At 48.9% G+C, this 273,143-nt stretch overlaps 9 protein-coding genes across 20 annotated transcripts; 4 read left to right on the top strand and 5 right to left on the bottom strand.

Annotated features, from left to right (window-relative positions):
* Positions 1–31,596: 31,596 nt before the first annotated feature.
* Arhgef19 (Rho guanine nucleotide exchange factor 19) lies at positions 31,597–42,055 on the bottom strand. Its single transcript, XM_090333895.1, has 16 exons — positions 42,039–42,055; positions 40,674–41,120; positions 40,120–40,395; positions 39,849–39,960; positions 39,711–39,775; positions 39,139–39,401; positions 38,557–38,717; positions 38,300–38,452; positions 37,914–38,043; positions 37,518–37,592; positions 37,273–37,362; positions 36,936–37,096; positions 34,917–35,075; positions 34,491–34,570; positions 32,683–32,787; positions 31,597–32,355 (listed from the first exon to the last, which is right to left on the bottom strand). The coding sequence occupies exons 2-16, from the start codon at positions 41,089–41,091 to the stop codon at positions 32,198–32,200; spliced, it is 2,406 nt and encodes an 801-aa protein (XP_090190021.1). The 5' UTR covers positions 41,092–41,120; positions 42,039–42,055; the 3' UTR covers positions 31,597–32,197.
* Positions 42,056–51,437: 9,382 nt separating this feature from the next.
* On the bottom strand, positions 51,438–56,973 carry Cplane2 (ciliogenesis and planar polarity effector complex subunit 2). 3 transcript variants are annotated; one of them, XM_090335739.1, is made up of 6 exons: positions 56,888–56,973; positions 56,538–56,695; positions 54,380–54,532; positions 53,263–53,387; positions 52,787–52,923; positions 51,438–52,076 (listed from the first exon to the last, which is right to left on the bottom strand). In XM_090335739.1, the coding sequence occupies exons 2-6, from the start codon at positions 56,647–56,649 to the stop codon at positions 51,827–51,829; spliced, it is 777 nt and encodes a 258-aa protein (XP_090191865.1). In that variant the 5' UTR covers positions 56,650–56,695; positions 56,888–56,973; the 3' UTR covers positions 51,438–51,826. The 3 variants fall into 3 exon arrangements, with proteins under 3 accessions (XP_090191865.1, XP_090191864.1, XP_090191866.1); XM_090335738.1 differs by lacking the exon at positions 56,888–56,973 and having other exon boundaries at positions 56,538–56,759; XM_090335740.1 differs by lacking the exons at positions 56,538–56,695; positions 56,888–56,973 and adding an exon at positions 56,203–56,296.
* A 12,683-nt stretch (positions 56,974–69,656) lies between these two features.
* On the bottom strand, positions 69,657–127,502 carry Fbxo42 (F-box protein 42). Its single transcript, XM_090335741.1, has 11 exons — positions 127,387–127,502; positions 115,189–115,247; positions 107,387–107,653; positions 105,823–105,939; positions 95,779–95,913; positions 77,582–77,735; positions 75,738–75,848; positions 73,942–74,038; positions 73,408–73,464; positions 72,331–72,447; positions 69,657–71,618 (listed from the first exon to the last, which is right to left on the bottom strand). Exons 3-11 carry the CDS (start codon positions 107,634–107,636, stop codon positions 70,503–70,505), a joined length of 2,154 nt encoding a protein of 717 aa, XP_090191867.1. The 5' UTR covers positions 107,637–107,653; positions 115,189–115,247; positions 127,387–127,502; the 3' UTR covers positions 69,657–70,502.
* Positions 127,503–135,241: 7,739 nt separating this feature from the next.
* Positions 135,242–160,911, top strand: Szrd1 (SUZ RNA binding domain containing 1). Of its 4 annotated transcripts, none has more exons than XM_090335735.1 (4): positions 135,242–135,316; positions 156,727–156,776; positions 158,409–158,660; positions 160,349–160,911. In XM_090335735.1, the coding sequence occupies exons 1-4, from the start codon at positions 135,266–135,268 to the stop codon at positions 160,449–160,451; spliced, it is 456 nt and encodes a 151-aa protein (XP_090191861.1). In that variant the 5' UTR covers positions 135,242–135,265; the 3' UTR covers positions 160,452–160,911. The 4 variants fall into 4 exon arrangements, with proteins under 4 accessions (XP_090191861.1, XP_090191860.1, XP_090191862.1 ...); XM_090335734.1 differs by having other exon boundaries at positions 158,406–158,660; XM_090335736.1 differs by lacking the exon at positions 156,727–156,776 and having other exon boundaries at positions 135,243–135,316; positions 158,406–158,660.
* A 2,343-nt stretch (positions 160,912–163,254) lies between these two features.
* Spata21 (spermatogenesis associated 21) lies at positions 163,255–188,972 on the bottom strand. 5 transcript variants are annotated; one of them, XM_090335726.1, is made up of 15 exons: positions 188,891–188,972; positions 187,899–187,992; positions 184,587–184,687; positions 180,903–181,048; positions 177,636–177,771; positions 175,940–176,067; positions 175,575–175,620; positions 171,710–172,155; positions 171,260–171,345; positions 170,072–170,209; positions 168,885–168,956; positions 168,651–168,768; positions 165,374–165,549; positions 164,350–164,527; positions 163,772–163,881 (listed from the first exon to the last, which is right to left on the bottom strand). In XM_090335726.1, the coding sequence occupies exons 4-15, from the start codon at positions 181,046–181,048 to the stop codon at positions 163,788–163,790; spliced, it is 1,764 nt and encodes a 587-aa protein (XP_090191852.1). In that variant the 5' UTR covers positions 184,587–184,687; positions 187,899–187,992; positions 188,891–188,972; the 3' UTR covers positions 163,772–163,787. The 5 variants fall into 5 exon arrangements, with proteins under 5 accessions (XP_090191855.1, XP_090191852.1, XP_090191853.1 ...); XM_090335727.1 differs by having other exon boundaries at positions 188,895–188,955; XM_090335729.1 differs by lacking the exons at positions 163,772–163,881; positions 187,899–187,992; positions 188,891–188,972 and adding an exon at positions 163,255–163,356 and having other exon boundaries at positions 184,587–184,845.
* Positions 188,973–189,097: 125 nt separating this feature from the next.
* Positions 189,098–205,268, top strand: Necap2 (NECAP endocytosis associated 2). The gene is made up of 8 exons (XM_090335733.1): positions 189,098–189,207; positions 191,655–191,755; positions 194,489–194,593; positions 194,676–194,757; positions 195,662–195,770; positions 201,183–201,360; positions 203,385–203,475; positions 204,158–205,268. Exons 1-8 carry the CDS (start codon positions 189,116–189,118, stop codon positions 204,204–204,206), a joined length of 807 nt encoding a protein of 268 aa, XP_090191859.1. The 5' UTR covers positions 189,098–189,115; the 3' UTR covers positions 204,207–205,268.
* A 7,866-nt stretch (positions 205,269–213,134) lies between these two features.
* Crocc (ciliary rootlet coiled-coil, rootletin) lies at positions 213,135–264,713 on the top strand. Its single transcript, XM_090335725.1, has 37 exons — positions 213,135–213,177; positions 224,117–224,258; positions 225,525–225,679; positions 230,834–231,019; positions 231,117–231,200; positions 231,281–231,342; positions 231,432–231,597; positions 232,109–232,215; positions 233,875–234,111; positions 235,012–235,108; positions 235,574–235,639; positions 236,056–236,289; positions 236,808–237,007; positions 239,356–239,538; positions 240,020–240,164; positions 240,672–240,818; positions 241,096–241,326; positions 242,047–242,240; positions 242,526–242,653; positions 243,605–243,774; positions 245,863–246,042; positions 247,287–247,421; positions 247,747–247,890; positions 248,263–248,501; positions 248,846–249,005; positions 252,169–252,336; positions 253,513–253,885; positions 256,247–256,416; positions 256,515–256,635; positions 256,899–257,062; positions 258,261–258,476; positions 261,405–261,629; positions 262,218–262,367; positions 262,518–262,718; positions 262,817–262,948; positions 263,453–263,632; positions 264,241–264,713. Exons 3-37 carry the CDS (start codon positions 225,545–225,547, stop codon positions 264,325–264,327), a joined length of 5,817 nt encoding a protein of 1,938 aa, XP_090191851.1. The 5' UTR covers positions 213,135–213,177; positions 224,117–224,258; positions 225,525–225,544; the 3' UTR covers positions 264,328–264,713.
* Positions 218,001–221,173, top strand: LOC150062429 (Fanconi anemia group B protein-like). The gene has a single exon (XM_090335724.1). The coding sequence runs from the start codon at positions 218,592–218,594 to the stop codon at positions 221,127–221,129; it is 2,538 nt and encodes an 845-aa protein (XP_090191850.1). The 5' UTR covers positions 218,001–218,591; the 3' UTR covers positions 221,130–221,173.
* A 935-nt stretch (positions 264,714–265,648) lies between the features above and the next one.
* On the bottom strand, positions 265,649–271,273 carry Mfap2 (microfibril associated protein 2). Of its 3 annotated transcripts, none has more exons than XM_090333891.1 (9): positions 271,170–271,273; positions 268,544–268,620; positions 267,671–267,760; positions 267,494–267,520; positions 267,303–267,410; positions 267,134–267,187; positions 266,436–266,523; positions 266,193–266,266; positions 265,649–266,068 (listed from the first exon to the last, which is right to left on the bottom strand). In XM_090333891.1, the coding sequence occupies exons 2-9, from the start codon at positions 268,584–268,586 to the stop codon at positions 265,965–265,967; spliced, it is 588 nt and encodes a 195-aa protein (XP_090190017.1). In that variant the 5' UTR covers positions 268,587–268,620; positions 271,170–271,273; the 3' UTR covers positions 265,649–265,964. The 3 variants fall into 3 exon arrangements, with proteins under 3 accessions (XP_090190017.1, XP_090190018.1, XP_090190019.1); XM_090333892.1 differs by having other exon boundaries at positions 267,671–267,757; XM_090333893.1 differs by lacking the exon at positions 267,494–267,520 and having other exon boundaries at positions 267,303–267,389.
* Between the last annotated feature and the right edge of the window lie 1,870 nt (positions 271,274–273,143).

Below are 273,143 nucleotides of genomic sequence, written 5' to 3'. Positions count from 1 at the left end.
TGTCCCTGCCCTTGGCCAAGAGCCAGACATGATCAGAAAGGATCATGAGGCCAGCACCTGTGATACAGTGAGTGCCTGCTCTTTGGCGGGCCCAATCCTAAGTGCTTTGCCACACTGACCCTTCTGCTTCCATCGGGCTTTCCTAGGCCTTTGAACTGTCTCCCCAACTAAACAGTCAAACTCCCCGAGGCGAGGGATGAATCTAACGCCCTCTGCATACAGCAAAGGTGCCCTGTATACAGCAGTCACCCGCTAAATGATGGCATGCCGCAATCATTTCCTGTTTAATCCACATTTCACCAAAGTCTGCCCTATAGATAAGCCACCTTCATCTATGCAAATTCATTCAATTCTTCTAGCAGCCCTGCAAAGAAAAAATGAATTTTTGTCCCCATTTTTGTAGATGAAGAAATTGGGCCCCAGAGGGGAATCGGCTTCATTTGAAGTTAGCCGCCAATTGCACGCAGATGCGGAACTAAAAATCTAAGTGTGTCCCTGCCCCAGAGCCCGGTCTGCCTGCCCCCCTCTTAAACATACCATGTGCTTCCATGCCTAACTGCTGGGTCCTCTCCCTGCAAACCTCTCCATCTAGGCAGTGCCTACACATTCCTCTCTACTTACTCTGGAGAAGCACAAGACAGGGAAGTATAGGTGAGTGCCTGATCTCCAGAGAACACACAAGACAGGTCTAGTGAATGGACGATGGAAAAGGGAAGAAGAAAGGGAAGGAAATAGTTCCTGTATCCGGCCCTGTCTGGGTCTTCCCATGTCTGGATACTGTGGCCTCAGATGTATGATCTGTAAGATGGGTGTGAGTGTTTAGCCTCCAGGGTGGCTGCTGGGATTAAATGAAGTCCTTGGTTCAGTGCCCAGCATGCCGAGAAACGCTCTCCCTTCTCAAAAGCTGCATGGGCTCCCCCAGTTCCACCTTGGAATGAACTCTGCCCTCAAAGTGTTCTAGAACTCCCTCTCCTTCAGGCGGGAGCTGTTCCTGGACAGAGGTCCAGTTTACTCCATCTTGCCCATTCCAGTGGCACCCCACATCCACAGCTGGTTGGCATACCTTTGTGGGATGCATCCACAAGCAGTTACTGGGACCCCATCTTTTCCAAAAGAATATGTTGCCATGGTGCTGACGGCTCACGTCTGGAATCCTAGCTACTCAAGAGGCTGAGACCCGAAGATCCTGGTTGGATACCAGTCCAGGCAGCAAAAGCCATCAGACTCTTAAATTAACAATCAAAAGCCAGAAGCAGAGCAGTGGCTCAAGTGCAGAGTGGCAGCCTTGAGCAAAATATCCCAGGGACAATGCCCGGCCCCCAATTCAAGCCCCAGTACCGGCACTAAATAAATTAATCAATAAAAAGAATAATTTTCCCACTTACAGCTTCAAAGTGAGACTGGCTCTTCAGCTGTTTGGGGGACCAACTTGACTTAATACATTTACTGAATATCACAGTCCCCGCCTCCAATAAGGTGGTTTGAGGTGAGAATGGGGTAACTCAAATGTGGGCTCCTAGGTTTTGAGGGGGGTGGCCCAGGAGGAAACGCCACAGTAATTGCGGGGCTTCCCCCACCCCCAGAGCAGGATTAGAGGCTGCGCCGCTTCCTCTGGGGCTGGCTCGCACTTCCTGGGACCCTTTGAAGTGGGTTTTAGGCAAATCCTGCCTGCAGGGCCTGGGGGCGTGGCCTTCGAGAGGGGCGTGGCTTCGACGGCCAGGCCCCTCCCCCAGGGGCGCTGCGAGCTCCTTCCGCCCCCTCCCGCCTCCTCCCTAAATTCTCATCCTGCGGCCTCCGGTCAGGCCCGGGCTCCTGCTGGGCGCCCCACATTCCAATAGGCCTTCCCTCCCCCAGCTGCCCCCTCCTCCCACCTTCCAACTACAGTTAGAGCTCCTCTGGTCCACCCGAAGGCCTGTCGGTGGCCTCTGACTGCTTAGTCTGCCAAGTGTTTTTAAATCAGCAAAACTAAGTTCGAGGCCACCCTGAACTTGCTTAAAAAAAAAGAAAAAAAGCAAGCAAGCAATCAGTGCTCACTTACTGAGTCCAGAGTCCAGGACAGGGAGCCTGTGTGAGTGAAACTTGGATCCTCATTTAAAAACCAGACTCGGGACAATCACCCATGACTCACACCGGTAATCCTAGCTACCAAAGAGGCTGAGACCTGAGGATCGTGGTTTGAAGCCAATCCGGGCAGCAAAGTCTGTCTGCAAGCCTCTGATCTCCAGTCAACCAGAAAAAGGCTGGGAGTGGAACTATGGCTCAAGTGTAGAATGCAGGCCTTGAGCAAAAAACCCGAGCCAGAGTTGAAGGCCCAGAGTTCAAGCCTCGTACTTGTGAACCTGTGTGCATGTGGGTGGGCACACACACACACACACACACACACACACACACACCAAGATTTCAAAAAATTGGAGTCACTTGCTCAATCAAGGTCAGGAGTTTGAAAAGTCAACCGTGTCTCCAAAGGCTGGCCGGAAGCCCACCTTCCAGGCTCCCACTGACCCTAACCAGGTGTGAAGTTTTAGGAAATGAAATCCAAATTCTGTGCTTTACACAGAGGAGAGCTAACACCACAAAAGGGAAGGGACCCGCAGGCGGTCACCCAGCCAGGATGAACACTGGAATTCTGATCTCCCAGCTTCTAGCCCAGTGCCCTTACATTCTCGGTTAATCATTTCTCTGTCCCCATTGCAGCACCCAAAGGCCACCAGCCCCATCGCAACCTTTGGAATGGCAAATTTGGAACAGCAACAGCAACAAACAATAGGGAGATTCTGCCTCAGGACTCCTGCTTCTGAGCCCTGTACCTCCCCACACTTCATTATCAGAGTGCATTCCCCTACTTCCCTTTCCCCTTCAGATGCCTGTTTGAAGTGCAGAGCACCTGTGACACTTTGTCACCCCAGCCCATCCAATCCTGCACTCCCCTCCTCCTTCCTTTCTGGATTAGTTTTTTCCACTCCTCCACTACCACTTTCCATATCTGTGCCTTAAGGGGATAGCAGTAGCTCACCCTCTCAGAGGTGAGAGGATGGCACTAATCACCATGTGCCAAGCAAAAGCCTGGCATCAGGCCTAGAGGCCCAGGCTAAGCTTCTGAGATAAATATTAATGGGGGATTCTGGCTTCTGCAGAAGTGGGGTGGCCAGCACCCAGTGTCTCCAGAAATTAGCCTTACCTGACTCCCAGAATCCTCCACTCTGGCCCTTACACCTTCTATTTAACATGCCAGATGCTTTTCCTACATGATCTGTGTGCATGTTGTATGCGTATACACAATAGTGTTGGAGCTTGAACTTAGGGTCTTGGGCTGGGAATGTGACTTAGTGGTAGCGTGCTTGCCTAGTGTGCATGAAGCCCTTGGTTTGATTCCTCACTATCACATAAGCAGAAAAAAGCCAGAAGTGGCACTGTGGCTCAAGGGGCAGAGTGTTAACCTTTAGCAAAAGAAGCTCACAGATAGTGTCTACACCCTGAGTTCAAAGCCCAGGCCTGGCAAAAAAAAAAAAAAAGAACTTAGGGCCCCCACTCTTACTCAGCTTTTTGTTCAGGGCAGGCACTCTACCACTTGAGCCACACTTCTACTCCTGGCTTTGCTGGTTCACTGGAGATGAAAGTCTCATGGCCTTTGCTGCCTGGGCTGACTTCAAACCCTGATCCTCAGCTCTCAGCTTCTTGAATAGCTTGGATTGCAGATGTGAGCCACCTGGTACCAGCCTACACATTCTCTTTTCATCTTCCTCACAGCCTTGGTGAGCAACACATCTGCCCACTTTTCAGATGAGAAGACTGAGACTCACACATGAGAAGCCACCTGCGCCAAGTGGCACACATCCATGGCAAAGCCAGGATCTTATGGGAAACTTGGGATCTATGGCCACAGTTGCACCCACACGGTCTCCCTGGCTCACCAGCCCGGTCCCCCCTGTCAGTAAGGGCCCCAGACAGGATAGGTGGGAGCTTCCATTTCTGGCCAGCAGGGCTGAGCTGCACCTCTGGCTTCCTCCAGTGAGAAGAAAGAAGCACTTCCCAGCTTTGAGATCCTTTCCTCCTGGGTCAAGCAGGGATAAAAATAATACCCACCTTGTGAGGGGAGACATGAAAGTGTGAAAAACCTGGCACGAGGCCTAGCACATGGCAGGTACTCCGTAAATGTCAGCGGGTGATTATTTTTATCACTGACACTGTTTGGGGCCCCCAGGCTGGCATAGTACCTGCCAGGTGCCACCCCCTTCCTGACTCCTGACAGTTTGGCTGCTGGCCTGGGTAGAGGCCGAGGAAGAGAGGAAGAGGGGGTAGGGGATGCTGCCCTATTTGTTTTCTACCTCTGAGAACCTTCAAACCTACTGCTAGCTCCCCCATGCTGCCTGCACTAGCTAACCAGGTCCCATTCCCCAGGCCTTCTTCCTAGACAAAGCCACCACAACCCATCTAGCCTAAAAGGGAAGACCCCCCATGCTGTAGGCCCCATCCTCACACTTTGTGCACACACACACATCTCCACATACCCTTACATACACTCCCCTTGTGCCACAAGCAACAACCCTGAAACGCATACTTTAGGCTAGCATCAGGGCTCCTCCCCCACCCCACTGGTTCCTGCTTCCAGTCCTGTTTCCCTCCATCCGTCCATCCATCTCCACTGGTCAGTCCTTCTCAGCCCCCTCACCCCATCTGTCTTCTGCTGCAGTCAGCCCATCAGCTAGCAGTCCTCCTGCACCCGGCCTTGCCACACCCTCCCCACGGAGAGCCTGTCCCCTCTATCAACAGGGCCTGTCATCACTCAGACCCTCACCCATCCATCCCCTACCCTCTCATCTGTCAGTCCATCTGTCCATCCATCCATCTCCCCATCCTTCCTTCCTTCCTTCCCCACTGGGCCTCATCCCTCTCAGCTTCCTCTGTGGCTCATCCATCACTTCCCAGACAGCTGCGCCCTACCAGGTAGTCACCTCCTGACTGTCCTCAGATCCATCCATCCATCTGTCTACCAACCCATCCATCCATCCATCCATCTGCTAGTCTGTCCATCGTGCCTCAAGTCACTTGTCTGTTCTTGCCATCATTCACAGGGTTTCCCCTCAGCCGGCAGTGGGGAGGGGAGGAGGGAAGGGGGGAGGTGGGCCTTGTGGCCCAGTGTGTATAGAAACTCCTTCCTCTGGATAAGGCTCTCTGTGACCTCCAACACCCGCTGTGCTGAATCCACACTGAGGCTGGAGGACCAGAGCCTGGCAGGCCCTGTCCTGCAGGAGTGTGAGTGTGTGTGTGAGCGTGTGTGTGCTGTTTTACTATGGGTCTTCCTGTGTACTGTTTGCACTTCTCACCATCAATGGCCTCTTCAAAAGTACACACATCATTCGAGAAGATACCCAGACCGGTTCTTATTTCCTGATTTCTTAAGTGCGGCCTGGCCAATTCCCAGGACGGTAGGGGTCAGCTCCACCCTGGAAACCTGAGCATAGGGCCACCAGTGCTCCCCAGAGAGTCACTCCCCACCCACCCCCTCCTCCTGGCGCTGAGAGACAAGAGCCAGGCAGAGGGAAAGAGACAGAGCAGATGCATGCAAGTGGGACAGAGGAAGAAAAATGCTGGGCTCCAGAAAAGTCCAGGATGGAGCCCAGAGTCCATGGAGCAGGCAGGTGGGCGACCGGGGAGGGGCCCCATTTCCCCCCTTTTTCTGCCCCTCCCCAGTCTCACACCCCGCCGCCGCCCCAGCTTCCGACCCCACAGGTGCTGCCTTTGAGGGTTGCCGAGAGCCTGCTGTTTATGGCGGGGCTGAGCCCTCTTCCCGTGGCGAGGAAGCCGCATTGCGCCTCGTAAAAAGGGGGTCAAGGCCCACAGAGGGGTACTTCCGTTGCCATGGGAATGGGGGTGATGAGGGGTAGTGTGACCAGGATCCAAGATCCAGGGGGTGGGTGAGGGGCTAGCACGATTCCGGGCTCCTCCCCATAGCCCCTGCCCCTGTAGGGCTGACTCCTGGTGCTTCCTAACCATGAAAATAAAACCACCACCGAAGCCTCGACACACAGAGAGCTTGGTCGGTGTCAGGCCTCTGGTTGTGTTATACACTCATCTTCCATCTTTATTCCAACCCTGTATGAGGCCCCAGGTCTTGCAGCTAGAAAAGAAAAAAAAAAAACAACTAAAAAACTCACCTGGCCTCAGTTTCCCCACCTGTAAAAAGGATGTAGTATCAGTGTCTTGCAACAGGCCAGGCAGGAAGGAGACCCCCCAGTTCTGGCTGGTTTGGTGGACTGGGCCTGAGGCTCCCGACTTGTTTGTTTGTTGTCAGTCCTGGGGCTTGAACTCTGGGCCTAGGTGCTATCCCTAAGCTCCTTTTGCTCAAGGCTAGCGCTCTATCACCAGATCCACAGCTCTACTTCCAGCATTATCTGTGACTAATTGGAGATAAGAGTCTCTTGGACTTCCTCGTCCAGGCTGGCTTCTAATTGTCATCCTCAGATCTCAGCCTCCTGAGTAGCTAGAACGACAGGTTTGAGCCACAGGCACCCGACAGGCTCTGACTTTGAAGGCCTGTCACTTCTGTGCTGCCTTCTCCTTTCTGGGCACTCACTCCCTATGGCTGGAGGGAGCCAAGGCACCCTGCCACAGCCCTCTGTCTTTGTCATCTCAGAGCAAGGACGCACGGGCATGCTGCCTGTGGAAGCAAGAAGCTCCAGAGCCAGGTTCACGGGCTAGAGGGAGCCCAGGTGAGCTGCACACCTGCCCTTGTTTGGTGCCACCGTGCAATGGCATGATGCGGGCAAGGAAGGGTTGGTACATGCATAGGATGCAAAAATATGCTATTTTCCTCTCCCTTCCCTCCTCTTTCCTTTCCTTCCCTCCCCTTCCTCCTTTCCCCTCCCCTCCCCTCCCTTCCCTTCCCTTCCTTCCATAACAGTACTAAGACTTGAACTCAGGGCCTGAGTGCTGTCCCTTAGTTTGTTCACAAGGACTTTTCTGCCCAGGCTGGCTTCAAACTGTGATCCTCAACTCTCAGCCAGGAGACTGAGGGTACTACACAGGAGAGTAGCTGGGATTCCAGACAAGAGCCACCAGCACCTAGTTTGCTGTCATCCTTCTTACTAGAGGAAGGAACGGAAGTGCAGGGGTGCAGGAGGTGAAGAGATCTGCTTGAAATCCTACCACCAGTATGTCTGCTGGTGTGCGTGTGCTTGTGCGCATGTGTGTGTATGTGGTGTGTGGGGTGTGTGTGTGTGTGTGTGTGTGTGTGTGTGTCCTGAAGTGTGTGTTCAGGGCAGTGGGAAGGCTGCCTGCAGCACCAACCCAGTAATAGACCCTCCCTGTCTCGCCGCCTGGGGAGAGACACTAATAACTGTTTTGAACAGTCCATCCATGGTCATGTCCCTGCCTGAACATGTGCTTCGGGCTGGCCTGAGAGACCCCTTCTCCAGGCATCTTCGTCACCCACGCCTGACCCGGGTCCCAGCCGTGCTGCTGATCAGGGTTGTGCCTGCCTTTGTCCTCGGATGGTGAGTCCCCAAGGGCAGGGGCGCCCTCCCCAGCAGGGGGGGCTCTTCCTCTGTGGAGTTAGATGGAGGTATGCCACCCTCCTAGGACCAGCATGGGATGAAGCATCTGAGTAACATCAGCACAAACAGACGCATCTACTTTGATGCCCGAATTCCTGTCACCAGTTCTGGAGTGCAGCAGGGCCTCAAAACTGGGCTGGGCACTAGGGTAAAAGGCACTTGGCTCCCCCAATGGAGCCATGTTGTCTGACCCACCATTTTGCCCTCCCTGCCCTCCTCATCTCCCATGGACTCTGCCCGCCCCTCAGTTCTCTTATCAAAACCACCAAAACCAGCCACTGAAACTCCCAGCCTCTTCACACAACCCCTCCCCGTCCGCCCCACCCTGGCACCCAGCACCTGTGCCCAGCCAAATCTGTTCTCAGGAGCCACCAAGGGAAGTAGACCTGGCCTGGGAAAGCCCACTTCCCAGACCCTCCTCCCCAGTCCAGGCTCCTGTGGCCCTAGACGCGCCCACTTCAGGAATGTTTCTGCTTGTCTTCTGGATGCCAGCCTGGGGTGCGGTGGGTAGCAGGGCCTGGCACTGCCCATAAAGATAAAAGGATCTGAGGCTGAAGGCCTGTATTGGGACATGAAAGGCGGCACGGGGAAGTCACTTTTCTCCTGGGAAGAAAAAATCATACTGACCGGAAAGCGGAAGTGGTGGCCATCGGCCTCCCTCTCCCTCTCCTTCCCGGCTTAGACCCCTAGCTGATCCAAGCCAGTGCAGGGAAATGGAGACCCCCAAGGGGGATACAAGTTAGGCCAGGCACCCCTGGCTAGCTGTGGGCATGCTGTACCTCAGTTTCCCTGCGAGTGAAATGGAGGATAAGGAGTGAGTCAACTTTATTACCTGTGATAAGAAGACAGGACCCAGCAGCCAGTCTGGCGCCTGGCACACGGCAGGTGTGCTCCTTCCTATCACCAATCCTCACTTGACCCCCCTAAAACACACTGCCCCCCACTATCCAGGAGGGATGGCTTGTATCTCTCATTCAGATCTCTGGGCCCCATTTCCCAGCCTGCTCTTCCTAGCTGGTGAGCCCCAAAGTGCCCCTTCCTTCTCCTGCCCCTCTGCTGCCACCTTCCCTGGCCTGGTTTGCAGGGATGAGGTCTGGGTGCCCAGCCTGCTGACTCAGCTGCCGGGAGTGAGAGCTCCCTTAGCAACGGCCAGGCCCCAGGCAAACAGAGCCGGAGCAGCCGCACCCCCACCACAGGAATGCAGCAACATTCCTGGGGGGGGCCTGGACACTGAGCCTGTGGCTTGGGGTGAGAGGGGGCCGTCTTTCTTCTGCTACCTTAGCCCGGGAGCAGGAGAGAGCCTTGCACCAGGGCTCTGTAGCTGCTTTAACCCCAGAGCCAGTCTGGGGGGCCCAGTAGAGAGAAGAGAGCTAGAGGAAGCTCATGAGACTCAGAAATCTTTCCCTTGGACAAGGCCTCTCTGCCTCAACTTCCTCACATGCAGCGGGACCTTGCTGAGAGTTCTGCACTAGGGAAGGCGAGCCCAGAGTTTAGACATGCCTCTCCCCTGGGGAGCAGCTCAGCAAAGGGGACCTCAGTTATAGAGCCCCAAATCCCCAGGATGGAATAAGGAGAGTGGTGAGAACCAGAGAGAGACTTACCCCTCCCTGAGGCCACACAGCGGGGCAGGGTTGGTCTGCCCTCCCCCAGGATCCCTGAGCCTCCACACCCACGCATGGCCTCTTCTCTGTGCGGCGGCCCCCTCCTCCCTCTGGGCAAGTCTGACCCCTGACTCCTCTGCACCTAGGTTGCTGGGGGCATGGGTGAGAGGCTTAATCTTCCATCTCCCCTCTTCTAAGAACTCCATCCTGCCCTTCCAGACTCCTCCACCAGACCAGGCACTGGCTGAAGGTGGGGACCTTTAACACCTCAGCCCTGGCCCCCAACCATCCCCTCAAGGTGAGAGCAGTGACATTGCCCTGGAAACTCCCCCCCCTTCCTCCTTGTCCTCTCCTTCCCCCTTCTTCCCCTCAATCCCCCCCCCACCCCGCGCAGCTCTTCCCTCCAGCTTCCTGCTCTGTCTTTCTCAAGATGGTGTGTGACATTCAGAGGCAGCTCTGTCATGGAAAAGACTTCTACTCCAGGACCTGGTCTTGTACTATGATTCTGGCTCTGGCTTGCTGAGTGACCTTGGGTGAATCCCCTCCCCGCTCTGATCTTCCATTTCCTATTATAGGTTGTGTGAGTCTTCTTCAAAAGACTTGGGATCCGATATATTTCAGATGTTGGCATTTTTGGCTTTTTGGACGATTTCCATAGACTATCATTTGAGCACCCCCAATATGAAAATCCAAAATGCTCCAAAATTTGAAGATCATTGGCATCAAACTCAGATTTTGGATTTCCAGATGAAAGGAGACTCAAGCGGTATGGTCTGTTCTGCACATGATTTGCCCAGCACACAGTAGGTCCTTGGAAAGTGAGTCTCAGATGCATAGTCCAGCCCCTCACAGTCTCCGTTAATTCTTCCAGGCTGGAGACCTCCCACGTCCCCATGGGTGGCTGTGTGGGGTTCTGAATGGGAGGCTGAGAAGCAGGGAGGGACAGGGCCTGGCCAGCCTGCCAGGGGATGGGGGCCAGGGGCTACCATTCACCACTAAGCCTGGATCTGTTGCCTTTGTGCCAAGAACAAAACCCGGGGATCAGCTGTTCTCTGACCCATCCTTTCCGGAAGGGATGGAAGCCCAGGCCTCAGGGATAAGGCGAACCCATTTGGGCCCTGAATGGGGTCACACGCTGGGGTTCTGCACTGCCTGGTGGCAAGCCAGTGAGCACAGCCCCATTAATTACCAGCCACCATGCATCCTCTAAGTTTCCCTATCTAAAGGGCAATAAACACGGCCCCCAATCGGAGGGGTTCAGGAGATGCAGTGGGTGCAGTCACAGTTAATCAGCTAGAGAGTCTCATGTGGGCGTGCTCAGGCTAGAGCCCAGTGCTGAGACAGAGCACAAGCTATCTATGTGTGCCCCGTGACAGGGCTCTGAGATGCCAGGCCAGCTCTCTGCCTCCCCCAACCCCTTTACAGTTCCCATGGGCCGATGTCTCATTCCCAGCTAAACACTAGGTGAGGAGGGAGATGCAGGGTGTATGTAGGGAGTGAGGTCCAAGCTGCCAGGGACTGGGAGAGAAGCTGGACCGTTGTTGAGGAGGCCCTAGTGTGTAAGCTCATGCTGAGCTGTCCCCTCTCAGGCTCTCCTATTGGCCGCAGTCCCTGACCTGGCTCTCAGCCCTAGGCCTCAGGGGCCCTGAGGGCTTGGGGTTCCCTCCTGGGATGCTCAGACCTGAGCCAGCATATGGGAGAAGGCCCTGAGGCCAGGCAGTGGTGGCCAAGAGTTGGCCCACAGGCCTGATCTGAGTTTCCAAGCAGGGGGCCAGGAGGCCTGAGGCGGTCATACTCCGCCTGGGGCCTGGGCTCTGGGCCCAGCGTCAGCAGCAGGGATGGTAGGGTTGGTTGTATTTTAAACAAAAATCTTTGAGTGGAAACATGTGTTTTCTTTTTTTTTTTTCTTCCCTCCCTCCCTCCCTCCCCTCCCACCTCAATCTCTAAACTATTTTTGTGCCTCCCATTCTTGTCTTCTCTGTTCCTCCCTGTTAGGTGTCTGTCTGTCTGCCTGTCTTCTTGCCTCTGTCTCTTGATTCTCTCTTACCCCAGCTCTTCCTTCCAGCTTTTAGGGGTTAAATGGGTGCTTGAGATTCTTGCCTTAAAACTCCCAGTAGAGCTGGGTGTCTGTGGCTCACGCCTGTCATCCTAGCTACTCGGGAGACTGTGATCTGAGGATCATGGTGTTCCTAGCCTGGGCACTGAAGTCCTGGAGTCTCTTATCTCCAATGAACTACCAGAAAACCGGAAGTAGAGCTGTGACTCAAAGTGGTAGAACATTAGCTTTGAGCTAAATAACTCAGGCCCAGAGTTCAAGCCCCATGACTGATCAACCAACCAACCAACCATCTAGCCAAAGGACAATCTTTCAGTAGGTGCCTCTGGCCTTAAGATAGAGAGTCATGCTTTTCCCCAGAGTGGAGATAGAGAAGATGAGGGAGCTGCTGGAACCCCACTTTGCTTCACTTTCTGGCCTGTTCCTGAACACACCCTGATCTGCTCCTTCATGTCTTTTTTCTAAACTAGGCATCTCGAAAGAAGTTCTGTAGCCAAAAAAAAAGAGGGTGCTTAGTGGTAAGAGCACTGCTTAGCATGTGTGTGTATGAATTCCTGGGTTAGAGCCCTAGAATTCCCCCCGATGAAACAAAACAAACACCAGTGTGGTGCTAACCTCCTATTCTGCAACCAAAGATGGCTGGGTCAGGGGATCCAGATCCACTCAAGGCTGTAACAAGAAGCTCAGGCAAAGCTGGGCAGAGCCCGGCCCGCATCAGGCTACTTAGCATCTCACCATGGAGAGCTGCCTTTCTACCTGCGCTCAGTCACAGCCTGTACACTTCTCAGGTCCTGGCTCTTCCAGTGTGGGGGTCTAGGGCCCCTCCCTTGCAGCACAAGGGAGTCCCCCCCTCCGGCCATCTCTGAGGATGACCAGGTATTCCACGGTCAAAGCTGGGCCCCTGCACGTTCCAGGTCATGCTAGGGCTCGGGTAGGGTGGCAGAGGGGAATTCCTTCCCCTCCCACAGTGCCAGGAGTTAAGTTCAGGTAAGTGGGGGGATTAGCAAGATGGGCAGGTTAGCTTGTCTTTCTAGGCGTGGGCAAACTGTGGGCAAACTTGTCATAGCACCTGGCCGCTCTGCCCAGCTCATTCTGAAAACAGCCAAGAAGGAAGTACCAGGGGGCTATGTGGGCATCTCTGTGGTCCCCAAAGAAGGAAGGCTGGCCAGGTTCCCTGGGCTTGGAGGGGTTGAGGTACCCCCCATAAGGTACTCCATGGGGGGTGCTTCCCCCCATGCCCGTAGTGAAAAAGCTGGGGAGAGATGCTGAGAGAGGGAAGCTCTCCCCGCTCCCCCCAGCTCAGGTACAGGAAGTGGGGTGATGCTGACTGGCTCTGGGAGACAAGGTTACAGGCAGGCAGGAGCTGCTCTGTGGGCCTACAAAGTAAGCATCAACCAGGGGCCAGGAGTATAGCCTAATGGTAGAGTGTTTGCCTCGAATGCACAAAGCCCTGGGTTCGATTCCTCAGTACCACATACACAGAAAAAGCTAGAAGTGATGCTTTGATTCAAGGGGCAGAGTGCTAGCCTTGAGCAAAAAGTGTCCAAGGACAGTACGCAGGTCCTGAGTTCAAGCCCCATGACTGCCCCCCCCAAAAAAGAGCATCAACCGGCAAATGGCATAAACAGGGGTTTCTCCCCAACCATCATGTGCGCACACACACGAGAGTGTGTTCTTAGCTCTTTTGCTCAAGGCTGGCATGCTACCACTTGAGCCACAGCTTTACTTCTGGCTTTTTGCTAGTTGATTGGCAATAAGAGTCTCTTGGATATTTCTGCCCAGTTGCTGACTTTGAATGTGATCTAGATGTGAGCCACCGATACCCCTCTCCCTCCCTCTCTCTCCCCCCCCCCCAGGTTGTTTGTTGAACATTACTGACTCCCTTTGTCTGAAGGACACCAATTTTACCCTTCTCCTCTCAGAAAGGGTCCTCACTTAGAAAGCTAAGATGCATCCCTTGTCTCACACCCTGTGGCAGAGCAGAGCCTGTCTGACTCCAAAGCCAAAGAAATTCCTTCCTCCGTTTCCCTGAGTTTCCTTCAAGAGACCCGGGGCTAGGAGCTGGGAACATGACCTGGTGTAGAGTGCTTGCCTAGCATGCCCAAAGCCCTGGGGTCAATTCCTCGGTACCACATACACAGAAAAAGCCAGAAGTGGTGCGAAAGCCCAAGGACAGTGCTCAGACCCATGAGTTCAAGCCCTAAAACTGGCCCAAAAAAAAGAGAGGGAGAGAGAGAGAAAGAGACAGAGACAGAGAGACCCGGGACCTCCCTGTGAACTGAGCTTCTCTGTCAACTCCATGGTGACAACTTCCTGTCCCAGGCAAAGAGCCATGCTGATGCCCCGTGGGGCAAGGATTAAAGGCCCTGCAGGTTCGGAGTCCCTGACCTTGGATGCTGAGCCATTAATGGCATACACATTTACCAGATGCCTCGTTTCATCTCCTTACTGTTTTTTTCATCTATAAAACAGGGCTTGTCCACCTTGCATCTGCCTGATGACTCATTCATTCATTCTTTCCATCAATCAATCACTCATCTACGTGCTCACTTTCACTCATTCACTTATTCACACACATTCACTGCTCATCTACACACTAACTCATTCATTCTTTCACTCCCTCATTTATTCACCCACCCTTTCCTCCAGTCACTCATTTTCCAGTCAGTTCTCTGGGCCTGGTAGTGTCTAGAAAGATGGGAGAGTCAGGATTTCCCCTGGAGCTTCCGGCTCTGCTGTGGACTTCCGGTGCTACCCTGGGCTTCGCCATTCTGTGTGCACAGTGATATCATGAGAGGGCTGCTCCCCACTTCTCTCCCCAGGAAGGGGGTGTCCCAAGGCGGCCACTAGTTATTGGGGGGCTAGCCTGCTCAGGACCCAAAGGACTGGCATGAACTCATGCCCCAGTGCTGAAACCCCTGTGTGATGACGTCCTTGGAGTCCCTTGTCTCTGCAGAGCTCAGAGGGCAGGGAGGCAAAAGGGTCCTGGGGGCCTCGCGGCCTGGCAGAGAAGCCATGTGTTCTTGCTCACTGGAAGAGCACCAAAGGACCAGCTGGGGGCTGTGCTATGCAGACAGTGGTAGCTTGGAAAGACAGAGAAATTCTGCAGGTATGTAGATATAATGGTGATGGCCGCCCTACCATGCAAGCATACTTAATGGCACCAAACTACTCACTTAAAAATGGTCCCAAAGCACCAGTGTCAGTGGCTCATCCTAGTGACTGTCACCCTCCCTATTCAGGAGGCTGAGGTGTGAAGACGGGGGTTGGAAGCCAGAAGGAAAAGTCTTTGAGTCTCTTATCTCCAATGAACTACCAAGAAGCCAGAAATGGAGCTGTGGCTCAAGTGGTAGAGTACAAGCCTTGAGTTAAAAAAAAAAAAGCTAAGGGACAACACCTAGGCCCTGGATTCAAGTTAAGAATACCAACTTATGTGTGTGTGTACACATACAAACCATGCCAGGCACAGTGGCTCGAGCTTGTGATTCTAGCTATATGGGGAGGCTGAGATCTGAGAATCAAGGTTTGAGGCCAGCAGGGGCCAGAAAAGAAGTTCACAAAACTCCCTCTTTACCAATGGCTGGGCACAGTGGCTCCCATCTATTATCCCCGGTGATGCGGGGAAAGCTGAGTAGGTCTGAGTATAAAGTGAGATGGCACTGTGAATCTATCCAAAACAGAAAATGGGCTGGAGCTCAAATAGTAGAGCGAGCACAAGGCTCTGAGTTCAATAACTAGTACAGCCCCAGAGTAAAAAGTGCTGGGAACATGGCTTAAGTAGTAAAGAGCCTGATAACTACAAACAAACAACGTAAGAAGCATGTATTGACCAGGTGCTGGTGGCTTGTTCCTGTAACCTGAGCTACTGGAGGCTAAGGTTTGGAGGATCATAGCTGAAAGACAGCCCAGATGGAAAAAATATGAGGCTCTATCTTCCCAGCAAACATCAAAAAGCTGAGCTGGAGGCCTGGCTCAAGTGTTAGAATACCTGATTAGCAAGTTCAAACCCCAGAACTGGCAAATAAAAGAGAAATAGTAGTTAACCTCTAGCACTGTTTCCATCTCTCTACTGGCTGCTACAAGGCCACAATGAGCAAAACAGACCAATACCTCTGCCTTTATGGAGCTGACATTCTAGAACTTTCTGAAGCTGGAATGACAGAGGGATGGACCTGTTCTGTATCTGCTGTGCACAATGGGGAGGCCGTGACTATGCCGCCGTTGAATGGCAGTTAAAGCAAATGACTTCATTTCTGTTTAATTGATTCCAGCCTAGTGCCCACTGAACTGCACCATGCAGTCCAGGTCAGAGCTGCCCTTAGAGCCCCAAGGGTCCCTGACCTGGCTATGTCTCCCTGGGGTTTCAGGGCATTGTCTCTCCAGGCGTGGGACACTTTATTTTAGAAAGCATGGGAGAATGCTAAACACCAGGATCTATTCAGACCCTCAGATGAGAGTCTCTGAGCATGAGGCCCGGGAACCTGTGTTTTGATGAAATTCCAGAGGTCATTCCGACTCACAAGGTCAACTTTGAGACCAACCAACCTGCTTGTTCAAGACTCAGCTGGCCTGGAGGCTGGTGGCTCACGTGTGCAATCCTAGTTACTCAAGAAGCTTAACTCTAAGGATCACAGTTCAAAGCCAGCCCTGGGAGGAAAAGCCCATACAAATCTCAGCCCCAATTCACCACCAAAAAGCTGGAAGCAGAGCTGTGGCTCAAGTAATAGAATGCCAGCTTTGAGTGGAAAAGCCAAAGCATATTTGCCCAGGACCTGAGTTCAAGTCCCAGTACTGACACACACACAAAGACTCCAGCTAGTAAGCGTTGAGTTGGCACGAAGGGGCAGCCAGGAAGGTCTGCCTAGGGAGGTGCCACTTCGGGGCTTCCCCAGCCCGGTTCCCCCAATTCAAGGAGAACTAGTTCTGGCTTCTAGCCTGGGACTCCTCTGCCAGGGACGTTGCTCCTCTACGAACAAGCAGGCTGATTCGCAGCCCTCGCTAGAGGAGTGGGAGGACTCCGGAGGACCCCTCTCCATGCTCAGCAGTCTCTGAGGCAACCTGCATCACCAGCTCAGAGCTGTGGCTCTAGCTGGTGGGCAGTGGGAAAGAAAGGCTTGGCTTAGTGCCCCACCCTGCAGACCAGCCTGGTCAAGCAAGGGAAGGAAGGAAGTGAAGGCAGGCCCGGCCCAGGGCCAGCGGACACAGCACCGGGTGACACAGGCCTCAGGAATTCAAAAACAAACACTCAGCCAGGGAAGGAAGAGGCTGCTTCTGGATGCTGGGCCAGCCCTCCTCTGGGGCAGGGGTGAATCCCACCTCCACTCACCATGGCAGTGGGCTGGAGCCTGGGTAATTTCCATTCTGCTAGTGGGGTAGCACAGCCAGTATGAGGTGGGGTTCCCCTGATAGCAACCCCAGCTTAGCCAGTCCTGGGATAACCTGGCTTGTGCTAGGACAGGAAGGTGCAGAGAGAGTCAGGAGAGCTAAGAGTAGGCTGGCTGCCCACTAAGGACTAACTGAGCACCTATTGTGTTCCAAGAACTCAAGACTAAGGCATTGCCACCTGGTTGGAGGGGGGGGAAGGAGATATGGGAGAAGAATAGTAAATAACCAGAGGGACTTGAGGAAGTCAGCCAAGGCTCCCTGAAGAAGCCCACCAGAACAGAGCAGAAGAGAATCTCTATTAATGTCACTCTGACTGCTAAGCCAGCTCCTAGCACATGGATGAGTGAACAAGAGCCCAGAGATCTGTAGAATGGATGGATGGGTGATTAATAAGTATGATGTCTCTTGGCCGGGTTACAAGAGTCTATCTTCTGTGTGTGTGTGCTGCCTCTGGGGCTTGAACTCAGGCCTGGGCACTGTCCATAGCTTTTTCATTAAGCTCGTCTCACAGACTTTCACCTAGGCTGGCTTCAAATTCGATCCTCAGATCTCAGCCTCCTAAGCAGCTGGGGTTACAGGAAGAGCCACAGGTGCTCGACTAAGAGGAACCTATCTACATCTCCCTCTATGGTCCTGAAGCTTGCATGCCATCTGGCACCAGGAGGCCTGTTGGTCTGGGTTGTGGTCCCAACTCAGTCCCTTTGGGTGGCTCTCCCCCTCCCCTGGTCCTGGGGGGCTTGAACTAAAGGTCTGGGCTTTGTCCCTGGGCCTTTCTGTGCTCAGGGCTAATGCTCTATCACTTAAGCCACAGCATCACTTCCAGCTTTTCCTGTTTATGTGGTACTGAGGAATTGAACCCAGGGCTTCATGCGTGCTAGGCAAGCACTCTACCACTAAGCCACATTCCCAGCCCATGCTGGATGGCTTTGGACAAGTTACTTAAATTCTCTGTGCCACCTACCCGCTCTCTGTGTAAAACAGAAGTGATAACCCTGCCTCCTTCAGAGGGCCTTTGTGTGGTCTCAGTGAGTTCACACGAGGGTTCGGAACAAGGTGAGGTGTGGGGTGACAACTTCCTAAGCTTGTGCTGACGTTATTGCTCAAGTGTTTGCCTTACACATTCATTAATTCGCTCATGCACTCACTTATTCATTCACTGATTCACTCGCTTATTTAAGCCACCACTCACTCCCACACTCCTTCCTTCTCACCAACCATTTGTTGGGCAATTCCCATGTGCCAGCCACTCCTTCTGCCTCCCCAGTCCCTCTACCAGCCCCAGATGGTGCCACGGAGCTGTTAATGGCTGTACTGATTTCCTGAATTCCTCCAAACCCCAAACAAACAAGAAGCTGTCTGGAGCACGGGCGAATCATGCCAAGCCTAGAAGAGGGTGGGCACTCAGCCTCTAGGATGGGCTTCCAGGTCAGGGGCCAGCACTAGAGACCCAGAGATGGTTAATGCCCTTGGCTGGGCAACCTTGCCTGTTCCACTCTTTTCCCCTTAAGGGAACAGAGGTTCTGGGATTCCAGTGTTCTACCACTTAATCATGTCCTTTGCCCTTTCTGTTTGAGCTAATTATTTTGTGTGTGCTGGTCCCGAGGCCTGAACTCAGGGCCTGCTTGCCAGAGCTCTACCACTTGAGCCACAGTTCCACTTCTGGCTTTTTGGTGGCTCCTTGGAGAGAAGAGTCTCAGACTTTGCTGCTTCAAACTGCACTCCTCAGACCTCGGCCTCAAGAGTAGCTAGGCTCATAGGTGTGAGTCACCGACATCTGTCCAGTTCTTTATTTTTTGCCAGATAAGTTCTTGAGGTTCTGCCTGGACCAGCCTGGACTATGATCTTCCTCCCTCTGCCTCCCGAGTGGCCAGGATGACAGGCCTGTGTATTGGACCCTCCCGTGCCCTGACCCCTCCCCTCACACCTTAGGCTTCCTGAATACAGGGGACCCACACACATACCTGGTACCTAGGCCAATCTGACTGAGCCAGGGGCTGTGAGCCAGCTGAAGGGGAGCCCCAGAACTCTGGAGCTGTGAATAGAGCATGGTGACTGCATGTTGAGTCAGTGCAGACAACTGAGCAGAAGAGCCACTGCTTCCTTCTTCCTTCTAAGCTCTGGGAGAGTAAATTACGTTAATGTATAAAGCCACTTCCAGAACCCCTTTTTACCCTAGGCACTAGTGCTGGCCAGTGGTTGTGGGTAGGGTGACCCTTGCATTGCATTCATGAAGAAACCTCCATTCAGAGAAGTTAAGGGACTTGCCCAAGGACACATAGCCAGGAAATGGGTTCTACATTCAAATGCAGGCTTCTGATGCCCCATCCAGTCACAGGAACAAGTAGGGTTGGCCTGTGTGGAATTGGGCAGAGGCTGGGCTGGGCATAGGGTGATGTTTGGGCCATAGGGTGGGGCAGAGGGGAGAGTGAGAGAGACAGTGCCAAGCAGGAGCCATGGTGCAGGGCGGGTAACGGGAGCCAAGCCAGGCCCAGGCCCCTAGAAGCAGCAGGCTGGTCCTGCAGAGCCACCTGGGCGATACCAGCCTCGATACGCTGACTCAGCAGCTGCCCGGGCCTTTTCCTGGAAATGCAGCCACGCTGGGGTGCTGAGGAGGGAGGCACCTGGGAGGGAAGAGGGGGTGCAGCCCGCTTTCCTTGTCCTGCAGTTCCTCTGCCAGCCAGTCTGCCTGGATCACCTTTGAGGGGCCAGCAGCTCTCATAAGGGTCCCGACATAAAGGCAGAGCTGGTGTGGGAGCCATGGTGGGGCCAGGCAAGGATGCCAGCGGGGCTCAAGTGTCAGCTTCGCCACTCAGCACTGCCTCTGGGGCATGTCCCCACCTGCCTTTGGCACGGCCTGCCCAGCTCTACCCTGAAGGGGACAGGTGTAGTCAGCGTCTGGATGATACGGTTCCAAGCCTCCTTTCTGGGCCCTCAGAACCACTGAACCTTGAGACCCTGCCACCAGGGCTCTGAGGTGAGGGCAGGCAGCCATGCCCAGCTGGGATGGAGAAGAGCAGCCAGGATCCGGATGAGTCCTTCCACACCAGGCCTGGACATGGGCACCTGTCACACCCCAGAGGGGCTAATGAGATTAGGGGCTCTCTGCTGCCACCATCACCCCGATCCTGAGAGGGCAGAGGGCACCCCCTCACCCCAAGCTGAAACCTGGTAGGGAAGCAGGCAAGGCTTGAATGTCGTCACTTCCCCTCCCCTGCCCTGGGCCTCCGGGGTGGCCGTGCCCCTGCTAGGGCAGCAGTGGTTAATGGGGGGCACTGGAGGGGGGGGGCCTGGGGCAGCTGACATGTGGGGAAACTGATCTCTGTGGTGTATGATTCCCGCCACTAGCAATTCCTCACCCCACCATGATGCTGGGAAGAACTAATTTTGAAATTAGCTTTTGTCTTCTTCTTTGGTGCCAGTCCTGGAACTTGAACACAGGGCCTTGCACTCTTACTTGGCTTCTTCACTCAAGGCTAGCATTACAACCATGTCATTACTAGCCATGTTAGTTGGAAATCAGAGTCTTATAGAGGATCCTCAGATCTCAGCCTCCTGAGTAGCTAGGATTACAGGCGTGCACCACGGGTGCCTGGCTAGTATTGGCATTTAAGTGAGCTAGCTGTACCCAAGGGGTTTCAGTGTGACATTTCCACAGAAATGTACAATGTATCCTGCTCAACATCTCCCCCTGGGAAGAACTGTAACTTTTTTTTTTTTTTGCTAGTCCCAGGCCTGAACTCAGGGCCTGAGCACTGTCCTTAGGCTTTCTCAAGGCTAGAGCTCTACCACTTGAGCCACAGCACCACTTCCGGCTTTTTTTTTCTATGTATGTGATACCAAGGAATTGAACCCAGGTCTTTATGCATGCTAGGTAAGCACTCTTACCAAACTCCTGGCTGGTTTCCTCCTTTGTAAAATCTGGTAGGTATAAACAGAACCTGTTCATAGGGCTGTTAGAAGGATTAAGGGAAATAGTCACTACTGGTATTGATTTTTTTGGGGGGAGCGTAGTACTGGAATTCAGTACCACGCTTTCGCATTCATAGGTGGTACTCTATCACTTGAGCTATGCCTCTGGTTCTGCCTTTTTGCTGGTTAATGAGATAGAAGCTCATGGACTTTTCTGACCAGGCTGTCTTTGAATAGTGATTCTCTAGAGGGACCTCCGTCTCTTGACTCATGAGCCAATGGCACCCAGCTATTTTTGTGAAATATATTTTGTTATTGTCTCACCGTTATGGTAAGGCATTAGATAAAGGCCTGAGGTAACAGAGGCCAAAGCTCTGTAGTTAAGAATCTTCCAGTCTTGGAAACCTGGAGGCCAGGGCTGGAATCTGTTCCTGCCCTCGCCAGCACACTGATCCACAGACACAAAGCTACTCAGAAAGACTTAGTACACAGAAAACCTGAGGACCAGGTGGAGCGAGCGCAGCTCCCAGGACCCCTCCATTCCAGCTTGGGGCTCTGCTGCCCCCTCATGGCTGGACAGGGGAGGGCTGTTGCTTCTCCTAGGGGAAACCAAAGAACAGTAATTACCATAAAAAGACCAAGGTACTGCTAATCACAACATGATTTGCAAAGTACTGCCTTAGCCAGTCTTAGAATGCACAGAACAGGGTGGAGGGTCTGGACTGAAGTTAGACGGGGGCTTAAGTCCTGGGTCAATGGTTATAGGACCTTGGGCAAATCACTTCTCTGAGCCCCAGACTCCTTATCTGTAACAATGGGGTAATAAAGATAAGTTTGGGGCCAGATGTGGTGGCACACTCCTATAATCCCCCACTTGGGAGATTGAAGCCGGAGAATCAAGAGCTCAAGGCCAGCTGGAGCTTCATAGCAGGAGACTTCCTTGCTTAGTTGTTGGAGAGACTGTTATATAACACCTGCTCAGAGATGGAATGGAAGTCAGAAATAGCCACAATTACCAAAGGACATTTGTCTGTCTGTCCAAGAGACAAGCCGCCTCTGCAAAGTCCTTTACAAGATGTCTTCTCTAGGGCCAGGAGTTTGGCCTAGTGGTAGAGTGCTTGCCTAGCATGCACGAAGACTGGGGTTCAATTCCTCTGTACCACATAACATAGAAAAAAAGCTGGAAGTGGTGCCGAGGCTCAAGTGGTAGAGCTCTAGCCTTGAGAAAGTCCAAGGTCAGTGCTCAGATCCTGAGCTCAAGGCCCAGGACTGGCAAGAAAAAAAAAAATGTCTTCTCTATTTGTTTAGACAGGGTTTCTCCTTGAAGCCTGGCTGGCCTCAAAACTCCAGCCTATCCCATCTCAAAGCCTCTGAAGAATGGAATTATGCAGGAACCACCTCACCAGCCTGACCAGCTTGTTTCCTCTTGTAGTTTACACTGCTTTCCCCATTTAACAGATGAGGAAACTGAGGCCCTAACTTGCCTGAGCCTCAGCTCTTGTAAGCTGAAGCAGGACTCCAGGGAATCTGCCGACTCCAATTCCAGCTCCCTTTCACCCTTCACTCGGGCCTTGAGCTCTTTTGCTCAAGGCTAGTACTCTAGCACTTTGAGCCACAGGTCCATTTCTGGTTTTCTCATGGACTTTCCTTCCAGGGTTGACTTGGAACTGAAATCCTCAAATCTCAGCTTCTTGAGTAGCTAGGATCACAGGCATGAGCCACCAGCACCCGGCCCAACCTCATTTCAATGAAGTCCCCATCTGAGCCCCTGTCCACCCTCCTCCTATCTTCTCTAGCAGCTAACCCTGTGCCTCTTCTAGAGCCCTCAGCCCTCAGGGGCTCTGGAGCCAGGATCTTGCAGTGCGCCTTTGTCCAGCCTCCATTTCTCCCAAGAACGTAGCTATTGGTCCTGTTCATGACAGCAGGGTGTTGACTCCAGGACTGGCGAGTTTCCACAGCCAGCAACCTCTACCCACATCTAACCACAATCCCTCCTGCTTTTGGCTCAACCCATTTCCTTTTGTTCTTCCAGTAGGGTCAGAAACATGATCTGGGAGGACACCTGAGACTGGGACCCTAGGACAGGAAAGGGCCATTCAGGGACAGGAAATGAGAGCTGAGCCCAAGTTCAAGCTCAAGTGTAAGGGGCAATAGTGCCCAGGGCAGTTCAGCCCAAGGTGGGCAGTCTTACTTGCCCACAGCCCGAGGACTCCAGGCCACAGTGGTACCGTAGGGCTCATGGGGAAGGGGAATTTATGTGGGAACTGGGGAGCAGAGTGGTGGTGAGGGGCAATGAAGAGCTCAGGACTCAGGTTGACGTGGGTTCAAATCAGTTCTGCTACCACTTGACACCAAGCCCACAGCCAGGCATCTGCCCTCCCGGCTTCACAGGATGCAGGGAAGTCACAGGAAGGAGGAAATCCATAGGCGACCAAGCAAGAGGGAGTCTGGAGGACATGTCCATGAGAGTGATAGAGGTGTCCTGAGCAGGGCATTTGACATGGGGTCTGAATTACCTGAGAGAGAAAGATGTGGGGCTGGATCTGCAGGGAGAAAACACCTGAAAGAATGAACTTCCCAGAACAAAGTATGAGTATGCTTACATTGCACATTTTCTCAGAGGGAGGGAGGTAAGGGGAGAAGGAAGGATATGAAGGAATTGGGGAGAAAGCGGTATAGTGGACTGAAGAAACATCCAGAGTCTCCAGGTAACGGCATTTATCTGGGGGCAGCAGAGCATTGTGGAAGAGCCTGTCTACCACCATGAATTCAGAGCATATTTGAGGAGGAGACAGCAAAGGGGAGCATTCTATTTTTTATTTTCTGTTTTCTTCCTGTGGTGCTGGGGAAACGGAACCCAGAGCCCAACAAGCTAGGCAAGCTGCATCCCTAGCCCAAGGGGGATTTTTAAATTTTGAGACATACAGGAGAAAGGTTACATCAAAATTTTTAGAAATGATCATTTGGGGACTCAAAGGGTCACCACTAAGGGTGGTCTCAGTCTAAAAATCAAACAGATGGCTGCCAGGGAGAGATCTCTGCCTGCAGACAAAGCTTGAGAAAGACTCCTTTGGTCCTGTGCCAGGCTGTGGTCCTGGCAGACTTCTGCAGGCCGCTCCTCACCAAGCACACAGCAGGTGAGCCCTTCTATTTGCCTTGTCTAGTATCTCTTTATCTTGTATTAGTACTTCTATCTATCTACTCATCTATCCATCTATCCCATTTATTTATTATTTATTTTTGTTGATCCTGGTGCTTGAATTCAGGTCTGGGTGCTATCCCTCAGCTTTTTCACTCCAGGGTAGTACTCTACAACTTGAGCCACAACACCACTGCTGGTTTTCTCTGAGTAATTAATTGGAGGAAAGAGTCTTACAGACTTTCCTGCCCTGGCTGGCTTCGATCCACGATCCTTGGATCCCAGCTTCCTGAGTAGCTAGGATTACAGGGGTGAATCACCAGTGCCTGGCTGCTTACTTATTTATTATTTGTTCATTCATAGGACTTGACAGAAGCCACCCCATTTTGATTCTGAGAATCTGCACAATCTCTCTTAGTTCATCATTGGTCTAATAAATGCATCCACATCATTCTCCAGCTTTAATTTCAACACTGTTCCCTTCCCAGAAAACCATCCACATCCTACGCACAAGACTTCCTCAACCTCAGTGAGTGAGCCAGATCACTGTGACAAAATGCTCGGCCACAGTTCCTGGGTTCATGGGACCTGTGGCTCGGGGCCTAAGAGAAGCTGAAGACCGTGGTAGGAGCACAGAGTGGAACAACGCTCCTAGAGCCAGGAAGCAAGAAAGAAGGAGAACCTGGTGCCAGAAGCTCACACCTGTGATCCTGTCCACTCCAGAGGCTGAGACCTGAGGATCGAGGTTCAAAGCCAGCCCAGGAAGGAAAGTGTGGAAGGCTCTTATCTCCAGTAAACCACCAGAAAACTGGAAGTGCTTGGCTCTGTGGCTCAAAGTGGTAAAGAGCTAGCTAGCAGAGAGAGAGAGAGAGAGAGAGAGAGAGAGAGAGAGAGGAGAGAGAGAGAGAGAGAGAGAGAGAGAGAGAGAGAGAGAGAGAGAGAGAGAGAGAGAGAGAGAGAGCGCGAGAACGCTGTTAAGTAACATCTTTGGGCTTTCCACCCCGCCCCCTCCCTGGAAGCAGGCTATGGTCAAGGTCAGGTCGATGGGGCAAACCCATTCTCTCTCCCTAACCAGACCGGTTCTTCTCCCTGAGCTGCTCCTCAGCTCAGCACAGCTCAGCACCACTGCTATCCAGTCACTGCCATTTCCACTCTCAGGATGCCTGTCCTGACTTCCAGTCGGGGCTGGCTGCTTCCTTGCTTGCACCGTGAAGGTCCTGAGCAAGTGCATAAAGAATGTCTCCAACGGCCAGGAGTTTGGCCTGGTGGTTAAAGTGCTCGCCTAGCATGCATGAAGACCCGGGTTCGATTCCTCGGTACCACATACATAGAAAAAAAGCCGGAAGTGGTGCTGAGGCTCAAGTGGCAGAGCTCTAGCCTTGAGAAAGTCCAAGGACAGTGTTCAGGCCCTGAGCTCAAGCCCAGGACTGGCAGAAAAAGGAAAAAAGAAAAAAAAAAAAAAAAGAATGTCTCCAAGCTTCTCAGGAATCCCAGGATCATGGATTGAAACCAGCCAGGGTAGGGAAGTCTGTAAGAAAGACTCTTCCTCCAATGAACTATTCAGCAAATGCCAGCAGTGGCATTGTGGCTCAAGTTGTAGAGTACTACCCTGGAGTGAAAAAGCTGAAGGACAGCACCCAGGTCTGAGTTCAAGCCCCATGACCTACCAAAAAAAAAAAAAAAAAAAAAGAATGTGTCCAAGCCTGTCTCCTTGGGAATAGCATGGTGCAGCCACCTTCTGCCAGCCTCACCCAGGGTTGGTGCCCCAGCCCCAGGGAATCCCCACCCCAACCTTTCCAGGCAGTTGGTCCTGTCTGGTCTTTTTTGAGAGGCCAGCTTTCTCCTCTGGCCTCTCTCATCCATGTGCTATTATGCAGGCATCTTATTCTCCTCACTGCAACGTTGTTCCCTCGGCCCTTTAGTCACCAGCATTGGGGTAGCTTCTTTTTTGTTGTTGTAATTCCAGTCCTGGGACTTGAACTCAGGGCCTGAGCACTGCCCCTTAGCCTTTTTTGCTCAAGGCTGGCACTCTACTATTTGAGCCACAGTGGACTTTGCTGCTGGGGCTGGCCTCAAATCATGATCCTCAGATCTCAGCCTCCTGAGGAGCTAGGAATATAGCTGCAAGTGAGATTCAGAGGAGCACAGTTGAAAGCCAAACCTAGGACTACTGCTATATCCAAGTAACTAGGGAAAAGCCAGATGAAGGTATGGTTCAAGTAGGAGAGCCTGGGTCCCTGAATTCAAACTTGAACACACACACACACACACACACACACACACACACACACACACACACACACACACACACACCCCAAGCACCACCACGTTGCCTCTGGAGGAAATGTGTGCCCTCTCATCGGGTATGGGAAGGAAGGCTGTGGGACAGGGCTGCTGGTTCATGGAGGGAGCTGAGGTGGATGAAGCCAAGCTGCTTTTCCAAAGCAGTTGTGCTAGTGTAGCTAAGAGGCAGGCACCTCCCTGCTGGGGCCAGGCAGGCATTGGCCTCAGAGAAAACTAGGGGATGGGGAAGAGGGAGGGAGGGACTGAGGGAAGCCTACAAAATAAACAAGTGCTCTGTCCTTTGCTCTGCTCCCCTGCAGCTAGAGTCCAGCTGAAGCTGAAATGGGGTTCCATGACTCACACAGAAAGCAGTGGCTCTCCTGAGCTCTGGAAGTAAACAAGTGATGAAGGCAAAAGCAAGGGTCTGGGTGAGGAAGGAGGGCAGGAAGCCTCGAGGCTGGCTCCTAAGGGCTCTGGGCCAGAGGTCTGGAGGTCAGATGGCAGACAGCCCAGTAGCTGGAGTTCCTACCCTGCCCAGGCATGCTCACCTGTCCATCTCCTATACAGCTGATGCTCCCCCCACCCGCCTCTTCCTGCAGCAGGCTGGGATGGGGCCCTGTGTTCTTGGCCCAGGTGGGATGCAAGAGAGGGGTGCCCCCTCGTCCCCTGAGCTGGCCTGGGTCTACCCTGCCCTTCCTTGGCAGCGCACCCCAGTGCTAGCCCTCAGGCTCCTAATCTTCCATCCCAGACCTGGCGCCAGCCAGTGGCCAGATGTGCCAGGGCAGGTCTGGTGCCTGTTGCCAACTACGGCACTCTTCCAGCAGACTCCAGCGTGGAGGCAGATGAGAGGCCTTTGTTGCCACTTGGGCCTCCATTCTCAGACTGTCCAAGTGCCTGACATTCACACAAAGGGGTGTTGCCAAACATCTGCCTGGGCTGTCCTTGAGGCCACAGTCCTCCTGATCTCTACCTCTGAGCAGCTGGGATTGCCGGCATGAGCCACCATGCCTGGTGAGCTGGAGCGATTGAAGCAATGAAATAAACACCATAGTACTAGGTTATAATGCCAAGTATAAAATGAATAGATATGTGAGTCCATGTTGACAAAAATAAAGCACTGACTAAATGACTGAGGGAAAGGGATAAATCTTCCTTACAGAATTAAAAATACACATGGGGACACACCCTCCTGTAATGGAGCCCACTCTACCCCTTTCTCCAATGTGGACTCTGTTTGAAATGGCTGGAGTGCAGCTTAGTGGTAGAGTGTGTGCCTGGCATAGGCAGGGTCCTGGTTCAACCCAGCACAGAGGGGGTAAAAAAAGTAACTATCCCTCAGACCCCGAAAGAAATTTTAAAAGGCAAAGTCAGCTAGGTGCTGGTGACACACACCTGTAATCTTACCTGCCCCCAAGAAGCTGAGATCTAAGGATCTAAGTTCAAAGCCAGCCTGGGTAGGAAAATCTGTGACTCTTATCTTCAATAAATGACTAAAAAAGACAGAAGTAGAGCTGTGGCTCAAGCTGTAGAATGCTTGATCCAAAAAGCTCAGCACCCAGGCCCTGCGTTCAAACCCCAGGACTAGTACACACACAGAGAAAAGGTCACCCGCAGTGGCAAGTCACACGGCCATCTCAGGTGTCTCACTGGCATGTGATCATGTGAGGAGTCTGTTTACCTCTGTGGTATTCTTGGTATTCTTCCCCAAAGTGCAGCAACTCCTGTCTAGTCATGAGAAAAACATTAGCTACGCCCAAATTGAAGGCTACGCTACAAAGTACTGACCAGAATGTCTCAAAACCATCCAAATCATGAAAACCAAGGAAAGACTGAGCAGCAGCCACAGACCAGAGACCACAAAGATGGCGTGACCCAACGCGACGTTGGGATCCAGCACCAGACGCAGACCTGGGTGGGAAAATGGCTCTAACTCAAAGGGCATGTGCAGTTCAGCTGGTGGTCATGTGTGTACTCCAGGCATGCGTGGTCTTCATGATCACCCCAGTCACCAAAGAGGACACCCACGGGAACCGGGGCGGGAGTGAAGGGGTGCACAGCCCTGTACTGGTTTGAAGTCTAAAGTTACTCAAAAGTAAAAAGCTTGTGGGGGGAGGGAAATGGAGACAAAAACATGAGAAGGGGTATCAGTGTGTGAGAAGTAATGCACCTACTACCTGGCGAATGTAACTGTAACCCCTCTATACATTACCCCGACAATTAAAAAAAGTAAAAAGCTTCAGGAGGTGGAGACAAGAGGATGATATGATCAAGGCCAACCTAGTGAGACCCTATCTCAAACAAAACCAAACAAAAATAAAAAGCATGGCTGCTCTCCGTACCCTAGCTACTCAGGAAGCCAAGATCTGAGGATCAGGATCGGAAGCCAGCCTGAGCAGACAAATCTGGGAGACTCTTACCTCCACTCAATCAGCAAAAAGCCAGAAGTGAAGCTGTGGCTCAAGTGGTAGAGTGCTAGTCTTGAGCAAAAAAGCCCAGGGACAGGCCTAGGCCCTGAGTTCAAGCCCCAGGAGCCACACACACACACAGACACACACAATCAATAAATAAAAATTTGCATCTAGACACGGACTTAACTGTAATTCCAGCATTTGGTAGGCTGAGGCAGAAATATCTCAGGTCTGAGGCCAGACTGGGCTACACACCGAGTTCAAGACCAGTGAGATTACCTAGCGATTACATAGTGAGATTCTACCTCAAAACAATGAAAACAAAATAGAACAATCAAATAAGCATCAAATGAAAGTTTATTCAGGGTCTGGCACCAGTGTCTCATGCCTATAATCCTGGCTACTCAAATGGCTGAGATCTGAGAATCAAGTTCAAAGCTAGCTCAGGCAGGAAAGCCTGTAAAAGTCTTACCTCCAAGAAAGCACAAAAAAGCCAGAAGTGGAGCTGTGGCTCAAGTGGTAAAGTGCTAACCTTAAGCTTGAAAGCTCAGGGACTGTGCACAGGTCTTGAGTTGAGGCTTCAGGACTGGTGTGTGTGTGTGTGTGTGTGTGTGTGTGTGTGTGTGTGTGTGTGTGTGTGTGTGTGTGTGTGTGTGAGAGAGAGAGAGAGAGAGAGAGAGAGAGAGAGAGCGCATACGTGCACATATACATGTATATACATGCACACACACAGTTATTTATTTGAGCATGTAGCATATGCCAGCTGCATCGGAGATGGAGGTAGGATAGAAATATCAAGGCCAGAGGCCGGGAGTTTGGCCTAGTGGTTAAAGTGCTTGCCTAGCATGCATGCATGAAGACCGGGGTTCGATTCCTCGGTACCACATTCATAGGAAAAAGCCGGAAGTAGTGCTGAGGCTCAAGTGGTAGAGCTCTAGCCTTGAGAAAGTCCAAGGACAGTGCTCAGGCCCTGAGCTCAAGCCCAGGACTGGCAAAAAAAAAAAAAAAAAAACACTTGGGGGGGTGGGAATTAGGATTCAGATCCAGAGGCATCACCTCTCCCTCATCTATGTCTTGTTAGAACGGCATTTCAAGGGCCTAGGGGTGTGGCTCAGTGTAGAGATGTGGGTTCTATCCCCAGCACTGCCAAAAAGGAAAGGTAAAGCATCATTCTTGTGGCTACCTCCAGTATCCACTCTCCACCCCTGCCCCATGGCCACACTTGCTTCATCTGTCCACACCCCCGTCTCCTTGTGAGGACCAAGGGATTCTAGTCCCAGCTCCGCCCACCCTTCTGGACCTGGGGTCCCAAGAACAGAGCTAGTCGGCAGTTTGTGTCTTGATGACCTCAAGGCCAGTGTGTGAGGGATTGTGGGAGCTGGTGGAACATTCAGCAGCTAGGAATAGGCGTGAGGAGGTTAGGTCTTTGGGGCATGCAATGAAAGGCATCTTGGAGCCCTGGCTACTTCCCATCTCTTCTCTGAATACTCCCACCTCTATGTGCTGTGCCACCACCAGCCCAAAGCACCAGGGTCAAGTGGCCATGAACTGAAATCTCCAAACCTCTCCATGAGTCAAAATCATTCTTTTTTGCTGGTACCAGAGTTTGAATTTAAGGCTTTGCACTAGTATGCTTAGTTTTCTTGTGGCTAATGCTCTACCACTTTAGCCACACCTCCAGCTCTACTTTTGCTGGTTATTTCAGAGATGGAGTCTCATGTATTTCTCTGCCTGGGCTGGCTTAGAACCATGATCCTCTAGTGTCAGTCACTAGAATTACAGGTGTGAACCACCAGTGCCTTGCTGTATTTTGTTTCTTTTCAAGTTAATTATCTCAGGTATTTTGTCCCAGTAACAGAAAGCCAACTAATACTTAATAGACTCAAGAAGAGCTGGGAATTAATGGCTCATGCCTGAAATCCTATCCAACAAGTTGAGACCTGAGGATCACAATTCAGAGCCAGCCTGGCCAGTATATGAGACTCTTATCTCCAATTAACAACTAGAAAACTAGTAAGTGGCACTATGGCTCAAAGTGGTAGAGTGCTAGCCTTGAGTAAAAAGAGCTCAGGGATAGCACCCAGGCCCTGAGTTCATGCCCCACAATAGATAAGAAAGAAAGAAAGAAAGAAAGAAAGAAAGAAAGAAAGAAAGAAAGAAAGAAAGAAAGAGAGAAAGAGAGAGAAAGAAAGAAAGGAAAGAAGGAACGGTGGGCTTTAGCTGGATGGCATATAAATACAATCATAAATTCATAAAAGGGAGGCAGAGGGGCCAGGAGTTTGGCCTAGTGGTAGAGCGTTTGCCTAGCTTGCACAAAGACCGGGTTCAATTCCTCGGTACCACATACATAGAAAAAAAAAGCCAGAAATGGTGCTGTGGCTCAAGTAGTAGAGCTCTAGCTTTGAGAAAACCCAAAGACAGTGCCCAGGCCCTGAGTTCAAGGCCCAGGACTGGCAAAAAAAAAAGGGAGGGGGGAAGCAGAGATGTGACACTGACATGCATTAGAGGCCATGGGACCACAGAAACAGACCTGGAACAAAGTGGCTACAATCCAAGGAGGAAAAAGTGCCCAGAAAACACATAGAAATTGTGAAAGGGTATCAATGTATGTAAATTAATGCACCTTCTATCTGGCAAATATCATGTAACCCTTTTATTAATTACAATAAAAAAACACATAGAGATTGATGGAGCCCAACCCAGTGATGCTGATTATTTATTTACTTCTCTATCTCTTAATTTAATATATTTAGTTTAACTTAGTTACTTTTCCTTACTGTGCTAGAGAGGGAACTCACAGATGGTAAAGCCCTCTGCCCACTTGAGCCATACCTTTTTTTTGGTTCGTCCTGGGGCTTGAACTCTGGGCCTGGACGCTGCCCCTGAGCTCTTCAGCTCAAGGCTACCACCTTACCCCGTGAGCCACAGTGCCACTTCCAGTTTTCTGATGATTAACTGGGGATAAGAGTCTCAGAGTATTTAGTGCCCGAGCTGGCTTTGGACACAATCCTCAGATTTCAGCCTCCTGAGTAGCTAGGATTACAGGCCTGAGCTATTGTGCCCCCAGCTTGTCCTTTTAGTTTGTTTTTCAGACACACTCTCATACTAATTTGCCTAAGCTAATTTTGAACTCATAATTGCCCCATCTCTGCCCTCTGCCTAACTGGAATGACAGGCGTGTACCACCCTACCCAGTTCATTTCCCTGGTTTTATGTCACCCAGTGGTAAACTGTTACAGAACCCAGAGGCAACAAACACAAGAACCAAAAACATCTCTTTAATATTTAAGCCTGCTTGAATCTGCTATCACATTACTTGTAGCCCAAAGCAGCCTAACTGATACACAGAATGACCCCCGCCCCTGGGGACCCTCCTGGTTGAAGAGAATTTTGGAAAAAGGCCACCCCCACAGGAAGACAGCAAGCCCTTTGCAATCTGAGGCAGAGGGACATGCAGGTAGCATAGGATCAGAGCTTTGATGCCTGGCAAAGGTGCCAGTCTATTTACAGAATGACCACACTCCAGCCCTGCACCCTGTGGGCTTTGGCTGTGGAGATGGCAGAGAAAGTGGCAGCTCCCCAGAGGTACCAGCATCCACCAACCCTACAGCGTCCACCCACTGCCTGCATAGGGGACACGAGTCAGGTGTGTCGAAGGCACAGCCTTTGCCAGGGGTCAGTAGCCACCTTGTGTTGCCCCTCAGCCCTTAAGTATGGGTACCAGAGAGAGTAAAGACAGGGAAGACCCCTTAGAGACCCACAACACCAGTGCCCTGCCACCATCTGGGGCATGGTGCCCAGTGGGCCCTCTAGACTGATGGAGGGCTGAGCCCAGCGTGCCTGCGGCAGGCCAGGGCCTCCCTTCACACAGGGGGCTCCTCCAGCTTGCTGCTGGCACTGGTGACCCGCTTACTCTCCCGGAGATTGCGGAGGCGGGCGCTGAGACTGCCGATCTCCTCCACGTAGGCCTGGGGCACCCAGCCCCTCTCGCCATCTGCCAAGCGCACCCCCTCCAGCCAGCCTAGGGACACATGGGAGCTATCAGGGACAGGGACGTGAGGCCTGACATGTCCCCAGGGCCCAGGGGATATCTGCTGCTAACCACCCAGCTCTAGAAAGCATCCTTCCTGTAGCCACTCATGGATGACCTTCTGGCCTGATTTTTCTGGTACCATCTGAGGTCATTTTCCTCCCCATCGGCTGACCACTGAAGTTTCTCTTCTTATCTAACCTGACTCACATGCTGTGACGGATCACCTTTCAAATCTTTCTTTGTGATGTTTAGCCAACTAGCTGCCTCCACACCAGCCCGGTCCCGCCACGGGATGCAGGTCAGGAGATGGCTTACCATCATTTGTCCGGGTCTTTACTGCCAGGATGTCGGTCTTCTCCAGGGTCAGCTCATCCGGCTGCAGAGCCTTGTAGGTTCTCACGCACTGGACCTGAGGGCGGTCTGACAGCCAGGGAGGGTCAGGATGGGTGGGGCAAGGCAGTAAAGGTAGGAAAGTGGGCAAAGGGCTTGCTGCCCCTCCCACACGCCATATAGTCCTCCTCTGCCCATGCTGAGCCAGAAGCACAAACCCTGGGTGAAACTAGCCCCTCCTACTTTGACTACTGCCCTGGCAAAGGACTCTCAACCATCTCAGCTCAGTTCAGCTCCTTGGCCTCCAGATCCCCATGTCCAACCACCCTAGATAGCCTGATATCCTGGGGCCCTCCGACCCTCATTCTCAGCTGCCATGTAAGCTATATGATTCCCATTGGAAATGTGCTGCATTTTGCATTCCTCTCTGTATAACATCCAGAATCCTTGCAGGCCCCAGGAGGCTTTGGTCATCTGGCATGGAGCCCTTACTAACTTCACCTCCGTCTTTATCCTCCTCCTGTTCATGTAACTCTAGCCACTTTCTAGTGACTTTCTGCCTCAGAGCATTTTACATGGGCTGTTCCTTCTGCTAGGAAGGTCAAGTGTTATTTGCCAAGAGCCTTTGCAGACCACCTGTCTGGAGTAAGGTTATTAGACCCAGTTCTTGTGGGACCCCTGCCCAAGCTAGAGGACCTGCCTCATTTGCAGACCCTTCCTCCCTAACCTAGCTGGGCCTGGAGCATCAAAAAGCACAGCTTTAGGGACCAGATCTAACTGAATCACAACTGCCACCTATTGGCTATGTGACGCTGTCCCAATCACTTAACTTTATGCTGTGTGTGTGTGTGTGCGTGAGTGTGCGTGTATGTGTGTGTGTGTGTGTGTGTGTGTGTGTGTGTGTGTGTGTGTGTGTGTGTATCCTGGAGCTTGAACTCAGTGCCTGGGCACTATCCCTAAAGTTTTTTGCTAGCACTCTACCACTTGAGCCACAGCTCTTCTTTTGGCTTTTGGTGGTAAATTGGCAATAAGAATCTGTGATCCTCAGACTCTTGAGTAGCTGAGATTATAGGTGTGAGCCACTAGTACCAGCCTGCTTCACTTTTCTGAGTTTTGGTTTTCCTGATATGAAAAATGAAGAAAATAAGTCTAGGAGAGGGTCATGAGGACGCAATAAAATGAATACCGGGACAAAGGAGCTGGCTTTGGATCTGGCACACAGTAGGTGCTCACTGGGAATAAGCTCCACCCCCTGCCACTACAGAGGTGTTCATGCTGACACTGCCACCCGGCTCACCACCTCCATATCATACCTGAGCCACCGCCCCTCACCCCCTGGTCACTCTGCTGGTCCTCTTTTAGCTGATAGCCTGACAGAGACAGGCCTAGTGGTGGAATGCTTGCTAGCATGCACGAAGCCCAGGGTTCCATTCCTCAGTGTCACATACACAGAAAAAGCCAGAAGTGGTACTGTGGCTCAAGTGGTAGAGTGCTAGCCTTGAGAAAGCCTAAGGACAGAGTCCAGGCTCTGAGTTCAAGCCCCAGGACTGGAGAAAAAAAAAAAAAAGACACATGCTTGCTGCACAACAGTCCTGCCACTTAGCTAGCCAGAGATCTTGGGCAGGTCATCCCTTAGCAGATATCTGTGCCCATGGCCACCATGTCCAACCCCCAAGGGCCCTCAGGGCCATTCTGGATGCTTCAGGATGCTGGCTCCGCCTTCCTGAGGCCCTGAGCCACACAGGACTCAGTGAGCCCAGGGCACGCAGGAGGTGCAGGGTGGCAGAGAATACCTTCTCCCTCGCTGATGGCCTCCTTGTCCTCCTGGGTGCTGGAGGGACACAAGGCTGAGATCCACCGCTGCTTCTCACTCCTAGGGAAGGGAGGGAAGTGGCTGTTACTCCATGCAAAGGACAGTTGCCAGGACAACTGTAGGAGCAGCAATGAGGTCCGGGCCCGGGACCCAAGCTGAGTGCACTTCACTCAGCAGACTGATTTTCAAGACTGTGTCTTTCACCTCTGGATGCCAGCTCTAATGCCAGCTTGGCCCATATCCTAGCTCATGCCACTGTCCTGAAGCCAGAGACAGTGGCTGACACCAAGATGTCCAGATCCTAGGAGAAGCCTTTGTCTGTCCACCCAATCCTGTTCTGGGCCCATGTGTGCTGTTCTCAATCAGGAGAGCTGGGTACTTGGGTCCCCTTTCCCAGCTCACTCACTCAGTGCGGGCCCTCAGCAGGAGTTGGTGCTTGGCACGCTGCCCGTGCAGAAGCCGCAGGAGGAACACATGGCCAGGGATGCCCTGGAGCTTCAGGCTCAGGTCCCGCACTTGCAGCTCCGCCATCCGGGCATGGACGAAGACGGCAAACTTCCCCAGCCTACAGGATGGACAGGGTCAGCCTGGCCTGGACCCCTAGCAGCCTGGGCAGGAGCAGTGTGTTGATGGGAAGGAAAAGAAAGGGTTCTGTCCTTCCAGCCACCCTTCCAGTGAGATCAGGGTGCCACCCTCCCACCAGAGGATGTTTGCTCCTGCTGGTCCACCAGGAGAGGTTAAAGGTGGTGGAGGCCAGTCCTCAACTCCAGGTGTGCTTGCCACTTTTCTCTGTACCCCCTACCCAGCTTCTCTTCCAAAGGGCCAACCGGACACTTCAGGCCCTGCCTGGCCCCCAAGGGAAGGAGGATGAGAAGCTAGGCAGAGCCCCATAGCTTGTTTATCTTAGCTCCTCCGAACAGGACCCAACATTTCCGGCTCCCAGCCTGGCCCCTTCTCTTCCAGCACTCCAGGGGCCCATCCTACCACTAGGCCTCCTGGAGCTCAGCAACCATGCTTGCCCCTCCCTCCCCCAACTCCACTCCCAAGGGAGCCACGCCCTTGCCTCCCTCTTTCTGGTCTGGGACAAATACCTTCTGAAACATCTGCCACCTGTGGAGGGTCCAAGCTCACCTGGGCCTCCAAAAGACCCCAACGACTTCTAAACTGGCCAGGAGCACAGCGACCCTCTTCTTCCACCCATCAAGCTTCTAAGTGTCCCCAAAACAGGTCTAACAATTCTCCTGCCCTGTTCCTCAAATCTAGACAGTCGGGCCAGGTGCAGATGGCTCTCGCCTGTAATCCTAGCTAATCCTAGCTACTTAGGAGACTGAGATCTAAGTATTGCAATTCAAAGCTATCCCAGGCAGAGAAACTCCTGAGATTCTTATCTGCAATTCATCACCAGAAAACTGGAAGTGATAGTGTGGCTTAAAGTGGTAGAGAGCTAAGTCTTGAGCAAAAAAAAGCTCAGTGACCCTGAGTTCAAGCCCTACAACTAAAAATAAACAACCCCTCCCCCCAAAACTGATAATGGTTATCAATGTGTATTTTCACTAGATTGGGGAGGGTGGGTGTCTGTGAGAATAGAACAGGTCTCAGTCATGTATTTATATCCACAGCATCTGGCAGACAGCATGGTACAGAGCAGGGATCCAGTGACAATTTACTAAGTGAACGATCAAATCAGGAATGAACACTTTGCTTCTGTGCCTGCTTTTTGTCCCACTTAGCTTTATGACTACCTTCATCCCCACTCTTCTCCTGCCTTCTTCCCTCTTCCCTCAGGAAGACAAAGCACTGTGGGAACTCTGTTCCTGTGCTCTTACTACCCCTGTATTGCGGGTGATAAGATGGTATAGTGAGTGAGAGCCTGGAGTGTGGTGTCAGACAGAGCTGGCCATCTTTTGGCTAGCTCCGGGATTTTAGTCCTAGGGCTTGAACTCAGGGCTTGAGCACTGTCCTTGGACACTTTTTGCTCAAGGCTACTACTCTGACACTTGAGCCACAGCACCACTTTTGGCTTTTTTATGTATGTGGTACTGAGGAATTGTGCATGCTAGGCAAGCACTCTACCACTAGGCCAGGCTCCTGGCCCAGTACCTAGATCTTGATACAACCAAGGGAGCCTGAGTCCCAGGGAAGCTACAGGGCACACTGGGTGCCAAGCAGCAATAGGAAAAGGCCACTGTTCTAGCTCTGACAGACTGAGCAAGACTGGGCCACTCATCTGCTCTCACAGAGCAGCTTCCAGTCCTCCACACAGTCCAGCCCCTGCCTTTCCATCTGAAGAGTCATCATCTTGCTTTTCCAAGAGCCCACAAGACACCAGTGGGACTACCACATCTAGAGAGAGATCCTGGATGGTGAGTCCAGGGGAAGGGAAGAAGGAAGCATGGTTCTAATCAACATACACACACATACTCACTCCTTCCTCCGGGAGAGCAGAAGGCAGTCATTAAAGAGGTGCAAGTAGACTGCCTTGCTGGACAGCTTCAGCTTGGCAGGTGGCGCTGCGGGCAGTGGTGCCAGTTCCACTAGCTCCCCATGCCGAACCAGCCAACGGGCCTGTGAGATTAGCGGGAAGATCTAGAGGACAAAGTAACCAGAGAGATTGAGAGAGAGAGCCTCAGAGGCATTGGCATAACACAGGATGGGGGATGGGAGGCCGTGGGACAGCGATCAATGGGCCTGAAGTGGGGGGCAGGCAGGGAGGGAACCAGAGCTGCCCCCATGGGCTCCATTCCACCAAATTCAGTCCACACCTTGCCCTCAAAGTGGATCTTCTTGCTCAGGTGGATGAGCTCCTCTGTCCTCTTCATGGACTGCACACTGGCATTGCATTCCTGAACCAGCTGGGGAGGCCATAGAATGTCACTGCAGCCCCCCACAACCTGGGCTCCCAGGCCCCTACTTCTGACCAGAGATTCTGTGGCTGAGGGGTCCTTTAGCAGCATACTGAGTCCAAGCAAGACTGTTGGGCACCCCAGCCCAGCCCTGCCCAGCTCACCTCTTTGAGGGCATTAAAGGCCTTGGTAGCCATGTCTTCATCTTGGGAGCCCTGTGCCGTTCGCTTCAAGATGTTCTAGAGGGTGACATTAGTTTACTGAAGCAGGTCGCCCTCCCCCCTTGACCTGCCCACTTTTTTTTTTTTTTTTTTGCCAGTCCCAGAGCCTGAACTCAGGGCTTAAGTGCTGTCCCTGGGCTTTCTCAAAGCTAGAGCTCTACCACTTGAGCCACAGCATCATTTCCAGCCCTTTCTGTGTGTGGTACCAAGGAATTGAACCAAGGTCTTCATGCATGCTAGGCAAGCACTCTACCACTAGGCCAAACTCCCGGCCCACCTGTCCACTTTGACAGGGGAATCTCCACCAGCCCTCCTGTACAGAGGCTGCATCCTCAGTACCTCCACCAGCATCTTGAGGCGTGTGATCCTCTGGAAGGGCAGGATGAGGAAGGAGGCGAGGGGAAGCCGCTGGCATGCTGGAGACTCCTCCAGACGGGCCAAAATGCTGGGGAACTTGGGGTTCTCCAAGCTATGACAAGACAATGGGATGGGGGTCTGGAGTCACAGGTGGACCTAAAACTCTGGGATCTATCACCCCCTCCACCCCATTAGTCTTCAGGTACCTTCTTAACAACTGCTTCAGCCCTGTAGGGTCAGGTCACACTTTAGTTGCTCAGAACTCCTTTCAGGGAGCCTTCCCTCCCAGCCACCCAGCCGGGTCCTGTTCTCTCTGCCTTACACCTGCCTGAGCCCCCTCTGTCCCCTCTTTCAGACCCCCTCCATACAGTAGGCGCTGGTAGGTGCGTTCTTGGTAGGCCTGGTTGGTGACGTAGGGCAGGTAGACACGGCGGAAGGCAGGGCAGTGCTGCAACACCACATCACACACACTGAACCGCAGCACATCTGCCTCTAGACGCTGCTCCAAGTCCTGTAGGAACCTGAGGGGTGAGCCAGGGGTCAGGGCCAGGTTAGTGACCCAGCCAGAGGTTCAGGCCAGACCCCTCCTTCCCCTCCACCCTCTCCCTCTCCTCCCCTCCCTCACCTCTCACTGGTGCTCTTCACCTCAGGCAGCTTGGAAAATAGCCACTGCTTGTCCTGAGCTCCCAGACATTCGCTTAGCTCAACAGAGCCCAAGAAGTGTCCCACGGCCACAGACAGGCTGTGGATGTATGAGGCCTCAGAGGTGATCAGCTCAAACTTGGCCTACACGAGGGTGGACGCACCTCAAATCATCGGCATAGACACCTTGTCTCTGCCCCTTCTCCAGGCTAACCAGGCACCAGGTAGGCCCAGAGTTCCTGCCTCCAGCTACAGTCCTAGACCCCCCTTTCCTGCAGCCTGTCCACACATCCTGCCCCACCCTCACTGCCCTCCCTCTCGGCCCTGCCCTAGTCCTAAGCTCGGTAGGATACCACCCCTCACTAAGCAATTACTCTCCCATGACCCCGCCCCATCTGGCGCAACCCTAGGCTCCGCCCCTTGCGCACCCCTCTCAGCCTCGGGCACCTCCTGGGCCCAAGCCCAGCCTCCCGCCAGCCCCACCTGCTCAGGTCTGAGTGCCACCTGTCGCCCCGCCCCCTTGTGCGCGCGCCTTCGGGCCTAGGCCCCGCCCCCGGCCGCCCACCTCCTGTAGCTTGCAGTCGCGCAGGCTCAGGGTGGCCAGGACTCCGCTGCCGCGCACGTCGGGGATGTCCTGCCACAGAGAGAAGGTGGAGCCTCGCGCCGATCGCTGGGCCCGGAAGGAGCTGCTGGGAGAGAGGTTGGCCCGGGGCGGCCCGGGCCCCTCCTCCGCGCCCTCCGCCTCGTCCCCGGGGCCCTCCTCCTCGCGCTGCTGCCGGCGCAGCTCGCGGGCGCTGGCCACGTCGCTGTATTCCTGGTAGAGGACAGCTGGGCGGAGAGAGGGGCGGGGAGGGCCATGGGAGGGCCGAGAGGTGCTGCCTGCCGGAGCCGGCTCCACCGGGGGCCCCCACTTAATCCCTTACAGTGACTCCCATATCGGGACAGGGTGCACGTATTCATTCACTCATTCACCCATTTAGTCACTCTGTAAACCCGAAGCGAGCACCAGCTGCGTGCTAGCCCACCTGCTAGACGCTGAGCAAGATCCCTACCTCCCGGTTCTCCAAATGCAGCTCCCCGTTTCCACGCCCCAGCCCCTTCCTCCATGACTTGCTCTCAAAGCCCCTTTACACGTACAGTTTAGGAGAAACCGTGACTGGCGCCGCTCCTGGGGACCCGGAGCTTCTTCCTGCCTGTCCAGCCTAGGGAAAAAGTGTCAGTACACTTCTTTGCAGCCCACTCACCCCAAACCTGAGTCCAGAAAGAGGTGGATACCTGGGTTCCAGCGGGCTGCCCAGGCCCTCGCTTGGGTCACTAATGGGTGCAGGCAGTGATGCATTGTCCCCCCTCATCTCTACACTTTGAGCCTCCCTTCCAGATGCTTTCCCTAGAGAAGGCAAGAAGTACAGGTGGATCAGAGAGTGGCCCTGGCCCCACACCCCAGCTGACCAGCATCCAGTGCAGATGTTCAGTGAGTAGGTTATACCTCACCCTGCATCTGGCTGCTAGGCTGTTCTAGGGGACTGGGGCTGTTTACAACTGGTACCTGCTCCGGCACCTGACCCTGAGGTCAGTGCCCGGGCTGCTGAACTCCGCCCCAGGCGCAGAGAGGAGTGCAGCCGGGTCATCAGCTCCGAGGCTGAGAAGCGTCTTCGTTCTGGACCCTCCAAGGCTCCTCGGGTGGTTCCAGATAGTTCCAGCACCCTCGGCTCCTCTGTGCTCACAGCGTGCTGCTGCACTGTGTGGCCAGGCTCCAGGAAGCCAGGGTGGGATTCAGGCCTGCCAGTGGCCTCTTCACACTGGTATACTCGCATTTTACGCCCTGTGAGAGCACAGGCTGGCATGTACAAGGGTTCCTTGCAACCTCTTCCCTGCTCCTGCCCTGTGGCCCTGGGCACCCCAGGGAGGCTCAGGCATCATGCCCAGGGAACGGGATCCACGAGAGGGGTTAAGAGAGATGGCTAAACTTCCTGTGTAATCCTAGCAAGGCACTCTCTAAAATCTACCACTTGTCCTGAATTTAGGAAAACTCTGGGTTTGAAAAGGAGCCACTCCGCCCCTCCTGTCTGCCCCGTGGGCACCCCCAGCAGGGTGACTCACAGGCTGACTTCTTCTCTGAGCCGCCATGGCTGGCCCTGCGCTGCGGCTGGGAGCGCTGAGGACTCCAGGGTCTCTCCAGAGTTGTGGGTGGGGCACCAGGACAGTGGGGCCAGCTGCCAGCCCTGCTAGGCCGCATCCCTCCACTGGTGGAGATGTCTGTATCTGGACCTTCTGGGGACAGTGGCCATAGCAGACCTTGGAGAGGAGCAGGGGTCCCCAGGGACCAGCGGCTACCAGGAGCCTGTAGCTCCTCCGAGCTGACGGGGAAAAGGTCCAGACATACAGGGCTCAGGGGCTGCAGGGTAGGCAGCTCAGTAAAGGACAGACTCTCCTGCTGGCATACAGCTACTGGACGTCGAGCTGTATCTGGTGGCCCAACCAGGTGAGGCTGGAGGGTTGCTGGTGGCTCACAGTCCATCCCTCCTCTGCTCTGCCACCCACCTGGGCCTGCAAGGGAGAAAGTATCCGATGGAGATACGCGACAGCAGTAAGTCCCCACGTCCTGGAGGCCTGGAGAAACCCTGTGTACACAAGTCTGCACATACATGCTACACACCTAATTTAATAGCCGATACTTACTTGGCATTGCTGAACGGCAGGCGACTGCTTGCCACATATCATCTCACTTAATCCTTGCTGTTAGGCCCCACTTATGGGTGAGGAATGAGCACAGAAAGGCTGTTGTGTGGACATGGCAGAGCCAGCGTCTCCCACAGGCCTCCCAGCTGTAGCCACCTCACACATTCTCTAACACACAGATGTGTAAGCAGACATTTGGATACAGGCATTAACACAAAAATCCCTGTTCCCATATGTTCAGTCATACACATTTTCCCCATGTACACACATACTGTCACACATGTATACAGACAAACTCAGGCTCACAGGCCACGGAGATTTTTTTTTTGCACACTGTTACACAGGCATTTTCTTCCAAGCATACACACTGATCAGTAGATGTTTACACATACACCAGAACCTTGACACACTCAGTTACATGCACATGCCAGGATACAGACACAAACATGGGCCCATATGTCCTTGCTGCAGCGCAGCCTGTCCCCTTCCAGACCCAGAGCTGTGTGATGCCCACACCCATGCCAAGCTGGCTGGGAGGGTCACAGACTGGCACATAGGCCACCACCCAGATCAGGCTAGGCCCTCCCAAGGAAGGGCAGGAGGTGACCCAGCCCCCCAGCTTGTGGAAAGAGAGGGGTCTCTCCCCATCCCAACTCCCAGCCTCTGGGCCAGGCCAGGCTAAAATCATCCTTTTTTAGGCAATACGTCATTCTGCCAGAGCTTGCCGGGTCTCAGCCCCCAAGGCCTTTGCTCTATGGTGGCCTGCCTGTCCCCTTTGCCCCTCACCTCTCCAGCCAGGACTCGATGCTGATGCTGTTATGATATTCGGCTGCTCCCGGCAGGGGAAGCCCTCTCTCTGCCCAGCTGGCTGGGGGAGATCCCACCCAGACAAAGAGTTTGATTCATCAAACCCTGTGGTGTGGCAAGCAGGAGGGAGGGAGGGAGGAAAGGAGGGAGGGAGTAGGCAGCAGGCTGGGCGGGGGCCTACCCTAGCCTGGCCTCGTTGTGGGCAGGCTGGGCAGCAAAGACCCCCCCCACCTCAGGCCAAAGGGGCAGTGCCCAGCCTGGCAGGGCCAGGAGACAGAGACAGAGAGAAATCCAAAGATGGAGACAGAGTCAGTGATATTGCAAACATTAGACAGTCTAGATATGCAAAGACAGACATCAAGCCCACAAAAACCCAGGGAGACAGATGGACAAACAATTCATGCCCTGTGGGGTTGCCAGTCTGGTGGGAGAGCCAAAAAACAAAAGTAGTTATAATCTCAGTTGGCAAGAGCCATGCCAGAAGCTACCATGTGAGAAGGGTGCTGGGCCCAAATTACCCTGGATGTACCCAGAAGGCTTCCTGGAGGAAGTAATAATAGCTAACTTTTACATGGCTAAAATTTCCAGAGACCCACGAATAAGGGGGGACCTCTGGCCTGAAAACAGTTGTGACAGTGGGAGGTTGGCTGGTCTCTGCACAATCCCCTCTTCCAGTGTCCTGGACTGGAAGGATTCTTCTGCTGGTCCTGGGGCTTGAACTCAGGGCCTAAGTACTGTTCCTGAGCTTTTCTGCTCTAGGCTAGCATGGTACTACTTGAGCCACAGCTCCACTACTGGCTTTCTGGTGGTTAACTGGAGATGAGTCTCATGGACTTTCCTGTCCAAGCTGGCCTCTAAGTGTGATCCTCAGATCTCAGCATCTTGAGTAGTTAGGATTACAGGTAGGAGCCATCAGGACCCAGCCAGGAATCGTACTTTCAAACCTCCATCCTCCAAGCCTCCCTGAAACTCAATATCCTCATCTAGTCTGCAGGACAGTTACAGCAAGTTCATACTTAATCTGAGAATTAACAGTGTGAGCAGAAAGCACCTGGGGCAGGCCAGGGGCTGGTGGCACTTGTCTCTAATTCTAGCTCAGCTCAGGAGGCTGAGATCACAGAATGGAGTTTCAAAGCAGCCAGCCTGGACAGACAAATCTGACCCATTTCTCCATTTTAACCAATCAAAATACCAGAAATGGAGGTATGACTCAAGTGGTAGAGTACCAGCTTGAGCAAATAAGCTCAAGCAGCATACAAGGCCCTAAATTCATGCTCCAGAACTGGCAAAAGGAAACAGACAAACTCTGGGGCACAGTGAAACCTATTCGTCAATGGCCATCCTCTGGACTGAAATGTTATCACTGCTCTCCCTCCATCTGGATGTTGGCTTGGGCCATTACCCTGATAAGGAAAATGAGGACACCGGACATGGTAAGAATGTGTGAGGGAACACACCCCCTGTCTGTCTAAAAGAAGTCACATGTATATGTACAGTGCCCCTGCTCCCTTCTATTCTGAAAGAGTCTCTAGACTTGGGTTCTGGAAGCCTATTATACAAGGGTAAATTAGCAAACTATTGAGCTCCTAGGAGAAGCAGTACCCCAAGTAAGGCTTCAGAGAAGGTTGAAGGGCAGGAGAGAGGATGGAAGTAGGGGTCAGGAAGGAGAGTACCCCTACCCTTGCCCAGGTCACAAAGCCGTGGAAATGAGCCGCTCAGCTGAGAGGCCAAGTCCTGTGGCCTTCCAGGAATGTAGCCCACCTGGCCTCTTTGTTGGGAAGCTAGGAAGCCCAGAGCTGGATTTACATTGTGTTCAGCTCATTTCTGTTCTAGGGAGGAAAAGAAAGTATAGAGGGGAGGCACAAAAACCTCAGGAAGAGTTTGGCTCCTGGCAGCAGAGTCATTACCTGCCCAGGACATGATCACAGAACCGTAGTGCCCATTTGGCAAGGGGCACTCTAGACCGCAAAAGTATAAGTTCTGCCAAGGTTCAAGGACCAGTGTTGACACTGACTAGCTCTGTGTGGCCTTAGGCAAGTTACAGCTCATGCCTGAGCCTCAGGATCCCCATCTTGTAAAATGAATACCACCATCACCCCCAAAGCCCCTAGATGCTCCTTGTAAGAAATCTGTGTGAACAAACCTATGTCTTTGCAGGCCCAGGAGACTAAGGAGAGTCCTGTCCAGTGGGCACTGCTAAGTCTAGTGACCAATGGATCCACTGGTAAGCCTAGCAGAGCCCATCCCTGGATACTCCATGCTCCAGAGAAAGCATCTCGGGCCCCTGCACCCAGCTTTTCCCTCACCCGTGCCCAGTAACCCTTGTTTTGCTGCCCAGAGGAACAGGGTGCCTATCAGAGCCTGTTTGCCCCATTTGAGCCAAAACCAAGTAGGAAATGGTGGCTGGCAAGAGGCCCCAGGTCAAGGAATGTCTGTAGATCCCAAGAGGCGAGAAGAGAGTCAGGGACAGAAGCAGCAGCCAGGCAGGCAGCACAAAGGCCTCACTTGGGGAAGGCCAGCGGGAGGATGGGCTGGCACCGGTCTGTCAGGCCCTACCTCAGCCAGGGAGCTTGGTCCAGCTGTGGATACAGTCCAGGACTCCAGGCCACCCTGGGGGCTCTGGAGCTGCAGGCAAGTCCTCAGGGGGCGATGTCAGCATGGCCTCTGAGCCAGGCAATGCAAGCTGCTGGGCATTGTGTGGGGTAGGGAGGGGGGAGACGCAGGCGGAGGGAACCTCAGAGAGGCAGGCGGTTGTCTCAACGTGCCCTGCTCCCCGCCCCCCTTCCCCAGAACCGGTTTGGCTGGTCTAGGGTAAAAGAGGGGGCTGGAACAATGGGAGTCTTATGCATGGGAGAGGCAAGGAAAGACCCCAGACAGACATCTGAAAGATGCAGAAGGCCCTGTTCTGTTCTGGCCATCCCTCTTCGGGAGCTCCCCAAAATGTGAAACTTGTTCAGGGGACTTTTGGGGGGCTGGAGAGCCTCCTGGTAACTTCATGGAGACCCTCCTAAACCTTAGGATTCCTCAGGAACTTTGAGACCTCAGCTCACCCGCTCTGAACCTGTTACTACATCTGTAAATTGGGATGGCTCAGCGGGATGTTTCGGAGACCGAAATCAGTCCTGAAAATGGCAGTATACAATGTGGTATAACCCTAGATAGCTCTCCCAGCATGGACACTCCTTCCAAATGACCCACCCTTCTCATGCCAGGAATGACCTGATAGCTCCAACAGCCTCCACCTTGAAGCCTCCACAGACCTCAAGTGCATATTGACTGAGTCCTCAATAAAACAACTTAAAAAGACCAAGTCAGAGTTGGAGGTATGGCTCAGGTGGTAGAGCACCAGACATTGAGCAAAAGCAAGTGCCAGATAGCAAGTTCCAATCCTGATTTCAGACAAAACAACAACAACAACAAACTAAAGTTAAATCAACCCTACAAAAAAGGGTCTGGCATGCAATTATTTTTATTACTTATTTAGTCCAGTGCTAGGAATTAAATCCAGGACTTAGATTTATGAGGAAAATGCTCTACTACTTGAGGTATACCCCCCAGTTTCTGGCATGTAACCTTTACATATCTGTGGGAGAAGTTGTTTTTCCATAATACAATTGCCTTTTATTTAGGCATTCTACGGTTTTCCAGGTTTGCCCTAATAATGAGTATTTTGCAAATGCGAATATTTATGCTGTTCCTATGTGTCAATGTCGACCTGAGTACATGCACTTCCTCACTCAGTCTCTACCAATCTACAGGGGTAGATCCTGTGGCTGCTTCACCTAGCAGGTAAATCCATGAGGTTTGTACAAATCAGTCATGCATATTATCCTACTTGAATTTATCATTAGTTCTATCTTACAGATGAAGTGGAGATTCAGAGATATTAAATAACTTGTACAAGGTTACTCAGTTGATGAAGAGAAGATCACTGGTAGATATTACCATCCTAGCTACTCAGGAAGCTGAGATCTGGGTCAGGAGTGTGGCCTAGTTGGTAGAGTGCTTGCCTGGCATGCATGAAGTCCTGGGTTCGATTCCTCAATACTACATACACAGAAAAAGCTGGAAGTGGTGCTGTGGCTCAAGTAGTAGAGCACTAGCCTCAAGAATGCTGAAGGCCAGGTGCAGACGCGATGGCTCACACCTGTAATCCTAGCTACTCAGGAGGCTGAGATCTGAGGATCAAGATTCAAAGCCAGCTTGGGCACAAAAGGACCTAAGACTCTTATCTCCAATTAACCGCAAGAAAACTTGAAGTGAGGCTTGACTCGAGGGTAGAGTGGTAGCTGAAGAGCTCAGGGACAGCACCCAGGGGGAGTTCAAAGCCCCATGACCCACAAAAAAAGAAAGAAAGAAAGAAAGAAAGAAGGAAGGAAGGAAGGAAGGAAGGAAGGAAGGAAGGAAGGAAGGAAGGAAGGCAGGCAGGCAGGCAGGCAGGCAAGCAAGCATTGCTCAAGACAGTATGCAGGCCCTGAGTTCAAACCCTAGGACTGGCAAAGAAGAAAATGCCGAGATCTGCGGACTATAATTCAAAGCCAGCCTGGGCAGAAAAGTCTATGAGAATTTTATTTTCAATTAACCAGCAAAAAAGCCAGAAGTGGAGGCATGGATCAAGTGGCAAAGTAACCCTCAACACAAATACACAGAAAAAGCTGGAAGTGGTGTTGTGGCTCAAGTGGTAGAGCTCTAACCTTGAGAAAGCTCAAGGACAGTGCTTAGGCCCTGAGTTCAAGTCCTAGGACTGGCCAAAAAACAAAACAAAACAAAAAAAGTAGTGGTAAAGTATCAGATTTGATGGAAAAAAGCCAAGCAAAAGCTTGAGGCCTTGAAAATAAGGAGAACTGGCACTGAGACCAGGTGTGTCCCTACCACTAACCTATGCCTTTAAGCACTGCCTGATGGCCTCACTGAGCCTTTGGTAAGTCAAGTCTGCTAGGAGGTATCTAACTGGCCTAACAAAACCCTTTTACTGCTGTTCATACAGGACAGTGGGTAGTGGGAGTCATGGCATCTACTCTGCCACAGTACATATAATAGGGGGACACCACTGCTGTGACAGGTAGCACCCAAAGATAGATAGCACACAGAGATAGATTTATTGCTAGCAAAGAGAACAGGAGGCAAAGAACTCCCATCTGTTCCTCGGCAAAAATTACTGCCCAGAGCCCTAGCTAGAAACTGGAGGAAACCCAGTCAAAAGTGCATCCTGAGGGCCCTGAAGTTTTCATTTGCCCCAGCACCCAATAACAGCAATTGAAAGTCAACTTTAGGAAGTTGACACTCTATAGGACCCCTGGCCCCAAGCCTCAAGATTAGGACAGTGAGAAGTGGGTGGGGGGAGTAAGTGAATTTAGGAGATTGGGCAGAAACTGTAGAGAATCTAACCAATCCTTTTTTCTGGACCAGGAGGGTGGGCAAGAATACTGAGCTAACGCATGGGGGCGGGCCAAGGGCATGGACAGATGGTGAGACACAGGGAGAGAGTCTGCAGCTTTGCAGAGGAAAGGCTCATCTCCTGGTAAGGACCTTGAAAATGAAGGCATCCTCTTGGGGAGTCTGGATTCTGTGTACCTGTGCACAAAGGGCAGAGTATCCAACCCATCATCCTTTAAAGCCAACCATATGCCCTGACCACCAAGGCTGGAGCGGAAGGGAGCTCTGCCTCAGGCTTCCGGTTGCCATCTGACATAGATAGCCTACAACCCACAGTTTCACTCACGTCTTCACAACCCCACCTCTACTCCCATTGCTCAGCCAGTGAGGTGTGGATCCAGTCCAAGGGCAGTATCAGGTTGTCAGCCTCGGCAGAGTGACAGGCCATGGCTGTCCTCTCTCACATGGGAGGAACCTGAGCAAGCCCACACTGGGTCTAGAGCTGAAAACAGGGTGCCTACGCCCCTGGGATCCCTCACTTCGGGGGAACACTTCAGTGTGGAACATGGAGTGCCATGGTGAATTATGAGACTCCCCAGGGAGATCATCCCCAGCCAGAGCTGTGACTTGGGAGGCTGTGTGTTGTGAGCAGGAGGGGACCATCGGGGTTCCAGCATAGCTTGGAGAAGCCAGTCTTCCCAGAACAAGGGTCTTTGGGCCCTGGTAAGGATGATGATGACTGCAAAGCGTATAAGTAGATGGGAAAGCCAGGTGCTGTGTGGAAGAATGGGGGAAAGGGAGAGGAAGTAGGGTCCTTCAGGGACATTGCTGGCTTCTGGGCCATCTGTGAGGCCAGGAATATACTCTACAGCTCTGCAGCTGGTGTCTCAACAAAGAGCTCTGCAAGTGCAGGAATGAGGCTTGATTCATTTTACACTTGTAGGGCCTTTCCTTCAGGACTGCTCAAGACTCTAGGAGTGGGGAGTGGTTGGACAGATGGACATATGGATGGATGGATTGATGGAGGGACAGGTGAGAGGAGGGCAGATGAATGAATAGGTGAGTAAACAAATGGATGGATACATGAAAAAGGCTTCATAGAATGACAAATGGATGGCAGGAGGCAGGAAATAGGTGGTTACACAAGACAAGCAACCTATTATAAAATCACTATAAGTGGGCCCCCAGTGGATAGGTAGAAGGCAGATGCATGAAGGATAGATGCATGGATGGATGGCTAGGTGGCTAGCAGATAGAAATCTGTTTCATGGTTGATAGGACAGATGAATGCTGGACAAGTAAATGGATAAGTTTACTAGTTTAGCCAGTAACTATGAACTGACTGCATGCTACTCTGTAGTAGGTATTCCACCAGACAAGATTTGTGTCTTAATGGAGTTTGCAGACTAGCAATTAAATAAATGAACACAGTCATATAACAGTGAAGAAGTCTGGTGAAGGAAAACCTTTCCAGGAGAATCGTTCTGAGATGACATTTTAGCTGAGACCTAAAAGATAAAAAGATGTGAATTTCATGAAGAGGTTTGTTGGGCCCTTGGTATTGTAGAGGTTTGGACAGCCACGGGGCCACTCCCTAGAGATCTGGGTGCTGGTTGTTCTCAGCTTGGAATGACAGGGGCAAGGTTACCAGTGTCCCTGGAGGCCCCACCCTTAGGCTGACCAACCCACTTTTTCCACCTGCAGTGGTGCAAGGCTCAGTTCCCAGAGTGTGCTCAGCTTGGGACATGTTGTATAAACTGGTCTTTCCCACTTATTAGACACCTCTAATGTGCCAGGTCCTGTACCCATCTTATCACAGCCCTTTCATAGGGGACACTAGGAGCAAACCCACTTTACAGAAGAGGGCTAAAATCACTTGCAAAGGTCACAGAGCTGATTAGGACAGTCCACACACTGCCTTGATGACCTGAGCAACGGAGCTACCCCGCATGCACACTTCCTAGCAGAGCAGCCCATGCACAGGCTACAGGTCTGTCCCACCACAGAGGGGAGAGGTAGGAATGCCAAGGCAAGCGCACAGTAACCACCTCCTCCACATCCCTCGCTTGCTTCCAGCTCTACAGCAGGACCCTGGGAGGGACTGGAGGAGCCAAGCAGCCCCAAGATGGCGATGCTCTAGGAGGGAACTGCTCCCCTCTGGGTTTGGGGTGTAAGTGGCTAAGGGATTTACACTCTAACCAAAGCTAATTATGAGAAATCTAAAAATTAGTTGGCTTTAAGGTAGGTAGACCTGGGTTATTCCTCTGACCAGCTTCTGGCTCTTGCCTGCATTGGTACCTAGGACAGTGGTAAACCCAGGAATATCTGAGGAGACACAAGCTAGCTGGTGCTCAAAACTGGCAGCCACAGCTGGGCCCGGTGGCTCACACCTGTAATCCTAGCTACTCAGGAGGCTGAGATCTGAGGATCAAGGTTCAAAGCCAGCCCGGGTGAAAAAGGAACTGAGACTTTTATCTCTGGTTAACCTTAAAAAAATAGGAAGTGGGGCTTGGCTCAAGGGTAGATCGGTAGCTTTGAGCTGAAGAGTTCATGGAAAACACCCAGGCCCTGGGGTAGGGTGGTAGCCTTGAGCTGAAAAGCTCAGGAATAGCACCCACGCCCCTGTGTGATTTTTTTTTTTTTTTGCCAGTTGTGGGCCTTGAACTCAGGGCCTGAGCACTGTCCTTGGACTTTTCTCAAGGCTAGAGCTCTACCACTTGAGCCACAGCACCACTTCTGGCTTTTTTCTATTTATGTGGTAGCGAAGAACCAAACCTAGGTCTTCGTGCATACTAGGCAAGCACTCTACCACTAGGCCAAACCTTCGGCTCCCCACCCCTCTGCCCTGCCCCCCATGCAATTCTTATCTCCAATTAACTACTCAGAAGTCAGAAGTGGCACTGTGGCTCAAAGTGGTAGAACACTAGCCTTAAGTGAAAGAGCTCAGGGACAGAGCTCAGGCCTTGAGTTCAAGTCCCACAATGAAACAAAAGAACAACAAAACAATCCTGGGCTGGGAGTTTGGCCTAGTGGTAGAGTGCATGCCCAGCATGCACAAAGACCCTGGTTCAATTCCTCAGTACCACATACATAGAAAAAGCCGGAAGTGGTGCTGTGTCTCCAGTGGAAGGGTGCTAGCCCAGCTACTCAGGAGGTTGAGATCTGAAGATCAAGGTTCAAAGCTAGCCCAGGCAAGAAAGTCCATGAGATTCGTACCTCTAAGAACCCCCCCCCCAAAAAAAAAGCACCAGAAGCTGTTGCTCAAATGGTAGAGCACCAGCCTTAAGGCTGGTGCTAAGGGACAATGCTTAGACCCTGAGTTCAAGCCCTAGTACCAGCACAAAAAGAGTGAGAGGGAAAAAGATATCAACAACAACAAATACCCACAAGTGCCTGCAGTAGCCGGAGGTTCAGTTTCCCCAGGGCTGCCGTCACTGGCTCCTGTCCACACACTGCTGCCACCCAAGTGGCATAGGGTTACTTACTGTGTTACAGACATAGGGGAATGGGTTTAGCCTGCTGGGAAGCAGCAGGATTAAGGGTGGAGTGCTGTCCATGGTCCAGGAGTGGGCCCTGGTCGACAGGCTGAGGCTCAGGGTCCCAGGCACGGTCCTCCTTGGGGTATAGGTAAGCTCAAGGTCTGAGCTCTGAGACTCAGGTAGGTGTACTGCTCCTGTCCTTACTGGCCTCCCACAGTACAGGGCTGCCTGTCAGGCCAGCTAGCACCAGGCCCCATCCAGTAGGGTCCTTAGTCCTGTGCAGTGGTGCTGGCTTATGGACCGTCACAGATGTAAAGCTGGGCCTGGCAATGGAAGGACAGCATCCCCAGCCTCGGCTGCAGCAACAGGTGAGCACATGGCTGGTATTGGCCCACAGGAAGCATCCGCAGAAACCTCCACCAGACCTTACACGTCCCCAGTCTACGCACTGACTCTGATGCCTGGGACAAACTAGGTTAATCTCGGGACCTGGGTCTCTGTGGAGCAGGACCCACTCCCTCCCCACATCCAGAAAACATATTGCTACAGAGTTACTGTGATTTTAGAGTTTTATCTGTTAAGGAAGATGATGTTACCTCATCCAGTGAGGCTTCTGGTTGAAGTCACCTCCTGGTAAGGTCCAGGACCCTGTGGATTCCCTCATCCCCATCACCTCCCGTGCTGCAGAAGGGCAGTGGAAGGCTGGGGGAGGGACTGGAGCTTTGGGCCCTGACTGGAGCCTTATGCTACCCCTTCCTCATTTCCTAATTCAGGAAAGAATGTCCTCCCCCTACCCTCTCCACCCAGTCTCAAGATAGCAGCAGCCTTAGGCTCTAGGTCCTGCCCTTGGTTCTGGGTTCCTGGGGGCTTCGAGTGGGGAGTCACAGGTGTCCACTCATGAGGCCATCCCCCTCAGCCAGGAGCATTCTTGGAGGGGCTGGGAAGCAGGCCGGCTGTCACCTGGTCCTGGTACCATAGCTGTTCAGCAAGGCCATTGAGTACATGGGCAACATCAGCCAACCCTGCTCGCCCATCCAATGTGCGCCCATCAGCAAGCCGCCTCCCTGGCACACTTTTCACCCGCAGCAAGGGCAGCCCCCAGGTCTGCCTGAAGGCTGTCAGGTCTCTCTCAGGCACGTCTGTGTGCATGTATTGGTCAAATCTGGAGGACATGTCAAGGAGCCTGACCAGGTGCCTCTGCTTATTGCCGACCACACATAGCCTTGCTTCCTCCCCAGAGTCCCGCTCTCAGGTGCTACAGTAGATTCAGCAGCATCCCTTAAGATAAAGAAACAATGGGGCCAGGAGCTTGGCCTAGAGGTAGAGTGCTTGCTTAGCATGCACCAAGACCCAGGTTCGATTCCTTGATACCACATACATAGAAAAAGCTGAAAGTGGTGCTATGGCTCAAGTGGTAAGGTTCTAGTCTTGAGAAAGCCCAAGGACAGTGCTCAGGCCCTGAGTTCAAGCCCCAGGACTAGCAAAAAAACCCAAAACAAAACAAAAAGCCATGGGCTGGACCTCACAGCTTGGCAGAGGCAGGTCTCCTGACCCCTCCCTCTGGGCCTTATCAAAAATGGCTTCCAGCTGGACATGATGGCTCATGCCTGTAATCCTAGCTACTCAGGAGGCTGGGATCTGAGGATGGAGGTTCAAAGTCAGTTCAGGCACTAAAGAACCTGAGATTCTTATCTTTAAATATCCACTAGAAAATGGGAAGTGAGGCTGTGGCTCCAGGGGTAGGGCTGCAGCCTTGAGCTGAAGAGCTCAGGGACAGCGCCCAGGCCTGGAGTTCAAGCCCCATGACCACCCCCCACACACACACAAAAAATATATGGCTTCCAGCAGTCCCAAGGGCCATCCAAAGGATACTTGGTGCCAATAACCATCTTGACTATACTAGGCACCTCACTTGCCATGCAGGCCAGCTGTTCAGGCAAGTCTTCAAAAGAGGCACGATCCGTGAAGGAGAAAAGGAACAGGAAGGCATCTGTGTTCTCTTTGCAAGCCTGAGGATGGAGAGGCTGGTTCAGAGCATCTGACATTGACCATATAATTACACACCCATGGGACCCTCTCGTCATCTGAGAAGAATCTGTAACCGTTCCTTCTTTCTCAAATGGGGAAACTGAGGCCCAGAGCATGGACCGGCAGATCCAAGGGCAGAGCTCCAGCTAGAACTGGTCCCAGTGCCAGTTCAGAGTTCTACTGCTCAGCACTCTGCCCTCAGCTCATTCATGGCTAACCCAGATCCTACCGAGCTGGGCCTGGCTCACACATTGGTACTCAGAACTCACCACAGATAGCCCTCCACTCCCAAGCTCACCTAGGCCTACCAGCCTGCTCACCGGTAGCATGTGATCAAACTTCTTGAGGGCAGACTCTCCACAATCCCAGAACTCGAACCGGAACATGACAACACGGTCACTGGACTGCAGCTTGGCTGGCCAAAATACCACGGTGGTCTGGATGCCTGAGGAGGGCCAGAGGTCAGCCTTTCAGCATGGAAGAAATGGAGGGGGAAGAGACGGGGCCCCAAAAAGGCATAGCAAGAAGAGTTATATCCTTTTCCTCATGGGTCATCAGGCTTGGAAGGCACAGTCTTTGATCTGGGGAATTCTGACTTATGGGGGAGGCAGACTTGCCCTGAAGGAGCCCTGAAGCTACTCACATGTCAGCAGCTTAACTGCTTTATAGGGAACCAGAGGTCTTGGGATATGGGGTACTGGTGGCTCATACCTACTCAGGAGGCTGAGGTCGGAGAATCATGGCTTAAAACCTGCCTAAGGCTGGGCACCAGTGGCTCACGCCTGTAATTCTAGCTACTCAGAAGGCTAAGATCTGAGGATTGCTGAGACTCTTATCTCCAATTAATCACCAGAATAGTGGAAGTACAGATGTGGCTCAAGGGAAAGAGCACTAGCCTTGAGCTGAAGAGCTCAGGGGACAGTGCCCAGTCCCAGAATTTAAGCTCCACAACTGACAAAACAAAAACAAATGAATAAAAAAACAGCTGAGGCAAGAAAGTCCATGAGACTCATCTCCTCCAATTAAACACACACACACACACACACACACACACACACACACACACACACACACGCACACACGATGGAAAAGCAGTGCAGTTGTGGCTCAAATGATAGTGGTGATAGTGCTAGTCGAGCAAAAAAAAAGCTCAGGGACAGTACCCAGGCCCTGAGTTCAAGCTCCAGGACAACACAAACAAACAAATAAAGGGATTAATCAACCCAGCAATAAGAAACAAATACCTACCTGAGCTAGTGGGTGTTACCACCACTGACTCCAGTACCAATCCCAGGACATCTTCATGGGACAGGAGAGTGAATGGGGCTCATTTTCCAAAGTCACAGAGGAAGTGGTGAAGTTGGGTAAAACCCCACCTTATGTGGCTGAAGACCATGGTAGGCCGCCAAGGAGAGATGGAGGGGGAAACCCACTCACCAGTGGTTTCATGGTGTACCACGGGCACCTCCAGGCCAGCCAGCTTGGCCACCAGCGCTGTCTTGCCCACACCACTCTTCCCAGACACAAAGATCTTGTAGCTGGCAGTGTCAATGGCCACAGGTGGGGGAAGTACTGGCCGCTCAAGCAGTCCTAGAGCAAAGAGGAAGCCATGAAGAGTGAGGGTGTGGACCCCACACTAGTTACATCAGACCCTTGGAGGACAGCCTGTCTTATGCCTAAGAGAATCATCAGAGCAAACTCAATACAGTGATCCCTCACCCACCACAGGAGTTACATTCTAGAAACCCCTGAAACAGGTGAAAAATCTGTGAAGTAGCAAGAAGTGAACCATGATATAGTGAGGGACAACTGCATTCATTTCAGTTCTGTGAAGGCCTGGGATAACAGATAGCCTAAGTCTTTATAGTTAATATTTATCAGCTTACAAGGCTGATTGATACTGGATGTAATTCCCTAGAAAGTCTACCCTGCCTACACAGTCCCTAAGCACTTTCAGTTCAAAGCTAGCACTCTACCCCTTTAAGCCACAGCATCACTTCTAGTTCTAGTGGTTAATTGGAGATACAATCTCATAGACTTTCTTGCCCAGTTATCTTTGAACCGTCATCCTCAGATCTCAGCCTCTTGAGTACCTAGAATTACAGGTCTGGGTTCCCAGCACCCAGTTCCCAAATCCTTTTCTACTCAACACAACTGATATATGGGAATCATATGAGAGCTGACCCTCAGTGAACCACCACGGCTCAGTATGCGACACATATGGTCCTTACTTATTTCCCCAGTACCTCAATGGGTCGAAGAATGATTGTCTCATTTCATAGAGGATGATTGCGAAATTAGAGCCACTTATTTATGGTTACATGGTGAGGCTGGGTCAAGCTTGGCTCTGTGTAAGCCCAAACCTAACATTCCCAGCCACCACAGGATGGGAACATGCGGTGATCATACTACAGTCATACTTTGCATCTGTTCTAATTTCTTGGGGTTAAAAATGTTTGGAAGAGGGGCCGGGAGTGAGTTTGGCCTAGTAGTAGAGTGCATGCCTAGCATGCACAAAGACTCTGGTTCGATTCCTCGGTACCACATACATAGAAAAAGCCAGAAGCAGCAGAGGGCTAGTCTTGAGAAAGCTCAAGGACAGTGCTGAGGCCCTGTGTCCAAACTCTAGGACTGGGGGGGTGGGGGGGAGGAGTGATTTACAAACCTAATTTGAATCTGGTAACAAATGACTAGCCTCGGGGCTGGGAGTTTGGCCTAGTGGTAGAGTGCTTGCCTAGCATGCACGAAGACCGGGGTTCGATTCCTCGGTACCACATATATAGAAAAAAGCCAGAAGTGGTGCTGAGGCTCAAATGGTAGAGCTCTGGCCTTGAGAAAGTCCAAGGACAGTGCTCAGATCATGAGCTCAAGCCCAAGACTGGCAAAAAAAAAAAAAAAAAAAAAATGACTAGCCTCGTCTTTTACATATGCAGAAGATGGCAAAAAAAAAAAAAATCCCTGAGATTCTGAAAGATGCTAACCATATCCTCCATGTCTTGTTTGGCAATACTATGAATGTAGACTACAAATCTCAGGCCGGACACAGGTGGCTCACACCTGTAATCCTAACTACTCAGGAGGCTGAGATCTGAGGATCTTGATTCAAAGACAGCCAGTGGCCAAAAGCCTGTGAGACTCTGATCTCCAATTAACCACAGGAAAAACTGGCAGTGGCACTGTGGCTGAAGGGGTAGAGCAGTGGCTTTGAACTGAAGAGCTCAGGGACAATGCCCAGCCCAAGTTCAAGTTCCAAGACCCACCAAAAAAAAAGGTTACTAGTAGTTCATCCTGTAAAGTGCCCAGCAGAGGGCTTGGCACCAAGTGAGGGCTCCATTGGGAGTGTCTCTGGGGAAAGTGGCTGTTGGCAAGGTTTCTGTTGTTTCCATGGTGCAGGTTCTGATGGTGGAACTAGCTCTAGACAGATTTGGAGGTGAAGGCCTTAGGGACAGGGCTTCCAGAAGTTCCCCAGATGAAGTGAGGAGTGCAGTGCAACAAAGTGGCACTGTCCTGCCTCTGTTAGCCCACCCCACCTAAAGCCACAGGTGACACTGTCCTCCCTAAGAGTTTACAAGCTGGGGAGTGGTAGGGCACTTACCAAACACCCGCCGGCGATTCTTACGCAGGATGCAGGTCAAGTACTCCTTGCCCTCCGCAGTCTCGTGCCAGTCTGGGACAATCACCGAACCATGCGCGGGAGATCTGGCCATGACTGATCACGCCAAGAGGGTAAAGGGGGCAGAACCCGGAGAGGAGCTGGGAGAGAGGAGAGTAACTATCTCGAGGCGCATCTGTGATTCCTTAAGTCCTCCCCTCTACTTCCCCGTGGACCCCCAGCTCCCCAGCCCCAGCCCCAGCTTCTCCATAACGCTCTTAGGTGAACGAGCAATCTCCAGGCATCCCTGCTTTCCCTCTACCCCTCCATCCTGACTCCCGGGGCCACACAACCTGCAGGGCCAGCAGTGCCCACGTTGGGTATCTTTGGGTAGAAACGGTCCCTTTAAAAGTCCGCGGTGTGCTCCCTCAGCCCCGCCCCTTCCGCCCGGCCTGCCTTTGGCTTCAGGGTGATGCTTGATGTGGGGCTCAGGAACTGGTACCCGAAGCGCATGTGCGCTCTGTTGCCGTGGAGACGTGGGGGTGTGGTCGGGCCTCTGGGTTCAAGAGGTGTTGGCCCCTCCCACATAGTCTGCGGTTGGCAGTGCAGTAACTTGCGGGCAGATCCTCTACTTCAGTGGTACCCTTTCTCCACTATTCCCTCTGAGCCCAGACAACTCCCAAACTTGATCACACACGCCCTTCTCTGGGAGCCTTCCACACCTTTCTGTGCCTCAGTGTTCTCTTTGCTATAAATGAAAAACTTTTTTTGTTCATAGAGACCTTTATAACAGTACCTGGTCCATAGCAGTGCTTATAAACTTAGTATTGTTGCTATCAATACTATTATGCTTTCATTCCCATTTATTCCCCGTCTGCCGGACCTGCCTCCAGGGAGTTAAATATCTCTGGCTTCACTAATGTAGAAACAACTGCTCAGAGAGGTCAGGGGGCTTGCAAGAGACTACGAAAATGAGTCAGAGGCCGCCTGGGTTGTCATCACATAACAGATGGTTTATTCACTCAGCAAATAATCACCAAACCTCAATTGCGTGCCTAAATCATGGTAAGTACTGGTAATACACAGCAGGCCAGGTGGCTTCTCAATAAATGCCTATGAGGTGGACATGGTTCAGGTGGCCATTACTACACTTAATTGACACAGCATTTTGGTGCTATATCTTCAAGAAGGCCAGCAACTCACTTCATAGGGAGGGAGTTAACGGCCAGACAGTAGGGTTTTTCAGTGGTTACTGCACTAAATTCCATAAACATTAAATTCCATGTCAGTAGATCATCCCTCTTCTCTTACAGAGGAATAAATTCAGAGACAGCACATGACTTGTCTGAGGCCCCACCACACAGCTGGTAAATGGAAAACTACACTCTGAACCCAGAATTACCTGGGTACTTATCTCAAGTACTTATCTGTACTATCAGATTGCGTTTTGTGTCCTTAAAACTCATCCACAGTCCCTAGGAGAGCTGTTCCCAGGGAAGCAAAAAAGCAGCTAGAGAGCCACAAACCCACAAATGGTTGAGTGAGGTTCATTTTGTCAGTAGGAATGGGTAGGGAAGAGATGTGGTATACAAGACAGCTTTTCTATAACTTGCTTACACTGCACTAGGCAGGAACACAAGACAACCACCATTCCTACAGAAGTTGCATCTAGAAACCTTTACTGCAGCTCCTGGGTCACATGGTTCCTCTTTCTGAAAACTTCACTGCCTCTACCTTTACTCAGGGTCATTCACAGCTGTACAGAACTCCCACTGTAGGTCAAGTTTGCTCAGTGGCAAGGTTCAGATCTGAATTATCTTTGGGTTTCCCAGTTTTACTTCTAGTGCTGTCTTGGCTCAGAGAGGGGCGGGAAAATGAATCACCTTGGCACAGTAAGCTTGGAATAAGATGTCAGATGCTTCTGGGAGCTGGACAGTGGTGGCTCACACCTGTAATAATGGTTATTGATGGGGCTAAGATATGATGACCAAGGTTTAAAGCCAGCCTAGGCAGCAAAGTCTGTGAGATTCATCTCCAGTTAACCAGAAAAACAAAACAAAAAAAACCAGAAGTGGAGCTATGGCACAAGTAGCAGAGGACCAGGACTAAGTGAAAAAGCCAAACAAGAAGCAAGAGCTCAGTCAGGTGCCAGGCTCACATCCATAATCCTAGCTACTCAAGGGCTGGGATCTGAAGATGGTGGTTCAAAGCTAACAAGGTCAGAAAAGTCCCTGTGAGATACTTATCTCCAATTAACTTGACTCAAAAACCAGAAGTGGAGCTGTGCCACTCAAAGTGGCAGAGTGCTAGCCTTTAACAAAAGAGCTCAGGAACAGTACTCAGGCCTGAGTTCAAGCCGCACAACCAAGGGAAAAAGAACAAGAGACTCTTATCTCCAATTAACCACTAGAAAACTGGAAGTGGCTCTGTGGCTCCAGGGGTAGGGTGGTAGCCTTGAGCTGAAGAGCTCAGGGACAGCGCTCAGGCCCAGAGTTCAAGCCCCAAGACTGACAAAAAAAAAAAGAAAGAAAGAAAGAAAGAAAGGAAGGAAGGAAGGAAGGAAGGAAGGAAGGAAGGAAGGAAAGAAAGAAAAAGAAACAAGAGCTCGGGCCAGGAGTTTGGCCTAGTGGTAGAGTGCTTGCCTAGCATGCACAAAGACCCGGGTTCTATTCCTTGGTACCACATACTTAGAAAAAGTCAGAAGTGGTGCTGAGGCTCAAGTGGTTGAGTTCTAGCCTTGAGAAATCCAAGGACAATGCTCAGGCCCTGAGCTCAAGCCCAGGACTGGCAAAAAAAAAAAAAAAAAAAAAAAGAAACAAGAGATCAAGATTCTGAGTTCAAGCCCCACTATGGGCATAAAGAACAAAAATCCATGGGGCCGGGAGTTTGGCCTAGTGGTAGAGTGCTTGCCTAGCACGCACGAAGACCCTGGTTCGATTCCTTGGTACCACATACTTAGAAAAAAAAGCCAGAAGTGGTGCTGAGTCTCAAGTGGTAGAGTTCTAGCCTTGAGAAAAATCCAAGGACAGTGCTCAGGCCCTGAGCTTAAAAAAAACCTAGGACTGGCAAAAAAAAAAAAGAACAAAAATCCTGGGTGGAGTGGAAGGGCTGGGAGTGTGGCCTAGCTGTAGAGTGCTTGCCTATCATGCATGAAAACTGGGGTTCAGTTCCACTGTACCACATACATAGAAAAAGCTGCAAGTGGTGCTGTGGCTCAAGTGGTCGACCTCTAGCCTTAGAAGGCCCAAGGACAGTGCTCAGGCCCTGAGTTCAAGCCCCAGGACTGGAAAAAAAAATCTGTCGGGCACAGAGAGTGAAGCTGACATGAAGGGAGCTAGTATCCTCGCTGATCTCGGGGAAGTAATGTTGACGGCCTCAGCCTTCCCCGGGAGCCCCTTCAAATCTGGATCTAGACTTCACATCCCCTGCTTCAGGGCTGGGGAGCATCTGCACACCTGCCTGGCTGCTGAGACCATAACCTGGGGCCTTCAATAACAGAAATGCATTTTCTCACAGTTCTAAAGGCCAGAAGTTCAACATTAAGGACTGGAAGGGGTGGGTGACTGTGAGGCTAGCTTCTTGTTGTGTCCTTACATGGCTTTTCTATGCTTGCTGTCCTGCTGTCTCCTTAACATTTTTTTTTTTTTTTTAAATGGGTCATGGGGCTTGAACCGAGCCTGGGCACTGTCCATGAATTTTTTTTTTTTTTTTTTTTGCCAGTCCTGGGCTTGAGCTCAGGGTCTGAGCACTGTCCTTGGACTTTCTCAAGACTAGAGCTCTACCACTTGAGCCTCAACACCACTTCCGGCTTTTTTCTATGTATGTGGTACCAAGGAATCGAACCTGGGTCTTCACGCATGCTAGGCAAGCACTTTAACCACTAGGCCAAACTCCCGGCCCTGTCCATGAATTTTTCAGCTCAAGGCTACCACCCTACTCTTGAGCCAAGCCCCACTTCCTGTTTTCTAGGGGTTAACTGGAGATAAGAGTCTCAGGTTCTTTTGTGCCTGGGCTGGCTTTGAACCTTGATCCTCAGATCTCAGCCTCCTGAGTAGCTAGGATTACAGGCATGAGCCACCATGCCAGGCTAATTTTACTTTATTATTTACTTATTGCTACTCCGGGGCTTGAGGTCAGGGCTTGAACACTGTCCTTGGACTTTCTCAAGGCTAGAGCTCTACCACTTAAGCCTCAACACCACTTCTGGCTTTTTCTATGTATGTGGTACTGAGGAATTGAACCTCAGCCTTCACGCATGTCAGACAAGCATTCTACCACTAGGCCAAACTCCTAGCCCCTAATTTTATTTTTTTGACTCAGGGCCTGGCACTGTCCTTTAGTTCTTGTTTTTTTTTATTGTTTTTTTGTCATGGGGCCTGAACTCTGGGCCTAGGCACAGTCCCTGAGCTTTCAGCTCAAGGCTACCACCCTACCCTTGGGCCTGGGCATTGTCCCTGAGCTCTCCAGCTACCACCGTATCCCATAAGCCACTAGCCACACTTTCCCTTTTCTAGTGTTTAATTAGAGGTAAGAGTCTCACTGTCTTTAGTGCTGGGCTGGCTTTGAATAGGGATCCTCAGATCTCAGCCTTCTGATAGCTAGGATTACAGGGGTGAGACACCATGCCTGGCTAAACAATAGCATAGCGGCTTTTTGGCCAGTCCTGGGGCTTTAACTCAGGACTTGAGCACTGGCCTTGGGCTTTCTCAAGCCTAGAGCTCTATCACTTGAACCACAGCACTTTCAGCTTTCTTTTTATGTATATGGTACGGAGGAATCAAACACTGGTCTTCATGCATGCTAGGAAAGCACGCTTCCACTAGGCCAAACTTTCTGCCCCTCTTTGTTTTGCTCAAGGCTAACACTATCACTTGAGCACCACTGCCAGCTTTTTCTCTTCATGTGGTACTGAGAAATCGTACCCAGAATTTCATGCATGTTAGGCAAGCACTATACTGCTAAGCCCCATTCCCAGCCCCCCATCTCCTTTGTTTCGTTTTGTGATGTTGGGGATGAACCAGGGCCTTGGGCACATGGGAGAAGTATTACACTGAGCTACTTCTCCAGCCTATGTTCCTCTTGATGTGAGGACACTAGTCCTATTGGCCCACAACTGCCATCTCATTTAAGCTAATTTCCTCCTTAAAGGACAGGTCTTCAAATATAGTACCTGGGGTTAGAGCTTCAACATAGGGATTTTGAGGGGTCACAATTCAGACCTCAGTTAAAACAGTGCTGCTGGGGATGGGGCCAGCCAATGGCTAGGAGTTGTAAAGTTAGAATAGTAGACAATTCTCATAGGCCATCTTAGTCTAGTGGGTCCCACTCTTCCATGTCATTTGACTACTAAATTTGTGTGTGTGTGTGTGTGTGTGTGTGTGTGTCTGTCCCTAAACAAGCTGCTTTTCCTCAGGGCCTCAGTCAAAGCAAGATTATCTTCCTAAGGGAAAAGAGAGCCCTCAGGTTAATCCAATAATATTTTTTTAATCTCCCGACAAATTTGTTCTGAGAAACTCTAGACAAGGTCCCTACAAGACCCTTTCTTTTGCATGGGGGAAGGGGGGCGGGGGGAGAGATTGGAGCTTGAGTTCAGGGTCTCAGAGTTGGAATACTGTCCCTTAGATTTTATTTTGTATTTTGTTCAAGGCTAATAATGCTTGAGCCACAGGCTACGGCTTAAGCCACAGCTCCACTACTTCTGGATTTTTGCTGGTTAATTGGATATGAGTCCCATGGACTTCTATACCCACGCTGGCTTTGAACATCTCAGCCTCTTGTGTAGCCATGGTTACAATCATGAGCCACCAGTACCCAGCTAGCATTTTTTGTTTTTTATGTGTGTGGGTTTTGTTTGTTTGTTTTGAGGAATTGAGGATGGAGCCCAGAGCCTGGCACATGCTAGTCAAGCACTCTACACCCCCACTCCTCCCAACACATTCATAATGCCCTGTTCTTGTGGACAGTGCCCTGCTCCACTCTCTTTAACTCCCCCAGCTCACTCTCCAGATCTGTTCTGTCCACTGCCAGCTATCCTCCTTGAGGTCTAAAAGGGCCTGTCACTAGGCCTAGGTTGTGCTTTGCATCCAAAGTCCAGTCCAGGCTCCTCTGGGACCTGCCATGCCCCAGACACCCTGACTTCCTCCTAACTGGAACAAACACTTTTCCCCTATATCACCAATGCAGAAGTTTAAGGGCAGAAATTCAATATACATTTAAAGTAAACCAATAAAAATTAAAGGAATCTTAATTACAAAAAAAAAGTAGAACTTCAGGGCATGGGATGTAGCTCAGTGACAGAACATGCACTAGGCATGCACAAAGACTATTCTTCCTTAGGGCCACAAAGAAACAACAAAAACTTCATTTCCTCTGACTCAACTTAATCTGTCTCTGAGTCTCTATTTTCTCTGATGCAGACATTTTCTGTGGTTTCCTGGTAAACTTAAGTACTTCTACTTCCTATTTCTCTACCTTTTCAAGACTCTCATGTTTCTTTTCCTCCCCCTCACCCCTAGCCCTGGAGTTCAAGTTCAGTGTAGGGGGAGGCTTACCCAAATGCCAGAGAAGCATGGCTAGGGAGGGTCACTGACTCCTCACGGCTGCCTCTTAGGCTTTCTGCTTTAGGAAGAACACTCCACCTGAGCCCATCTCTGTTGGTCACTGTAAAGGGATCTTTTCTTCTCCTGTGATCATGAGATTCTTACCCCATCATATGTGAGGGTATGACATCTGGCCATTGACTCCACAGGATATGCCTTGGTCCTTAATCCACCACCAGTATGCTGACACCCCCCACATACCCCAGCTCCTTGGCATCCTATCTGACATACAAGGAGTCTATCCTTCTTGCCTGGCAGGCCTGTCAGCATCTTATATCACTAACTGCACAGTGAGGTGGTGTTCTGTACATCTGGGATATGGAGAAGGGCTCCATACTCATCTTCCCCATGCCATAGGATAGGAAGACAAGGCTAAGTACCATGGCATGAAAGCCCTTCCAAATCAGTTTTAAAACTTCATTGCTGGCCAAGCACCAGTGTCTTACATCTGTAATCCTAGTTGACATCTGAGGATCCCAGTTTGAGGACAGCATGGGCAGAAAAATCCTCCAAGACTTTATCTCTAATTCACCAGCAAAAATTGGTAGTGGAGATGTGGCTCAAGCGGTACAGCACTTACCTATTAAGTGCAAAGCCCTGAGTTGAAACTAGTACTTCCCAAAATAAAACATAGTTCACAGCCTATGGTACTTTGCCACGGTAGAAAAATGGGCTAAGACACTGAGAGCAAAGGGAAGAATAACTTCCAAGATTTCTGGCTTCCCCCACAACTTCTGCCTAACTGGCTGCATAGGTTGCAGATGGTCTGACTCCATCTCCTTTGGAGGGTATTCTTGGGACTTAAACTCAGGGCCTGGGTGTTGTCCCTGGGCTTTCGTACTCAAGGATTTTGAGCCACAGCTCCATTTTCTGGCTTTTTGGTAGTTAACTGGAGGTAAGAGTCTCATGTACTTTTCTACTCTGGCTGGCTTTGAACTGTGATTCTCTGATCTCAGCCTGAGCAGCTAGGACTTCAGGTCAGTACTTGGATCCCTTTACATCTTTTTGGTGTGATTTCTCTATCTTTTTACCTTAGAGAATCAGTCAAGGTGACACTTCCCTGGTTGGTGATGAGACTGGAGCTCAGAGTGGGACTGGGTGGGGGCAGGCGCTCCCTGCCTGCCTCCCCCACTTTGAGTCAGTGTAAGCTAGTTTTGGGGGCAGTATAGGCTTAGGGAACACTTGCCAAGTGAATGATCCCTTGGTTATTCCAAGCTTTCTTTGGATCACAACCCAAGTTGATTTTTCTTTTCTTTTCTTTCTTTCCTTCCTTCCTTCCTTCCTTCCTCCCTCCCTTCCTCCCTCCCTCCCTCCCTTCCCTGGTTTCAGTTTGTAAGACAGCAGAAGCAGTTTCCAGCTTCTATTATCTCTGATGTAGCCAACCTAGTTCCGCAATTTCCTGGTAAACTTAAGTCCATGTATTTCTCATTTTGTTAGTTTCCTGAAGTGGGTGGGCAGAGGAGAAAGAGAAATAATCAGCATCTACTTGAGATTTTAGCTTAGCTTTGTGCATGCTGACAATGTCTGGGCCCAGAGCCCAGGCTCCTGTGGAAGATACTTCCTCACAGCTGGAGGCTGGGGGCTGAAGAAATGCTGTTCTGGGCTTGCAAAGGCCAGTCTGGTGAGGAAGGGAAACAAAAGAGCAAGCAATTTTGTCATCCTGCCCTTCTCCACTGCCTCTGACTGAGCACGTAGGTGCATACAAAGCTTTACAAGGGTGCGCCCTAGTGGAATTTTGGGGAAATGCATCAATGCAAGGAATTAAGGACTCAGGCCTGGTTGCTACAGAATTGCCATTTCACTGATAAAGTTGAGGCCCAAAGATGATTTGTTCCAGCTCAAAGCAGTAGTGACATCTTTGGGATCTAAATACAACTTTGTCCTTGTCTTGCTGAGTCTACAGAACCATGTCTGAGTTGAAAGCACATGTGGATTCTTCTTGATCTCCTTCTATGTGGTATGAACACTTGCACTCTGCACACAGCATCCACAAGTGTGCCAGCCTGCTTTTGTATTGTAGGAAGTAGAAATGCATCTCCCTCCTCCCCCTTTCCCCTGAAGATTGAACCCAGAGCCTAGCACATGCCAGGCAAGCATATTATATCTTGAGCTATTCCTTTAGACTGTCCGGTTTTTTATTTTGATCAAAATCTTGTTGCTATCTTTGTCAGATATAGCTTCACACATTTTTTTTTTTTTTGCTGGTACTGGGGTTTGGACTTGGGGACCTTGCATTCGCTCCACTTGCTTGCACACGACTAGTGCTTTATCATTTGAGCCATGCTTGACTTTTCTGGCTGACTGGAGATGGACGCTCAGTTCTCCAAGTCTCAGCCTCCTAAATACTAGGATGACAGTTGTATGCCCACTGGTATCCAGCTGATTCTTGAACTTTTTTTGGGGGGAGGGGCAGTCCTGGGCCTTTAACTCAGGGCCCAGATACTGTCCCTGGGATTTTCTGCTCAAGGTTAGCACTCTACCACTTGAGTCACAGTTCTATTTCCTGCTTTTTTTGGTGCTTAACTGGAGATAAAGGTCTCATGGACTTTCCTGCCTGGTTTGAATCATGATCCTCTTATCTGCCTCCTGAGTAGCTAGGATTACAGGCATAAGCCAGTAGTATGTCCAGCTTTTTTTTGGGGGGGTTGCATGTGTGCGCCAGTCCTGGAGCTTAAACTCTGGGCCTGGGCACTGTCCTTTACACAAGGCTAGCACTATATCACTTGAGCCACAGCACCACTTAGCCTTTTCTGTGTATGTAGTATCAAGGAACTGAACACAGGGCTTAACGCATGTCTTGCAAGCATTGTACCACTAGGCCATACTCCTGGCGCTGATTCTTGAACTCTGGATCCTCCTCCTACTCCCATATTCTAAGCAGCTGGGATTATAGGCACACACCACTGTTTTTGTTTTTATAGTATAGGAGATTGAAACCAGAACTGCATATTAGGCAGGGTCTCTACCACTGAGCAACTAGCTCAACACTGAACCACTAGCTCAACAATGGCAACCAACAGAAGCCAGGCCCTAGCTAGGGATAATGGTCCCTTGCACGGAGGAAGACATTCAGACCAAGGCCAGCCTGTAGGGTTTGGATGTGAAGTTTCCCATCCTATCTAGAGTCCAAGGGATAATGACAGTGATTCCAGGTTGGTATCCTCTGCTCCTTAAGTATCTGAAGTATCCATCAAATCAGAACCCTGGCTGGGCCTGCACAGGTAGGCTGTGACCACTAATTTATGATGTCTGACATATTTCATACACAAAACCAGTCTTCCTGGTCCTGCATGGTAGCAGCATCTACATGTATAGAGGACACTGCTTTGTGATCCTGTGTCTTGTGTCTTCACCTTTGCTTAGGGAGCAAATAATGGTACAGCTGTTGTCCTGGCCCTTGGGCCTCTGCCTTCTCAGGTCCCTCACAGGTCGTATGGAGGATCTGGTCCAACAAGTCCTTCAGACACGATGGACATAGCTGCTTAGTAAATGGTGCTGTCCCAAGGAACAGGCAATTCTCCCTCTCCCCACAGCTCAGCCCTCCAAGAGGAGAGGAACATCTTTCCCAATGTTCCCTAATGTCCCCTCCAACCTTAACAGTTCCTCTTCCCGGTGATTCTTCTCTTCTTTCCTGGACTAATAAGAAAGTTGAGACAAGTCAGTCCATTTTCTTTTATTTGTTAAATTGCTAAAAAGTCATCAGGGGGGAAAACATTAACAAAAAACAAGATTGACCAGAGATTTAAATATGCATGGAACCCATGTTCACTCCTACACTGTTATGTGCCTAAAATGACTATCTCAGGGCAAGCCGCCTGGCACCCCGAGCTGTATGGGAAACATCACTCACAGCACCAACTTTGCCAGGGCACAAGGAGTGTGCACTGACACGAGCCCTGGTTGGTGGGAAGGGGGTAGAGTGAGTAGAGAGTAGAAACAGCAAACACCCTAGTCTGCTCCGACTCACAAGGAATGTGGCAAGAGGGTACAGCTTACCAGTGATGGGCAGAACATGCTCCCAGGGGGAGTCACACAGAGCACAGCTTCCTTGCCCTTGGCATGGTAGACCCTCCCATCTGACTTCTGTGCTGGTGAGAGACCACAGATAATGCAAAGCAACGCACATTTCCATGCCAGGATCACCACAAGGACAAGGACAAACAGGTAAACCAACCAAATATACCACTTTGAAGGGGAAGGAAAAAAGCGAAGCAGAAGGAAACCTAGAAAGGTAAAGTGAAGTGAAAGGAACTATCCCCTTGTTCTCCATTGACGGGTGACTTTCTGTCCTCCAAAGTCAAGATGACTCAGTAATTTTCCTTCTTCTTCTTTATTTGGGAGTCCCGACACAGTTCCTAATAGTTCATGGTTTCAGCATCAAATCATGGTTTTATCAAATAAACTCACAGAGGACCAGGAGGAGAGTAAGCCCGAGATTGCCTCAAAACACAATTGAAGTTTCTTTCAACAATTAATGCTCCCAAGATGTGGGATGGTGGGGTGTGGAGCCCCCACCCCACTGTGAAAGGAGGATGGAAATAAGTAAAAATATAGACAGCTCTCTGCTGCACGATGTGTGAAATGAGAGAACCAGGTAGCACTGTCCAAAAAGGGTAGAAGAGACTCAAATTCTTCCATGGCAGTCAACCAGTGACCAGTGAAGTCAATATGACGCAGGGGCTCTCAAAGGCACACTTGCAGGAACGGAAGGGATTAAAGCTTCAAGTAGAAACAAGATGTATTTAAATACTTAAATACTGATAAATATTTGCTTTATGTGCTCCTGAGGGTTTAAAAAAAATATGTTGTCTCATGTCTTTCAGTGAATCTTAAGACAAAGTTGGTATCACGTCAGAGCAGGGCTGTGGTCAAATCTGATCTGGCGGAGCTTTGGGAACGCTCACCTTAGGGAGAACACAGGAAGGACAAATTGCACCTGTCCCCCACGAGAGCCTGAGGAAGACAATCACCTTGACTGTGTTGAGTCACTTTCCCACAGTACAGGCCCACAGTGCCCAGGAGCCAACACACCACTGAGACCCATGCTACTGGATGCAGATGAGGCCCGTCCTTCTCTCCAAGGGCTGTAAACGAATGGCCTGGTTAACTAGCAGCATGGGTAATATTGGATACTATGGAGTTACAGGAACTACTTCTTTCTCTAAGAGAATCAATATTCCTGTCACCTGCCTACTTGGAAGAAAAAAGAAGTACAAAGAACCAACAGGTTAACAGCCAGCTTAGGAAGGCCACAGGACAAAAGGAAAGATTGAAGTAGAGATTCAGAACTTTCAGAGTATTTAGTAGGAAGTGAGTCTGGAGGCACTGTCCACACACACACACAAGGTTCAGCACAGCAATGCCAGAATCACACACTGGCTGGCTTCACTCTGTGAAGACCCCGTGGGACTCAACAGTCTTGGCTAAGGAAGGACTGGCCACAGCTGCAGATCAGAGAGCTTGGGAAGCTAAGTGTGCAGTTTTAAGTAGTAGGACGCCATGGGAAGTAGGCACATGGTTGTTTCCACATCTGAGGGAGCATGAAGAGACATTTCCAGAACACATACCCCTCCCCATGAATGGGTTGGGTTTGGCACGGGGAGGTGGGGTGGGGGAAAAGCTTCTCCATCAAGACCAAATGGCTCATGGCTAGGGGAAGGATGTAGTGTGATATAATAGGAAAACACATGCTTATTGGACAGACTGCAAAGTGCTGGCTGAGAGCCAGTACCCCAGGGCCAGCAGCAGGGGGATTGTGCCTGGGAGATGCTTCTAAGAAAAACTGTGTGGGGCTGGAGACATGAGGTTTTGGTATTTAACAACGGCAAAATAAAAAATCTATCCTCTGATGAGTGTTTATTAAATGGTGCTGCTTAAACTTAAGACATTTCTATTCAAACCACAGTTTAGAGACTAAGACTAGTACCTTGTAACTTTCTGTATTAACCAAAGGAGGTTTTACTTGGTGGCACTTTTAAGAACCCAAGCCCTGTTTGGTGACATATGAACAAGACAAGCATAAAGGATGGAGCTGTTCTCTAGTCAGACACGTTATCAGGGTCAATCAAGTACCTAACACTCAAGCCAGTCACATGGCATCAACAAGGCAGAGAAGACATGTCACAAGAGGATAAAGTGTTATTAGGATTCCTTTCTAGGGTCAATTTCAACCTTCTGCATTGAGTATATCCAATGACATTTGGAAATAAGGAGTGCACAGATGTAAGAAATAAAGCAAGTACAGAAGTGAATGCTGGGGAGGCAGGGGAGGCAGGGGTCACACAGGGACAGTGTCTCTCGAGGCTTCAAGGATTTTTTTTCACAATACTGAAATTTTAGAATTCCCTACTAGCCTCTAGTGACATCAAAGAAAGGGTTCTAAAAATATTTTTGAAGAAACATTTGATTTCTGCAAGCACCTGAGCTTTGTAAAGGAAACATAGTGAGAAAAAAAAATTAGGGCAACAAGACAAAACAAAACAAAACAAAATGTACGCAACACCAAACCAACCTAAACACCAACCCAAACACCAAGGTGGGTGGGGGACACGGGGGAAGAAGCAGTCTACAAGTGGAAAAAATAGCCTCTGAGGACCCAATTCTAAAAGGAAAAGGAGAACAACTATGGTTTTTGGCAACTTGCAACCAATAGGTTTGTCAGAAAGTTCCACAGCCAGATACCAAATGTGTTCTGAGACATGGAGGGAGCGCTCAAAGACCAGTGGCATGGCAGACATGTCAGCTGTGCGAACATTTCTTTTCTCCATGATCCTGGTATGTGTGGACAAATCTCTCATTGGATGATTTCTGTCAGTCATACGGGATAGAAGAGACCAGGCACTCCTGCAGCGCTGTCACAGGTCCTCTGTGGTTTTGAGAGAAGAGGAGGGAGGACAGTTTGTTTACTTTCACCCTGCAGCATGGGGTCTGGTGCCTCCTCCTGTGTGTCCTATCTAAGCCTGTCTGTTGTTGTTTTTAAATTCTGAGAAGGCCACATAAAGATTTACAAGGGTTCTTCAGTTCCTTTTGGAAGGTAATGCTGTTCCGTCTGTGCCCTAACTTCTTGGTCTAGTTATCAGCAAAGTAGAAAAAGGCAGCACAGCCTCTACTAAAACAGCAACAATTTTATCTGAACCAGGACGGAGGTCTCTCTTTTTGTGTAAACAGAGTTGGCTATATAATATAATATATATATATTTATATTTATATATAATTTTTTCTTATTAATGGAGTGAGGGAGGCTGGGAGCTGGAGTTGAGTTTTGGCTATGGGACAAATGCTGTTGTTTTCCCAGGTCTCGGTCCAAATGCTTGCACACTGGAAAATTCCAAATTAAAAGCCACAGAAAGGGAAAAGGGCTCTGCACACATTATCTCTTTGCACGCACGAAGTACAAGGCGTTTGTTTTAGGATAGTACTTCACGTTCTGCTTTTTGTCCATGAGTCCTCCAAATATGATGAGCTCACCCCTCCCCTGTACCACCGTGTGCAGGCTGGTTTCAGGAGGTCCAACCACAGAACTGCTATTAAATACTTTCCACTTCACACGGCCCCGTTCCTTCGTATCTTTAATGTCCAGCACGTACATCTGCATGGGCTTGCAGTTCATGCTCTGGTACAGGGGTTTGCCAACATTGAGGGACTGTGGAGGGTGGTGCCCCAGGCGGCGCGCAATGGGAGGTAGGGAATGCCCATCGCCTTGGGCTGGCCCTGGCCGAGGGACGGGCACTGTTTCTCCACTGCTCAGGTTCTGGCTCCCAGGGGAGCCTGGAGAAGACCCAAGAGGGGGACTTAGCGCTGCAGAGGCGGAGGCACCTTTGGATGACATTGCTTTGATGGCTTCCAGACTCCGCCGCAGGGCACCAGGGGAGACGGCCCCTGCCAGGGCACTGGCCACATGGGGCGGGGTATGCACGCCATTGGTCTGCTCCACAGGGTGCCTCATACTCCCCCCAAGTGTCCTGCTATCCACGCCATCCATGTGATTGCTGCTGGAAGTAGGTTTCAGGTCCCAATTCACATCGATTGACCCTAATCTCAGATCCTTCTGATCTGGTAGCGACCCTCTCCGTGGGGCCAGAGGAAGTCCCATCTTCAGATCATATCCTTCAGAGGCAGATGGGGTGCCTGGAGATATGGCCTGCACAGGACTGTCCAAAGAAGTCCCACCGACAGCTGCTGCTCCTGGAGACAAACTCCCACCGTTGAGAATGGGAGAGCCATCTCCTCTGGCAGGGGAGAGGCTCCCTTCCCGAGAACCCGAGGGCGTCTGCCTTTGAGCCCTGGGCCTCAGTGTACCCCAGCGGCCGTTAACACACGGCACTTCATCCATACTCCTTACTGGAGACTGAGAGCGGTACTCTCTCGTTTCAGGGACCAGGGCTGGAGGAGTGGCACTGATAGGTGATGGGCGAGAGTTCAAACTGGGGCTGAGGGGAGCTCTCCCACTAGGAGCCTGGCTGAAGACCACCACACACTGTCCCACCTGGAAGACAAAGGACCTGTGCTCATGGCCTCTTCTACAATTTGATCATTCAACTCTAAAACATCTCAGCTCCATCAGCAGGAATGTGCTAGGGTTTTGCAGGATACAGATATGAAATGACATCTCTTTAGGCTCTGTGCTCTATGCTAGAAGGGTGACAGACATGGGAACATTGGTGCTAGAGTATGACGTATGCAGTCATTGGCCATACCCAAAGACCGGGGGGAGAGTGGAGGGAGGGTCAGTTTTTGTTTGAGGGACTGTAGGGAACATTTCATAGACAAAGAGCTGCTCAAACTTGGGACTTAAGGTTAGTGGAGCCCACTTATGTCTCCCATTTAGTGGTTCATTTATGTAAGACATGCCAAAGGAGCCAGAACAAACACCTACCTCTTTTGTGATACCAGAGTTCTCTATTTCTACACAAATTTACTTTGAAAAAAGAAAAAAATTTTCTCCCAATCCTGGGGCTTGAACTGAGGGACTGGGCACTGCCCCTGAGCTTCTTTTCCTTAAGGCTAGCACTCTACTACTTGAGCCACAGTGTCACTTTAGGCTTTTTCTGTTTATGTGTTACTAAGGAATTGAACCCAGAGCTTCATGAATCCTAGGCAAGTATTCTACCACTAAGCCACATTCCCAGCTCTTTCCTTTGAAGTTTGATGAATTTTGTTTAGGACCTTCCCTGCTGGCATGTCAGTTCTTCACTTACCCGGCAGGCTGGATGGCACCACAGTTCAGGGGCTCCATGATCTTCATTTTCTACTTTGAGTGGCTGCCAGGACCAAGGACCTGGGTGCATATGCAACAACCAAGCATCCTTGAATAGCTATAGAGAAAGGAGTGACAATAGGGCTTAGATGTGATACATGCTACAACATATACACAGAGCTGTAGTCTTAAAGCTGTATAGCCTGGGGTTCTTCTGAGAGGCTAGCATGGTATTCAGTTATTCATTCAATTGTGCCTGACATTACCACTTAGAGTCCTGACATGGAATTGTGCTTGTGACCCTCAAGTCAACTGCGACGGGGCTTCCTGTGTTCGGGAGGAGGACGGAAATTGCAGGGAGAAGGGAAATAGTATCTATAACTCTGTAGGAGGCAATTATTTTTGGTGGTACTGAGGTTTGAACCTATGTGTTTGCTAGACAGGCACTCCATCACTTGAGTCATACTCCCAGCTCCCTAATTTTCTGAATATTAAACACAATCCATGTGGACTTTGACAATTATTACTGTGTTTTTCTGTTCTACTGTCCTCTCCCTTTTGGACAAAGATGATAGCAACAAACCTCATTGCTTAAAGAAACAGAAAGAATAATGACATAACTATTCAGCAGGATGCCAGTGGCTCACACCTATAATCCTAGCTACTCAGGAGGCTGAGATCTGAGGATCACAGTTCGAAGATAGCCTGAGCAGAAAGCCCCCATGAGACTCTTACCTCCAAATTAACCACTCAGAAACCAGAAATCGAGCTGTGGCTCAAAGTAGCAGAGTGCTAGCATACAGCAAAAGAGCTCAGGGACAGTGCCCAGACCCTAAGTGCAAACCCCATGACTGACCAGATAGAAGATACAACAATTCCAGGAACAAGTGTCTTTCTACACTCCTAAAACAAGTATAGAAAAGGACAGCAAATGCAAAGGTTATATACCCAAAGTAGAAAGGTATTCTCTAGATGAACATGGCACACAAACAGCTTTTCATATGCTCACAAAGTAAGAAGGTGGGCAATTCTGACCACTGCGGCGCAGGAGTTAGAATATGCCACAAATGATACTCACAGCATTGGGACCGCCACACCCGCCGAGGATTAAGATTGTTGCATCATCTATGACAATCTGAGGAGGGGGAGAAGTTCAAAATAAACCACAAAACAAAAGAATCTGATACATAAAAACAGAATATCCAGCTTCCAGGTGAGAGTATTCCAGTTACCATAATCTTTCCTCCCCAAACCATGTCAATTCTGATCCCTTTGAACAAATTACTGATGATTCATGGATACAGTCATACTCTTTTGAGTGAATATGTTCTTATTTGATCGAATAGTAACAGGAGAGTACCAACCCCCAACCCAAAAAAAAGTAAAATTCTCTTAAGAAATGAAATAGCAAATATTTTGGGGGAGAGGCATGGTAAAAGCCATTACAAATACTGTGACCCATTTAAAGGTCAAAAAAAAAGGAGCAAAAAAGAATGATAAATTATCTTCGCCTTAGTGCAAACTGGCATCTTACCTGGCTCCCTCCTCCCTCTCCCGTCCTAACTGAAAGATGCTACAGTGTTTGCTGAATAGTTATTTAATTCCTGAGCACCTGAGATTGGCCACCTCGGGGATGAGGACTGGGGCCGGAGATGTTCGGCTTGGACCATGCCCATTGCTCGAGGTCAAGAACCCAGACATCATTGCTCCTGTGAGGTAAGAACAGAAAGATGAAGAAGCTGGAGCTGAAGGACCACACTTGACAGGGGGTTCCATATACCTGTGGCCAGCCATTGAACTTGTACCATTTTCACATACACAAGCTATTTGGGCTGGAGGTAGCTTTGGAGATAGATTCCCTAGAGTTCAGTTGCTTTAGAACCAGGAACACTGGCTCTATAGCTTCAACCAGAAACTTCATTTTCTTTACTTCTGAGTTCTTTAACAAACAGAAGCACTGCTGATTTCTACGGCTGATTTCAGGCCTCATTTGAACTGTGCCTCACACACTAGCCATACACTAGTATCCAAAGAATAAATTAATTGGCCGGGTGCAGTGGCTTATGCCTGTAATCCTAGCTACTCAGGAGGCTGAGATCTGAGGACTGCAGTTCAAAGCCAGCCTGGGCACTAAAGTCCACTAAAGTCCGTAAGACTATTATCTCCAGTTAACCACCAGAAAATGGGAAGTGGCGCTGTAGCTTAAAGGGTAGAGTGGAAGCCTTGTGCTGAAGAGCTCAGGCCCAGAGTCCAAGCCCTATGACCACCAAAAAACAATAGATTAATTGGTGCTAGCTGGAGATAGCTATTGGTCACATTATCATCATTCAAAAATAAAAGCCAAAGCCAGACATAGTGGCTCACTCCTCTAGTCCTAGCTAATCAAGATCTGAGATCGTGGTTCAAAGCCAGCCCAGGTACTAAAATCTGAGGGACTCTTATCTCCAATTAACCACTAGAAAACCAGAAGTGGGGCTGTGGCTCAAGGGGTAGAGTGGAAGCCTTAAGCTGAAGAGTTCAGGGACAGCACTCAGGCCTAGAGTTCAAGCCCCTGACCAACCAACCAACCAAACAAACAAATAAATAAATAAATAAAAGCTATAAGGAAGAATGGGGGGAAAAGTAATTCAAAAGGCAGCTTAGGCATTATCCAGGGAGTTAAAAGATCTTTTGCTTCTGTCTGCCAAAAATGATTTCATGACAGCCAACAAGAGCCGAAGTTTTATCAATGACTAGCTGGCTTCTCCACTTCTCAAGACCGCTTTAAGGTCTCCTGTTCTCACACTGGACATGGACATGAGAGCACCCAAAGCTAAACCCTAGTCCTCTCATCTAGAGGGCAGTACCTCTCATCTTTCTGTACTGAAAATGTGATGTGAAGAGTTCCATGTTAGAGAAGACAGGCTTAGGTCTGCAAGGATTTTGCTATTGACAGCGAAATACCTCCAGAGCGAGGGACAAACAAGAACTCCCAAGGCTGCTGCTGCTGCTAACCACATACAGTCAAGGCCGACTCTGGCCAATTGTAGCCAATTATGGTTAAAGATGGAGAACCTGATGGTTCACTAGCTTTTACCCCCTGTCCCAACCTATGCCATATGGATTTCCACCCATCCTATCAATGAAGCACCTTGCTTCTTAGAATGTAGACGACTTCTGGCACAGTACAGCTCGTAAAATGGAGGCTCCATTTCAACTAGATCCAATCATACGTCAAACAGAATGAGATTCTGCATAACCTGGTCTGTGATTTGAGGACCAAAGAAGTTAATGGTAGAGTAAAATAATTCATTGAGTTAATTAGAATCATGCTCAAGAACATCAGTCCTGACTAGTTCACATTTCTGACCTGTTATGTCTGAAAGTATTTACCTTCAAGTCAGTGTGGAGCAAACCATATATACTTACATTTGTCTGGATCCTAAGGAACCACCAAAGACAATCATTTTATCATCTATCACACAGGATGAGTGGCCAGCCATGGGAGGGGGCCCATGTGTAGTTACAATGCAATTCCACCTAGTATAAACAGACAAGAAGGAGCCCAGGAGTCACTATCATCTGCCTCTGACTTTACAGGCTTAAGGCAAAAAAATGGTTAAACAGGAATCCATTAGAAATGACATCCCAGGGCCAGGAGTTTGGCCTGTGGTTGAGTGCTTGTGTAGCATGAACGAACAAGACCCAGGTTCCATTCCTTGGTACCGCATACGTAGAAAAAGCCAGAAGTGGTGCTGTGGCTCAAGTGGTAGAGCTCTAGCCTTGAGAAAGCCCAAGGACAGTGCTCAGGTTCCGAGTTCAAGCCCGAGGACTGACAAAAAAAATAAAAAATGACATCCCAAGATATGCCTGAAAAATAACTGAGTCTTGCAGATGTGGCAGAGTAAATGAATCAACTAGATCTACACTAATTACAGGACAGTTCAACACCTGCCACAGCTGTCATTAATTTTCTTATTTTTGTTATGAGGTGGGTACATGCGTGTGTCTGCGTGTGTATGCGCATACAAATGTGTATTCCAGTACTAGAGGCCAAGTACTAGTACTTGAACGCAGGGTCTCAAGTTCCTGCTTGGCTTTTTTACTCAAATTTAACTTTTTCTACTCATGGCTAGTGCCCTTCTGCTTGAGCCATTCCATTTATTGCTTTTTGTTAGTTGGAGATAAGAGTCTTACAGATTTGTTGCTTAGGCTAGCTCTGAACTGAGATCTTCAGATCTCAGATTTTTGAGTGGTCACAATTATAGGCAAGAATCATTAGAGGCTGGCTCCTTTTCTCTTGGAAGATGAAGAAATCTATCTTTTCTCTTTAAAATGCTTTGAAACTATAAACAAGATCTGGGTATACCTTCCTCCACAACAAAAAAAGTCCACAGCTACCATCAAATTCTAAAAGGAATTCTGAAGATTAAAAAAACCTTAAGCAGGGCCGGGAGTTTGGCCTAGTGGTTAAAGTGCTTGCCTAGCATGCATGAAGACCCAGGTTCGATTCCTCGGTACCACATATATAGAAAAAAGCCGGAAGTGGTGCTGAGGCCCAAGTGGTAGAGCTCTAGCCTTGAGAAAGTCCAAGGACTGTGCTCAGGCCCTGAGCTCAAGCCCAGGACTGGCAAAAAAAAAAACAAAACAAAACAAAAAAAAACAACAACCTTAAGCATAGGGCCAGAAATTTGGCCTAGTGGTAGAGTGCTTGCCTAGCATGCACAAAGACCTGGATTCAATTCCTCAGGTCTAGCCAGAAGTGGTGCTGAGGCTCAAGAGGTAGAGCTCTAGCCTTGAGAAAGTTCAAGATAGTGCTCAGGCCCTGAGCTCAAGCCTAGGACTTGCAAGCAAATAAATAAATACATACATACATACATACATACATAAATAAATAAAGTAAATAAATAGGCTCATGCCTATGATCCCAGATACACAGGAGGCTGAGATCTGAGGGTCACAGTTCAAAGCCAGCCCAAGCAGTAAAGTCCATGAGACTCTTATCTCCAATTAACCACCAGAAAACCAGAAGTAGCACTGTAGCCCAAATGGTAGAGCACTAGCCTTGACCTGAAGAACACAGGGACAGTGGTCAGGCCCAGAGTTCAAGCCCCACGACAAGTCAAAAAAAAAAAAAAAAGTAGAGCACTAGCTTTGAGTGAGCACAAAACTCAGGGATAGTACCCCAGCCAAGTTTAAGCGCTAGGACCAGCAAAAGCCAAAAATCTTCCACCCACAATCCAGATTTAAATGTGCTTATCTCTGCAACTTACCAGTTTTTAGATGGAGAGTAAGTGTGTATTTCATCAAAAAATCTCTCTGGTTGATGTAGGGGATAAGGACTTGGCCTCGTCCAGCCTCCAAAGAGCACTAGCAAGTCTTTGTACACAACCAGGGTTGCTCCAGCTTTGGGAGAAGGATAGGACCCTGGGAGAAGTCAATTATAAGTGGGTTAGAATTTAGGACTTCATAACAATCCAGGAAGAGGCTATCTGCTGTTCTTCTTCCAACTGAAGAAAGATAAAATAGGAAGCAATCTACAAAACACAAGGGATAGGCAGAGACAAAGCAGTGTTTGCTGGTCTGAGAGGAAATTATCTGATTTATACATGTTTATAATTAACACAAAGAAAACTGAGTTAAAAGTGCTTAGCTTGTCTCAGCTTTAATGTGCTCACCTGAAGTCAGAGATGAAGGTTCCTATCCCCTAAGGCTACTTTGACTATTAAATATAACAGTCTCCAACTTACCTTGGTTTGTTCTTGGTATGGTTTGAGTTAGGTATCTTTCAAAGGTTCATGTGCTAGGGGCTTGTCTGGCAAGTAACTAGATCATGAGGGCCCTGACTTAATGTCTACTAAGGAGACAGGGATGGGGACTAGTGGGAGGAAGTAGGTCACTGGAGGTATGTCCTGGTGACTGTTTCTTGTTCTCTGCTTCTTGGCTGTCATGAGACAAGTAGCTTTTGCCATAGACTCCCTACAGCCATGATGGCCCAAAGCTTCTCCTCAGTCCTGAAGTAACAGGGCCAAGGGATGATGACTGAAATTATAAGCCAAAGTAAACCTTTCTTCCTATTGTTCTCTTTCACACATTTGTCACAACAGTAAAGAGACAAGAAACTTGTCTCCCCCAGAGGGACACTTCTTAAGATGTTACTCTCATTCTGAAATACTTAACTACCCCAAACTTGGACTCATACATGCTATGGGAAAGAAAAAAAATGTAACAGGTTTTAGAACAGTAAATCTCATTCTCTCATACTGATCTGTGATGCTGGCAATCAAGTGTGTAAGGGAAGCAGCAGACCAAGCATCTCCCAAAGCCATCAAACATGGAAACAAACCAAACGACTGTTTCTAATGCATTCTAGACAATCCGCATTTTTTTTAATTTTTAATTTATTTATGTGGTACTGAGGAATTGAACTCAGGGCCTCACACTCCCAGCTCCTAGGATAATTTTTTTTGCCTTGTTCTCAGGGCCTGAACACTGCCTTTGGGCTTTCTCAAAGCTAGAGCTCTATCACTTGAGCCACAGCACCATTTCTGGCTTTTTTCTATGTATGTGGTACTAAGGAATCAAACCCGGGTCTTCGTGCATGCTAGACAAGCACTCTACCACTAGGCCAAACTCCTGGCCCCTAGGATAATTTTTTTAAAATGGCATTTTAAAATCATTCTCAGTGATTGTTTGCTAGAGATTAATACAATAACTGGACAAACAAAAATGAAATGGAGATGGCTGCAGTGGCTCATGACTGTAATCCTAGCTACTCAGGAGGCTGAGATCATGGTTCAAAGCCAGCCTGGGCACTGAAGACCGTGAGAATCTAATCTTCAATTAATCACTAGAAAACAGGAAGTGGAGCAGTGGCTCAAGGGGTAAGGCAGTAGCCTTGAGCAGAAGAGCTCAGGGACAACACCCAGGCCCAGAGTTCAACTCCCATATCCCAGAAAAAAATAAATAAATAAAAAATGAAAATAGTAATAACAATCCTACCTACTCAGGAGGCTGAGATCTGAGGTTCGAGGTTCAAAGCCAGCCCAGGTCCTTAAGTCTATGAGACTCTTTTTGTTTTGTTTTGTGTATGGGTCATGAGGCTTGATTCTGGCCTGGCCATAGACCCCTGAGCTCTTCAGCTCAAGGCTACTGCCCTACCCTTGAGCTACAGCCCCACTTCTGTTTTCTGGTGATTAATTGGAGATTAGAGTCTCTAGGCTTTTTATTGCCCAGGCTGGCAACAGGGTGGTAGCCTTGAGCTGAAGAGCTCAGGGATAACTCCCAGGACCAGAGTTCAGGCCCCATGACTGACCGGAAAAAAAGAGAAAAAAATAGATACCTCAATTATTAAAAATTACAATTATGTGCCTTGCTGGTCACTAGTGGCTCTGCCTAATCCTAGCTATTCAGGAGGCCGAGATCTGAGGATCATTCTTATCTCTAGTTAACTAGCAATGATCCAAAAGTAGAGCTGTGGCTCAAGTGGTAAAGTACTAGCCGTAAGCAAAAAAAGGAAAGAAAAAAAATAAGAGCTCAAGGTCATGAGTTCAAGTTCCAGTACTGGAGCACACACGCGCGCACACACACACACACACATGCACACACACACACACACAATGTAGGCTGAGCTCATACCTATAATCCTAGCTACTCAGGAGTCTGAGATCTGAGTTGATATGGCTGAATCACTTAAGGGGAGTGAACAAATCACCCTAGTTTTAGATGGTAGTCTGTCTACCACTCTAGGCTGTTCTCTTTCTTTTATTACAAGAAGACATTGCCAATCTAAGGGAAGTCTGCCTTCTGTCCTAAGGATGTTATCATTAAGTCCTTCATCCTTCCTGGCCCAAAGGACACAGACTCAAAATGGACTCAAAATGGATGCCTAACTGCTATCCTGTCTTTGGTTTATTTGTGGGTCCAAGTACACAGACACTGCTTTTCAGCAAAAAAGTTTTAAGTACCTCTTACACCATAATTTATAGTTTAATAATTCATGATAAGCCTATTAAGACAGTGCTCCAATACAACATTACAAGGGCATGTTATTATCCTTTTGCCTTATTTCCAAGTTCTGGGTAATATTTCTTAACACAGAACATATCTGTTCCTGAATGAGTGTATGTGTGGCCCCTTCATTTTGACTAAGGACAAAGGTCCATGGGTTTCCCTTCGTAAAAACATTGATTAAAGGAGTGCTGAAAGGAACAGCTTTGACATTTTTAAATACAAATATTTCATCATCTATAAGTCATTGCAAAATAAAAGAAGGAAAAATGATTTCTAACTACTGGCTTCAAGCAAATCACTTTAGAATTTATAACAACCTATGTGATTTATTAATAGTTCTCCATGGAATCTGAAAATAGATCTAGAGTTAGAAATGAGGGACTCACAAGGAGTAAAATTTGAAAACAATAGATCTAGGAATGTGAAAATTTAGCCTTGGGACTCTCTGACATGCCAGTGAATTGAGAAAAAAAGCACTGGGGCAAGGTCTCCACTAAGTTTTCAGTCTATGATGTTCTGCTATGTGATTTGCTTTTTTAAGAGGGCATGTTCTGACAGCTTTTAAACTGTGTGGAAAAATTTTCCCTATATACTTTCCATTTATTTTATGTTGCAGTTAATAATGTCAAAAAAGACAGTAAAGAATTGATAATGGCATTCATACAGCTCCATGGCAGGGTCTTGGCCTAGTATGTGGTGGGATGAGGCCCTGGTCTGTAGCTCAAGGAGGCAGAATGCACACATTTCTCATGTCCCTCCAGACAAAACTGATCTACAATGCCAAGTGAGACCACATATATCAGGTTAACAATGCCTCACATTTTTATTCTGTGTGTGTGTGTGTGTGTGTGTGTGTGTGTGTGTGTGTGTGTGTGTGTGTGTGTGTTTGCCAGTCCTGGGCTTGACCTCAGGGCTTGAGCACTGTCCTTGTATTTTTCTCAAGGCTAGAGCTCTACCGCTTGAGCCTCAGCACCACTTCCGGCTTTTCGCTACGTATGTGGGGTACCGAGGAATCGAACCCGGGTCTTCATGCATGCTAGGGAAGCACTCTACCACTAGGCCAAACTCCCAGCCCGTGTATATGTGTGGTTTTTTTTTTTTTTTTGTGTGTGTGTGTGTGTGTGTGTGTGTGTGTGTGTGTGTGTGTGTGTGTGTGTGTATGTGTGTGTGGTTTTTGATAGGAGCCTCTAGTTGGCTTGTATGTGGATGGTTTTACTAACAGGAACAAAACTGGGTTATAGAAAGCCCTGACCAAGACTTTGGCTTGTTATAGTTGTTATCAGGTCAGTATGTTAAGCACCATTCTGCCAGTGAAGAATAGTTTGGAGGGCTGGGAGTTTGGCCTAGTGGTGGCTGGGGTTACAGGTGTGAGCCACTGGCACCCAGCTGACAGCTAATACTTTTAAGTCTCCTTAAAGAAAAACTACTAAAACTGTGTGCTAGGGGCTCACATCTATAATCCTAGTCAGGAGGCTGAGATCTGAGAATCAAGAATGGAAGCCAGCCCAGGCAAGAATGGTCATGAGACTTTTACCTCCAAGTAATCACCAAAAAAGCCAAAAGTGGAGCTGTAGTTCAAGTGGTAGAACACTAGTCTTGAGCACAAAGCTTAAGAACAGCATCCAGGTGCTGAGTTCAATCCTCAAGACCAAAGCAAAACCAAACCAAACCAACAACAACCCTCCTGCCCCAAATTACAATTTTTAAAGTGTTTTGATTTTACTTTTGTGACAGGAAAAAAAATAAGGTCATGTTTGAGGAGAGAGGAGACAAAATAAGTGAGAAAAACACTCCAAAATTCATGAGCATAAAGTCTGTCTTCATTACAAACACCTTCAAGATCATTCAGAAAAATCATCTCCAGCCAGCCCAACACAAAGTCCAGAGACTCTTATCTCCAATTAACTATCAGAAAAAAGGAAGTGGTGCTATGGCTCCAGGGGTAGGGCGGTAGCCTTGAGCTGAAGAGTGTAGAGACAACACCCAGGCCCAGAGTTCAAGTCCCAGGACCCAGAAAACAATCTCCAAAGTATACAGCCCAGGGTATCTATGGAAGACAGGTATCCATTTCTTTCTCCTTAGGCAGTAAGAATATTTCCAATTTACTATCAATGTGGTAGATAATAGTTATAATAAACATTTATATATTTACATACCGAAACATAATGCTCTAGGGGAAAAAAAAAAACAAAGTAGAGCTGGGCACTGGTGGCTCTCGCCTGTAATTCTAGCTACACACAGGAGGCTGAGATCTTAGGATCATGGTTCAAAGTCAGCCTAGGCAGGAAAGTCTGTGAAACTCTTGTCTCCAATTAATGGCCAGACTACTGGAAGTGGTGCTGCAGCTTAAAGTGGTAGAGTGCTAGCCTTGAGCAAAAAGAGCTTAGGGACGTGCCCAGGCCCCTAATTCAAGCCTTTTAACAACAACAACAACAAAAGAATGACAAATGATGGCTCATGCCTACAATCCTAGTTACTCAGGAGACTGAGATTTGAGGGCAGCAGTTCAAAGCCAGCCTGACTCCAGCTAATCACAACAGGCCTTGAATGCACCATGATAAATCAAATATTTCATAGGGTATTTCCTTCTCCCCATTCCATTTTTCTGGGGGAAGGGAAAGGGTTCCTTTTTCTGTTTTATTCCTTTTGCAACAAGACTAAACAAGTTGGTAGTTTGGCCTAGTGGTAAGAGTGCTTGCCTAGCATGCATGAAGGCCAGGGTTTAATTCCTTGGTACCACATACTTAGGAAAAGATGGAAGTAATGCTGTGGCTCAAGTGGTAGAGCACTAGGCCTTGAGAAAGGCCCACGGACAGTGCTCAGGTCCTGAGTTCAAGCCCTAGGATTGCTCATCTGCGACATCTGCCTTCTGGGGGATACATTTTATTATTACAACTGGTACATATCTTTAAAAACATCCAGTCATTTACATAATAGTCATACAAGAGAACTCTTACAGTGGCCATAGAAATTTTTAGGTCCTACTTAACTATGTATGTCACAGGAATGAAAAAAAAAATTCTCCACTGATTGACTGTACCAGTAAACAATCCACATGAAAGATTACTTGATGAAAAGAGCAACACTTATCAGCTAAAAATTAACAGCATGAACACCAGTAATAGTTCCCTGGTACCATTTCAAATAGTCTTTGATTCCATTTCCAGGGAGAAGAGGAGGTCCAGATTCTTTCATTTAATCTGATAACTTGTTAATTGCAGTTCTAATGGGTGAGGGTGCCTTTCAAGTGACTCTATTTGGGAGTGAAAACAATGCTGTTAGTCATAAAGTTCCTGGCCTGGTGTTGAAACAGGAAAGTCCTAGTTACCTGGGGAGAGAGCCAACTGAAATGTGGTAGAATTGTGTTTATGTTCTCGCCTGGGGACCAAAGGTTCCTTCAGGTCTGTGCAATGCACAATTTCCCACTGTTCTCTCCAACGAAACAGAGTGGCTGTAATTCCTTGACTAGGAAGGACACGGAAACTAGATTTTTCTAGAAAAGTCATGTATTCTAGAAAATCTAGGATCTGAACTTTAAAAATAACAGGAAAGGACTGGGAGTTTGGCCTAGTGGTAGAGTGCTTGCCTAGCATGCACAAAGACCGGGGTTCGATACCTCAGTACCACATACACAGAAAAAAGCCAAAAGTGGTGCTGTCACTCAAGTGGTAGAGCTCTAGCCTTGAGAAAAGCCCAAGGACAGTGCTTAGGCCTTGAGTTCAATACTTTGATCTAGGTGATTATCACAAGGCTACTATGACAAGAGGAACACAGTCTGGTGTGCTGTCCACAGTTCCTGGTTTATAACTTTTTGACTAGGAAAGCATGGAAACTAGATTTTTCTCTCCTACTAAGTGGGTCACAGGATTCTTTTATGTTTTAGGGCTAGCCATAAAGTAATTATCTGACCTATCTTGTCTAATAGTAGATAAGATTTCTTAGTGTATGTGTGTGTATGTGCTTATGCGTGCGCACATGTGCGTGTACACACATACACACAGGTACCAGAGCTTAAACTCAGGGGCTATAACCACTTGGCTTGCTTGACTAGCTGCCACTCTACCACTTGAACCACATCACCAGTTGAAATTCCTCTTTCTAAAGGGTTCATGCCCCATTCCTGGGAGGCAGGAATGCCACAGAGAACAAGAAGAATCTACAGATGAACCTTGCTGGGCTTCCCTACCCAGCCTATTGGCTTAGATACATAAAAAGTCTTCATAAAACTTCGAAGGCAAAGTTCTGGAGCATCTAGATATCTAACTCTGCACATGGAGGTCCCTGCAGGGCCTCAGTCCATATGTGCATTTTTTTTTCCCAGTCTTGGGGCTTGAACTCAGGGCCTGAGCACTGTCCTTGGGCTTTCTCAAGGCAAGAGCTCTACCACTAGAGCCGCAGCACCACTTCTGGCTTTCTTCTATGTATGTGGTTCTGAGGAATTGAACCTGGGTCTTTGTGCATGCTAGGTAAGCACTCTATCACTAGGCCAAACTTCTGGCCCTGTGCATTTCTTTATCTATATGCTTCATAGTAAGCTGCTTCATGTGTTGGGGTTTTTTGTTCTTTCAATTTGTTTTTGTTGGTCACGGGGCTTGAACCTGTGGCCTGGGCACTGTCTCTGAGCTCTTTTGCTCAAAGCTTATGCCCTACCACTTGAGTCACAGAGCCACTTCGTTTTTTGTTTTGTTTTGAGGGGGGTTGTTTTGTTTTGGATCGGGGGCTTGAACTCTGGGCCTGGGCATTGTCTCTGAGCTCTTCAGCTCAAGGCTACCACACACTACCCCTTGAGCCACAGCACCACTTCCACCACACTTCCTATTTTCTAGTGGTTAACTGGTCTCTGGGTCTCCACTGCCAGGACTGGCTTTGTACCATGATCCTCAGATCTCAGCCTCCTGAGTAGGTAGGACTACAGACATGAGCCACCAGCACCCAGTACTACATGTGTTTTGTTTTGTGAGTCACTTGAACCTAAATAGGGGTTTTGGGGAGCCATAGTTCAGAGCTTGTCAGTCAGAAGCACAGGGGCTTGGGGTTAATATCTGAGGCAAGAATAGGCTTGCAACCCAGCCCTGAACATGTGGAACCTGACAACTGTCCCCATATAGAAAGTATTAGAACTCACTTGAGGGCCATGAGTTTGGCCTAGTGGTAGAGTGCTTGCCTAGCATGCACGAAAACCTGGATTCGATTACTTCATACCCCATACATAGAAAAAAACTGAAAGTGGTGCTGTGGCTCAAGTGGTAGAGCTTTAGCCTTGGGAAAGTCCAAGGACAGTGCTCGGGCCCAGAGTTCAAGCCCCATGACTGGCAAAAACACAATGACTGGCAAAGAACTGAATTGAATTACAGGCCACTCAGTAGTGACCCTACTCGCAAAACTGACGCCTGCTTGCTAGTAAGGAGAAATCTCTATACCTTTTAAGAACACTGAAGTGCCCTGTGTTGCCCAGCAGTGTGAGAGTATAGAGGAAAACATTATCTTCCCTACACACAGCTGTGTACATCCATAAAAACCTGCCAGGTGTACATTTAAAAGAGTTGTGCATTTTACCAAATGCATAATATTATTAAATACAATTTTGTGGGGAAAAATGAATAACATATCAAAGCTAGTAAACTAAAAGCCAAGCTCCCACTATTCTCACATGACATGGATTACTTTAGCCAGGAAACACCAAAACAAATACTCATAAAATTTAAATTCCTTCACCTGCTTACCAGACATGAGGCCCCAAGTTCAAACCCCAGTTCAACATTCCTCAGAAAACTTCTGTGTGAGGTAAACAGGATCTATTATAAGAATAGGAACTTAGGGCTGGGAGTTTGGCCTAGTGGTTAAAGTGCTTGCCTAGCATGCATGAAGACGCGGGTTCGATTCCTCGGTACCACATACATAGAAAAAAGCCGGAAGTGGTGCTGAGGCTCAAGTGGTAGAGCTCTAGCCTTGAGAAAAACCCAAGGACAGTGCTCAGGCCCTGAGCGCAAGCCCAGGACTGGCGGGGAAAAAAAAAAAAAAAAAAAAAAAAAGAATAGGAACTTAGCCAGGCGTGGTGGCTCACTCCTATAATCCTTGCTACTCAGGAGGCTGAGATCTGAAGCTCAAGGTTCAAAACCAGCCCAGGCACAAAATGACCTGAGACTCTTATCTCCAATTAACCGCCAGAAAAAAAGAGTGGAGCTTGGCTGAAGGGTAGGTTGGTAGTCTTGAGCTGAAGAGCTCAGGGATATGGCCCAGGCCGAGTTCAAGCCCCATGACCCACAAAAAAAAAAAAAAAGAATAGGAAGAACTTATTCCTCAACAAAAATGCAAGTACTTTATATTGTATGTATATAAACAGAATAGCAAGTTACATTTTAATATTATGCAATTGGATTTGAGAATGATGATTAAAGCCAATTCAAACACAAAATCACCACCAGAAAGAATTATGGAATTGAGGACATTATCAGAGACATGTGGAAAAAAAAATCAAGGCACTGTTCAAAAAGCTCAAGGAGGCATGGCTTAGCTATAGAATATGTGCCTAGAAAATGTGAGTTCCTGTGCTCAAATGCTAGTACTGAAAAAAGAGGGGAGGGGAGGGAAGGAGTTCATTTCTGAAATAATCAGTAAGATGCTAGCTTTCAAGTTTATTGAAAGGACAAATGGCTCCCAAGGTGGGTGCTACTGACTCACACCTGTAATCCTAGCTAGTCAAGGGGCTGAGATCTGAGGATCATAGTTTGAAATCAGTCTAAGCAGGAAAATCTGTGAGACTTCTTTTTTTCTATGAGACTCTTATCTCGAATTAACCACCAAAAAACTGGAAGTGGAGCTGCGATTCAAGTAGAGAGTATTAACCTTGCATACAAAAGCTCAGGGACAGTACCTAGGCCCTGAGTTCAAGTCCCAGGACTGGCGTGAGAAAAAAAAAATGTAGTCTCCTAAAATTCAAGTTGATATCTATAAATCAAGAAATGATCTATCATCATCTGCCAGAACACCCTGTAGATTCTTTACAAAACCCCTCAAAGTGACAAGAGCTAGAAAGCCTGAGAAACTGGCTGGATCCTAATTATAAACAACTACAAGATGAACCAGCAGGAGTTATTCCCTAGTACTATTAATTGTATTAGAATCTAATAGTCATTCAGGGGAACAAGCAGAAAACTTGGGGATAAAGTTCTTTGTTTTCTCCTTTTAGGATTATCTGCCAAATTTCACTTAGTACATAAAATAAAGTCAAGAGATCTAGATAACATTGGAGATATGCAGAGATAAGGTATCATGGAAAAGAAAGTATATTATGATCGTAAAAAAGTACTGTTAAAAGGTGGTAATATAACCTGACAATGGACAGAAACAATTCTGAGTGATTGAAGAGGGTTACTGCATAGAGAACTAAGAACATCCAAAGACTGCTTGTTAAAAAGGTAGGCAGGCAGGGTCACCATGTGGAGATCCAAAAGTTAAAGGTTCCAAGAAAAGTAACTGCTTATTCTCAAAGGCACAATGGCTTCTTCCTCAAGAAGTTTTGACGAGTTTAAGAATAAGTGACTGAGGGCCGGGAGTTTGGCCTAGTGGTAGAGTGCTTGCTTAGCAGGTTCGATTCCTTGGTACCACATACACAGAAAAAAGCCGGAAGTGGTGCTTTGGCTCAAGTGATAGAGTTCTAGCCTTGAGAAACCCCAAGGATAGTGCTCAGGCAAGGCCAAGGACTGGCAAAAAAAAAAAAAATGCCAGTGATTGTAAGAGGACTCCTGTCCCAAAGACTTGCAGCCCAAATGCAGCTAGCATAAAGCTTATAGAAGCCAAAACCACATATAGTGTGAGGACTAAACCTAACTGAAGTGTAAGTATAGCAAGCCAGGTGAGGAACTAAACCTAACAAAGGTGTTATACGTAAGAAAAGCAAACCAGAAGAGGGCATTTAAACCTAACAAATTAGCTAATATATTTGTTATTAATGCATTTGATAGCCAAGGAAAAAAATCCAAGAGGGACACAGGTAGTTCAGGAGAGGTGTGATTTGACAATTAAGATTAGGAGCCAGCCTGGATACACAAATCCCAGAAATTCTAATCACTAAGTAACCAAATAAAGCTGGAAGTAGAACTGTGGCTCCAGCATCAGCCTAAGGGAAAAGGCTGGGCAAAGTTCAAACCAAAAGGAAGAAAAGCATGTCACTTAGCTTTTTGGGAAGCAGGTTTTCACAAAAAACAGGGAAACACTCAGTAGATCACATAATGATTTAAATATAACAAAACAAATCTGACTGGGCACTTCTCTACATCAACTGAGTTGCATAATAAATGTGTAGAATTTTTTCTATTAATTTTTGATGTGCTTGGTCAAAACTGAATGTAATAAGTCCATGAATAATGTCAGTTTATCATATCAATATTGGTTTAGTAACTGTCACTGTATACTATACTAATCCAAATTGTCAACAATATAAAAATGATAAAGAATATATGGCAGTTATAAAAATCTATTTGAGCTGAGTGCTGGTGGCTCATGCTTGTAATCCTAGCTACTCAGGAGGCTGAGATCTGAGGATCGAACTTCCAAGCCAGCCTGGGCAGAAAAGTCTCTATGAGACTCTTATCTCTAATTAATCACTCAAAAATTGGAGTGGTGTTGTGGCTTAAGTGGTACAGCACTAGTCTTGAGCACAAAGAGGCTCAGAGTCAGTGCACAGGCCCTGAGTTCAAGCAACTGACAAATAAATTTTTTAAAAAATCTAATTTGAAGCTGGGCACCGTGGCTCATGCCTGTAATCCTAGCTACCCAGGAGGCTGAGATCTGAAAATAACTGTTCAAAGCCAGCCCGGGCAATAAAGAATTTGAGACTCTTATCTCCAATTAACCTCTAGAAAAGAGAAGGGGGGCAGAGGCTCAAGGGGTAGGGCAACAGCCTTGAGCTGAAGAGCTCAGGGATAGCGCCTAGGCCCAGAGTTCAAGACCCACGCATGACCCACCAAAAAAAAAAAATCTATTTGAGCTGGGAACAGGTGGCTCAAATCTGTAAATCCTAGCTGCTCAAGAGGCTGAGATCACAGTTCAAAGCCAACATGGACAAGGAAGTCCACAAGACTCTTACCTCCAAATGACCACCAAAATGCTCAACTGTGACTCAAGGGGTAGAGCACTAACCTTGAGTACAAAAGCTCAGAGACAGTGGCCAGACCCTGAGGACTGGCATGCACACACGTGCGCTCACCCACCCACAGTCTATTTGAAAAATTAAAAACCTGATCATATAAAGCTGACTATGATATGTCATACCTGTAATCTCATCAAGAGCGAGGCTGAGGCACGTGGATATCTCTCAATTTTGAGGACTGTCTAGGCTAAACAAATAACAAAACCTTGCCAGCACTGCCTCCCCTCCTAAAAAGGAAAATAGTCATAGAAAGACTAAAACTATTCACAGCATAAATTGGGAGAAAGAAAAACTTCAGAGACAAAATCTTGGGTTTCAGTCCTTGCTCTATTTTAATGGCCATGTGATTTTGTGACTCACTAGGCAGTTTTGAGTATCAGTTTCCTCATCTGTAAACAGGATAGCTTTAGTACGATCCTAATGAGGAAGATTAGATGGTATAAATATGAAGAGCCAACACTCACTTTTACAGCCCTCTCAAAGTCCATATGTACTGTCTAGAACACAGGCCCCTCTGACTGAGGAATAAGGTGGCTGCTAAGAGAGCACACTGATAAAGGAGAGTTACGATTTGAGCACATCATATGCCCACCTGGTACACTGTGCTAATACTGATAAAGCACAGATGGCATAACAAGAAAGCAAGTAGACAATCATGATTTCCTAATTTAGCTATATTTAGACTACACTAGGACATTTTTTCTTTCAAAATGCAGAGCCAACATCATATTCCCAAGCCTTAGATTAGTTTGCTAGGAGACCAAGGAATCTACCACCTAAGTAACTTCCTGATGATGACCTGTTTTCTAGAGAATTGTGACCTTATCTCTTTCTCATTTTTATAGAAAAGGAAATTGAGACCTAGAGATTACAGAAGTGAAGTTCAGAGGCAAGTAGCTGAGTGGCAGGGCCAAGAGTAGAATAGGCTATATATCCCTGTCTTTGAGCACATTCTTCTAAATAAAACAAAGGGCTTGAATCCATAAGCCATCACTTAGAACTCTATATGAAAGACCATAAACTGGAAAGAAAACAAAAACACGAGAAGGGGTATCAATGTATGAGAAGTAATGCACCTATTACCTGGTAAATGTAACTGTAACCCCTCTATACATTATCCCAGTAATAAAAAATCAAATCAATAGAAAGAAAGAAAGGAAGGAAGGAAGGAAGGAAGGAAGGAAGGAAGGAAGGAAGGAAGGAGGGAAGGAAGGAAGGAAGGAGAAAGTAAAAACAGAATCATTGGGAAATAAGATTCTAAAGGAAGAATGTGGTGGAAAGATCAACTGAGATTAAAAATGACAAATGTATGGGCTGGGAGTTTGGCCTACTGGTAGAGTGCTTGTCTAGACCTGGCTTCGATTCCTTGGTACCACATACATAGAAAAGGCTGGAAATGGTGATGTGGCTCAGTATCAACCTACAAGTAGAATGTGTCTTAGTCAAGGTTACTTTCTTGATCATTCTCCTCCAATCTCTCCTAACCCCACTCATTAATTCACGTGGCGGTCACAAAATTACCTTGAATATTATGATGCATATGCTTTCCCTTCCTCTCTCCATTATCTACAGCTCCCCCTGGGCCTCATTCCCCCACAAATATGTTCCATCCTCCCCCTTGCTCATTATGCTGCATCCACAAAAGTCTGTTTTCAGCTTCTCTCATTTGCCCTTGTTGCCCAGGGTCTTTGCGCAAGCTCTTCTCACTCACTCCACTCCACTCCTTATCTGTTAGGCCTCAGGAGGGGTAAAAAGTCTGTAGCTCTCATTCCTTTGTACAACTACTTAATGACTTTTTAAGAGAAGAAAAAAACAGCTCTGCCTTATATATTTCATTCCTCATTTATTGCCCTTGTAATTTCTAATGTTTGCTTGTTTTTCCTTTTACAATAAGCTCCTTATCTCTGGAAATTTTTCAGAAATACTAACTGTAGCTCTCCATCATCCATCACCACTTCACCCCAGAGGGAGCACTTCTAACACTCCATACTGCTAATCAGAGCCTGACCTTGTAGGATCCCAACTCAGACCTGCCGTAAAAAGCAATGTCCAAACCAGGCACCAGTGACTTACAGCTGTAATCCTAACTACTCAGGGGACCAAGATTAGGATGATCAAAGTGTTAAGCCAGCCCAGACAAAAAAAAAAAAAACTGGCTCAAAAATAACCATCAAGGGCTGGGAGTTTGGCCTAGTGGTAGAGTGCTTGCCTAGCATGCACAAAGACCCAGGTTCAATTCCAGGGTACCACATACATAGAAAAAAACGGAAGTGGTGCTGAGGCCCAAGTGGTAGAGCTCTAGCTTTGAGAAAGTACAAGGACAATGCTCAGGCCCTGAGCTCAAGCCCAGGACTGGCAAATAAAATAAAAAATAAAATAACCAGCAAAACAACAATAACAAACCAGGCTGGAGGTATGACTCAAGTAGTAGAGTACCTGCTAGAGCAAGAAAGCTAAGCAAGAGCAAGAGCACAAAGCCAGTGGCAGAAAAAAAAAAGAGGGTGGAGGTAGAGGGAGTAGAGAGGAGAGAGAAACAGGGCTTTGACTGTAAGTGCTCAGGCCCTGAGCTCAAGCCCAGGACTGGCAAAAAAAAAAAAAAAAAAAAAAGAAATATATTTCTTAGACAAGTGCTCATGGCTATAACTCCTAGCTACTCAGAAGACTGCGATCTATCAATATAGTTCAAAGCCAGCCTGGGCAGAAAAGTCCATGAGATTCTTGTCTTTAATCAACCACTAAAATCTGAAAGTAGAGCTGTGGCTCAAGTGGGTAGCATAACAACCTTGAGCAAAAAAAGTTCAGAGACAGGTGCATATGTGTGCATGTGTGTGTACAAGCATATATTGTTTAAGTCACCTAGTCTATGATATTTTGTTATGGCAGCTTAAGCTAAAGTACCATCCAAAACTAAGATGCTCCAGGCCCCTTGACAGATAAAACCAAACACACAAGTAAAAAAGATATCTACTATACAACATTCTCTACCAAGACCCCAATCCCAACCCCACTGCCTGCCTGCCTTACTACCTGCCCCAGCCTCTTATGTCTCCCATTGGATCTCTTTTTTTTGTTTCCTTCCGTGAGGTGCTAGAGACTAAACCCAAGGCCCTCTTTGTGCTAGGCAAGGGCTCTACCAGGGTGCACATTCCTAGTCCAAAAGCCGTATCTTTTTTTTTTTTAGAGGAGGGAAGTCTTGAGACTTGAACTCAAGAGACTGGGTACTTCTCCTGAGCTTCATTTGCTCAGGACTAGTACTCTACCACTTGAGCTATAGCATAACTTCTGGCTTTTTCTGTTTATGTGGTACTGAGGAATCAAACTCAGGGCTTCAGGCATGCTAGGCAAGCATTCTACCACTAAGCCACCTTCCCAGCCCAACAGCGACACTTTTGAAGACTAAACTAATTTGAAAAATTCTAAACCCCAGAGTGTCCATACAAGAAAGTCATGCCCAGTTGCTGAGGGTGAAAAGTGCTTGGCTGTTACAAAACAGTGCTAGTATTTTGTGACCAAAATAATCAAGGCTGCTTCAAATGGAGCCACTGCTTGCACATGCTCACCTGCTACAAGACTGTCTCAAAGGAGAAGGTGCACCCTCCTCTATGCTACCACCCAACCCACCTAGTTCCAAGAACTAAAATGAGCGGGTGACTCAGACACACCAACACCCACAAACAACTGAGTTTTGTTCGAAAACTCACTGGTGTTTCATTTAGGAAGTGATTTTGGTCAGGATTCATGACAGTACACAGAAACAATCCCTCAGGGAATCTTCCCACGGGATTACTGCTTGAAGCAGACTCTCACAGGATTCTTTATTAGACTATTGTTATGTTTTGGTTTTTTTTTTTTTTTGAGCTGACATTTAGAAAAGCTCAGTTTCCCCTCCTCTAGAACTAGGCTCTAATTGTAGAGTAGGGTTTGACATAAACTAGATTCTTTTTGAGAAAATCTGTTAGAAAATTACTTACAAGGTTCGAGTGCATGGCTCAAGTTCTACAATATCTGCTTGACTGCCTATCTAGCAAGTCTAACATCCTAAGTTCAAACTATAGGACTCACACAAAAATATAGAAAAATAAAATGAATAAGTAACTGAAGGGCCAGGAGTTTGGCCTAGTGGTAGAGTGCTTGCCTAGCATGCACGAAGACCCAGGTTCGATTCCCCAGTACCACATACATAGAAAAAAAAAAAAGCCGGAAGTGGTGCTGAGGCTCAAATGGTAGAGCTCTAGCCTTGAGAAAGTCCAAGGACAGTGCTCAGGCCCTGAGCTCAAGCCCAGGACTGGCAAAATAAGTAAATAAATAAATAAAAAGTAACCAAAGTAGTTGGTGGCAGGCCATAAAAGTCCCCAAGCCAGAGCTCTATTTGTGACCCTATGCACAATTACCAGTGAGGCTATGAGACAGAAAGGCAGTAGTACAGGTGCCACAGAATGCTGAGACAGATGCTCGTGCTGAGAAAATGTTCACATTGTATGACATTTGACTCCAGATATGAAGCAACATGCATTAAGTGTAGTAGAGACAAAGTGCCCAAAAGGGAGACTACCCAAAGTACAAAATACTGAGGCTCTAAAATAGTACTACCCTTCAAACTTTCTATAAGATTATAATTTTTTGGCCAGGGGCAATGGCTCATTCAATCCAAGCCACCCTGGGGTAAAAATCTGAATGATCATAGTTCAAGGCCATCCCCAAGCAAAAATTCAATGAGATTCCCATCTCAATAAATAAGCCAAGTATGGTGATTTGTAACTGTAATTCTAGCTTCTAGGGAGATACAGGTAGGAAGACCACAGTGCAAGGCAGCCCAAGTTAAAAGTATAAGCCTCTACTTAAAAAGGGGCTAGAGGTGTGGCTCAAATGGTAGAGTACTTGTCTAGAAAGCACACAACCCTGTTCAAATCCTAGCATACGCATGTACACATGTACACACACACACACACACACACACACACACACACACACACGGCCACATACAGGCACACACACATACACAAACACATTCTTTCATACTTTTAGTGGGTTTTGTTTTGTTTTGTTTTTTTGGGAGGGCGTGCAGGTCCTGGGGCTTGCACTCAGTGCCTGGGCACTGTCCTTGAGCTTTTTTGCTCAAGGCTAATGATTACTCTACCACTAAAATCACAGCTCCACTCTGGCTTTTTTTTTCTTAGCGAAGACATTTCTAAAAGGCCAGTGCTCCTAGTCATCAAAGCAGAATCAATGCCTAAACAAACAAGAAATGGCCTCCAAGGAAAACCAGTTCTCCCTAATCCCACAACTGAGTTTCAGTCTTCACAGGCCAAAAGCAGAATGTTTGGGGAAAGCTTGCCAGCAAGGAGAGCACAACACTTAAAACTTTAAAGGACTCAATTCCTCCCTTGTACTAGCTACTCCACTTTTACAGTGTTGTTTCAAACTGTCCTGTCTTGTGAGGGGAAAAAAGCAAAAACAAAAACAAAACCCTGTGCTTTAACTTAAAACCTACTCCTAAAAGGTTAAATCATAAAGAAAAAGAGAGTCTAGTTTTCTTTAGCCAGAACTCTGACACAGTGGGACAGAGCAGGAGTGTACCTCCTATGGAATCTTCCCACACTTCTGAGTTGTTAAGAGTGACTAGCAGAGGCATGTCTCAAATATCTGAGCTGGCAAGAACAAAAGATATTCAGCGACCTTAACCCTGGGATAACAGCAACTGTCAGTCAACTACAGTTCTCACGACTCTGTGTTCTGCTGTTACCTCAACTTCATTCCAAAATAGCACGTCATACCTGTAGAACTTGAGAAAGCCATACAGATGAATTCACATTGTAATACAGTGGTTTAGCACATCAGCAATATTAATGGTAAAGTACATATTTTCTTTAATGCAAAAAAATTAGACAAAGCTGGGCGCTGGTAGCTCACACCTGTAATCCTAGCTACTCAGGATGCTGAGATCTGAGGACTGAGGTTCAAAGCCAGCCCAGACAGGAAAGTCTGTGAGACTCTTATCTCCAAACAACCAAAAAACCAGAAGTGGCTCTGTGGCTCAAGTGGTAGAGTAATATCCTTGAGCTGAAGAGCTCAGGAACAGCACCCAGGCCAAGTTCAAGACCCAGGACCGACTGACCAAAAAAACAAAACAAAACAAAAAAACACAAAGATTTAGACACGCATACTATTTATAGCATTTACAAAGACTTGAAAGGATCTGGGGCAACAGTAACCAACACTTGAAACCAAGAGCAAAAAATACAAAAGTAGTTTCCATGTCATGTGAGTTACCTGGTAAAAAGGCAAGATGAGCATTTCTCCTCTTACCTGAAGCCAAAGGTCGAATCCACTCTTTGCTATTTAGGTCGAGTCTCCAGAGGTCATTGAAGGCAGCATTGCAGCTGCTCTGGGTACAGCCTCCAAACACATACATAGACTGATTTGCATCATAATAGCATGCACCTAGGAAAAAACAGTAAATATGTAACTGCACTTTAATTCTGAAATACTTTAGTCAGCCCATGTTTCTCAAAGCTACAATATTCTGCACATTTTAGTGTGTATGCCAGTGCTGGGGCTGACCTCAGGGCCTAGACACTGTCCTTGAGCTTCTTTTGCTCAAGGCTAGCACTCTTGTCATTTGAGTCACAGCTCCACTTGCAGCTTTTTGTGTGATTAAGAGTCTCATGGATGTTTCTGCCTGGGCTGGCTTCAAACACCAATCCTCAGACCACAACCTTCCAAGTAGCCAGGCTTACAGGCATGAATCACCAACACCTGACTATTCTAAACATTGTGTTTGTTGTCAGGTACTGAACAATTTTTTTTATAATCAGCCTCGTATCTTCAGATTGATTGATACCATATTACTCATTAATACAAAGCCCAGAGAAAAGTTACAAAAATTTTTATTTCTGAGCACACTAAGTAAACTGGTAATATGTCATTAAGCAACATAGACAAAATCCAGCAACAGATCAAGGGGTGTTCAATGAGTGAAATTCCAGTGCAACTGCACGATTAATCTAAATCTCTATCATCACCCTGTAAGGCAAGACAGATTATGCTAGCAGCTGTCCTCTATTCTCCATTCTTCTCCTCTAAGTCTCACATTTTTGTATTTTAAAATGAAACCTGAAGTACATTCAAATGTTGACATGAAACACAATGAAACTATGAAAACAATTTTAAGTACAACCAGAATTCATTCATATGGTCCCAAAATGCTCCAAAGCGATGGAAAGAAAAAGCATGAAAGGTATTACGTCACAAGGCATATCCACAACTACAAACACGTGCTGGCTGGTACTAACTGGACAATCAACACAGTGAGAAACATTTTGTGTGTGTGTATGTGTGTGTGTCATGGGGCTTGAACTTGGCCTGGGCACTGTCTCTGTGCTCTTCAGCTCAAGGCTACTGCCTTATCCCTGGGCTTAGGTGTTGTCCCAGAGCTCTTCAGCTCAAGGCTACTGTCCTACCCTTGAGCCACAGCCCCTCTTCCCCTTTTCTAGTGATAAGAGTCTCATGGTCTTCAGTGCATGGGCAGGCTTTGAATCAAGATCCTCAGATCTCAGCTTCCTGAGTAGATAGGATTACAGGCCTGAGCCACTGTGCCTGGCAAGAAACATTTACCCAAACACCAATGAAGTCTTCGAGAAGAAAATGCTTCCTTAATTGATGACTACATATATCATCACTGAGAAAGAGATGCCAAGAGACAAACTATTCATTTCCCTTAAACCAGAAAGACAGAAGCCACAATCTAGCTGACATGCCTGGGTGCTAAGCTCTGCCATCCAGCCACTTAATGAGAGGCTCATTGGAAAAGATGACCAAACTCCCTACAGACTCGCATTCACTGGCTTAGATTTCAGGAAAAGGCTCCAACAAAGCCTTATTTTCATTCCACTTCATCATGCGTGCCCAGGGGAGAAAGTTCTCTCCATTTTTACTGGAATTAACAGGTAGGACTTCATACAATAGGAAGGAGAAAGGGAGAAGCAATTGAGGGTGTGCTGCACTAATGCTTGGCTTCAGTGATTACTTAGCTATTTGTGGGTTCAGTTCAGTTTCACACACACAATTATTTTTAAGATATCTTCTGAACTATGACACCACTTATTCAAGTACAGGAAAAGGGAAATACTACTACTTTTGACTCATCTGGTGGCAGTACTCTCTCTTAGGACAAGCCCTGGTGAGGCCCAAGAAGGAATCTCTACATTAGAAGCTCAAGTCAATTAAAGCAGGGTTTCTTCAGTTAAATCCAATAGTTTCAGTCAGTGGAAATAAATTCAAATTACCTGATTGCTGACACTATGTAATACTAAAGCTGAAGGCTTTTCATCAACAGAGAAAATACAGATAGAATAGAACCCGGGTCTTCATGCATGCTAGGCAAACACTACCACTAGGCCCCTATTGTTGTCCCCCCCCCCCCCCATCACTGGACTTGAACTATGGGCCTGGGCGCTGTCCCTGAGCTCTTCAGCTCAAGGCTACTGTCCTACCCATGAGCCACAGCACCACTTCTGGTTTTCTGGTGCTTAGCTGGAGATAAAGAGTCTCATGGACTTTAGGGCCCGGGCTGGCTTTGAACTGCGATCCTCAGATCTCAGTCTCCTGAGTAACTAGGATTACAGACATGACCTACTGGCTCCCTACTGTTGCTTTTAAACATAGCTTCAAGGGCCGGGAGTTTGGCCTAGTGGTTAAAGTGCTTGCCTAGCATGCATGAAGACCCGGGTTCGATTCCTCGGTACCACATACATAGAAAAAAGCCGGAAGTGGTGCTGAGGCCCAAATGGTAGAGCTCTAGCCTTGAGAAAGTCCAAGGACAGTGCTCAGGCCCTGAGCTCAAGCCCAGGACTGGCAAAAAAAAATAGCTTCAAGTCACCTTTCTTTCTTTCTTTCTTTCTTTCTTTCTTTCTTTCTTTCTTTCTTTCTTTCTTTCTTCTTTTTCCTTTTTATTTTTGGTCTTGAGGCTTGAACTCTGGGCCTGAGCACTGTTCCTGAGCTCTTGAGCTCAAGGTTATCACTCTACCTCTTGAGCCATAGCACCACTTCTGTTTTTCTGGTGGTTAATTGGAGGTAAGAGTCTCACAGACTCTCCTGCCCAGGCTGGTTTTAAATCGTGATTCTCAGATCTCAGCATCCTGAGTAGCTAGGATTATAGGCATGAGCCATCAGTGCCCAGCTCTTCCAGTCTATTTCTAAATGAGGCTTTTGGGGGGGCGGGGCAGGGGTGCTAGTCATGGGGCTTGAACTCAGGGCCTGAGCACTATCCTTGGACTTTCTCAAGGATAAGGCTCTACCACTTGAGCCACAGAACCACTTTCAGCTTTTTTTTTTTTTTTTAAACGTATGTAGTACCAAGGAATCAAACCTGGGTCTTCATGCATGCTAGGCAGGCACTTTATTACTAGTCCCAACTCCTGGCCCCTCTAAATGAGTTTTTAAGTCCATATCCCATTTCTATTAAGAAGTACAGTCCCGGGGCTAGGAATGTGGCTTAATGGTAGAATGCTTACCTAGCATTCATGAAGCCATGGGTTTGATTCCTCAGTACCACATAAACAGAAAAAGCCAGAAGTGGAGCTTTGGTTCACATAGTAGAGTGCTAGCTTTGACCAAAAGAAGTTCAGGGTCGGTGCCTAAGTTCAAGCTCCAGGACTGGAAAAGAAAGAAAGCAAGAAAGAAAGCAAGGAAGAAAGGAAGGAAGGAAGGAAGGAAGGAAGGAAGGAAGGAAGGAAGGAAGGAAGGACAGAAATGGGGAGGGGGAAGAAGGGAGGGAGGAAGGAAGGAAAGAAGAAAGGAGAGCCCCAGCCAGAACTGGAGACATGGCATATGGCTCAAGTGATAGAACACCAATCCTAAGCAAAAACGCTGAGAGGTCCTAGTTCACGTCCTAGTATTAACATAGGCAGAGCTTACAGCTGTAATCCTAGCTCCTCACAAGAGACTGATATCTGGAGGCTTAATTAGTGGAGCCACATTTCCATCTCCACTAAAAGAGTTCAACTCCAGATATCTTGGTTCCTTCAGACTTATTTAGAACTAGCTACCCCAACAAATGTGGAAATTTTGAACTAAACTGTACTAGGCGTAAAATATTCTTCCTTTTGATAATCCAGGGCTTGAACTCAGGAGCTAAAACTCTGCTTTGCTTGCTCAGCTGGTATTCTACCAGCTACACCTCAGGTCTGGCATTTTTCTAGTTAACTGGAGATGGAGTTGTGCAGACTTTTCTGCCTGAGCTGGCTTTGAACCATGATCCTTCTCTGACTTTAGCCTCCTGAATAATAATTATAATAATAATATAGTTGTTATTGTACTATGACAATCCAGATCTTTAGAGAACAGAAAACGGTAATGTTCTATAGCTTCCAAAATCCTAAATGGTGCTCAGTAATGATGGCTAATTAGACAAATCAATATCGTAACTACAGAGTCAAAGGCTAATTTTTGTCCCTCTGTCCCTCATAGACAATCTTAGCAGCTGCTCCCTCCTTGTAGCAAAGGAGCACAGTGCCTTTATTTCTCAAAGAGATAGCAAACATTCTTCTTCTCTATTTGGATTGAAAACCAAGTCAGCAGCTGGGCCCCAGGAGGCCCTTACCACATGTATTTTAATCCTATACTAAATTAGGGCAATCCGCATTTTTCTGTTTCACTTTAAGCAAACCAAGTTTTCTGAAAGAGGAAAGGACAGCATCAAGTATGTAAAGCAAGTAAGACTAAGATTGAAATGGCAAGTTTTATACACAACTACATTCTCTCTTTTTTTGAGGGGGTGTCAAAGAACTTAAACTCAGAACCTGGGCAGTGTCCCTGAGTTTTCTGCTCAAGGCTAGGACTCTACTACTTGGCGACACAGCTCTACTTCCATTTTATAATAGTGGATAATTGGAGATGTGAGTCTCACAGATTTTTCTATACTCTTAAGAGCTACTCTGAGTACCTAAGATTACAAGTATAGGCCATTAGTACTCAGCATGCATGCGCTCTCTTTTCTCCTCTCCCTCTCCCTCTCCCCCCCCCCCCCCCCCCGCTTTCTCTCTCTCGTTGGTAGTGGGACTTGAACTCTGGGCCTGGGCATTGTCCCTGAGCTCTTCAGCTCAAGGCTACTGCCCTACCCCTTGAGCCAAGCACCACTTCTGGTTTTCTCTCACATTCTTGGGTCGGGAGTTTGGATCTCAGCCTCCTGAGTACCTAGGATTACAAGCATGCACACAGCTCAACTATCTTAAGCATCCTGCTCAATTGCTTATTGCTTATTTTTATTTAAGATACCTAGATGCTGAACTTCAGTGTAAAAACTGAAGTTCCAATGGGACTTTTAGAAAAAAATAAGAATCTTAGCACCTCCAGTTTTCAAATAGTTTGAGCTGAAGAGCTTAGGGACAGTGCACAGGCCCAGAGTTCAAGCCCCAAGACAAACCAAAAAAAAAACAAAAAAAAAAAGTTATGGCTGGGGGCTGGAGATATGACTCAAGTAGAGCTAGCTCTTTCCTGGCAAGCAAGTGGCTCTGAATTCAAAGCACAGTACAACTAAACAAAGATAAAGTGAAATAAAATTGAATTTAAATTTCAGGAGACTGAGATCTGAGGATTAAGGTTCTAAGCCAACCCAGGCAGAAAAACCTCTGAGATTCTTATCTCCAACCAGCAAAAAGAAGTAGAAGTTCAAGGGGCCGGGAGTTTGGCCTAGTGGTTAAAGTGCTTGCCTAGCATGCATGAAGACCCGGGTTCAATTCCTCGGTACCACATACATAGAAAAAAGCCGGAAGTGGTGCTGAGGCTCAAGTGGTAGAGCTCTAACCTTGAGAAAGTCCAAGGACAGTGCTCAGGCCCTGAGCTCAAGCCCAGGACTGGCAAAAAAAAAAAAAAAAAAAAAAAAAAGAAGTAGAAGTTCAAATGGTAGGTTGACAGCATCGAGGGAAAAGGCCAAGGAAAAGTAAAAGGCCCTGAGTTCATGTCCCAGTATAAGCACACCTAATCCCAGCTACTCAGAATGTTAAGAACTAATGATGGAACTTTGAAGCTAACACAGACATACAAATTCATGAGACTCTCATCTCCAATTACCTGAAGAAAGCTAAAATTGGAAGAATGGTCATTTTAGTCATGAACCAAAAACCTAAGTGAGAGCTTGAAGCCCTAAGTTCAAGCTCTAGTATCAGCACACATACCAATACAAATATCAAAACAATGTAAAGAATATTATGACTGTGGATTCCAGTTGAAGTGGGGTTTGATTGTGACATGAGTTATTATTAGAAGGTATATATCTCAAATTACTATCTAACAACCCATATTCAAAGACAAATCAACATTCATGATTTAATTATATCACATCAAGAAAATAGCTCTTCATAGTTCAAAATACTTTTCTTTTTTTTTCTTTTATTTTTGTTTTTCCTGTCATAAGACTTGAACTCAAGGCCTGGCTGCTATCTTTGAGCTTCTTTTTGCTCAAGGCTCTAATACTACCACTTGAACCACAGCTCTTCTTCCAGTTGTTTTTTGTTTGTTTGTTTGTTTTTTCTTTTAGTGATGGCCATCAGAGTAACATGGACTTTCTTGCCTGGGGACTTTGGACCACATTCCTCAGATCTTAGCCTCCTAAGTAGATAGGATTACAGGTGTGAGCTCTCAGTACTGGCTTCAAAATACTTCACTACTGCACCACAAGCAGTTCAAATGCATGTTTTCCAATAATTTCCATTTCCATGGTTCATGGGGTATTCCCTATAGGCTACTAGAGCAAATGGCACATTCCCAATTTTTTAACTTTCAGATATTAAATACTCTTTTGTTTGCCTACTTGTCTCCAGGGAAAGGGCCTGAGGCATTTATCCCAAGCTTAAAGAGAATATGCTGTCCTGCATTTCACTTCTACAAGCCAGAACATATTTGATAAAGTTTTATTATGTAACTCAGGAACAGTCAAGAATGGTTCTCCAGTCTGGGCCTGCTGGCTCCTGCAGGAGCAGGGCTGGCAGTTTGTGGAACTCCTTAACTGCAATAAAAGCCTGAACACTAAAAGCTTTCCAAAGTATGATGCTGAGAACTCAATAAACCTGAAAAGGATATCTCATTCAAGGCTCACACGATTAGCCACACGCAAATTCACAAAAACTAGAAGAAATCTTTTCACATTGCCTAGTTTTGTTTTGCCTGGGCTTGAACTTAAGGCCTGGGCACTGTACCTAAGCCTTTGTGGCTCAAAGCTAGTACTCTACCACTTGAAACACAGCACCACTTGCAGCTTTTTCTCAGTAATTTTTTTTTTTTTTTTTATGGGTCATGCGGCTTGAACTCGGCCTGAGCGCTGTCCCTGATCTCTTCAGCTCAAGGATACCAACCTGACCTTGAGCCAAGTCCCACTTCCATTTTCTAGAGGTCAATTGGAGATAGGAGTCTCTGGTTCTTTTGTTCCTGGGCTGGCTTTGAACCTTGAACCCCAGATCTCAACCTCTTGAGTAGCTAGGATTACAGGCGTGAGCCACTGGTGCCTAGTTTTGCCTGCCCCCCACCCTTGCTTTTTTATAAACTTCAACTCAGGACCTGGGCGCTGTCCTTGAGCTTCTTTTGCTCAAGGCTAGTACTCTTTTTTTTTTTTTTTTTTTTTTTTTTTTTGCCAGTCCTGGGCTTGAGCTAAGGGCCTGAGCACTGTCCTTGGACTTTCTCAAGGCTAGAGCTCTACCACTTGAGCCTCAGCACCACTTCTGGCTTTTTTTTCTTTCTATGTATGTGGTGCCGAGAAATCGAATCGGGGTCTTCGTGCAGGCTAGGCAAGCACTTTAACCACTAGGCCAAACTCCCGGCCTAGGCTAGTACTCTTATCAATTGAGCCATAGTACTACTTCCAGCTTTTTCTGTTTCTATGGTACTGAGGAATCAAACAGAGGTGTTTCATGAATGCTTGGCAAGTACTCTATCACAAAACCACATCCCCAGCCCCTTTGCCTGCTTTTTTGTCCTAGGCTTCTATCTAGGAAAATCTGTATTGCATACTTATTTGTTATGGACTAACTATTGTTGACATTTACTGTTCTTATAATCACAGAGTCCTTCACTGTCATTCACTCACAGTTTAGAACTAGCAGAGTACCTCAATGACACTTAAGTCCCCTGGTCCCCAGAAGTCCAGGAATCACACTTGAAGATCCACTGCTTTAGGCACTTTATATCACCACAAGTACAAATAGATCCTTGAGAGAACTAAAAAACACAATAGTTTGGCCTGTTTCTTCAACCTATTTAGATCCAACTCAAAGACAATGAGTTATAATTATTTATTGAACATCTGAATATGAAAGACTAAAACATATGGAGTACCTAGATGCTAAAATGATCCTGTATGCTTATCTTGTTATTTATTTTTTAAATTTTATTTATTTATTTATTATTTATTTATTTTTTTAGCAGTCCTGGGCTTGAGCTCAGGGCCTGAGCACTGTCCTTGGACTTTCTCAAGGCAAGAGCTCTACCACTTGAGCCTCTGCACCACTTCTGGCTTTTTTTTCTTTCTATGTATGTGGTGCCGAGGAATCAAACCCGGGTCTTCGTGCATGCTAGGCAAGCACTCTACCACTAGGCCAAACTCCCGGCCCCTAATCTTATTTATATCCCTAGTCAATCCAGTGTGACTAAGAGAACAGAAAGATATATTTTCTTCTGAGATTATATTGCAAAAACTAAGTGTCTGTCTACCTGTCCCCACCCCCCCCCCCAGATCATTTGTTCAATGGGAAGCTACAGCTGCAATGTTTGAACAACTCTATGGAGAGGTCTGTGTATAAATAATTGGAATCTCCTGTCCACAGCTCCTTGAACAAATTTGGAAGCAGTTCTTGATTCCTAGTTAAGTCTTTAGGTGACCATGACCTTGGCCAAGAGATTGATGGCCGCCTCATAAAACACCCTGAGACAGAATTCCCAAATAAGCCACTCCCAAATACCTGACCTCAAAACTCTGAAATAAGAAATGTATTAAGCTTTATTTCTGAGCAGCCACTTTTACCACACTGGTCTAACATAGACCACATACTTCTCACTTCTATGAAAGGAAATGAGTTATTAATGGATTAGAACAGTGTCTACAAAAATTAATTAAAATAAAGACTTAGGGTGCAGAGTTTGGCCTAGTGGTAGAGTGCATGCCTAGCATGCACAAAGACCAGGGTTCGATTCCTCGGTACCACATACATAGAAAAAAGCCAGATGTGGTGCTAAGGCTCAAATGGTAGAGCTCTAGCCTTGAGAAAGTACAAGGACAGTGCTCAGGCACTGAGCTCACGCCCAGGACTGGCAAATAAATAAATAAATAAAAATAAAAATAAAGACTTAAAGAGTGAGAGGCATGACTTAAGAGACAATGTCTACTTAGCAAGTGTAAGGTCTAAGTTCAAACCACACTACTGCCCTAAATAAATAAGTTAATTGTAGATTAAAAGATCTGAATTACATATATTTATTAGAATGTTTCCTTTTTCTTTTCTTTTTTTTTTTTTTTTTTTTTGGTGGTTCATGGGGATTGAACTCTGGGCCTGTGTGCTGTCCCTGAGCTCTTCAGCTCAAGGCTACCCTACCCCTTGAGTCACAACCCCACTTCCCATTTTCTAGTGATTAATTGGAGATAAGTATCAGGGGTCTTTAGTGCCCAAGGTAGCTTTGAACTGAGATCCTCAGATCTCAGCCTCCTGAGTATCTAGGATTACAGGCATGAGACACTAGCACCTGGCTCAGAATGTTTTCTCTATAATTTTATTATTAAAACTTGTTTTAGGGCCAGGAGTTAGTGGTAGCACTCTAGTGGTAGAATGCTTGCCTAGCATGCCCAAAGACCCAGGTTCAATTCCTCAGTACCACATAGAAAAAAAAAAAAAAAAAAAGCCAAAAGTGATATTGAGGCTCAAGTGGTAGAGCTCTAGTCTTGAGAAAGTCCAAGGACAGTGCTCAGGCTCTGAGCTCAAGCCCAGGACTGGCAATTAAAAAAAAAAAAAAGATTTAGTGCCATGCCCTGGCTACTCCTGAGGTCTCATGAATACCCTCACCCTTGGTCCTATTTCCCCTCACATGATGTTGCATGTTTAAAACACATAGAACTCTTTGGGATGCAGAAAAAGATGAATATAAAATTATTCACAAAGTATCAATTATTCATTTTTGTCACTGATTTACATCTCCAGCCCTTACAAAAAGACAAAAGGCTCACTTTTTCCTAATTCTGATTATAAACTTAATATAAATTCGCATTTTATATTTCTTGCATTAAAAAGCAGGACAAAATTAATGCATCCAAAACAGTCTCTAGAAACCTGGCACAGCAGAGATCTATCTGCTCTTACAGCAGACACTTACTATGTGAGAACCGTTGAGTGATGGGGGTCCCAGGATAAGGGTAGGTTCGGCTTTCCCACTGAATGTTTCCTTCCTGGATAGCCTTCATGAAGCCATGGTAACACTGGTGTGCTACACCTAAAGACAAAAGGAACAAATGCCTTAGCCTGGACATGTAGCTTGCAGATGAAATTATATAAACAGTCTCTTAACTACTTTATATTTATTTGTTTGTTTTTGCCAGTTCTGAGGCTTGAACTCTAGGCCTGGGTACTGTCCCTGTGCTCAAGGCAAGCACTCTACCATTTGAGCCACAGCACCACTTCCAGTTTTTTCTGTGCATATTGTACTGAGAACACAGGACTTCATGCATGCATTCTCAGCCTTCTGTATAAGTTTTTTGAGAAAATCCAATTTATTATTTTTCTTTTGGTGTGGGGAGGTCAGTCATGGGGCTTGAACTCTGAGCCTGGGTACTGTCCCTGAGCTCTTCAGCTCAATGCTAGTGCTCTACCATTTGAGCCACAGTGCCATTTCCAGCTTTCTGGTGATTAATGGAGATAAGAGTATCACAGACTTTTTGTGTATGGGCTGGCTTTGAATCACGATCCTCAGATCTCAGGCTCCTAAGAAACTAGAATTATAGGTGTGAGCCACCAGCATGTAGCTATTTTCTTTCATTTTTGTTGAGTCATGGAATTCAAAAATTTCAGGATTACATATTTTCAAATCAGAATTATAGAACTTTAAAAATTCGAAGATCCACCGGACACAGTGGCTCACACCTATAATCATAACTACTCAGGAGGCTAAGATCTGAGGATCAAGGTTCAAAGCTATAAAGTCCATGAGATTCTTATCTCCAATTAACCACCAGAAAACCGGAAGTGGCCCCATGGCTCAAGTGAACTGAAGAGCTCAGGGACAACACTCAGGCCCAGAGTTCAAGTTCCCCCGAAAAAAGCTAGCCTAGGCAGGAAAGCCCATGAAACTCTTAGCCCCAATTAACCAACAAAAGCTGAAAGTGGAGTTATGGCTTAAGTGGTAGAGAGCTAGCCTTGAGCAAAAAGCACAAAGACAGTGCCTAGTCCCTGAATTCAAGATACAGGACTGGCCCTTAATAAATGAATAGTAAATAATAAAGTAAGAAGAGAAGAAAAGTGTGTTACCAGCTGGGTGTAGTGGCTCATGCCTATAATCCTCCAATTAGCCTCTAGAATTAATCTCCAATTAACCTCTAGAAAATCATGAAGTGGGACTTGGCTCAAGGGTAGGGCGCTAGCCTTGAGCTGAAGAGATCAGGGACAATGCCCAGGCCCAGAGGTAGAGCAATAACCTTACGCTGAAGAGCTCAGGGACAGTGCTCAGGCCGAGTTCAAGCCCTATGACAGACACACAGACACACACACACACACACACACCACACACACACACACACACACACACACACACACACACACACACACACACAGTGCATTTCCTACTAACTTCCAAAATCACAACGCGTTTAAAGGCAAAGAAAGGAAATAGGGAGTTTAAAAATAAATCACTCAATAAATTGTAAGAACTTCTATTTTCACAGTACCTTTGATAAGTCGATACCACTGTTTACAGACAAGAGCAGCAGTTTTGTGTTCCTGATATGGTGAGAGGAAGGACAAGATGTACTCCAAAACCTCTTCTGGCAGCTCAGACATAGACCTATTATGCCTAGCCTGTTCAACCTCCAGTACAGGCTGGGGGTCCTCATCTTGCTCCATTGTTCCTTCCAGCACAGTTTCTTCTTGGTCCACAGCCATGAAACTGTCATCTTCACTGTCTGAGGAGCTGGCCATGACATCCCACTCCACAGCTACAGGTAAAAAAAAACAACACTAGCATATGACTGTCACAAACTCAGAAATGACTCTGCAAACAAATAAAAAAAAAAATCCCTTTCCACACTTGGTAGGAAATCATTCCAGAACTTCCCTACACTAGTTAGGAGCCATCTTCATTTCCTAGGTAGCAATCAAGCACACCTACCTGTTGACAAAAGTTTTTAATTATACATTTTCTTCTCTCAACTAAAAATTAGAATGAAGTCAGGCACTGGTGGCTTATACCTCTAACCCTAGCAACTCAGTACACTGAGATCTGAGGATTTTGGTTCTAAGTCAGGCCAGGCAGGAAAGTCTGTTACTCTTATCTCCAATTAATCATCAGAAAATCAGAAATGACACTGTGGATCAAAGTGGTAGAATACTAGCCTTGAGCAAAAAGAGCTCAAGGCCAGCATCCAGGCCCTGAGTTCAAGCTTCAATGAACCCACCAAAAAACAAAAACAAAACACAAAAATCAACAACAAAACAAATCTAAAATGATATCCAAGATTCTGATATAACTTTTTTTTGTGTGTGTGGGTTATAGGGCTTAAACTCAGCCTGGGCATTGCCCCTGAGCTCTTCAGCTCAAGACTACGGCCCTACCCTTGAGCCAAACCCCACTTCCCATTTTCTAGAGGTTAAATGGAGGTAAGAGTCTCAGATCCTTTTATGCCTGGACTGGCTTTTTGAACCTTGATCCTCAGATCTCAGCCTCCTGAGTAGTTAGGATTACAGGCATGAGCCACTGCACCGGCTCTGTATGACTTTAAAACAGAAAAATTCCTCTTCCATCATTCTTATAACTGTAAGGTCTAACTGACAGATGGCAAATGAAATAAGGTAGCCTCCTTGGGCCAGTAACAATGATACAAGACTTCAAACTTGGTTAGGAAACTTAACTCTGGAGTTAAAAAAAAATAACAGGAGGGGCCGGGAGTTTGGCCTAGTGGTTAAAGTGCTTGCCTAGCATGCATGAAGACCCGGGTTCCATTCCTCCGTACCGCATACATAGAAAAAAAGCCAGAAGTGGTGCTGAGGCTCAAGTGGTAGAGCTCTAGCCTTGAGAAAGTCCAAGGACAGTGCTCAGGCCCTGAGCTCAAGCCCAGGACTGGCAAAAAAATAATAATAATAATAATAACAACAACAGGAGGGGTTAAGAGTTTGGCCTAGTGGTAGAGTGCTTGCTTAGCATGCATGAAGACCTGGGTTCAATTCCTCAGTACCACATATATAGAAAAACCAGAAGTGGGGCTGTGGCTCATGTTGGTAGAACGCTAGCCTTGAGCTGAAGAGCTCAGGGACAGTGCCCTGGCACAGAGTTCAAGACCATGACCAACAAAATTAATTAATTAATTAATTAAAAAAAAAAAAAAACCCGGAATCCTAAACTGGTATGACAGCTCACACCTATCATCTCAGAACTTAGGCTGAGGCAGGAGGGCTGTGAGTATGGCCTAGTGATAGTATTTGTCCAGCATGCATGAAGTCCTGGTTTCAATTCCTGGGTACCACACACACAGAAAAAGCTGGAATTGGTGCTTGGCTCAAGTGGTAGAGCACCAGTCTTGAGAAAGCTCAAGGACAATGCCCAGGCCCAGAACTGGCAGCAGCAAAAAATAAGGAGGAGGAGGAGGAGGAGAAGGAAAAGGAGAAAGAAAGAAGAAGAGGATACAGGTGCTTGTGGCTCACACCTATAATCCTAGTTACTCAGGAGGCTGAAATCTGAAGATCACATTCAAAGCCAGCTGGGGTAAGAAAGTCCATGAGACTCTTACCTCCAACTAACTCCAATGGTAGAGTGCTAGCTATACGCAAAAAAGGGCAAGCCAGGTGTCAGTGGCTCATGCCTGTAATCGTAGCTACTCAGGAGGCTGAGATCTGAGTATGGTAGTTCAACGCCAACATAAGCACAAAAATCTGACTCTGATTTCCAATTAACCACTAGAAAACAAGAAAGGGAGCTGTGGTTTAAAGTTGTAGAGCACTAGCCTTGAGCTGAAGAGCCCAGGCCCAGAGTTCAAGCCCCATGACCGACTGACTCCCCCGCCCCCCAAAAAAGAGGCCAGTACCTACTCTGAGTACAATCCCCAAGACTGGTATATCCAGCTGATGTGTGTGCTCATGCATGCAAGTGTGTGCAACACACACACACACACACACACACATATGCACTCATACTGCAGACTATAGAAGATCATTTATATTACTATTTTCCCCAAGCAGACTAAATTCCTTTGATTCAATAAAACAACTTACTCCCTTTTCAAATCTTCTAAAAGTACAATTAGCAAGCGCAAAGGCGCCTGCACTGTTGTAAAACCAGTCTCACTATCCACGAAAACACCAGGCCTTGTTCCCAAGGGCATGTTTGCAAGCTTGGCCCTGGACAAAGATGTCAGGAACACACAGGAGTGGGCTCAGATACAATTTCTTGGTAATGACATGCTCTGTACCAATTTACACAGCGCTTCATTTTCACTTCCATGAATAGGTAATGAAATCATCATCACAGTCCCTAAGGATATAGGGGCATTTTGAAGCTCTGAGTTTTGTTTTCATGCCAAACAGAAGCCCTACAAAACATTTCATATGTAGTACATTAATTCAATCAGTGGTTTTCTAAAACTATTTAAAAGAAATCTTCCTTGAATAAGGAAACTCACTGAAAGCAATTGAATAAGAGAGTAAGAGAGACAAGGAAAAAAGCAATAGATGGGGCTAATCTGCCTCAACTATATCTGCATGTGTGAATTGCCATGATGAAATTCCTTTATAGAATACAGGCTAAAAAATGTTTTTAAAGTTGGGTACTGTGGATCAAGCCTGTAATTCCAGCTACTTGGGAGATGAAGATCAGAAGAACGCAGTTTGAGGCCAACCCAAGACTCCATCTAGATTAATGGCTGAATGCAAAGGAGTATACTTGTTATCCTACCTGAGAGGCAGAGGGAGTGGGAGGGGGGGCGGAGAGTGGAGGGAGGAGGTTGATGACAAAATGGTTGGGGGCTGTGGCACATACTTGTCATCCCAACACAGGGAGCACAAGTAGATTAGAACCATCACAGCCTAGCCAGACAGGGCATAAAACAACACCCTACTTCGAAAATAACCAATGCAAAAGGGACTAGAGGTATAACTCAAGTGTTAACAGTTCTACCAAGAAGAAGGAGAAGGAAAAGGAGAAAAAGGAGGAGGAGGAGGAGGAGGAGGAGACGACAACATCATCTTGATGGTGCCTGCAATCACTGTGGCAGGAAGTTATCAGGGGCTAGCACTGACCTCAGCCTTAGTTGCATATCCATCATATCCATTGAGAATGCAACAAGAAATTAAGAAATAAAGATTTTCAAATTTCTATTTTTTTTCTTTTTTTGCCAGTCCTGGGGCTTAAACTCAGGGCCTGACCACTGACCTTGGGCTAGAGCTCTACCACTTTAGCCACAGCACTATTTCCAGCTTTTTCTATGTATGTGGTACCAAAGAATCAAACCTAGGTCTTCGTGCATACTAAGGCAAGCACTCTATCACTAGGCCAAACTCCTGGACCTCAAGTTACTACTTCTTAAATTAATGTTCTTTGCCACTTACAGAATTATCTTTTGGGACAAAAGAGTAAAAACCATTTTATATTTAAATGTATGTTTTGACTATACTCATATACTAGCAGGCACTTAGCTGGATATTCCTTAGTTGTTTGAACAACAACAACAAAGTCTAGGAATAGAGTAATTTGGCATAACTAATGTTGCTATTAGCAAACTGTGAGCTATTCTCACATGCAAATTCAGAGCTGGTTCCATAAAGCGTTCCAAATTTAACAACAGATGTCAGCTAGAGTTGAGTCAGTTTCTTTTTAATGGCTACCAAACTGACATTACCCAATCAAGATTTCCTTTAATGAAACGAAAAAAATAAAACATTTCCCCAATACTCCGCAGTACATTTTTTTTTACCATTTCTGGCAATGGCTGACAGTAAATAAAAGCACCTAGTAACTTACAAAGTAGTCATCAGAAAGGACAGTTTCATGTCCACTCTCCTCACCCTTGCACAGCCAAGGATGCATTATTACTAAATATAAATGGCAAGAAATAGCCCTATTCATCAACAGAAATAATATGTTCTAAAACTTTCTTATGAGAATCATACATCCCACATCCTAGTTCGTTCTTTTTTTTTTTTTTTTTTTTTGGTGGGTCATGGGATTTGAACTCCACCTGAGCATTGTCCCTGAGCTGTTCAGCTCTAGACTACCGCCCTACCCTTGAGCCAAGCCCTACTTCTATTCTAGAGGTTAACTAGAGATAAGAGTCTCAGGTTCTTTTGTGCCCGTGCTGGCTTTGAACCTTGATTCTCAGATCTCAGCCTCCTGAGTAGCTAGGATTATAGGCATGACCCACCACACCCTGCTTGTAATGCATACACTTGTAATGCACAAACTTTGTGCATTACAGTTCCATTTATTTGTGGGCTGGCCATTTTATTTAGTGGATCATGGGGCTTGAACTCGGCCTGGGCACTGTCCCTGAGCTATTCGGCTCAAGGCTACTGCCCTACCCGAGCCACAGTCCCATTTCTCATTTTCTAGTGATTAATTGGACTTAAACAGTCTCTTGTCCAAAGCCCTGGCAGGCTTTCAACTGCGATACTCAGATCTCAGACTCCTGAGTAACTGGGATTACAGGCGTGAAATACCATGCCCAGCTGAACTTTTAAGGGATGGCTTTAGTTTCTTTTTTAATGTGTTCTATATTTTGCCATCTGTTTGAAATTACTATCACATGTAACATTTATTATAACCAGAATTATTCTATACTTTGCAGATTCCCCCCCCCCCCATGCCAATCCCAGAGCTAGAAGTCTGAGCCCTGTCCTTGGGTTTTCTCAAGGCTAGAGCTCTACAACTTGAACCATAGCACTACTTCTGGATTTTTCTATATTTGTGGTATCAAGGATTAGAACTTGAATCTTCATGCATGCTAGGCAAGCACTCTGCTAGCCCATCTCTTAAAAAAAAAAAAAGTGGTTTCTATACTTGGAAATAAGATGGTTTCTGTACTTGGATCAATTCTAAAGGTACAATGGTTATCTGCATTTGTTTTCTGCCTGTTTCTTAAGTGAATTTTTTGTTGTTATGGTTGCTCTTCTTCTTCTTCTTTTTTTAAATTAGATATGGGGTTTGAACTCTGGGCCTGGGCACTGTCCTTGAGCTCTTCAGCTCAAGGCTACCACCCTACACCTTGAGCTACAGTGACAATTCCAGTTTTCTAGTAGTTAAGAGTCTCACAATCTTTAGTGCCCTGGTTGGCTTTGAACTTTGATCCTCAGATCTCAGCCAAAAACCACATCTTATTTCTTCCTTTCACTCACTCAGCGCCAAACTCTTGCCTGAATAGTAAGTTACGGAACTGTAGCTGTATACCTGCCTTCCCCCTTTTTCCCATTAAGGCACAAGTGAAAATAATACTGTTCCCTGGGACCAGGGATGTAGCTTATTGGGAGATCCAGCACAGATAGGCCCAAAGATCAATCCCCAATACAGTTACTAAAAAAACAAAGACAAAAACAACAATTATTTCTCAACACAGAATAGTCAGAATAGTCGAAGCACAAAGTAAACTTTGCTGAATGAGTAAAGAAGCACAGCTTCATAAAAGAACTTTGAAGTAAATATAACCCAAATCTTAATTCCTAAATATCTGATGGAAAAGCTTTATCAAAATGTTCCCTAGACTATTGAATTTTACTGAACAGTAAATTGCAGGGAGTGAGTGGGAGGGTGTGTGTGAGGGAACTGACATAGCATAGATAACTTTATTTTTCCAAAGTAAAATATACAAGAAAAAAAAAAGCCAATTATACACAAAGTTCTATCATCTACTATCACCATAGTTTTCATAAAAGAATGTTCAAAAGTCAGGCACCAGTAGTTTACACCTGTAATCCTAGCTACTTAAAAGGCTGAGAGTTGAGGCAGGAAAGTCCATGAGATTCTCTCTCTCTCTCTTTTTTTGTGTGTCATGGGTCTTGAACTTGGCCTAGGCCGTTGTCCCTGAACTCTTCAGCTCAAGGCTACCACCCTACCCCTTGAGCCTCTCTAGTGGTTAACTGGAGATAAGAATCTCAAATTCTTTAGTGCCCGGGCTGGCTTTGAACTGTGATCATCAGATCTCAGCCTCCTGAGTAGCTAGGATTACAGGCCTGAGCCACCACACCAGTCTGTTCCATGAGATTCTTATCCTCAATTAACCACTAAAAAGTCAGATGATGAGCTTATTTGGCATGTTGTGAGCCTTTGGGTTAAATGTCCAGCATTGCAAAAATCCAAACAAATTGGAAAATCACTATCTCTAAGAAAGAATACCTTCTATGGAAGGCCTAGAGATGAAATTTAGTGGGTGAGTGCCTGTTTAGTAGGCACAACGCAACTAAACAGGGTTCAATCCCCCATACCACTGAATTACACAGATCTATATCTCAAGAGAATATAAACTTACGGTAGTATTTTTGCAAATCATTTTTGTGTTACATCACATTTTGTTATTTACTTAGTTTGTTAAAAAAAAAAAAGAGGGGCCGGGAGTTTGGCCTAGTGGTTAAAGTGCTTGTCTAGCATGCACAAAGACCCGGGTTCGATTCCTTGGTACCACATATAGAAAAAAGCCAGAAGTGGTGCTGAGGCTCAAGTGGTAGAGCTCTAGCCTTGAGAAAATCCAAGGACAGTGCTCAGGCCCTGAGCTTAAGCCCAGGACTGGCAAAAATAAATAAATAAAGCATATTTAAAAAAAAAAAATGAAACCCACCAAAAAAAAAATAAGATATAACCTGGCCAGGCCCTGGTAGCTGTTGCCAATAAGGCTGAAATCTGAGATTCATGGTTCGAAGCCAGCCCAAGCAAGAAGAAAGTCTGTGAAATTCTTATCTCTAATTAACCAACAAAAAGGCAGAAGTAGAGTTGTGGCTCAAGTGTGTAACACCAGCATTAAGCAAAAAAGCTCAGGGGTTAGTGTCTAGGCCTTAAGTTTAAGCCCCAGGACCAAGACACACAAACACATACACACACACACACACACACACACACACACACACGGAGGGTTGTAGGTATGTATGGCTCAGGTGGTAGAGTGCTAGCCAATAAGCAAAAGCATCAGATACTAAGTTTGAGTCCCAGACCAGAAAGAGAGAGAAAGAGAGGGAGGGAGAGGGGAAGAGGGAGAGAAGGGAAGAGGGAGAGAGGGGAAGAGGGAGAGAGGGGAAGAGAGACGGGGGAGAGGGGGAGAGGGAGAGAGAATATGAGGAAGGGAGGGAGGGAGGGAGGTAAAATAGAAGGAAAGAGGAAGGGAGGGAGGGAAGGAAGGAAGGGAAAGAAGGAAAGAGGGAGGGAGGGAGCGAGGGAGGGAGGAAAGGAAAGAGGGAGGGAGGGAGGGAGGGAGGGAGGGAGGGAGGGAGGGAATAGAGAGGAAGGAAAAGAGAGAAGGGAGTAAAAACTTTCCCCTGGGTTAAAAATGACTAAAACAATCACCATTTCATGGCTTCAGTTTTAAGAAGGGCATCTTTCTGGTTCACTCGTCCACTGCAGATCTGTTTTAATAAAAGGAATATGTTTATTAATTTAATGCAATGCACTTTGTACAATCAGTTCTTCTCATAAAAAAATCAGAAGTAACCTCTGGACTCTATTCATTTCTTTCAATTTTCCATATCCTATGCAAATACTTCTGTCACTGCACAGTCAGAATGCAGAGGAAGCAAAAGTTAAAATATATACTGGATTTGGTAATATTTAATGACTCAAAAGTATTCAAATTAGAGGTAGTGGGTTAACTCAGCAAGGTAATTACCAAGTATCTTTTCAACACAAACATTCACAAATATAAAGAACAATGTGGGCTGGGAGTTAGGGCTACTGTTAAGAGTGCTTGCCTAGAATGCAGAGACCCAGGTCTGACTCTTTGGTACCACAAACATAGAAAAAGCCAGAAGTGGCTCAAGTGATAGAGCTCTAAGCTTGAGAAAGCCCAAGGACAGTGTTAAAGCCCTGAGTTCAAGTCCCGGGACTGGCAAAAAAAGAAAGAAAGAAAGAAAGAAAGAAAGAAAGAAAGAAAGAAAGAAAGAAAGAAAGAAAGACAGACAGACAGACAGACAGACAGACATTAAAGCTCTGAGCATCATCTGGCCAGGTACAGTGCACCTACATCTTGATATCTGATACCATTCTTCAACTAAAAGAAACAGGGTAGGGGCCGGGAGTTTGGCCTAGTGGTTAAAGTGCTTGCCTAGCATGCATGAAGACCCAGGTTCGATTCCTCGGTACCACATATATAGAAAAAAGCCGGAAGTGGTGCTGAGGCTCAAGTGGTAGAGCTCTAGCCTTGAGAAAGTCCAAGGACAGTGCTCAGGCCCTGAGCTCAAGCCCAGGACTGGCAAAAAAAAAAAAAAAAAAGAAACAGGGTAGCCAGGCACCAGTAGTTCATACCTGTAACCCTAGCTTCCTAGAAAGTTGAGATCTGAGGGTCATGTTTCAAAGCTAGCAGGGGCAGAAAAGTCAATGAGATTCATGTCCAATTAACCCCTAAAATGCCAAAAATTGAGCTGTGGTTCGAGCAGAATGCCACTATTGAGCACAAAAGCTCAAGGAACAGAGCTCAGGCCCTAAAAAAGCCCCAGGACCATAAAAAAGAAACCAGGGCTTTGGGTGTGGCCTAATGGTAGAGAGCCTGCCTAATATGCTTTAAGACCCTAGTTTGATCCCTCGGTACCACATGCATAGAAAAAGTGGAAAGTGGTGCTGTGGCTCAAGTGGTAGAGCTCTAGCCTTGAGGAATGCCCAAGGACAGTGCTCAGGCCCTGAGTTCAAGCTGAAGGACTGGCCAAGAAAGAAAGAAACAAACAAACAAACCAGGGTACCTTGATGAAATGGTATAATCTAGGACTGGGAAAGGAAATATACAAGATGAGACTTAAACCAGGCATGGTAGAATATACCCATAATCTCAGCTACTCCGGAGATCAAAGCAGCAGAACAGAGAATGGTCTCCATCTCCAAAAAGGAAAAGGAAAAAAGTGGGGGAAGGCAGGAGATGAGCCTAGAGAACCCAAGACTACCAGAAAGTAAGGATACACTTAAAAAAAAAAAAAAAAAAGGGTGGGGGGGAGTGGGAGTGTGGCCTAGAGGTAGAGTGCTTGCCTAGCATGCACGAAGACCCTGGTTTGATTTCTTGGTACCACATACATAGAAAAAAGCTGGAAGTGGTGCTGAGACTCAAGTGGTAGAGCTCTAGCCTTGAGAAAGTTCAAGGACAGTGCTCAGGCCCTGGAGCTCAAACCCAGGACTGGCAAAAAAAAAAAAAAAAAAAAAAAATCAGAAGTGGTGCTGTGGCTCAAGTGGTAGAGCTCTGGTCTTGAGAAAGCCCAAGGACAGTGCTCAAGCCCTGAGTACAAGCTCCACGATTGGGGGGGGGGGGAGGGGAAGGAAAGGAGGGAGGGAAGGAGGGAATAGAGACAATACTGTATAAACAGGTATAAGAAACAGATAAAAGAGAAGGTCAGAAGTTTGGTCTAGTGGTAGAGTGTTTGCCTAGCATCCACAAAAATCCAGGTTTGATTCCTCCGTACCACATATATAGAAAAAAGTCGGAAATGGTGCTGTGGCTGCAGTGGCAGAGCTCTCACCTTGAGAAAGCCCAAGGACAGTCAGTGCTCAGGCCCCGAGTTCAAGGCCCAGGACAGACAGAAAAGGAAAGGAAAGGATAAAGGAGATCCTATGGCCCAAACTGAAGAACTCTGAGGACATAATAAAGTAGCATTGAACTACAACCCCAAATAAAATTACACATGAACCCCAGTATCGGTGCCTCACGCCTGTAATTTTAGCTACTCGGGAGATTGAGGATCATGGCTCAGAGCCAGCCTAGGCAAGAGATCCATGAGACTCCTATCTCCAATTAATCACCAGCCCCCGCCCCCCAAAAAAAGCCAGAAATGGAGCTAGAAGACTAGAGTCTAGCATCAGAAAACTACTAACAATGAACAGAAAACTACAGAAGTCTACAACCAAGACTACACTACAGTCTTCAACCAGATTACTGGCAACCATCAGAAGACTATTCTAATCAGAAAACTACTGCCCACAATCAGAAGGTTACTGCCAACCATCAGAAGATTACTATCTATAATTAGAAGACTAGTTACTTTTAGAACAAGGTCTTTTTTCCTAAGCCAGCTAAGGCAGAGGTCTCACAATACTTCTGCATGGGCCCTGGGCCACTATCCTCCAATTTCAACCTTCCCTTCCAAGTAGCTGGGGCTGCATGAGCCACCAGGCAGGGGTTTTTTTTGTTGTTGTTGTTTTTTTGTGGTATGAAGTCAAAGTCAAACTCATTCGGCTCACTAGCTGACATTCTACAACCTGAGTCATGCCTCCATCCCTTCTGCTTAATTTTTGATGATTACATATGTCACTTGGTCTCTACTCATTCTCTGGTTATCTGAACCCTCATCTTGTTTTCTTTTCTCCTTTCCTAAATTCGGAGGTGTCCCCTAAGATTCCACATTTTTGCCTTCCTTCCTTGCTACGTTTTTAATCAAGTATAGTCTTATATACACTTACACACAAATATAATGTATAATATAAAATACTTGTAACTATTATGGATATCAATTACAGAATTTTTATCATCCCAATTCTACACTCATGTGTAGTCTCAAATGTAATCTGTGAGCACTAGATTATGATATCCATGAAGTTAGGGATTGATATAGTCTAGTCATGTGATGCCAGGCCACCGGTACAGAATCATTTAACTATTTGGTTAGATGGATGGCTGGATGGATAGGTGGGCCCAAAATCCATCTCCAGGCATGATTCTCTGAACCTCATTCTCTCATTTTCATATTTCCATTTCCCTCTAGCACCTGATAACAAATTCATACTGAAGATTTTCAGCATCAGGGCTTATCTTCCTATTTTCCTCTCTCAAAATATAGGAATTATATTTCCTACCTTCTGCCCACAACTAATAAGCTGTCTAATTTCTCTCACATTCACTCTTACTTCCAATTTCCTCCACAGCTGCTGTACATCATCCATACCTTCCTAATTACTGCCAGAAAAGATATCCTCTCTCTCTCCTTCCACTCCAATTTACCTCTCAAATGGTAAAACATCAAACACAAGTAAAAATACTTAGCTCCAGACCAAGCTCAATCCTCAGTACCACTATAAAATTAACTAATTATAAAACACCTTAACTTTCAAGCCCCACAACCAACAAAAACACCTTACCTAGTGTGTGTGTGTGTGTGTGTGTGTGTGTGTGTGTGTGTGTGTGTGTGTGTGTGTGTGTGTGTGTGTAGGGGGATGCGCCAGACCTGGAGCTTAAACTCAGAGCCTGGCCCCTGACTTTTTGCTCAAGGCTAGTGTTCTACCAATTGAGCCACAGCTTTACTTCCAACTTTTCTGGTGGTTAACTGAGAGTCTCACAGACTTTTGTGCCTGGGCTGGCTTTGAATCATGATCTCAGCCTTCTGAGTTGCTAGGATTACAGGCGTGAACCACCAGCGCGCGGCTTTAACTACTTTTAAGTTATAGGTTAGTGGCATTACTTGTTGTGTAGCTATTATGGATATCCATTACAGAATTTTTATCATCCCAACTCTACACTCATCATCAGTATTAACTCCCCATTCTCCCCTAACCCCAGATTCTGGCCATCATTTGTCTCTATGAATTTGACTATCTCATGTAAGCAACAAATCAACTCTTTCTCCCCTGTATATATCTTTATTTTACCCATAAGTGCTAAAATCTTGAATTTCATCTGTCAGTATTTTAAATACATATATCATTAAATGATCCATGATTTTGCATTTTTTTTTCTGCCTACACGGGGGCTTGAAGTCAGGGCCTGGAGCACTGTCCCTCAGCATCTGTGTACTCAAGGCTACATTTGGGTCACACAACATCACTACCCCCTTTTTCTGAATAGTTTATTAGAGATAGAGTCTCTTGGGCTGGGCACAGTGGCTCACACCAGTAATCCTAGCTACTCAGGAGGCTAAGATCTGAGCATCAAGGTTCAAAGCCAGCATAGGCACAAAAAGACCTGAGACTCTAATCTCCAATTAACCTCTAGGAAAAAATGAGAAGTGGGGCTTGGCTCAAGGGTAGGGCGGTACCCTTGAGCTGAAGAGCCCAGGGACTGCAGTCAGGCCGAGCCCCATGACCGAGAGAGAGAGAGAGAGAGAGAGAGAGAGAGAGAGAGAGAGAGAGAGAGAGAGAGAGAGAGAGAGAGAGAGAGAGAGAGAGAGAGAGAGAGAGAGAGAGAGAGAGGGGGGGGGGGGGTGTCTTGGACTTTCCTGCCCTTGGCTAGCTTCAAACCACGAACCTCAGATCTCAGCCTCCTGAGTAGCTAGGGTTATAGATGTGAACCACCAGTGCCTAGCCCTTGATTTTACTTCTAAGAATGTCTTATTTAAACACTGACAAAGTTGGAAGGTGGTGTTTACTCCTGTGATCCTAGCTACTCAGGAGGATGAGGGATAGAAGAACAAAGTTTGAAGCCAGTAGGGACAGAAAAGTCTGTAAGAAGGCTGGGAGTTTAGACTAGTCATAGGGTGCTTGCCTGGCAATGTGGCTCAAGGGGTAAGGCGGTAGCCTTGAGCTGAAGAGCTCAGGGACAGTGCCCAGGCCCAGAGTTAAAGCCCCACAACCAACAAAAAAAAAAAAGAAGAAAAATTCTGTGAGACTAGTACCTCCAATTAACTAGCCATAGCAAATCAACTTACCCTAGGTGTTCTCCAAAAAGAACTAGACATCAACCTTTAATATAGTAATTATGCTGTTTAAGACTTATCAGATTTTATTACTTTACTTTTTTTTTTTCTCCCATCCTGGGGCTTAAACTCAGGGCCTGGGCCTGGGCACTGTCCTTGGATACTTTTTGCTCAAGGGTAGTGCACTGTCACTTAAGCCACAGCACCACTTTCAGCTTTTTCCTGTGTATGTGGTACTGAAGAATTGAACCCAGCAGGGCTTTGTGTATGCTAGGCAAGCACTCTACCACTAGGCTATGCTCCCCGCCCACTTTACTATTTAAAAAACAACAATAACAATAACCTGGAATCCTGGGTTCTAGTGATCCTACTAAGACTTAAAGACCACAGCTCCAAGCTAAGCTCGAGCAGGAAAGTCCATGAGGGTGTGTGTGCTGGTTCTAGGGCTTAACTCAGGGACTATACAGTGTCTTGGACAGGAAAGTCCATGACAGGGTACAGGTATGGGTATGGGTGTGTGTGTGTGTGTGGTGTGTGTGTGTGTGTGTGTGTGTAAGTTCTAGGGCTTGAATTCAGCCACTGTGTGTGTGTGTGTGTGTGTGTGTAAGTTCTGGGGCTTGAATTCAGCCAGTGTGTGTGTGTGTGTGTGTGTGTGTGTGTGTGTGTGTGTGTGTGTGTGTGTGTGTGTGTGTGTGTGTGTGTGTGTGTGTGTGTGTGTGTGTGTGTGTGTGTGTGTGTGTGTGTGTGTGTATGTAAGTTCTGGGGCTTGAATTCAGCCACTGTGTGTGTGTGTGTGTGTGTGTGTAAGTTCTGGGGCTTGAATTCAGCCAGTGTGTGTGTGTGTGTGTGTGTGTGTGTGTGTGTGTGTGTAAGTTCTGGGGCTTGAATTCAGCCACTGGGCAGTATCCCTCAGGCAGGAAAGTCCATGACTGGGCAGTGTCCCTGAGTTTTTGTGCTCAAGGCTAGTGCTCTACCATTTGAGTCACAGCTCCACTTCTGGGTTTTTGGTATTGAATTAGAAATTAAAGTCTCACAGGCTTTTCTGCCTAGTCTGGCTTCAAACCTCCATCCTATCCTCTGATCTCAACTTCCTGCATAGTTAGAATTACAGGCATGAGCCACCAGTGTCCAGTGTCCAGTGTCCAATTACCATCCAAAAGCTAGAAGTGTTTAGGAGGCTGAGATCTGAGGATTTCGGTTCAAAGCCAGCCCGGGTACCAAAGTCTGTGAGACTCTTATCTCCAATTAACCACCAGAAACCAGAAGTGGCACTGTGGCTCAAGAAGCAGGGTGGTAGCCCTGAACTGAAGAGCTCAGGGACAGCATTCAGGCCCCTAAGTTCAAGCCCCATCATGTGCACAAAACAAATAAACAAACCCTTAGGGGCAGGGCTGGGTATAATATGATAAGTGGTAGAGCATTTGCCTTGTACAAGGCTCTGGATCAGATCTCCAGGGTCTCTCATGCTAGTCCACATAAAAAATACTAAATAAGGGGCCGGGAGTTTGGCCTAGTGGTAGAGTGCTTGCCTAGCATGCACGAAGACCCGGGTTCGATTCCTCAGTACCACATACATAGAAAAAAGCCGGAAGTGGTGCTGAGGCTCAAGTGGTAGAGCTCTAGCCTTGAGAAAGTCCAAGGACAGTGCTCAGGCCCTGAGCTCGAGCCCAGGACTGGCAATAATAATAATAATAATAATAATAATAACAATACAAAATAAAAACAGGGGCCAGGAGTGTAGCCTAGTGGTAGAGTGCTTGCCTACCATGTACAAAGCCCTAGGTTTGATTCCTCGGAACCACATACACAAGGTGAGAAGTGGTACTGTGGCTCAAGTGGCAGAGCACTAGCCTTGGGCAAAAAGTGTCCAAGGACAGTGCCTAGGCTCTGAGTTCAAGGTCCAGGACTGGCCAAAAAAATAAATAATAATAAAAAAGAAAATAAAAATCAAAACAAGCAAGCACGACTCCAAAGTTGTCACCATCGAGTAATCTAAGCAACTTTAATTACAGCAGCAATGTTTGTGTTTGTTGCCTGGGTCTATGACTAAAACTGTTGGATTTCTGACAACAGAAATCATCGCTGGAGCCTGCCATGTGGGAAGGGAAGTGTCATGACACATAGTGAATGAATGAATAAAAGGGGAAAGAAAGCTGGGAGCCAGTGGCTCATGCCTGCAATCCTAGCTACTCAACTGACTGAGTTCTGAGGATCCCAGCTGAAAGTCAATCTGGGCAGGAACATCTGTGAAGCTCTTACCTCCAGTTAACCAGCAAAAAGCCAGAAGTGGAGGTGAGGCTCAAGTGGTAAAGCACTAGCCTTGAGTGAAAAAACTAGAAGACTGCACTCGGGCCCAGAGTTCAAGTCTCAATACTGGCTAGCACGCACATACCACACACAAAGGGGGAGGGGAGAAACTCATGACAATTTATTTTTTTGTGTGCCTAGCATTTAAACTCAGGCTTGTTTGCCTGATGCTCTACCATTTGAGCCACATCTCTAGCCCAGATTTTTGCTAATTGGAAATGGAGTCTCACAGATTTCTCTGCCTAAGCTGGCTTTAAATTTACATTCTCCAGACCTCAGCCCCTTGAGTAGCTAGGACTGCAAGTGTGAATCACCAGGGTCCCATTTCACGACATCATTTTTTTTTTTGGGGGGCCAGTCCTGGGCTTGAGCTCAGGGCCTGAGCACTGTCCTTGGACTTTCTCAAGGCTAGAACTCTACCACTTGAGCCTCAGCACCACTTCTGGCTTTTTCTAAGTATGTGGTACTAAGGAATTGAACCCGGGTCTTCATGCATGCTAGGCAAGCACTCTACCACTAGGCCAAACTCCCGGCCCCTATGACATCATTTTTAAGTTGGTTTTGTTTCCCCCCTAGTCCTGGGGCTTGATTGAACTCAGGGCCTGAGCACTATCCCTGAACTTCTTTTCCCTCAAAGCTAGCACTCCATCATTTGAGTTATAGCATCACTTCTGGTTTTTTCTTTTTCTTTTTTTCCAGATCTGGGCTTGAGCTCAGGGCCTGAGCCTTAGCACCATTTCCGGCTTTTTTCTATGTATGTGGTACTGAGGAATCGAACCCGGGTCTTTGTGCATGCTAGGCAAGCACTCTACCACTAGGCTAAACTCCTGGCCCATTTATGGCTTTTTCTATGTATGTGGTACTGAGGAATAGAACTCAGGGCTTCATGAATGTTAAGCACTGAGCCACATTCCCCATTTTTAAAAAGTTTTTATAAGCCAGGCATAATGATATAACTCTGGGCTAAGTGTATTCCAGCACTCAAGAGACTGAGGCAGGTATACCCAGGGTTCAAGACCATCCTTGGCTACATTAAAAAAAAAAAATTAGGGGCCAGGAGTTTGGCCTAGTGGTAGAGTGCTTACATAGCATGCACAAAGACTCAGGTTGGATTCCTCAGTACCACATACATATTTAAAAAAAAAAAAAAAAAAGCCAAAGTCAGGCACTGTGACTCATTCCTGTGTAATCCTAGCTACTCAGGAGGCTGAGATCTGAGAATCAAGGCTCAAAGCAGCCTGGGCACAAAAGGACCTGAGACTCTTATCTCCAATTAACCTCTAGAAAACAGGAAGAGGGGCTTGACTCAAGGGTAGGGCGCTAGCCTTGAGATGAAGAGATCAGGGACAGCACCCTGGCCCAGTGCAAGCCCAAAGCCGGAAGTGGTGCTGTGGATCAAGTGGTAGAGCTCTAGCCTTGAGAAAAGGCCTAGGACAGTGCTCACCTGAGTTCAAGCCTTAGGACTAGAAAATAAGGAAAGAAATAATAATTAAAGTTTCTGTAAAAAGCAAGTCACTGACTAGGTGCTGGTAGCTCAGGCCAGTAATCCTAACTACTCAGAAGACTGGGATTTGAGGATCATGGTTTGAAGCCAGCCAGCGCAGGAAAATCTGTGAAACTCTAATCTCTTACAAACTGAAAAGAAGTGGAGCTGTACCTCCACTGTAGAGCACTAAGCCCGGAGGGGGGTGGGGGAGAGGAATCTGAGGAACACAGACCAGGCTCTGAATTCAAGGCCCAGAACCAACAACAACAAAAAGCCAATCAATCACAAAAGGCAGACTATCTGCAAAATACGAAAGGCTAACAAGTGCTCTCAGCAAGACTTCCTTCACTCCACTGGTTGGATTCAGTGACCTTCTTATATATATTACAACAAGCATAGGGGTCACCTTGTCTGGCTCCTAACCAGACCCTGGACACCTTCCGAACAAAATTGTCTTACCCCAGCATCTCAAACAGGGGCCTTTCAAAGCATACTGCACAGGCTAGATATAGTCAACCTTATGTTTACCTTCTATTTTACATCTACAAAGCTTCTTTTTTTACATCTACAAACACTAGTTCTTGTGAAGTAGGAATATCATCACTGAACCAAATGGCTTTCAGTTTTATAGAGTTGCCAAGCTAATTCTAGCTATTCAGGAAGCTGAGATCTGAGGATTGCAGTTCAAAGCCAGGTGAGGCAGGAAAGTCCATGAGACGCTTATTCCATTTAACCACCAGAAAATCAGAAGTAGAGCTATGGTTTAAAGTGGTAGAGCACTAGCCTTGAGCAAAGGAGCTCAAGGATGGCGTCCAGGCCCTGAATTCAAGACCCATGGATAAGGGGAGAAAAAAAAAAAATTTGTCAATGTACAAAAATAAACAGTTAACCTATTTGTACTTTTTTTTCTTTTTTGTGTGGGGGGAAGGGGCGTGTGCTTGAAGTCAAGTTCTGGGTGCTGTCCCTAACTTATTTTTGCTCAAGGCTAGCTCCACTTTGGCATTTTGTATTATTAATTGGTGATAAGGGTATCACACAGTGATCCTCAGATGTGGGCCTCCTGAGTAGCAAGGATTACAGATGTGAGCCACTGGCATCTTGGCTCATGATCCTTTATTAGTGACTTAATATACAGAATAGTTCCAATTCTCTACTGCTGGTTCAAGTTTACATCTTTAGCCAAGGCACTGAAATTTTATTTAATAGATTTAATCTAATAGGAAAGTAGAATAAATGAAATATCAATTAATATTAAATATTATTATTAAATGAAATAGTTGTCATTTAACTTACTGTCATTAAAAGCTTTCTTTTTTTTTTTGCCAGTCCTGGGCTTGAGCTCGGGGCCTGAGCACTGTCCTTGGGCTTTCTCAAGGCTAGAGCTCTACCACTTGAGCCTCAGCACCACTTCTGGCTTTTTTCTATGTATGTGGTACTGAAGAATTGAATCCGGGTCCAAGCACTCTACCCCTAGGCTCCGCTTTTTTCTGTTTCTTTTCCTTTTTTGCTAATGCTGGTGTTTGAATTGAGAGCCTGGGCATTGTCCTTTAGCTGGTGCCTACCACTTGGGCCATACTTCTACTTTTGGCTTTTTGGTGGTTAGCTAGAGATAAGAGTCTCCTGGACTTTCCTGCGGAGGCTGGCTTAAAACTGGGATTCTCAGGGTAGGGAGTGTAGCCTAGTGGAGTGCTTGCCTATCATGCACAAAGCCCTGGGTTTGACTCCTTGGAACCCATATACACAGGGAAAAAAAAGCAAAAAGTGTCCAAGAACAGTGCCCAAGGATTGAGTTTGAGCCCCAGGACTGGCAAAAAATAAAATAAAATTTAGAACTGGGATTTTCAGATCTCAGCCTCATTTGTAGCTAGGATTACAGACATTCAAGAGCCAATGATGCCATCTTTAAAAGCCTTCAGAAGTGCATAACACACCCATGCACAGTGTAGACTATTAACATATTTGTACTGAATAAGTGAACAGTGAAGAACACAAAATGATAATATACACAACAGAAAAACCACTGGATCTGATCATATGAATGAATAAACTCAAAACTAGGATTCACACACACATTACTCTTCAAGGTAAGTGCTCCAGACTGAATTCTAAATAATGAGATCGCTTCTCCAATCTTCTTTGTCCCTTTAAATACATGATGTCATCATTCTTAAGCACAGTAAAACCAATTTGTTACAAAAAGATAGTTGATGTATCTGAGCAAAGACAATGACCCCGAGTCCCCTAAAGCATAACTTCACCCTTCTTCAAAGATCAGACCACCTTTCCTGAGAGAAACCCACGCCAGTCTCTCAAGTAGCACCAGAACAACTGCTACAGAAAGTTGTGCTCAGAAATGAGTGCAGCACAGTCCATGTCACTCCCAGCAAGGGAAAACGGGCCGTGTGTCTCATCTTCATCTAGAACGATCGGGATCCCACCACAGAAAAGTGCAATTGAGAAATGAAGCTTTTCGTTCCCTGCGTACATGCGGGGAGACTCAACAGACAAAGCCACCCGTGGTCGGGAAGCTTCCCGAGGCGAAGAGAGGTCCCTGGGCGCTCAAGTTCCCGGGCAGCGCACTGCCCGGACCTTGCGGCTGTGCGTTCTCCGTGCGCCAAGTCGTTCCCACCTCCACAGTTCCGCGGGGTGCGGACACAACGCTCCCCTCTCGGGTCCCCTCGAAGATGGCTATCTCCACGCGGGGGAGAGCAACGCTCCAAAGCTAGGGGCTTTATTCTCTCGTTTCTTTCTTTTTTGTGTGACTCAGTTCCGCGTTCAGCCCTTCAGCGAGGTGCGGCCGCCTCCCCCCACCCCGTCCCGCCCCAGGGGCCGCACCCCCGATTCCGGAGCCCACCCTTCCCCCGAAGGCCCTGGGGGGCGGCGTGAGGCGACGCGACACCCCGAAGGCCGCACACACACCCCGTTTCGAGGGGCCGAGGACGTGGGGACGGGTCCGCGTCTGTCCCCAGAGCGGGCTGAAAAGGGGGCTCCACCCCCTGCCCGGCCTCACCCCGGGGACCGAGGAGGACGACCGCAGGCTCCCAGCCCCCCGAGCCCTCGAGGCCGACCCCGCCCCGCGCAGGACGCCGGGCCAGCGCCGCTCCCGGGAGCCCCACCGTCTCCCGCCGGGGCCCGGAGGGGGAGAGGCCTCACCTGCCCGCCCGCTCCACGCCCTCGGGCTCGCCTCGCCGGCGACAGTGACGGGAGCACCAGCGACAGGACCGCAGCAGAGGCGCCCTGCCTCAGACTGCGTTAGCCGTGCTCGGGGGGGGGGGGGGCAGCGTGGGGGGACCCTCACAGCTGGCGGGACCCTGGGCCACCAAGAGCCGCCATCTTCCTCCACTCCAACGCCGCCGCCGCCGCCGCCGCCGCCGTCGCCACCGTCACCGCCACAGCCGCCGCCGCCGCCGCCGCCGCTCTGGCCGGAGGCAGACAGACGTGAGTGCGCATGCGTCGGACCACGCCGCGGAGGAGACGCGCGCGCACTCACGTCAGCGCGGCGGGACGGCGCGGGGCGGCCGCTGGGCGGCGCCATGTTAGCAAGGCCCTCCGCGGACGGACCTGCGCCCAGCCTCGGCTTGCGCCGTCGGGCACCCGAGCGGGGTTCCCCCCTCCCCCCCCCCCCCCCGACACACCACACACAGAGTGAGAGATTGACACCAACGCGACAGCCAAGGGATGCGCTCACTCGTCACCCCGGCCGCCCGGGGAGCACCGAAGAGGGCCGTGGCCGATGGAAGAGCCCTCGGAGGCGGTCGTCTGAGATCGCATGGCTTCAGCTGTGCACACGACGCCTCTGAAAGCGGCAGCGACAAGCAGGACGCCGGTGGCTCGCGCCTCTCTGGCTAACTCGGGAAGCTTAGGTCTGTGGATCGTGCTTCGAAGCCAGCCTGAGCGGAAAAGTCTGTGAGACTCCTCGGCCAGTGACCCACCGAAAAGCCGCAAGGGAGGCTGTGGCTGGAGCGGTGGGGCGCCGGCGGCCGTGAGCCGGGGCTCCAGACACCCCTCCAAGTCCGCCGCACCACCGACCGCAGGTCCTCCTTCTGTGCATCGGATGGGCGGTTTTCTTGTGAGCTTGGCACTGGCATTCCTCTGGGACGCGCCAGCGCCGTATTTGCGTGTGTGTGAGCCGGTCCTGGGGCTGGGACTCAGGGCCCCAGCACCGTCCCTGGGCTTCCTCAAGGCCAGCGCGCCAACACTTGAGCCTCAGCACCACTTCCAGCTTTTTTCTATGTATGTGGTACCGAGGAACAGAGCCCAGGCCTTCGTGCTTCTAGGCAAGCACTCTACCACTAGGCCAAACTCCTGGCCCCCAGAGGCGGTACCTAATTAACAATTGACATAACCACCTCCTTCTCAGACCATACTTCACAAGAAACCAAAGTTCACATGATAAGACTCTCCTGTACCCGGATGTCATCACTACCTACAGTTTTTTTTTGGGGGGAGGGAGGGGGGAGAGGGAGTGAAATTGTACTGGAGTTTGAATTCCGGGCCTGCTTGCTTAGCAAATACACTACCACGCCTCCAGCTTTGACTGTGCCAACTTTTTGAACTTTCACCTGGAGGATAAAACTGCAAGATACACTCAATTTTAGAGTTCCATTGATCCCATCGTCCCACAGGTGCACAAACAGACCAAAGAGGAAAACCTTTGGCAAAGGTCTCAAAGAGATCTCTACGATTAACTAGGGCTGGTCTTCTGGTTGCCTGTTTAATGAAAAGCTATTTCCTTTGCAGCATCTTCAAATGATAATCAAGATTTAGTTATTTTTGGTCTCCTTTCCAACTCAGTCTCAAGGAAAAACAAAACAAAATCAATCCCAGGAATGCCGGATTCTTTTTGTTTAGGCTCATAAATTATAGGGAACTCTCTCCCTCTGCTGGTGGCATGGTATAACTACAATGGGTAAAACTATAGGGGGAATTTAGGAAAAACTAAAGAGTTTCAAGACTCTCTGAGTTTCATCCATCTTGCCATAACAAGACTCAGGAGAATTCACCTTAAAGTATGAGGGCACACTGGTTGCCAGTGGCTCAGGCCTGTAATCCTAGCTACTCAGGAGGCTAAGATCTGATCATGGTGGTTCTAAGCCAGCTCAGTCAGGAAAGTTCATGCTACATTTATATACAATTAATCACCAATAAGCCAGAAGTGGAGATGTGAATCAAGTAGTAGAGCTCTAACTTTGAGCACCAAAGCTCAGGAACAGCAACCAGGCCCTGAAATCAAGCCCTAGAACTGACACAAAAAGTGGGGAAGGATTCACAAGAGAACATATTCCAAATAATAATCCCAGAGAATAGACAAGACAAAACCTTTTATCCTTGAAGATGGTGAAGCAGTTAGGAAAATTACTTGGGTTTCTAACGATTTGGATGGGGTTTTTTGGTCAGTTATGGGGCTTGAAGTCAGCCCAGGATCTGGCCCCTGAGCTCTTCACCCAAGGCTACTGCCCTACCCCTTGAGCCACAGTGCCACTTCCGGTTTTCTGGTGGCTAACTGAAGATAAGAATCTCACAGAATTTCCTGCCCAAGTTATGAACCGCGATCCTCAAATCTCAGCCTCCTGAGTAGCTAGGATTACAGGTGTGAGCTGTGGTGTCCAGCAAACTTGTATGTTTTAATGTATGTTAGACTGCTCTATCACTTGAGCCATCAGCCCTTTAGGTTTTATTCTTTTTTTTTTTTTTTTTGGCCAGTCCTTGGCTTGGGCTCAGGGCCTGGGCACGGTCCCTGCATTTTTTCTCAAGGCTAGAGCTCTACCACTTGAGCCACAGCACCACCTCTGGCTTTTTGCTACATATGTGGTACCGAGGAATCGAACCCGGGTCTTCGTGCATGCTAGGCAAACACTCTACCACTAGGCCAAATTCCCGGCCCTCTTTTTTTTTTTTTAATTGGCTTACACTCTCCCATACCACTTCCTCTCCTCTTCTAAGAAACAGTATCACCAATTTTTTTTTCCTGTTTCATAGTTGTAGATAGTGCATGTTGACAGAATTCAATCTTTCTGTCCCCCAGTACTGGGTCTTGAATTTAGGACCTGGGCTCTGTCCTTTAACTTTTTCCATTTAAGACTGGTGCTCTACCATTTGAGTCACATCTCCACTTCTGGCTTTTGGCAATCATTTGGACTTTACTTCACTGGCTAGCTTTGAATCTCAATGCTTAGATGTCAGCCTCCTCAGTGGGCAGGATTACCGGTGTGAGCCACCAACACTAGTCTCGATCTTCTTTCTTCTTCTCCCAGATATGCATCCTCTTCCTAGTCCCTACCGGTCCACAGAGTCTATTTCTTTTTCTCTCATTCTCCTACTGATTATCAACTTCACTGAGTTTCTCTGTGCTGCTCTCATATAGACCTGCAGTGTGTTACACTTCTTTACTCTTTTTCTTTTTTCAGCCCCCCCCACCACATTTATTCTGGGTAGTCTCTTAGCTTGAGTCACATTGTGTACTCTGTGTTTCACCATGTAAATCATTATATGTATGAATATTGTATTTATGTACATGTCCATGACTATGAATGCTTTTTAGGTCTAACTTTCACATAGAAATGAAAATGTATATGTGTGTGTGTGTGTGTGTGTGTGTGTGTGTGTGTGTGTGTGTGTGTGTGAGTTCTGGGGCTTGAACTCAGAGCCTGGGTACTGCTTTATTTTGTTTTGCCAGTCCTGGGGCTTGAACTCAGGGTGTGGACACTGTCCTTGGGCTTCCTCAAGTCTAGAGGTCTACCACTTGAGCCACAGCACGACTTCCGGCTTTTTCCGTGTATGTGGTACTGAGAAATTGAACCCAGGGCTTCATGCATGCTAGGCATGCACTTTACCACTATGTGCCATGCTCCCAACCCAGCTCAAAGCTACTGCCCTAACCATTGAGTCACAGTTCCACTTCCCCTTTTCTAATGGTTAATTGGAGATAAGAATCTCCCAGTCTTTAATGCCCTGGCTGGCTTTGAGCGGTGATCCTCAGCTCTCAGCCTCCTGAATAGCTAGGATAACAGGTGTGAGCCACTACGCCTGGCTTTAAGCTTTTTTGCTTAAGGCTAACACTGTTATCACTTGAGTGACAGCTCTACTTCTGGCTTTATGGTGATTAATTAGAAATAAAAGTCTCATAGACTTCACTGCCTGAGCTGGCTTCGAATGGAGATCTGTGGAACTCAGCCTCCTGAGTAGCTAAGATTGCAGGTATAAGCTATGGGTACCTAGCTTGAGACTATGCACGTAGAGATGACAATAAGGGGCCTAACTATAAGAAGTGGAGCCAGGTGCTAACGGCGTAATCCAGGTGCGTAATCCTAGAATGCAGAAGGCTGAGATCTGAGGACTGTGGTTTGAAGCCAACCAGGAAGAAGAGTTCACTTGAGACTCTTATGGTCAATTAACTACTCAAAAACCAGAAGTGGAATTGTGACTCAAATGGTAGCCCACTAGACTAGCTTTGAGCACAAAGTCAAGAGTAATATTCAACAACATGATTACAATTCAGAATAATCACTAAGAATACAAATAGCAAAATTTCACAATAGGAAGTGGGTTACTTTATAAAGATTAATGGTGTACTAAAAATCTAAGGGAAACCAGATGCTAAGACACTCAGCCTGGTTCTAGCAGTCTAATGACACACTACCACAAATCACATCTTTCTTTCTTTCTTTCTTTCTTTCTTTCTTTCTTTTTTTTTGTGGGTCATAGGGCTTCAACTTGGCCTGGGCACTGTCCCTGAACTCTATAGCTCAAGGCTACCACCCTACCCTTCAGCCAAGCCTCACTTACTCTTTTCTAGAGGTTAATTGGAGATAAGAGTCTCAAGTCCTTTTGTGCCTGGGTTGGCTTTGCACCTTGATCCTCAGATCTCAGCCTTCTGAGTAGCTAGGATAACAGGTGTGAGCCACCACACCCAGCTCAGGGAACTCTTTTTTTTTTTTTTTTTTTTTTGCCAGTCCTGGGCTTGAGCTCAGGGCCTGAGCACTGTCCTTGGACTTTCTCAAGGCTAGAGCTCTACCACTTGAGCCTCAGCACCACTTCTGGCTTTTTTCTATGTATGTGGTACCGAGGAATCGAACCCGGGTCTTCATGCATGCTAGGCAAGCACTTTAACCACTAGGCCAAACTCCCGGCCCCCCAGGGAACTCTTATATGCAGTTAACCACTAGAAAGCTGGAAGTGGCCCTGTGGCTCAAGTAGTGAAGTGCTAGCCTTGAGCAAATAAGTTCAAAGACAGTGCCCAGCACTACATTCAAACCCCAAGACCAAAAATAAATAAATAAGTAAATGTACTGCTAGATGGTGGGAGTACTGTGATCAGTCCAGTTCCTGTGGCTCATACCTGTAATCCTACTCAGGAGGCTAAGATCTGAAGATATAACTCAAAGCTAGCCCAGGCAGGAAACTCTCCAATTAACTGCCAGAGATCACAAGTGGTACTATAGCTTAAAGTAGTAGAGTGCGCTAGCCTTGAATAAACTATCTAAGGAACAGGGACCAAGCCTCAAGTTCAAGTCTCACGACTGGCAACCAAAAATAGGAGGCAGGGCCAGGTGCCATGGCTCACGCTTGTAATCCTAGCTACTCAGGAGATCTGAGGATCACAGTTCAAAGCCAGCCAAGGCATTGAAGACTGGGAGCCTTTTATCTCCAATTAATCATTAGGAAATGAGAAGTGGGGCTGTGGCTCAAGAGTTAGGGTGGTAGCTTTGAGCTGAAGAGCTCAGGAACAGTGCCCAGGCCCAGAGTTCAAGCCCCATAACCCACCAAAAAAAAAAAAATAGGATCATGGAATTTTTGTTTTGTGTTGTGTTATTTTTTGTTTTGCCAGTCCTGGAGCTTGAAGTTTGGACCTGGGTGTTGTCTCTGAGCTCTTTTTTCTCTAGGCCTTGAGGCTAGCACTCTACCACTAGAGTCACAGCACCACTTGTGGAGTTTTCTGTAATTGATTGGAGATAAGAGTCTCGTAAATTGGCCGGGAGTTTGGCCTAGTGGTTAAAGTGCTTGCCTAGCATGCATGAAGACCCGGGTTCGATTCCTCGGTACCACATACATAGAAAAAAGCTGGAAGTGGTGCTGAGGCTCAAGTGGTAGAGCTCTAGCCTTGAGAAAGTCCAAGGACAGTGCTCAGGCCCTGAGCCCAAGCCCAGGACTGGCAAAAAAAAAAAAGAGTCTCATAAATTTTGCTACCTGATCTGACTTTGAACCACGATCCTCAGATCTCAGCCTCCAGAGTAGTTAGGATTACAGACAAGAGCAACCAGCACTTAGCCAGAAGATTATGGTTTGAAATCCCATCTCAATTAATAAGCAGGATATTGGTGGATTACAAGGATGGATGATCCTTGTTGCCAAACAGCTGTTATTTGGAACAGGGACGAGGCTCCCAAAAGGAAGGCAGCCTCTATGTGGTCCCTTGAGTACTAAGTTCCTAATGCTGCAAAAAATAATTCGAAGACCAAAAAAGTTTATTGGTAAAGCCAAGTAAAGGAAACATGAGTGTAGGCATGTCTGATAACTGGTGCAATAAACGTTCTAACATCATAGGTATTTATGGTAGGAAAGGTTGGGGTTTGGTTCATGTTTACCTTGGAATGTGAGCACATTCCCCTTTGAACTGATACCTGGTATGTTTAATCATTCTCGCTGTTACACTGTTTATCAGTGGGGCCCAGAGATTTTAGGATTGAAGTTATTATGACATAGATGTTTGAGCATCCATTTGAACTTGGGCTGGGGAACAGCCAGTCCAAGGGCCCCCCAAAAAAGCCCTCAAAATCACTTGGTACAGAGTGTGACAGACATGACACATTTGCTTTCTGGTTAGTGGGTCTCCTTCTGTTTCCTATAAAGATGTGTCACCAATTCAGCACCCTGTCCTAATTTCTAATTTCTTCATTCTTTTTATTGTTGTTGGTAGTGGGACTAGAACTCTGGGCCTGAGCACTGTCCCTGAGCTCTTCAGCTCAAGGTTAGCACTCTACCAGTTTGAGCCACAGCACCACTTCCCGTTTTCTGGTGGTTAATTGTAGATAACAGCAGTCTCACACCTTTTGTGCCCACGCTGGTTTTGAACCAAGATCCTCAGTTCTCAGCCTCCTGCGTAGCTGGGATTACAGGTGTGAGCCACTGGGGCCTGGCTTCTTCGTTTTACTTCTTTATTTTGTCGGTCATGGGGCTTGACCTCTGGGCCTGGGTGTTGTCCCTGAGCTCTTCAGCTCAAGGCTACCACAGTGCCACTTCTGATTTTCTAGCAGTTGGGTGTAGATGAGAGTCTCGCAGCCCTTAAGTGCCCCGGCTGGCTTTGAACCGGTATCCTCAGATCTTACTCTCCTAAGAAGCTGGGATTGCAGGCGTGAGTCACTGGGCTTGGCACGTTATTTGTTTTCCTTGCCCGCCTGACCTCCATCAGACTAAGGGCCTCCCTGCAGCGTGGTGTTCTACCCCCTGAGACACACCTCTACTCCAGGTTTGTGCTGGCTAACGGGACAAAAGGGTCTTTGAGATTTTCCTGCTCAGGAGAGCTCGGATTACAAGCGAAGCCACCAGTGGGGGCTCGTTTATTAATTTACTTTTTTAAATATCGATCGATCGAGTTAAAGCCTCACTAGTTCTGCCAGTGCGGGCCTTGAACTCGTGGTCTTGCTCCCGCCCTCGAGGCGGGATTCCAGGAGGGACGGAATCGCAGGCCTGAGCCACCGCGCCCCAAGAAACTCATCAGAAGCCGCAGGGAAAGGCAGGAAGAGAACCGCCCTTAGCAAAGATGGTTCCGAAGGGCTCGCTTTCCCGGACGCCAGCCGGGGCGGCGCACGGTGACCTCAGGAAAGATGGCGGCCGTCGGGCTTCCCTGCCCTCTTCCAGCATGGCGGCGCAGGCTGCCGGGGCCCGGGCCGGAAGCGCCTTCCGGGCGGGCGGGCGGGCGGGGGGCGGGGTTCATTGAGGAAAGCCTTGCGTGGCCCCGCCCGCGACGGCGCGCTGCAGGGCGCAGGCGCAGGCGCAGGGAGCGGGTGGGGGAGGAGGGAGAGCGGCGAGTAAGATGGAAGATGAGGAGGTCGCTGAGAGCTGGGAGGAGGCGGCAGACAGCGGGGTAAGGAGGAGCCGCCGCCCCGGGGCAGGGCCGGGCGGGAGCTGGCGAGCGGGAAGCCTCCGGGGAGCGGGTCTGAGGATGGTTTTCCCAGAGGACGGGCTCCCCGACACCGGGGCTGTGGAGGAGGAGAGCCCCCCCGCCCCCGGTCCCGGAGCGCCGCGAAGGCCTCTTAAAGGGACAGCGTTCCATTTCTCTCTACCTTAGCCCGGGGCGCCTCCCTCCGCACCCCTCCCCACCACGGGGGCGCGCGTCACCCGGGGCGCCCACTCGTCACCCTCAGCCTCTTTCCAGGTCCCCACGCTCGAGGGACCTTCTTAAAACTCATGTGGCCAAGGAGGAGGAGGAGCGACTCACCATGCCATGGCGGGCGGGGAGGAAGGCTCTGCGGGGCCGGGGCGGCGTGCGGGGCTCCGGAGAGGACGGCGAGGAGTGGGCTGCGGGGGGGCGGGCGGGGCCGCTCCGCGCCTTGGCCGCCCCGGCGCGGCCTCCGCTCCTTCCGCCGCGGTGGAAGCCCCTGGCAGGCGGGGCTCCCCCCAAAGTCCCCGGGGACTCCCGCAGCCCCCGCGGTCCGCGGGGAGGAGAGGGTCTCGGGGGTGCCGGTCGGGGTGGAGGGGGACCTGGGCGGCGGAGGTTGATTTCGGAAGCCTTTTCTCGCCGTGGCGTCGCTCGTGCCTCCGGCGGCAGCACAAGGAAAACAGACGATCCCTCGGCCGTCCTGCTAGGCGCGCGGTGGGCGTGGGCTCGTCGAGTGACCCCCGTGGTGACCCCGTGCGCACCGCCTGGTGCCATTTTTGGTGCTTGGGTGTTGGTGTCCGTGCGGCGCTGGCTGGGTGACGTCCGCCCACATGGCGTCCCTCCGTGTGCCTGGGGGGCCGGGACCAGGTGGAAGAGGAGAGAGAGGTCTGGGTTCCCCTCGTGCCTCTGCGGCCAGCGTGCTCTGGGACAGGCGTGAAGCCACCCCACGCCGCATGGTGGACATCCATGGGAACGTGGAACCTGGGCCTCAAAGATTGTGTAAGTGCGTGTGGCCGCTGCTTCCATGTGTGGTGTTTTGCACGATTTTCTTTTCTTTTTTTTCTCATTTAGCAAAGTTGAGTGTCTCATTACTTGGTTTCCAGGATAAATAGTAGAGCTCTTCGTTGCCTGCTTAGCTTATGTGGATGTTGACTTGAGTCAGGAGAGCAAGTTACAGATTTTATAGGGAGCAGCAGGTGTCATTTGGGTGTTTATTCAATGAGCCATTATTTTGGAATATGTTTGAGTGTGTCCTAGGGAGGGGGGGGGTTGTGCCACAGAATGCAGTTACCGCCAGAGACGTTTATTTTCTGCTACTAATAGTGATTCATCCAGATACCCCTCATGTCAGCCCCTGCAAAAAAGTGGGGGGGGGGAGAAAAAGGGCTCATATTTGAATGTGACTCACATAAAAAAGTTTCTAGGGGAAAAAAAAAGTTTCTAGGGGGCTGGGAGTGTAGCCTAGTGGTAGAGTGCTCACCTCCCATGCATGAAGCTCTGGGTTCAATTCCTCCGTACCACATACTCAGAAAAAGCTGGAAGTGGCACTGTGGCTCAAGTGGCACTAGCCTTGAGCAAATTGTGTCCAAGAATGGCACCCAAACACTGAGTTCAAACCCCAGGACTGGCCAAAAAAAAAGATATGGGGCCCGGAGTTTGGCCTAGTGGTAGAGTGCTTGCCTAGCATGCACAAAGACCCGGGTTCAATTCCTCGGTACCACATACATTGAAAGAAGCTGGAAGTGGTGCTGAGGCTCAAGTGGTAGAGTGCTAAGCCTTGAGAAAGTCCAAGGATAGTGCTCAGGCCCTGAGCCCAAGCCCAGGACTGGCAAAAAAAAAAAAAAAAAGGTAATATTTCAGCTGTGTGCAGTGGCTCACACCTGTAATCCTAACTGCTCAGGAGGTTGAGATCTGAGGATCGTGGTTCAAAGCCAACCCTGGCACTAAAGACCTGGAGACTTTTTTTTTTTTTTTTTTGCCTGTCCTGGGCTTGAGTTCAGGGTCTGAGCACTGTCCTTGGACTTTCTCAAGGCTAGAGCTCTACCACTTGAGCCTCAGCACCTCTTCCAGCTTTTTTTTATATATGTGGTACCAAGGAATAGAAAGAACCCGGGTCTTCGTGCATGCTAGGCAAGCACTTTAACCACTAGGCCGAACTCCCTGCCCCAGACCTGGAGACTTTTATCTCCAATTAACTTGTAGAAAATGGCAAATGGGTCTGTGGCTTCAGGGAAGCCTTGAGCTGATGAGCTCAGGGATAGTGCCTCTGCCCAGAGTTCAAGCCCCATGACCCACCAAAAAAAAAAGTTTCTGGGACACCCATGTCTTTGGCTTCTTACTGTGTGTGTGTGTGTGTGTGTGTGTGTGTGTGTGTGTGTGCCAGTCAGTACTGAGGCTTGAACTCAGGTACTTGGGCTGCTGTCAGCTTTTTTTCTCTCCCCTCTCCCACCCCCATCAGTCATAGGCTTTAACTTGGGGACTGGATGCTGTCCCTGAGCTTCTTTTGCACAAAGCTAGCACTCTTATCACTGAAGCTACACTGCCTCTTCTGTTTTTTTCTGAGTATTTGGCACTGAGAAATTGAACCCAGGGCTTCATACATGCTAGGCAAGCACTCTACCAGTAAGCCACATTCCCAGCCTCCTAAACTTTTTTCATGGAAGGTTGTCAGTCTACCACTTTGAGCCACAGTGCCACTTGTTTTCTGATAGTTAACTGGAGATAAGACATTCAGATTTTTTTTGTGGGGCAGGGGGAGAGACAGTCCTGGGCTTGAGCTCAGGGCCTGAGCACTGTCCTTGGGCTTTCTCAAGGCTAGAGCTCTACCACTTGAGCCACACCACCACTTCTGGCTTTTACTATGTATGTGGTACCGAGGAATCAAACCTGGGTCTTCATGCATGCTAGGCTAGGCCAAACTCCCCGCCCAAGACCATCAGATTTTCCTGCCTGGGCTAGCTTCCAGCCTTGTTCCTCAGATCGCAGCCTCTTGAATAGCTAGAATTAATAGGTGTGAGCTACCAAGGCCCAGTTTTGAACCATGATCCTCAGATCTCAGCTTCCAGAATAGCTAAGATTACAGGTGTGAGTCACCAGTGCCTAGCTTTAATTCTGTTTTGTTTTTGTTTATGTTTTTTGTTTTGTTTTGTTTTTTTGCTGATTAATTGGAGATAAGATTCTCCAGGATTTGTCTGCCTTGGGCAGACTTCCAACAGAGGCCCTCAGATGTCAAGCTCCTGAGCAGTTAGGATTACAGGGATGGTCTAGCCCTCCTTATTAAAGAGCTGTTTGTTTTTGGTCTCAAAGAACTGGGAAGAAAGGGCTAGCGATGTAGCTAAGTGGTAAAGCACTTGCCCAATACATGCTATAAGGCCCTGGGTTCAGTCCTCAACAACCACAGCAATAACGACCTTTCTATTATAAAGTGGAAATAGGGGAAGTAGGACTCAGCAGTATTGGATATTTCCCCAGGTGGTTTTCTTTTTGCACTTTTTTGTGTTTTGGAATGTGGAAATAGCTTAGATATCAGTTAATCCATTCCCTCATTTTATTGCTGAATAAGGTGTAAGTAGCTTAAATCTTTCAGATGCTAGTGTAGTTTATTTCTCCTTTCTTCCTTTCTTTAAGGAAACTGTTTGAAACTACCAGGTAGAAGTGGAACCCATACCTTACCTCATTTATATGAATATTTTTGTCTCATATTTAAAAACATTTTTTGTCGGGGTAATATATAGAGGGGTTACAGTTACATTTGCAAGGTAGTAGGTGCATTACTTCTCACACATTGATACCCCTTCTCATGTTTTTATCCCCATTTCCCCCTCTGTCTCTTACTTTTTTGGTGGGCTGGGGTGGGAGGGGTCATGGGGCTTGAACTAGGCCTGGGCGTTGTCCCTGAACTCTTCAGCTCAAGGCTACCACCCTACCCTTTGAGCCAAGCCCCACTTCCTGTTTTCTAGAAGTTAACTGGAGTCTCAGGTCCTTTTGTGTATGGGCTGGCTTTGAACCTTTATCCTCAGATCTCAGCCTCCTGAGTAGCTAGGATTACAGGTGTGAGCCACCAGCACCCAGCTGTCTCTTAAATTTCTAAAAATGTGTGTGTGCGCGTGCGTGCGTGTGTGTGCGCGTGCGTGCGCGCATGGAGCTTGAACTCAGGACTGAGCTATGTCCCTGAGATTTTTTCCCTCCCTCCCTCCTCTTCCTTTCCCCTTCCCTCCCCTTCCCCTCCCTCCCTTCCTCCCTCCCTCCTCTTCCCCTTCCTCCCTCCCTCTCCTTCCCCTCCTCCCTTCCTCCCTCCCTCCCTTCTTTCTCTGTCTCTCTCTGTCTGTCTCTCTCTGTCTGTCTCTCTCTCTCTCTCTCTCTCTCTCTCTTTCTTTCTTTCTTTCTTTCTTTCTTTCTTTCTTTCTTTCTTTCTTTCTTTCTTTCTTTCTTTCTTTCTTTCTTTCGTGTCCCCATCTGACCTGTGGCTTCAACTTAGGGCCTGGACTATGTCCCTGAACTTTCTTGCTCAAAATTAGTGCTACACCACCTTGAGCCCCAGATTACATGCCTGTAATGGCATGAACTACAGGGGCCTAGCAGGCTCTTTTGTTGTTGTTGTAGCCTGGCAACTCATCACTTAAGCCACAGCTCCACTGCCACCTTTTTTTTTTTTTTTTTTTTTTTTTTTTGCTAGTCCTGGGAGCTGTCCCTGAGCTGCTTTTTGTTCAAGGCTAGCACTCTCCTAGTTGAGCTATAATGCCACTTCTGGCCTTTTCTGTGTTTGTGACACTGAGGAATTGAACCCAGGACTTCATGCATGCTAGGCATGCACTCTACCACTAAGCCACATTCCCATCCCTTATTGCTACTTTTTTTTTTTTTTGGTTGGTCATAGGGCTTGAATTGGCCTGTGTGCTGTCCCCAAGCTCTTCAGCTCAAGCCTACTGCCCTACCCTTGAGCCAAGCTCTACTTCCTGTTTTCTACAGGTTTATTGGACATTAGAGTCTCAGGTTCTTTAATGCTTGGGCTGGCTTTGAACTGTGATCCTTAGATCTCAGCCTCTAAGGACAGTGCCCTGAGTCAAGCCCCAGGACTAGTTAAAAAACAAAAGTGGGAGTGGTGTTGTGGCTCACGTTGTAGAGTGCAAGAGGCACAAGGGCATCTCCCAAGCCCTGAGTTCAAGCCCCATGACCACCAAACAAAACTGATCTCCTGAATTAAAAATTCATATTAGTTAAAATATGATGTAAAAATCAACATTAATAAATTCTTTAATAAAAAATTCATATTCGTGAGTTTTGTTTGGGGGTCTTCTTTTCTTTTCTTTTTTGCCAGTCCTGGGACTTGAATTCAGGGCCTGGGCACTGTCCTTGGGTTTTTGTTTTGTTTGTTTTTCTCAAGGCTAATGCAATACAGCTTGAGACACAGCACCACTTCTGGCTTTTTTCTGTGTATGTGATACTGAGTAACTGAACCCGGGGCTTCATGCATACTAGGCAAGCACTCTACCACTAGGCTACACTCATGGCTCCAAACTTGAGCTAACTTTTTTTTTGTTGTTTATGTTTATTTTATACCCATATGGGTCGGCCAGCTAGACATTGGCCATTAGTAATGTTGGAGGTGTATGTCAGTCTGTAGGAAGATGTTTGTCAACACTGAACACAGGAATCCACAGCACTGTAACACTTCCTGTAGATGTGGACTAAACTCTGGCTACTGTAGCTGGAATGAGAGGTCTCCTAGAGGAGATGATGCTTCATAAAGTTTGGAAGAGCAGGAACTAAGACCAGTAATCCTGGCTATTCTAGGCTGAGGCAGGAAGATCATTAGTTAAAGAAAGGCCAGTCTGGGTTACACAATGGGACTGTCTGAGAAAAAGAGAGGAGTAGGGGAGAGATTTGAAGAAACAGCTGAATTAGTCTGTGTTAAGTCTAGTAGTGCAAGTGGTAGAACATAAAGCCATGCTTGGATGAGGCTGTGAATGGAGAGTGGTGTTAGGAGAGCTAGAAGTATTTCCTTCTGGCTGGAGGCATGAAGGTTGGCAGAGCTGAGTGGAAAGAGATGAGGCAGGCCGGAGAGGGCCTGGTTGGGAAGGACCTCCTTGTACTTGATTTTGAGAGCTTAGAGATTTTTGTTGTTTCGCTATTACTGAAATAACAGCTTAAGAGCTTTGATTTCCCTCTCTTTGGAGATGAGGCCATAGTCCCTCAAGTATGACAGTTGCTTCCTGCTGGCCTCTTCCTGTGGGTGGCCATCATTGGAGGTATACAGTTGGCTGTGGACAATGAGCAAAAATCAGATGTGTTAGATTGCCACCTACCTGATTCTGTTCTGACTTCAAAGACCCGGGTACCCTGAGCCTAAGGTGTTTGTAGGAAGGCTGAATCCTAGAGACCACCATGTTTTTCATGGGAATTTTGCAAAGCAGTTGGCCACTGTAGGCACCACCATACTGATGTCTGTTCCTGGACTCTGGTTTCAAAGAATGGAGGATAATGAGTTTCCCAGCCTTGTTCTGTGGCTGCCTGAGGGGCTTGTTTCCAGCATGCTCTGGGCTTGTGAAACAGCTGCCATGGTTTCCCAACACCTGGGCTAAAAACTGGGTACCCAGGCAGTCACAGGACTTTTTGCTTTTACTTCTACTGCAGGAACAGTTTTGTGTTTCCAAAGCTGTTGGGGAAAAAAACTTTTTTTTTTTTTTTTTTTTTTTTTTTTGGTGCCAGTGCTGGGCTTGAGCTCAAGGCCTGAGCACTGCCCTTGGACTTTCTCAAGGCTCTACCACTTGAGCCTCAGCACCACTTCAAGCTTTTTTCTATGTATATGGGTACCGAGGAATCGAACCTGGATCTTCATGCATGTTAGGTAAGCACTCTACCACTAGGCCAAACGCCCAGCCCCAGCTGTTGGAAAATTTTACATGACAATGTCACTGTTGTCTACATCAGAGGACACAGGTTCCTAGGGCCAGTCCTCACTTCTGTGCTATGGGGTCACCAGCAATGATCAGTATTCTCTGGCTGTATCCACAATGTACAGCAACTTTTTTTTTGGCCAATCCTGGGTCTTGAACTCAGGGCCTGAGCACTGTCCTTGGCCTTTCCTCAAGGTTAGAACTCTTATCACTTGAGCCACAGTACCACTTCTGGCTTTTTTTTTTTTTTTTTTATGTATGCAGTACCAAGGAATTGAACCTTGGTCTTCGTGCATGCTAGGCAAACACTCTACCCCTAGGCCAAACTCCTGGCCTTACTGGTTCCTTTGAAGTAGTACTTCTGTTCTCACTTAGGATTGACTTATTTCTATAACTAGATAAGCTAGGTGTTTGTTTGTGTCCCAGAAACTTTATCTTAGTGCTGAAAAGTTTAATGATCAGTGTTGCTGCTGGTTATAGTACTAAAAACAGAAATGTAAGACATATGTTGTTTGAAATTTTGGTTATAAAGGGGAAGTAATGTTTGTTTGTTTTTGCCAGTCCTGGGATTGACCTCAGGGCCTGAACTTGGACTCTCAAAGCTAGAGCTCTACCACTTGAGTCTCAGCACCATTTCCAGCTTTTTTTCTATGTATGTGGTACCGAGGAATTGAACCCAGGTCTTCGTGCGTGCTAGGCAAGCACTGTACCACTAGGCCAAACTCCCAGCCCCTGGGCTTTTTTTTTTTTTTTTTTAAGACAATCTCCCTATATAATCCATACTGGCCTCAAACTCCTGCTGCCTCAGTCTCCCAGAATTACATTCCTATTTCACCAAGCAAGCCTGAAATAACTTTTAATATTTGACCTAATGGAAAAAGGTAGGGCAAGTTAATTTTTCTGGGGATTTTTAGTATAGTGCTTAGTGAGTACCACTGCTGCATTTCTTCATTGTTTGTCTCTTCATTTCTGAGCTTGCCCTGACCCTCCCCCAAACAAAAAGATCAAACAATATAAAAAGAAAAGAAAGCCGGGAGTGGTGGCTCACACCTGTAATCCTAGCTACTTAAGAGGCAAAAATCTGAGGATCAAGGTTCAAAGCCAGTCCAGGTACAAAAGGACCTGAGACTCTTATCCCCAATTAACCTCTAAAAAACGGAAAAGTGTGGTAGTAGCCTTGAACCAAGAGCTTAGAAGAGTGCCCATGCCCAGAGTTCAAGCCTCACCACCAACTTCCTCCCCCTCCCCCTGAAAAAAAAAATCAGTCCTCAGATCTTAGCCTCCTGAGTAGTTAGGACTACAGACATGAGCCACTGGCAGGCACCTGGTTATGGAGTTTATTTCAATAAATATTATTTTATGTGATCTGATACACACAGACATTGTGCCTTTGTGTTACTCCCCAAGAGTATTCTCCTTTGGTTTCACTGTGTGTGAATGCCTAGAGTCTTGTATAATTTATCATGTCCCTGTGTGTTTTGGATCTTAGCTGGGCATTTTTTAGTATTGAATTATTTAATTATTGAATATCTTTGCCTGAGTCCTTCTTTTTCTCTCTGAGGTCAGCCCCCTATCATGTCACCTACTGTGTTTTGCTCTGCCTGCTTAGCCACTTGCCTTGGAGATGCTGAGTTTGCCTTCTCTGCTGAGTAACTAATTCTAACTGGCCTTTGATGAGAGCACCCTTGGGTGTTAGAAGAAAATCAGAGTGGGAGGTGATGGGGACCCTCCCTATAAATTGGAGAAGAGCCCGGAGGCTTGCTGTCCTCATTAGAAGTATAGGCCCCCTCTGCCAGTCAGTGTTCTTCCTTTTCTCCATCTGTGGCCATACAAGTCAAATTCGGATTTAAATGCCAGGTCTGATTCTGGAACAAGTCACTTCCCATCCGCTCTACTTCCTTTGCCTCATTGTGAAGCTAAAGTGACAGTCTTTTTTCTACATAGTAGAGTTAAATACAGCATTCAGAAAAGCCATCTCCCAGTGGACATTGGGGCAGAGTGCCGTTTCTCAGCACTTCAGCCTCCATTCAGTTAAGTCTCAGAGGTCCTAACACTGGCTGAGCGGTCTCTTTTTTGATGTGCCTAAGGAATACTGTGCTATTTTTTCCAAGAGTTGTATTGCTTAGTGTGAGAAATCAAAAGGGAGAAGCAATGGCGGCGGCGGTGGGGGGAACCAGGGGACCTACAGAGAAAGTGGGAGCCCTACTAGACTTTGGCTTTCCATTTTATTTCATGGCAGGCTTCCCCCCCCCTCCTTTAAATTAAGGTAAAGAGCTGAGTGGATTCCCAGTTCCTTTCCACCTGCAAAGCCTTTGAAGAAGCACCTAAGGCCAAAACATATAATTGTTCTCAGGGTGGCAATCTACATGTTTGTTTCTGAGCATTGCCTGAGATCCATCTGTGTCTCCTTTCTGTTGAATGGCTGTTTCTTTTATGGCTCTTGGTAGGTTGAAAGTCTGGGCCCTAGAAGTAGGTTCTTCCTTAGGAAACCTGGTTTTATATGAACCTAGCATGGGTGGTGTGACCTGTCAGTCCTTTATTTTGCCCCCAGAACCTTTGTGTTTCCCTTTGAGGTTTGGGGTTGGTACTGTCACTCACTGGTTGTGTCTTTTTCTTTTTTTTTTTTTTTTTTAACCAATCCAGGGTCTTAGACTCAGGGTCTAAGCACTGTCCTTGGGCTTTCCTCAACGCTAGCACTCTACCACTTGAGCCACAGCACCACTGCTGGCTTTTTCTATGTATGTGGTATGTAGGAATTGAACCTGGGTCTTCATGCATGCTAGGCAAGCACTCTACCACTAGGCCACACTCCCAGCTGTCCCTGAGCTTTTGTGCTCAAGATTAGTGCTCTAGGGCCGGGAGTTTGGCCTAGTGGTTAAAGTGATTGCCTAGCATGCATGAAGACCCGGGTTCGATTCCTCGGTACCCCACATACATAGAAAAAAGCCAGAAGTGGTGCTGAGGCTCAAGTGGTAGAGCTCTAGCCTTGAGAAAGTCCAAGGACAGTGCTCAGGCCCTGAGCTCAAGCCCAGGACTGGCAAAAAAAAAAAAAAAATAGTGCTCTATCACTTTGGACCAGCTCTATTTCTTTTTTCTTTTCTTTCTCTCTTTCTTTTTTAGTTAATTGGAGATCAGAGTGTTACAGACTTTTCTTTCCTTCCTGCACTGACTGAACTTCTATTCTCAGATCTCAGCCTCCTGAGTAACTAGGATTACAGGTGTGAGTCACTGATGCCTGGCTCTATTTTTTTTTTTTTTTTGACCAGTTTTGGGGCCTGAACTCAGGGCCTGAACTCCATTCTTGGGCTTTCCTCAAAGCTAGTGCTCTACCACTTGAGCCACAAACACTACTTCCAGCTTTTCTGTTTATTTGGTACCAAGGAATTGAACCTGGGTCTTTGTGCATGTTAGGCTAGCACTCTACCACTAAGCCAAACTCCAGGCCCCCCCCCCCTTTTTTTTTCTTTTAATTGGTATTGGGATTCAAACTTAGAGTCTGGGTGCTGTCCCTTAGATTTTTTTTTTTTCCTCAAGGCTAATGCTCTACCACTTGAGTCACCGCTCTACTTCCAGTTTTTTTATGGTTATTGGAAATAAGAATCTCTTGAATTTTCCTGCCTAGGCTGGCTTCAAACCACGATCCTCAGATCTTAGCTTCCTGAGTATCTAGGATTACACTGGTACCTGGAGTGCTCCATCCTTCCCTCCCCCCCACCTTTCTCTTTCTCTCTCTCTACTGGTACTGGGACTTCCAAACTCAGGGTCTTGAGCTCTGGTATAGCTTTTGCACTCAAAGCTGGCATTCTACCATTTTAGCCTCACTTCCACTTCCTGAAGTTTGCTAGTTAATTAGAAATAGAATCTCTGCCCAGGGGCTGGGAATGTGGCTTAGTGCTAGAGTGCTTATGAATGAAGCCCTGGGTTTGATTCCTCGGTATCATATAAACAGAAAAGGCCAGAGTGGGTGGTGCTGTGGCTCAAGTGGTAGAATGTTAGCCTTGAGCAAAAGAAGCTCAGGGACAGCTCTCAGGCCCTGAGTTCAAGTCCCAGAACTGGCAAACAACAACAACAAAAACTACCACTTTGCCCAGACTAGCTTCCAGTTGTGATTCTCAAATCTTAGCCTCCTGAGTGCAGAAGCAAGCCACTGGCTCCCTGACTTGAATACATGAGAGACCAAAAGGAAAAAAAAAAGGCAAAGACTATTATATAAAAAAGTAGTCTGACAAGGCCCCTTAAGGCTAAGACTTAAGTGAGAGCCAGGCGCCAGTGATCCATGCCTGTAATCCTAGCTACTTTTGGAGCATGAGATCTGAGAATCCTAGTCAAAGCAAGTGAGACCTTTTATCATCCAATAAAATACCAAAAAGCTGGAAAGTGGAATTGTGACTCAAGTAAGTGCTAGCTTTGAGCACTAAAAAAAAGTCAGGGGGGGCGGGAGTTTAGCCTAGTGTAGAGTGCTTGCCTAGCATGCACAAAGATCCAGGTTCAATTCCTCAGTACCACATACATAGAAAAAAGCCAGAAATGGTGCTGTCGCTCAAGTGGCAGAGCTTTAGCCTTGAGAAAGCCCAAGGACAATGCCCAGGCCCTGAGTTCAGGCCCCAAGACTGGCATCACACCTGTTCCCCCCCCAAAAAAAAAAGTCATGAAGAAACAAAAAGCCTATGGAAATGAATCACCAGCAGAGGAGGGGGGAGGGAGAGAGAGAGCTCGTGCAATGCAATAGAACACAAAGACAGGACAGCAGGGAGCCAGATTTGGTATACATGGTGGCTTCAGCTTGCCGTGGAGCCACTTGAGCCTCAGCACCACTTCCAGCTTTTTTTCTATATATGTGGTACCAAGGAATTGAACCTGGGTCTTCATGCATGCTAGGCAAGCACTCTACCACTAGGCCAAACTCCTGGCCCCTACTCTGGCTGTTTTGTGCAGGGGAAGAGGAAGTATGGAAGCTGGAAACTGGAGAAAGCTATTCCTGCCAATGTCCATTCATGGGCTGCTGGTAATTCTGACTATGATGGTAGCAATAGGAACATTCATTGAGTGGGATTGGGAGGTGTTCTCAAAGTAGAACCTACAATAACTACTGAAGTGTATGGGGCCTAAGATATCCTAAGCCTTTGGTCTGAGTCACCAGAAGACCAGAATTGCAGGTAGGTGGAGAGGGAGTGATAGGAGGCTGGCTTAGGTGATTGTGAAACTGAGTTTGGTTTGGGGAGTGAATTGGGTGCCTTTTGAAATCCAAGTAGGAAAGCAAGTTGACAATATATGTCAATGTTTGTAAAGTTATGTGCATTTTGATGAGATTCCCCACAAAGCCAGTGTAGCCAGGGTGGTGACAGTATGGATAATCTCTTCCCTGCCTCCCTCCCAGGCTAGGGCCAAAAGACTATAATCCTATCTCAAGAAGAAAAATGAAGTGTTAATATAGGTCTAAACTCAGAAAGAGGCCCAGTTTGAGATCAGGAGTATAAGATTTGTTTATCCTTAGTGGGAAGACTCATCCACAGAGAGTCTACCATCGAAGTACACAGGATCCAGTGAGGTAGTAGATGGAAGGCCAAGAAAAGAAAATGGCCAAGCATCTGTGACTCACCCCTGTAATCCTTACTACTCAGGAGACTGAGAAATAAGGATAGAAATTCAAAGCTAGCCCAGGCAAGAAAGACCATGAGAGCTGAGCACAGTGCTCACACCTGTAATCCTAGCTACTCAGGAGGCTGAGATCTGAGGACTAAGGTTCAAAGTCTGCTTGGACACAAAAGGGCCTGAGACTCTTATCTCCAATTAACCTCTAGAAAAACAGGAAGTGAGACTTGGCTCAAAGGTAGGGCACTAGCCTTGAGCTGAAGAGCTCAGGAACGAGTTCAAGTCCCATGACTCACCAAGAAAGGAGGGAGGGAGGGAGAGAGGGAAGGAAGGAAGGAAGGAAGGAAGGAAGGAAGGAAGGAAGGAAGGAAGGAAGGAAGGAAGGAAGGAAAAGAAAACCGACCATGAAATTCATCTTCAGTTAATGATTAAAAAGCCAGAAGTAGAAATGTGGCTCAATTGGTAGATTGCTAACCTTGAGCAAAAAAAGCTCAAGGAAGGGGCGGGACCATAGCCAGCCTAGTGGTAGAGTGCTTGCCTAAGCCCTGGGTTCAATTCCTCAGTACCACAGACTCAGAAAAAGCTAAGTGGTGCTGTGACTCAAGTGACAGATCACTAGTCTTGAGCAAAAAATGCCCAAAGACAGTGTCCAGGCCCTGAGGTCAAGCCTCAGGACCACTAGCACATACACATAAACATACACATACACACAGGTACGCATGTGCGTGTGCGCGCTACCAGAAGAAGCTTTGAGCATGAGCAGGTACTGCTGAGAAACTGAAGAAAATGAGGATTTGAAATTTTCCACTGATTGGCAGCGTAGAACTCCTTGGTGGGTTTGACTAGGCCTGCGGAAGTCATGATGGGGCTTAGATAGCTGGACTAGAGGGAGGTAGGACACGTTTGGGGCAGGGCTTGAGCCAACATTGGACACTAGGTAACTGCCAGTTACTGTCATGCCATAACTTACTCCAAGATTAGACCCTGTGCCATGCTGTCTAGCAGAAGATACTTTCAAATGCTACTTTTTTTTTTTTTTTTTTGCCAGTCCTGGACTTGAGCTCAGGGCCTGAGCACTGTCTTTGGACTTACTCAAAGCTAGAGCTCTACCACTTGAGCCTCAGCACCACTTCCAACCCGGTTCTTCATGCATGCTAGGCAAGCACTCTACCACTAGGTCAAACTCCTGGCCCCTAGCTGCTACATTTTAGAAGCACAAAGAAATTGGGCACATTTCACTAAACATGGTGAGATTCTTATCTCCAATTAACTACTAGAAAACTGGAAGTGGCACTGTGGCTCAAGGGGTAGGGTAGTAGCCTTGAGCTGAAGAGTCAGGGACAGCGTCCAGGCCCAGAATCCAAGCCCCACAACTGACCAAAAAAAAAAGAGAGAGAGAGAGAGAGAGAGAAGAAGCAGGTGGCTCACACCTGAAATCCTAGCTACTCAGGAGGCTGAGATCTAAGTATCAGCGTTCAAAGCCAGCCTGGGCACAAAAGGACCTGAGACTCTTTATCTCCAATTAACCTCTATAAAATGGGAAGTTGGGCTTTGCTCAAGGGCAGGGCAGGCTGTAGCCTTGAGCTGAAGAGCTCCAGACAATGCCCAGGTCCTGGGGTAAGGCAGTATCCTTGAGCTGAAGGGCTCAGGGACAGTGCCCAGGCCCAGAGTTCAAGCCCCATGACCCACCAAAAAAAATAAAAAGAAGTAGTGCTTCGGCTCAAGTGTTAGAGTGCTAGCCCTGAGAAAGCTCAAGGACAATGCCCAGGCCCTGGGCAAGGACTGGCAAGAAAAAATATATGTGTGTGTAGAAAGAGATACATTATACACTTTAGTGTATACACATATACTGACAGTTTAATGCATCTCAGGTTGGATGGACCATATGTGAGCCGTGTTCATGGCCATATGGTATGGCTACTATCTTGGGTAGCACTGCTGGAGCTGGTGTAACGATTACCCCACCTCAGCTGCTCCCTGTACCTGCCAGCTCAGAAATCCTGAGGGCTGAATGTGCTTAAGAAAAGCTGGGGCAGCTTGCCCTGACAGGCAACTACAAATGGCTCTGCGCACTTCTCTGCATTACTTAAGGTTCTTTGTCTGCTGATCCTGAGAGTCACAGTGTTCTGCAGATAAAAGAATCTCAGGTGGTTTTCTAGGTCTGAATTAAAAGAGCCAGAATTAAAACTTTCCAGTCTAGGTGATAGCTTTGTTTCCTCCTACTACTTCCTTGGCTGTTACTCTACAGTTTGATAAGCAGGCCTCCAGTCCTGCTTATTGCTTATTATTTTGGAGATGAAATCCAGCAAGCTTTTATGCTCAGACTGACCTGGAATTGCCATCCTCCAGATATTAGCTTCTCAGCAGCTAGAATTACAGATGTTAGATGTTAGCTCCTTGCTTGCCTTTTTTTTTTCCAATCAATCCTTGGCCACAGTTGAGATAATTTCTAAATCTGGAGTGATAGGACTTTGGGTGCTTTCCTCTCTGGACAGTCCTGCTAGGCAGGCTGTCACTACTACTTGATAACAAAAATCAGCGTAGGAGCTGGGTGCTGATGGCTCACACCTATAATCCTCGCCACTCAGGGAGCTGAGATCTGAGGATCAGGGTTCAAAACCAGCCCAGGCACGAAAGTCTGTGAGACTCTTATCTCCAATTAACCATCAGAAAACTGGAAGTGGCGCTGTGGTAGAGCGCTAGCCTGGAGTGGAAGAGCTCAGGGACAGTGCCCAGGTCCAGAGTTCAAGCCAGGCATGGTGGCTCACTCCTGTAATCCTAGTTATTCAGGAGGCTGAGATCTGACGATCGTGATTTAAAGCCAGCCTAGGCACTAAAGGGCACTAAAGAACATGAAACCTGGCTGGGAGTTTAGCCTAGTGGAAGAGTGCTTGCCTAGCATGCATGAAGGCCCGGGTTTGATTCCTCAGCACCACATACATAGAAAAAACCTGGAAGTGGTAATGTGGCTCAAGTGGTAGAGAAAAGTCCAAAGACAGTACTCAGGCCCTGAGTTCAAGCCCCACCACAGGCCAAAAAAAAAAAAAAAATGAGACTCTTATCTCTAACCACTAGAAAGCTGGACGTGGCACTGTGGCTCAAGGTGTAGGGTGGTAGCCTTGAACTGAAGAGCTCAGGAACAATGCCCAGGCCAAGAGGTAGGGCAATAGCCTTGAGCTGAAGGGCTTAGGGACGATGGTCAGGCCCAGAGTTCAAGCCCCATGACCGCCAAAAAACCTCCCCCACCCCCCAAAAATAATAATGCCCGGGGACAGTGCCCATGCCAAATTCAAGCCTTACTACCAAAGGGGGGGGCAAAAGTGAAGGTGTGGCCTAAGTGGTAGACCACCAGCATTGAGTGAAAAATCCAAGTGAGAGCATGAGGCCCTGAGTTCAAGTCCCAGTACCAGTATGAAATAAATACAATAAACCCCTTGGGTCCACTTGATACCTCCTATTCAAGGTAGCGTGAACCCTGTGGATCATACTGACTCACAGGGAACCCAAGACAAACTGTCATTCCTTGAGCATGAGGGAAAAACCACAAATAAGCAAATTATTCCAGGAAAGTTACTTATAAGGTCTTTCATGCCGTAATTCCTACGTGGACACTGATGGCTCTTTCCTCAAATCATAGCTCTCAATCAGGTCTCAAACTGAGATCTGAATGTCACTGTTTGAAGCCAGCCCGGGCAGAAAAGTCCCCACAAGAATCCAGTTAACTGCTCAAAACCAGAAGTAGAGCTGTGGCGCAAAGTAGTAGATCACTAGCCTTGAACAAAATAGCTTAGGAACAGCACTCTGAGTTCAAGCCGTACAACTGACAAAAAAAAAAAAAAAGGTACTTCTTAATCTAGGCCAGAAACTAGACTCATTCACTTTCTAAACCTTCCTTTAATACAAGACTCTTTCACTTAGGAGTTGCTGAGTTGTGTTGGTTGCACTGGTAACCAGGGGAGTCTAGTTGAGAGAGAGATTTTGTGATGAAGCCGGACATGTGATATCTTAGGCCAGGTCTTGTGGCAACTGGCAGGAATGAGGAATATGTCCCTGGGGGAGTAGGCAGCACGAGATCAGACACCAGCAAGGCAGAGTAATGGAGTATTTTGTTTTGTTCTGTCTCTTGTGAGCTTGGCTACAGTGAATGTCTCCCCAGTGCCATCACCTCACCCCAAGTTGAGCTGATATGTCTGTTTCCTGTATGTCTGAGGAAGTGCAGTTCCAGTGATGCTATACTGACCACACTGTACAACTGCCCAGAATAGCCCATGTTTCTCTTCTCACTTCCTCACTTTTCTGGTTTTCTTTCATCCACCTTTTAACAGGTATAGGAGAAACCTGCCTCTCTTTTGTTCCCTGTTTCACAGATTAGGCCATTTGAGGGGCCCATCCCCCACTCTCCTCTGGAGGGATGCTATCTCATCCTACTCCTATGCTCCTGTCCTCTTTCCTATAGAGGCTCACACAAACATGTTCATTGCAAGGTTAAGGGCATCAGCAGCCAGGAAAGCTGTGCTTTGCCCTCAGGTGAGTTGAACCTGTAGATGTTGACATCTGTCTTTATTCACCTTATGATTATGGACTTTCCTTTACCTCCCCTATATGATGGGCCTGGCTAGAACACCCACCTCTTCCATGTTTCTCCATACATCCTGGCTGCTTGCTTTCCTTGGGCTTTTCTTACCAAGATATGTTTTAATGCAGTGGCACGGCCTGATGGGGCAGACAGGCAACAACAGATTTCGTTTTAGGATTCCAATAAGAGAAAGGAAGTCACCCCACTGAGATCCTGCTTGGTGCTGTTTGGCAGGAGAAACTCGGCTTGAGCACTGTCCTTGGGCTTTCCTCAAGGCTAGTGCTCTACCACTTGAGCCACAGCACTACTTCCAGCTTTTTCTATGTATGTGGTACCAAGGAATCAGAACCTGGGTCTTCGTATATGCTAGGCAAGCATTGTACCACTAGGCCAAACTCCTGGCCCCACACCTAACTTCTTTTAACCCCCTGTTGGTGGGTGTTTAATGTCTTTACTTGCCTCTTGCCACTCAGTAGTATCCTAATGTAGCTTATGTTCCTCCTCTCCCCTCCCCTCCCCTCTTCGTTTCTTTTCTTTTCTTTTGCCAGTCCTGGGGTTTAAACTCAGGGTCTGAGCACTGTCCTTAGGCTCTCCTCAAGGCTAGAGTTCTACCACTTGAGCCACAAACCACTTCCGTCTTTTCTATGTGTGTGGTACCAAGAATTGAAACTGAGACTTCATGCATGCCTGGCAAGCACTCTACCACTAGGCCAAATCCTGGCCTATCTTATGTTTTTTGCATCATTGTGGAGCTCAACCATGCAAGAGCCTTGACTAAACATGGACAGTATTGTTAAAAAGTAACTTGATTCCATTGCCCATGCTGTCTCTGGTAGAGACACTGTTTCTTCTTGTAAAGTTCTCTGTAGGAAAGCTGTAACTTGATCCAGCTTTCCAGAGCACAAGTCTAGTAACAGATGGATTGCAAGGCCTTTTCTAAGCAAAGTGTGGACTGACTCATGATACCTGGACAGATTCCAGGGGCTAAGTGCAGAGCCCTGTCCAGTGGCTGGCAGAGCATTCCCACGTCTGCTTGGATTCCTCTGAGCAGTGTCTGGCTGGCCATCTGGATATGACTGGGATCTGATCCACTTTCTGCCAAAGGTGATTGTGTTAATATCCCAGTTTGTGATCTGATGGAAGAATCCCTCTCCATCTCCGATAAAGCTGTCCTACCTGATGCCATGGGTTGGATGGGAGTTTTAGTTATCAAATACCAGAGAGCCATGTAGAATAAGGGGGGGATGATGAAGAGGAACAGTTATCCAATAGTTTTACCAGTGGCTTATCTTGGTGTTGAACATTATTTTAAAGTCTGATGATAATACATACCAAGTGTGCTGATCATATTGTGGTTTGGGGGCAAACACATTTACTTAGACATGCCTACAATGTCATTGAAGGGCTCTTAGAACCCAGGTCCATGTGCTAGATAGGTCTGTATCTTCCCTACAGCCTGCAGAAGAAAAAAATGCTCAGGCCCAGCTCATGTTTGAGCCCCATTTGCCCTCAGTGAAAGGAAATGAAACTTAAAAATTCAGAGCTTTCCCATAAACATCTTGAATTCAGGGTCTCCTAAAATAGCCAATGTGGCCCTGTCAGCCAAGACTTGGCAGAAGCTTATCTCACTTTTAGGCAGAGCCGGTGCTCTGTGAAACCCATATCCCCCCTCCTCCATGTGTCTCTGAGTGTGGAGTGTGGCTACTTGCCTGGCCTATACAGGCATTTGGTTTCAATCCTGTTTGAATATATTTACATCCCGCAGGTGTAAAACCTTGTGTTTATGAAGGGTAAACTTAAGTGGGCAAAGTGATACAGTATGAAACCTTAGTAAAACAATAAATTATTTGTGAAAAACCCTTGCCCTGGGCCAGGAGTGTAGCCTAGTGGTAGAGTGCTCGCCTAGCATGCACAAAGCCCTGGGTTGGACTCCTCGGAACCACATACACAGAAAAAGTCAGAAGTGGCGCTGTGGCTCAAGTGTCAGAGTACTAGCCTTGAGCAAAATATGTCCAATGATAGTGGCTAAGTGCCAGGACTGGCAAAAAAAAAAAAACAAAAAAAAAAAAACAACCTTGCCCTAGTGAAGAGGCTGAGATCTGAGGTTATCACAGTTCAAAGCCAGACCATGAAACTCTATCTCCAGTTGACCAACAAAAAGCCACAAGTAGAGGTGTGGCTCAAGTGGTAGAGCACCAGCCTTGAGCAAAAAAAAGCTAAAGGAAGAGACCTGGAGTTCAAGCTTCAGTACTGGCGCCAAAGGGGGAGGTACAATAGGCTTTATTAAACTAACATCAGATATTATATTCACTCAGGAAATAGCACTAATTGTTATAGAACTATACAGTTTGGACAGAAATTATGCAGCAGACATAGATTCTGTAAGTCTGTGTTAGTTTGCAGAAAAATCTGGGCTAGTCTCTTCTTAAGGGTGTAGTTTTTCTACTCAGCTATTGAGTTTCATTGAGCATAACTTTGTTCCAAGATGGAATGAAAGTTTTCCTACCTTTCTGGCCCTTTCAGAGTTTGTGGCTTCCTTAAAATACAATGTTGTTCTTGCCCAAATGAATCTTAAACACATACCTGGGCACCAATTACAGTCAGTGAGTGTCAGCATTAGACTGAATTTAATCTACCTTCCTGTTTAACTTTGTGTTGTTTTTAAGACACACAAATAAGGACATGAAAAGTGACAAACATTTTAGGAAAAGGACCAAAAATCCCACTTCACGATGATAAACTGTTCTGTTTGCTAGACATATTACATTATCAGTAGTTCAAATGAATCAGTGAACACTTAGATTTGAATAGAGCTGGCCAGTTTGAACTGGTCCATCATCTATAAAGTACAACCACTTTCTGGGCCACACCCTGGTTTGGGAGCTGAGCCTTCTTCCTCTAGCTGTGCTTAGAATGCTCTATGGAGACAAACACCTTTAAAAATCTGTACTGTGTCAGTCGAAACTTCAGCCTTGACACTACGGACTTCATTGTGGGGGCTGACCTATGCCTTATGGGATGTTTAGCAGCTCTTCTGCCTCCCCAGTAGCATCTTCCCCTAATAGTGATAACCAAAAATCTTCAGACCTTGACAGCTGACCTGATGGAGGCAACAGTTTTATGCCTCGTTTCTCCCTCCAATAGCTAAGTGGTCTGAGATGTTTTCTTTTCTTTTTTCCTTTGGTGGTACTGGGATTTGTAAGCATTAGGCACAAAGGACCTAATGCTTAGTGCTCTACCACTAGAGTCAGGTCTTCTGTCCTTGAACTTGTGATTTTCCTGCCTCAGGTTCTTATTCTACCACATCCGGTTGAGGGTGACCACAAAGTTGCCGGGGAGGGGGGTAGGGGGCATATGTGTTTATGTGTGCATGCATTCTAACACCCAGTATAGAAAGGTATCCAGAGTTCCTGGTGCTGGAATCAGTTAGATCCTGTCCATGGCTGGAGTTAGTCTCAACCTTTCTTTGCCCTGCTGTGGTGAGAGTTCAGGCCATAATGTGTTGAATATTTCTCAGCAAGTCTCCGTTTTGCTTTTGTCTCAAATGGTGGCTTTGTGTTAAGACCTGCCAAGCTCTTGTTCCCAGAGAAATTCCCTTGTCCTCTCTTCTTCAGTTCCCTGGGAACTTCAGTTCCATAAATATCACACTTCTGTTTTACTCTAAGCCTTTTGCTAGGTGAGGGTCATCTGAGAAATAGATTGTGAAGTTGTTGATACACTAGCCCTGATGGGATGCACTGGGAGTTTCCCTTTGAGGGGCGGTTGATGGCTTGTGCCTCAGAAGCAGAGAAGACCTCATAGGGAGGAAGCATTTGACTTGAACAGGTCAGGTGGGAATTTAGGGGGGCAAAGCCACAGCAGGCAGAACCCAACATACTGGGTTCTGGGGCCTGGTAGATAGCTAGTACTGTATTGTCAAAGAGAAGCAGAAGAAAGGAGTAAGTACGGGTGGCATGCTTATAGCTGAGACATGGCCCTTTGAGCAGGTAAAGGGGTTTAAGTGTGGAAGTGATGTAGTCTCATTTATATTGAGAGAAGTATTTGGAGTGTCTTTGTAAAGGACAGGCCAAGACACAGGCTAGAGACTGTACACAGAAAGAATCCACCTGAGCAGTGAGATCTAGAGCTCTTGGCTGTGGCCATGGGGCTAAAGGGAGATGGACCGCAGAGGGAAGGTCCACGAACCCCTGTCTAGTCCTATCCATCACCCCAAAGGACACAGTCATGTCCTTGGCTGAAGAGAGCATACTCCCCTTAGCTTTAAAAATACGTAAAGTTTTTATTTGAGAGAGATTTTTTTTCCACTTTTTATATACATTTTTTTCCTCTAGGAAATAGACAGACGGTTGGAAAAAAAACTGAAGATCACACAAAAGGAGAGGTAAGGCTGCTGTCTGGTATGAGGGCTTGAGCTCTCTGCTGCTGGAAAGCTGGCCAGTCGGTGCTCTCCAGCTGGTGCTCTCCAGGGTTAGCAGGTCAGAGTCTGGGGCAGCCAGCCTGCCTTTCCCTCCAGCTGGAGACCAGGACATGGTGACTTGAGGCTTTGGGATAAGATGGGGGTGTTGTGACTGCCTCACCTTGTGGGCCCCCTGTATGAGCCCACCTGATGGCAGGTGGGAGGTGACAAAGTTGCACTAGTGGTTTTGGTTGTGCCCAGTTGCTGAGATGGGGCAGTTGTTCCCCGTTTGGACGTCAGTCTCTTCCTCCGTGACAGAGAGACTTTGGACAACTAATATACTTGGGCCTCGCTGATTTGGAGGTTTAGAATATAGAGGTGTTCTAGAAGAAAAGATTGTAATAAGTTCTGAGAAGACTTTAAGGGATAGCTTTGTTTCCCACCAGTGCACCTGAGGAAGTGGGTTTTTGAGTAGGTCAAGGTTGTCTTTGGGCTTAGGTTCCTGTCATTTTCCTCGGGGACAAGAGGCAGGATGGAAAATAGAACTTTGGATTTGCTTAACCAGGCTGCACAGTCAGTCCCTGGGGACTCTTGGGTGCTACTTCCCATTGGCCTCCTGTTTCCCTGCCCTCGAGGTCAGATTGCTGGTTTCTTGTCTGTTCTTCTCAGGAACTTCATTCTCTTGGTCACAGGCCCCTTTCCATTTGGTTTCAGTCCTGCTACTACTTCCAGTTCATCCTAGAAACAGTTTGCTTCTTCCATCACCTCTGCTCCATCACCTGGGCTCTGGAAAAGGCCCCCACTGGCCTTCTTGTTTCTAAAGAGAAGCTGTTTGGCTGTTCTGGGAGGGTCCTGGTGGCTGGTGTGGGTGGTCATTTCTGCCTCAGTCCCTTTCTCTTCCTGTGGCTTTTGTTCTGTTCTCTCACTGTGTTGATTTCCCTCTTTGTGTTTATGAGTTATGCTTCTCCTACTCCTAACGCGTGGCCTTGGTAAGTCCACCTATCAGCCTTTTTTTTTTTTTTTTTTTTTTTTTGAGGCAAAAGAAAAGCATTGCTTCTAGGGTCAGCTTTCACTACCCAGCCCCGCCGCTGTCCAGCAGACCCCAGAGCCCTGGTAAAAGAGGCTTCTCTTCCAGGAGCCCTTAGGAAGTGGTGACTGCATTGTCTGCTGTGGCTTGTCTCTGGGAGACATAGGGCATGTGCCAGAAGTCACAGGCAGTTTGGTAAAAGCCTGTCTTGGTGCCAGAGATGATGTAATAGATTCCTGTGTAGTGTTTGGCTTGAGTACATGTGGAGGAAGGCCTGGCTGAGGCCTCACCTCTCACACTCTGGTCTGTGTAGGGAAGATACTAGAGCTGGACATGGAATTATTGTCTGTTATGCCCATGGGGAGGAAATCCTAGGACATGGTGGTGAGCTGACCCTGCCAGGGATTAGGTCTGTGGGGAAGCTACTATGCATTGCAGAGCTGATGGCGAGGCTTCTTTATGGAGGGACATTTATGAGGAGTGGTTATTTGGGTGTCTGGTCAGCAGCCCAATGAGGGAGGGAGAGAACAGAGAGGGTGGTATGGGATATGGAGGTGGGATTTGTGAAGCTGTTTGCTCTTTGTTAGCAGGAAATCCAAGTCTCCTCCCAAAGTGCCCATTGTGATTCAAGACGATAGCCTTCCTACGGGGCCCCCTCCACAGATCCGCATCCTCAAGAGGCCCACCAGCAACGGCGTGGTCAGCAGCCCCAACTCCACCAGCAGGCCTGCCCTTCCAGTCAAATCCTTAGCACAGAGGGAGGCTGAGTACGCCGAGGCCCGGAAGCGGATCCTGGGCAGCGCCAGCCCTGAGGAGGAGCAAGAGAAACCTATCCTCGACAGGTAAGTGCAGCAGGCCCTCAGAAGGAGAAGCACCTGCCAGATTTTTGGCCTGCTGGAGCTTGCTCCACTTGCTCCATGTGTACAATGGTGGCTGGGATTTGGTTTGCTGGCCGGCTGCCTACTAAGTCTCCAGGCAGAGGCAGTGCTACATGGAGGGCTTTGAATCATGTCTGCCACTTCTTAAAAGGACTGCCTGATACTAGTGGTATCCTGCCTGATACTAGTGTCTGGGTAAGTGCCGCTGCTTTATCTGCTGTTCCTAGGATGGGTTTTTGTTTTGGTTTTTTTTTTTTTTTGTGGGTCATGGGACTTGAAATCCGGGCCCGGGTACTGTCCCTGAGCGCTTCAGCTCAAGGCTACCATTCTACTCCTGGAGCCACAGCCCACACTTCCTGTTTTCTAGTGATTGATTGGAAATAAGAGTTTCAAGGTCTTTTCTGCCCAAGGCTGGCTTTGAATCTTGATCCTCAGATGTCAGCCTCCTGAGTAGCTAGGATTACAGGTGTGAGCCACCAGGCCTGGTCTTTTTTTTCTTTTTTTGAACTCAGAGCCTGGGCACTGTCCTTAGATACTTTTTTTACTCAAGGCTAGTGCTCTGCCACTTGAGCCATAGCACCACTTCTGGCTTTGTGTACATGGTATTGAGGAATCAAACCCAGGGCTTTTGTTCATGCTAGGCAAGCACTCTACCACTGGGCTATGCTCCCAGCCCAGTCTTTTTTTTTTTTTTTTTTTTTTTGGCGCCAATCCTGGTGCTTGAGCTCAGGGCCTGGGCACTGTCCTTGGACACTTTTTGCTAATGGCTAGTGCTCTGCCACTTGAGCCACAGCGTCACTTTTCTGTGTATGTGGTGCCGGGAAATCAAACCCAGGGCTTTGTGCATGCTAGGTGAGCACTCTAAAACTAGGCCACACTCCCAGCCTATGGTTTGGCCTTCTAGGGCTTGAATTATCCATGTGCTTTCTGTGCCTTCCTTGTTTTTTTGTTTTGTTTTGTTTGCCGGTCCTGGGACTTGAACTCTGGGCCTGGGCGCTGGTCCTGAGCTCTTTAGCTCAAGGCTACCTCCCTACTCCTTGAGCCATAGCGCCACTTCTGGTGTTCTGGTGGTTAATTGGAAATAAGAGTCTCACGGACATTAGTGCCCCATTTTAGCACCCGGGCTGGCTTTGGCTTTGAATCATGATCCTCAGATCTCAGCCTCTTGAGTAGCTAGGATTACAGGTGTGAGCCATTGTGCCCTGCCCTTCTTTGTTTTAAATTCATTGTTTTCTTCTCAGAGCAGAAAGAGACTGCCTTTTTCCTTTAGTCTTCTCTAGGAATAGGGTTCAGTCAGTAGCCAAATGGTTTGGAAAGAACCAGGAAACAGAATGGAGGGTTATGGGTCTTCTGAGCTTGGGCCCCCCCGAGCTTGGGGCTGGGGGCCCTGAACAAGATGGGCCCTGAGCAAACTGCCTATAAATTGAGTAATGGCAAGCCAAATGGGGGAAGGATACTGTAGCTGCTAGAGGCCAATGTGGGCAACATGAGCTACCAACCACCTGCTAATTTGGAGATGCCTGGAGTCTGCTTACCACAGAAGCAAGCTAGCTGGCAGCCACTGTGGTTTCTTACAAGCATGGTGGATTTTTTTGATTTGGGGGGTCTCTCTTCTGTCTTTCTATAGACTATCCCTCTGTTCCTTTCTTTAGGCCAACCAGGATCTCCCAACCCGAAGACAGCAGGCAACCCAGTAATGTGATCAGACAGCCTTTGGGTCCTGATGGGTCACAAGGCTTTAAGCAGCGAAGATAAATGCAGGCGAGAAAGGATGCCGCCATTGCCACCATCACCGCCTCCTGGGTCTTCTGCCATGAGTCGCACTGTCATGGCAGACAGCTGGACTTGAGCAGAGGGAACGACCTAACTTACTTGCACTGTGATCCCCCTTGCTCCGCCCACTGTGACCTTGAACCCCATGCACTGTGACTTCCTTCTCCCTCCCTTCCCACTGTGATTGGCATGTCGACAAGGGCTGTCCTAAGTCAATGGAAGGGGAAAGGGTGGAAGCTAGGGGAGGGTTGGGGGACCCACCAAGGACTCAGAGTAGAGAGTCAGACAGTGCCACGTGGCCACTTGGGGCAAAGCCAGTGCCAGCAATAACAGTTTATCATGCTCATTAATTTGGGATCTCAAAACACAAATGAGAACTCCTGCCCACCCACCCCCAAGTGCGTGTCTTCATCGCTTTAAAAAGTAAGTTCCATTTGAAAATATCCTTTCCTTTTTATTTTTCTTCCTATTTTTGTTTGTTTTTACAAATACCTGATTTGCAGGAAAAAGTGCATGGGAGGGGTTTTAGCAGTTTAATGAATTTTTAATTGAGAAGGGTAGTTTGATAGTCTACTTTAAAAATGTTTCTGGAAAATTTACTAGAAACATTAACCCAATAGGATTTTGGTGAGCTTAGCTTCTATACTCCTACTGCCGCCCAGAAAAGAGGTGGGGCTAAGTAGCCCCAGGATAGATGAGCACCCCATGCCTATATTCCCTCCTCCAGCTAAGCCCTGGGCAGCTTGGTCCTGCCTGGGAAGAGACTAGCTCTCCAGGCTCCAAGAGCCTGGAAAAGGTGCAGCCCCCTTTCTGCCTAGTATTTTGGGAGATGAGGAAAGTGATCGACTTACCCTCCCCCAGTCCCCTCAGGGTGGCTCCCTATCAGCCAGACCTGCTACTTGTAGAGAGGGCTCTGGGAAGTGAGCAGCACTCCTGGGCTGAGAAGGAAGAGGTGTGAAGTTGTTCAGTGTTTGCCATCAGCGTAAGACCAGGAGAAAGTCTGGCTCCAAGACTCCAGGCCTTCAGCCTAGTGTGACAGAAGATAGAGCTGTCCAGCAACGCTGGAACTTGTGGGGTTTTGTGATACTCCATCTGTTGATGGCACCAAGTTGGTAACTAAACCTGATAGTGTCCTGTGTGAAATCAGTACCATGAGAGAGGACCAGGCTGAGGAAAGTTGCATTGCAAAGATGGATAGCCAACTGGTTCTGCAGAAGAGGCCTAGACTGCCCTCATCCCTTTTTCCAGAGCTTGGGCCTGGAATGAAGGCAGTGTCTGTCTCCTGTCTCTGGAACCTGTTTGTTTGGCTCTTTGTGCAGAGGCAGCTGTCCAGGGACAGTTCTGTGTGGACGTCCTGGATCTTCATAGGTCCGCTGGTCTCCCAATGCAATATGCCATCCAGACAGCCCCTCCGCTCCACCCGCAAAAGGGATTTGGAGTGGCTGGGGTGGTTTTGGATTAGGGCAGATGAAATGGCCAGGTTTTGCAGATTCAGTCTGCCTTGGGTTCACCTGGGTACCAGCCTAGCTCTGTGGCAGTGGTAGACAGGGTCCTGTTCTGTCCCTTGACATCTTTCCCTTAGGAGGAATTGAGTCCCAGCACAGCCTAGAACTGTCTGTGTGTGCACCAGAAGGAGCCTCCATCTGTAAGAGGAGCCATCACCCACAGGAGTGGCTGCTAGCTCAGAGTCCACTGCCCTATCAAGTGTTCGCCCCTCCCTGCAGTAAGAGTAGTTTCTGACGGAGGTGAGACTGTCCACTGAGGTGGAGATGTGTGCAGAAGTGGCCCAGGTGGGATGGCTCAGCTTGTGGGGCTACTGGTGCCTGCAGACACCCCTGGTGGGAGCCAAGGGCACGTAGGCTGGCTGGTGGTTGTCTGCAGGGATGGCGCCTCCCTCCCTCAGCCAAAGATAGGGCTTTGCCCGCAATGTGCCTGTCCCCACCAACCAGCTGCCATGCCTTTGGCTTCCTAGACAGAGAGGTGGCAGGCAAAATGAGAGAAAGGGAAAACAGGAAACAGTTGTGTTGGGGGAGGTGGAGAGGAAATGGAGAATGGTTGTGTTCTCTGTGTGTGTGTATGTGTGTGTGGAGGGTTTTTTTTGGGGGGGGGTAGTTGTCTGTAATTTTCCTTTTTTTTTTTTTTTTTTTTAAGCAAGTTGCAGGCTTTGGCTTGGAAATCCCCAGGGGGTAAGGGGCAGGAACCTGAGGCTGCTGCCCCTTGATCTGCCTTCATGGTACTGTCCCTTCCTCTAGCTCCTCTGGACCCCATGAGCCAGGCCTCAACCCTTTCAGCTAATCACTTCCCATGAGCCACTACTCTGATGTCAGCCTATAACCAAAGGAGCTGGGGGTCCGGGCCTGGTTACCAGCCTTCTCAGCCCCCTCACTCAGGGTGCTCCCCACCTGCAGGCAGGAGGCAACACCCTATCTGCTGCCATCAGCCCCTTCCAGAGCCCACCTGCCCCACCCCTGGCCTGCCATACCTGCTCTACCCCATCTGGGGTCGCTGTGCTCAGGGAGGGACTGGCAGGGCTACACCAAGCCTCCCTGGTAAGCAGAGACTCAAGAAACCTTCAGGGCCCTATTTCTGGTTGTGTGACTCCAAGGGTACACATGGGCCCCTTGAGTGTCTGAACTGATGGGGGTAGATGGGAGGGCTGCACCCTGGCGGTCCTGCTCTGCTGTTGTAGTGGGCAGCTGCCCCCACCCCCACCCCACCCCCAGCCCTGCCCCGCGGGCTCCTGAGTCGGCAGATTAAGCATTTTATAAATTGTATTTTAAATACATGTTTTAAACTTGTCAGATCCTTGTCCTTATTTCTATTGCTGGCTTTCCACTTCTTGCTATGGCTGCTTGTTGAACCCTGAGGAGCCGTAGCTCCTTAAATCCTGTGAGAAAAATGTGTAGATGGGTAGGGAATGGCTGGGTGATATGCGGGTTGCAGGACAAGTGCTCGGGGGAAGGTGGACCCTTGGTCCCTGGGCTCTGTTGAGAGGACTGGCTGAGGTGCACCCCACACCTCAAGCCCACACCTGCAGGCCTTTTCCTTTCCAAGGTCAAGGGGCTTGACTTCTTAGGTACCAACTGGACTTATGTATAGGCTGCCTCTGTGGTACCCCAACCCCAAGTGTGGGGCAACACACTGATCTGAGGAGGGACCCAGCTTTGCTTTGAGTGTGCACACAGATTTTGTTCCAAAGGCTGGCTGCACAGGAAGCCCAGCCCTGGGTAGGTCACTGAAGCCAGTGCCCTTAGGGACTGAGCAGTGAAACTGGGGGCCTTCTTGGCACCAGGCATAGAGACTTGAGATTCTTGATGTTTATTGGCTTACAACGCCATAAAAGCAAATTCCAGCAGCAGGCTCTGTCTGGTGACCCAGCTGTCCCAGGGCTTGAACTGCCCAGGGTGAAGACCTGAAAGGGTCAGAGGGTTCGGGCTGGCACAGAGCTGAGCCACTTTCTGCTGTCAGAGCTGTGTTCCCTGCAGAGAAGGGTGGGAGATGCTGGGTCCCTTTCTCAGCCCCGCTGGGCCATGAGCTATCCTGGTACACCTGGGGATGGGAGGGAATTCATAGGGGAGACTCCTCTCTGCCCAGTTGCTAAAGCCTGGTGCTCAATAATAAAAGACTTGGACTTGGCAGGAGTTCAGTTCCCTGTATATGAAGGAAGAGCCAACACCAGCCTGAAATATGGTAGGTGTCAGGCACCGAGTTCTGGGCCCAGGAAAGCTTAAGTACTCTCAGCTTCAGTGAAACAGACCCTGGTACACAGGCAAGGCCTTCTCACAGGTGTTTCTTCCTCTTGATCCTTTTTCCCATTTTTCCCCAGCCTGATGTCTTAGAAGGATGTAAGCCAGGGGCTTATGGGGCCCTCAGCACCCACCTGCTTCCTTGGGGTCCCGACTGGAATAAGAAGCTACGGAGGTCGGGGCTTAGGCTGGTAGGGACACATTGGCTCAGCATGAAGTGGTTACTCAGCTTCCGACGGACCGTCTTCTTGTCCATTCGAGGGCAGAGCGGGATGCAAGGGACCTGGGCATAGGGGCTCTGCAGGTTAGCAGCTGGTGATAGGAGACAGGAAAAGGAATGCTTCAAAACACAGCCACTCTTGGGAGTCCAAGCTTTGCCAGCATAATGGGTAAGCCCCGAAGTGGGCAGTGGTTGCTAGAGGTACCTGTCTCACAAAGTGGGATGATGAGAATTTAGGGGGTGATTTGTGCAAAGCACTTAAATGAGCATAGCTTAAAAAGATTTTTCAAGCCAGGCATCAGTGGCTCACCCCACCTACTCAGGAGGCTAAGATAGGAGGTTCAAGATTCGAAGCCAATCTGGGCAGATAATAAAGAAAATCTATCTGCGGGGTCCTGGCCAAGTCTGGCAGGCACATTTGAGAAAGACTGCACCATGCATAGCTCATCACTTGGCATACAGTTGAAGCCTGATCACTGGTACCTGGGCAAGAAAGTCACCTAGTAGAACATTTGAATTCCTCTATCCAGCAAACAGGCTAGGGGGAAATGGGCAGCAGGTTGACTTCTGTTTTTCTGTCTGAGGTACAAGGTAGGTTTGTGATCTAGAAGAAATACATGCAAAGAGCCAGCCGGCCCTGTGGCCGACTGGTGAGTTCTCCATCAGTGATGGGCTGCCATTGTTAATTCTTCCATAGCTGCTCCCTTTTCAGTCCTGGCCTGTGAGACCAGCCTTTGCTCAGCTCTAAGGCAAGAGGAGAAGGGCCCAGTGAGGAGCCTGTAGTCAGGGCTACATGTTCAGATAGTGGTTATGAGCTCATTTAGTAAAAGCTATGTCTGAGGTAGGAACTGCTCCTTAGGACTGTGTGTGGGGACCCAGGGAAAGCAGGCCAGGTGGGTGGGCAGCTGCTCTTTCAGCCCAGCCCACTGGGTCCTCACCATAGTTTTGCTGCTTTAGCCGGCTCAAGATCCTGAGTACCCTTCGTTCAGGAACTTCAAAGTTGTCTGCCTGCTGGGGACTGTACAAGAGCTTCTTCTTCGACCGAACCCGGCTAGTGGTTGAATCCATCACTCGACCCTTGCCGGTGCCTTCCTGCAGCTTCTTCTTATAGTAGCTGGGGAAGCAGTGTCCACCAGCTCAAACCAGCTGTGCCTACATTTACCCCTCCTCCTGATCCCCTGTCCTGAACCCCTGGCTAGGGGTGGCAGGATCACAAGCCCACAAGTCCCAGCTGTGTCCTGTTCTGGGCCTCTGTCCCCCTGTGTCAAATGCAGGAAGGATCTCCCCTGTCACATGGCCTCTGGTCTGCAGGACTCCCTCAAGACAAGATGCAATGGTACCCATCAAGTACTCGGCCCTCTCCACACACACATTTAGTCATGAACTTTTTGTTTCTGTGCTGGGTCTAGGGCTTGACCTCAAGGCTTGAGCACTGTCTATGAGTATTTTTGCTCAAGGCTAGCATGCTATCACTTGAGCCACAGCTTCACTTCCACCTTTTACTAGGATCATTGGAGATAAGAGTCTCACAGACTTCTCTGCCCAGGCTGGCTTTTGAACTGTGATCTTCAGATCTTAGCTTCCTGGGTAGCTAGAATTACAATGTGAACCACCAGCATGCTGCTGTTACCGAACTTTTTACTTAGATGAGCAACTTTTCTCTGAACCAGCCATCTACAGAAAATCTACCTTCTGCTCCTATAGACAGATCTGGCCCGACAGCCTGCTCTTGACCATCAGAACCTACAACCAACTTGATTTTCTTTGCTCACTACCACCTGCTACTCAACCCTCCCTCATGAGCCTGCCTCAAGTTCACTCAGCAAACTCAGTGCTGTTCTCTGCTCCCTGGGGAAGATTGGGAGCAGTTTCCCCACAGGGGCATCATGATCTCAGCCCTACCTGAGTGCCAGAGCAACTGCTACTTCAGGGTTCCACCACCTTTGCTCAGGTCATCCACAGGACCTACCTAGGGTCTGTTCCAGGTTGACACCGGTGCTTCTCACAGTTGTCACTCAGGAAGCATTAGTGGGTCAAAGGGAAGAGGTGGCCAGAGGAAAGGAAAGGCTTTTTCCTTTCAAGCCACTACTCAGCATTCCTCAGAAGGTCCTGGGGACCATGACTCAGCAACAGCCCATCATCACCAGTCTCCTTCACTGCTGACACGCTCCTGCTGCTCTCAGCAGCCCTCCCCAGACCACATCACCTCCACCCCCCACCCACCGGAGGGGAGAGCCACATCATGAACAGCAAAGTGCATGTCAATGGGACTGCTGGGGCCACACCATACACAAACAAACACCATGTCCGGGCTGACAGCTATGGGAACTGAGAGGTTAAACTTGGAAACTAAAACTGGAAGAATCCTACAAGAATTACACATGACCAAAACTGACTCAGAAGTAGAAAGCCTGAATAGTGAAGAAATAAATTGAATTGGCAATCTTAAACCCTCTTCCTGGGGCTCTGGTTAACTGGTTACAGGCTGACCTCTCTGGTCTGAAGGTTTGCCATGGGGCTGTTTGAAGGAAGGGCCTGTGAGAGGCTCCACCCTCATCTAATTGGTGCATACCAGAAGGCAGATCCTTACTGCCTTATTCCTGGGAATGAAGACACACCAGGGTAACCTTTGATCACCCTGGCTGCATTCCCAGCTGATACAGTAGGAGGCTATAGGTTTAGGCTTAACCCAGTTAGAGGCAGCTCAAAGCAGCTGGAATGCAGGTGTTAGGATCAGACAGGAGAAAGCCATGTCCTTTTAAGAATTAAGTCTTGTGGGAGTTTGACCTACAGTGGCTTACATGTTTGCCTAGCATGCATGAAGACCTGGGTTCAATTCCTCAGTACCACATACATAGAAAAGCCATTAGTGGTGCTATAGCTCAAGTGGTAGAGCACTAGCCTGAGGAAAAAGCCCAAGGACAGGGCTCAGGCCCTGAGTTCAAGCCCCAGGACTGTCTCCCCCCATGTGGTCATGTGGCCTGAACTCTAGGCATGGGTGCTGTCCCTGAGCTCTTCAGCTCAAGGCCAGTACTCTACCACTTTGAGCCACAGAGGTGGTCAAAGATAAGAGTCTCATAGACTTTTGTGCCCAGGCTACCTTTGAACCCCATTCTCAGATCTCAGCTTTTTGAATATCTTGGATTACAGGCATGAGCCATCAGTGCCCAGTGAGAATTTTTTTTTGTCAATGGTGGGACTTGAACTCTGAACCTGGGAGCTGCCCCTGAGCTCTTCAGCTCAAGGCTAGCACCCTACCCCTTGAGCCACAGCGCCACTTCTGGTTTTCTGGTGGTTAATTGGAGATAAGAGCCTCACAGACTTTCTGTTCCCCGGGCGGGCTGGCTTTGAACCACAATCCTCATCCTCAGATCTCAGCCTCCTGAGATGCTAGGGTTACAGTCAGGAGCCACTGGTTTCTGGCTGAGAATATAATGCTGGCTGAGAAACTCTTGCCCATATGTTCTAAGAGACAGGAATGTTAGTTGGAAAATGGACATAGCCTCATGTCTTATCTGCAGAAGACTCATCTCCAAATGTCTTACTATAGTCATGTTGCATAATAGTGTACCTAGCAGTGCAAATGATAACTGATCTATGGCTGTGCATATGCACAAACTGTTGAACTAGGAGGCTGTGTTACGGGCTGCACATGGCCCATTTCCATGTGGAGAGCTTCTCTGGACTTCCATATACACAGAAATGGACAGCTGGACAGGTAAAGCTTTAGTCTCCTGGATACAGGCATTCCTGAAGCTCAAACTGGAGTTTCATCTGCAACTAGGAGTCCTGTCAAAAGTCTTCTGCTGGCCAGCACAGAGGCTCACACCTCTAAGCTACTCAGAAGGCTGAGATCTGAGGCTCAAGGTTCAAAGCCAGCCCGGGCAATATAAAGCTGAGACACCTTACCTCCAATTAGTCACTAGAATATGGGAAGTGGGGCTGGGAGCTCAACCTAGTAGCAGAGTGCTTGCCTAACATGCATAAAGGCCTGGGTTCGATTCCTTGGTACCACATACATAGAAAAAGCCAGAAGTAGTGCTGTGGCTCTTAGTGGTAGAGCTCTAGCCTTGAGAAAACCCAAGAACAGTACTTAGGCCCTGAGTTCAGGTCCAAGGACTGGAAAGCAAAACAAAAAGAGTTCTGCTGTCAGAAACTACCTTCCACGGAGGGTGCTACCAACCCTCAATGCCCAGTGCACCAATTCCAACTTACTTTGTGATCTCCTCCAAGGCCGCCTCCGGTAGGGCCAACATCTCCACCAGCAGAGACAGGATCTCAAAGAGCAGCGTGTGAGGATTCGGGGGGGCCGTGTCTGTCGGGGTGTTGTGTTCTAGTACATGAGATGGTAGTCATTGTTACCATTAGAGGGCCCCTGGGTGCCCTGCCCCGTCAGCCTCCAGATCCCTGCCTTCCAGCTCTGAGTAGCTTGGACTTGTCCCTGCTCACCCACGGAGCAGAAGAAGCGCCTAGTATCTGTCATCACAGCCAAGAAGTCTTTGAAGTCCACGTGACCATCTCCTGAGGGGGCCAGAGAGGTGTCAGGGTGGCCAGGGCCCTTCCAGAGCCATCCTGGCCATACACTAGTCTTCACTCTTTGGGTCTGATCAGAACAGAAATGCAGGCTTAATGCAGAAACTATGGAAAGGAAGGCTGGGAATGTGGCCTCGTGGTAGAATGCTTCCCCAGCATGCATGAAGCCCTGAGCTTGATTCCTCAGTACCACATAAACAAAAAGCTGGAAGTGGCGTGTGGCTCAAGTGGTAAGAGTGCTAGAGCCTTGAGCAAAAGAGGCTCAGGGACAGAACCCAAGCCCTGAGTTTAAGCCCAGAAATGACCCCCTCAAAAATAAAAGTATGTGTATGTATATGTGTGTGTGAGAGAGAGAAAGAAAAGTATGAATTAGAAGTTACTATACCCCAGGTCCTGGAGACATGGGTCTAGGATCAAATCCCAGGTCTATCATTTCCTGTCCAAGTCTATAGGAAACTTTAGTTTGCTCATCTGTTAAGGGTGCATATCATATCTCACAGGAGATAAAAGGAACCAAAAGCTAGGGACTGCAGGCTTATGCCTGTAATCCTAGCTACTCAGGAGACTGAGATCTGAAGGCCTCAGTTCAAAGCCAGCCTGGGCAGGAAAGTCTAAGATTCTTATCTCCGATGAATTACCAAAGCCAGAAGTGGAGCTGTGGCTCATGTGGTAGAGTGCTAGCCTTGAACAAAAGCACTTAGGAGATGACTAAGTGGGGCAGTCACTGTCTCCAGGCACCATGCCTCCAGTTGTCTTTTGTTGTTGTTGACCATAGAGCTCGGACTCAGAGCCTGGGTGCTGTCCCTGAGCTCTTTTTTGTTTAAGGCTGGTCCTCTACTTCTTGGAGCCACAGCACCACTTCTGGTTTTCAGCTATTCTAGAGGCTGAGATCTGAGGATTGTGGTTTGAAGCCAGCCTTGGCAACCTTGTGGGACTCTTTATCTCCAATTAACCACTTAAAAACTGACAGTGGTAGAATACTAGCCTTGAGCAAAAGAGCTCAGGTACAGTGTTCAGACCCATGATCGAGGGGAAACAAAAACCACAAACCACCAAGCGTAGGTTGTGTCCGGGCAGACCCTAGCTGGGGCTTCCCCACTTACCATTGACATCGGCGCTCATTAGGGCATCCTCCACCTGGGCCTGCGTCAGGGTAAAGCCCATAAGGAATAGAATGTTCTTCAGGCTCTCTGCATCCACCTCACCAGGGCCATCAAAAATGTCGAAGTAACTGCGGAAGGCTGAGGGGGAGGCAGGCCTGGGGTAAGCCCGCCTGAAAATCTTATCTCTAATTAGCCACCAAAAAAGCCAGAGGTGGAGCTGGGGCTCAAGTGGCAGTGCACCAGTCTTGATCATAAAAGCTCCGGGACTGTTCCTAACCCCTGAGTTCAAGCTCCAGGACTAGCACACACAGACACACGAGCACACACACACACCCCTCCACCAAAACTAAAAAAGCCACAGGGCCTAGGGATGGGAGCCATCAGCTCCTTTCTTGCCTTTTCTTTGAGGTTCTGGTGAACCTCAAAGATAGAAGCGCTATCTCCATGGCAACATGGCAAGCTCATTGTTTATGAGTAGCTCAAGGAGGCAGAGCTGTACTTGGGAAAACATCTCCACCCTGCCCCCAAATGACAAGGGATGTATGGTTTTGTTCAAGGCAGGGTTCATGCCAGCCTAGGCTGGCATCTAACTCGGATCCTCCTGCGTCAGCTTCCCTGAGCACTGGGGCTCCACGACTGTATCGCCATGTCCAGTCGCCTAGGGAACTTAACACCTAGAGTTTTAAGGAAGTTATTGCATTCTATTGAATTCATTCAGGAAGGCCAAAGAAGGGACCACTCTTGTCAGGAGAGTTCTAGAGTTTGGCCAGGAGTAGAGGATGGTAAATGCATACCCTAGGGCCCAGGCAAAGTGATGAGGCGCTTGCTACAGGATACCCCATCCAGAAACTTGGAGAGGAGAGGGTACTGCTCCTCATCCAACATGGAGGTTCAGAACTTTTTAACCTTAGGGCCAGTTATAAGCAGAGGCACTGTTTGGGACAAGTGGGGCCCTATGCCCTCTCTTCCTTACAGGCTGTCCCCAGAGAGGATGTCCACAGGAACATGACATGGAGGAGGCAAAAAAGCCCTCAGGAGGCTGCAGCTCTGTTCCCTTGAGATGGATCTGGAGACCATGGGACACCCCCAAGTTCAAAGATCCTGTGAGAGTGGCCTTGCAGGCTGTGGTCCCCACCATTCTGGGCCCAGGTTAGGTGCAGGAGACCCTGAGACAGCTGCCCTGCTCACCTTCCTCCTGTTTGGTAGTTAGCTGCTCCTCAAACTGTTCCTCCCAGTTCTGACACCACCGGAGGCCACGCTCTTCCATCTCTTGCCTGTGGAGGGTGACCACGAAAGCACAACCAGAGCAGCTTACAGCCAGGCCCTGCCCTGCCCAGAGCTGACCCTAGGCTCTCAGGGAGGGAAGGCCAGGCAGAAGAGGATCATGGGACATGGCAGAGGTCCTGAAGCCCTGGGGATGCTGCGGTGGAGGAGGGGACCCCAAGAGGAGGAGTGAGGTAGAGCTGGAGGGGTAAAGATCTTGGGAAGAGGAACAGAAAGGGAAGGAGAGGGGGAAAACCTATCCAAAACAAGAGGAGCCAGAAGGCTGGGGTTGGAAATCAGGAAGGAGCAGGCAGGGACAGGGACCAGCGTTTGGGACAAGGCTGAGCATAGCAGCTCTGGCCCTCGGATTCCTACCATGCCTTGGGGTAGTTCTTCTCATTGTGGGGGACAAGGTCTGGCCATCTCCAGCCTAGCTCCGAGGTGGGGGCCAGCAGGACTGGGCCAGGCTCTGACACGGGGGCTGTGGCTGCCATGGGGGTAGGGGCTGAGACGGGTAGTTGGGTCCACGATGGGATGGTAGCAGAGGCCAAGATGGAAGGCTGATGCAGGGTCAGTGGTGAGGCTGGGGCTGAGTTGCTCATAGGAACTGATATGGGCATGGGCATCGGAGTCCTGGCAGACCTCCGGGCTGCCAGGGCCCGGGCCTTTGAGGCCTTCCGGTGGGTGGCCTCCTCCTGTTCCACCTCTAGCAAGCACTTCATGAAGCCCTGGAACAGGGTCCCAGGGCTCTGGGTCCCCGCAGCCACCTCAGATTCCTGCACATGGCCCAGCGCCTTCTTCTTGCCAGCATCCCTCGCCTCCTGGGGACAGGGGAGGACATGTGAGAGACCTCCAGTCTCCAGACCGACTCACAAAGCTTCTCTGGGGCCCCTCCTTCTTCTCTAAGCCCCATGGGAAGTTGTGTGCCATAGGCCTCCACCACAGGGCCTTGACCACCCCTGACCTGAATCTCTATCTTGCCAAAGAATCTGCTTCACTTTCTCCATTAGCAGCATGTCGATATATTACTCTTTTTTTTTTTTTTGCCAGTCCTGGGGCTTGAACTCAGGGCCCAGGCACTGTCCTCAAGCTTTCTCAAGGCTAGAGCTCTACCGCTTGAGCTGCAGCACCACTTCCAGCCTTTTCTGTGTATGTGGTACTGAGGAATCAAACTCAGGTCTTCATGCCTGCTAGGCAAGACCTCTACCACGAGGCCACATTCCCAGCCTGTCCTTTAGCTTTTAGATTCAGGGCTAGCACTCTTCTATGTGAGTCACAGCTCCACTTCTGGATTTTTGCTGGTTAATTGGAGATGGTCTCATAGACTTTCTTGCCCAGGCTGGCTTCGAACTGTGATCCTCAGACCTTAGCCTCCTGAGTAATTAGAATGACAGCTGTGAGCCACCAGCACCAGCAGATTTTTGATAGCAGCGTTGCTAATGGGGTCAGTCTAGAACTTGATGATTTCTGCTTCTTCTAACCCACCCATCTACAAGGCAGCCCTGTAACAAGTCCAGCTGGTACCACCTCCAACAGCCTGTGTGCTTCCTTCCACACCAGTCACCACACCACGGCCCCAGTCACACACTGTCCATCAGCCAGTGCCCTGCCCTGCCCCAATTTCTGCCCTGGTCCCCGAACCAAGTCCATTATCTAAGCAGCTACTGCAATTGTGACTCCAGCTCACAATCCCGCCTAAAACGTGTCCCATCACGTGCCTTAGACTTAAGACATCCCCCAGATCTTCACTCTGGCATGAGTGGACAATGATCTGCCACCACCGGGCTTCTGAATTCATCTCCTACTTCCTCCCCCCTCCTCCCTCACTCTGCCATTCCTCCTGGGCTTGGCTTTAACAAGCTCCTTTCCTCTAGGGCCCTTCCCTCCCCTCCCCTTTCCTCCTCTCTCCCCTCCCATCTCCTCCCTTTTCCTTTTCCATTCCTCCACAGCACTGCATGTGGCTGGGAAGAGGAGAAACTCCCTGGCAGCCCAGGCAGGTGCTTCCTATGATTCTTTCCCCACTCATTCATTCACCACAGATTCATGTTGGGTACCTACTATGTGCTGGACATTGTTTTAGGCACAGGGCATGCAGCAGTGATTAGCAGTCTATGTTAGCGAGTAACAGAGTAAATAGCACAGAACAACATTCTAGAACACAGAAGAAGAGTGATGAACATCTTTTCTAGACGAATGAACATAATTGTGTCAGGGAATGACTATAAAACAGGACAATGTGAAAAAAACGTTGCTGACAAGCTATTTTGGGGTAGCCACCAAAGACTGCTAAGAAACTAACATTTAAAAGCCGGGCCCGGTGGCTCATGCCTGTAATCCTGGCAACTCAGGAGACTGAGACCTGAGGATGAAGGCACGGAAGGACCGGAGACTCTTACCTCCAATAGAAAATGGGAAATGGGGCTGTGGCTCAAGAGTAGGGGGGTAGCCTTTAGCTGAAGAACTCAAGGACAGAGCCCAGGCCAAGTTCAAGCCCCATGGCCCACAAAACAAACAAACAAAAATAACATTTAAGCTGAAACCTAACTGACTTTGTAGAGTCACCCATAGAGTATCTATGAGTAGGTTTCTGGCACAGGGATAGCTTATGCAAAGGCCCTGGGGTAGAAATAAGTGTAACACAACCAAGGGATAGAAATTTCACCAAAGGCTGGGCATGGTGGCTCACACCTGTAATCCTAGCTACTCAGGAGGCTGAGATCTGAGGATCAAGGTTCAAAGCCAGCCTGAACACAAAAGGACCTGAGACTCTTATCTTAAAGGAAATGGGAAGTGGAGCTTGGCTCAAAGGTAGGGTGGTAGGCTGGAGCTGAAGAGTTCAGGGACAACACCCAGGCCCAGGGTAGGGCAGTAGCCTTTAGTTGAAGAACTCAGGGAAAGTGCCCAGGCCAAGTTCAAGCCCCATGACCCATAAAGAAAAAAAAAAAGAAATTTTCACCACCAACACTAGACATAGAGCTTTACGGCCTTTGGTCTTCCTTTAAGAGGATGAGGTTGCCAGGTGCTGGTGGCTTACGACTATAATCCTAACTACTCAGGAGGCTGAGATCTGAGGATCACAGTTCAAAGCTAGCCCGGGCACTAAAGATTATGAGACTCATCTCCAATTAACCACCAAAAAACCGAAAATGGTGCATTGTGGCTCAAGTGGTAGGGTGGTAGCCTTGACCTGAAGAGCTCAGGGACAGCGTCCAGGCCCAGAGTGCAAGCCCCATAACGGACAAAAAAAAAAAAAAAAAAAGGATGAAGCCTAGATCAGGATGATGAGGAAGGGACGGGGTGGAGGCAGAATTTCTTTGGGGGAAGAGGTGAAATCAGAAGTGTGTGGCTTAGCTGGGCCTGGTAGCTCACACCTGTAATCTTAGCTACTCAGGAGGTTGAGATCTGAGGATCAAGGATCAAATCCACCCCGGGCATAAAAGGACCTGAGACTTGTATCTCCAATTAACCTCTAGAAAAAGAGAAGTGGAGCTTGAAGAGCTCAGGGACAACACCCAAGTGGAGTTCAAGCTCCATGACCCAGAAAAAAAAAGTGTGTGGCTTGCTGAGATCTGGAAGACTGGAACTGCAGCAGCGCAGCTGTGAAGTGAGAATGGGGTAGCAGCGCTGGACTCACTCAGTATGAGGAGAGAACCACCCTCCACAGAACTCAGCCACACAGTTGGCTACATGAGCCTGGAATTTACAGCAAGGGCTGAGATCTGAGAGTCGCAGTTCAAAGCCAGCTTAGACAGGAAAGGCCATATGACTCATACATGCCATTACCAATAAAAAGTGGGAGGTAGAGCTATGGTTCAAGAGTGCCAGCCTTGAGCAAAAAAGATGAGGAACAGTGCCAAGGCCCTGAGTTCGAGTCCTAGTACCAGAACATAGAAAAGGAAGGAGGGAAGGAGAGAGGGAGGAAGGCGGGAGGGAGGGAAGGACGGAAGGAAGGAGGGAAGCAGGGCAGGCAGGCAGCATGGGGTTGCCTTCCAGGTGTTCAGGGAAGGGCTGGCTAAGGCAGCCACTGAATCACATGCTGGCACTGAATCACAAGTGCCGTGTTCTCACACGTGTGTGCAAGCACACGTGGGTCATGCTCTGGCACACAAGCTCATATAGCACTTGTTCCCCCGTGTGATGCCCAGTGCCATCCCGTCTCTGTCTCTGCTCACTTTGCTGTCTGACTCCCTGTTGCCCCACACCCTGTTCCCCATTCCCATCCCCTCCTGGTCCTACTTACTGGCAGAAGCAGCTCGGGAGCTGGCTGGTTCTCCTCAGTCTTGCCTCTAGAGAGGGGAGAGACCCCAGGGGAGGGGCTCAGCTCCGGTTGCCCCTTGTGCCCCCAGCCCCTACCCCAGGATGTTCCCCCTTCCATGTTCTCATGCACACAAGCCACAGGGTAAGTTCTGGTATTAGACAGATGTGGAGACTGAGGCCCAGAAGTTCAGGATTTGTGCAAAGTTTCTACAGCATGTCCCAGGGGCAGCCAGGCCTAGAGCTTCCTCTCCCCCCCCCCCCCCCCCCCGGCTTCCCCCTTGTGCCTTAGCAGCAGAGCCTGTTGGGAAGATGGGAATTAGAACAGGGATGGCTGCGGGAGTGACTTACTCTTCCTCGTATGCTTGAAGCACTGGTGTGGATGTCAAGGAGGTACTGGCTGTGGTCTCGTCTGTAGCTTCCAGGGGCATGGGCAGCATTGCTTTCTGAGAGCTGTCCTCACCTGCCCCTGGGCTGGTCTGTGACAGAGATTCCCATGAGATGCCTCTCTCCCTGGGGGCATGGTCACCCAGTGACTGTCCCCCGCTGTCCAAGGTACAAGGCGGCTCTGTCTATTGACTGTGTCACATTTTGACCCATTTGCTGCCCTGCGGCCTGGTGGTGACTGGCACTTTGGACCCAAGCCCAGTTTCCAGGGGAGCCTGGACACTGACCCCCCCCACCCCCGCTGGTGTCATCTGACTAAGTCCTCCAAAGCCCCATGGGGCCCTTCTTGTGAGGAATGGGAAAGTGAGACACAGAGAAAGTATGACCTACCCAAATTCTAGTCCATACTCTCTCCCACTGAGGGAGGGTGAATGGGACCCCAAGAAAGCATGCTTTGGACTGGAGGTGTGGCTTAAGAGATAGAGAACCTGCCTGACAATCGCCAATCCATGAGTTCAGTTCTCAGTACTACTGACATAATGTTCCATGACCTCCTTAGTAAGGACATTGTACACAAATTTTTACATGTATTACAAAACTACTGGTCAAGATGGTATATTCGAATAATCATAAATATGTGAGTGGGACAAAATAGAGACTGTAGGGCCAAGAGTTTGGCCTAGTGCTTGCCTAGCATGCACGAAGAGCAGGTTCGATTCCTCGGTACCACATACATAGAAAAAAGTCGGAAGTGGTGCTGAGGTTCAAGTGGTAGAGCTCTAGCCTTGAGAAAAATCCAAGGACAGTGCTCAGGCCCTGAACTCAAGCCCAGGACTGGCAAAAGAAAAGAAAAGCAAGCAAGCAAGCAAGCACCAGTGGTACAATATAATCCTAGTTACTCAGGAGGCTGAGATCTGAGGATTGTGCTTCAAAGCCAGCCCAGGCAGAAAAATCTCTGAGACTCTGATCTCCAGGGAGAGATCTCTTGAGCTGTGGCTCAAGAAGTAGAGTCCTAGCTTTCAGAAATAAAAAGTTCAGGGACAATACCCAGATCCTAAGTTCAAGCACCAGGGCAGGAAAGAAAGAAAAACAAAACCAAACCAAAAACAGATATGACAAGGCCTAACTCCTGTACCTGTGGTGCATGGAACCATGTCTGCTATGTTCTCCTTATCATAGTCTAACATATCTTTGCATGGAGTCCCCCTCTCCTCTACCTGCCCCACCCACTAAGACACACAGGGAGACCTCTTTGGAATTAAGACTTAAACCCTTTCAATGCAGGTCCCATGAATAATCCCCATAGACTGATATTTGGCAGCTACTGAAAACCCAAGAGCTGCTCCCTCACCCTGGCTATGTGCTGTGTTTAACACCTGGCCCCACTGTGGAGTACTTCCTGCCTCCAGTGCAAATTCTTGCCCCCAGCCTTCCTGTCCTACCTTTTGCTTCCCTCGCCCTATATAATTACCCCTCCTGCACAAGGACAGACTGCTACTCTCTAGCCCATTAGCCCAGCTGACAAAGAACTCCTTTCACTGTATGTGACTGTTGTGTCCCAGTGGTTTTCTAGGCTGGTGCTTTCAGTACCAGAGGCTCCTTGGCCTCCGCACGGGCCAGACATTCCATGCCTTCCTTTGAGGTTTCCTGGAGCGGTTACCTCATCGCTGTCAGTCCCTGGGTTCTTGCATGTCCCTAGCTGGTCCTTGGCCTCTGTCTCCAGCTGCTGCAGCCCTCCGGGGTAGCCCACCTGTGGTTCCCCAGGCCCTTCCTGGACTGTCCAAGATGACTGCTTCCTGCAGGGGAAAATCCACAGGACCTCAGGTCGCAGCCAGGAGCCCTGGTCTCTGCTCTAATACTTCTGGATGGGTCCCAGAGCCCTTCACACCTAGGAGAATGAATGAAGGTCCCCAAGCCACAAAGATGAAGGGCATGAGGGTGTAACTTTTTTTTTTTTTTTTTTTTTTTTTGCCAGTCCTGGGCTTGAGCTCAGGGCCTGAGCACTGTCCTTGGACTTTCTCAAGGCTAGAGCTCTACCACTTGAGCCTCAGCACCATTTCGAGCTTTTTTCTATGTATGTGGTACCGAGAAATCGAACCCGGGTCTTCGTGCATGCTTGGCAAGCACTTTAACCACTAGGCCAAACTCCAGCCCCACTTTTTTTTTTTTTTAAACCAGATTGGGAACTTGGTATCTGACTCTTTATTCCTCATTGGCTAGAGCTCTATCCATCAGAGCCATGCCTCCAAATCCAAGGATTTAACTTTTGCAAGGATGCTTTATTGTTTTGCAAAGAAAATATTAGAGAACACTGGATCCAGAAAGCTAGAGAGACTGGAACCTAGGTCAAATCCCGGCAGGATTCGAATGTGTATGTGCCTCTCTCATCGCCTTTCCTATAGAGCTGCAAATGTATGCAAATGTAAATTAATGATGGAGGGGAGGTCCTTAAACTGCTGTCTTCAAACGGCTAGACTTAGTTTTGCTGGAAACTTTGTATTTTTATTATTTTTAAATAGTTGTACTGTTATGGCAGCGCAGAACAGCACAGGTCAAGACCACTTTTTAGAGAGAATAAAGTTTATGGCCAGTAACCCAAACCAGGATTCTGCCAGAAGGAAGTTCAGATCTTGGGGTTGGGAGTGTGGCTTAGTGGTTGAGTGCTTGCCCAGCATGCACAAAGACCCATGTTCAATTCCTCAGAACCACATACATAGAAAAAACCTGAAAGTGGTACTGTGGCTCAAGTGGTAGAGCTCTAGCCTTGAGAAAACCCAAGGCTCAGACCGTGAGTTCAAGCCCCAAGACTAGCAAAAAAAACCAAAACCCTCATCTCAAGAAAGGGAAGTAGGGGCCAGGAGTTTGGCCTAGTGGTTAAAGTGCTTGCCTAGCATGCACAAAGACCCAGGTTTGATTCCTCAGTACCACATACATAGAAAAAAGCCAGAAGTGGAGCTGAGGCTCAAGTGGTAGAGCTCTGACCTTGAGAAAGTCCAAGGACAGTGCTCAGGCCCTGAGCTCAAGCCCATGACTGGCAAAAAAAAAAAAAAAAAAAAAAAGGAAGGGAAGTACTCGTCCTCTCGCGCTCCTCCCCCCCCCTGCATTCCAGCTCCCCCGCCTACCCCCACAGTGCTGGAGCTTGAACTCTGGGCCTGGCTGTTGTCCTTAAGTTTCTTTTGTTTAAGGTGAGTGCTCTACCACAGCACCACATCTGGCCTTTTCGAGTGGTTTATTGCAGATAAGAGTCTCACAGACTTTCTTTCCCCGGCCTGGCTTCAAACCACATTCCTCAGATCTCAGCCTCTGGAGTTGCTAAGATTTCAGGTGTGAGCCACCTGACTAGCCAGGGGTTTTATTATGTATGCTGGTTATATACATACACACACAAATCAGGTCATTTATCAGAAAGGCAAAAGTCAATGGGGATGACGACATCAACTCAAAGCCAGTGTACAACTTCAAAAATTACCTTGAAGGCTTTTTGTTATCAATCCAGATAGCCCCACCTGTCCACCATAAAACCCACATTCCAGCAGACAGCCCCACCTGTCCACCATAAAACCCACATTCCAGCAGATAGCCTCCCCTAGCCACATTCCAGCAAAGTGGCCTTTGCCTGGAACATAGCTACTTGGGAGAAGCAGCTATGTATAAAGGGGTGACCATCCACAAAGCAGCCTGTAAGTATACATGCATCCTGATCCAGGTCACCTCTTTTTCCATGCATTGTTTACATAATTTCATGGTCTGTGTGATTTTTTTTTTTTTTTTTTTTTTGCCAGTCCTGGGCTTGAGCTCAGGGCCTGAGCACTGTCCTTTGACTTTCTCAAGGCTAGGGCTCTACCACTTGAGCCTCAGCACCACTTTCGCTTTTTACTATGTTTGTGGCTGGAATTGAACCTGGGTCTTCGTGCATGCTAGGCAAGCACTCTACCACTAGGCCAAACTCCTAGCCCAAAATGTCATAAGCTTTTTTTTTTTTTTGCCAGTCCTGGGCCTTGAACTCGGGGCCTGAGCACTGTCCTTGGGCTTTCTCAAGGCTAGAGCTCTACTACTTGAGCCTCAGCACCATTTCCGGCTTTTTCTATGTGTATGTGGTACTGAGGAATCGAACCCAGGTCTTCATGCATGTTAGGCAAGCAGTCTACCACTAAGCCAAACTCCCAGCCCCTGGTCTGTGTGATTTTTATCATTTAAGGTTATAGCCTAAGCCAACTGCCAGTGACTCACACCTGTAATCAAAGCTACTTAGGAGGCTGAGATTTGAGATTTGAGGACCTCTGTTTGAAGCCATCCCAGGCAAGAAAGTTTGGGAAATTCTTATTTCCAATTCACCACTAAAAATCTGAAAGGGGAGATGTGACTTAAGTGGTAGAATGCTAGCCTTTTTTTTTTTTTTTTTTTTGTGGGTCAGGGGGCTTGAACTCCATGCCTGGGCGCTGTCCCTGAGCTCTTCAGCTCAAGGCTACTACCACACTCCTGGGCTTGGGTAGTGTCCCTGAGCTCTTTAGCTCAAGGCTACCATTCTACCCTTGAGCCAAGCCCCACTTCCCATTTTCTAGTGACTAATTGGAGGTAAGAGTCTCTCGGCTTTATATTGCCCAGGCTGGCTTTGAACCTTGATCCTCAGATCTCCACATTCTGAGTAGCTAGGATTACAAGTGTGAGCCTCTGCTTGGCTTAGAATGCTAGCCTTGAGCAAAAAAGTTCAGGGACAGAACCCAGGCCCTGAGTTCAAGCCCTAGCACTGGCACAAAGAAAAGAAAATTACAAGTTAGCACAAATCATCTTGAGTGCAGTTGGCTAGGAAAGGGAGGTACAGGGTGCTGTCGTTGACCAGATCGGCCTTGTCTGGGAGTTCTCAGTTCTTTTTCTCTCACTTGGACCCCAGCTCTGGGAGCTCCCTCTCCCCCCAAAAAAACCTCACCCTGGTCTTGCTGGGGGCTTCTGCTCCTGGGCCCCAAGTTCTCCAGGCCTCTTCTCCGATGCTTCTGTGTGTCCAGGCCTCCTCTCTGGGCCTCTGGGAGATGGAGACTGCTTGGAGCTGCTCCTCTGGGCAGCATGTGGAAGCATCTGGAACAGGGATATCCATGTGGTTGGAGCAGGGGCTGTCCTGAGCATCCATAAAAAAGCAACAACTCCACTCCTCCCTGGGTATCCCTTTGGCATTGGAGACAAAGATTTCCTATACCTAACTGGAGAAGGCACTGGAAAGAGGTGCAGAGAGGCCGAGAAGCAGAGGGACAAATCCTTTGGATTTCAAGGTCCAGCCAGAAGCTATCACTCAGCACTGCAGGGTCTGGCACAATCCTAGAGGTGGGATGGGCACCTGAGCCCACAGATCGCCTTGAGGACAGCCTAGGAGAGTGCCTAGGACTCTGAGACATGCCACTCACAATTCCACTTCTCCAAAAGTCTGCTTTTTAATTCTGTGTGTGTGTGTATGCGGGTCCTGTGGCTTTAATTCAGGGACTGGGCACTGTCCCTGAGTTTTGTGCTCCACTAATTGAGCCACAGTTTCCACTTTCAGCTTGTGGATGGTTGAAGGTAAGAGTTTCACAGAGCTGGGCACTGGTGGCTCATGCCTGTAATCCTAGCTACTCGGGAGGATGAGATCTGAAGATCATGGTTCAAAGCCAGCCTGGGCAGGAAAGTCTGTGGGATTCTTATTCCAATTAAGTCACAGAAAAGGCCACAAGCAGTGCTGTGGTAGAGTGGTAGAGTACTAGACTTAAGTAAAAGGAGCTCAGGGACAGCACCCAGGTCTAGAGTTCAAACCTCAGGATCAGCAAAAAAAAAAAAAGGAGTCTCATGGGCTTTCCTGCCTGGGCTGGTTTTGAACAATAATCCTCAGATCTTAACCCCTTGAGTAACTAAGATTACAGACATGAGCCACCAGCGCCTGCCCGGCTAAAACCAGCTCTTTCTCATAAGACCTCACAGGACCTTTAAAAACTGAATGTGTAGCTGGGTGCGGTAGCTCACACCTGTAATCCCAGTCACTTAGGAGGCTGAGATCTGAGGACTGCCGTTCAAAGCCAGCCCAGGCACTGAAAACCATGAGACTCTTATCTCCAATTAATCACTAGAAAATGGGAAGTGGGGCTGTGCCTTGAGCTGAAGAGCTCAGGGACAGCGCCCAGGTCCAGGGTTTGAGTTCCATGACCCACCAAAAAAAAATGTGCGTTTTATTTTTCTATTTGTTGGCAGTACTGGTTTGAATTGAGGTCCACATGCTTGTCAGGCACATGTTCTACCACATGTGCCGTGCCCCTAGACATTTTTCAGGTAGAGCCTAATCTGTCCCCCCTCCCTTTTTGTACCCAAGGCTAGCCTCAGAAAACAGACATCCTGATCACACCTCCTCAATAGCTAATATACTTTTTGTTTTGTTTTGTTTTTTGCTGGTCCTGGGGCTTGAACTCTGGGCCTAGGCACTGTCCCTGAGCTCTTCTGCTCAAGGCAAGTACTCTACCACTTAAGCCACAGTGATACTTCCAGTTTTGTGTGTATAGTTTATTGGAGATGGGAGTCTTATTGAGTTTCCTATCCGGGCTGGCTTCAAACCTTGATCCTCAGATCTCAACCTTCTGACTAGCTAGGATTCTAGACATGAGCCACTGGTGCCCCTGCTAATATACATTTTTTTTGCCAGTCCTGGGACTTGAACTCAGGGCCTGAGCACTGTCCTTGGGCTTTCCTCAAGGCTAGCGCTCTACCACTTGAGCCATAGCACCACTTCCAGCTTTTCTATGTATGTGGTACTGAGGAATTGAACCTGGATCTTCGTGCCTGCTAGGCAGGCACGCGGTAGCACTGGCCACTAGGCCAAACTCCCAGCCCCTAATATACATTTTTAAAGTGATCCCCAGTTGTCACAGCTTTTTGTTGCTGTAGATGAAAACTCTATGTTCTTAGATGTGACTAAGGAGGAGAAATTGGGGAACATCTGTCTATCTGTCTTGGGAACCTCAAGGTCTCTGCTGGCAATCTGTAGTTTGCCACAGTGCCTATCTACCCTTTCTGGACAGATCATTGTTTTGTTTGTTTGTTTTTATTTTTGGCTAATCTTCAGGCTTGAACTTAGGGCCTGGGCACTGTCCCTGAGCAGCTGCTGCTGCTGCTGCTGCTTTTTTCTTCTCAAGGCTAGCACTTTTCCACTTGAGTCACAGCACCACTTCTGGCCCCTTCTGTTTCTGTGGTACTGAGGATTGGAACCCAGGGCTTCATACATGCTAGGTGAGCACACTACCACTAGGCCACATTCCCAGCCCTGGACAGATCCTTTACTAAGCCTTTTCCAGGGGCGTTCACGCCACCCCTCCATGCAGCATCCCACTCAGCTCCACTGTCAGCCTGTGCAAATATTCAGCTATACTACAGGTGGAGTCCTATATTCTGAACCTCAGAGACTCCCCTGCCCCACAGCCTCTGTGCCCACAGTCCCCTTCTCTGCCTCTCCAATATCCTCCCCACCACCCCACCATCCTGTATAACTCGCATTTATCCTCCAAGCTTTCCATCACCTCAATGCTCTCCTCACCCACTAAATTGCTGGGGGGGGGGGAGTGGCAACACCATTTCCATGGCACTTGTAAGGCCTCCAGGGTCAGTGGAATCCATCTCCCCAGGGAGAAGGCTGTGACTTGGATGAGCTCAAAGGTGTCTTTCCTGCTTCAAACCATAGCCAGCTGGCTTGTTAATGTCCAAGGGGAACTATTTTCCCCCCTGCTGGGACAAAGTAAACCACATTCTCCTTAAAGCCCATGAAGCTAATGGGTTCAGCCCTAAAGAAACTGAGCCAGTGCCTCCCACCTGTTAAAATTCTACCCACTTAGGAGGCTAAGACCTGAGGGTTATGGTTTGAAGCCAGCCCAGGCTAGGAAGTCCATGAGACTCAGATTTACAACTAAGCACCCAAACCAGCTGGAAGTGGCACAAGTGGTAGAGTATTCACCTAAGCAAAAAAAAGAATATATTTCTTGGGCCTGGAGCATAGCCTAGTGGTAGAGTACTTGCCTAGCCTGCATGAAGTTCTGGGTTCAATTCATTGGTACCGTATACATAAAAAAGCTGGAAGTGGTGTTGTCGCTCAAGTGGTAGAATGCCAGACTTGAGCAAAAACTGTCCAAGGACCATGCACACGCCTTGAGTTCAAGCTCCAGGACAGGCAAAAAAGAAAAAAAAAAACTGGAGTGTCACTGTGGCTTAAGTGGTGGAGTACTTGCCTTTTTGCTTTTACTGCTCCTGGGGCTTGAACTTAGGGCTTTAGTCTTGACCCTAAGTTTTTTTTTTTTTTTTTAGTCAAGGCTAGCACTCTCTCACTGGAGCCACAGCTCTACTTCTGGCTTTTTGATGGTTAATACCTGCCTGGGCTGGCTTCAAACTGCAATCCTCAGATCTCAGCCTTCTAAGTGGCTAGGGTTACAGGTGTGAACCACCAGTACTGGGCCTGTATTGATCCTTTTATAAGTGATTCACCTATTTGAGAATTAGTGGCACTTCTCAAAGAAATATCTATGTCAAGAGAGAAATCTATACAATATGTATTTCTAAAAGCTACCAAGAAAGATAGGCTTGTATCAAACCCTCACCTTGGTTCAGGACTTACCAGAAGCAACTAGATGAATCTCAGGAAGATCTGCACGCCTTGCTCACTCCTTTCACACGAGATGGGGTCTCTCCCTGAGCCCTTGCTCTGCCTGTTCAATTCTGTTGAATACAAGATAATAAAGAGGAGAGTTGGTGGTAGGTCAGTTATTCACAGCAGCAGAGGTTTAGAAATCTTTGGGGAATGTCAGCCATGTGGTTAGGGCTTAAGGAGAGGGACTGCTCCAATGACAAGGTCATGTCACCTTCCCTAGGCCTGCCACTGCCTTGCTCACACAATGAGGGTGACAATGGTTGCTCTGCCTACCTCACAGGGGCTACTTGTCAAGGTAACCTCTCCCTGAGATTCTGCTTCGATGGCCTAGACTAAGTGAAACCTCTTCTTCTCTTGGCAAGATCCCTGGATGGAGACGTCTTCTACCCTAGCACATGCCATTCTGCATGGAAAATGGTGGCTTCCACTTTCGCTCGCTCGCTCCCTTCCTCCCTCCCTCCTTTTCTCCCTTCCTTCCTTTTTTTCCTTTTCTTCTTTCTTTCTTCCCTGCCAGTCTTGAGACCTGGGCTTGGATGCTGTCCCTAGACTCCTTCTACTCAACTAGCACTCTACCATTTGAGCCACAGTGGAGACAAAGAGTCTCACACACAGGACTAGGAATGTGGATTAGTGGTAGAGTGCTTGCTTGGCATGCATGAAGCACCTGGGTTTGATTCCTCTGTACCACATATACAGAAAAAGGCAGAAATAGTGCTGTGGCTCAAGTGGCAGAGTGCTAGCCTTAAGCAAAAGAAGCTCAGGAACAGTGCCCAGGCCTTGAGTTCAAGACCCAGGACTGGCCAAAAACCAAACCAAACCAAACCAAAACAACAAAAAAAACCCTCACAGACAACTCATCCTTTCTGGCTTCAAATCATGATCCTCAGTTGCTAGGATTACAGGCATAAGCCACTCCACTGGCACCTGGCTTGTGTGTATGTGTGTATGAGAGATAGAAGAGATGAGAAAGGGGCCGGGAGTTTGGCCTAGTGGTTAAAGTGCTTGCCTAGCATGCATGAAGACCCGGGTTCGATTCATTGGTACCACATACATAGAAAAAAGCCAGAAGTGGTGCTGAGACTCAAGTGGTAGAGCTCTGGCCTTGAGAAAGTCCAAGGACAGTGCTCAGGTGCTGAGCTCAAGCCCAGGACTGGCAAAAAAAAAAAAAAAAGAGGAGAGAAAGAGAGAGAGAGGGAGGGAGGGAGAGGGAGGGAGAGGCTATCGAAGTTTGAATTCAGGAACAGGACACTGTCCCCTAGCTATTTTTTTTTCTTTTTCTTTTGAGTCCTGGTCCTCGGCTGGAATGCAGTGAGGGCCTGGGCACTATATCCCAGGGCTACTTTTTGTTCAAGGCTAGTGCTCTACCACTTGAGCCACATCTCCAGTTCCCTCTTTTTACTGGTCCATTGGCGACAAGAGTATCATGTGCAGGCTGGCTTGGAATCTTGATCTTCAGATCTCAACCTCCTAAGTAGCTAGGATTGCAGGCCTGAGCCATGTATGCCTGGCTTTTCCAGCCTTCTCTATATGTGGGCTCCAGGAAGCAGAAGATGGAAGGAGAATTGATTTCCATAACTCTAGTGCTTGGTGGGTACTTGAGGCCTATCTTCTGTAAGGCTGACTGGAACAGAAAATGTAAGCCTTGTAAGACTTAGCAGGAAGAGTACTGTGAGAGAAGGAAGGGTTTTTACACGTGGTGCCTGCATTGCAAGGTCCAAAACAGTCACCATGGCTTCCTGCTACTTCGTTTCCAGGACAGGTCTGTGTGTTGACAGTGAACACTGTCCCATTGTTTGCGTCCTTAACCGCCAGGACCCATGTGCTCTGCTCCTCAGACACACTACTTTCCCCTGCTCTTTGGAACATACTTATCTTGGATGTCAGGGGAGAAAGCTCATGGCTTCCGGCTCCCCATTTGCCAGGTGGCTATGCACCATAGAGTGGAGCATGCGCACACTCATTCATTCATTCATTCATTCATTCGGAGCACTTACTCCACCTAGACCAGGTCCTGTGCTGCTGAATACAGGACCCAAAGGTAGTAGAGGCACAGTCCTGCCCTCAGGAAGTTCACAAGCCTTGTAGGCAGCAGACATGTTGGAAGAATGAGGACAAAGTGAATGGACAGATTTTTCTGGGTGGAGTGAGTCCTTTGCTTCCTCTGCTCTTTCTCTTTGTCCCACTCACCCAGTGGAACTCCACTTTTGCCACTGTGGGATAATTGGAAAATAAGGAAGGATCAAAAGATCAGGGGAAATAACTTTTATTTTTATGATAATTTCTCAATTTCTTCCTTGTAGTGGACAGTCATGAGCAAAAATGAGCTTAGAGGTGAAATCAATGCACATAAAGGCTTATAATAAGCCAGGCATGGTAGCTCACACCTATAATCCTAGCTATTCAGGGACTGAGATCTGAGAATTCAAAGCCAGCCCGGACATGAAAGTCCATGAGACTCATATCTCCAATTAACCACCAGAAAACCAGAAGTTGGTGCTGTGGCTCAAGTGGTAGATCACTATCCTTGAGCTGAAGAGCTCAGGGACAGCACTCAGGCTGAGAGTTCAAGCCCCACGACAGACAAAAAAAAAAAAGGTTTAGAATGAGAATTTAGCTGGGTACCTATGGCTCATGTCTGTAATCCTAGCTACTTAGGAGGCAGAAATCTAAAGATCAAAGTTTAGTTCCAGCTTGGGCAGAAAAGTCCATGAGGAGAAGAATCCTGAGCCAGAGGCTAGACTGGGCTATATCCAGCCTATCTTAAAATGTCAAGTGCTTGAGGATTATAGTTTAAGAGCTTATCTGAAAAATAAAACAAAAAGGGTTAGGGGATGGCTTTATGGATGCAGCATATGCATAGCAAGCACAAGACTTACAAGCTGGAGAGTTTGGCCTAGTGGTAGAGTGCTTGCCTAGCATGCATAAAGACTCGGGTTCGATTCTTCAGTACCACATATACAGAAAAAGCTGGAAGTGGGGATGTGGCTCAAGTGGTAGAGGAAAAAGTCCAAAGACAGTGCTCAGGCTGAGATTAAAAAAAAAAAAAAAGCTTTACAATTCTCTGCATGCATTCAAACCCTAGTACTGTCAAAATAAAAATATAAAAATTTTAACTGAAAAAGTTTTTAACTATCTGAAGGTGTAGTTCAGTCGTACAGCACCTGCTTAGTCTACCCAAGGTTCTGGGTTCAATTCCAAGTACATCCAAATACAGACAAAGAAATCCCATGATAAATTTTATGTTGGGCTGGGAATGTGGCTTAGTGGTAGAGTGCTTACCTAGCATGAATGAAGCCCTGGATTTGATTCCTCAGTACCACAGATGGACAAAAAGCTGCAAGTGGCACTGTGACTCCAGTAGCAGAGTACTAGCCTTGAGGAAAAAAAGCTCAGGGTCAGTGCTCAAGCTCTGAGTTCAAGCTCCAGGACTGGCCAAAAAAAAAAAAAGTTTTCACAATAAAAGAGAACTAGGGCTGGGCACAGTGGCTGACACCTGTAATCCTAGGTACTCAGGAGGCCGAGATCTGAGGATCTCTGTTCAAAGCCAGCTCCAGCACTAAAGACAGTGAGACTCTTATCTCCAATGAATCAGTAGAAAACAGGAAATGGGGCTGTGGCTCAAGGGGTAGGGTGGTAGCCTTGAGCTGAAGAGCAGGGACAACACCCAGGCCCAGAGTTCAAGCCCCATGTGCAGAGAGTCACAGAATTGTAATCAGGGGCAGCTCACATGAGGCCTACGGTGTGTGAATGATGCTGTATGAATACTGGTGGAATGAAGGAGAAAAATGGTGGAGAACTTGACCATGGTGAGACATCAATCTTAGTTAAGGAGATAATTTTTTTCCAGTCTTGCACTCAGGGCCCGAGCACTGTCCTTGGACTTTCTCAAGGCTAGAGCTCTACCACTTGAGCCTCAGCACCACTTCTGGCTTTTTTCTATGTATGTGGTACTGAGGAATCGAACCCGGGTCTTCGTGCATGCTAGGCAGGCACTTTAACCACTAGGCCAAACTCCCGGCCAGGGGAGGGCTATTTTAAAATTATGTCATTAAAAGTATTTGTTTGCGTACAGGTCAAAGCTAAGCCCTGAGCCCGCGGGTAGGTTGCAAATCATGGAGGAGGATTGTGAGGATTTCTCTGGGCGAAGACTCAGAACAGCCAGGGAGAGGAGAGATGCGAGCAAGACGAGGGAGCCGCGGCAGGGCCAGCTCAAGATTCGCATTGACGTTAACGAGGCCTAAGCTGAAGAGCTGGACGACGGGACCACTCACGTACGGCCAGACCTGGAGGATCAGGCCAGGGCCTGTCCTCCGCGCGGGGCGCCGGTCCGTCCGCCGCCTGGCTTGAGTCAGGCCGTCCAGCAGAGGGCGCGCGCCAGGGAGGCTGGCGCACAGCCGCTCTATCGTAAGTATAGTCATAGAGTCTCGCCGCTTCCGGCCCTGCAGGCGGTGGGGGCGGGGACGAAACCGGAAGTCCGGTGGGGTTTGTGCGTCGCGATGGAGGCTGACGAGTACGAGTCGGTGCTCTGTGTGAAGCCGGAGGTCCACGTCTACCGAATCCCACCGCGAGCCACCAACCGTGGCTACAGGTGACCGCCCGCTCTCCCCGACTTAAAACCTTTCCCTCGCACACCCACTGCGGGAGCTCAGGTCAGAAGCCGGGGAGGTGTCCCGGACCCGGGAGGGGCTTGAAACCTCGGCCGGCCTGACCGGGAAGGCGCTGGGGGCCTTCGTGGGCCGCCGGGGCCCGGGTCAGGCCACGGAGCGGCCGCGCTCGGCCCGGGAGGGGTCCTGGCAGATCCTTCACCCCGAGGGGCCGGAAGGCGTCCAGCAGAAGGCCGAGGCCAGGCTTGCTTTCCTCGCCGACTCCCCTTTTCCGGCTTAGTTCCACTTGCTTGCCAACCTCCCTTCCAGTTTCTCTCCCGATGGCTTCTGCTCTGCAGAAGTGGGAGATGGAGTCCTACACCCGGGCGTCATCTTCACCTGAGACATAAACACAGCAGCGTGTAAACTACGGCTATTTCTGGTTGGGAACACGGGAATCTGCCGTAGAGGAGAGATGGGCTCTTACTGCGTTATGTAGTGTTCACCACCCTTTCAACCGTGTGCTTTATTGCCTCCAAATGAGATGAAAAGAGGTACACGGACAACCAACCTGGCATTGGCTGGTGGAGGGCTGGTCTAGGAGGAACGTGTGCCCAAGTTATATTGGATTGGCCTGCACAGCAATCGCGATGCAGTGTCCACTCATCCATCCACCTGCTCCTTTGGAGTTAGGTGCACACAGCCTCAGCGAATTTTCTAATAAACATTTTACTGAACACTTAAGTGGATCCACAAGACCATTTAAAAATAGCATGAAAACAATAAGAAATACATTTGAGTTCTGTTTTCAGATTGTAGATGGATCTTTCAATCCAAGGATGGTTATCAATCCTGATCTTTTGAGGCTTGAATGGGCTGGGATTGTTTCCTGTGTGTGTGTGTGTGTGTGTGTGTGTGTGTGTGTGTGTGTGTGTGTGTGTGTGTGTGTGTGCATGTGCGCGCGTGCGTGCGCACATGCCTGTGTGCTTGTGTAAGTCCTACGGGTTTTAACTCAGTGTACCTGGGTGCTGTCTATGAGTGTGCTCAGGGGTTGCACTCAACCACTTGAGCCACTGCTCCACTTTGGTTTTCTGGTGGTTAATTGGAGATACAGCCTTCCTGGCTGGATTTTCCTGCCTGGGCTGGCTTCCAACCTTAATCTCAGTACTCAGCCTCCTGAATAGCTAGGATTACAGGCATGGGCCACCAGTGCCTGCTCACTTCCTTTTACCTCGTAGAAAGCAAGGTTAGCAAGTGTCAGCAGGAGTTGGCTTGGCTTAGAGGAAATTGCACTTCAGTCTCAAAGCCCCCTCTTTCCCTGTGAGATCTGTTGCTCCAAGAAGAGGAACTGAAACCCAGCTGGCTGCCTTGTGAATTGAGGGGCTTTCAAAACAACCTGCCTCCAGAGTTCTTGAGAGCTAGCATCTGCTTAGCAACTTCCAAGAAAAAAGCCATGTATGGGGAGGTTCCTGGAAACACCCACTTGCCTTGCTATTTGGGGGTTTTACTGACCTACCTGCTTCTTCAAAATAAAATGTGAAGTTATTGCCTTAAAAGAGTGAAAAGAGGCTGTTGCTGTGGGTCCTGGTTTCTTTTTGCTTAGGGTACATTTGCGAGTGAATTGCGAATGAATTGGATGACTCCAATTCTCTTCTTTTCCCTACACATTAAGTTACTCTTACTTGTCCCCCAATGATCTTAGAGCTTCCAGCAAGCACTCTGATCCCCACTGCCAACAGTGCTATGAGCAGAAACAACTGTCCTCTCATGCCCATGCTTCCTCCATAGAAAGGAAAATGGAAGAAAATCCTACATGGGAGAAGGTTGGTAATCTGCAGGCTGAAACTCTGTTAGAGTGGCTCACAGGCTCAGAATTGGTTTTGTTTTGTTTTGTGCCAACCATGGGGTTGAACTCAGAGCCTAAGCACTGTCCTTGGGCTTTTTCAAGGCTAGCACTCTAGCACTTGAGCCACAGTGACCCTTCCAGCCTTTTCTGTATATGTGGTACTAAGAAATCACACTCAGGGCTTCCTGCATGCTAGGAAAGCACTCTTTATCATTAGATCACACTCCTAACCCAGTTTTGTATTCTTAAGTGGGTTTTTGTATCTATATAGTTTTATTGAAATAGGACCACATTCAGTTTAAAAAAAAATTTTTTTTTTTCTTAAAATACTAGCATACCGGGGCCAAGAGTTTGGCCACACAGTGAGAGTGCTTGCCTAGCACTCTCAGGAAGATCTGGGTTCGATTCCTTAGTATCACATACTTAGTTGCCCAGTGACAGCTGTGTGGCCTGAAAAGCCAAAATTATTTCCTGTCTTTCCCTTTTCAGACAAGGTCTGCCAATCCTGGTCTAGAGCAAGCAGCCTTTCCTTTCCATTGTCACCCCTTTCATGGAGGAATAGAGCAGGACCCTCTGGCAGAGGATCAGTGGTTTCTGTCTCCTTAGGGCCTCGGAGTGGCAGCTGGATCAGCCATCATGGAGTGGCCGGCTGCGCATCACTGCAAAAGGACAGGTGGCCTACATCAAGCTGGAGGACAAGACCTCAGGTAAAGACAGAGGAGCCTGTGTTGGGCTCCCACTTGAAGGGAGAGGGCCAGGCCATGGTTAGGGGCACTGTCTTAGGTCAGATCGTGTGTACCTCCCCATCTCCTCCATTCCCCAACCTTAGCCCTAGAAACCACCAGCCTCAGGTATAAAAAGGAGTGTTTATCAAGGACTTGTTCTTTTTGAGTGTCTTCGAACTAAAGGTCTAGTTGGGCTCTAGAAGTAAGGGGCTTGCTTTGAAGATATTCTCTGAGTGGGCCCACATAGCACCCTGCCACTGAGCTCTGCTTCTCAGAAGTCTAACTCCCCAGGAATGGCCACACCCAATAACTGAAAGCTGGGATCTGTCAAGCTCAGCTCTTTCTCCTCCCCCCTGGAGCTTGAACTCAGGGTCTGAGGACTGTCCCTAAACTTTTTTTTTCTCCTCAAGGCTACCACTTGAGCCAAAGTGTCACCTCTGACTTTTTCTGTAACTAATTGGAGATAAGAGTCTTGACCCAGTTGAAAATGTTTGATGTGGGGCTACGCACTTGTAATCCCAGCACCTTGGCTGAGATAAGATGATGACTTCAAAGCCAGCCTGGGCTACATAATGAGACCTTTCTCAGACATAACACAACAAGCCTTAACCACATCAGAGGAGAAGAGCGCCTGTGGGCAGTGCTGCACCAAACTATGGAGGGCTGGGCTGACAAGGGGGTACTCTGGATGGGTGCTTTGTAAACCAGTCACCATTTACTCAGTCCCTGAGATTGCGTCAGACAACTGTTTTAGGAGGTTGCTTTGTTTGTATTGGGACAGGCATTACCATGCCTGTCAGCACTGGAGTTTTCTGTGGATATAAAAAATCCCCTTTCCCTGTGGCTCACAGGCCTCTCCTGCTTCAGCTGCTCCATCTTATCTGGGCCTGGGGTCACCTACACCAAGACCCCCATATCTGCTTCAAGCAGATCATGGAAATGCATAATGCCAGTGGCCTATGGCAGTCCCAGCCTTGCGTTCTCATGTGGGCCTGGTATTAGAAGAGCTTTCAAGTTTTAAAGAAGCAAGATGTCTGGATTATCTTACATGTATGATACACACACACACACACACACACACACACACACACACACACACACATGTTTTTTTTGTTTGTTTGTTTGTTTGTTTTTGGTGGGGCATAGACTTGAACTTGGGGCCTGGGCGCTGCCCCTGAGCTCTTCAGGTCAATACTTCACCCTACCCCTTGAGCCATAGCCCCACATCCCATTTTCTAGTGATTAATTGTAGATAAGAGTTTCATAGTCTTTAGTGCCTGGGCTGGCTTTGAACTGTGATCCTCAGATCTCAGCCTCCTGAGTAGCTAGGATTATAGGTGTGAGCCACTGTGCCTGGTATGTATTTTTTTTTTTTTTTTGCTGGTCATGGGGCTTGAACTCAGGGCCTGAGCATTGTCCTTGGACTTTTCTTAAGCCACAGCACCACTTCAAGCTTTTTTCTATGTATTTGGTACTGAGGAATCAAACCTGGGCCTTTGTGTGTACTAGGCAAGCACTCTACCATTAGGCCAAACTCCTAGCCCCCTGGGCTTATTTTTTATTTTTATTTTTTTTGTGGATTATGGGGCTTGAACTTGGCCTGGGCGCTGTCCCTGAGCTCTTCAGCTCAAAGCTTCCACCCTACCCATGAGCTAAGCCCCATTTCCCATTTTTCTAGGTTAATTGGAGATAAGAGTCTTAGGTCTTTTTGTGCCTGGGCTGGCTTTGAACCTTGATCCTCAGATCTCAGCCTCTTGAGTAGCTAGGATTACAGGCGTGAGCCACCGGCTAAGGCATTTACATTTTTGAATTGATTAAATAGCTGAACAGTATTGAAATGGGGCTGGGTTTGACCCTTAAGTCAAGAGGCTTGACAGGCTGACTCAAACTGTCCCTTAGTCCTGCTTTGATATCTTCCCTTCAGCAAGAGTGGAGGGGCTGGGAGTTTGGCCTAGTGGTAGAGTGCTTACCTAGCATGCATGAAGACCTGGGTTAGATTCCTCATTACCACATACACAAAAAAAGCCAGAAATGGTGCTGTGGCTCAACTGGTGGAGCACTAGCCTTGAGAAAGCCCAAGGAAAGTGTTCAGGTCCTAAGTTTAAGCCCCAGGACTGGCAAAAAAAAAAAAAAAAAAAGTGGATGTGTATGGTTCATCTCTGTAATGCAAGCTATTGGGGAGGCTGAGTTCAAGGATCAGATTCGAAACCAGCAGGGGCAGGGAAGTCTTTGAGAGTTACTGGAAAAGCCAGAAGTGGAGTTATGGCTCAGTGGTAGTGGGGGGAAGGGGAAAAAAACAAAAACAACTTAGGGACATTGGCCAGACCCTGAGTTCAAGCCCCAGTGCTGGTAACAAAAGAAAACAAGTGCGATGGTGGCTGATGCCTGTAATCCTAGCTACTCAGGAGACTGAGCTCTGAGGATCATGGTTTGAAGCTGGGAAGTTTTGAGACTTATGTCTAATTAGAAAAAAGCAGAAGTGGTACTGTGGCTCAAGTGGTACAGTGCTAACCTTGAGCAAAAAGGAGCTCAGGGACAGTACTGAAGCCCAGAGTTTAAGTCCCAGGACTGACAAAAAAAAAAAGGAAAAATAATATTTGTGATTGGAAGATTGTGTCCACCACCTACCCCAGCTTCACTGCGATGCTTTGTGTAGGGGCAGGCCTCTTGGTAGTGTGATGGGAACACTAGGCTCATGCCAGCTTGTGCTTTCAGGGGAGCTCTTTGCTCAGGCACCAGTGGATCAATTTCCAGGCTTAGCTGTGGAGAGCGTGACTGATTCCAGCAGGTACTTCGTCATCCGCATTGAAGATGGAACTGGTACGCCTGGGTCTGGGTGGCACTCTGGCATCAGTGTCCTCTGCTTCTAAAAAAACTGGGGCTGATCATGTGTAATCCCCAGGGCGACGGGCATTCATCGGGATTGGCTTTGTGGATCGAGGGGATGCCTTTGACTTCAATGTAGCATTACAGGACCATTTTAAGTAAGTGCTCCTGGAGACCCCTTCCTCCTCCCTCTCTCCTCCCTTCCCTGGGAAACCATTTCCAAGGAGGGCACCCTATGACATTGCTTGTGTAGTAGCAAGACTTCAGGAAAGCCCAGTCCTCCTGGCTTGCCTCCTCACCTCTCACCAGTCCCCATCACTGCTTCCAACTTTCTCCCTTTCCCAAGGCGTCTGCCATCTGAGTCCTCAGCTGTCAGGAACCCATGAGCTCCCGAGTTTTGGAAGCCCTGGCATTTTTTTTATGTGTATGAAAAGATAGGCAAAATACAGTGCTCCTCTGTCCTCTGCAGGGCTCCATCTCTGACTGCCAAAAGTTGGCAGTGCTAGATGGCATTATGTGCCTTCTATTTCTGGTCATCTGTCTGTTTCACCCTAAATGAATGTTGAAATGGTGGAGTGGGGACTGGGAGTTTGGCCTACTGGTAGAGTGCATACCTAGCATGCACGAAGACCCGGGTTTGATTCCTCAGTACCACATACATAGAAAAAAGCTGGAAGTGGTGCTGAGGCTCAAGTGGTAGAGCTCTAGCCTTGAGAAAGCCCAAGAACAGTGCTCAGGCCCTGAGCTCAAGGCCTACCACTGGCAAAAAATAAATAATTAAAAATAATAATAAAAGAAGAAATGGTAGAGTGGGCAGGAGTTGGGGGCAGAATATGCAGATTGTGTCAGGGGAAGGAGAGGAAAGGGAGAGCTCTCGGTTTCCTGGAGGCAGAGCTGGGACCCTTGGGTTGGAACCTATCTTTAAGACCTTTCGATCCCAGTTATCCTGGTGAGGAAGCCAGTGAGCCTGCAGCTGCTTAGGATCACCACTGAAATCTGAATTGCTGGCTCCAAAGCCAATCTGCTGTGCCCTTCTCACTTTTCCTTCCTGTTCCTCCCCAGGTGGGTGAAACAGCAATGTGAGTTTGCGAAACAAGCCCAGAACCCAGATGAAGGCCCCAAGTTGGATCTGGGCTTCAAGGAGGGCCAGACCATCAAGATCAACATCGCAGTGAGTCTCACCCTCCCTTGGTCCCTTGGCCCTGGGCAGGTGACACTGGTGATTCCCAGCCCAGAGCCTCTAACTCCTTAGAAAGTCAGCTGTCAGCAGCTAGTTTACTGAGCAGCTGCCTCATGGAAGGTACACAAATCCCCTGCCCTGGTGATCACAGCATGGCAGGAGAACTTCTGTGCTTAAGGATACCCTAATGTGGGGGCCCAGGAAAGGCTTCCTGGAAGGAGTCATGTGCAGGGAGTGGGGAGCAAGATCCCAGGAGCTGCTCAGCAGAGTGAACAGCCTGCACAAGGCCTCTGAGTGGACAAGGAGCATCTGTCACTTGCCACCAGAGCTGATGTTTCTGTCCTGGCTGTTAGACTTGGGAAGGTTGTGTGCTCATCTCTAGCTGTACCCTGGCCTCGTGCCTCATGGCCTCATGTAAGGAAGCTTTGTGAGTGCTCTGGGCTGGGAGGCATGGAGAGGAGGAGGGCTGGGAGGCCTGGGAAGCTTTGGCTGGTGGTGGAGTCCTGGCTCCCCTGGGTCTTCTTTCTGCAACTAGCCTTTCCAGAATAACATCTACCGAATAGGAACAGTTTGGGATGGGCTGAGCTGCCAAGGTTGGCCTTTATTTGACCTCAAGGGTGGAGTGGGGAGATAAAATCGTCATGTGAGGGGACCAAGGACCAGATGGGTTTATTTTTGAAGAAATTTGAAACTAAAGTAATGCTCTTCTTCTTTACTCACCATTCTTTTTCCTCTTTTCTGCTTCATGCTGGTGATGATTTGGGACCTTGAAGTTGGCTAACTGGCTCTTGGGAGAAAGTACAAATCCAATCCAGTGGACTGGTTGGGATATGATTCTTTCTCTTGCTTGGAGGAAACTAACATGTAATGAGCAGCAGCTGTGGGCCAGGTAGTGTTCTCAGGCGTTTCTCCTGTGAATTGACACCCCTCCCTCTAGAAGACAAGACAAGGATACTGAGGCCAAGGAGGCCAAGGGACTTAGCCAAGGTCATAGATATGGAAGAAAATGGTTAGCTGGATGCACGCTGAGGGCTTCGATGCTGCTGCTGCTGCTGCTGCTGCTGTTGCTGTTGCTGCTGCTGTTGCTGTTGTGCTCACGGGAGACCCGTGCTGTTTTCATCTGTGTCACTTGAGCTGTTGTCGAGCTCAATTCTTTGCTTTTTAAATGTTGCTTTGTTTTGTTTTGTTTTAAGATCTAATACACAGAAAAGTGAAAAACTATAAATGGAAAACTCTGAATTTAACTTATTGTTAATTGTTATTATGATGGATGTATCAGAGGGGTTACAGTTATGTAAGTCAAGTAATGAATACACCTCCCTCCCTCCCTCCCTCCCTCCCTCTCTCTCTCTCTCTCTCTCTCTCTCTCTCTCTCTCTCTCTTTCTCTCTTTCCTTCCTTCCTTTCCTTCCTTTCCTTTTCCTTCCTTCCTTCCTTCCTTCCCCTTCCTTCCTTCCTTCCTTCCTTCCTTCCTTCCTTTCTTTCTTTCTTTTCTTCCTTTCTTTCTCCAGTCCTGGGGCTTTAACTCAGGCTTTCTCAAGGCTAGAACTCTATCACTTGAGCCACAACACCATTTCTGGCCTTATCTTTTTTGTTGTTGTTTTGTTTTTGTTTTTTGCCAGTCCTGGGCTTGAGCTCAGGGCCTGAGCACTGTCCTTGGACTTTCTCAAGGCTAGAGCTCTACCACTTGAGCCTCAGCACCACTTCTGGCTTTTTTTTTTCTACGTATATGGTACCGAGGAATTGAACCTGGGTCTTCATGCATGCTAGGCAAGCACTCTACCACTAGGCCAAACTACTAGCCCATTTCTGACCTTTTCTATGTATGTGGTATTGAGGACTAAAACCCAGCTCTTTGTGTATGTTAGATCCATACTCTAAACTAGGCCAAAAATCCCAGCTTTTTTTTTTGGCCTTGAACTCGTGAACTCAGGGCCTGGGTGCTATCTCTGAGCTTCTTTCACCCAAGGCTAACTCTCTGTCACTTTGAACATATTTCAACTCTGGTTTTGGAGTTGTTAACTGGAAATAAGAACTTTCCTACCTGGGCAGGGGTTGAACAGTAGACCTCAGATCTCAACCTGAGTAGCTAGGATTACAGTCATGAGCCACTAGTGCTTGGCCATGAGTACATTTTTTTTTTTTTTTTAACAGTGTCATCCCTTCCCGCATTCTCTCCCAGGAATTTAATTTATAATTTTGTCTTTTCTTTATTTTTCCGTGTGTGTGTGTGTGTGTGTGTGTGTGTGTGTGTGTGTGTGTGTGTGTGTGTGTGTGTGTGTGTGTGTGTGTGTGTGTGTGTGTGTGTGTGTGTGTATGTGTGTGTGAGTCAGCTTGGGTGCTATCCCTGAGCTCTTCAGCTCAAAGCTAGCTGCCCTACCCTTTAGCCAAGTCCTACTTCCCATTTTCTTGAACTCAGCTTGGGTGCTATCCCTGAGCTCTTCAGCTCAAAGCTAGCTGCCCTACCCTTTAGCCAAGTCCTACTTCCCATTTTCTAGAGGTTAACTGGAAATAAGAGTCTTGACTTTATTTTGCCAGTCTTGGGCTTGAACTCAGGGTCTAAGTGCTGTCCCTGAGCTTTTTCAACTCCAGCCTAATGTTCTGCCATTTGAGCTACAGGTCCACTTCCAAATTTTTGGCGATTAATTGGAGATAAGAATTTCGAAAGCAAAGCCAGGTACAGTAGCTCACGCCTGTAATCCTAGCTACTCAGGAGGCTGAGATCTGAGGATCTCGGTTCAAAGCCATCCCGACAGAGAGACTCTTCTCTCCATTTAACCATTAGAAAACTGGAAGTAGTATGTAGCTCAAGAGGTAGGGTAGTAGCCTTAAGCTGAATTGCTCAGGGACATTGCCCAGGCCCAGAGTTCAAGCCTCATGAATTCATAAGCCAGGAACTGGTGCCTCACATCAGTAATCCTAGCTACTCAGGAGGCTGAGATCTGAGAATAGTGGTTCAAAGCCAGTCTGGGAAAAAATGTCCGCTTGAGACTCTTTATCTTCAATTCTCCAATTAACTACTCAAAAACCAGAAGTGGAATTGTGGCTCAAAGTGGTAGAGTGCTAGCTTTGAGAAAAAGAGCTCAGAGTCAGCTCCCAGGTCAAAGTAGAAGATCCTACAACTGACTTAAAAAAAAAAATCTGATAGACTTTCCTACCCTTGCTGGTTTTTAACCACAGTCCTCAGTTCTCAGTAGGATTATAGGCAGGAGCCACCAGTACCAGGCTTCTTTTTGGTTTTTCTGAGACAAGATCTTGCTTGCTATGTCTATCCCAGGCCTGGAATTCTTAGTCCTCTTGCCTTAGCCTCCTAGGAGCTGTGATTACAAGTATGTGGCACTGTGCCCGTCAAAACGAATTTAGCCTGGCACTGGAGGTTCATGCCTGTAAACCTAGCTACATAGGAAGCTAAGGTCAGAGGCTCGTGGTTCAAAGCCAACCTGGGCAGGGAAGGTCCACTACACTCCTCCTCCTCCTCTTCCTCCTCCTCCTCTTCCTCCTCCTCCTCTTCCTCCTCCTCCTCTTCCTCCTCCTCCTCTTCTTTTTAACAGTCCTGGGCACTGTCCTTGGGCTTTCTTAAGGCTAGTATTCTACCACTTGGGCCACAGCACCACGTCTGGCTTTTTCTGTATATATGGACCAGGGGATGGAACTCAGGGCTTCGTGCATGCTAGGCAAGCACTCTACCGCAAGGCTAGGCGCCTGGCCATCCACCAGACATTTGTTTTGTTTTGTTTTTGTTGGTTGTGGGACTTGAACTCTGGGCCTAGGCATTGTCCCTGAGCTCTTCAGCCCAAGACTACCACACTACCCCTTGAGCCACAGCGCCACTTCTGGTTTTCTGATGATTAATTGGAGATAAGATTCTCACAGACTTTTTAGTGCCTGGGTTGGCTTTGAACCTGGATCCTCCGATGAGTAGCTAGGATTGCAGGTGTGAGCCACCATGCCTGGTTCCATGAGACTCTTCAGAAAGCTGGAAGTAGAACTATGGCTTGAAGTGGTAGAATGCTAGTCTTGAGCAAAAATGCTTAGAGAGAACACCCAAGCCCTGAGTTCAAGCCCCACAACCAAAACCAAAACAAACCTGAAAGGCATAGAAATTTTCCCTAGATCCAGAAGCAGAGGAGTCATTGCAGTTAGTACTGGAGAGGCAGTATTGCTGTTGTAGGAGCTTACTCCTTGTCACTGCTGTGCTGTGCAGGTACATCCAGGGCATCTGTCTGAAGATGGACATTTGGGTGGTTCCTGCTGCCACCAGTGGTGGAATTCCTGTCTCTTGGTGCACATGAGCATGCATTGCTGTTGGGTCTATGTCTGGGTCATGAGTTTACATGTTGCATGTTGCACTTCATAGATTTTTTTTGGGGGGTGGTGAGTGCCAATACTAGGGCTTGAACTCTGCCTTGCGTTCTTGCTTAGCTTTTTTGATCAAGGCCGACGCTCTTCTGCTTGAATCACACTTCCACTTCCTGCATTTTGCCAATTCAAGATAAGATTCTTTTGGATTTATCTGCCCACTCAGTCTTTGAAGCTTGAGTCTCTGGTCTCAGCCTCCTGACTAGCTAAGATTTACAGCTATGACCACTGATGCCTGACTTGAGGCTTTTTTCCCAGTGGCTTTTCTGATAGTTGATGCCTCAGTCATTCTGATGACTATAGGATGCTAGATCATTGTACATTTGACATGCATTTCCCAGGGATGGAAGGAATCAGGTGCTAGGTTTTTGGTTTCGTTTTTTTTGCCAGTCCTGAGGCTTGAACTCTGGACCTGAGGGCTGTTTTTGAGCTCTGTGTGTGTGCGAGTGTGTGTGTGTTGAGCTGTGTGTGTGTGTGTGCCAGCCAGTCCTGGGGCTTGAAGTCAGCACCTGAGCACTGTTCTTGGGCTTTCTCAAGGCTAGAGCTCTACCACTTGAGCCACAGCACCACTTCCAGCTTTTTCTGTGTATGTGGTATTGAGGAATTGAACCTGGGTCTTCATGCATGCTAGGCAAGCACACTACTACTAGGCCCAACTCTCAGCCCTGTTCTTGAGCTTTTTTGCTCAAGACAAATACTCTACCATTTTTGACTTCACTTCTGACTTTTTTTTTTTTTGATAGTTAATTGAAGATAAGAGCCTCAAGGACTTTCCAGGCCAGGCTGGCTTTGAACCTTGATCCTCAGATCGCAGTTTCCTTAGTAGTTATGATTTCAGACATGAGCTACCCAGTGTAGGTGCTGGGTGTTTGTTTTAATAAGCCATATCAATGATAAGCCTGGAATTATGAAGTACTAGATGCTGTTTATGCCAGTGAGGTATAGATAGGACCACTTTTGACTCTGTGGTTGTTTGTTGGAGATTGGGGTTCCCCTTGGCTGTCCTGTGGAGCTCTCTGATTACAGTACCCTCTCTTCCCTTTAGAACATAAAGAAGAAGGAAGGAGCAGCTTCTACTCCTCGAGCCCGGCCTGCCAGCACAGGTGGTCTGAGCCTGCTTCCCCCTCCCCCTGGAGGCAAGGCCTCCACGCTCATCCCACCCTCTGGGGAGCAGCTGTCTACAGGAGGCTCCCTCACGCAGCCAGCTGTTGTTCCTGGTTCAGGTCAGTGCTAGGCAACTGCTAATTCTTCTCCTTGGTAGTGGGGTCCAGAGCTTCCTTCCTTCACCCTTTCTGACTTGTCACCTTGGCCCTGGATGTGTCAGACATAGAGCCTGTGCACATCAGAGGTTTTGTGTTCCCCTCTGTTTGCCCTTCCGCTAAGCAGAGCTGTGGGGTCCGAACAGTCACGTTCTGTTCTCAATGGGTATTAAATAGGTGATACAGGTACATCTCTGCCTAGTGAGAGTGAGGAGTCAATGAGCAGCCAGTAGGATCCCACTGGGGTAGCTTCCTGGAGGAGGTAGCATTGAACTGGCCTATGAAGGAAGGAGATGATTGGGGCAGGGATGTTGGCATTCCAGACAGACAGAAAAAAACATGTGGGCTCAGACTTTGAGATACTTGGTATATTTAGGAAGATGGCTGTATCATAGAGTGTGCCAAGGTTAGCAGGAAGCAGGACTGGAGTTTGGAGTGGGTCTCTGGGTGCTGGGAAGCTGAGAGAGCTCCAGGTAGCTTGTGTTGATGACACTTTTGGGAGGGCCCAGGATTCCTAAAACTAGCATTGGGGTTGCCAGCCTTTTCTGTTCTTTTCTGTTTGCTTTGCCAGTTCTGGAGCTTGAATGCAGAGCTTGAGCACTGTCCTTGGGTCTTTCTTACGGCTAGCGCTCTACCACTTGAGCCACCACACCACTTCTGGCTTTTTCTGTGTATGTGGTACCCAGGAATCAAACTTAGGGCCTTGTGCATGCTAGGCAAGCATTCTACCACTAGGTAAAACTCCAGCCCCCAGCCTTTTCTTTCTACTTCCCTGCTTGACTGACCCATGCAATGTGCTGCTTTGGCCTTCCCAGGCTGGGGATTATTATGAGCCTATCTCCATCCAATTCCTCACCTAGTTTGGAACAGCTTCTGGGTACAAAAGCTTTCTTGGTTCTTTTTTTTTTATTATTGTAATTAGTAAAAGGGTTACATGATATTTGCCTGATAGAAGGTGCATTAATTCACATACATTGATACCCTTTCACATGTCTTGGTACCCATTTCCCTCCCCCCCCCCCCCCCCCCCCCCCCCGCTTTCTTGGTTCTTAAGAGTCTCTGACATTGGCTCCTTTGCTTAGGGGTCAAGCTTTCAACCTCAGCCCTATGGGGAAATTTACCAGTCAGGAGAGGCGCTTTCCTTGACACCAGGCGTTTTTTTTTTTTTTTTGTTTGGTTTGGGTTTTTTTGTATTTTAATTTTTTGTGTTGATTACTGTTATGAACTCTAAGCCAAGGCCTACTGCTTGCTAGGCAGGCATTAATTGAGCCACTCAGCCAGTGCCCTTTGGAGTTGTTTCTCTGTTTGTTTTGTGCTAATAGTAGGGCTTGAACTCTGAACCTCATACTTTCACTTAGCTTTTTCACTCTGGCTGGTGCTCTACCACTTTTCTGGCTTTTTGCTGGTTACTTGAAGATGAGTCTTGTGGATTTGTCTACTTGTGCTGGCTTCAAATTAGGTTTCTCAGACTCCGAAGTAGCTAGATCTATGATTATAGATATGAGCCACTGGCACTGAGCTGGGTTGTTTATTTTATGCTCTGGCCAGCCTGGACTGTGATCCTCTTACTTATTTTTTCCTTATGTCACTGTGATGGCAGGCATATACCACTATGTCCAACCTTGACTGAAACAGTATAGATGGTATTCTCCATTCATGAAATCAGGATAGGCAGTAGTATGTTTGAACAGATTTCAGAATACATAGTTGAAAAAAGCCTACGGTATGAGGGATGGGTAACAGATGACACTTGCTGTCACCTTGTATAGTTTTTGCTTTTCCCCTGAGGCTCCCAAGGGCTGAGCTATGGTGGAAATGTAGCACTGCTGGTGTAATGTGTCTCCCAGACATATCTCATTTGTCCTCAGCCTCCTGGAATCATGAAACTGACTCCCAGGTCTCTCTCTCCTGCTTGTCACTGAGACAAGCGGGAAGAAGCTCCTAACTTCTCTTCTTCTCTTTTCTCGCTACCCACTGGACTTGAACAGAAATAGGAAGTGCTGCTGTGTCCTGGCCACAGTCCAAGCCTGCCACTGCTGCCGCCGCTGATGTTTGGGGAGACTTTACCAAATCTACAGGGTGAGGAGCACTTGGGGGTGGGCAGCAGTTAGAGCTGTTTCTAAAGACCCAGGGCCACTCCCCAGGCCTGCCTTCTGGCTGTGGAAGCATCAGCTCTGGTTAGACATTTTCAGGCCAGCCAAAAGACAGAGCCCCTGGGTGGCAGATTGTCTTCTGTGAAGGCCTCTTGCTGTCCGCACCACCTCACTGAGTGCTTTATATGGTTGCCAGTTTCTCCCTAGTTAAATAATCAAACATCTTTTATTTAAATGAAGTACCATGAATCATCAAAATAATTCATAGGACTTCTGAGGTGGAGTGTTAGCTTCTCTTTGGAATGAGAATAGAAAGATGCTCAATTCCTATTTATACTGTCATGTCTGTGGCCAAGTTCTAGGACCAGGGTCAGTGTAATCCTGCTACAGTGACAGGAAAGCAGCCACGAAGTATGGACACAAGTAACATGGCTGTGTGCCAACAGAGCTATTCTCTAGAGCACATGGGCATGAGACATCTCATTTAAGAGAAAAGTTTATGTAACCTGAGGAGAGTGGGCTGAGGTTTGGTCCTGGGCCATAGTTTGTTGACCACTGGTCTTTGCTGTTTAGAAACTGTCTTCTTAGAGTTCTTTCTGCCCAGAGAGATGCCACCTTCATCTGCTCTTAAATGGTTGAGCTCTTCCTGTCCTTTTTTTCTCTTACAGGCCTTCTTCCAGCCAGACTCAGCCAGGCACAGGCTGGGTCCAGTTCTGACCTGTACAACTTTGTCCTCATCCAACTTCTGGGAAGGAGCTGTCTCCTCTGAACCCAAGGAAGGAAGCAAAGTGCTCCTGAATGCTCCTTGGAGTGAAGCAGTAAATTGGCAGGCACCATGTCATGCCATTTCCTGGAATTCAAGTATGCATCCAGAACACGGGAGAAGAAACACTCCAGATCCTTCCCTATCTGTTCTCCTGATGCGAGGGAGGTGGAGCCACCTTTCTCCATTGCGATGACCTGTATTAAACACAAACCCCTAAGCAACAGAATGGGTTGAGTTTGCGACCTGGATTCAGGTTAGCCCTTCAAAGGGTTGGCAGATGTTCTGGGGACTGCTGGGCAAGATGCTGTCTGCACTCCCTTTGGTGGGAGACAGGTGGCGCCTTCCAGCGGAAGAATTCTCTTGATTTCTAAGTCTTTGAATGAGCCATCAGGGAATATTGGAAAGATTATACAACTTTTTAAAGTTTTAAATATTTTGCTTAGCTAATGTGCCAGTCTATATTAACGTGTCCTTGAAAAGGGACCTGTGAAGGGCAAGGGCTTCTGATGACTTTTCTTGATGCCAGCAGCTGCATCAGCCATATGACCAGTTGCCTGGTTTCCGAATCTGCATCCAGGCAAGGCAGGTGCTGGCAGCTGGATGGGGCAGTGTTTGGGCAGGAAAGTGGGAGCTTGTGGAGTTGGGGTTAGCCACCGGCCACTTTCCAGGCTCCCAGGTTCACGGCAGAGTCCCTAGTGGACCTGGATATTTGCAGATATGTGCTGGTGGTTCCTGAAGTGCCTTAACAGCAGGAAGCCTTCTTCCCTTTTCTCCTTCAAGACTGAGCGATACAAGGAGCTCAGTGAACTGGAGGCACAAGGCAGCCTCGTTCGCTGATTTATAAGAAATTCTCTTGATGTCTCTCTGGAATTGCTTTATTGAGTTAACTTAAATTCTCATTTGGAAGATTTTTTTTTTTTTTTGGAAGGGTCAAGACCAAGAACGGAAAGTGTTGACATTTTTATGGGACCAGATTTTTTTAAGATTCATAAATAAATATTTTTACTTCTGTCTGTGTGAGATAAACGTGTTTTTGGTGACGTGGCTGTTCAACTCTCCAGATACCACCAACAGTGAATCCAGAGAGATTCCTGGAAAATAGCCCCTGTTGTGCTAAGGCAATATGCCCTCCCCTTCAGTCTATAGGCCTTTTTCCCATTTTTCAGGACAAAGTGGAAATAGCTGAGTGGGCTAGCTGTGCTGAAGGGTCTGGCTCCACATTCCTGCCTCTCTCTGAGGTCTGCCTATGAGAACACACCGCAGGAAGAAATGGTAAGGCCACAATGGCTAATACACGGTGTAGATGGGGAATCCTCCTCCCCGTCCAATGAGGGCAAAATTGCCTTAAAGGAGTAGGCGACTGTATCATGATACAGTCTGGACAAGGTACTTCTAAGTGTATGGAGAGTAGAATTGAGAAAGCTTGGACCTTGAGGACACCTTCATTAGAAGCATCTTCTGCTATAACTGGTGTCCACGTGTAATCCCAGTACCTGAGAGGAGACTGAGGCTGGAGGATTGGGAGTTTAAGGTCAGCCTAGGCTGTGAGGGATTCCTTGTCTCCAGACAAAAAAAAGTATTCTGCCAGAGGTTAGGTTAGATTCTGAAGACAGGTTGGGTTTTAGGTTTAGGCTGTCTTCTACTCTTCAGTGACCACAGGCTCCTTCCTTAACCCAGGCATAGAAAGCATAACCAGTACCCATCAAATTGTTCTAATTACCTTTCTCTGGAGTCAGGACACGAACCCAGAGCCAAGAACCATGGCGGTAGTGCGGGGGAAGGTGGTAGCTTCTGAGGAAAAGACTATCAGGGCTCTGGCCTACAAGATCCTTGAGAAGCCTGGTATGTGCAAGCAAATTGGATAATCTCCATCACCAGTTAAAATTCTAAAAACTACTTCATACAGCTGGGCGCGGTGGCTCACGCCTGTGATCCTAGCTACTTAGGAGGCTGAAATCTGAGGATCAAGGTTTAAAGCCAGCCTAGGCACAAAAGGACCTGACACTCTTATCTCCAATTAACCTACAGAAAACAGGAAGTGGGGTTTGGCTCTAGGGTAGGGCGGTAGCCTTGAGCTGAAAAGCTCAGGGACAGCGCCCAGTCCCAGTTCAAGCCTCATGACCCACCAAAAACAGACCAAAAAAAAACTCCTTAACACTGGGCCGGGAGTTTGGCCTAGTGGTAGAGTGCTTGCCTAGCATACATGAAGACCCAGATTTGATTCCTAGGTACCACATACCCATATACATAGAAAAGGCTGGAAGTGGTGCTGTGGCTCAAGTGGTAGAATGCAAGCCTTAAGGAAAGCCCAAGGACAATGTTCAGGCCCTAAGTTCAAGCCCCAGGACTGGTGAAAGAAAAAAAGAAAGAAAGAAACCTACTTAATACATTATCATCAGGGAAAGCCAATAATCTAATTACACTTGTGGAACTTAAAAATGGTGGAGGGAGGGGTTGAATGTAGCTAAAGGGGATGGCATTGAGTTTGGGGGACAGTGAGTGGGAAAGCAAAGGTGAGCAGATTGTGTGTGTATGTGGGGGTCAATGTGGAAAAGAATCTGGAAGGAATAATGTCACTTGCAATGCTCCTGTATAGTACTAGTCTCTTGTAGTCTCATAGATAAAACAGTATAGCAGGGCTGAGAATTTGGCCTAGTGGTTAAAGTGCTTGCCTAGCATGCATGAAGACCTGGGTTCGATTCCTCGGTACCACATACATAGAAAAAAGCCAGAAGTGGTGCTGAGGCTCAAGTGGTAGAGCTCTAGCCTTGAGAAAGTCCAAGAACAGTGCTCAGGCCCTGAGCTCAAGCCCAGGACTGGCAAAAAAAAAAAAAAAAAAAAAACAACTATAGCAGCCTGTAAAGGTAGGTAACCTAATCTGTTCAGGCAGCTGTAACAGTGACATAAATTGGCTGCCTTATAAGCAGAGTAATTTTTGGGTAGTCCAATATTAGGGCAATGGCAAATTAGTGTCAGGCAATGCCATCTTGTAACCTCATAGCCTTTTTCTACCCCAAAGTACTTCCCATTTTCTCCCCAAACTCTAGACCCCTAACCACCTCAAAGTCCAGAATTACCAGCTGTGGGGCTGCTGGCCTTTCAGGATACTGGGTATGCAAAGAAAAAAAAAAGTAAGCTACACTCAGTTGCTGTGGGGAACTGGCAGATGTGGGCAGGCTGAGATGAAGAAAATGGGGAGTAAGGAGAGGGATAGTAGGGGTAGAGTTGACAGGGCACACGGTGAGCACAAAAGCCTTGAACCCCAATCTCAAAGAGCTAAACACACTAAGCCCCACTTCTTGCAGTAAAGTGCCCCTAAAACCCTTAGGCTACTGCTTACTTGCCTAGTGCTTCAGCAGCTATATCAGGGAGCCTGGTAAGCAGCTACAGCCTAGGCCACACCCCTCACAAGCCAGGCTGGGGGCGGGACTCTGAAGTGGCTTCAGAAGGAGGTGGAAGTGTGTGGGGGGTGGATCTGCGAGACTAAACACATTCCAGACCTTTTGCTGCAGGTGGAGTTCAGCCCAGGTGCTGTCTTAACAATCTTCCCCTCCACCTGCTACCAGTGGGCAGATGTTATCATCTGCCACCACCAGGCAGCAGCCACTTGGGAAACTGTATGAGACTCTCTCCCTCTTTGAGCACCACCAAGAGCAGATCAACACATACCAGCTTGAGGTATGTGTGAGGATTGAGTTTGGCCACAGCGGGACGGCCAGTCAGGGTGCTCAGAGCCCCATCCTGCTGTGAGAGGGAGGCCTTGTGTCACAGGCCTGGATGATGGGCGCTGGGGCTGAAGGCATGTCCTGGTTTACAGCTGTTTCCTTCCTAGAGGAACAAGCAGACTGTTTGACTGCTGTCCCGTGGGGCCATCCATGGACACTGATGGAACGGAGCTATGTAAATAAGCTATGGAAGAGTTTGAAGAAACAGTGAAATATGGATACTTTCTAACTGATGCCATCTTGGCATCATGATAGATGTTGGGGATTTTCTGAGAATTCTGGAGGTGATATGGGACATTCTTTGGATTACGGATGTCTTACAAGTTGTTAAATTCCATGAAAGTCTTGCCCTGGATTTCTCTCCCTAGATAACTGGCCCTTAATTGCCCCTGATTGTTTCCATAGATGGTTTGCTTTGTCTATAACACTTTCGTTAGGTTTAGTACTTCATCTAGCTTGCTTTTCTTAAGGGTTGCCTTTAGGGTTTGGGAAAGGAAACTCCACACAGTTCAAGGGAAGCAGGTTTATTGAGAGTGGGGGAGAGCAAACCTCCAGCCTCACAAGTGGAGGTGATCTTAGGGAAACACCTCAGTCTGGGGGGACCCCCATTGCTCCCAGGCGTGCCAATTGCCTGGGTTACAGGTGCTGGATGGGGACTTCTAGGGTGCACTCCAAGGGAAGGGGCCATTTCTCCCAGGCAGACCTAACATTCCAGCCTTTTGATAGTTATAAAAGGGTATCGACTCTTTCTGGCTACTTCCTGCTGACAAGGGATATCAACATTAGGGGTAGAAGGCAGAGATGCCCCATGCAGGAGAAGGCAGGGTAACAGTTCCTTGGCAGTGAACATGCTATGTGTCTGGGTGAAATGTGAGTCTTATGAGGCAGGGGCTTGGTAGATGGGAAAGAAGAGGTGTACTTTGGAGTCATCCTTGGCATACAAGGGGCAGGTCCAGAAGCCTTTTTTACTTTTTTTTTTTTTTAGCCAGTCCTGGGGCTTGAACTCAGGGCCTGAGCACTCACTGTTCTTGGGCTTTCTCAAGGCTAGAACCCTACCACTTGAACCACAGCACCATTTCTGATTTTTTTCTATGTATGTGTGTGCCAGGCAAGCACTCTACCACTAGGCCAAACTCCAGGCCCGCCTTTTTTACACTTGACAGAAGAAATCTCTGTGGGTTGACCATGGAGCTTAACTGCAGTGGGAGTGGTCAGCAGGACCTGATTAGGGCCTGTCTACTTAAGATGTAAACCAGACAGGGCCCGGAGTTTGGCCTAGTGGTAAAGTGCTTGCCTAGCATGCACAAAGACCTGGGTTTGATTCCTCGGGTACCACATACATAGAAAAAAAAGCCAGAAGTGGTGCTAAGCCTCAAGTGGTAGAGTTCTAGCCTTGAGAAAACCCAAGGACAGTGCTCAGGCCCTGAGCTCAAGCCCAGGACTGGCAAAAAAAAAAAAAAAAAAAAAAAAAAAAAAGTGTAAACTAGACAGATTAAGGGTCTTGAGGAAGACTTGATCCCCAGGCAAAACTGGAGAAGGAAAGGGGCCTTAATGAGTCTAAGGAAAAACTGGAATTTAGAGACTAAGGATATGGGACAGCAGGGTAAGATTATAAAGGATTATGAAAAAAGCAAGTTTTTCTGCTATGGATAGTTGCAGAACAAGTAAGAAGGCCGTCTACACCCACCACCAAGATCTGGGAAGAAAAAGACAGCCTGGAATAGTCAGGTAACACTGAATAAGTGGCTCCCATACCCAAAAGAAAGGATATAAGTGGTTTGTCTGAAACCTGAAGAGACACCCTGGGCTCCTCAGTTGTGATGTTTGTGGAATCCAGCGGCCCTGGGTACTGTCAGTCTTCCATTGCCAAGCCAAGTATCTTGGATAAGTTGGGCTCCTCCCTGGGGGGTGGGGGGGTCGGATGTGAGAGATTGGCCCACCTTGTAGAAAACAGGAGGGACAGTCAACTCCTCAGTGTCCCGGCTGTCCACACTTTGGCAGGGTTCAGATGGTAGTTGTAGAGTAGGGCAAGCTTTTGCTCAGTGGCCTTCCTTGCCACACTTAAAGCATGGTCTGGGTGACCTGCGTTGGGTGCCTCTTCTTTGAGGAGCCCAGAGGGCAGCAGCCAGGAGCTGGCAGTTTTTCCTATCATGGGTAGCCTTATCAGTTTTTTTCTGTTCCTCCCAGTTGTTGAAAACCTTAAAGGTCATGCTCACCAGTTCTCCTTGGGAGGTTTGAGGGCCATCCTCAGCCCTGTCATTTTTATTTTTTATATCAGGAGCTGATAGATAAAAATGGGTATTAAGGACCACCATAACTTCCTTTGAGTCTGGATCCAGCTTAGTATAATGCTCAAGTGTCACAGTGAGGAGATTGAGAAATCTGGCTGGGTTTTTCAGTGGGTCTCTGGGTAACCTCCTTTTAATTTATCATAGTTGACTGCACGATGGGCTGCCTTCTGGAGGCCAGCCACCAGGCAGGTTACCATCCAATTTCTTTTTTTTTTTTTTTTGCCAGTCCTGGGCTTAAGGTCAGGGCCTGAGCACTGTCCTTGGATTTTTCTCAAGGCTAGAGCTCTACCACTTGAATCTCAGCACCACTTCTGGCTCTTTCTAAGTATGTGGTATCAAGGAATCGAATCCGAGTCTTCGTGCATGCTAGGCAAGCACTCTACCACTAGGCCAAACTCCCAGCCCTTACCATCCAATTTCTGCTAACCCTTCCAGGAGCATTATTTTGGTAATCCCAATTTGGCTCTTCCCTGGGCACAGCCATTGCCCCTACCAGGAAAATATTGTCTAGGTGGTGGGTTTCATCAGTATGTGCCTGGGCTGCAACCCAAACCCTTTCTTTTTCCTCAGAGGTAAAGGTACAGGAGAGGGTTGCATATAAGTCATGCCAAGTGAGGTCATATGCCAAAACAAGGTATTTAAAACTCTTTGGTATAAATTATTGGCATCTTGGGAGTAGGATCCCAGTTGCTTTTCAATCTGGGAGACATCTGTCATTGAAAAGGGGGCATGCACATAAATAACTCCCTCTGCCCAACCACTTTCTGCAGAGGAAATAAGGAGGCTGATAGAGGCTGTGAGCCAGCAGTACAGGGTTGGATGTGAGCTTCAAGAGGTGAGTAAAAAGGAGATGAAGGGGAGTTGAAGGCACAGAAGTTTCAGCTTGGGGAGGAGGAGCAGAGTCTTCAATGTTGAATAGGGGATCAGGCCCTTCAGGTTCAGTGAGAGGCTCCAGGCTCTTAGGTGATTTGGCAGGGACAGGCTGCCCTGATGCCAGGAGGATAGAGAAAGTTGGGAAGGACTGGCAAACATGGAGAGCAAAGAAAGCCCAAACATATAGAACTTCTGGACATTTACCATTGCAGAATATTATTTTAAGTCCCATTTTGGGGCCATTGAGACAAATTGCCTAGCCTATACTTTGGCCAGACTTGATTGCAATAGAAGATGAGCTGTTTTGACTTTATATAGTCCTTGAATAAAAGAACATCTTGGGGGGCTGAGAGTATGGTCTAGAATGCTTGCCTAGCAGGCACAAAGCCCTGGGTTCTATTCATTAGTACCACATGCACAGAAAAAGCTACAAGTGGTGATGTAGCTCAAGTTATAGAGAGCTGGCCTTGAGAAAGCTCTCGGGCAATATCCAGCCCCTGAGTTCAAGCACCAGGTCAGGCAAACAACATAAACAGACTATCTAGACAATCCCAAGGGGATATCCTGGATTGGGAGGGGCTGGTGAGACCCTATTGTAATATGAAACACTAAGAGGAAGCGAGGAATCCTCTGATGAGCATGTGGGGTAGGGGGGAGTCAGTGAGCACATAGTTCCCAGAGAGGCAAAAATCCAGTATGGAGGAGGGGAGGGATCTGCTCTGACTGGAGCAGACCAGTGTATGAGTTAAAGTGCTCCTAAGCAGGAGTCACTCACCAGATGTAGACAGTAAACATTGTGGCAAATGTGCAGTCAGCCACAGGCAGAGGTCCCGCGGTGGATTTTCCTTCCTCTGGTTGGGAAGAGGGCTCAGAAGGCAGATTGGTCCTTGGAGAAATGGAGAGGATCCGGCCACTTCCGACCCTCTCCCCATCTGAGTCATGGCACCAAATATAAGGTTTGCCAAAGGTACCTCCACTCAGGTCAAGGGAAGAGGGTTTATTGAGAGAGGGAGAGAGCCAGCCTTCATACTCCTAGATGGGAGTTGGGCGCAACGAGAGAGGGGAAGGGAGTGTGGCCACAGCTGGAGTGGACAGCAGACATGACTTCAGTCTGGGTATCTCCCACTGCTCCCAGGCATGCCAGTTACCTGGGTTCCAGGGGCTGAGTGGGAACCTCTAGGGTGTAGGGGAGGAAAGGGAAGGGGTCGTTTCTTCCAGGGGCCCCTGACACATAGGTAAAACTTTTGTCTGCCTTTGGGACAGCCTTGCAGTCAGGGGCATTTTAATAAAGCCTCCCGATTCGACCTCTTAAACCGTGATCTTGTGGATCCAATTCTCTGTTGACAGAGGTTAGCTGGCCTGGCGCGGGGGCGATGACGGGGACGAGCTGCGTCAGTACGGTGTGGAAGAGTCTGAAGAAACAGAAGTTCGTGGCTGTCACCCTGACAGACACGGGCTGAGGCTGCAGCCTCCAGCCGGCCATTCCACTCGCAGAACCCGCCGCCTCGGCCCCGCTCAAGTAGGAAGGTGGACGCCGGGGCCACCGAGGCCCAGTCCAAAGTACTGTTCGTGGAGCCGTGGAGATCGTCTGGTGACATCCCTGTCCCACTTACGGGACGCGACTGAGCGCGGCGCGGTGGCGGCCAACTGGGACTCGACGCCAGCCCGGCCACCGACAAGGCGCTGGGCCGCTCCCGCGGTGCTGAGGGCCCTGGCCGGAGCCGCTGCTCCCTCGCACCGCTCGGCTTGTTCCAGCAGTGCGCTCTCCCGCCTGTGAGTCCGCGGAAGCGGGCCGGCCTCTGGAGGGCGCGGGGCGCGCTTCGGTCCCGTGTGTCAGTTGGGCCGAAGGCGCGCAGGGTACGAGCGGCGGGTGGCTCTAGCCCCGCCCCTCCAGGGAGAATGCACCAATCCGGTGTTGAGGCTTCTCCGTCCCGCCCCCGACGGCCGAGCCTCTCGCGCCGCTTCTGCCCCGCCCCTCAGGCCAGGCCGGGCTCGCTCGTTGGCGGTGGCGGCGGCCGCGGCGAGGCGCCAAGGTAGGGGCCATTGGCGCGCGTGCGCCTGGGGAGGGAGTGCGGCGGGCGTTCCGGGCCGAGGTTCCCGTGCGCCGGACCTTGGTGGCGCCAGGGCGCGGGCGGGAGTTGAGTCCGGGCCCTCAGGGCCTTGGGGGTCCTGCGCGACCCCGCGGTGCCCGGTGACTCCCAGGGCTCCGCGCACCCTGTGCCTCACATCCCGCTCGGTTTTCGCGGGCCTTTTGGCAGCAGGAGGCCGAGGCCACGCGAGTGCCGGTTTCCGTGGGCGCCCCCGGAGGAACCTTGTTCTGCCCCCGGCGGCGGAGCGGCGGGAGGCTCTGCCCAGGCGAGCCGCCTCCCGAGCGCCGGCCCGCGCGGCCTCCGGGGAGCGGCCCGGACGCCCAGGCCGCGGGGCCTGCGCACTTTCTTCAGCGGAGGCCCGAGGCCCGCTGTCCCTTTGAACGGGCTCCCAAGTTTGAGGGGTGTCGTGTAGCCCTGTGGCCGGGACCGGCTTTGTCCGGAGGCTGGGCCTGAGGGCGCCGCGGGCCGGCCGCCGAGATTTCCCGTTTCCCTGGGCGGAGCTTAGCGCCGGCCTCCCAGCGGGGCCCGATCCGAGACCGCGTAGCGGGGTCGGAGGCGCCGGGCGGGGTGGGGTAGGTGAGGGTGGCTGTGGAGAGCTGTGGGAGGGGCTCCCGAGCCAGCCCGAGGCCCCCCTGCCCTCCTAGTCCTCCCCTTCCCCTGTCCCTTCCCTGTCCAGCCCCCGGAGATCCCATGGGGGACATCGATATGCGATCCAGACTGTGGGTCTCCATCCTGGGTGACACTCGTCCCAGGCGACCCCAGGTGAAGTCTTAGGATTGTTGCATTTTCCCCCCATTTTTTTCCTGTTTACTGTAATTTCTTTTTCAGGTTGACTATCCCAGAACTGTTGCAGGGTTTTTTGTTTTGCTTTTACATTTTAGAATATTTGCACGTATGCTCTATATTCAGGGCTGGACTCGAGTCTAAGCACAATAACATGTTTTATGTAAACCTTATCGACGGCCAGGAGTTTGCCTAGTGGTAGAGTGCTTGCTTAGCATGCACAAAGGCCTGGGTTCGATTCCTGGGTGCCCTATACATAGAAAAAAGCTGGAAGTAGTGCTGTGGCTCAAGTGGTAGAGTGCTACCACTTGAGAAAGCCCAAGGACAGTGCCTACGCCCTGAGTTCAAGGCCCAGGACTGGCAAAAAAAAAAAAAAAAAACTTTATCCACATAGCATAAAAGTAGTGCTGTTTTGTTTGTTTGTTTTGTTTTGTTTTTTGTCAGTTGTAGGGCTTGAACATTGTTCCTGAGCTCTTCAGCTCAAGGCTACTGCTCTACCTCTTGAGCCACAGCACCACTTCCAGTTTTCTAGTGTTTAATTGGAGATATGAGTCTCACAGATTTTCATATCTGGGCTGGCTTTGAACTGCAATTCTCAGATCTCAGCATCCTGAGTAGCTAGGATTACAGGCAAGAGCCACTGCACCTTGCTGCATTTTAGACTTTTTTTTTTAGAGTTTCTGTATTAACTTGTCTCATACATTCACTGATTCATCCAACAACTGTTCATCGAACATTAGCTCATAGGCTCAGTGGAGGTAGCAATGAACAACTTGGTGTTTAGTCTTAGAAGACAATGCGGGATCAGTGACTACCTGGGGAGATTACTTGAGCTGGGAGGTCAGGGTTACCTGTCTCACATTAACACTGTTTTTTTTTTTTTGGCCCATCTGGGGCTCAGGGCCTGAGCACTGTCCTTGGGCTTTCTCAAGGCTAGAGCTCTACCACTTGAGTCTTAGCACCACTTCCGTCTTTTTTCTATGTATGTGGTACCGAGGACTTGAACCTGGGTCTTCGTGCATTCTAGGCAAGCACTCTACCACTAGGCCAAACTCCTGGCCCCACAATAACACTTTTGAGCCAAGGAACAGGCCATTATTCAAAGGAAGAAGAGCATCCCAGGCAGAGAAAATGCCAAATGCACATATCCTGAGGTGGAGCATGTGTTTGAGGATTCAAGACTGGCATGACTGGGGAGGTGGTGCACTCTTGTAATCCTTACACTCAGGAGGATCTCAAGTTAGAGGCCAGCTTGGACTACATATTAAGACCCTGTCTCAAAACCACTGAAACCTAACAAAGTGATAATAAGAGATCAGGGGGGCTGGGACCAGGTCCTTTTAGGTTGTGGCAGAACTTTGAACTTCATTTTAGATGTGACAGGAGCCATGAACAGAGAAGGGACATGAACTAGATGCAGAACAGTGTGCTGGGAGTGGGGAAGTCCAGAGAGAAGCAGGCGGCTTCCCAGGAGACATCTCAGCAGTCCAGGTAGTAGTTTATATGGTGTATATCAAAGACAAAGATGATGCCTGGCACACAGTGTAGGCTACTAATGGTATACTTGTTGCTTGTAATTGTATAAAACTTTGGAACCAGGAAGACCTGGGTCTCTGTTGTGACCTATTGGTGAGTTGAAGCAAATTGATTTAGCCTCCCTAAGTCTTAACTTAATGTTAATATCTATAAAGTGGGAATAGGGCTGGTCTCCTAGAGTTGCAAAAAGAACACAAAAAGTTCAGATTGGTCTGGGAATGTGGCTTAGTGGTAGAGTGCTTACCTTGAATGTATGAAGCCCTGGGTTCAATTCCTCAGTACCACATAAGCAGAAAAAGCCAGAAGTGACACTGTAGCTGAAGTGGTAGAGTATTAGCCTTGAGAAAAAGAAGCCCAGGGACAGTGCTCAGGTCCTGAGTTCAACGCCCAGAATTGACAAACAAAAAGAAAAATTTTGAGAGCAAGCCTCATGGTTGGTTGGTTCGGTGTTTTTGTTATAATTTCTAGTTAGCAACCAGAAAATAAGGGAGTGTGTATTAAGTAAACTGGGTATCTTTGCAGCTCTCAGTAAAGATCTAGGGGTTCTTTGTCTAGCCCCTGCAGAGATCCCTGATAAGGTATGTTCTGAGGGGTGGCAGAGCTAATCATGACAAATGACTGCAGAGGATGTCTTTATTCCTCTGTAATTATTCACCAAACAATGCAAGAAGCAGGCACAAGCTCTAGATTGGATACCTGGAAGAGCAATAATACTAATGAATAGTAATGACACCAATAAGAATAGCTAACATGTGTCCCTGTGAGGTGTGTGTGTGTGGTAATTAAGGTAACAATAGCTGCTGAAACTTCAGAGCCTTTACACAATAGAAATTTCTTGTTCCTGAAGTCCTGTTGGGTTCTTGTCAGGTAGCTTTCTGTAGAGGACTTGGAGACCCATACCGCTCCCATCTTGTGGCTCCTAGGATCTTAGAGTTTTCTTCCAGCTAGTGGATAGGGAAGGAGAGAATTCCTCATGGGAGGTATTTTTTGGTGTGTGTGTGTGTGTGTGTGTGTGTGTGTGTGTGTGTGTGTGTGTGTGTGTGTGTGTTTTGTGCCAGCCCTGGGGCTTGAACTCAGGTCCTGGGCATTGTCCTTGGGCTTTCTCAAGGCTAGCACTCTACCACTTGAGCCACAGTACTACTTCTGGCTTTTTCTGTGTATGTAGTACTGAGGAATTGAACCCAGGGCTTCCTGCATGCTAGGCAAGCACTCTACCACAGGCCATGCGTTTTTTGTTTTGTTTTGTTTTGTTTTGTTTTTTTGTGGGTCATGGGGCTTGTCTGGGCCTGGGTGCTGTCCCTGAGCTCTTTAGCACAAGGCCACCAACCCTACCCCTGGGCCTGGGTATTGTCCCTAAAGTCTTCAGCTCAAGGCTTCCACCCTACCCCTTGAACCACAGCCCCATTTGTTGTTTTCTAGTGATTAATTGGAGGTAAGAGTCCTACTTACATCAGTACCCAGGCTGGCTTGGAACTGCGATCCTCAGATCTCAGCCTCCTGAGTAGCTAAGATTACAGGTAAGAGCCATGGTAATCCTAGGTTTTAACAGGCTAGTTTGAACTGACTCACATTCTTTCTGTGGCCAGGACTTGGTCACATAGCCAAATACTTTTTGGTAAATGCACAGCATTTTCTGCTATACCAGATTTTAGGTATATAAAATATTTAGGTAAGGAGCATTTTATTTAATTCTCATGATCTTTTTGTCAGGTACCAATTACCCATGTTACAGAGGAGGAAACTGAAGCTCCGAATTGTGAAGTCAGTGTTGTGAAGACTGTGGGCCGTGCAGTCAGATAATGTCATAGTGATTAGGTAATTTAGGGGAGAAAAGAATTTCATTTTTAGCTCATGGTTCTGGGAGTCTTACATTGATGACTTGATCCCCACTTTGGTCCAGGTGTGGTCTTAGATGCATCTGGCATGGTAGAACAAGAAAACATTCAGATGTCTGCAGAAGAGAGCAAGAAGGAGCAGGGCCTGCTCTATAACAACCCACTCTTGTGATAACTAACCCAGTCCCCTGATAAAGGTGTTCACCTTCTTAAACAAATCCTCCCCTCTCTTTCTGTCTGTGTGTGTGCATGAATGTGGTACACAGCTCTACCACTCAGTTACATCCTAGTATATTCTCCTCTTAACTCTTATATTGCAGATCAAATTCAACATGCAGGTTGGGGCCTAGCCTTACAAGTATAGGGTCCTGAGTTTAAGCTTACTCAATACCACACTATATATATATATATATATTATATATATATATATATGTGCACATATACTATATGTGTGTATGTGTATTATATATACGCATATATAATACACACACACACATATATATATATATTATATATATATATATGTATCAACACACAAGCTTTGGAGGGGACAAACCATGCTTGAATGATAGCAGGTGTTGAAGCTATAACATCCCAATTCTTGTGAGGAATTCAGTTTTTTTATTTATTTTTATTTTTTTTAAAGAATCGGATGCTGGGGATGCAGCGTGCTGGCGGGAGGTTTGGAGTCACAAAATCCTGCACCCGGGTAGGGCATCTGTAACAAGGCTACATCACCCAGGCATTTGAGAAAGCCCTGAAACTCTGTGCCTCAGTTTCCTCATCTGAAAATAATTAATAGTGCCTATGGCATGAAGACACCATGTGGAATAAAAGGATGAATCTGAAGTGCTAAGAACAATACCTAGCACTACCCTGGAGAAGAAAATAGTGGCAATATTTCTTGAGAAAAGAATTAAAAGCATCAACTGGAATCAGTTTTCCTTTTCAAGTGGGATCAATACAAAGACTTGATTTTTTTTTTTTTTTTGCTGGTCAGGGCCTGGGTACTGTACCTGAGGTTTTTCACTCAAGGCTAGCACTCTACCATTTTGAGCCACAGTGCCACTTCTGATTTTCTGGTAGTTAGGTGGAGAGTCTCACACACTTGTTTGCCTGGCTAGCTTCAAACTATGATCCTTGGATCTCAGCCTTCTAAGTAGTTAGGATTACAAGGGGGAGCTTTTGACTAGCAAATGAACAATGCCATTTAATCAACAAGAAAGACTCTTGTGTTATAATGGGGAAATCCTTATTTTCCAGTTGTCTACTGGGAACTTTTCAGATAAAATATCTGCAGAGACATCCATCCTACATGTCAGAAAGATGATATTTGACAGTGAAACCAGAACATTTGCTCTGAAGTCCACTGGATTTTGTCACATACAGAAAGCAAGCTTTCATTTAAAAATTGTATGTTGCAACTGTGTGTCAGATTTCAGAACTGGAATTAACCTCCCCTTTGTTTTGATACAAAACAAAAAATCGAATGATGTTTTCAAATATTATTTGCTGTTTTTTCACAGCACCAATAAATTTGAGAAGTGTTTAAGTTTTAGTTTAGGCTATGAGATGAATGACAGCATTAGAGTTTATAATGGTCCTTTAGTTTTATGGCAATACGTCAACACATTCTACTATATCTCTTCCCAAATTGGCAAAATCATTACCATATCAAGTAATTGGTCCTCTATTCAGTGGGCAGGTGAGATTCGAAATTTAGGTATGGTTTTATTGGGGCAAATGGAATATACCTCAAAGCCATTACAATCAGATTATGAAGTCTGTAATAGCAAGTTTTGTATGTATTCTCTTCAAAGTCAAAAAGTATTAAGTGATACCTGTATTATTCCTCCTGCTTATAGTAATGTGGCAACTTATATTCATGTTTGTACAACTGAGATTGTCAACAACCAGTTAAAAATGTCTCTGATTGTCCTTACTCGAAAGAATCAGCTCATTTCACTTCACAATGGGACACTTAGAAGTTTATGCCAACTTCCATTTGAAGATCCTTGTACAGTTCAATCTTTGGACCAAGGTGAAGGAAAATTCTTCATTGTTTTATTTAGGACCAATCACGTTTGTGCTGTTTCGAAAAAGAACTTTCAGGTTACTGCTAAGTGGGATAAATTTAGCTTAGCACTGGTAGATGACTTCATTGGAACTGGACAAGAACAGGTACTGCTCCTTTGTAAGGATTCTTTGCATTCAGAATCCCTGACTCCATTTGAACTAACAGATCTTGACAAAATAAACTATTCAAGTGAACCAGTGGAGTCTTACGAAGATGATTTGTTTGAGGAACAGTATAAGAACCGTTGCTTAGTGATTCCACCTCTGCAAAGAAGAATAAAAGTATGTTTGGGTTTAACTCAGGAATTCAAGAAGAATATCTTGCTTAAGGAAAAATTTATTTTGAAATCTTGCAAAGCTTTAATAAACTTGACTCAGGATGATAGTACATCAAATGCAGAGGAGGAACATCTTGTTCCTTTTTGTGGGGAAGATTTTGTCAATACCTTCAATGAAAAGTTGCCAGATGCTTTTCAACATTCAGAACAGCCAATAGAGAAGATATGGTATCGTGTATTGGATGGTAGCTTAATTGTTGGAGTGAAAACCTCATCTTCTTTGAAGTTACCCCTGAATGATGTAACTTTATCATTATGCATAGATCAACCCTATAATGCCATTGTTCCGGTTATTAAGTGTCAAAGTAAGGTGATTAAGTTGAGTATGGATTCTTTCTCAGAACCACACTTGAAGCCATATGAAATAGGATCTGAGGCAAAAAGGATCAAGCTGAACAAGGACGATGAAAGCTTCACTGGTCAACAGCCATCTAAGAAAGAATGTGAACAGATAATCACTGCTGTAACATCTCTTTCACCACTATTAGCACTCACTAAATTTTCTTGTGTCGTGCTACTACAATTTAAAGAGAGAGATACTGGTATGCATCCTAAAGATCGTTTTATTTTATGTGGCAGACTTTGTCTAAGTCTTAAAGATCTTTCAAGTGAGAAACACCTACTGACATTCTCAGGGAAGAAACTGATAGAACACATGGAAGACCTTTTTGCACATCTCACAGTGTTAAACAAATACTGTTTTCAACTCACATCATCAGCTGGAGGTTCCTTAAATTTAATGAAGCTGTGGCTTACAGAATGCATGAAATGTGAAGACATCAAAGAATTTCCCGAAATGTTCTTTTGTAAAGAGCCAAGAAATGTCTATGGGACACTCCTCAACTGGAAACAAAAAACACCATTTAAAGGTATTTTAACAATCTATACCAGGAATCAAACAGTTTTGTTCCAATGTCTTCATAATCTTACTAGACGTCTCCCTATCAGTTGCTTCTTCCAAAAACTAAAGTCAGGAAATGAGGATTTCTTAGTTGATCATTTTGCATTAACTTTGGAGAATGAACTAGTAACCCTGGCTTCCTTTTCTACATTAACATTACACAATTTTGAAAGCAGCTTTGTTCCAGAGAAAGAAGCAAGCCAAGAAAAGAGTAGTACTAGTACCAAGACCACTTCACCAAATACTGAGGACAAAGTCCATCTATTCAGAAAAGAATTTGAAAGGGAAAAGAAGAAAATGGCGGAAATTGACCTAAAAATGAGTGGTGCCCATTACAGAGAAATGACTTTGAAATTAGCTGAGATTCAGTCGCAATCAGACTTGGTTGCACAGAAAATGACCCCTTTTTCATTGACAAAGTTTTGATTTCCTTGTTATATGCCTCTTTTGTAAAAAATAAAGTACACTCAAAAAAATGCTGCTGAGGTTGAAGCAGTGTACATACAGGGTTTAGCTGTGACTTCTCAAGACCCAAAGAACCCGGAAAGACTGTCGTGGGAGACGCTTAGAGTTGAACCCAGGGCTGGTGTCACCTAGGACCCCATCCAGTTCCCTTCCCTCATCCTTTAGATTTGAAGGCTGAACAAGTAATTCAGTTCCATTCACTAAGCATATCTGCACTCTACATACAGGGGCAGGGCAGCCTGGCCCAGTCTCTACCCTAGCTATGGGTGCTGCAGTCTGTACGTAGAGAGTCGCTGCGTGTTTTCTTTCTCTTCTCTCCCCTTCCTCCCTTCCTCCTCCCTCCCTTCCCTTTCTTCCTACTTTCCTTACTATCTTCCTCTCTCTTTCTTTGTCTTTTTTTCTTTTAATCTTATTACACAATGCAGGCTGGCCTAAAACTTCTGCTTTATTCTCCTGCCTCTGCCTTCCTAATGGACTATAGATAGGAATTTCTTTAGTTTGGTAGTGGCAACTGCCTGTCATATAGTTTTGCCTAAATCTGGCTTGCTTTCCATAGAACCTCTTGGCACTTGGGTTGGTGTGCTCTGGTGTTCTAGATTCCTTAGTTGAGCATAAGGGATCTGGTCTGAACGGATGTACCTTTATGCATTTATGCTTACCTTGAATAAGTGAGTGCCCCAACTTCCCTGCACCTCAGTGAGCTCATATGGAAATGGGTTGAGGTGAGGAGTGAACTTGCCCCCTTGAACAGAGGGCACCTTGAGGCCAGGGCCTGCATAGGAATACTAATGAAGACAGATACAGCAGTGCCTTTAATCTAGGGCTCACTGCCTGCCTGATGTGGTAGTTCTCAATCCCTTGCCTGACCTTTTCACTCAGGATCTTGCACTTTCGCTTAGGTTTTTTTTTTTTTGCCAGTCCTGGGCTTGAGCACTGTCCTTGGACTTTCTCAAGGCTAGCACTCTACCACTGGAGCCTCAGCACCACTTGCGGCTTTTTGCTATGTATGTGGTACCGAGGAATCGAACCCAGGTCTTCACGCATGCTAGGCAAGCACTCTACCACTAGGCCAAACTCCTGCCCCCCCCCCTTTTTTTTTTTTGCTCAGACTGGCTTTAAATCAAGATCCTTAGATCTCAAGGTCCTGAGTAGCTAGGATTACAGGTGTGTGCCTTCCTTTCAATGCAATTCTGTGTATTTAAATATTTTTATATTATTAAACAATCCATATTCAGTGCATTCTAATCTGCACAGTTACCTGCTGTGGGAGGTACTCTCCTGTCCATTTTGGATATGGGCACACTGAACTTGACAGACTCATGACTGCACCCAACCATAGGTTGGGTATCCATACCAGATACTCCAGAGCCTCATCACTGTGTCATACACCCTCCTCCTTTTTTTTCTTCCAGTCCCGGTGTTTGAGTTCAGGGTGTGAGCACTGTCCTTGGGCTTTCTTAAGGCTAGCACTCTACCACTTGAGCCACAGCACCACTTCTGGCTTTTTTCTGTGTATGCGGAGGAATCAAATCTGGGTCTCCGTGCATGCTAGGCAAGCACTCTACCACTAGGCCACACTCCTGGGCTCCCCATACAGCCTCTTTATTGCGGGGAGAAGCCAGGGAAGATCTGGGGACCCAGGTTACTGGGGGACAGGGGTTGCACGTGAGATTTTCAAGTGAACTAATATTTGTGGAATGTTCACGGTGTGAGCCCGCTGCACTGTCACGTGCTGTTGAAGTGGGTGCCAGTGTTTTGTCTCACCCGCGAGCGGGCGGGGCTCAGTGGCACTGACCTCGTACACAGCCAGTTCCGGGCGGTGGTGGGGTGGCACTGGGTCCTGGCGGGCTTACAGCGGTCCAGCCGCCTGCACTGCTGTACGGAGGCCTCTCTCAGTAAATGCATTCTTAGCAAACGGTGCCCACCCGCCAGCCGGGTTCTGGATCAGTGAAGATGTTCTTGCAGACTTGGGACTATGCCCTTTCCGCCCTCGGGCTTCTGACCCCGCCCCTGGAAGGGGGGGAAAGGAAGGAGGGGGCTTCCTTTACTTCCAAACCCTGCCCCTTCTCAGCTCCACGGATTCCCCTTTCTCCCCAGGCTCAATCCTTTCTGTTCCCTCTCCCCCGCCGACTCTGGCAGGCCGCCTCCCCCGCTTCTACCCTCCCTTCCGCCCCCCTCTTCCCGCTGAGCTCCCCGCCTCTCTCACTCACTCCCAAGAAGCCCCGCCCACCGAGTGGTCACGTGGGAACGCGCCGGATTTAAGCTTAATCTGCCAGTGTCCTGCACAGAAGCCTAGTTTTGAAAAAAGCTTCCGTGCTGAGCTGGTTTGGGGGCCCCAGGAACAGGGATTGGGGAGGCCCACAGCCTTCTCTCCATGAACCTAGGGCTAGCGAGCTCGCCTGAGGCCCTGCTGGCACTGGAGGACGTTATCCAGGTGGGTCCCCGACAAGCCTGTCCTGCCCAGAGCTGGGAGCTGGTGGGAGGAAGGGTTTGGGGGTGGAGATGAGTCTGCAGTGGTGGAGTGCTGGAGCCCCAGTTTACAGCCCCCTGGGGCACACTGGGTACAGTGGCTTTGGCTCCCTATTCCAGTACCCTGTGGTAAGGGAAAAGGTTTTACTCCTGGATTTGAGAGTTCAGGTTAATCTCTGGCACAGTAATATTGTCAGAAGTGTTGGATGGAAGCTGGACTGGAATCCTTAATCCTCTTTGCTGCCCCACGTGTGGGGTTTCTAAATTGGTTCTCTTCTGGCTCTCTGGGGGCCATTTTCATCGGGTAGGAGTCTGATAAGAATGTGTACCCAGGGAGCTCTTTGTGATTCTAACTCACTGGCTGAGTCTCTTGAGGGCTTCTTGGGCACACATATTTTAGACTACTGGACTTAGCCTCTTTCCCTCCAGGCAGGCAGCCTAACTGTCCTAAGTTCCTACAAGTCTTCTCTCTTCTGCAGACATTGGAGAGCAGTGTTCTGGGGCCAGGCCAGGAGAAGGATCTGATCGTTCAGGACCCAACTCAGGCCTCCCAACCTGCCAGCCTGCCTGCCTGCATCAGGAAGATTGTTGTCCACAACTTCTCCCAGCCTGAGTGCCCAGGTGCCAACCCTTTCTCTGTCACTGCCCACCTTCTCCTCATGCTTTTTCAGATAAAATGGAAGAGATGCTTAGTGCCAGTTTTGTGAATACTCAATAGAACCCATTTTATGAAGGAGGAGATGGAGGCCAGCATGTTACTTGCCACTTATCTGTCACCCTGTAGTGGAGCTAGTCCCTCTTGGCTTGCCTGCAGCCCACTGCAAAGACCAAAACTTAAATACTATGCCATGTTTCTCCCAAAGAGGATGTAGGTGGCAGAGTTTGAGATTACAAGGAGGTACAAACTCAGTCTACACCAGACTTTCGGAGAGGTCTGATGGCCTTGGTCTCCTGGATGGGCAGAGCATACAATTTCATGCAGCCCTCTCAGGGCACATGTGTTTTGGCTTAGGCTGATGTGCTGGCAGCTGTGCCTATGGTGTTTTACAACGGTCTGCGTTTAGCTGCCATGTAAGGTACCACAGACACTGGGACCCTACAGCCCCAGAGATGAGAAGGCTTAGCTCTCAGCCCAGGCTGGAAGAGCAGTTGAGTGAGGCCTGTGGTGTGTATCCTCTTCTCCCAGGCCTTTCTTTTCCTCATTTTAAAAACCTGACCTAAAACAGGGCGGTGTTGGCTCATGTCTGTAATCCTAGCTACTCAAGAGGCTTGAAGAGGTTTGAAGCCAGCCTGGGCCGGAAAGTCCATGAGAGTCTTTTCTCCAATTAACTACCTAATAACCAGAAGTGGAGCTATAGCTCAAAGTGATAGAGTGCCAGCCTTGAGCAAAAAAGCTCAGGGTCAGTAGCCAGGCCTTGAGTTTAAGCCCCATGACTGGCCTTAGAAGTTATGAGAAGCTTTGCCTTCCATTGAAACTTTTCTATTTCCTTGACAGGGTCTCGTTACTATCCCATCCATTATACAGATGAACAAAACAGGCTTAAGAAGACTAGTTATCAAAGAAGGAGGGAGTAAGGGCTCAGAGCTTTGTGTGGTGTAGTAGAGACAGATGCTGGACTTCTTGACAGTCTCCCTCCTATACCTCCCATCCCTACAGGGCCACTCTTTGAGTAATTGTTTCCCCTTAGGCCTAGTTCTCGACCCCTCAGGCTTTGTGTGATAGCCACTTCCATCCAAGCTCCTTTTATCCCTAGAGATGAGTGGGGTGCCTATGAGGGGAGGGTGTTCCACTGTGGCCATGAGTGTGGTTGGTTTCAGGGAGCTACATCTCACCAGGGTCTCCAGCTTCTGGCCAACTCCAACTGTGTGTCTACTGTCCATTGCCAGCCCCACTGCCTGCTCCAGATATGGCCTCGCTGCTGTCCCTACAGGAGGAGAACCAGCTGCTGCAGCAAGAACTGTCCCGTGTGGAGGACCTACTGGCCCAGAGCCGAGCTGAACGTGATGAGCTTGCCATTAAGTACAATGCAGCTAGTGAGAGGGTGGGTGCTTCTGGGGGTTGGGGGCTGGGATGGTGCTCCCCTGTTGCCAGGGAAGAACCACATCTCCACCAGGCCCACATCCTGGGCAAGGGTGGAGCCCAGGGACAGACTGGCCTGGATTCAGATTGCACCCCAGCCAACTGGAACAGCCTTGAGCCAATTGCTCCCCTCTGGGAGCCTGTTTTCTGTAGGGGGGATGGCAGCATGATGTGGAGTTTCTGCGTGGAATCAAGGAAATACTGGAGTAAGTGCCTGGTGCCAGGGGTGTTTTATTTCCAGGTGGACCTGGGGTATAGGCCACAGAGAGCAACATCTCTATTGGCGGTTCCTGCTCCTTGAGGCTCTGAACATCATGGGTTCCCATTTCCATGGGCTTTGGGGCTGAGGCAGTGGCTGGATGCTGGGTGGACTGGCATGGACACCCGTGTCATCCTGCATCTGGTCTGTATCTGTCACAACATCTGCTGTGGCCCTTCCTGGGGGTGAGGTCTGAGTCGGGAACGAAGGATAAGCTAGTACCTGTGCTCCCTGTTCTAGAGGTACCAGGGCCTGGATGGGAGGTAGATGAGGACCAGGGATGCAACATGCTTTGGTTGCAGGTATTGTGTATTGGTTCCAGGCTTGTGGCATGTGATCCTGAAGATGTTGAAAGTGGCTCAAGATTGGTGAGATTTGCATGAGGGATGGAAGATGTGTGTGCAGATGCAAGGCTGTAGTGGTGACAATTGTAACACAGCAATCGTTTCTTAAGTGCCTATTACGTGCCCAGTATGTAATAGGTCCCTTACATGTAATGCACCAACACCAGGACCATATGATGCCCATTTAATAGAGAAGAAAATGGAGACTTAGAAAGGGAAAGAACTGGGGCCAGGAGTTTGACCTAGTGGTAGAATGCTTGCCTAGTATGCGCAAAGACCTGGGTTTGAGTCTCAGTACCACATACATAGGAAAAAAAAAACAGAAATGGTACTGTGGCTCAAGTGGTAGAGCTGTAGCCTTGAGAAAGTCCAAGGACAATGCTCAGGCCCTGAGTTCAAGGCGAAGGAAAGAAAGAAAAGAAAAGAAAAGAAGAAAGAACCATGCTTGGATTACAGTTCAAACGAGAACCCAGGACACCTGGCTCCCAGCTTGTTTCCTGTGGGTGAAAAGAGCTATTAGGGGTGTCCTAAAGACCCATATATGGCAGTGCCCGACAACTCGGGCCCAGGACTCCTGAGCTGCGCCTGTTTGGTACAGAGGTAGTGACAGGAAATGTTTCTCTACATGGTTGTGGGGTGTGCTTGGGTCTTGGTAGCTGCTAGCCCAGGCAGATCCCTTCACTTGTTGGGACTTGCTGAAGAGTAGCAGATTGGTGGCCCAAGGTGGCCCCTAGCTTTTTGGGATAACACAGAACTCATTCTTCCACAGTCTGCAGGGGGTATGGAGGAAGGCTGGCTCAAGTCCTGCATTGTTACTGGTGATGGGGCCCTGAGCCAGCCTACTCTGGTTTAGGCCTCTGTTGGCCATTGGTATAGTGCCAGCCCCCCTACCATCAGCCTTTCATTTGCCATCTTCAGTGACTTTGAAGCCTGCAGAGGAATAGAAGAGTGAGAGGTGGCAGGGCCCTTCTCTTCTGAAACCTAGTAGCCGGGGCTCAGGCTTTAGTATAGAATGGGGTAGGGACTGAATTAATCTAGAAGGTTCCTTTGTGTTGTCAGAGGATGGGGAGCTAGGTAGCATGCACAGGGACCTGGTATTTGAACCATCACTGAGTTAAGAGTGAAGTCCACCTAGTCCACCTAGAGGCAGAGATGGGGAAAATGACTCTGAGGCCTTCCTGGAGGGGGCTTCACAGAGATCATCAGAACCTGGGGATCACCTTGTTATAGATGGGGAAACTGAGCCCCTGAGGTCAATGTGATGCATAGCAGTGCAGTCACAGGACACATCTCTCCCAATGCCTGCAGGTGGCAGGGTCTTCCTCTAGCCACACTTGCATGGTGGCTGGGATGGGGACACATAGTGATAATTTTTTTTTTGCCTGTCCTGGGGCTTGAACTCAGGGCCCTGGCACTGTCCATGAGCTTCCTTTACTCAAGTCTGGTGTTCTACCACTTGAGCCACAGTGCCACCTTTGGCTTTTTCTGTTTATGTGATACTGAGAATCAAACTCAGGACTTTATAAATGTTAGGGAGAACACGCTACCACTAAGCCAGAATCCCAGCCCAGATCAATTGTTCTAATCCTCTAAATTCTATAGCACCCCTGAGTTAGGGAGTAGAATGGCAGGTCAGGATCCATGTCCTGTTAACTGCAGGTCCTACAGACTAAACAGGCAGGATCCATGTCCTGTTAACTGAAGGTCCTACAGAGTAACAGGCAGGGGCTCCCAGAAACCACCTTCCATGGCTGAAAGGATCTCAAGATCCCCAGGGAGCAGGGATAGGGGAAGCAGCTGGAAAGGGAAGGAGGGAGTGGCCTTGGCTCTAAAGGACAGACCCCCTGGATTCTCCGGTGTCCATGGTATCCTGGTCTGTATGAATTGAATGGAGAAAGGGAGGGTTATGGTTGCCAAGGGAGACAGTAAACTTTCATCCTGGCTTGTGGCAGCCTCCTTCCCTTTTTGAATCGCAAGTAAAATTGAAAGGCTGTTTTTTGTGTGTGTGAGGAGTGAGGTGTGGCCTGTCTTTGAGCATGGGGGAGGAGTTCCTCCCCATCACAGAAACCAGAAGCACTGGGATTACACAGAAGTGCAAAGCACATACCACGAAAGTCACAACCTGAAGCCTGGTGCCAGTGGCTCACACCTGTAATCCTAGCTACTCGGAGGCTGAGATCTGAGGATCATGGTTCAAAGCCAGCCTGGGCTAAATGTCTGAGATTCTCATTTCCAGTTAACCACCAGAAAAAAAGGGAAGTGGTGCTTTGACTCAAAAGTGGTAGAGCACTAGCCTGGAACAAAAAGAGCTCAGGTACACCGCACAGACTCTGTGTTCAAGCCCCATGATTGACAAAAAATTGTCACAACCTGGACACACACAGAAACACCAACCCACCACACAGATATACTCCAGTTCACAAAATGACTTTATACACAGATAGGTACCATGTGATCTCACACAGGCATAGAGCAACTCCCTAGTGGTCCTACTCCACTCATGTATCCACCTGAGGCACATCGCCCATTTTTTTGCTTTGGTTATTGTTGGATAGGGTCTTGCTTTTTTCCAGGGCTAGCCTGGATCACGCAACCATGGGTTGCATCTCATGAGTATAAATCAGCACAATACCCCGCCCCCAGGGAGTCATACAGAGATACACATATGCACAAAACACAGTCCCCACCACATATCACATACGTAGAGCCCAGACCCACTTCTAGGACTCTCACAATGGTGTTCTTGCCACCTCCCAATATATGAGCTCATGCCCTGGTACACATAGATGGCCTCATAGACCTGCAGCCCAGGCCACATCTACATGAGAGCCAAGATATGCCAAATTGATGTACACCCTATAGAAACACAACCCCATGTGGAGATACACCATACATACAGCATCCACACACACCATCACGATGATGCACATGGATATTGCCCCTTTCCCCCACTTTGCAGGGTTTGTGTAATACTTGCTAGGGAGCTTCTAGCTACCATTAGGCAGAACCTCCTACTACCAGCTCCCCCACAGCCTTAGCCTGCATCCTGTCCAGCTCATGAAGTTCCTACGCTGCCTTGACTGGCCCCTCCTTATTACATTGGGACCAGCAGTTGGTTTACATGGGTTGAGAGTGTCCCCTGGCTAGCCGGACAGGCATCTTGTACCCAGAGTGTCTGGGGATGACACTGCAGTGCAGGGACTGGGGCCAACACTTCTAGGAGTTAAGAAAGAATAGGGGTCAGAGGGCTTGAAACAGGTGCTGCAGACAATGATGTTGTAGGTCTGAGTGCTGTGCATATGGGGGAAGCTCACCTCTGTCACCCTGGAACATTTGAGAACACCTGCATACACTGTGTGTGTGCTTGTCTGCTCTCTTCAAAACAGGATTCAAATAGAGTCAAAACAGGTTCCTATGTACTTATGTTTGATTTCCAATCTCAAGTATTTACTGGGTATGAGCCATAGCACCATATGGACACTGGATACTATGGTATAATGGGAATCAAAGGTCAGGCTTTTAAACGAAGTACAATGGCTCATGCTTGTAATCCTAGCTGAGATTGGAGGGATACAAGTTAGAGGTTAGCCTAGGCAAAAAGTTCGCAGGACAGCCAAATGCTGGTGGCTTACACCTATAACAGCTCAGGAGGCTGAGATCTGAGGATCTTGGTTTGAAGCCAGTCCATGAGGCTCTTATTTCCAATAAGCTACCCAGGAAAAGCTAGAAGTAGTACTGTGGCTCAAGTGGTAGAGTGCTAGCCTTGAGAACAAAGAGGGTCAGGGACAGTGCTAGGTCCTGAGTTCAAACTCTAGGACTGGTCAAAAAAAATAAAATAAAATTCACAACACTTGGCTCTTGACAGAAACCAAAAGCTGGAGCTATTAGTATGTGCCTGTCATCTCACCTATAGCAGGAAATATAAAACAGGCCAGCCAGGCCAAGCCTGTCAAGAAGCAAGACCCTATCTCAATAATAAACAAAGCAAAAAAAAAAAAAAAGTGTGTGGTTGAGCTGGCAGATTGCCTAGCAAGCCCAAGCCCCAGTACCACCACACACACACACACACACACACACACACGCACACACACACACGCACACACACACACACACCAAGGAAAAAAGAAAAAAAATCTGAGCTTTCCTAAGCTCCACTGTCTTCTTTTTCTGGGAGATAGTAGAGGAGACATGGTAACCAATGTAATCCTTGAAAGCCACAGTGGGCTAAGCATTCTGGAAGAGAAGCATGCAGTACCATAGGTTCTATGTCTCTCCCCAGGTGCATGTCTGGTTTGCATGCATGTGATCATGAGCCTTGTGTGTGTCTTTGCATTCCCTGTCTGTCAACACATGTGAACTGCATCCTGGGCTTGCCCATATGTGCTTGTTCCCTCCTCCTCTCCCAGGTGCTAAGCTGTCAGCCTGGAAGGTATTGTGGGTGGCACCCTCTGCAGAGGCTTGTGCCTAACTTCTCAGGCCTTACAGGCCTCTCACCTGGGGCCCTTCCCTGCAGCTGGAGCAGGCTGTGCGGCTGGAGTCTGGGGAGCTGGAGGTGCCAGAGCCCCGGGGGCTGGTACGGCAGAGCGTGGAGCTGCGGAGGCAGCTGCAGGAGGAGCAAGCCTCCTACCGGCGCAAGCTGCAGGCCTACCAGGAGGGCCAGCAGCGGCAGGCCCAGCTAGTGCAGCGGCTGCAGGCCAAGGTCAGGGCCACCCACTCCCACTCCTGCCCTCACTTCCCTTTGTTCTGCCCCCACCTAACCCCCGTTGGAGGCTAATGTTGTTTCCTCTGACCCCCAGATTCTGCAGTATAAGAAGAAGTGCTCAGAGCTGGAGCAGCAGCTTCTGGATAGATCCACAGAGCTGGAGCAGCAGCGGCTGAGGGTGGGTGCCAGGATAGGACAGAAGCAGGTGCCACCCCCTCCCCTCAGCTTCCCAGTTTGACATTCCTCACCCCTACCCAGGACACAGAGCACAGCCGAGACCTGGAGAGTGCCCTCCTCCGCCTGGAGGAGGAGCAGCAGAGGTGAGGGTACTTCAGGGAGGGCACAGGGTAGACAGGGGCCCCTTCCCCATTAAGAAGGAAGTGCCCATTTGCTCCTGTGTTATGCTCAGGAGCGCCAGCCTGGCCCAGGTGAATGCTATGCTGAGAGAGCAGCTGGACCAGGCAGGCTCTGCCAACCAGGCTCTGAGTGAGGACATACGCAAAGTGACCAGTGACTGGACCCGCAGCCGCAAGGAGCTTGAACAGCGGGAGGCAGCATGGAGGCGTGAGGAGGAGGTGTGCTAAGAGCTGGCCAGGGAGCTTGATCTGGGTGGGGATGGTCTGCAGAGCACAGGATCCTGGCCAAGTGAGCATATTAGCATATTAGCAGAGCATATTAGCAGAGTCACAGCCATCAGTATAACAGTGGGCCTTTATTAGCATGCCATGTGCCAGGCGCAGTTCTCTTCTATTGCTCGTAATAATGGCATGCATAGGTTCCATCACCATCTTCCTTTAAAAGAGGTCAAGTAGGTCTGCAGTCTCAGGTGGGACACAGACCTGAGTCCCTGGTATTCTCTACTCCTCCTTGCCACCCTGCCACCATCAGTGGCATCATAAATTAGCTCCCTATGCAGGAAGAGCAGGAGGTTTAGGAGCTCAAATGGGCTGTTTTGAAACAGGACGTGCCACCTCCCGCAGCCCACCCCCGTCCCCACCCAGGCCTGTCCCTTCCATCATAGAACTAGGGGAGCAGGGGGGATGGACTGGCCATACCGAGCCCCTCTCTTGCCTCTTCTCCCTCCAGTCCTTCAACACATACTTCAATAGTGAGCACAGCCGCCTGCTCCTCCTGTGGAGGCAGGTTGTGGGGCTTCGACGGCTGGTCAGCGAGGTGAAGATGGGCACAGAGAGGTGAGGCCTGGCTGGGGTGGGAGACTTTGTAGTGCCTGCTGGCAGACCCTTCACTCCGTCCAATTCAGCTCAGCACATCAGGCCCGGTGGAGATGGAGAGGTAATTAGTGTAGCAATGAACTCTTGTGCGGGGTTTGCCTACAGCTAGGCCCTTCATAGGCCTAACTTCTTCTAACAATCACTGGATCCCTGTGAGGTATTAACTGTGTTGCCTTCTAATTACAAGTGAGAACACAGAGGTTCAGAGAGGTTGAGTGACCCTCAGGGTCACACACAACAGTAGGTGGCTGGGTTAGGTTTGGGAGTTCCCGTATTGTTTGGTAGGGGTGGGGGTGTGTGCGTGTGTGCACTGATCCTAGAGCTTGAACTCAGGGTCTGGACACGATTCTTGAGCTTCTTTTAAAATTCCAGGTTAATGTTCTATCACTTAAGCTAGAGCTCCAATTCTGGCTTTTTTTGGGGGGCGGGTAGGATTGGGGTGGGGTTAGTTTATTGTAGATGAAAGTCAGCCTTATCGTGGATAAGGTTTTCCTGCCTGGGCTGGCTTTGATCGGAAATCTCGCCTCTAGAGTAGCTGTGATTGTAGGTACAAGCAGCTATTGACCTAGGATGGCTTTGTTGTTTATTTATTTATTTATTTTTTTGCTGATATTGGGGCTTGAACTCAGGGCCTAGGCACTGTCTCTGAGCCTCTTTGTGCTCTAGGTTAGCACTCTACCACTTGAGCCACAGCTCCACTTCCTGTTTTTTTCTGAGTGGTTTATTGGACATTAAGAGTTTCATGGACTTGCCTGTCTGGGCTGGCTCTGAATCTCGATCCTCAGATGTCAGCCTCCTGAGTAGCTAGTGTTACAGGTGTGAGCCGCCAGCACCTGGCTTGCTTTGCTGTTTTGAGACATGGTTTTGCTATAGTTCAAGCTGGTTTTGAACTTTAGATCAACCTGCCTCAGCCTCTTGCGTAGCTGGGGTTTTAGGTTTGAACCAGTACTACCTTTGTAGAAGATGTTTTTGACACCTGTTGTACTAAAAGGTGGCTCCATATCAGCTAAGAGGAGCTTTCCTGTTGGTTTTCAGTGACAGTATGCCCTGAATGGACATACCATAATTTATTTATTGGCAATCCCCTTTTGATGGATATTTAAGTTGTTACTTTTTACATGGTAATGTCACAGAAAATTGCCTATACATGGGCTGTTCCCTTGTGCTGGGGTTTCTGTAAGATGCCTTCTTAGAGGTAGGATTAGCAAAGCCAAGAGCCTCTGCAGTTAGTTTGTTAGTTTTGCTAGTCTTGGGGCTTGAACTCATGGCTTGGGCACTGTCCTTGAGCTTTCTCAAGGCTAGTGCTCTTCTACTTGATCCATAGCATCACTTCCAGCCTTTTCTGTTTATGAGGTATGGAGGAATCAAACCCGGGGCTTTATGCATACTATGCAAGCACTCTACCACTAGGCCACGCTCCCACCCCTACAGTTTATTTTTTGAGCTTAGTTGCCCCTTATTGTGGCTGCTGTCACTGTCAGCTATGTAGTACAGATCCTGTATTTCCACAACCTCGTTCATACTTTATTCCCCAATTAGATAATAACAGATGGCAGTGGAGCTGCGTTTTGCTCTTGGGAGTCATTCTCATCCCATTCTCTGTCCTGTGTTCCCCCTCAGGGACCTGTTGCAGCTGAGTGGGGAGCTGGCCCGGACTTCACGGGGTGTACAGGAGGCAGGCCTGGGGCTGAGTGCGGGCCTGCAGCTGGCAGAGAGCCGGGCCGAGGCAGCCCTGGAGAAGCAGGTGCTGCTACAGGCCCAGTTAGAGGAACAGCTTCAGGTCAAGGTACTTCGAGAGAAGGAACTGACTCAGCTGCAGGTGCAGAGTGACTTGACCAAGGCTGACCTCAGTGCCAGGTGGGTAGTAGCAAGGGCCATTCAAGGCCAGCTTCCCTAAAGAAGGGTCACTTGGGGGGGCCGGGGGGGGAGGGAAATGGATACCAAGACATGTGAAAGGGTATCAATGTATGTGAATTAATGCACCTTCTATCTGGCAAATATCATGTAACCCTTTTACTAATTACAATAAAATAAAAAAAAAAGAAGGGTCACTTGGAGTCTTTTCCCTGGGCTGGCCTGCAGGAGTTCAGCCAGCCTTTCCCAGGCTCCCTGAGATTTAGAAGGCTGTGCCAGGTGTACATTGTCATTTCTTTAATCTCCCATAACAGAACATGGGATCCCCAACTCATGCCTCATTCTTTTTTTTTATGGCCAGTCCTGGGGCTTGAACTCAGGACCTGACCACTGTCCTTGGGCTTTCTCAAGGCTAGTACTTGACCACTTGAGCCACAGCACCACTTCCAATTTTTTCTATGTAAGGGGTACCAAGGAATTGAACCCAGGTCTTCGTGCATGCTAGGCAAGTACTCTACCACTAGGCCAAACTCCTAGCTCTCTTTTCCTCATTCTTCTTTTTTGCCAGTCGTGAGGCTTGAACTCAGGGCCTGAGTACTGTCCTTGGACTTTTCTCAAGGCTAGAGCTCTACCACTTGAGCCACAGTACCACTTCCAGTTTTTTCTATGTGTGTGTTACTGAGGAATCAAACCTGGGCCATTGTGCATGCTAGGCACCTCTAGGCCAAACTCCCGGCCTCTTTTCCTCATTCTTATTTTACAGATGGGAAGTCTGAGGCCCCAGACGTTATATTTAAGATCACATAGCTAGGGACGTGGAAAACATGATGAAAACAAGCTGATGGATTTGAGGAGAAGTTGTATGGTTCCCTTATTCTTCCTCTGTTGCCTCCATACCTCTAGAGTGACAGAGCTGGCTCTGGCAGTGGAGCGCCTCCAGAACCAAAACCTGGAAAAGGATCGGGTCAACAAGGCACTGTCTGAGAAGCTGGAGGCCATGGTGAGATGTAGCCCCTGGGACCAAACACAGCCATGACTACAGGCTTAGGGCTGGGCTGCTTGGGCCACTAGCGCATCCCATTCAGTCTTGGTGTCACCCATTAGAGCAGGCACTAGGCTGGTGTAAGGCTGTTAACCGCCCTCACATCCCTTTCATTACACCCTGAGGAAACCAAGTCCTGGGAGTCACCAAGCCTGGAGACAAGAGAATACTTCCACTGCCTCCCACCAGAGGAACGCCAGTCCGGGGCACTGCCTGGCTTGGTCCCCCTCTGTGGGCTGGGCCTGGGCTCTTCTCTTGGTGTTTGTGTGACTGGGATAAGGCCCTGCTTCTCTGGGTCTCATCTGTCCAATGAGGGCAGCAGGCTGCTTATGGGGCCCACACTGAAGCCACCTGAAGGGTGGAGGTGAGATAGGGTCTCACCTAGGGCCAAATCGTGACCACTGTTTCTTTGTCTCACTCCAGGAGCAGGCAGCCCTGGAGATGGAGGATGGAGAGGGGCTGCAGCAGACTCTGAGGGATTTGGCACAGGTAGGTACAGAACTTCTTTGCAGAGCTGACATGCAGTCCTGGGCCCACTGAAGGCACTGCTGCTATTCTACAGCTCTGCTAGCTTATTGGCTTCTGCCCTGGGGAGTTCCAGACAGTACTAGATAGAAATACTGAATGATATCTTTTGAGCTTTTTTGCTCAAGGCTAGTGCCTTGAGCACTAGATAGAATCACTTGAGCCATAATTTTACTTCCAGCTTTTTGGTGGGAAATTGGAAATAAGCATCTCTCAGTATTCCTGCCAGGGTTGAACCTCAGATCTCAGCTAGGAATACAAGTGTGAGCTACTGGTGCCTACCAGCAAGGGAATTTCTGGGCAGTATCAACTAGTTAGACTTGTGCCCAGTTAAACCCATGGTCTCCCCAATCCTGCCTTCCTCTGCCACCCTCTTCCAGGCTGTCCTGTCTGACTCAGAGAGCGGTGTCCAGCTAAGTGGCTCAGATCGCACAGCAGATGTCTCTGATGGCAGTCTGCGAGGGCTCTCAGGACCACGGACCCCTTCCCCACCAAGGCGCCCCTCACCTGGCCGTGGCCGATCACCCCGCCGAGGCCCATCTCCTGCCTGCTCTGACTCCTCCACTCTCATCCTGATCCACTCTGCCCTGCACAAGCGCCAGCTGCAGGTCCAGGTAGGGGGCTAGAGCATTCCCCAGCAGCCAGGCCTAGGCGTAGGGGCGGGGCCAAGGCCCTAAGAAGTATTAACTGGTGGGAGGGGGGCCAATGGGTGAAGGGCAGAGCTGTGGGACCCAATCTGAGCTCTGCATGGAACATGCTTACCTGTGGGGGTAGAACTTGGCGTGTGAGGAGCTGGTGGTACAGTCCAGGACTGAACAAACTAATCTGGGAGGAGGAATCAAGAGTAGAGGATGAGAAGACCTTGGGAGGCTGGGGCAGGGAACCAGAATGCAAGGCAGAGGAGCCTGGATGCTTTAGGGGTGGAGTCAAAGCCCAGAAGGCAAATAGGTTTTGGGTTTTTTTCCTGACCTCCTAGAAGTTCAGTTTGGAATCACTTAGGCCCCGAGGGAGGTGAGGGCTCAGAATTTGGGCTAGAGCACAGAAGGGAAGTGGATTTCCCTTCAGCACAGGTTTTACAGCACAGCGTAGGTGAGCTTGTCCTGTTCCAGTGACACCCCCTACTCTGCTCCAGGACATTCGTGGGCGCTATGAAGCAAGCCAGGACCTGCTGGGCACCATGCGGAAGCAGCTTAGTGACAGCGAGGGTGAGCGGCGAGCCCTCGAGGAACAGTTGCAGCTCTTGCGGGACAAGACAGATGGTGCCACCCAGGCCCAAGAGGATGCCCAGCATGAGGCCCAGCGTCTGCGCAGTGCCAATGACCTCCTGAGCAGGTGTGCAAGGAATTCAGAGAGGCTGGCAGGGGGTAGGCAATTCTAATCAGTATCTGAGCCTAAGGTCAACTCTAGCCAAGCAGAGCCAGGCTTTGCTCTAGTAGCTCACAACTAGCCATAATTGCCCCCCTTTTTTTTTGTGCCAGTACTAGGTACTGTCCCTGAGCTTTTGTGCTTAGGGCTAGAGTTATACCACTTGAGCCACAGCTTGACTTGTTTTTTTTTCTTTTTGGCCAGTCCTGGGGCTTGAACTCAGGGCCTAGGAACTGTCCTTGAGCACTTTTGCTCATGGCTAGCACTCTGCCTGCCACTTGAGCCACAGTGCTATTTCTGGCTTTTTCTATTTATGTGGTATTAAGGAATCAAACGCATGCTAGGCAAGCAGTCTACCACTAGGCCACACTCCTGGCTCTTGACTTTTGGCTTTTTGATGGTTAATTTGAGAAAAGAGTCTCACAGACTTTCTTAGCCGGACTGGCTTTGAACCATGATCCTCAGATCTCAGTCTCCTAAGTAAGTAGCATTACAGCTACTCAGCCACAGAGTAGCTGTAGTGAGCCATTGGTGTGGGACTCATTGTTGTGTGGGGCTCAATACTGCTTATTAAAGTCTAAATTAAGTGGCAGGGTATGGCTCAAGTGGTAGAGCTTGGGTTAGGGTCAACCCTTGGGTTCAATCTCCTCTACTACAATACTGATAATCATTTAAAACTTCAAGAAAGTAAAAACTCAAATCCTGTTATATTAGTCATATTTCAAGTGCTCCAGAGTCACACATAACTGTAGAACACGTTACTCCTTAGAGAAGTCTATTGATATCCCTGTTTCCTGGAGTGTATTTACTTATGTGTTTTGTAGTGCTGGGTATAGAACATACAGCCTAACACATTCTACGAAGCACTCTACTAGTGAGCTATATTCCCAGATATCGTGTGTGTGTGTGTGTGTGTGTGTGTGTGTGTGTGTGTGTGATTTTGGTCCTGAGGCTGGAACTCAGAGCCTAGCTGCTGCCTCAGCTCTTTTTGCTCAAGGCTACCATTCTACCATTTGAACAACAGATCTGCTTCTGCCTTTTTGTTGGTTAATTGGAGACTAGAGTCTCATGGACTTTTCCTGACCCACTGGCTTCCAGCTTCGATCCTCAGATCTGTCTCCTGAGTAGCTAGGATTATAAGCATGAGCCACCAGTACCTAGCTTTACCTTGGAATTTTTTTTTTTTTCTCCCAGTACTGAGGCTTGAACTCAGGGTCTTATATGTGACTCTTACAGTTTGAAACTGTCATTGTAGGGAGGTTGAGAAACCTTCCAATTCACACTGTGAGTGATAGGGAGCAACAAGGTAGAAATTGGAATTTGGGTCCATCTGATGGCAAGCCTATGATTTTTATGTGTAGGAGGAGATGGGCTGTTTGTTTATTTGACTATACTGAGTTTTGAATTCAGCTCCTTGAACTTGCTAGGCACATATGCAGTTGAACTACATATCCCAACCCTTTTTTACTTCAATAGTTTCCAGATAGGGTATGGAGTTTTTGCCAAGGACTGCTGCAGACAGACATCCTTCTAGTTATGCCTCCTTTGTAGCTGAGATTACAGGTGTATGCCACCATAGTTGGCTAGTTGGTGAGCGTGGCTCTCATTGATTTTTTTTTTTTTTTGCCTAGTCTGTCTTTGAGCCACCATTTTTCCAATCCCTGCCTTCCAAGTAGATGGGATTCTAGATATGAGGCCCAAAATGGGCTTTTTAAATAGCTATGTTCATACTGAACATTCTTTTATTGCACTTTGCTATTTTTATTTTAATAGCATGTTCTGAATTTTTCCCCAACCCACTGCTGGCTTTGGTATATAGTATATTTCGGGATTGCCACTTCAAGTGGCAAAGGAAGACAGCCCTGAACTTTAGTCTCCTGGCCTGGATGGAGGTGTTATAGATACAGACCCCAGTCCTGCTCATGACTGCTGGGGAAGATAGTAGCTCTCTGTAAGCCTGGTTGCCCAGTGACTGCCTCTTCCGAGGTCTGGACACATCTGTCTTTCCTGGGCATCCTAGAATAGAAGGCACTAGATACCCTGTGTGGGAATTCCTGGCCATATGGCCTAGCAGAAGTTGTCTGTGAGTCCCAGAACCTAGCCCTGGCCTCTTGTACCTGGTGAAGTTACCTGAACCTCTGTCTATCCCAGCTGGGACTGAGATGAATCAGCATGGGTAGTGTCAGCGAGACTTCTTGGAAGCAGGTGTCTTGGAGAACACAGGATATGACTTGTGGCCAGAGTGGCCACCCAAGCTATCTTCCTGAAGGGGGCAGCTCCATAAGCATCCTCTGCTTCCCACCCCTGTCCTGCAGGGAGAAGGGAAGTCTGGCCCACAGTCTTCAGGTGGCTCAGCAGCAGGCTGAGGAGCTGCGCCAGGAGCTGGAGAAGCTTCAGGCTGCTCACGAGGAGCTGCGGCGCCAGAGGGACCAGCTGGAGGAAGAGCAGGAGGATGCAGTGCAAGATGGAGCCCGTGCACGCAGGGAACTCGAGCGCAGGTGGGTCATTCCTGTCACTCAGCCAGGGCTATGCTAGTGCATCCCTGGGTTTCCTTGGCATTCCTGGGACTGGCGAGCACCATGTGTCAGCCTAGAGAAGGTCTAGGCACTGCTCTAATGCAGGACCTTCTGACTGCCTCACCTTGGGGTTCAGGGAGTGTTTCACTTCTAGTTTTTGAGTCTCATTGTAACTTTTCTGCCAGGGCTGGCTTCTAACTGTGATCCTCCTGAGTAGCGAGGATTACAGATGTGAGCCACCAGTGCCTGACACCCTTCCAACAATTTCAGAAAGCAGCTGCTACTCCATTTGGCACATGTGAATACCGATGCCCAGTATCACAGAGCTAAGAGGCTTGTTTGTCATTATGGGGGAAGGCTTTTTCCCCCCTGGCTCTGCCTCAGCCTCTCACAGCACCAAACAGGGTGTCAGGAGCTCAGGGGAAGGAAGTGACAGGAGACACTCCTATCTTTTGTCTGGCAGCCATAGACAGCTAGAGCAGCTGGAGGTGAAGCGCTCAGGGCTGGCGAAGGAGCTGGTGGAGGTGAGGGAGGCGCTGAGCTGCACCATGCTGCAACGGGACATGCTGCAGGCTGAAAAGGCTGAGGTGGCTGAAGTGCTGACCAAGGTGGGTCCCTATTGGCTGCATAGCCATAGACCTGAGTCTTTACTGGCTACAGACTGACCTTTGGCCCAGGCCAGCAGTGGACTAGCCTCTCATAAGGGTATATCCCTGTGGTCAGTGTCTGATCATTGAGTCCATCTCTGGATATAGGTCATTGGTTATCCAGTCCCTCTGGGTCCTGAGAGTTGGGGCCGTGGTTCTGAGAGGCCTCATCAGGGTCTGTTCCCTCTCTGCAGTCTGGGTCCTGAATGGTGGCACCCGTAGGCCCCACTTGGAGATCCTCTTTACTTCCAGCTCTACCTGGTAGGGCTATTCTTGAGCAGCCTTGTCTTTCCTTTCAAGGGGCTTCTTGGACTACAGCCCTCTTCTAAAGGGATCTGCCCCAACTCCTTACGTGTTACTCTTAGTTCCCTGCCCCACCTTCAGGGATCTATCTATCCACTGCTGTCTTCTCCATGCATCCCATCTCTCCCTGTCTGAGTGACACTACTACCTGGTCCCCACCTGCAGGCAGAGGCTGGCCGAGTGGAGCTTGAGCTGTCCCTGAACAAGCTGAGGGCAGAAGAGGCCTCACTGCGGGACTCCTTGTCCAAGCTGAGTGCCCTCAATGAGAGTCTTGCCCAGGATAAGCTGGTGCTGAACCGTCATGTTGCCCAGGTACACCATACTATGGGCTCAGCCTCTGCTCTACCTGCCCTTCCCTCCCTAGAGACCCGCCTGTGCCACCCAGACTCTATACACTGTATCTATCTGATCTAGTATCTGCCTCTCCTGTCTCTTGTTGTGTCTCCATATTCTCCCTCATGTATTAGGGAAGGAAGGCCTGTTAGGGCACCACTTTCCTATGGCTGGCTGGCTGGGGTCATTAGGAGGGTGGAAGAGGCAATCCTGATCTTGGGAAGGAGCCCTATTAACTCTCACCCATTCCCTCCAGCTGGAGGAGGAAAAGGTGGCCCTGCAGGGCAGGCAGCAGCAGGCCCAGCATGAGGCCACCCTGGCGCTGGAGGAGCAGGAGCGGCTGGAGCAGCTGCGACTAGAGCAGGAGGTAGAGCGGCAGGGCCTGGAGGGCTCCCTGCACATGGCAGAGCAGGCCCGGGAGGCCCTGGAGCAGCAGCTTCCCACATTGCGTGGTGAGCGCAGCCGGCTGCAGGAGCAGTTGGCCCAGGTAGGCTAAGCCCCATGCATGTGTGGGGAAGGAGTGGAGGAGCCCAAGCACACAGGCCCAGTTGCTGAATTTACAACCACCTCACCTCCACTAGCTGAAGCCCTCAAGTAAGCTACCCACCTCTTCATGCCTCATCACCCCATCTGTAACTTGGAACCCAGAGATCTTAGCACAAAGGGCCATACTGATGACCACATGAGAAATCCCCTGTGAGCACATAGAGGCTGCGCTGGCCCTGAGCCTCCATCCGGCACAGAGCTGTCGTGAAAATCGGTGGGGACTTGTAGTCATCACAGCTGAAAGGGTCTTGTCAGGATTCAAGGTTATCATGCATGCAATGACAGTCCTGCAGGGCCCAGAGAACTGTAGAGAAGATGGAGCATGGGGTGCCAGAGGCAGTTGCAGCTCCTCCCCCTGCAGCCTGCAGAGTAGTCACCCTTCCATGTTTTTTTCATTCAGCTTCTCTAAAGGCTTGGGGGAAAGTTACTTCCAAAACCTCATGAATTAAATCCTTGGTTTTGCACACATGTGCTCAGGGACAGCGCCCAAGCCCAGAGTTCAAGTCCCTTGACTGACAGAAAAAAGAAAAGGCTGTCATTTGTCCCCTATACAGTTCATCAGGGAAGAGCCTGGGCTCAAACATAGACCAGGCCAGACCCCAAGCAGGTGAACAGGCTGGGGGAATCTAGGGGATTCTGCTCAGTCCCTGGGTGGGGCCAGCTCTCCAGACAGCTGACCATGCGGGAGCAGGAGCTGGAGCAGGCCCGCCGGGAGGCCCAGCGGCAGATGGAGGCACTGGAACGGGCAGCCCGGGAGAAGGAAGCACTGGCTAAGGAGCGGGCCAGCCTGGCTGTGCAGCTGGCTGCTGCAGAGCGTGAAGGCCGGACCCTGTCAGAGGAGGCCTCACGCTTGAGGTGAGATCTCACGCAGTGCCCAACCTCCCCCAGGGGGCTGGGGTGGGTTCTGCCAGAGGGCCACTTCTTGACTAGCCCTGCTCTGACTTGGCCCATAGGAGCAGTTTCTTAGGAGCCCAGCTTGCCAGCATGACCTAGCTCTGGCTCAACCCTCCCCCCAAGGAGCCTGGGGCAGGCCAGGCAGGTAGGCTGGCCTGAGGCCCGTGCCAGCCATACCCTCAGAGCCACAGTTACCTGAGGCTGGGCATGCTAGTGCTGTGGCCTCAGGGATTATATATGCTGTAGGTTGGAAAAGGAAGCCTTAGAGAGCAGCCTGTTTGAGGTGCAGAGGCAGCTGGCCCAGCTGGAGGCCCGTCGGGAGCAGTTAGAAGCTGATGGACAGGCCCTGCTACTGGCCAAGGAAACCTTGACAGGTATAAGGGGCTGGGAGACCCCAGGTTCAGCCATAATTACACCCTAGCATCTCAGAAGGTGGGAGCTGGGAATATTGCCGACCTGAGTTCCAAACCTGAAAGTGAGCCCCTTGGCTCTTTGGGCCACAAGGTCTTGATGTTATAGGATGCAAACCTGTTGCCAGGGCAGGTGAAGAGAGCATGTGAAAGGCTTGGCACAGGGCCAAGCTCAGCCACCAGTGGCAGCTGTTTCTTTGTCATCGGGGTGCTTGGGGAGCTCTGATTCCCTGCAGAGCCTCAGCTGTGTTCCCCTCTGCTCTCCTTCCCTGCATTCTCCACTTACGCTCAGTGCTCAGGCCCTCCTGCCACACACTAAGCACCTACTTGTGTCACAGAAATGAATGTTCCTGTCTGTAGCTAGGAAGGGAAATGCTGGTGGGTACTTGGTCCCCCTCAGGGAAATGTGTTTACCTGGTCCAGGTGACACTCACCTTCTGCACTGTCCCATCTGTGAACTCTGATGATTATTTACAGTGCTGTCTTTAAAGGAGATGTTCTATGAAAAGTTGGACAACTTTGAGAGGTTTCTGACCTCAGAGCCTCATCAGGATGAGGATAAACTAGAGCTGAAATGATGGTTATGGCTTGAGTATTGTCCAAGTGCCTGACCTGTAATAAACACTGATGGTGGTAGTTCTAGTTCTGACTTCCTTTCCATTTGGGGGACCATTCTTATCAATCATTTTATTCCTTTGACGCTATTCTAGGTAGGCAGTGGGGGGTGAGGGACAGAGCCAGTAGGCCTAGGTGGCAGATAGGAAGACAACCAGAGGATGGCTCAGTTCTCCAAGGGAGAACTTAGGTGCCAGGGGAGTCTTCTTTCCTCTGAAGATTCTGCCCATATGGCTCACCTGTCCCAGGAGAAGTTTTGATCTTGTCTTGTCCTTTCTTCCACTCTTTGTCTTTTTGCAGGGGAGCTGGCAGGTCTGCGGCAGCAGATAATAACCACAGAAGAGAAAGCAGCTCTGGATAAGGAGCTGATGGCACAGAAGCTGGTGCAGGCCGAGCGGGAGGCTCAGGCCTCTCTGAGGGAGCAGCGGGCAGCCCATGAGGAAGATGTGCAGCGGCTGCAGCGGGAAAAGGTTTTATGGGTAGCCGTGTGGGTGTGGGCAGGACTCTGTGTCATCTCAGTTTCCACATTTGTCTACCCTTTAGGCCCTGGGGACATGTGAGAGCATCTTAGCTCCTTGTTCTTCTCAAATCCACAGATCAGTGGTCACCACTGATGATCCGGCCCTGTCATGGGTCACCTACGCTTACATTTGAGAAAGGTTAATCAATATGTCATGTTGTAGACCTACCCTTTCATTTGCTAAATATATTCTTTTTTCTTTTCTTTTTTCCTATTTTTTTGTCAGTCCTGGGGCTTGAACTCAGGGCTTGAGCACTGACCTTGGGCTTTCTCAAAGCTAGAGCTTGAGTCATAGAACCACTTCTGGCTTTTTCTGTGTATGTGGTACCAAGGAATCAAACCCGGGTCTTCGTGCATGCCAGATAAGCACTCTACCACTAGGCCAAACTCCTACCCCTCATTTGATTACATGTTCTATCTGCATCTATCACTGGGACCTGAGTATGCAAGAAGGCAGGGGCCAGGGAAGTTACTAGAACACTGACTCTGGATTTACACTTCCTACATTTGAATCTGATCTCCGTTAAACACTAATGTTAAGGTCTCGGTGCCTTCACTTCCCCATCAATAGAGAAAGCATAGGTGACTTGAGCTGCTAGGATGGCATGAGACAACCTACATAAGGGGACTCGCACTTGGTAAATGCCCATAAATTAATTTTTTTTTTTTTTTTTTTTTTGGTCAGTCATGGTGCTTGAATTCAGCACTGGGACCCTGTCTCTAAGCTCTTTTGCTCAAGGCTAGTACTCTTCCAATTTGAGCCATTGCGTCACTTCCAGTTTTCTGGTGGTTAATTGGAACTAAGAGTCTCAGTGACTTTTTAGCCTGGGCTGGCTTTGAACTGTGATCCTCAGATCTCAGCCTTCGGAGTGGCTAGGATTATAGGTGCGAGCCACTGGTACCAGAATCCATAAATTACTCTTACTGACACTAAAATACTCTCCAGAGTGGCCCTCAAGATAAGGCCCTGAGCCACCCAGCCTGGACAGGATTGCTTATCCTGTCTCAGGGTCCTGATATAGGACTAGATGGGGCCTTCTACCTTTCTTGAGTCTCCACAGATCCTGCCTGGTAAACATTATCAACTGTTCCCAGCAGGTGGCAGCACAGCGCTTGAAGAAGGGCCGCCATGGCTTTTTGCCAAGTTTTAGGGGCCAATGCTGGGGTTGGACAGCTATCCTTGGTTCCTCAAGTGGGCTTTGTCTATGGGCTCTTTCTGCCCACCTATTCTGTCTTCAGTGAGCTAGACTCCTGTGCTACAATCCCCTTACTACTCTTTTTCTTTTGTGGGTCATGGGGCTTGTACTCGGCCTGGGTGTTGTCCTTGAGCTTTTCAGCTCAAGGTTACCGCCCTACCCCTGGGTCTAGGCATGTCCCTGTGCTCTTCAGCTCAAGGCTACCACCCTACTTCCCCTTTTCTGGAAGTTAGGTGGAAATAAGAGTCTCGGGTCCCTTTGTGCCCGGGCTGGCTTTGGACCTTGATCCTCAGATCTTAGCCTCCTGAGTAGCTAGGATTACAGGTGTGAGCCGTGGCGCCCATACTCTGTTTGCTATGGCCTTGTGAATGTCCCTGCGTCTCTATCAGCCTGTCTATGTCCTCTGCCCCTCTGAACCCTTTCATTCCTCACATTCAGTCCTGACCCTTATGCTACAGCTGTCTGGCCTTGATCTAAACTTTAGATGTTCCTTGTCCCCTGGGCTTGAGGCTTCCACTGCTCTCATTCTTGTCAGAATCCCTGTGTCTTGGCAGAGCCCTTCCCAGCATTTTCTGGACTAGATTCCTAGCCTGGGTTTTTCCCCCTGCTTCTTACCTGGCTGGTAGCTGCCCCACCTTCTGTGGGGGTTCTCCACAGAAGCAGGCGCTTCCCCTTAGAGGGGTTCTCTCATAGCTCTGGTGTCATGGTCCCAGCCCACCTTTCAGTGACTTGATCCTGTCTCTTAGCTGTGTGGCACCTGGGCCCTTGCTGAATGCCCAAGAAATGGGGGGGACTTCCTGGGCCCTCTCCTAGTGTGTCACATGACTGGTTCTGGACCACAGGAGGCCGCATGGCGGGAGTTGCAGGTAGAGCGGACCCAGCTGCAGGGCCAGCTGCAGCGGGAACAGGAGGAGCTGCTGGCACGGATGGAGGCTGAGAAGGAGGAGCTGAGTGAGGAGATAGCTGCCCTGCAGCAGGAGCGGGATGAGGGCCTGCTCCTGGCGGAGAGCGAGAAGCAGCAGGTGTGTGACTTGTGGGAAAGCCTTCGGGCCGAGGGTCATGTTCCCTCCTCGGTATCAGTTCCCTCCCCTGCAGGAGGGAGAGGAGTGGGGCAAATCACAAGGCCCATACCTGGCTCACAGTGACACTGACACTAGGAAAGCATCCTGCACGCTCCTCAGAGTCCCCTTCTGGGCAGTTCCCATGAGGGAGCACAGCTGGCCTTCTCTGAGAGCTAATTCCTAAACTTTCCCACAGTGCAGTAGATGCAGGGCTGGAGGTGTTCATTTCCCTCACCGGGGAAAGTCACTTTCCCTCTCTGAGCTTTACTTTCCTCATCTGTAAGATAAAGATAATGGCATGGGGGTGCATGCCTGTGTTTCTAGTACTCCAGAGGCTGAGGTGGAAGGATGGAGAGTTATAGCCAGGCTAAAACAAGCAAAAACAAGAGTGAGTGCTGGACATAGTTGCACATACCTGAAATACCAGCTACTTGGAGGAGAGCTCGAGAGAATTGCAGTTTGAGGCCAATCTGTGCAAAAAGCTAATGAGATGTCACATTTGAACCAATAAGTTGTACATGGTGGTCCATACTGTAATCCTAGTGTGTAGGAGTTATATATAGGAGACTAGTGGTCAGAGGCCATATGAGCCTCTATTTGACAAATAAAGCTAAAAGGGATAGGATTTTGCCTGTTAAGAGTTAAGCTTTAGCTGGGCCTGGTGGCTCACACCTGTAATCCTAGCTACTCAGGAGGCTGAGATCTGAGGATCGAGGTTTGGAGCCAGCCTGGGCACTAATGTCTGTGAGATTCTCATCTCCAATCGTTAAGCTTTCACTTCAAACTCCAGTCAGGTGCTGGTGACTCACACTTAGAATCCTCTGTGCAAGAGGCTGAGATCTAAGGACCTACCAACCTGAACAGGAAAATCAGTGAGACTTTTGTCTGTAACTCACCACCATAAAGCTGGAAGTGGAGCTATCGATCAAGTAGTAGAATGTCAGCTTGGAATGCAAATACTAAGGGATAATGGCCAGGTCCTGCATTCAAGTCCCAGTATCAGCATACACACACAAATCTTAGTACCACTGAAGATAAACAAACACCAGAGTGGGAACAGTAATAGACTGGCTCAGGTTAGTGGCAGATAACAAAGTCAGGTTCTGTCGGGGATCTTGGTTATACTGTTGAGCCTATGGCAGGCAGCAAAGGGGGTGAGTGTACCTCTGTGGCCACTGAACCCTGTGTCCTCTGTCTGTGCCCAGGCCTTGTCCCTGAAGGAATCTGAGAAGACAGCACTGTCAGAGAAGCTGATGGGGACACGGCACAGTCTGGCCACCATCTCTCTGGAAATGGAGCGCCAAAAGCGAGATGCTCAGAGCCGCCAGGAGCAGGATCGGGTAGGCAGCTTGGACCCTGCTAAGGTTTGGGGCACAACCTGGAGGGTAGGCCAGCCTGGTAGAAGCCTCTGAGCTGTGTGGGGAGACATTACAGCCCTTTCTTTGGGGCCCCTACCTGAGGGAGTTGAAACACTGTGCCTTAGCTCTACTGTCAGAGCAAGAACAGCTATGTTGTGGCTTATCCTCAGCATGGGAGGATAAGCAGGGCCTGGCAGACAATGACAAGGGCTGTGTTTGGAGCTAGAAGTGGACGGCTTAGCCCCCAGGGCTGGAGGCAGTGAGGGGACACACTTCAGAATGAGTTTGAATGGCCTGTCTGTCCTAGAGCATGGTGAATGCCCTGACATCTGAGCTGCGGGACCTCCGGGCCCAGCTGGAGGAGACTGCTGGTGCCCATGCCCAGGAGGTGAAGAGGCTGCAGGAGCAGGCACGAGACCTGGGCCGGCAGCGGGAGGCCTCCCTTCGTGAGGTGAGCCTGAACCTATGCTTCCCAGATAGGCCACCAGGTGCCATCTCAGGCCTGCTGGGGGCCTGGACCTGTGGGTATCTCCGAAGGTAAAGCTTGGTCCCAGCATGTGAGGGCAACTGATGGCTAACTCAGCACCTTCTGTGTGCAGGGGAGGTGTGGAGGAGCTGAAAGGGTGGGTGGGGTCCTTGCCCTTGTGCTGTTGGCTGCTGGAAGACCCTGATGAATTGTTTTAGGCCCAGACCACAGCGTGCCTTGTCCCAAATCATCACTCGCAGCTTGGGGTCAGTCACCACCGAGGAAGAAGGGGTGGACCCTAGGGCTGGACATGGCTTTCAGCTTGACAGAGCACCTGCCTCTACGCTGTACTCACAGGCAGAAGAGCTGCGGACTCAGCTGCGCCTGCTGGAAGACACCCGTGATGGGCTGCGGCGGGACCTTCTAGAAGCTCAGCGCAAGGTGCGAGACAGCCAGGAAGGCCAAGAAGCCCAGCGCTTGGAGGCTGGTGAGCTGCGGCGCAGCCTGAGTGAGGGCGTCAAGGAGCGCGAGGCCCTGCGGCGCTCCAATGAGGAGCTGCGGGCTGCCGTGAAGAAGGCCGAGAGCGAGCGCATTAGGTAGGGGCCCAGGAGGCCTGCCTGGGCTTTCACCAAGTCCTGCCTTTCCAGCCTCACCCCTGGAACTTGACTTCCCCCTGTGGGGCCAGGGAAATTGCTCGGGTCTCTGGCTCTAACCTAGCACAGGAGTCATCAGAGGTAGTTTTCCTTCCAAAAAAGGAACTCAGCAGGCAGGGTTGGAGCCATACTTGGATCCCACTCACTGGCTCCCACACCTGCCAGCCAGACCCCTCCCAGCGTGGCTGCACCTCTCCCGGCCTGGGGATTAAAGAAAAGCCTTTTACATAGAGCCGCAGACCGCTCTTCCCACCATCCAAGGAAGCCTCTGCCCCCACCCTCTCTAGTCTGAAGCTTGCCAGTGAAGACAAGGAACAGAAACTGGCTGTCCTAGAGGAGGCACGTGCTGCTGTGGGCAAGGAGGCCGGGGAGCTGCGGGCTGGACTGCAGGAGGTGGAGCGCTCTCGGCTGGAGGCTCGGCGTGAGCTGCAGGAGCTTAGGCGGCAGGTACTCCCCAATCTCTCTCCCCTGGGCTTCCTTCTGTGTGCCCCTGGGCCTGAAACACTCCTTTCCCGACCCTAGTTCCCCTCATGTAGAAGCAAGGCTTGAACACGGCCTTTGAAGACCCCTTTCCTCTGAATCTGAGCAGACTTAACCAAGTAGAGACCTCAAGCTCTTGGTCAATAGTTGCTTCTGAGATGTTCTCTATATAACCCAGGCTGCCCTTAGTCCTCCCAGTGCTGGGATTCCAGTTAGGGCAACTATGCCTGGCCTTTTTTTTTTTTTTTTTTTTTTTGATCAGTCATGGGGCTTGAACTCTGGACCTGGGTGCTCTTCAGCTCAAAGCTATCACCCTACCCCTGGAGCCACAGCCCCACTTCTGCTTTTCTAGTGGTCTAGTGGTTAGTGAAAGATAAGAGCCTTATGTTCTTTTTTTTTTTTTTTTTGCCAGTCCTAGGCTTGAACTCGGGGCCTGAGCACTGTCCTTGGACTTTCTCAAAGCTAGAGCTCTACCACTTGAGCCTCAGCACCACTTCCAGCTTTTTTGTATGTATGTGGTACCAAGGAATCAAACTTAGGTCTTCATGCGTGCTAGGCAAGCACTCTACCACTAAGCCAAACTCCCAGCCCCAAGTTTCACATTCTTTAGTTCTTTAGTATCAGAGGGGCTCTGAATTGGGATCTTCAGATCGCAGCCTCTTGAGTAGCTAGGATTATAGGCATGAGCCACCTAATGTTTTTAAATAATTGAACATGGATGTACAAACAAGCCAGGTACAGCCAGACGTGGTGGGCTTACACCTGTAACCCTATGCCCAGGCCCAGGCCTATGCCCAGGCCCAGCGCCCATGCCCAGAGTTCAAGCCCTGTGACTGACCAAAAAAACAACAACAACAAACCACACACACATCAGGTCCCTCCTTGACCACATCCTTGTGGGAACCGTAAAGGCTATATTATCAGCATTTGCTGAGTCTGAACCAGATGACCTCTCAGCTCATTAACAGCAGCAAGCATGAACAAATGTCTAATGGGTACTGAGCAATAGTACTTTGTGTCTCAGCCTTCCCCTTCTAGAAGATCTGGGATCTAACTCCACTCTAGGCTCTACCACACATGTAGCCCACTGTCAAATATCATGTATTTACCAGGCACTGGTGGCTCATTCCTACAATCCTAGCCACTCAGGAGGCTGAGATCTGAGAGTTGTGATTCAAAGCCAGCTGGGGCTCTTTTTTTTTTTTTTTTGCCAGTCATGGGCTTGAGCTCAGGGCCTGAGCACTGTTCTTGGACTTTCTCAAGGCTAGAGCTCTACCACTTGAGCCTCAGCACCACTTCTGGCTTTTTTGTATGTATGTGGTACCAAGGAATTGAACCCAGGTCTTCGCGCATGCTAGGCAAGCACTTTAACCATTAGGCCAAACTCCTGATCCCCAGCTAGGGCTCTTATCTTCAATTAGACATCAGAAAACCAGAAGTGGTGCTGTGGCTCAAAGCAGTGTAGTGCCAGCCTTGAGTAGAAGAGCTCAGGGATAACACCCAGACCCTGAATTCAAGCCCCATAACTGACAAAAATGAAAAAGGAAGAAAGACAATGACATCTCCTCTACTTCCCACCACGGCCCCTCTTCCTTCAAGCCATACCTCAAAAGCACAGACACCCATGGACCAGCCTCTTGCTGGTATCTGCAAACTATGGCAAGATCCCTTGCTCTCACTGTAGTGCTGCGGAGTTAGGCATCATCCCCACCTGAACTCATTGGGGAACAGGCCTAGAACTTGTTCCACTTGTCTGGAATTAAATTCCAGTCTTGCCATTTGTGGGCTGGGTGGTCTTCAGTAAGTTTTCTTATTGCTAAATGGGGATAATATTGCCAGTGCTAGTGACTCATACCTGTAATCCTAGCTACTTGGGAGGCTGAGATCTGAGGATCACAGTTTGAAGCCAGTCCCGGCAGGTAAGTTCACAAGACCCCTTCACAAGCAAGAGCAGAATATGATGAGAACCTAAGATAGGTGGTCTGTGGTCCAGGAATGTGGCTGGGCAAGAAGCTAGACTATCTTGAAAAGGCTGTAGGTTTGGCTCAGTGGTAAGAAACCCTGCTTTGCCAGGCGCTAGTGATCCTAGCTACTTAGGAGGCTAAGATCTGAAGATCATAGTTTGAAGCCAGCCTAGGCAGGAAGGTCCATGAGACTCTTATCTCCAGTTAACCACCAAAAATCCAGAAGTGGAGCTGTGGCTCAAGTGGCAGAGTGCTAGCCTTGAGCAAAAAAACGTCAGAGACAGCACCCAGGCCCTGAGTTCATGCCCTAAAACTGGCACCAAAAAACAAACCAAAAATCACCTGCTTGGCAAAAGTGAGGCTATGAATTCGAACCCCAGTACTGCCAAACACACACACATACACAGAGAAAATAGCAACAGAGTCAGGCATTAGTTTCACACCTGTAATCCTACTGTTCAGAAAGGTGAGGTCTGAGGATCTTGTTTTGAATCCATCCGAGGTAGACAAACCCAAGAGATTCTTATTTCCTGATAGCCAGCAAAAAAGCAGAATGGGAGCCAGGCATGATGGTTCACGCCTATAATCCTAGCTACTCAGGAGGTTGAGATCTAAGGATCAAGGTTCAAAGTCAGACTGGGCACAAAAGAACCTGAGACTCTTATCTCCAAATAAACTCTAAAAAATTAGGAAGTGGGGCTTGACTCAAGGGTAGGGTGGTAGCCTTGAGCTGAAGAGCTCAGGGAGAAGGCCCAAGTTCAGGCATAGGGCTCTAGCCTTGAGCTGAAGAACTCAGGGACAGTTCCCAGGCCTACCACCAAAAAAAAAAAAAAAAAAAAAAAAGATAGTGGGCCAGCCCCTGGCACCAAAATAAATAAATAAAAGTACCTGCCACACAAGAAGATTGGGTGAATTATTTAAGGAGGGTGCTTACTCACCATAGCTGGAACTAGGGTAAGCACTCCAAACAACTGAACTGTACTTGCAGAGGTAAAAGGTGGTACCTGGGCTGGGGCTCCTGCCCTGTGGAACTCCAGATTTGATTGGGGCTCAGCTCCTTCACCATTCCACAGAGGGCTATTTGAAGCCCAATAACTACAGAGCCATTGTTGAGGTTGCCCAAGGCTGACATAGTTTTACCATTTGCTGCGCTGTCTCTTTCATAGATGAAGATGCTGGACACAGACAATACCAGGCTGGGCCGGGAGCTGGCAGAACTGCAGGGCCGCCTGGTCCTGGGTGAGCGGGCTGAGAAGGAGAGCAGGCGGGAGGCCCTAAGCCTCAAGCAGAGGATAATGAAGGGCGAGGCCAGCCTAGAGGCCTTGCGGCAGGAGGTAACTGGACAGAGGGGCAGACTGCCTAGAGGTGGGGGGAGCTCTCTACCTTTGTCCTCCCTCTAGCAGGAAGCATGTGGGCCCTCCAGTTCTGGAGTCCTTTAAGAATGCCCTCCGTAGCGCTTGTAATTGTCCTCCACCCCTAAAGAGGTTCCCCACTTAGAATAAGAACTGTAGACCTCATGTACATGGGCACAAAGACAACCTTGTTGGATTCTCCCAGCAGCCCCACGCAGCAGGTCCTGTGAGCCACATTCACTAGGAGAACCAGACACTGCAGCTCAGAGAAGTCAAGCAAGGCATCTACCCAACATCACACAGCAGCCCAGATCTGTCTGACCCTTAAGCCAGCACTTTCTCCATTCTGCCTTTTGGGCTGTTTCACTGCTGTGGCTTTGCTATGTGATCTGGTCACCGAGTGTCAAGTGCTTCAGATTGTTCATGGGAGAGGAGCCAGTGCAGCAGGGAAGGCTGAAGGAAGTGCACTGGCCCAACGCCTGGCTCCAGGTGGTTGGGTAGCCACACACTGCCTGTAATTCCCCAATGGTGTGAAGATAATTATTAAGTTATGTGTGCCCAAAGGCCAAGAGCAACCTTCGGAACTAGAGTACCAGGCTCTGATTCTTCACTCTACAGCATGAAAGCTGTGTGGCCTCAGACTAGTTACCCTCCCTGGGTCTCACTGTAATCAGTGTAAAGTTAGGATGACTCATAGTTTTCATTTGGGAGGGAAAGTGAAGTATCTCCTGGTACTGGCAAGTCCCGTCTATTAAATATTAACTGCTATTACTGATATCTCAGTGCATACTCAGGAAAAGGTAAAAAAAAAAAATGAATCCCACACTCCACGGATGGTCTTGTTCCCACCAACTTGGGTGGAGATCACTAAAGAACAGGTGTGGCCAGACTCGATGGCTCAGGCCTGTAATCCTGGTTACTCAGAAGTCTGAGATCTGAGAATTGTAGTTAGCTGTGGCACAAGTAGGGTAGTAGCCTTGAGCTGAGAAGCTCAGGACAGCGCTCAGGCACAGAGTTCAAGTCCCACAACCAACCAAAACCAAAAACAGAACAGGTGTGGTCACTTGGGGGTGGTGGGCACCAGGCTGGGCCAGGTACGTGGGCCATTGGGTGGGGATGGCCTTGTGACCCCCACCTCCTAGCTTCACTCTGTCCTAGCTCCAGGGATCCCAGCGGAAGCTGCAGGAGCAGGAGGGCGAGTTCCGAGCCCGAGAGCGAGGTCTGCAGAGCTCTCTGGAGGAAGCGCGCGGTGCTGAGAAGAAGCAGTTGGACATCACCCGTGGCCTGGAGCTGAGGCTGGAGGCAGCCAGGGCTGAGGCCACGGAGCTGGCGCTGCGCCTCAGCGCGGCTGAGGGCCGGGCACAGGGGCTGGAGGCCGAGCTGGCCAGAGTGGAGGCACAGAGGCGCACAGCAGAGACCCAGCTAGGCGGACTCCGTTCCGCCCTGCGCCGCGGCCTGGGTCTGGGCAGAGCGCCCAGCCCTGCTCCTCGGCTTGTGCTAGGCTCCCCAGCCCGGGATTCGCCAGCAGGAGGTGAGCCCAGGGGAAAAGCAGTGGGAGGGAGGCCACGCCCATTTCATTTGCCTTCCTAAGGCTGACTCTCAGGCCAAGCTCTGGCTTCACTGAAGATTCTTAATGCTCCAACTTCTCTTCCAAGTCTTTGAACTCCGCCTTCTTTTGTCTTCCTCAGCCTCCTATCTGAGCTCAGGGAAGCAAGAGCAGGCCTAGAATGGTGAAACCTCTTCCAGACAGGCACAGCCAGCCTGATCGCTGTTCAGGATCACATTCCTTCTTTCTCAGTATCTCTCAAGTGCCTAGTGTGGGCCAAGTTCTCTTAAACAGTGGGCATGTCTGCTCTAAGAGCTGGTAGTCTAGATGTATGACTAGCAGTGAGAAATGTGATTGATATGGAACCTGTCAGGGAGAAAGGCTGATCTGTGTAACCTCTGGAAAATAGCTTGGCATTTCCTCAAAAAGTGTAAAATAAAATTAGCCAGCATATCGGGGGTTGGGAGTTTGGCCTAGTGGTAGAGTGCTTGCCAAGCATGCACAAAGACCCAGGTTTGATTCCTTGGTACCACATACACAGAAAAAAGCCAGAAGTGGTGCTATGGCTCAAGTGGTAGAGCTCTAGCCTTGAGAAAACCCAAGGACAGTGCTCAGGCCCTGAGTTGAAGCCAGGCCTGAAAAAGCCAGGCAAAAAAAAAAGGGCCGGGAGTTTGGCCTAGTGGTAGAGTGCTTGCCTAGCATGCACAAAGACTCGGGTTCAATTCCTCAGTACCACATACATAGAAAAAAGCCAGAAATGGTGCTGAGGCTCAAGTGATAGAGCTCTAACCTTGAGAAAGCCCAAGGACAGTGCTTAGGCCCTGAGCTCAAGCCCATGACTGGCAAAAAAAAAAAAAAAAAAAAAAAAAGACCCTGCATATCTACTCTTAACCAAAACAAAGACTTCATTCAATAGATTATCTGTATATCAAAGTTCATTGAAACATTACTCACAATAGCCAATATGTGGTGACATCCTCAAATGTCAAAAGAATCTTAAGGGCTGGGTACGTGGCTTAGTGGTAGAATGCTTGCCTAGCATGCAAGAAGCCCTGGGTTCAATTCCTTGATATCAAATACACAGAAAAAGCTGGAAGTGGCACTGTGGCTCAAGTGCTAGAGTGCTAGCCTTGAGAAAGCCCAAGAACAGTGTCCCGTGCCCTAAGTTAAAGCTCTAGGACTGGCAAAAAAGAGAAAAAAAGGAATCTTAAATAAAAGATTATATCCAATGGGATATAATTCAGCCTTTAAGAGGTATAATATTTGTTAAATGTTACAGCATAGGTAAACCTTGACAGCATTATGAGTAAGTCATAAATGGTTATGAATCTACTTATATACCATCTGGAATTGACAACTCCATAAAAATGGAAAGCAGATTAGAGCTGGGCATTGGTCCCTCATGTAATTTTTGCCACTCAGGAGCCTGAGATCTGGAGGATCACAGTGCACAGTTAGTCCCTCTTAGAACCTAGGTACTGTGGACAAGATGTGTCTGTAGGAGACAGCAGTCAACATTACAGATTGCCCAGGCTGCCACAAGGCCCAGTGTTTTGATTGGCAGTGGGATCTGAGCAGGAGCACTGAATAGAGAGTTTTAGGCCAGTTTGAGCTACATAGCAAGATCCTATTTCAAAAGGGGCCAGGTACCCGTGGCTCATGCCTATAATTCTTCTGCTTAGTAGGTTGAGATCTGAGGATTGTGGTTTAAAGCTAGCATAGGTAAGATAGTCCATGGACACTTTCCTACAGTTGAGCATCCAGAAGGCCAAAAGTAGAGCTGTGGCTTAAGTGGTAGAGTGCTGTCCTTGAACATAAAAGCTCAGGAACATTGCCCTGAGTTCAAGCCCAAGGACTGACAAAAAAATAAATAGAAAAGAGTTGGAAATGCCCACTAGGGCCTGGGTCCTGGGAACACTGGTAGAGAGGAATGGTATGATCTTAAGCACTCCTGATAGCCCTCCTCCTAATAGATAGGGAGAAGACCTTAGACCGCTAGAGCCCCTGAAGGTCAAGGAGGCTTCTGAGAAGTAGCCTAACAGAAGAATGGTTAGCATGCATGAAGGCCCCAGGGCTGGAACAGGTTATGTTCTGGAATGATCTAGAACATGGGACCTACAAGTGACCATTACAGAGTGGCCAGCTTATATAGGATGGGAGGATGACGCTGGAGGAGGCAACAAAGCTTCTAAACTATAGCAAATAAGCTGAGCTTGTGTGAAGACTGTGAGGGCTGGCAAAGGCTGTTAAGCAAGAAGGTACAGTGGCCTGGTTTGTGCTGAACATAGTAGAGACAGGATATGTGGGACACCTAGGGCTCCTTCATCCCTGAGTGTTCTCTTCCAGGAAGCAGGGACGGACTGAGCAGCCCCAACCCTGTGGAATGCAGCCCTGGGTCCCAGCCACCATCCCCAGGTCCTGCCACCTCCCCAGTGTCTCCAGACCTGGACCCAGAGGCAGTGCGGGGAGCCCTCCGGGACTTCCTGCAGGAGCTGCATAGCACCCAGCGAGAGCGGGTGAGGCTAAGTGTTGGAGAGCTGGGCTGGGAGCTGGGGTTCTGGAGGGGCTGCGGGTTGTCATAGACGGGCTGTCTCTTTTTGCATTGGGGCTCTAGGATGAACTCCAGGCCCAGAACAGGGCCCTGAGTGGTCAGCTGACTGAGATGGAGGCTGAGAAGGACAGCGCAGTGGCACGGGTCAGGCATCTACAGAAAGCCGTGTCTGAGAGCGAGGAAGGTGAGGCTGACTCCAGGACCCCTGCTTCTGGCTGCTAAGGTGGGAGGCTAGGGATTGGCCCTGCCCTATTTCATGACCTGGTTCGAGGCTCTCTCCAGCAGGGGTCCTTTCTAGTCAGCCTCACCCTCTGTCCAGGCCTGCAGTTCTTGGGTACAGACGAGCACGGGGGGCTATGAATAGTCTGTGGGGTGCAGGCTGGGCTTCTGAGGCCCTGCTCAGGTCTCAGGGCTATCAGGCCTGATGGGACCTGGTGGTGGCTGCAGCCCGGCGCAGTGTGGATGGGCGGCTGAGCGGGGCCCAGGCGGAGCTGGCACTACAGGAGGAGAGCGTGCGGCGCAGCGAGCGGGAGCGCAGGGCCACTCTGGACCAGGTGGCTGCACTGGAGAGGAGCTTACAGGCCACAGAGAGCAAACTCCGGGCCAGCCAGGTGAGCAGGGGCTGAGGGCCAGTGGGGGCAGATGGGGAACCTGTGTGCCTGAGTGGATGTGGAAACCCTACCTGGTTCTCTGCAGTTCCCCACAACAGCCTGTGCCTCTTTCCGAAAGAACACACTTGATTTGGGGTCTCATTTCCACTTTGGCTGTAGGGAAAAGGTTTGGGCTTGAGTCTGACAGCCATAGACTATAATCCGGCCTCTATAGACTCTAGTCTAGCCTCTATCCAATCTGCTGTCTGCTTCTTATCCATGGCTTCTACATGAGGGGTACCTGGAATAGTCTCCTGTGGTGTCTGGGTCTCTGGATAGCGAAGTGAATGGTGTTCTGGGGTTTGACATGGCTCTGTCTGTCTGTCTGTCTGTCTGAAGTAGGAAGGCACAGGCCTTGGTGAAGACAGCCCTGTCTCTGGAAACTAAAGCCCCTTCCTTTCCCTTTCCTGGCCTTCTAGGCCTTCCCTGCAGCCCACCCCCTGCCTCTGGCTGAGGGCCAGGCTGGAACTGAATTGTTATGTCTGCGGCTTCAGCTCTGGCCTTGGGCCCAGCCACAGGGGCCCGGGAGGAGGCCAGGAACAAAGCTGGGTAGGAGCCAGAATGGGGGCTCCTAGGCTAGACAGGGCAGGGTGGGGTCCCAAATGGGGGCCAGGCTGGGTGGGATTGGGGAGCTACAGTGACGTCTTTACTTACCATGTCTGCAGGGGAAGTGAGTGGCTTTAGGGGCATCTCTGTCCCCACTCTCCATACTCCCTTCACTGCCTTGCCACCGACTGGGGACAGAGACGCCCCTAAAGCTATAGAGCAGTGGGGCCTGCAGTGCTGCCTGGTTCAGTTCAAGTTACACATGCAACTTCCTGCCACTCTGGAAAGCAATTCCATGGAGTAGGGGAGGGCCTTGGAGTCTGCATTTTCAGTCCCCTCCCTGGTGTTTTGTGAGTGTCCCATCTAGTCTTCCACTGGACAGATGTGACCCAGGGTCAGAGGGCAGGAGAGTGGTCCTGGGTCACATGACCTGTTAACCAGAACTTGACAGTGCACCAAGATCCTTATATCTCTTACCCTAGGAACAGTATGGGAAACTGAGTCCCCCGGGAGTTACACCATCTTCAAGGCTGCCTTGTCCTAGGGTCACTGTGGTGTGGGAGGGACTGCAGCTGGATGGGGCATCTTGGGCTTGAGCCTCTTCCACCTGCAGGAGAAGATGAGCAAGATGAAGGACACTGAGGCGAAGCTGGAGAGCGACAAGCGGCGCCTGAAGGATGTGCTGGATGCCTGCGAAAGCCGCACCATCAAGCTGGAGCTGCAGCGGCGTGCACTCGAGGGGGAGCTGCAGCGCAGTCGCCTGGGCCTCAGTGACCGTGAGACCCAGGCCCAGGCCCTCCAGGACCGGGTGGACTTCCTGCAGAGACAAGTGGGTCCCCTGTACACAGCTCCTCCATCTGCATATCCTATACCCAGCACATTTTTTTTTTTTTTGCCAGTCCTGGGACTTGAACTCAGGGCATGAACACTGTCCTTGAGTTTTCTCAAGGCTAGAGCTCTTCTACTTGAGCCACAGCACCACTTCCAGCCTTCCTATGTATGTGGTACTGAGGAATGAACCCGGGTCTTCGTGCATGCTCGTCAAGCACTCTACCACTAGGCCAAACTCCCAGCCCTGTTCCTAGCACCTTAGAGGGACCACATGATCCCATAGGCCCGAGGCCAGAATTATATGGTCATTGTTGCTGCTGCTGGTGGTGGTGGTGCTACACACTGGGGTTTGAACCTAGGGCCTTGTGCTTGCTAGGCAGGAGCACTGCCTCCTCTGAGGAGCCCCATCTCCAACCTTTTTTTTTTTTGGTGGGGCTTGAACTCGGCCTAAGCACTGTCCCTGAGCTCTTCAGCTCAAGGCTACCACACTACCTTTGAGCCAAGCCCTGCTTCCCCATTTTCTAGAGAATAATTGGAGATAAGAGTCTCAGGTCCTTTTGTGCCTGGGCTGGTTTTAAACCTTGATCCTCAAATCTCAGCCTCCTGAGTGGCTAGGATTATAGGGGTGAGTCACCACGCCCAGCTTTTTTTTCTTAATTTTTAAATTTATTTATTATTTATTTCTTGCCAGGCTTGAGCACTATCCTTTTTTTTTTTTTTTTGGTCAGTAGTGGGGCTTGGACTCTGGGCCCGCCCTACCTCTTGAGCTACAGCTCTACTTCTGGTTTTCTGGTGATTAATAGTGATAAGAGTCTCTCCGTCTTTAGTGCCCGAGCTGCCTTTGAACTGTGATCCTCAGATCTCAGCCTCCTGAATAGCTAGGATTACATGTGTGAGCCACTGTACCCAGCTTTTTCTTTTTCTTTTAAATGCCAGTATTGGTGTTCAATTCAGGGCCTTACATTCTTGCTTGGCTTTTTTTTGCTCAAGGCTGACACACTACCACTTGAGCCACACCTCCACTTTCTGCTCTTTGCTGATTGATTGGAGGTAAAAGTCTTATATTTGTCTTCCTGAGCTGGCATTGAACCAAGATCCTCAAGTCTTAGTCTACTGAGTAGCTAGGATTGAAGGCATGAGCTACTGGTGCCCAACTTTGACTGTTGTTTTTGAGATGCCGCTCTTTGTGTGAATATGCCTCTAGACCATGATCCGCCTGTGTAAGTCTGCTGTTACCAGCTGAGATGACAGCTGGGCACCATCATACCCAGCTTCTTCTGTTGAGATGGTCTTGCATGTTTGTGCTTTCCTGGAACCATGATCCTCTCAGTCTCAACCCTTGAGACTGAGCTAAATTACGAGCATGCAGCATTGCACCCAGCTATTGGTTGGAAAGGGGTCCTGTGGCCCTCCTGATCTCAGCAGGATCCATTAGCACATGCTTCCTGCCTGTTTTATAAAGGGTGACGTTCTTGGTAATCACACAGCTAGTACACGGTAGATCTGGTTTAGAAGTCAGGCTAGCCATGGTGGCTCCTGCCTGTGATTTCAGCTGCTTGGGAGGTAGAGATTGAGAGGATTGCCTTTTTGTTTTGTTTTTGACAGTCCTGGGGCTTGAACTCGGGGCCTGGGCACTGTCCCTGAGCATCTTTGGCTCAAGGTCAGTATTCTATGACTTAAGCCACAGTGGCACATCCACTTTTTTCTGTGTATGTGGTACTGAGGAATGAACCCAGGGCTTCATGCATGCTAGGCAAGCACTCTACCACTAAGCCACCTTCCCAGCCTGAGGATTGCCTCTTGAAATTGGCTCAAGCCTGACTCTGTCAGGCATGGTGGCTCACACCTGTAATCCTAGCTACTCAGGAGGCTATGATCTGAGAATCAAGGTTCAAAGCCAGCCTAGGTACAAAAAGACCTGAGACCTTATCTCCAATTAACCACTAGAAAACAGGAAGTGAGGCTTGGCTCAAGGGTAGGGTGGTAGCCTTGAGCTGAAAAGCTCAGGGACAGCACCCAGGCCTAGTTCAAGCCCCATGATCCACAAAAAGAAAAAAGAAAAGTTGGACTGTGTCTCAAAGACTAAGTGCTTGTACTTTGTACTTATAATACCAGCTGTGTGAGAAATGTGAGTGGTCTGAGGCTGACCTACGCAAAAAGCCTGAGATTCTATTCCAAAAATAAGTACAGTGAAAAGAGAAAGCTGACTGCAGTGGCTCACATCTGTAATTCTAGCTGCTCAGGAGGTTGAGATCTGAAGAATCACATTTCCAAGGTAGCCTGGGCAGGAAAGTCCGTGAGGCTTTTATCTCCAATTTACCACCAAAATCTGGAGATTGAGCTGTGACTCACGTGGTAGGGCACTAGCCTTGAGCAAAACAAGACAAAACAAAACAAAAAACTCAGTGGTAGTTCCCAGGCCCTAGTTCAAACCCCAGGACGCCCCCCCCCCCCAAGAGTTGGAAATGTGGTAGAGCTCTTGCCTAGCCAGTGCAAGTTCCTAATAAAACCCCCAGACCAGAGCTGCCATAAATAAGAGTTGAGGACTGTGTGATGATACACAGACAACTTAGACATGTGGGTTGCACTTTTCTCTTTGTGCCTTGGCTGCTAAGACGCTCATAACTAGAATGTTCAATAACATTCTAGTCTTACATGCATACACGCCAAAGTACAGAACAGAACATTGTAGGATCGTGGTAGACTCTTGTGTGTTCTACAGCAGGGAGGAGAAGTGAGTGGGACTGAGTGGAGACCATGGGGTGTGGGACAACAGGCTTTCAGGGCTCTGGACATGGGTAGTTAACTGCAGCAGGCACTCGGGGAACACATGGGAACCGTGAGGGTCCATGGAGAACTTGAGTTGGGCACACCTGTTGGAGCTACAGTGGGAGTGGAGCCTTTGCCATTCTATCTGTCCTGCCAGGTAGCAGACAGTGAGATGAAGGCAGGAAGCTTGCAGCTGACGGTGGAGCGGCTGAATGCAGCTCTGGCCAAGGTGGAGGAGAGCGAGGGGCTTCTACGGGGCAAAGTCCAGAGCTTGACTGAGGCTCTGGCCCAGAGCAGTGCCAGCCTCACCAGTACCCAAGACAAGAACCTGCACCTACAGAAGGCCCTAACTGCCTGCGAACATGACCGCCAAGTGCTCCAGGTAGGCTGGGTGGTCACAGGTTCTAGCTGGGGAAGAAAGCCAGCCAGTAAAAGACTGAGGAGGGGATGGGGGCTAGTGGCAAGCCAGCCAGTGAGCTGTTGGCAGGGAGTTTTAAAGAACCAACCAGGGCCAGGAGTTTGGCCTAGTGGTAGAGTGCTTGCCTAGCATGCATGAAGACCTGGGTTTGGTTCCTCAGTACCATATACATAGAAAAAAAAAAAGCTGAAGGTGGTGCTGTGGCTCAAGTGGTAGAGCTCTAGTCTTGAAAAAGCCCAAGGACAATGGTCAGGCCCTGAGTTCAAGGCCCAGGAGTGGCAAAAAGAAAGAAAAAAAAATTAACCAGTCAGAGAACATGTTTGAGGGAGGATTGGGGCGTGGGGAGCATGAGCCAATCAGAAGTGTTTGGCATGATTAGGGGATGCAGTGAGAGAAGGAACCAACTCGTAGACGCTCGGGTGCAGAGTGGGGAGTGGCTCCCACAGTGTGCACACCTGTTTCGTGGACTGTGAACCTGCCCAGAAATAGAGGGCAAGCGAATCTTTTGCCAATGGGCTCTCAGGCCTGGCACCATCAACCTCTGTTCTCTAGGAACGGCTAGACGCTGCCCGGCAGGCACTGTCTGAAGCTCGGAAGCAGAGCAGCTCTCTGGGTGAGCAGGTACACACAATGCGGGGAGAGCTGGCAGAGCTGGAGTTGCAGCGGACAGAGTCTGAAGGGCAGCTGCAGCAGCTGCGAGAGGTGAGGGCCGGGCTGGATGCCTTCTACCCATTGTGAGGGTATCCACACCTTGGCCTAATCCCCTGAGAGAGAGCATGGCTGGCTGGGCCACACCTCCATTATACAGAGGTGCAAATAGAGGCAAAGAGACCTGCCTGGCCTCTGCTACAGGTGCTGGAGCAGCGGCAGGAGGCCGAGGCTGCAGCCTTGCGCACTGTGCAGAAGCTGCAGGATGAACGGCAGCGGCTGCAAGAACGCCTGAGCAGCCTGCAGCGCGCCCTGGCACAGCTGGAAGCAGAGAAGCGTGGAGTGGAACGCTCCGCCCAGCGGCTGGACAAGGACCGCGTGGCCCTCAGGAGGACACTGGACAAGGTAGACTGCTCACCAGGGGACACCCTTGCTTCCTTTGGAGCCTGGCTTGAGTGGGTCTCAGCCATGGTGTCTGCCTCTGTTTTTATCCTCCCTGCTAGGTGGAACGTGAAAAGCTCCGCAGCCATGAGGACACTGTGCGGCTGAGTGCTGAGAAGGGCCGCCTGGGCCGTACCCTCACTGGGGCAGAGCTGGAGCTGGCTGAGGCCCAGAGGCAAATCCAGCAGCTGGAGGTTTGGCCCCTGCCACCAGCACCTCACCCTCTCCCTCACCCTGGTCCCCAACTCCAACCACCCTAAGTCAAGTATGAGCAGTGTCTAGGGCCAGGGGGTCTCACAGTGGAGAGAGGGCTGCTGTCTGTCTATAGGGAGCTGTGCCTTCCCAGAATGGGCATAAAGAGGGGGGAGTGTGCATAGGGTTTGCCCGTGTGTGGAACCATCTCCTGTGGCCGTAGCACATGTGTGTGTCCAGGTGTTTTCATATATGCAGATCTGAGAATAGTGAGACTGCATGCTTGCATCAAGGAAATGTATGGGCTTTGTTTTTGTTCCTGTGTGCACATGAGCCAGTCATTGGTGTGTGTGTGTGTGTGTGTGTACCCTATCCCAGGAATTGTGGGCTGTCAGCCAGTGATGTGGGGGACAAGCAAGGATCTCCTCACCCTACCTGGCCATGCTTCAGGGAAGCTGTGCTCAGTGCACACTGGGCCAGAACCCTAAGTGTGGCTTCTCCCACAGGCCCAGGTGGAGGCTTTGGAGCAGAACCATGGCCCAGGGCCATTAGAAGTGGAAGAGCAACAAGGGCTGGAGCTGCAGCAGGAGGTGGCGCGCCTGCGCAGTGCCCAGGAGCAGACGGAGCCCACTCCAGAGGCACGGGAGCAGGTTCACCACCAGCGGGTACGCGGGCTGGAGGAGCAGGTACAGCCCTTCGGTGGGGAGGGAGGGAGTGCATGCTGGGCCTGGGGCCTGTTGTGTACACAGCTGATGGTTCCTGGAACTTACAGAGGGCCGGGTGGATCAGTGTTGGTGCCAGCCACAGCTGCACAAGGAGTCTGAGTGGCGCTACTAGGGCTCAGCCCCTCCATGCGGCTCCCTGCACACTCTGGCTCCATGCCCGGGGAGGCCCTCTCCCTGGGTGGCACAGGTGGTCTCAGCAGCTCTAACCTGTTCTCTCCACCTGGGAGCCTAGGAGACAAAGAGGGCTCTCCCCTGCTCTGGAAGATAAGGAGAGCCTTGTCTTCCTGGGTGTACCAGCCTGAACCCCAGGCTGCCCTCACTGGCTAGCAAGATCATTGTCCCTGATGAAGTTGTGTCTGTGTGGCCCAGCCACCAGGGTCATGTGTCCAGCCTTGGAGCATGGGCTGGTAGCCCTGAGGACACTCAACAGTTAGACACCTACTGCTACAAGGGGCAAAGAGGAGGGAAGTCTCTGTCCTCAAAGCTATGACTGAGGAGCCTTCCCTCGGCTCCTTCCTCTTCCCTAATCACACTGGGACCTAGACTTCCCTGCTTCCTCTCTTTTCCAGGTATCCACCCTGAAGGGGCGGCTGCAGCAGGAGCTCCGAGGGAGCTCATCATCCTGCCCACTGCCCTCTGCCTCCCCCGAGAAATGAGTTTCTTCCCAGAAAATACCCTGCATGAGCAGAAGAGGGGCCTGTGGAGAGGGGGACTGCTGGGGTTGGGGGCAGTGCCCCCTCCAGGTCACCCCACAATAGCTTCATGGTATTGTCAGGCTATGCATGCACTCCTCCCCTGGGAAAAGCCACTCTAGATTTTCCATGGTCCTCTGGAAAGCACTGAGCCAGAGTCTGCTCAGGGAGAGCCCTCGTCTCCAGCCAGCCCTGGACGAGGACTTACGGGAAAGGGATGCCCAGTGCAGGACAGGGCAGCGCCCGGGCCCTGACTGGCTTCCAGATACCCTCCACCATAGTTAAGACTTGGTTAGGGAGCTCCTTAGTGAGCTTAGAATGTATTTTTGTACCCATTTTTAATGTTAACTGTTGAGAACTTGTGTTTTTTTGTCACAAGACCTGTTTTCTAAAATCTGTTTGTCACAGATTCTTTGCTCCTCTGTCACAAGGCTCACCCTGTGGGGGAGGGAGAGGGGAGGTAGGACAGAGGAAAAGCCCAAAGACAGTGCTCAGGCCCTGGGTTCAAGCTCTAGGACTGGTGCAAAAAAAAAAGGGGGGGGGGCTGGGACCTGGTGCCAGGGAACCCCAAGGTATAGTCCTGTGTCCAGTTGGGACTTGCCAACCTCACAGGGTGTCCTGGGCCCCTCATTTACAGATGGGGTGTCAAGGTTTGGGGCTGGGACCTGGCTTGGCACCATGGTTCTGCCCAAGCAGACCTTTGCTGCTTTTTTCTGGCCTCTCAGGACAGGGCCACCCTGGCCACAGAAGGACTCATGGTAGTGAGGTAGACAAGGGCAGGCCGGCAGTAAGCCTGGACCTCACTCTGGCTCCATCGAGAGGTGCCGAGTCCCACCGCTGTGTGGCTGCACTGGTATTTCTGGAGTGGGCCTGCCCTATGGCAGTGAGGGGGGTCTCAGTGTGCAGGGGCAGCTGGGAGAGGGGCTGCAGTGGTGCACCCCATCTCTGTCTTCCCCAGCTACAAAAAAAAACAACCACTGCCTTACCCCCTCCACTGCCATTCACCTGGTGGCACACAGCGCGGTTGTACCTTCTGGTGGCTCGTCCACACAGGCCAGGCAGCCCTGACCATGAAAGCATTGTACGCAAGGCCTTGCGCTCTTCCTGCCTCCCCCCCACGCATGCACATGCACATTCGTGATGGCAAGCCACAGCTGAAGCCAGTGGGGGCGGAGGCAGGACTGGGGTGCAGGGCACCATTACCCAAATACCCCCTCTTCTCCATGAGCACTTCCGTGTGCCCTGTATAGAAAAGTGACTCTGGATCTTTTGTAAAAATGTTTAATTTTGTATAAAACAAAGGTAGTCCGTGCCTGGGGGCTGCAGCAAATCCAAGCAGACCAGCCGGGGTGAGGGGTGTCACTACAGGGGGGTGGGGCTGTAAAGGGGTGACTGCCCTTGGTGGGGCTGAGAAGGCACATAGGAGCCCAGGCCTCACACTGTGTTCGGGGTGGCCCTGGGTGGGGGGGCTGGAGCACCATGGGCAGGGCCCCGCCCCCCACCTGAGCCACTGCAAGGAAGGAGTCGGGGTGGGGGGAAAGCACCAAGTCAGGCAGGGCCCGAGGCAGGGCCCCGAGGCTCCCAATGCCAACACCAGCCCCCTAGCAGCCCCCACAGCTCCTGGCGCAGGAGGCCGCCACCGACTGGCACAGGCCGCTGACGGCCATCACACCGCACTTGGAGAACCTGTCCCGGCACAGGTCAGCTGGAGGGCAAGGAGGAGGAAGGGTGAGGGCATGGGTGTGAGGGGCTGTGGAGGGTGGGGAGTCCGGGGACTGGGCAGGAGGGACCGGGTGGCGTGGGCAGTGGAAAGAAGTGGGGAGTCGTACCTCGGAGGAGCTCCTCGTGGGCGCACACCGTGCGGACGCAGATCTCCTTATTGACCACGTATACACGACGGAGGCTGGCGGGGAGGGGAGGCTCAGCCCCACCCATACCCAGTGAGACAGCCCAGGCCCACCCCCAGAGCCAAGCTTTGCAGCACTCAACACCCCAAGCTCTGACCTTGGCGGCTGGACCAGTCCTGCCCCTCCCCTGCCCAGGGCTCTGGCAATACCCCTGTGCCCGCTCACCTGTAGAAGCAGACCTCGTTAAGGCACTGTTTGCACGGCTTGTGGATGGAGTAGAGGCGGGTGCATGGGTACTGTTCCTCCCGGCAGTCTAGGGGACAGGTGGGGTCAGGCATGGGGCTCAGAACAGGAGGGAATGCCCCCAAGCTAACCCACAGGGACTGGGGCCTGGACCCCACACAGATGCCTGACACACACGGATGGACCTCGTGCAGTTACACACACACACACACACACACACACAGAGTCATGCTCGGCAGCCTGTTAAACATCTGAGATTCAGCACAAACCCACAGCCACCTCAGGAGGTCACAAGTCCAGTAGCAGATTTGCAGACCTTGGACTCCACGCCTCATCTGCCTCCGTGGGTGATGCTTGCTCTCCCAGCCCCTTCTCGGGCTTGGCTCAGCTGGCCTGGCCTCCCTGGTCCCTGACTTTTTCTTGCCTTAACACGGGCACCGCTCTAACTCCAGCCAGCAGGAAGCCCCTGGCATAAGCCCTGCCCTCTGTCCTTGAGACATGACCCAGGCCTCCAGCCAGGCCAGCCAAGACACGATGGGGTCTCTGAGCTGCTATCCAAAAGAAAGGTTACATCTCCCAGTCTCCACGCCTATTCATGCAGGTTTACCCACAGTGTTCCCAACTCCAGCCCAACTTCTGGAGCCATGCCTCTGTTTCCCCAGCTGTCAGGAGGCTCTTACCAAGAGGCCCAGGCTCCGTGGGTTCCGTCTCTGCGTTTCCAGGCTCTGGTGGCTCTGAGGTAGAGAAGAGAAGATGGGGAGCCCCTGGCAGGGAGTCTAGAGAGGGCAGAGGTCACTTCAGTCCTGGCCCAGATGCCCCCAGGAGCTGAGGAACACAGCCCTGGCCTACCTGGGGTAGGGGCTGGGATGACTTCCTGTTGCACCTGCTGCTGGGACTGGAACTGGAACTGCTCCTCTGGGGGCCGGGAACTCATTTCTACATTGGGGGACAGGGAGTCTGCTCCCTAATTAACCTGCAGAGTCCTTTCAGGCTCCCCACCCCTGCTTCCCACTCCCTTCCTGTCCCAGTTTGACCCTTACCTTGGTACTCATAGTAGTCTGGGCCTTCTGCAAATGAAGAGTTGGGGAGCTGGTGAGTCAGGTTGCCTTGGGTCCCCTCCCCCCGAGTGAGGTCAAGTGTGAGGCAGGGACCACCCCCAGGACTCCCCCCCCTCCCCGGAGCCAGGCTTGGCATGACAAGGTCGGGGTCCCCCTCACCGATCTGGTCGCCATAGTGGGTGTACTGGACATGTTCCGGGAATGGGGGAAGCGAGTCCAGGTCATACTGGCCTTGAGCCAGTAGGCCTACTGGGGGGGGGGAGGAAGAGCATGTGTGGGTTCCCTGCAGGGAAGTGGAGCCCAAAGTCCTTCTGGGAAGCAAAGTGAGTCACAAGAACAGATTGGAAGAGCCTAGGACACTACAACCAGACTTGCAGACTGGAGGTCTGAAGTCCCTCAAGATGCCAAAGGCCCTAGGCTGCTCCTGCATGCCACGGGGCCTTTGCACACCATTTCCCCCTGCATCATCTGCAGGTCTCACCTCACCTTTCAGCTCTGAGGACCAGCCATCCTGCACCCCCTAGCTCTCTGTGTATTTCCATCATCTACTCAACACCATTGATAAGAATCATGTCTACTTATTCAGTATTTGCCATTTGTTCTTCCCTAGCCTGGGATTTGTCTGCCTCGAGGCTCTCAGAGCCATTCTGGCCTACTTCATTGCTGTAGCTCTAGGGCTTGGCCCAGTGCCTGGCACATAGTAGGACCAATCCATATGTTTGATGGACTTGGCAGGGCCTCTGTGATGCCCACTGATACTGAAGACCTTCTCAAAGGTCAAGACAATGTGAGAGGATAGAACCCCTAATGGCCTCCCTGCCTCTGTGACCTCCCCTCCCAGTTCTCTACTGTGGCTCCAGACTGAGCCAGTCACAGTACAAACCCTGCAGCTTCCTAAGTGCTGGGAGCAGTTCTGGCCACAGACTCGTGGTGGGGTCATGGCAAGGACTGTTAGCTTCTCCCCCCCCCACCCCGACAAACCCGACTCTGTCCCACCCACAGGGAGCCAGCCCCAGCCCCAAACGCACATACCAGGCAGGAAGAGCAGGAAGAGGTAAGCAGCACCCATGGTCATGGAGGAAGGAGGTTGGGGTGGTGTCAGAGGGCAGCTGGAAGAAGAGGAGGGAGGGTGCATTCCAGGCCTGTGACCCCCAGACCGCAGAGCCCACCTCTGACCCTAAATTCAACCTAAGAATAGAAGCCAGTCACCTGGAGGAGTGGGGGCTGGGAACTTGGAGGGACATTCAAAGTCCCTACTTGGGGGTTCAGGTCAAGGGGAAACAGACTAGTCTGGTACTGGTGGCTCACACCTGTAATCCTGGCTACTCAGGAGGCTGTGATCTGAGGATCACAGTTCAAAGTCAGTCCAGGCAGAAGTCTGAGAGATTCTTCTTTCTAATTAACCAGGCAAAGACTGGAAATGACCAGGTGCTGGTGGCTCCCAACTGTCACTCTGGCTACTGAGATCTGAGGATCTGAGGTTGGAAGCTGACTGGGCAGTCAAATCCAGAGATTCATCTCCAATTAGCAACCAGACAGTGGAGCTACAGCTGAAGTAGTAGAGTACTGCTGGCCTTGAGTGAAAAAGCCAAAGGAGAGCTCAAGGTGCCAAGTTCAACTCCCCACATTAGTACAAAAGACATCCTGACAAATAGCCAGACTGCCCCTGCCCCGGTTTGCCTTACCAAGGAAACCTTTCCAGGTCTCTCTTTGGCCACAGCCATGCCTACCCTCTGCCCTGGCAGCTGGGGGCTGTGCCTCATGCACTCTTAGAACCCTTGGTCCCCCAGGGCCCCAGCCCTGGCCAACCACCACCCCAGCCTGCACACGCAGCTCAGCCTGCGCTGCCTTCGCCAGGCTGCCACCTGCTCCCAATTAGCCCCTGGGTCCTGAGCGTGTTGCTCAGCGGGAAACCACATGCATGCAGCCTGAGGGGCCCCCAGTGCAGCCAGGCTCCCAGCCCCCAGAAGACTCCTGCCAGGCTCCAGGCCTCCCAAGCCCTGGCGGGCTTCATCCCAGGCTCACGTGACCCCAGCAGGCTGCACTTAGGGAGGAAGGAGACTGAGGAGGGCTCCTCTGGACCTTGGCACACTTTTTTCATGGAGGGTGATGATGTCACCCAGCCCAGGGGGTCTGCACCTCCCAGACACTATGACAAGTGTGGTGTTATTTTGGGGTGAGGCCACTAGTCCATCATTTTCACCAGGTCGTTGGCGTTCAGGCACTCCTGGGCACATCGAGCCTCCAGTCTTGGCACTACAGTGGGCCTGGCACTGCCTGCAGGTCCCCCTGTCACGCCCAGCTCTGTGGAGATGACCTCAAAACTATAGCCTAGGGGCTGGGAGTTTGGCCTAGTGGTAGAGTGCTTGCCTAGCATGCACAAAGACCAGGGTTCGATTCCTCAGCACTCCACATACATAGAAAAAGCCAGAAGTGGTGCTGTGGCTCAAGTGGTAGAGCTCTGGCCTTGAGAAAGTCCAAGGACAGTGCTCAGGCCCTGAGTTCAAGCCCAGGACTGGCAAAAAAAAAAAAAAAAAAACCTATCAGCCTACTGTGGAGAAGGCTATGAGGGCCAAATCCACAGCCCAGCGTTCCAAGAGGGGCCCTTCCAGCCCTGCACGGGAAGCGCTTCCACACCACCCACTGGGGCCCCCAATTTTACCTTTGTCCCCCTTTTGCCCCAGGAGTCTAGGAAAAGGGCAGAGTGGGACATGGCCCCACTCCCAGATGCTTCTCTCTCTCTCTCTCTCCCTCTCTCTCTCTCTCTCTCTCTCTCTCTCTCTCTCTCTCTCTCTCACACACACACACACACACACACACACACACACACCCGCCAACCATCTCAGGCATGCAGGATCTCTCTGTGGTGGGGTAGGATGGATGGGGGGATGGATTTGGAGGCATCATGCCTCCCCCCCACAGGCCCATCTGACAACCTAGGCCTCCCTCATCATGGTAGGTTGCATCCATTCCACCTTCCAGACTGGCAACAGGAGTGTCACCTCTCAGGAGTCTTCCCCTCACATCCTGGGGTGTCCAGGGGTGTGAGGACACCCCAGGAGGCTGAGGGGGTGACAATCCCTGAAGGGGTCTTCTAGAGGGAAGGAGACCAAGGGGTAATAGTGGGCCTAAAGAGGAAAATGATGGATCCCACTTTTTCAAGCACTTCTAGACTGAGTTTTGGGGGTCCGAGGCTACCCCCACCCTTAGCCCCTCCCCACTTGCACCCCTCCCCTGAGGTCCTGAGTGGGCGGGTAGGAGAAGGGGCGTCCACACTGGCCCAGACCCTGGGCTGGGGTCCCGATGTTGTACCTCCAGGAGCTGCTGGGCGGTTAGAGGCTCCAGGCCTCCCACATCTGGGGTCTCTTTGTCCAGTGCTCCTGCCTGGGCTGCTCCGCTCCGCTCCCACCCCTGCTGCCCTCCGCACGCCCGCCCCGCCGCATTCCAGCCTCCAGGAGGACAAAAATGAGGCTCCCGAACCCCTGCTTGTGACTCCCCGACCCTTCCCCACTCTCATCCAAAGCCACCCTAAACTTATGCCACTTAGCATCTGTTCCTGAGCGGCCTTCAAGCTTGGGGTCCGGAGTGTCCCACAACTCCCGGCCCTGGGTCCCCCCAACGTGCGGCAGGCGACCCTGAGCACCAGGCCTGCACTTACCTGTCCACCCACTGCGCCGCGATCTAGAGGCCGCTGGCTCAGAGTGCGCCCCTGGAGCCCCGCTGCCCACAGCCCGCTGCTGAGCCCCCCTCCGGGCCCCCGACGGCCGGCGCCCGCCTCCAGTCTGGAGCCGCTGGGTCCTAACGCGAGCTGCATGGCCCTGGCCAACCCGCCTTGTCCTGGTTTCCACCCCCCACCCCAAGAGGGGGGTCACTGGTCCTCCCCAGCCCCCCCCCGGAGTCACTCAAGGCAGCTCCACTGGAAAGGCAGCCCGGGCTGGCTCCAGGCACATCTGGGGCCTGGTGTTTCCACTTCCTCTGGTCTCCCAGGCCCCCCCTCTCCGTCCCCACACCCCCCCCCCACTCAGTTCAGAAGGAGTGCCAACTCCTCAACCGGCAAGCTCTTCTTTCTCTCTCTCTGTTCTTCCTTTCTTTCTTCCTTCCTTCCTTCCTTCCTTCCTTCCTTCCTTCCTTCCTTCCTTCCTTCCTTCCTTCCCTCCTTCCTCTCTCCCTCTCTTTCCTCCAGTCTTGGCACCACAGTGGGCCTGGCACTGCCTGCAGGTCCCCCTGTCATGCCCAGCTCAGTGGAGGGGACCTCAAAACTATCAGCCTACTGTGGGGAAGGCTGTGAGGGCCAAATCCACAGCCCAGCCGTCCAAGAGGGGCCCTTCCAGCCCCGCACGGGAAGCGCTTCCACCCAACTCACTGAGACCCCCCCAACCCTGGAATCTAGGAAAAGAGCCAGAACAAGGGCATGTCCTCAATTCCAGGGCCATGGGGCCTCGCCCCACAAATGTGTCCTGGGTATCAAGTCCACATCCACAGCTTCCCAACCCTCTTCTGCCCTCAGCGTCCAGCTTCCAGTCCCCTGGCCCTTTGCTCAAGAACAGGACCCAATATGAGCTGCACACCATTTGTCCCCAAGTGCTGGCTTGCCAAACCCATGAATATATTGTCACCACAGCAGCATAGCAGCCCAGACAGCGGTGGGCCAGGGCCAGGCCTCTCCAGTGCCCATCGTTTCTCATGAGCCCAGTCCCGGGGGAGGAGGGGGAAACATCTGGCAGAGCACTAGCTGTGAGCAACTCAGGGAAAGGCTCAGGCCCTGAGTTCAAGCTGCAGGACTGGCACCAAAAGACATTTTAAAAAAGTGTGTGTGTGAGGTGGATTGTGGGTGGATGGGAACTTAGGCTTCAAAGCATCAAGCGGGTCCTGGCCCCTGGATCCTCTGTGCTGCACCCGCCCACCCTTGGCCCTAAGGATGGGAGTGGCAGCCAGAGGGGAGGGTTCAGCTGGCCTCAGGCTGGCCTAGAAGCTGGATGAGACCACAGTTATTTACTTACTGTGCTGGATGTGGAGCTTGGGACATGCCTGTCTAGTGGGCTTATGGTTGACTTGCTAAGGATGGAGGTGAGGCAGGGAAGATTAGGAAAAAAAAATCAGGCATGATAAACAGGTGCCAGGAATTAAAATAAAAAAACCTTTCAAAGCCAATAAAAAGTATTTGTTTATCATGAACCTACACGTGCATCCAGTGACAGAAGGACCTGGACCCAGGCCTCTCTCACTTACAATCACATGTAGGTCTGAGACCCAGTCTGGTCTCACCAGAGCCCGCCCCCTTCTTCACAACTTCACTCAGTGCTCCCTGTGCTCTGACTTGGGGACTGCACCAAGCTTCCAGTAGTGGGGTCAGCAGGGGCCTGGCAGGCAGGAAGCTGCCCTTCTTTCCAGTGCATCCCTGCCTCAAGGAGCCAGAGCCCAGGGTTGTCCTGGGAGCTCGCTGGTGGGATGAGGTCGGCCACACCCACTCTCCCCAGGGGATGGTGCATGCGGCTGGCTGGGGCTGGCTGGGAGATCCAGGCACAGAGCCTAGATTTTATCTTGGGGAGGAAACAACTGACCAAACCCATCCCAGGATGTGGGGGTGGCAGGCAGGGGAGGAGGCAGGGGTGAGCTGTGTCCCCGTGACATT

This window comes from Megascapheus bottae, chromosome 6 (genome assembly GCF_031878675.1).
Source record: "Megascapheus bottae isolate mThoBot1 chromosome 6, mThoBot2.hap1, whole genome shotgun sequence".
NCBI lineage: Eukaryota > Metazoa > Chordata > Mammalia > Rodentia > Geomyidae > Megascapheus > Megascapheus bottae.
Note: the sequence above shows the minus strand (reverse complement) of the source record. Positions and strands in the feature narration are given on the sequence as shown.

Bases quoted from the DNA above. Each gene is read 5' to 3' on its own strand.
- Mfap2 (XM_090333891.1), bottom strand. From the start codon at position 268,586: ATGACCATGGGTGCTGCTTACCTCTTCCTGCTCTTCCTGCCTG. The intron at 267,411-267,493 runs GTAAGGGTCAAA...ATTAGGGAGCAG, and splicing joins AGACTACTATGAGTACCAAG to ACTCCCTGTCCCCCAATGTA. The intron at 266,267-266,435 runs GTGAGCGGGCAC...CCTCCCCGCCAG, and splicing joins AACGAGGTCTGCTTCTACAG to CCTCCGTCGTGTATACGTGG.
- Necap2 (XM_090335733.1), top strand. From the start codon at position 189,116: ATGGAGGCTGACGAGTACGAGTCGGTGCTCTGTGTGAAGCCGGAGGTC. The intron at 194,758-195,661 runs GTAAGTGCTCCT...GTTCCTCCCCAG, and splicing joins GCATTACAGGACCATTTTAA to GTGGGTGAAACAGCAATGTG. The intron at 201,361-203,384 runs GTCAGTGCTAGG...GGACTTGAACAG, and splicing joins AGCTGTTGTTCCTGGTTCAG to AAATAGGAAGTGCTGCTGTG.
- LOC150062429 (XM_090335724.1), top strand. From the start codon at position 218,592: ATGCCATTTAATCAACAAGAAAGACTCTTGTGTTATAATGGGGAAATC.
- Crocc (XM_090335725.1), top strand. From the start codon at position 225,545: ATGGCCTCGCTGCTGTCCCTACAGGAGGAGAACCAGCTGCTGCAGCAA. The intron at 231,598-232,108 runs GTGTGCTAAGAG...TTCTCCCTCCAG, and splicing joins CATGGAGGCGTGAGGAGGAG to TCCTTCAACACATACTTCAA. The intron at 261,630-262,217 runs GTAGGCTGGGTG...TCTGTTCTCTAG, and splicing joins ATGACCGCCAAGTGCTCCAG to GAACGGCTAGACGCTGCCCG.
- Spata21 (XM_090335726.1), bottom strand. From the start codon at position 181,048: ATGCTTCCACATGCTGCCCAGAGGAGCAGCTCCAAGCAGTCTCCATCT. The intron at 176,068-177,635 runs GTAACCGCTCCA...TCTCTGTCACAG, and splicing joins CAGGGACTGACAGCGATGAG to ACCAGCCCAGGGGCAGGTGA. The intron at 164,528-165,373 runs GTGAGGACCCAG...TCCTATCACCAG, and splicing joins GCTAAAGCAGCAAAACTATG to CTGCTAACCTGCAGAGCCCC.
- Szrd1 (XM_090335734.1), top strand. From the start codon at position 135,266: ATGGAAGATGAGGAGGTCGCTGAGAGCTGGGAGGAGGCGGCAGACAGC. The intron at 135,317-156,726 runs GTAAGGAGGAGC...TTTTTCCTCTAG, and splicing joins AGGAGGCGGCAGACAGCGGG to GAAATAGACAGACGGTTGGA. The intron at 158,661-160,348 runs GTAAGTGCAGCA...TCCTTTCTTTAG, and splicing joins GAGAAACCTATCCTCGACAG to GCCAACCAGGATCTCCCAAC.
- Arhgef19 (XM_090333895.1), bottom strand. From the start codon at position 41,091: ATGGACTGTGAGCCACCAGCAACCCTCCAGCCTCACCTGGTTGGGCCA. The intron at 40,396-40,673 runs GTGAGTCACCCT...GTGCTCTCACAG, and splicing joins CTCAGAGAAGAAGTCAGCCT to GGCGTAAAATGCGAGTATAC. The intron at 35,076-36,935 runs GTGAGTATGTGT...TCCATCCTGTAG, and splicing joins CTGCTCTCCCGGAGGAAGGA to GCTGGGGAAGTTTGCCGTCT.
- Fbxo42 (XM_090335741.1), bottom strand. From the start codon at position 107,636: ATGGCCAGCTCCTCAGACAGTGAAGATGACAGTTTCATGGCTGTGGAC. The intron at 74,039-75,737 runs GTAAGTATATAT...CTTACCTCACAG, and splicing joins TCCTTAGGATCCAGACAAAT to GAGCAATGATGTCTGGGTTC. The intron at 72,448-73,407 runs GTGAGTATCATT...CTTTCTCTATAG, and splicing joins GGTGTGGCGGTCCCAATGCT to CTATTCAAGGATGCTTGGTT.
- Cplane2 (XM_090335739.1), bottom strand. From the start codon at position 56,649: ATGGCCAGATCTCCCGCGCATGGTTCGGTGATTGTCCCAGACTGGCAC. The intron at 54,533-56,537 runs GTAAGTGCCCTA...TCTTTGCTCTAG, and splicing joins GAATCGCCGGCGGGTGTTTG to GACTGCTTGAGCGGCCAGTA. The intron at 52,924-53,262 runs GTGAGCAGGCTG...CTCCATCCTCAG, and splicing joins AGTTTGATCACATGCTACCG to GCTTGCAAAGAGAACACAGA.